At 37.5% G+C, this 245,341-nt stretch overlaps 5 protein-coding genes and 2 long non-coding RNA genes across 14 annotated transcripts; 4 read left to right on the top strand and 3 right to left on the bottom strand.

Annotated features, from left to right (window-relative positions):
- Positions 1-8,588: 8,588 nt before the first annotated feature.
- Positions 8,589-9,402, bottom strand: LOC122345399. Its single transcript, XR_006251002.1, has 2 exons — positions 9,100-9,402; positions 8,589-8,872 (listed from the first exon to the last, which is right to left on the bottom strand). It is a non-coding gene; the product is annotated as an uncharacterized LOC122345399 (long non-coding RNA).
- Positions 9,403-10,722: 1,320 nt separating this feature from the next.
- On the top strand, positions 10,723-29,805 carry trim2a (tripartite motif containing 2a). 3 transcript variants are annotated; one of them, XM_043239338.1, is made up of 13 exons: positions 10,723-10,855; positions 19,724-19,902; positions 20,289-20,523; positions 20,708-20,859; positions 21,848-22,028; positions 24,324-25,050; positions 25,279-25,382; positions 25,491-25,658; positions 26,712-26,880; positions 27,537-27,607; positions 27,749-27,889; positions 27,993-28,124; positions 28,213-29,805. In XM_043239338.1, the coding sequence occupies exons 2-13, from the start codon at positions 19,769-19,771 to the stop codon at positions 28,414-28,416; spliced, it is 2,418 nt and encodes an 805-aa protein (XP_043095273.1). In that variant the 5' UTR covers positions 10,723-10,855; positions 19,724-19,768; the 3' UTR covers positions 28,417-29,805. The 3 variants fall into 3 exon arrangements, with proteins under 3 accessions (XP_043095273.1, XP_043095192.1, XP_043095364.1); XM_043239257.1 differs by lacking the exon at positions 10,723-10,855 and adding an exon at positions 16,043-16,354; XM_043239429.1 differs by lacking the exons at positions 10,723-10,855; positions 19,724-19,902 and adding an exon at positions 16,043-16,354.
- Positions 29,806-30,581: 776 nt separating this feature from the next.
- tmem131l (transmembrane 131 like) lies at positions 30,582-64,346 on the bottom strand. Its single transcript, XM_043239123.1, is given in 35 exon segments — positions 30,582-31,068; positions 31,146-31,282; positions 31,376-31,452; positions 31,561-31,690; positions 31,785-31,894; positions 32,394-32,472; positions 32,542-32,718; positions 33,223-33,356; positions 33,567-33,644; positions 33,646-33,698; positions 33,848-34,391; positions 34,609-34,755; positions 34,849-35,034; positions 35,407-35,593; positions 35,923-36,065; positions 36,328-36,443; positions 36,527-36,596; positions 36,840-36,949; positions 37,057-37,126; positions 37,347-37,467; positions 38,196-38,262; positions 38,771-38,941; positions 39,284-39,428; positions 39,595-39,700; positions 39,804-39,909; positions 40,012-40,070; positions 40,798-40,948; positions 42,217-42,294; positions 45,241-45,345; positions 46,374-46,490; positions 46,627-46,750; positions 50,541-50,612; positions 59,983-60,020; positions 63,420-63,490; positions 64,181-64,346. Coding segments are annotated over 35 exon segments (4,494 nt in total). The 5' UTR covers positions 64,290-64,346; the 3' UTR covers positions 30,582-30,762.
- A 1,108-nt stretch (positions 64,347-65,454) lies between these two features.
- On the bottom strand, positions 65,455-76,573 carry mnd1 (meiotic nuclear divisions 1 homolog (S. cerevisiae)). The gene is made up of 8 exons (XM_043246881.1): positions 76,504-76,573; positions 75,601-75,666; positions 75,398-75,455; positions 74,544-74,692; positions 73,917-73,991; positions 73,711-73,825; positions 67,303-67,347; positions 65,455-66,210 (listed from the first exon to the last, which is right to left on the bottom strand). The coding sequence occupies exons 1-8, from the start codon at positions 76,504-76,506 to the stop codon at positions 66,104-66,106; spliced, it is 618 nt and encodes a 205-aa protein (XP_043102816.1). The 5' UTR covers positions 76,507-76,573; the 3' UTR covers positions 65,455-66,103.
- Positions 76,574-78,029: 1,456 nt separating this feature from the next.
- tmem154 (transmembrane protein 154) lies at positions 78,030-87,191 on the top strand. The gene is made up of 9 exons (XM_043249615.1): positions 78,030-78,202; positions 79,271-79,309; positions 79,508-79,552; positions 81,526-81,570; positions 81,698-81,907; positions 82,190-82,244; positions 83,106-83,179; positions 83,800-83,848; positions 86,617-87,191. The coding sequence occupies exons 1-8, from the start codon at positions 78,148-78,150 to the stop codon at positions 83,832-83,834; spliced, it is 558 nt and encodes a 185-aa protein (XP_043105550.1). The 5' UTR covers positions 78,030-78,147; the 3' UTR covers positions 83,835-83,848; positions 86,617-87,191.
- Positions 87,192-88,450: 1,259 nt separating this feature from the next.
- fbxw7 (F-box and WD repeat domain containing 7) lies at positions 88,451-219,347 on the top strand. Of its 6 annotated transcripts, XM_043247093.1 has the most exons (14): positions 88,451-88,889; positions 113,729-113,782; positions 135,720-135,876; positions 138,223-138,981; positions 196,651-196,718; positions 198,665-198,803; positions 201,815-201,949; positions 203,151-203,274; positions 203,401-203,537; positions 204,531-204,644; positions 213,319-213,500; positions 214,446-214,671; positions 215,815-216,025; positions 218,388-219,347. In XM_043247093.1, exons 4-14 carry the CDS (start codon positions 138,292-138,294, stop codon positions 218,654-218,656), a joined length of 2,295 nt encoding a protein of 764 aa, XP_043103028.1. In that variant the 5' UTR covers positions 88,451-88,889; positions 113,729-113,782; positions 135,720-135,876; positions 138,223-138,291; the 3' UTR covers positions 218,657-219,347. The 6 variants fall into 6 exon arrangements, with proteins under 6 accessions (XP_043103028.1, XP_043103020.1, XP_043103037.1 ...); XM_043247085.1 differs by lacking the exon at positions 135,720-135,876; XM_043247102.1 differs by lacking the exons at positions 88,451-88,889; positions 135,720-135,876 and adding an exon at positions 97,130-97,148.
- A 2,467-nt stretch (positions 219,348-221,814) lies between these two features.
- Positions 221,815-239,995, top strand: LOC122351408. The gene is made up of 4 exons (XR_006251753.1): positions 221,815-222,135; positions 238,443-238,529; positions 239,397-239,589; positions 239,898-239,995. It is a non-coding gene; the product is annotated as an uncharacterized LOC122351408 (long non-coding RNA).
- Positions 239,996-245,341: the final 5,346 nt, after the last annotated feature.

Here is a 245,341-nt window from a genome sequence, read left to right as displayed (position 1 = left end):
ACTCGACTTATTTTTTTGGAGAACTGATTACACTAGTTGGTGTTCATTTATGTTTATTTGGTGTTAAAACTAAAACGGTAAGATTGCCCTCCCTCGGGCACGAGCTGTCACGCCTCATCAGAGAGCGATTATTATGAAAATAATCAGATAATTTGTTCGGTACACGTGCGCGTGACAAACCCAAAGACCTATACCGATTTTTTAAAATAAGAATAGCGTAAGTATAGCCTACGTCCCTGTTAAATTTAAACTAATATTACCCACCTAAACGTCAAATAGGCTTTCACAAGAACGAAATATGAAATATATTACATACGAATAACTCTAATAATAGCTAGTGACAATAATAATATACAAACAAACCTATAATGTAGTGAAAGTGTTCACTAATAAAGCTCTGCACTTGGGTATTCTTTAAGTATTAATAAATATTCTCTAGTGATTCACACATCATGTCTGCTCACGAGTTTCACAATAGCGGAATTCGTTCTATTTGCATTCAGAAAGAATCGAGAAAGGCATGGTGACCGGGCCATTGTGAGGGCATTGTTCTCCTGCACTCATGAGAGTTGTTGTCTGAAGCGCTTTTTTGATAAAGAGAGAAGGAGAGGGAGAGAGGGAAAAAGAGGCGGGAGCATGAGTCTTTTGTCATGATAATTAGGAGGTCTGGACTTTTTGTCCAGCATAAAGCATTGGAGAAGAATTATGAAGGAGCTTTGGAATGATGACTAATCGCTTGAACTTATACACACCGACCCACCCACACACACACACACACACACACACACACACACACATACATACACACACATACATACACACACCAACCCACCCACACTCACACACAAACATACACACACACACACACACACACACACACACACACATACATACACACACCAACCCACCCACCCACACACACACACACACATACACACACACACACACTACACACACACACACGCACACACATACATACACACACCAACCCACCCACACACACAAACATACACACACACACACACACACACACACACATACACACACACAACCCACCCACCACACACACACACAAACATACACACACACACACACACACATACACACACACACAAACATGCACGCACACACATACACACACACACACACATACATACACACACACCCCACCCACCCACACACACACAAACATACACACACACACACACACACATACATACACACACACACAAACATGCACGCACACACATACACACACACACACACACATACATACACACACCAACCCACCCACCCACACAAACACACAAACATACACACACACACACACACTACACACACATACATACACACACCAACCCACCCACCCACACTCACACACAAACATACACACACACACACACACACACACATACATACACACACCAACCCACCCACCCACACACACACAAACAAACATACACACACACACACTACACACACACACACACATACATACACACACACAACCCACCCACCCACACTCACACACAAACATACACACACACACACACACACACACACACACACACACATACACACACACACCAACCCACCCACCCACACACACACACAAACATACACACACACACACACTACACACACACACACACACACATACATACACACACCAACCCACCCACCCACACACACACAAACATACACACACACACACACACATACATACACACACCAACCCACCCACCCACACACACACACAAACATACACACACACACACACACACATACACACACACACACAAACATGCACGCACACACACACACACACACACACACACACACACACACACATACATACACACCAACCCACCCACACATACACACACACACCACGCACACACACACATACATACACACACACACACACACACACACACACACTTACATACACACCAACCCACACACACACACACTGGCTGTCATGTTCTATGGGGACATTCTATATAAAGTATAAATTACATATTTTTTATTTTTACATTTACATAATATATACACCCCCCACACACACAATTCTATACGATTAATATAATTTTTTTTTAGTGGTCAAAATGTTCTGGTATTAGTATTTTTGTGGGTACCTTTGGTCCTCAAAACATCCCAGATACATACACACATGTATAATATAAGCTTATTTCCTCACAGGGACCAAAGAACTGCGAAGTGAATTTTTTTGTTCCTTATGTATTTATACTTTAAAACAAGCACCATGTTTATAACCAGAGTTTCACGCAGGGCTCTAAATAAAACGGTTTCAAATTCAGCTTTTTAGTTACTTCTGGACTGATCCGTTCCAAAACCTAAACTTCTGTATCAAGCCAGCGCTAACTACCCAACTAGCCCAAACTAAAACAGATATAACGCATACAAACGCTCTCCCAGAAACGTTCAGAAAGCTTCAGCGCTTATATGACATAAATAAAAGTGTGGGTTTGTGATTCAGATTTTGGTTTAGGCCAGAAAACACATTCTCAGGATGTGAGTGCAGAACGGGAACAAAACCAGGGGCTGTAAAGAGAGAGAAGATGAATGCATGGGCACACACAAAAACAGATTCAAATAATAACTAGAAATCCATTAGAAGGCTGGCATTGTCGAAGGCACAGATTGCTGGGTAGACAGAGACAAGCCCACATTCTGCCCATGAACAAAGACAGTAATGAGCTGGAAGGAAAAGAGGTGTGTCTGGTGTCTTTTCAGAACTCACCTCACACACACACACACACACACACACACAATGGTCCGCACACCCTACGTCTCTGCGAGCACACACAAGAGGAGGAGACCGCCTTCCTGACATCTATTTATGACTCTGTTTGGATGTGTTAGAATTTCATTCAAGATGTTGTTAAGTATTGTTCCAGCTGGGCAACATTTTATTTGTCTGACCCTCACCCTGGCCATATGTCGCTATAAAGTCCCTTATTCCAAAGTTACTGTCACTTTAGGCGGAGCTCACGACTGCTCCAGTGTGCCACATTACCATTCATGAACACATTAGCATTATTCACAGATTGCTCAGTGAATAGAATGGTTTAAACAGAGGAAAGTATTCTATGTTAACACACACAAACACACACATTAACAACGAATAAATGTGCAATTTAAAGACAACAATACTGTGTTTATATATACATTAAATAATACGTCATTTAAATATAATTCTACATTTTATTTTAAAGAATTGAAATAGTATTTATGTTGATAAGGGTAAGGTTTTTTCCTTTTCAGTAGGACTTTTTTTGCAAAATAAAGGTTATAAAGATTATATAAAAATTACATACTATTATACATATTTTCATGACACCTGGCTCTGATTGTATGGTGTATAAAAAAAGGATTTCTGACTTAATATTGTAAGAAATATTTGGTTAACCATAAAATTTCACATGATCCACACATACAAGAAACACATGGATTGAAATATGTTAACAATAAATACATTTTCATGAATCTAAATATCTTACATTTAATGGAAGAAAATATATTTTATACAATATATGTGAAATATTTGCAAAATATTGATAACTTTTTCATGTTTAATATAACACTATTTGCATATATTAAACATAAATAATTATATTTTAATTGGAAAATTTATTTTAGATATCTACATAAACATATAAATGTAAATCTAATGCTCTAATGCTCCTTTTAACTGTTCTTCCTATAAGTAAATAAACCTAAACATGTTTTCACACAATACATTCCCCTTAACTTCAACTGTATGTGAACAAATTCAATTTCCATATGTCCAAATGTTATTCATTTGGCCCTTCATAATAAATCTAAGAGAAATTGGACATGGACAAAAATTTAACATTTCTTGACAATGCAACTTTAAAACAGTGACCATATAAATTAAAATGACTTTTTAATATTAAGAGTACATTTATTAACAGCAGTTTAGCATGAACCAACAAAAATGATGAATGTTCATGGTATTTTGGGCACATAAATAAAAGAATACCCTTTTGTAAGCATCCAAAATATATTCAGCACAAATGTGCAAGCCTCAGTAGGCATTCATGTTTAAGAGCCATTATTAAACATCAACTCAGTTCATCAACTAATCACATGCTCCTAATAATATCAGCTAATCATGCCCTCAACCAACCCTCTTCAGATCATTCATTAGAAATCATATGCAAAATCGCTTTGCCACTTTACCATAAAAAACCATCATGCCTGGCCGATCTTTTATTGCAGGTTACATTGTTATGCCAGTAAGTGGTAGTCGGAGTCTTAATCAGTTAACCACTGATGAAAAATACTATGATAAATGCTACAGCAAATGTGCTTCACACTGGTGCACAACTAACCCTAACCCCAACAACTTATTTTTTCATTGATTTAAAAGCAAAAGATATAAAGACAAAACAAGACACAGTTTGTATCTTGGTCTGATCAATGGACATAACAGATCTCAGAGTTCACGGGCATGTCTTCAGCTCTTGGAATGCCATCGGGACATCTGCTTAAAGGGACAGCTCTCCCAAAAATATTATGTTTATCTGCCTACCCCCAGGGCATCCAAGATGTAGCCTACAGGTGACTTTGTTTCATCATTAGAACACAAACAAAGTCAAACCGGTGCAGTCGGTCAGTCGTATAATGGCAGTCAGTGGGACGCAAAGTGTATTCTAAGGTAAAGTGTAAAGAGGATTCCTATAATACAGAGTGAGTACATGCTAAAATAGTGCCTCATAGTCTTCACTGTGCCAAAATGTATTCAGACACCTTCAACATTTCTCACATTTATTTGCTATACTTTAAAAAATGGTATTAAAATATGACACGAACTCAGAGTTAAACTGAGAACAAATTAATCTTGTATGTAATGGATTACAATCAACCAAAATACAGTTTGTATGACAACATAAACAACTATCAACATTTAGTTGAAAGCAAATGCTACCAAGCAATGCTTAATTTCGTTCAGTCTCTAAAAAGGTTGTATTAGCAATTAAAGAAAAAACACTGCGGATTAATTCTTGTTGATTGAGTGTTTTTGTTTTTTGTTGGATGAACTTTAAGGACACAGCTAATAGCTAGTAAATTAGGCGCGGTCACTTTAAGAAACTATGCATCCAATATAGTGACGCGCGTGTGATTTCTTTCTACACAGATTACTTTCACTTAAGACATAATTAACACAGTTGCTCTCCAAGACAGCTATTTTGTCATGATCTTGTATGTATTCGAGCGCTTTGAGACGCGTCTCTCTGCGTGCTGGACTGGGTTTGTATTAGTTCGTTCACGGCAGGACGTGTGTGAGATCTTGTTTCGCGCTCTCTGCGCGCGCACTGAACACTGAGCGCCAGTACTCAGCTGAGCTTTCTTGTGTTTCAATGCTTTAAATTCTCTTGAATGTGACGCAAAAAATGTGCATATGATAAGCTTTCGTGACGAAAGCAGTGGCCCGTCACTGTCCTGAGCGTCTTTTTAGGCTGGCCTCGCCAGGGGGCCCCCCTTAGACGTGGACCCCTATAAATCCCCACCACCGACGGCTCTGGTAACACCAGTGACAGTTTTCATTAAAATGCATTTTACCAAATTTCTGCTGCAAGGTTTGAAACCGTATGTTGTCAATCATATACTCCCTAAATGAAGTAGTTTAACCCTAGTTTAACTATAGGTCTTTGTACAATTCCCTAACGATAAATAGGTTATACCAGTAACGTCGACTATAAGACAAATGTTAAAGAAAAATTAAAACACATACGTTTCTCATACGTTGTGTTGTTAATCATGCAACACAAATTAACTTATATCGAGTTTATCAGCAAATATCGCGATATTTGCTTGTAGTCCCGAGCAAGTGCGACGCTGATTAAATGCTCAACACACATAGTATGATTTCAGAAATACTAACTCAGGGGTGCACACACTTTTTCAACCCGAGAGCTACTTATGACATGACCGAGTCAAAATGATCTACCGCCCACTAAAAATGCAAAACACATTATTTATAAATATATTGAGAATTATTTTTATATAGTATATGCTGGTGTACCTTGCATTACTGCATCAACCTATATTGCACAATACAACTCAATACAACTGTACTTTTTTTTTTTTCACCCGGAACGATGCTTCAGTGGCCGCCCTTGCCTTTGAAGTTAGCTGTGTGAAAAATGACTGCTATCCGGACAGCTGGGATTTTAGTTCCTTCACCTTTCTCCTTCTCAGCTCGCTTTTCGAAAGGGAACTCGGTGTCATAGTTTTTATGAACAGCCCGAAAGTGGCGCTCCACATTTCCCTTCTTCAGTAAAGCATCTGTAGACTGACAGATGAGGCAAACGCACTTCGAAAATGACATTGTGAAAAAGAAGTCCTCCTCCCCCTCCGTATGGTAGTGGTGGGTCTTCGGCTTTTTACTTGGTCCAGCTTTTCCGCTCATTTTTATCCCCTTTCTTACTCGCTAGCTTGCTAGAGTTTTGCAGCACTTAGCGCAGTTGTATGCGCTTTTTTTCAATGCCATGCAATCTACCCACAATGCCTTTGGCCGTAATGGGCACCCCTGTAGACGAAGAGCGTTTAATCAAAACGAATTAGACGTAAAGCTATTGTAAAGTTGTGGCTCCCTCTGGTGGACAGCATCAACATTACAGACTTTCTTCTTTCGGTCGCACTGAAGTCTTTAAATGCTTTAAACTCCTTAGGATCAGGAATTCATGAACCCGTTTCTTCGCCGGGTCTTCACAATGTCCCCTTTTATGTAATATTTTAGTTATTGAGTTTTTACATTTACAATTTAAAATACAACTGAACCCATGTTGGTTCAGTCCATATGCATATCCATTTATTTGTTATGTTTATGTTTAATACATTTATTTTTTGAATGTATTACATTACTGTCACTACTATTTACACCTGCAATGATATTTTGTTAGAATGTATACATACTAATTATAATATATTAATTATAATTTGCACTCGCAAACTACACAAATCACATTCTGAAATTGTTTTAAATATAAATACGTGGTGATAGAAACCGCAGATTCATTCAAGAACAGAGTAATAACCTGTTTTTATGTTTTATAAATGCTTCAGAGAATGACTGATTTTTGGGGTTCAAAAAAGGTAAATTCATTCTGTAATGAAACACTGTGAAGAAATGCCCAACGTGGCTTTGTTTGAGCAATAAGAAAACGTTTATAGATTATTTTAATATTAAATATTTATACCGTTTATTGAATTTTGTTGCCTTGACACTTAGTGAAGCCTGTCACAGGCCATAAATGCTAACCAATCTGTTCATAAAATCATCCTAAACGTACGCGTGTGTAAAGTCTAGGCATATAATAGGCCTGCTACGTTGAAGAATCTATATTTGATGCTGTACAGTAATAATTAATCTAATGTTGGTCTTATAAATTTATAGGCTACAGTAAGTTAAAGGTACCTGTAGCAGCTGCACTTTAAATACAGTGTAAACATGTTTTAAATAAAAGATGCATGAATCTAAATGCACTATAAAACAAATAATAAAGTAATAAAATACAATTCTTTTTATATTAGCTATATTGCTAGTCTGTTCCTCTCTTTAAAAAGTTAAACTGTTCTGTAAATTAGTGGAGAACAGCTATTTAGTTACATTGTTAAGTTTATGGAAGCTAGGGTGAGCTGTGTGCTCTTTTTACTGAACTGGATCAACAAAAGACCAGTTAAAAATGGACTACATGTATTTATATACATTTATATGTATTTTTCATTTTTATTTTGTGTAAATTCATTTGACAAATAGACATTAAACGGCCCTCCAGAGCTCATGGCAGTGCCAGCGTCTCGAAGACAGCAACAAAGTAACAAAATAGTGTTGTATTATGCTCTTATACTATCAAGAATGGAGTAAAACAACTTCCGGGAACAAAATATTTTGTTGTCAGATGCGTGACATCTTGGCTGACGGAATGCAAAACTCCTACTGACCTGAACATCATGCAGATAAAAACAAACCAATGAGCATTCGAGCATTTCACTTCATCTGCATTGAAAGATGTTCTTTGTTAGCCACAGTAACCAATGGGAGCAAATTTAAGCAAAGGATCAAGTAATAGACTGCATCTTTAAATACAGAAGTTCTTGTAAAAAGAAGCCATTGGAAGTTCATCTTTATATATATATATATATATATATATATATATATATATATATATATATATATATATATATATATAAAAAGTTCTATTACTTTCTAAAATCTTAGGTATTTGTTTATTTTATTAAAAAAATGTTTTACAAAAATATCCCCAGGGCCAGGTGTGTTTTAGAGAATCTTCTCAGAAATTCTTGACATGCATGTTGATAACTAAAAGTATATTGATGGTAACTGACCACGGGGATATGTTAAATGAAGCCCAGAGGTCCTTTAACTGAAGTGTAGCATGAAGTAGCATGAAGTTCTTCACAAGCTGTGTTTGGTTTCAACACACTAACTGTCCTGTGGTGAAGATGAAGCATCCTCAAAAAGGCAAAGCAAACGACATTTCAAGCGACAGAATCAAAATCACCCGAGGCTCAAGAATCTTGTGAAACTCGTTTTTATGCCAATCCATGTTTACTTTCTCTTCCACTATCATGAAGTGTATATTTAAAGCTGTGATCATACAGTAGGCTACTTAAACAAAAGGTTATAGGTTATTCTATTTGATTTGTTAGTGTAATTTGATCATTATGACATTCAGTAAAGACGTCCTAATGTTTGTTGTAGAATGTGGTGTTGGCTTTGCATTCAGTGTTTTCTGAAGAAGCTGTAATCTCTTCTGACTGATTTGGTGTCAATAAAAATCCATTTACTGAGGAATCACTAAACAGGGGAAAAACACCTTAAGTTAGTTTACCTATATTTAAAATACTTGAAACATTACTCGTAAATGTCTTTATATTACATCACATCCATCTTTGTGTACCAAGTAGCCCATTTCTCATGACTAGACCAATTCATTAATCTGTTTTACACATTACATTCCACTTTGATAGAAATTAAGAAAGCAGTCCTTTTTAGGCATTTTTGTGATTCGAAATGTTACTCACGTCACAAAAACATCCCAAACACGATTCCAGAATGCCACAGCAACAAATAAAACAATCACAGACTCCAGGACAATCACAGCATTCAAAGCATTCCCAGCATCCAAAGTACTCCCAACATCCAGACCAATCCCAGCTGCATCCATAACAGCAGACAACATCCACATCCGTACGGACTTGCTCTACACTCTCCTTCTCCTTCTTCAGAGTGACATGTTCCTCTTGTTCACAAGCGCTCTTGCTGCACTCACATCCTTCCACAGCTCCACTAGTAGGTTTCAATGAAGGGTTTGAATCAGGGCAATGATTCCCACCTGATGTGTGCAGGGAACACAGAAACAACGAGCAGCAAACACTTCAAAATAAGAGTCCTAACAAAACCCGTGATATATCTTTACAAACATAACTGCTTTCTACTGGAATGCTTTTTAAACTTTTTTAAAGCTGAACTTTCAGCATTATTACTCCAGTCTTCAGAGTCACGTGATCCTTAAGAAATGTAAATATTTCTTTATATTATTAAGTATTTAAAACAATTGAGTGCATTTCTTCAGGATTCTTTGATGAAAAGGAAGATCCAAAGATCAGGTTTTGTGAGATTATACACTGTACCACTCAAACGCTTGGAGTCGTTTTTTTTGGGGAAAGAATTATAGACATTACTTTCATTTAGCAAGAATGCTTTGATCAAAAGGGATGATAAAGACATTAAGAATGCTACAAAAGATTTCTACTAATTCACATAAATACTCTTCTTCTGAACTTTCTTTTCATCGGGTAAACCTAAAAAAGGCAGCAAAATCATAATTTTAGAATAATTTCTGAAGGACACACTGGTGTAATGATACAGAAAATATTAGCTTTGATCACAATGATAAATCACATTATATTAAAATACAAAAATGTAAAAACTCAAAAATGTACATTTTGCTTGTATTGTATTGTAAAATTATATTTTTGTGACGTAGTTTAGATCAAATAAAAGCAGACTTGATGAGCAGAAGAGACTTCATAAAAATCTTACTGTTCAGTATTTACTGTACAGTTAATATGAGTTTGTGGTTTGGTTACATTTCAGTCATTTTGGTAGTAAAAGTTGATGAGCTGTCCAATTCTATTCACTATCTTTCCAGAATTAATCTGTGTCGTTCAATGCATCTGGAGCCGCAAAGGTTGACTGTCTGAAACCTGAAAGCGCAAGGAAAAAAAACATAATTTTTTAGCAGTGTTTACAGAATTTCCCTCACTTGTCAAACTTATTTGTGCTGTATGCATTTTTGATGTTAATAAAACATAATTCTGGTTTGGTTTTGTTACTCAGTGAAATCAAATGATAAGTAAAAAGACCTACTCATGGGTACTTTTTTTTTTTTTTTTTTTACCCTAAATGAATATATGTAAGTAGGAATACACGTGCATACACATACTGTGCTCAAGCTGAAATCCTCTCGTCCCTGCTGCGTGGTCAGGGACTTTAACCGAGGTTTAACCCCACACCTCACTTCCCCCGCCCTAATTTAAAACGCGCCCTTGCGATTGGTCACAAACCGCGGCAAGTCAAGGTAACCCCGCCCTCGCAGTCGTTCCGATTGGCTACTTTCCACGACTCCTCCCCTTGGCTTTTGACAGCCGCTGACGGCGCAGTGAGTTTTGTTATCCGCGCCTCACGTTTCGTCGAGAGAAAAATAAGCGGACAGATAGAGAGGTTCTGACAGTCTTTATTTGGTGGAATTAATCGGAGTGCAGACATGGAGATCGCGTGAGTATTTTCAGCTATTAGGAGAAAGCAGAAAGCGCAGAGAAAGAGCAGTTTCCTAACGTTGTGTTTCTGTAATCAACTCTCTGCAGTGACAGGAACATGTGCATTTATACTTTTTGACACTATTTTCGTAAATTATGATAGCACGCAACATTCAACTTTGTATGGCGCAGAAGATTAATTTTGCATTGATTTTATGCATAAAACAACATTTATGTCTATCATGATAATACGTAAACATAGGCTACCTGACAAATCACTTGATGGTACTTTAATTAGGCTGCTTTTTTCGTACTTTTTTTACTTTATGATTAAATCATTTTACTGTTACAAGCATATATTTTACTGAAGCTCAACTAGTGTGTTCAGATGCTCCAGGTCACCTTAATTCTGCAGCCTACTAACATTTAGAGAAATTACAATTTCCATTTATGACTATTTAGTATAGTAGTAAATGCATTCTAAAAATATTAGATCATATAATTCTTAATGTACATTAGCATTAGTATGCACATTAGTAACAGTATGTTACTTTAGGAATTATATGATCTACCTTTTTTTTTAGAATCCATTAACATCGCTGTACATGAGCCGTTTTCTTTTGTGGTAATTCATTGTAACGTGACAGCTGTGCTCCCTTCCTGAAACGTCTGGAAAGAGTTTATCAACACTTGCAGACTGTGCACTGACGCCTATTCAAGGAAAATATGCCACTCTGATATAAGACGGCGTGTGTGTGTGTGTGTGAGTTGTTACTTTTCGACAGTTTGACAAGACCTTGGTGGTGATCCTTTGTTTGCCTGTTGTAATTCACTTAGAGGTTGCAACTGATCACTGTAATGTATATAATTAGTTGACGATGCTGCCACACACACACACACACACACACACACAGTTGTAATAACAGCTTACTTTAAAGCTGTGATACTTTCAAGCCAGCTGTTTGTCTGAATTAATACATAATTTAAAAAAATAATGGGCAGTACTGCTTGTCTTAAGCAAAATGACTGTGTGAAAGGAAATGCAGATTATAAACAAGATCAGTTTACCGTCTTGGGCCGTAGAGCACACACACACACACACACACACACACACACACTCAAGCAGATAGTCCTTCTCAGGAAGCTGATTGGCCCAGTGTCCTGGTTTGCATACAGGAAGGTAGTGGCTCATGATATTTTTAGTGGCACTGAAGACAGAATGTTTTCTATAATTTTAACACTGAAAGGAACTATTAACCCAATTTTTAAAAGCATAATTATGCACCATTTATGCAGTGCACAGCCAGTCTGATTATTTATTATTTTTTGATTAAACATGAAACGAGAAATTTGGTAAATCCTAGCTGTTTCCCAACCAACTAAATTGGGTGGTGATGTAAAATACTAGGTTCAAAGAAGGACTATAGAAGTAGATGTTTTATGTGGGAAAAGAATGATATTTGAGTTGTTATAAATCTGCTGCAAACTGTCACATATGCAAAAACAAATGGTGTTCCTGCACAGTTTAATCTCTTCCTCGTTTATAACGGGGTCTACTGTGCTACGCTTCTAGCTATAGCCTATATGCAAAAAGTCCTGTTCTCCCAAGTGTCATGATTTAAATTGACACTTATATATTATAAATTGACTAAATAATAACTACACTGTAAAAAAAAAAAAAGCAGCTGTGGTTGCCGGAATTTGAGCATAAAATATACAGTAACAACATTTTAGGTTTTACGGTTTTACATTAAATGTTACCGCTAAATATGTTAAATACGTCATTTTGAACCTAAACAAGGTTTTATTCTTCATAAAGTATTACAATTGTTCATTTCTGAACCGTCTATGAGTATTAAATTGGTAACTCAAATCTCGTACAGTTATTTATACGTAATGGCTGAGTACGGCATAAATCAATACTGAATTGGCATATGGTGAAATTGTCAGATATGCAGTTCATCTGTGTCTACCCTCCGTCATGCTGAAATCATAGACTCAAAGGCAGCGGATAAAACTGTCTGATTTGCATTATTGCTGTTATTATATAGCCACACATTTTTTTCTGGATCTTAAAAATATGATTTCGGCTAACCTGAATTGAATGAGCAAAGTTGTTATTCCTCTTGTAAAGTTATGGCAGGATGAATGAGCTGAATTTGCTGTGTTTTACTTTAGCGTTGTGGTTTCTGCCTTTGTCTAGTGTTGGCTGTTGCACGTGCCCTGGCAGTGTGTGTGTGTGTGTGTGTGTGTGTGTGTGTCTGGGGTAAAGCCCTGATGAGGTGATTAGTGCTGATGAAAGTGGTGGAGGAGGGGCCGTGTAAAGAGTCAACCTTGTGTGACATGGATTGTGATGGGCTATGAATGTATGGCAAAGGTCACATGTCTGTGTGCTATCTATGCATATTTCCCTTACCCTTTTCTGTTACTGCACTTTTACATGTTTGTGTGTGCTTGTGTTCATCAGTTACATTTTTTGTATTCAAATTTTCATTGCATTAATCTGCATATTTATCTAATATTAAATAGCAGGTTAAGTAAAAATAAAATGAATATGTGCATATTTTTAGCAAAATGCTCATCTTTAGCCTTTCGGCTACTTTACTGTTGGAGATTTATATTTGAGGTGCATTGTAGTGAATCAATCAATACATGAAGCGAGAAAGTAAAAGCACCCAAGTATTTCTCTTGCACTTGAATGGAGTTCAGATTTTGTATTAATGTTTTATGTTCTGACACAACAGAATGGGTATTTTATGCTAATTATGCTGATTTCTAGAGGGATGTAGTGGCAGAGTAACGATATTTCAAGCCTTTATTTGTTTTAATTTGAATGATTACCGTCCCATATCCTGTTTTCAGGTGAAAGCAAATTTAGTGTTTCTTTTGTAAATGAAGGTCCCAGTGTGAATGGTTTGGGGAGCCGTGTCATCTCCTGGTGGGTCTTTTATCAAGTCTACAGTCAAGGCAGCTGTCTAACAGCAAATTTTAAAGCACTTCATGTTTCCTGCTTTTTTTGTGTGTTTAATCCATAATCATCAAAACTGAAACAAATAAAAGCTTGAAATATTTCACTTTGCGTGTAGTCAACTAATATAACATATAAGTTTCACTTTTTGAAACAAATTATTGAAATAAATGGACTTTCCCTCGATATTCACATTTTTTGGCACGTGCCTGTATATTGTTCATTCTTTACTCTGCATATTGTTCTTTCTTATAGAACAACTAAAATGAGAGCTGACTTCTTTCAGAGGCTCCAGGCCCGCATCTTCACACACTCATTGATCGGTTTCTCTCCCGTGCAATCTATCCTGCTAATAAACTGCAAATGCTTATTTGCAGTTATGAAAACCCTTTCCACTGTTTGTACAGTATATGGTAAACTTGATTATGAAACTTTAAAACAAATTATTTGGTTTTAAACATGTAGTTTATATATTACAAGTTTGTATTTTGTAGTTTTGTAGTTTTGTAGTTTTGCGTGGCCAGAAGGTCTGGGAACCTTGGCCGCTTTCATTGGTCAAGGCCCGCCCAAAAGGCCACATGACTGACAGGTAAAGCAACCAATCATGTTTCGTTTTGTGCCGCATCATGTTTATGGGTGTTGAAATGTCTCCACAATAACAGACCGATGTGTTCTTGGACTTATTTAAAAGAGTTTATGCCACATGCTTTTGAAAATCTAGCATGAGCGCTCAACCACAGTTGGTTTTTTCTTTAATGAGGGACATTGAGGAACACAACATCTTTCAGCGTGTTCAGTTGCTAGTTTTAGTGTGTAACCTATTTTCTTCAAGAGCTGGTGGATGTATGGTAAATGCGGTTGTATTGGTTGTTTAGGAAGATCAATAAAAGCCATATGTTTAAAACAAACATACTTTTAGCCTACGTGCAGTGAAGCAACTTTAATAATGCAATACCTGATTTCATACATGTAAGGGTTTTGCTCAAAACTCTACCCTACAGTAAACTGTAAGAAGTGGAGCTTTGTTTTTGTTGTTTTGAATGATGTGGTCAGGGTCTTGGTCATCACCATGGTCACCGGTCAGCAGGGCTGTGTGAAGCTAATGTGGTCAATTGCCAAGGCAGGTCATAAACAAAACAGCTGAGCTCAGTGTCTGGAAAGCCCTGCGATGGGCTGGACTGTTTAGCAGAGCTGAACTGGATGTTTGGCAGTGATGCTAGCTATATGCTTTAAGGATTTCTCTGTAGAAATGAGAGTGAGTAAACCCAAACATTAAAAAGTTCTGTTTAGAGCGATGCCCATTACAGTGTGTAATATAGCAATGTCTTATATTGATGTGTCATGCTTTTGCTTTGATTGTGAACGTTCATGTTTGTGAATTTGTCTATCGGTTATGCAAGCACACAATGTCTGTAAGAACAGAAGTAGGCTTAAGTTGTCAGAGATGGTGTTGGTATTATAGTGTTTAAATATAATTCTTGATTAACTGGAAAACTGTAACTACTTGCAGATATTTACATTTAAGGGTTGCACCGGTAGCAAAATTTCAATAATTATTTTCGCGCAAATAACAAAAAATAATAACGTCGTTATTTATTCACCCTAACGTCATTTCAAAACCTGTAACACTTTAACTCATTAACAAAAATAAATTGTATCTCCATTAAAAATTCATGCACTTTCAGAAAAAAAAAACTAAAACTTTGATGTCGCAAAAGGTTCATTGTGAACATAATTCATATGAATCGAGCTGTTTAAACCAATTCTTCTGAAGAGACAATTTATATGATTAATATAGGCTTTTATTCACATATAAATATGAAACGTGGCACTTATTTTTTTCATTTTACGTTCCTTCAATCAGGTCAGTCGGATCACATTTCTAATTTATTAAGCAAATTCACATTTCTAAGGCTTGTATGCTTTAAAGTGTGCGTTTTTTCTTTTTGCAGTTTAGTGTGTGCGTGTGTGTGTGTTGGTCCTCACAGCATCCCTCTCCCGTTTCTGCCTTACTGTGAGTCAGCACTAATAATGCACGCTGACAATAGCAGCCGTATTTCATTGGCTTGTGCTTTCTCACGTTCCCTCTCTCTCTCTCTCTCAGACTTTTTCTTCTGCATCATTGTTCAGTTTAATCTCCTAATGCCCTATTGGCTGAGAACCGGTCCCGGCATCTGCACCTTCATCTCTTCTAAGACCCAGAATTACATCACGGCCCCACAATGCTTTGCAAAGCGTGCTGCAGTGAGTTAGCATTAGAGGGAGAGAGAGCTGATGGGAGGAAAAAGGGAGGGAGGAAAAGTGAATGTTTACATGGTGAATTTATGAATGACGTCGAGAGTGAACGAAAGAAAGGTGTGGCCTGATTAAAGAGCCGGGGAGAGCGAGAGGCCGAGTGATCCCCCTTCCTCGTGTGCTAGTTTGAAGTGAGCTGTCATCTTTTTGCTGGCTTAGCGGTGCTCAGATATCTTTCCTGCTCAGTGCAGACGGAAACGCAGCATTGCTGGGTATCAACATGTGGGATGGTGCCTTGAGAACAGCTGCTTGATGGTAGGTTTCAGTGGAACTCTTTCTGGTATACTGCGGATGCTCCATTGATTCTCTCACTGTGCTGCTGGTAACATTTAGGCACAGCAGATGATAATACTCAATGTTTTGACACTTGGGTGTCATATAGCGATGCTTTAATATCGCTAAAAAATGTTGAAAAATGTTACAAGCGTACTGTATCTCCATATATGATATATATATCTGTTCTTGATGCAACTTTAAAAACCAAATGCATTATGTTGCAGCTTCTGGCGCTGTTAGTGTGGTGTGTGATGTTAGTCTTTCAATGGTAAATCAATGTTAATCAGTCTAATGGTAAAACCAGATGTCTTTATCGCTCACTCTTTGATGTGACGGGGAAATTGTGCAGAAGGCTTGCTTATGTAAATATTATGTAACAGAACCAAGCCGGGATGGCATGCGGAAAATGACAGGGGATTACAGGAGCCTAGGAAATTTGCTTTAGAGTCTGACTGAAATATCTGCAATACGGCCTAGACTATATGTTGTATATACACTATTTCAAATGAAGAAATAATCTTAAAAAAAGTCCTCAGATCAGTTTCAATTCTAAAGCAATTGAGAAATCAGATCAATCTGGGAGAAGGATAAGCTCATGTGCATGTAAAAGCATATTAGACAATATGATCTTCTTGTTGTCATATTAGCAGCAGTGTATGGGAGTTAACTCACTTCCGCTGCATTTCGTCTAGCAGCTGATTTTAATTTAAGAACTTGTCCTGTGTGAACGCCCCCTTATGCTCTGGTTCAGATGTTCACGCTCTCCTTCAGTCTCTCAGTGTTGCTATGGTGATATGTCTCGGTGAAGCTCTTTTCCAGCAGAACGAGGGGGTGGATGATGTCCTTGAGGGATCCACTTCAGTACTGTGGCTGTGCCCTGCTTCTTTCCATCTTACTGATCTACAGTACATGTGACATGCCCTACATTACAATCTGCGCTTCCTTTAAATCAAATCAGAGATGGCAGTTTGCGGACTGTTTTCTCATAAATGGCTCTCCCTGGCCAATTTTTTTTTCTGCTGATTTATATCAGGTATGATATTTATATATGTGCAGGAATATCACAATGTCTGACAGATGTTCTCACAACTCATCATTAGTTCTTCGGATGTTAAAGATGATGTGGTACTACTTCTTTGCAACTGGGCGGTTCAGGTTTATTAATAATTGTTGTTGATGTGTAAATGCGTGTTCATGCGTTGAAGTGCATTCATCTGTCTCATGTTCGAAATTTACATAAGTACAAAACAAGCTATTTGCAATTTGGTTTCAGCTGAGGATAATGATTTTTGAACGTCACAGTATATTTACATAGTAAAGAACTATTTTAGCATTTTGTTTCAATATACCAATGACTTTGCACAACTTTGACATTTAGTGTTGGAATTAGAATCAAGTAGCAATAGTGTACAAGGATGAAACAGTTACACTGATAGCTTCAAAAAGCAGTGCTGCTGATAAGAAGAAGAAGAGCTACAGTGCTGGAGGCAGAGGAGGATTGATCTGCTCCCCACAGGAAATGATAGCAATTACAGAACAAATGGGTTTGAGTGGAACCATGCTGGTATTGTGGCAACCTGAAGCATTTTAATCTTAAAGGAAAGGCTCAATTTTTCCTCACCACTGAGAATGGACAGGATGAAAAAAGCTGTCTGTCATTAAAAAACTAATTTTAGAACTCTATTTGAGCTCTGTGTTTAACACAAAAGAATATACTTTAAAGAATGTTGCTCGCATACACTTGGTTCATTTTAAACATTTATTTGATGCACATGTATATAATATATAATGTTGGTAACCAAACAACTGCTGGTAGCCATTGACCTCAACAGTATTTTTCCCTCGGATATCTTCTCTTGTGCTCAACAAAAGAAAGAAACTCACAGGTTTGGAAAAACATGAGGGTGCACAAAAGTTTTCATACCTTTAATGTGACTGAATTTGTATGTGAAAGCGTATTTTTTTTCAGTGGTTCTGATCTAACCACAATAAGAGTATGTTGCGTTGCTAGACTTTAATAGCTTTCCCAATATGTAAGAGATTTATGTTTCACTTTAAAATTATTACTTTGTACTGCATCCGGTGCAGACAAGCCCATAATTTTTCTCTTTATGAGCTTTCATATGCCACACCAGACTATCTTTTCCAGTCTGTTACGTAGATATTGTCCAGAAGCCTGTATTTAGAGTTGGACTTTTACTGAGCACTTTGTGGTCAGTGGATGGACTCACAGATGCACGATTCTGCTCGGCTCAGCACTGAAGACATCTGGACTGTTCTTCTGCTCGGCTTTCTGCACTCTGTGCATTAAAACAGACAGCTTTTAAATGCCTAGTGAAATATTTACTGCTATGGCCGTATGGCTGTTACGCTGGCAGCAACACTGCTTGGATAAAATAAGTAACCAAGTATTTTTCTCAAACCGTCCATAAAATACAGCTGTGAATTTTTTTTTAATTCATTAAAAAACATTAAACATTTCCAAAATGTTGTACATGCTCATTTCCTCTGGTTTTTTCCCCATTTAACAGTTAATCTTTAAAAGAACTAATCATTAGTAATGCTGTTAAATTAAAATTTCTAATCTAAATCAAGTCTAATGCAATGTAAATTAAAGGACATGAATAGGTCTTCATGCATTTTATATATATATTTTTTAATATACCTTTAATAATAATATTAACATTTTTTAATAAGAGTTTTTATTGCAGAAAATAAGTTCTGTGACCAATAAAACTGACTCTTATACATTTTGTTCATAATACAATACAATATACAATACAATAAAACATTCATGATATGACGATCTTTACAAAAGAAAACCGAAATACAAGCTAAATGTAGCTAAATAGGACTCTTCGACATCACCACCATTAGGCTTCTGACAACTCTTAATATTTTTATATATTAAAAAAAAACTTTAAAGATGGAGTTACAAGAGTTTGCAAGGGGCGTGATTATATACCCAATGAGAAAAGCGAAAGCTTAAAAAATGACGTATTACTGAGTACGTATTACTGATATGCTGTAAAATAAACGGAAAATATTTTGTGTTTGCTTGTGTTAATCACAGATCTTATTTTGGACATTTAACCATAGACAGATTTAATAACCCATTGTCTTGTAGCACTCTGTTATCATGCTGTACTGTTCATCTGAGTCATGGCTGATGTTTTACTCACAGACATAAGTCAATACAGCATGCTTCAATGAATCTGTCTTCATAAGAACAGGCACCTTGTTTGAAAGAATGAATGCAGTGTATTTTAACACAGAAGAAACAGCTACACCTTGTGGGTCTTCCCAGGAAAGACATCTCATGTGGTCTCTCATCCTCTGGACGTGCAGGGTCCGGGCTGAAGGAGTGTGGGAGGTCTTTGACAGAGCGTTAGGATGGCAACTGAAGCTTCTACCCTCCCAAGTCCAGTGGTGCGTCAGATCGACAAACAGTTCCTGATTTGCAGCATCTGTCTGGATCGCTACAACAATCCCAAGGTCCTTCCCTGCCTTCATACCTTCTGTGAAAGGTGCATCATTATTTTCCTCAATTCATTTATTTTAGTGCTCAGATTTTATTATTACTACAAATTACTTCTGTTAGCAAAGCTCAGAGCAAATGACATCATGGTAACCTCTGCATTGTTGTGAGGGTGGTTTTATTTTTTAGATAGCCTCGGAGCACAACTTAAGGGAATGGTTTACACAAAATTAAGATTCTGCCATTCACTTTCATGTCATTCCAAACCTACGTGACTTTCGAGGGATCGCAAAAATGTCCATGCAAAGAATTTCAGTGGAGTCCGGTGTTTTTGTCGACCTCGGTGACTTTTAATGTGTTATGAATGTGTTATTCGTGAAAGCCAGGCACTGCCGCTGGAGTTGTTGTTTCAGTGACCTGTTCCTGTCTCTCCAGGTGTCTACAGAACTACATCCCCGCCCACAGTCTTACTCTGTCTTGCCCCGTGTGCCGTCAGACCTCCATCCTGCCAGAGAAAGGTGTGGCGGCACTTCAGAGTAATTTCTTCATCACCAACCTGATGGAGGTGCTAAAGAGGAGCCCAGACACTAACCTCAGTGAGGACTGCACCGACGCTATCAACGGAGTGGCCAGTGGACAACCACTCTCCTGTCCCAATCATGGAGGAAACGTAAGATTTAGAGAGCAGCACTTCAAAAATCTTTCCAAAATATGTTGCGTACAGATGCCTCGCTGTACTGCACAGTATGTTTTTTCCTCCAGGCAAGTTGCATTCCATCCAGTTTTTGCAAAAGGAGAACATAATAATTCAGTTTAAGGGTGTTCGTATTCAGTATGATATTTCTCGTCACCAGGTAATGGAGTTCTACTGTCCACCGTGTGAGACAGCCATGTGTGAGGAGTGTACCAGCGCAGAACATGCAGAACATGCCACCGTCCCGCTAAAGGACGTTCTAGAACAGCACAAAGCCTCACTACAGGAGCAGCTGGACGCCGTCAAAAACAGGCATGGAACATGTGCTCGTGGACACACTGCTACGGAGTTTAACTTTGCTGTTTCGTGCTTAAGCAAGAAAACGTCTCATTTAAAATAGGGCTGATTATGCAGAATGAAGAAAAGCTTATAAACACACAAGTCCTTCAATTTACTCCTCGCACCATTAAATGACAAATAATCCCAGATGGTTGAGGTTGACGTTACAATATTTAAAAATATCAACATGATGATCACGGCATCATGAAAATATGTCATTTTCAAAACTAATACACATTTTCAACTGCATTCCCCGATTTGTTCTAATCACTCGTTGTAGTATAAAATTCTCCAAGTAAAGCTGAAGAGATGCATCCTATACTGATCACCTGATAATAATCACCTGACATATTCACACGACTTCTCAATCATCTCATTAATTGCATTAATTGCCAGAGTAGAAGTGACTTTGTAACATTAATTCAGTGCAGTGAGCATTAACTCATCAACACTGACTTTCATTATTTCAGTAGGTGCTTGCTACCTTGGCTATTATTGTTTTATTATTAAAACCAGGGCCAGCGTATTCATCTATATATGATTTATTTATGTTTAAAGTACAAGTGTAAATCAGATAGTGATAATATGAGGTCATAAAAAACTGGTGAGCGTTTATTATAGAATTAAATGTTGACAAAATATTTATTTAAATACTGGCTTGCATACGCAGTTTATGAAATAAATGAAAAATAAATAACCCTAACCAAAAAATAATAAGACAATATGCATTCCTTAGAAAATCCTGAGAAAGCTGATGTTAAGCTGATAGGTTCATAGTTGGGTTGAGGCTAAACCCTGCAAGGCAGAGGTATTTGCTATCCATTTGTCTATGTGGGAAACAGTAATAACATAAATGAGAAAAAAGTGTAGAGTAGATTTGTCCAACGTGTTTGACTGGGAGTGTAAAAAATGAAATAAAAGCAACATAAAAGAGATCAAATATGTAACTTGCTCTTTTTAGACTGCCAGAAATCGACTCTGCGCTGGAGATTTTGTCTGATATCCTTCAGCAACTGAGCAATCAGAAGAGTTCAATAGAAGAAGTGATTCATTCAACTTTTGAGGAGCTTCAGAAGACCCTAAACGTGCGCAAAAGTGTTCTGCTGATGGAGCTGGAGGTCAACTACGGGCTCAAACAGAAGGCTAGTACACTTATTCTGGTTTTTGTTGTTGTTGCAGTTTTTTGGGACATCAAGCTGTTCCCTCAAATATTTAGCAAAATATCAGCATTTTGGGGTTTTTTAACATTAGCCTTAAATTCTACCCATTGTTAGATTACGTCTTTGGTTACAGTATCAACTACCCCTAAGCAGTGCATAAAATCTAGTGAATTGTGAGTAGCTGATTTATATCCCAGGTATGTATTTCAACTGGGCTTTTTTCAGACATACTTGTTATGTTATATATATATTTTTAGTATATACACATGCTTTAATGTCTAAAAAACTTTGTATCTTATATTGTTGTACACATTACAAATATTCAGAGTGCATTAAAACAAGTATAGCAGCATATATACTTGCTGTGAAAAAAAATGTGAAAAAACATACTACTGAATGTATTAAAAATGCACTTGGAACAAGTATGTTTGTAGTATATTTGAATTACTACAAACATACTCATGTACATTAATACATTATAAAAACTTAATGAATGAAAAAAGTGTGAAATGCTATTACAGAGCTATCTTATGCATTTGTGTAATATTACAGTAATACCTGTAATACTGAAAAGTACAGATTATTACATAAATTAATAAATAAAAATTACAATGCTATTTTTAACTTTTTTGAAAAAAGGGCAGAAGTGAATAGCTGTGTTTGTGTGTGTGTGTGTGTGTATACTTAAATACTTCAGATAAAGAAGATAAAGTATAAAAAAAAATAGGAATATATTAAAAGAATAGGTCACCCAAAAATAAAAATGTGCCCATATTTTAGTCACCCCAAAGACATCGTAGGTGCATATGACTTTCTTCTTTTTAGTTTTAAAATTATAATGTAAATAACTGACACGAAAACACAGAGCTCTGGTTTCTTGAGACCTATGACTCGACGACAGTTAGACTGTTCTTGATTTTATTTCCTGCACTGTTATTTGACACCCGTCCATCTTGGCTCCCCTGTTATCATTCGCCTCGCTGTGGTGAATGTTTAAACCAATCAGTATCTGCAGCACGTGCTTCTGTGAGGGTCTGACATCAGTCCTGGCAGCAGGCAGTGCGTCACATGGGAATGATTCATCTGGGAGAACCAGACCAACTACAAAATCACCTGAGCCCTTAAACACAGAGTAAACAAAGGCAGCGCAGTCGCTAGCAGACACACATAGCCTTTGCAATGGAAGATGACTGTGATAAACAAGTTGAGGTGAGGTAGGATTCTGGATTCGGTTATTTTTATGGAGTGATGTTTTTTTAGCGCTTGAAAACCAAACTGTTTGTGTCAAGTTTTTTTTTAATGTGATGTTTTTATGAGGGTCGCTAAAAACTGTGATTGGAGTTATTTGTGTGTGAATCATTGCTTTATCAAAGCATGGATCTGCCAAAGTGTTTAGTGCATTTGCTCCTGTTGCTGTCATTCTGTGATGAATGATGTATCAGACCACTTTTTTTCTGATATATATATATATGGCATATTCGGTAAGACCCGAGTGTGCATACCGACAATTGTTGTTCATTTAGACCCGATTGTTGTCCACTGTATTCTTTTGCTGCTGCTTACTATACAATACTTAAATACAAGCTTTGAGCAGTGAAGGGTAGTGCTTGATGTTTGTCATTTCTCTGATCACAAAAGCAGACATGGTGTTATGTTTACAGGAAAAACAATAATGTACAGTATATGGAAAATGATGTTTTTGAGAGCTAAACCACATAAACACATTGCATTTAGCAACATCATATGACCCCTTTATCACATGCAGTGGTGTCCGCTAGCTAAAATGCTTAAGGTTTTAATTTTAAGTACTAAAAAAAATATTATAACTATTTAAAATAACTGTTTTGTATTTTAATATCAATCTTAATCTTCCAATATAAAAATTAATATTATAAAAACAATATATTATTTAAAAATCTATATAATTATTAAATGTATACATTATTATATTGTAAATTACACTATACTTTATATAAATTATTATTTTAACATTACTTGAATAATTCTAGGTTTATTCATAGATTATATATGATATATTATTGTTTGCTTTTGTAAAATAAAGTACAGTTTCTAAAAATGATATTGTTAGCAAAACAGAGTTTAAGTTTTAGCTATGCCCACCTTTTAGATGCAGAATCTTAAACATTTAGCTTAGTTTAAAAGTTTGTCTAAAACAGATTTTCATCGGATTTCGGTCTGTGTTGTATGAATAATTCACGTGTGTGTGTGTTTTTGCATGAATGTTTCCGAATGCACATCTCTTATGTGTCACTACAGGTGTTGCAAGCCCAGCTGGAGTCATTGCTGCAGGGGCAGGAGGGCATTCTCAGCAGCTGCAGTTTCACAGAGCAGGCTCTTAATCACGGCTCGGAGGCTGAAGTCCTATTGGTCAAGAAGCAGATGAGTGAGCGTCTCGATGAGCTGGCCAGTCAGGAGCTCCATCTTCAGCCAGAGGAGAACAGCCAGCTGGACTTCTTGGTGGACACAGACGGTCTCCGCAAATCCATTCACAACCTTGGTGCTATAATAACCACCAATGCTGTTGCTGCAGAAACTGTTGCGACCGGTGAAGGCCTGAGGCACTGTATCGTGGGGCAGCCTACTTCTGTGACCGTAACAACAAAGGACAGAGACGGCGGCCTGTGCCGGACGGGAAACGCTCTGCTAATAGCTGATCTTTCTGCCTCTGAGGGCACCGTAGCGGGGGAAGGTGTAGTCACGGATCATAAAAATGGCACTTATGAGTTTGTATACACGGCCCCGTGCGAGGGCCGCTTCGCGCTGACGCTAAAGCTCTACGATCAGCATATTAGGGGCAGCCCCTTCAGCATACGCGCCAGCAAATTGACAGACATCTCCCTGGCTGCAGACGGAGGCAAGAAACGTCTCAAATCTCCAGGAAGCAGCCATGTGAAGCAGCGAGCCATCAAGCGCCCCCCCAGCATGTACAGCACGGGCAAACGGAAAGAAAACCCGATTGAGGACGACCTCATGTTTCGAATCGGTGAGATGAATGACCTTCGCTCTCGTAACACATAGCCCAAAACAATCTCCTATTAATAAGCAGTAACATAGGAGTTTGAGGCAAAAAACTAGTTAATGGTGTGTTAATAGCAGAATAGAGACACAAAACAAAGTGTGGCCATGATTTACAATATATAGTTTATATTTGTGTGTATGTGTTAATATGAGGTGTACAATATATAAAACAGATGTATTTTTCGTCCCAAAGGAACTAAAGGCAGGAATAAGGGTGAATTCACCAATCTGCAGGGAGTTGCTGCTTCTTCTATTGGCAAGGTCCTGATAGCTGATAGTAATAATCAGTGTGTTCAGGTATAAAATGCTGCACCTGTTTAATCACATCACCCGGTTTTCCATCATTCTGCACATTGCTTCTCGATTTTAGAACATTTGCAAGAAAAGAAATTGTTTTATTGACAGATATTTTCAAATGATGGACAATTCAAGAGTCGTTTTGGAGTGAGGGGCCGATCACCAGGACAGCTTCAGCGGCCCACTGGCGTGGCTGTGCACCCTAACGGTGACATCATCACTGCTGACTATGATAACAAATGGGTCAGCATTTTCTCCAGCGATGGCAAGTTTAAGGTATCTACGCGTTTTATGTTTATGATGCTAGAATTTATGGCAAATTCGAGTTTTTATAAGACTCAGACTTGTCATTTTTACTCGGACTCTGAAATAACCGAGTCCAGGGAGCGCTTAAGGAAATGTCACTGCTACACATTAAATACACAAAAATGACGTCAAAACTTGGACGGTATTTATAAATATAATGTCTTAAGTGAACCTGAACAGGTGGGAGAAATAGAAATGTCAAAATATTTGATCCATTGTGGATCAAGTCTTAAAGCATAACCAGCGTAGACTACATTATAAAAGTGAATCAAACAACAAAAGAAAAAGAGAAAGTCACTCACTGCTATTGGCTGAATGTAAAATCCTCAGTGTTGTGTGTAGACTACTGCCGTTACCAGGAAACTGCTGTAGCGCCTCCTACTGGCACAGAATCAATCATTAGCATTTTCAATAAGCCCCTCTGCAGTTTTTGTTCACCTGCATAACCCAAATTTACTGACTCGTGTCTTAAACACGCTTTTACAGTCATTTTATTGTTTAATCTGTTACCATAAACCCTACCCTGCTTATATGGCAGGCTATTTATTTTTATTTTCAAAACATTTTTTTCAGGTCTTAAAGTTTTAGATGTGATTTTTGATTTCTGCACAGATGTAGCTCTGCACACTGCATCTAGGATTCTGATCAACATTTAGCCTTGAAAACCATGTCCAAAAAAAACATTTATTTACTAATTTTTACTATATACCTTTATACCGTGGTTCATTTAAATATAATATGCAGGTGTGGCTTATCTATTGCGTGCAAAAGCTTTGAAATCAAAATGGAAAGATGCAATAGAGGTTTGCTTTCATTACATTTAAACTTTTTAACCTTTACAACTAAAAATGGCAATTTCAATTTAAGATACTGACAAACATGGAGTTTCACTGGACTCGGACGTAACCCTTTGGGGCTCTGGACTCGAACCCAACACTATCAAAAACATGTTAACATCTATTTATAAATAAACATACAGGACTGAATTTTGGTAACATTTTTCTCTTTCTGGTCTTTTTACAGACTAAAATTGGCTCAGGGAAGCTCATGGGTCCTAAGGGTGTAGCGGTGGATAGAAATGGCCACATCATTGTGGTTGACAATAAATCCTGCTGCGTCTTCATTTTCCAGCCCAATGGAAAGCTGGTATCCAAGTTTGGCAACCGAGGCAACAGTGACAAGCAGTTTGCAGGTACTTACCTGGGTTACACACCGACATTTGTGCAGTCCTCAGAAATGATCATAAATACACATTTTCTAATTGGAAATTGGGCATGATCTGGAATTTAATAGTTTCTAGACTGACCAGGCTATAAACCGTAAGCATGACAGGGGAAAGAACCATCGCTGTATTCATTAAGTTTCAGTAGCTTTTCCAAAAACTATATTTTGCTATTTACATTTGTAAATACTATCTGATGCAGATTGTATGCATTTCACACTGGAGATATGGTATTTCATTCAAAGAAAACCCAGGAAAAGTAGCACGCTATCTTGATATTCTCTTCTACTAAGTAAAAAGTATACTTTATAGCCCTATCGACTAAAAATCTTCGGATCATTTTACTTTTAATAAGGTTTTCCTAAAAATATCCACCATGATTCATGTTCTTTCCGGCACTTTGAACGTGATAAAATCGTAATTTGATTTCAGAAATGTTAAGTAGGAAATTTCCGAAAGCGCTTGAAGGCAGCATTAATGTCAGTTTATGCAGTATCTGAATTAGTCAGTTTTTCAACTGGAAGGCAAAGCAGCATTTCATAAATGCCATATTGGGTGGGCTCACGTGTCGAGGGCTTGAGGTCACCAGCCGCTCAATCTTCAACTCTTCATCTTTTCTTTCACAGGTCCACACTTCGCCGCAGTGAATCAAAATAATGAAATCATTGTGACTGATTTTCATAATCATTCTGTAAAGGTAAAATACCTATTCTAATATATTTCCATGTTGTATTCCTCGGAGGTCATTATGGCTACTTTTTGAATATAATGGTTTGCTCATATGTTCAAAGATCACCAAAACTGATGAGTTAATGCAGAGTATGTGATCAAATTGCAGGTGTTCAGTCCAGAGGGCGAGTTCCTACTGAAGTTCGGGTCAAATGGCGAAGGAAACGGTCAGTTTAACGCGCCGACAGGTGTGGCAGTAGATGCCAATGGCAATATTATAGTGGCAGACTGGGGCAACAGCCGGATACAGGTAATACACGCTTAGGTTATTTCAACGTGTTTAACAATATGATCACACGTCAGATAAAGGTTTAACAGTTTCATATGATCACACTTTTTCTGTGGGACTCTAGGTGTTTGATGGTAGTGGATCCTTCCTGTCCTATATCAACACCTCCGCGGACCCTCTGTATGGCCCACAAGGACTGGCTCTGACCTCAGACGGCCACATTGTGGTGGCAGACTCTGGGAACCATTGTTTTAAAGTATACCGTTATCTCCAATAGCACTCTCATCTCTAAAAAAGAAATACTTGCACTTGTTCCTTAACTCTGCCACCCTTGTGCCAAATAGGACCCTCGTGTTGCATTGAAGTTGTGTTGTCGTGGATTCCTTTGTGACCCCTCACCTCGGGCAGAAGAACAGACTTCTTTGGTTTTGCACTGTACAGAAATAGCTCATCCAAAAATACTAATTCTGTCATTTAGCCTCAGGTTGTTTCAAACCAAATATGGATTTCTTTATTCGTTGGAATGTAAAAGGGTTTTTTTTTTTTAAAGAATATCCTTTTTTGTCTATTTAATGTAACCATAAACACCATAAATGAGCTCCAAGCCGTACAAAGACATTGTGGGCAGAAAACATCAATCTTCCTTGTTGCTTTACCTTTTAAAATATTTTGGCATTAATCACATCATTTTTTTGTCTGAGAAAAGGGAGAAAAACGATACAAATATATATTATTACGCATATAAAATTGATACGCACATTAATACACGTCTTTTTGACTTACTATATGTATACATGAGAAAATAAATATCACCTTTTGAGCTCCGTGGAAGAAAGAGTGGTTTGGAACAACATGAGTATGAGTAAATGATGGCAGAAATGTAATTATCGGTTGAAAGTTATGCTGTTCTTCACTTTTGACTCTGCTACACGTTAGGGAAAACATTCATGTTTCTACTGTATGTTGAAAAATCTGAATGTTCAGATGATTATAAGGGAACTCTTCAAAGCATTGACATGTATAATAAAAATTTTAAATTACTATCTGTGCAGCAAATAGACAAAGCCCCCCCCCAAAAAAAATCTCACTATGGTGGGCTGGTATTAACAATATTTGGCAGAATTAGCCTGTTTAAAAGTGATGTCAGGTATATTTACAAAATATGCAACAATATATGTGCTTCTTTGCTATTGACTGTGATGTGCACAACTGTGGTTGGTACAGTGTTCTTAAAATGTAATTAAGTCTCTTGAATCACCCACATATTATGCAAGAAGCATCACTTGATACGCTTTTTAGATTGTAAACATAATTTTACGCTGCGCTGTTCTTTTTAAATTCAGCTGTGGTCATTTCTCCGTGTTGTTCAGAGAAACGATATCACATGCTCAAATCACCAGATGCACTTTGATTGAGCAACACAAAAAATATGCATAGTGCTATTATTAATAACAGCCCCCTGGTTTAATGTTCACCAGAAGACGCGTTATTATAATTACGGATCTTCATGTGTTGTGAGAGTGGTTGTGTTGCTGACAAACCATGTTCAGCGTTCATACGCTTCAAAAACTGAAAAAGTGCCCAGGTTCTTTTTAAGTGTATTGATGCCACACAGATACATCTTCCTTGTTTTATGTGTGTTCTCCTGTACAGTTCCATTGTCAAACACAGGGAACTATTGCTGCTTGTTTGCACAAAATACACGATATATAACGTGATGTACATTCCAAAATGTATTTCTCCCCTTTAGATTCACAAACTTGCTTTTTGTAGCATTGAAGCTTGCGTTTTACTCCTTTGTAAAATATATACACGCACCACATGAAAGAACGTGCAACCAGTTATGCTTTCACATTTGTAGATTTTCATGCCGCATCAAGGTGACCTGTGTTATATCAACTTGTGCACAGCTCAAAAATAAACTGCATTATTTCAGATATTTTGGATATATTCTAGTGATTGACTAAACACAGACCTATAAAATGATGGTGAACATTTTTATATGGATGCGCAATTTGTTCTGTTGTACTTAAAGCAATCTAGAACCTCAGATGGAAACTTAGGACAAACAGTAGAAATACAGTAAAATGTACCGTTTTTATTGAGCGATTCAGTTTGACAACTTGACTAATTAATTGACTATGGTTCTTACTTTCCAGTCAAGAACACCTTCTCCTGAACTACTCATCAATTCAGGATTTACTTCATGTCCAATTTGTTTAAATTGCTAAATTTAATAGAAGGGCCATGAAAGCAGGGTCTATTTTTATGGTGAATGTATTTTAAGTTTAAAATCACGGAAAAGGCAAAACTATCTATTTTAAATTTATTTCTAACACGTAAATAGGTTAGAATTGTTTTAATTGTTTAAATATCCTGTTTTGCTCATGTTTTGTCAAGGAAAAAATAAAAGGTGCTTAAAAGGTTTTTCGCAGAGATGACACAGAAGAACCATTTTTAGTTCCACAAACTATTCAGTTAAAAGGTTTCTTTCCTACCTTTTTTAGAATCTGAAGAACCTTATTTTGCAACAAAGAACCTTTTGGGAAATAGAAAGGCGTTTCAGATATTAGAGGTTCTTTATTGAACCATCTAGACACACACACACACACACACACACAAAAAGAGTGTATTTAAATTTTGTCACCAGCATGTTGTAGTATTTAAACCATTGACGAAACAAACCTGAAGAAATTCACAACACAAAATCAAGTACAAAACTTTTTTTTTTTTTTTAATTTTCAATGGTCAACTTGCAAAACATCTAGAAAAATATACAACAAAATGCTGAACCTTACCACAACATCAAACATAAAAGAAAGAAGAATATTCACATTTTCCCCATTAGAGATAAAAGCACATTCTGTTTTTCCTCATTATTCAAAACCGTTCGCTCACATGTCCCCACAGTAGCCTGAATCGTTGGAGAGCTGAGAGTTGGAGCTCCGGTTTGAAGAGGAGTTCCATATGTCCAAATTCATGTGTGGTCCGAAGGGATTGAAGCTGGAGTACTGTTTTCCTGGGCAGGCGCCGCCTGGTTCTCGGCTGAAGGGTGCGACGGGTGAGATGGGCGAGTGGGGCGAGACTGGTGCGGAGCGCTCTGGCTGGAAGTGGCTCTGGCAAGGCTCGCTCTGAGGTGTCCAGATAGAGCCGAATAGACTGGACATGGGTGACAGGCTTCTGGTTCCCGAAAAGTATGGCTGGCAAAAAAAAAAATCGCTTTAATATTCACCGCTGCCTTGCGATTTTGACAAAAACAAACTCGTGTAAAGCTCACCTTGCTGCCCACACAACTGCCGGTGTCCCATGTGGAGTTCATGTCTTGGGTTCCATTCTCGCCCCAGACTGGCTGGTGGCTCTGGGTCATGGTTTGGCTTTGATGGCATGAGAACGCATTTTGGTAACTGCCATTACCTTCACAGAACACAGAACAAAACGTTCGCTCATCCTTTAGTTACTGTAAGGTACAATGACATATTTTATACCGTGTGACAGAAAGCTCCTCACCTGTTGGCATGTAGTTGGTCTGCTCGTTGTAGGGATACTGACCGGCACACTGGCTGTTCATGTTGCTCCAAGGGAAACTTCAAAGTAATGACGCACAAATTTTAACCAGATTGTGTATAGAGACATAATATGAAAAAATGAAATGGTGTTTAAGAAAAATAATAAAAAGCCTATGAGAGAGATACCTTTCATATCCTGATGAGGGACTCTGAGGGACAAATGGGAGGGATTCGGTCATGTTGTACCTGAACTCATTGGTCAGAGGAACCGAGGCGGGTGACCACGTCTGCTCGATCACATTAGATCCGATTATGTCTGGAGAAACCAAAATGCAAAAATCCCATAAATACATGATTATGCATCGTAACCGTGATTTCCTTTTTTAGCGTAGCATGTAAAAGTCCCTCACCGATGTTTTTGTCCACTCCTGCAGCTACATTAGCGAAGGTGTGAGGAAGTGCAGGCGCGGGACACACTTCTGTACTTTGGCATGGTTCCCTGACATATAGATTGTTCATGCTGTGGATGAATGCGTTCATATAAATCAAATTAAGTCAAATTTAAAAAGCAAAACAAAACCACTGTATTTAAAAATGTAAGGATCAGTTCACTTCCAGAATAAAAATTCCCTGATCATTTATTCACCCTATTTTATCCAAGACGTACACGTCTTTCTTTCTTCAGTCGTAAAGAAATGAAGGAAAAAAAAAGTACAGGATTTTCTCTATATAGTGAACATCAGTGGGTTAAAGGTCTGAATTTGGGTTGAAATGCTGCTTCAAAGGGCTCTAGCTGAGGAATAATGGTCTTATCTAATGAAAGGATCGGTCATTGTCTAAAAAAAAAAATGACAGTTTTATACTTGAAGTCCACGTCATAGAGAAAAATCCAGGAATTATTTCCGCAAAAATGTTAATTTATTTACTACCAAAGAATGAAAGACCTCGGATGACCTGGGGGTAAGTAAAATATCAGGAAATTTCTTATTCTGGATGTTAAGAAAATCTGTGAATTTTACCTTTGAGTTTTATAGGTGTAGTTCATGTTCATGTAACATTCCCGATCTTTTGGATATGGGTTGTACTGGATGTTGTCTCCTAAAAAATATAACTGGTTTAAAACACCATTTTAAATAAATGAAATATTATTTTAAATAACTCCCGTACTCCTGCAGGGATGTCTGTTTGGGTCCTTTTCTCCCTCTATGCTGCTGGCACTGCTCCAGCTGCCCCAGGACCCTCGGCTGGCTCTCACACTGCCTGATGAACTGCTGGAATCAGAGCCTGACTCCCACTGCAGACGTCGCTCGGGACATTTACGCCTAGGTCTGCTCAAACACGTGCCTGTGTTTGTGTAAAAGGAAACAGATTAACAGAAACGACAGGAAAAGTTGAGCCGAGTATACAATTGGTCAAATGTTTTAATAATTATTTAGAATTTTTACATGTTTTTGTGATACGTAATGCAATTTACTTTTTGGATTGTAAAACTGAATTTTCTGCAGCTATCTTTCAGAAATCATTCTAACATGCTTGTCATCAATGCTACAAACAGTTGTGCCGCTTCATATTTAATTTTACTGAACCTAAGTTTTGGGGTCAGTAAGATTTATTGCACCCACCACCACATTCAGCCAACGACAGAAAAGACTGAAGTGAAGCCAATGAATGAATCAAATCGTTATGCATATAAGATGTCCCTTCCCGTTCAAATTCAATTGACTTTGAAATGTGTTTTATGTTGTCTTCAACAACCGCAGTGACCTTACGACGTTCAGGGACAGTGTTGTGATGAATTGCACACAACCGGTGGTGAGACACAGGAACAGCTGGAAATCACTTCCTCACCACTGTATTTGAGAGGGCTGTCTGGGTTGGCTCCTATTTTAGGTAGATCAGGTTTCATGTTGCGGGTTCTAGCAGCATTATGTTGAAAATCTCTTTCACTCTCTGTTACCATGACAACGCTGTTTTCAGGAAGCCTGTTGAATTACCAGAAGGAAAAATACATTTAACTTTCTTATACACATATACATGATGTATACTGTACTTAAAACAATTCTTTAATTGTACCTAAATGTACCTAACTTTTTAAATTATTCTTTTAACTTGAATTAAAATCCAGTGAATTGTGAATCAAGTCAATCACACTCACACCTGAAGGTTTAAAGCTGAAGTGTGCAGACACTTACCCAGGAATGAGCTCAGCTGCCTTCCTGCGACTCCTGCCTGTGTTCTTCTTTGCTTTGCTGTTAATGGCCGACACTCCAGAGTTCTGCATCTTTCTCTGGTCTCTTCTTCTGACCGCTGCCTCTTTCTGTCTTCTAAATGAGGGACACACACAATTTATTTGTCTTAGAATGAACCTCAACACTGAAAAGCTTTTGTTAAAAAAAAAAAAAGGCAGATTTTATTATAATATAAAAAAAAATAAATAAAAGGTTACCCTCTTATGTTGTATTATGGCCCTTACCTCTTCATCTGCATTATCCCTTTTTTCTGCATTATTTTTTCTTTTGCACTCCTCATTTTTCATTGCTTCATCCGCAGGTTGAGGGACTCTGCTTGCTGGGATGTTTTCTGGTAATCCAGGAAGTGTTTCCATAGGAAACATAACAGCTGGCAATGCCTTGTCCTCTCTGGATTCTCTAAAGTGCTCTTTCTTCTCAGCTGGGAGAAGGGTTTCATCTAATATGTCATTGTTATTGTTGTTGTTATTACAAACGTCTGGGTCTAGCTCAAAAGTGCGATCTCCATCTTCATCTGTGGGAGGACTGCAAAAGTCTGAGGAAGCAGGAACGCTAGCAGCAGCAGTTGCAGGGTTATTTTTATATCTACTGTATAAGAACGACACCTTAGTTTGCTTCTTTGGAGGCTGGGATGAGCCTCCAGAGGTTTTCTTGGATGAGGACTGTGACCGAATTGTCCCATTGGCCACGGCTGGAGATCCTCTCCCTTTGCCTTTGTCAGAGGGATGGCTGGTGTCGGTGTAGTTCTTACAACTGCCTTTTCCTCTACTGAAGAAAAAAAGAACAAGTAGTTAAAAAGTAGCTAAAAACCATATATTGGCTGTAATATATGGTATAACTAATACTAGTATCAAAGCAAAACATGCATCAATAAAAATAATTGTAATGCATTGCAATAGTAATTTGCTTAAATTGCTTAAATTTCCAGGTACACACAATGTCTTAAATAAATAATAGTATTAATTATATCCACATGCCGTCTCACCTCACGCCATTGGAGGAGATGTGGTTGACACTAATATTTTCACGAGATACAGAGTTGTGATTGCTACGTGGACTTGGCGTGGAGAACTCGCTTAGAATGTGCTGAGCTTGATGGAAAGCCATCAGACACACACCAGCTAGAGAGGAACTGCAGAGAGAACGGGATTACATTCATTCATAGAATGCATTTACATGCACAGAGTAACTTGTTTTGGTTTAAGTGTGTATATGGACTGCTAACCAGGTGAAGACCAGCGTGATGACCCAGAAAGACTCCTCCCAGCTGGGTCCTGGTACCACCTGAGCACATAGGGGCAGCATGTGGTGAGGAAGAGTCACGTTAAGGGTGAAGTGGAAAAGGGAGCCGCGTTCTGTCACTAGGGTCAGGTCTCTGATCACCCACGAAGATGTGAAGTCCGGAGTAAATCTAGAGAGATACAGAGAGAAAAAATTTAGAATTAAGTGAATTAAGATTTACATTTAAAAAAAGGGGGGAAAAGATGTTGTGGAATATTGTGTAATAGAAGAAAAGACCATGGAATTAATCATACAGCCCACCCCAAAATGAAAAGTGTCAGTATTTACTCAGCCTCAAGCTGTTCTTTATTTTGTGCAAAATGAAAGATATTTGTAAGAAAGCTGGAAACCATTTCCGTGCATTAATACATACATATATATATCAGAAAACTCTATAGTATACAAAAACAAAGGAATTAAATAAGATTTTCCCTTTGCTTTACTGATAGTGTATAGTAAGCACAGCAGCAGGCACTTTCACATTAACTCCATCAAGACTTACGCAATTGTGATTTCTGAGGACGAGTTGTAGTCCACTCTGAAAGATCTGCAGTGTTGCACCTCAAAGCCATAACCTTGACATTTATATCCATTAATGTTCATGGATACTACGGTCAGAGGCAACTCGCCTGCATTCTCCACTTTAAAGCTTTTCTGGATGGCAAACAAGGGCTTACTTGACCGTAACCCTGTAAAAAGACAAGAAAGAACAAAAAAAAAATGTGGTAACACTTAGCAATAACATTAATACATGTTATTATTCATAATCAAATAATTATAAAATTACATGAAGCTTAACGGATAAACAGTTAACACGTTCAAATATTAACTAAATGTACACTACAAATGATTTTAAAAAGATATTGAACATGTTAAGGTGTCAAGTATACAGAAGTTAATTTGATTATTATTAGAGAACACGATTCAATCTGTTAATAAAACCTTTTTCCCTCGTTCCTTTGAAAATGTTTTCCCCCCCATGTGTGATTTTTGACATGTCATGAGAAACTCAGCTCACCATCTCTGCACTCCATGAGGGTCGACTGGGGCACGTTGAAGCGCAGTGAAGCCGCAGGCCCGGGGAGCTTCCCTCCTACTCTCAGGAGCTCCTTTGCCCCAAACCCTTTTACAAGAACCATGTCAAACACGGTCAGGTTGTTCCTGTTAACAAACAGCCACAATTACTGTGTGCTAATAACTAGCATACACACTCGTAATAGCACAGCCAAAACAACAACCACAACAAGTGAAGCTGAGGTCAACAGCGTATTGTAACTACTCGCACAGAAGTCACTCTCAGACCAACCACAATTCTGAGACCACAACTTTATGTGCAACTGACCTTGTGTTAAATGTATGTATAATTCAATTTGTTAATGTTATGTTAATACCTCAGTTACAACTCATTTGGGCAGAGCAGTACCTGATGAGGAGCAGTGAGGTAACATGCTTGTGTTCTGTGGGTTGGTACGCCACAAAAACCGTCCTCGACTCCCACGGCTGAAGAAGGAATCTCAACACGCTGCCTTTCTCATTTCCCTGTTTGCAAGTCACCACAAAACAAATTAACTACCAAAGATATACTAAATGTGCTTGACAATTAACAAAGATCAAGACCTCACCTTGTGATTAGTAGCTGATAGAAGAAACTCCGTTGTAGTGATATTCACAGACAATGGGCTAATATTAAACCTAGAAACAAATACATAGATGATATGAATTCAGATGTCATTTTTTTCATTAGCAGTGTTGTTATTGCTAAGAACACAAAAAAGAAAGAAAGAAAGAAATGCCTTTGGAACTAACAAAAACAAAATAAGCACTAAAATGACAAAAAAATTATTTGTGTGTAAATACGTAATATACAATTCAATATTTGGAAGTTTTTGGCAGAAGAGAATTTAGGCCATATGAGTGTGAGTTTATAGTATGTACCATTTGGTCAACATGTCGAGGGCTTCAAGAGGAACTGGGTATGACGAGAGGGTTCGGATCTCCACAGACACCACTGAACCCGTGGGGTTTTTCAGAGTGATATTCTTCACCTGAATATTAAACCATGATAAAAAAAACTCCATGTGATGCATCAAAAGATATTTGAAGATTCTTATTAAAACTACTCCTGCTGTTCTCTTATTAGTGATTTGCATACCTTACTATCATTGACAGGTGTGGCCCCAAAGTCAAGGGGTGAAGAGTGGTTTGCTGGAAGTCTGGGCCACCTGAATAACACACACACACACACACACACACACACACACACACACACACACACACACACACACACACACACACACACACACACAACACACACACACACACACACACACACACACACACACACAAAAGACAAAACAAGATAATTGAATGAACATGTTTCAACAGTATTGGAAATAGCCTATTTGTCCCCACATGTTTGTTTCTAGCTTCCAGCAGGTTTACCTGCAAGAAAGCTCTTTGCTACAGTGCCAACGGCTACAGAGAGAAGAGGCCAGACTGCTGTCCACTCTCCAGAGAGATGAGGAGGATTCAGGGAGGAGGGACTGCTGCCACTCAACGCGTCCTGTTCATACACATACAAAATGCAACAAAATAATCAATCAATTTATAGTACAAGGACTGAAACTGGTGCTAATTGAAAAATAAAGTATGAGAAATTTCAGCTAGTTCAAGGCAGCATGTGTGATTATGCAGTTTAACTACATGTACTTCCACTTCAATACTTCAAAGAAATGGCAACAGGTATTAGGTAAAAAACGGACTCTAGACTATGATCATGCAGAATGTGTGCATATATATTTATAAGTTCTATAAGTAATAGAATCTGGGCAAAAATGTAAACAAAACAAAACACTGCCTTCCCCCAGACAAGGGAAAAAAAGACCTGAATAAATCATGCAAATTAAATCTTGCAATGCCATTGGCATTTCTATAAATTAAATATGTGTTTTCATTTATTTTACTATTTACCATTTAAGCTGTGAATATATATCTTTTTTTTTAAAATACTTTATCCTTAACCCTAATCTAGTAAATCATGAGAGACTGGAAGAAGTATGGGTAGGAAAACGTTAAGTAATAAGTCCTGAAAAGCACTGAAATGTAATCATTTTAATTCATTATTTTATATTAATTAGTGGGCATTTTTTTTCCATTTACAGAAACTAAATTAAAATGAGTTTTCAAAACAAACTTTGAATACTTTAAGACAATGGTGGACCTTGGAGCAAAAAAGGTTGAGATCCACTGGTCTAGAAAAAGCCCTCAGTGTCCAGGTGTGTTCAGTCTCACCTGATCTGGACAAACGGAGAGGACAGAGCCGCTCACACTCCTCAGAAGACTCCACCATTACACCTCCCTGCTCAGCAAAGAAAGAGAAAGAAAGGTCTGCTTGATAATACGGGACAACGTATACAAATTAGTGCTGTCAGATGATTAATTTGACTGTTATTTGCTTCAAAAATAAATGTTTATGCTACATAATACGAGTGTACTGTTGTTGTTGTTATTTATTAATTATATATAAACATAAATATTTCCGATTTTTTTTTTCATATAATATAAATGATATGAATATAGCTTTATAAATCTAAATACAAAAAATGTTCAAAATATGTGTATTTATACATATAAATATACATTACACACAGTACATATCATTGGAACAAAAAATTATTTTGGAAGCGTTAATCTTTTGACGGCATTAATGTAATTAAATTACTGTCTGTGTGTTCTCTTTTCAGTTCCTTCTGTCTATGCAGGAGAGAATGAATTGAATCCATCATCAGTTTTCCGTCAACACAGCTAGAGGATGTGAACCTTATCTATTATTTAAGAGTCTTCTTGCTGATGTAGTCAAGTTTTACCTTTGTGGGAGAAGAATATGTTTGGAGGTGAAGCTCCATTGGAACCCCTACACTGGTTTTCAGGGTAACTGTGGTTTTGAGGTTTGTGGGTAAAGATTTGCTGAGCAGTTGAAGAGACAGGAGCTTCCAGCTCCCAGGGCTTACTTCCAGCGACTTTGTCATATTTACAACCTATGCATTGAGAAACATTACATCTTAGTAAAGCTGTAAATATTGTAAAGTTCAAACTACTGTTAGGCTACTACTTTTGTGAATACTGTTGTATACTTTTAAAAGCAATTATATTATATAGTTTTTATTGTGTATTTTAAGTACTACACTTTTAATTAATAAATTAATAAATAAAAAGAAAGTCATGAACCCATAATCACTCATTATCTCAATTTCAAAGCAGGAAAAAAACCTAAATACGCATTATTTATTTAGTCACCAGGTGTCCTGCAGTCCATTCATATATTACTGAATCATGTGGTCACTGGACATTCGAGTCTCTTGTGTTCAGGTAAACCTTACCTTAAAGAGTTTATGCTGGGAAAAGGAGATGTTAGTGATTCTGAAGGTGATGGGGAAGGGGTTGGACAGCCAGAGCTCAACATGCTCTGAGCCCCTCTGCTTCTGTCTGAGCTGAACCAAAGAACTCAGCTCCGAGCTGGACCATCTAAAACAGAGAGGAGCGACTTTTTAAACACTATTTTAAATGAATATTTTTAAATATATGTATATATGTGTGTGTGTAGGCTGATACGTAATATTTTGAAAATATATATACATTATTGATCTATTGTGTATTTGAGTAAATAAACTCTTAAAATGGAAATCATTACCCGTGAATGGATCCTTCCAGCAGTGGATATAAATTCACTGTTCTGTTCGCTAAAATCTGCAGGTCAATCTGAGCTGGACACCTTTTACTTTTAGCTGACAAAGAACCTACAAACCCAAAAAGTAAAAGACAATGAAATAAACACTGCAAACGTCACAGCATGTGCAGTACGAACAATCAGAAAGCACATGAGCATTTCAGGCAACTGACGTCTACAGAAGAGTGAAGCCACTTGAGTGAAATTAGTAGCGGAAGGCTTGAGCAGCACTTCTGTGAGTTCTACACTGCTGTCTGTTCTTGACAAGAGCTGGATCTCCTTAAAAAGACAGAAGACACGTCATGCAGCATGATCCGCGTGTACATAAACCATATCAGTTCATATGCATAATTTAACTCATTAGAACCTGTGCGCACATACCTTAACAAAGAGCTTTTTAACCCCTGAGTTCAACATGAACACTCCTATTCTGGGATCTGCTGGAACAAAAAAAACATAATTGTGAAATTTAATTTTAAACGGGTCCATACTACACATAATTAAATAAGAGAATGCACAGTTGGAAAGCCACAAGGTGGTGCTATGATATCAGGGAACGTTATTAGTTGGGCGTTGGTGGCTAAGCAGCAAAAAGTTTGAAATCCAGGTAGGTGTAGCTCATGAACTAGGAAGTTATGGTTCCCTTCCATCTCTTTTTCTGTGTTTGAAATATCCTGAGAAATATCCACGTACACTTGCATTAAAAAGTTTAAATGATAGAATGGATGGGATGTATTCATTTTTTCACCAAGATTGCATGTATTATTTTTTTGACACGGTACATAAATACTGTTTGTTACATTGATTTTGTTATAATTAATTGGTATTTTGTTTTCTAATGTAACAATTTTTAAAATGTAATGTAATACTGTGATGGCAAAGCTGGTGTCTTTGGTCTCACACGATCCTTTAGAAATCATCCAATGCTACTTTGGTGCTCAATAAATATTTATTTTTAATCTTAATGTTAAAAGCAGTTCCTGGAATAATCTTTTAGGACTCTTTGATGAAAAGAAAGTTTAAAAGAACAGCATTTATATGAAATTAAAATATTCTATGCTAGGAGACTGTCAAAAGTCATCTGCTGCACAAATCAAATGTTTAAAAACTAAAAGTGTGAAGTGCAAAATAAAAAAAAAAGGGGAATAAAAGTAGAAATGGACATACAGACAGCATCTGGTGGTGGGAGGATCAGCAGTACCACAATATTCTCTAGCACGTATGGCTTGAGTTTGTCCAAGTGGGTAGACCTTTCCCCTCTTTCAGAAAGACTGATCTGAAGTGCAATTCTGCCTTCCTCAGACACTAAACACCAACCCTATGAAGAAAGAGAGAGAAACGTAAAGACACATGTTTGGTCGACATGCTAGACACCCGTCGACACAAATCACAGGAATGCAAAGAGCTCGAACTAAACAAGACATACCATGTCCCAACATTCAATAACCAAATAACTTGGAAATCAATACATGTAAAGCGGTCTCCTCGCTAGAGGATTATATGTGCAAGTTTAATTTTAAAATAGTTAGATGTTGGTTTTCATGGTTTCCGAGTGGATAGGTGTTAACAGCACCAGCAACTCTCTACTGAGCGTTTGGCTGAGTTCCAGCATTAAGTTTCAGGACTTTCTTCAAGGACTAACTGAAAAACCACCTCTACAAGGAGCTACTCTTTTTGATACTGTAAACTGATTTGGAGATGGTGTTCCTGGGAACAATATGGTTATGCTAAACAGTAAATGGAAGAAAGGTATTAGTTTTTTTTAACCCTCATGCAACAATGAGGACGTCAGGTTTGGATTTTAGAGCTTTCATTGGTTTCATGCCATTAACAATACATCTGGTAAGGTAAGAGACAAATAGGAGACTATTTGTTTAAAAGGGAGAAATCAGTAAAAGACGCAGATAACAAAGCTGTTGAATAACAGATCTCCCACATTTTCACTGCCATTAGGGAGTAACCTACAGTTCCTCATATGCAAAAGTAGAAGCAATTGTTAAAACAGGAATTTTTCAAGCTCTGTTCACATGAGTGTTTGGTATAAAAATTTGACAATAGTATTATGCTGTATGTCTGTTGAAACCAATTCTCTGAGTTGGCGCTTACAGAAAAGCAGAAATATAACCGATTTATATAACGTTCTATATAACGATTTACACCTACTTATCCTGGAGAAGAAAACCAAAGTCAAACCATATTTACATGTTACATATTTTCATACGGTCCTTTTTTGCATCAACTACAAGAGTACAAATAAAAGAGAGTCGGCTCTGAAATCTTTCTCTGCTATTCACTGACTCTTCACAAAATAGACACCAAACTGTAATTTTACATAAGAGCAGCAGGTCTGGGCATGTGACCATAAGAGTAAATCATATAGCTTGGCTAGTTTTCTTTGCAGAAATGAGACCATATCTCCATAAAAAAAAAGTTTACATTTACAACATGCAAATGATTGTTTCCATCTGAACACATGCATTTTAAATAACAGCCATTAATTTCTCTTAAAACGTGTTTTCAGACAGAATATTAGTCTTTGTGTAAGCAGGCCTTAAAACAGTTCCTGAAATTGACATTAAATCTTACCTGGGGCTGATTGTAGAACATTTTTGGTAAACTGCAGTCGAGCAGCAGACCTAAAATTGTTATATTAGAAGCATCTTCCTGCAGGAGACAAAAAAGAAAGACCATTCAAATGTTTTCAGACAAGTTAAATGATCACAACAGTCTAATTTGCATGAAGCAGGCACTTTCATCTGATATATACACAATATATATATATATATATATACATATATTATATATATATATATATATATATATATATATATATATATATATATATATATATATATATATATATATATATATATATATATATATATATATATATATACATATACATATATATATATATATATATATATATATATATATATATATATATATATATATATACACATATATACACCATATATATATATATATATATATATATACACACATTATATATATATATATATATATATATATATATATATATATATATACACACACACACACACACAAAATAGCCACTTTTTTTGAGGCAGTTTCAATAGTGAACAAAGAAAGTGTTCATCTCCAGTGGCAGCATCTCCAGAGGCCCAGTGAAGCTTTTTTGTTCATTCTTTATGTGTTCTCCATAAAATATGTTCACTTTCATTTCCTCTACCTCTTCGGGTAACATAAATAATTCAATATATTCAAAATCAGCCACTAAGATGAGTCCCTTTAAAAGACAGTTAGTCATCTCCATCTACATGCCATTCCAAACCTGTAGGACATACACGAAACGAGGTGCAGCACGTTCAGCTGATTTCCCTCCACATAATCAAAGTACATGTTAGCGATAGGAGCTGTCGAGCTCAAAACAAGACAACAAATCTCTAATAAAACGTAAAAATAGTATATTGTAGATGCACCTTGGAAATTCTACTGCACTTTTTTGTGTTCCATGAAAGAGAGACATTCATTCGGGTTTGGAAAGACATGAGAGTAAATAAATTATGACAGAACAAAATCAATTTTAACACTTGATAGCCTTAGGAGGCTTATTGCCTTAAAAAGTTAATGCACATCTTGCAAACACAACAGCAAGAAACTGATTGTCCATGGTGAAAAATGAGGCACTGCAATATGACAGCGAATCGGTGTGAAATGTCAGAAGAACCTGTTTAATTGAGCCCCCTTCTTCCAAGAGCGGCATGATTTCAGCAGTCGACAGGAGAAGCATCCCATGCTGTTATCAGGTCTGTAACTTACAGGGCAGTATCTTTACATGCCACCTGTACAGCACTTCAAAATCCAAATCACAAGTGAATAGCAAGGTTACGTCACCTCTCAAAAATGTGTGTGGTAATTATGTGGTCATTCTCAGTGTCACGCCACATATAATCACCTTAAATTTAGCGCAGATTTGTCAGCGTGAAGGTACAGGATTGAATATACATTCACACATGTTACTCTATTGTCAGACCATCGACATAAGGATGGGGGTCATCTTGTGCCAGAAGACCAGTCTGTTGGATCCCAGTAAGAACAGCCAATTATATTCATGTATCATTCAGTACCAGAGCCAGCGAAAATGAAGTGGCTTGGTCCAAACGCAGAGCTCACTTTAAATATGGCCGCTATAACAGAAGCGCATCTATATTTAAACTCGTTTCTGAGAGCCAAGACCCAGCAGAGCTCATATATGAAAAAAAACAGACCATCGTCTACCTCTGTCAAACCATCAACATTGAGAAAAGAAATATACAGTGGTCTTGTGATGCGGGTTTCCATTGCCAAAATTAGGTAAACAGCAATAAGTATATGAAATAACTGGCATACTGTCTTGGAATTAAACTTAACCTTGATGTATTAACAGCAAAACTGATCATTCGAAATATTCATTACTTTGCCAACTCTGATGTTAATGAAGTTTTTATATTTCTGTTTTGTTTGTTTAATAGGTTAATGCAGTTGACTGCGCAAGATCCCAGTAGTGTAAGAGGCCATTCAAAGAGGTTTAGAGATGCTTTTCTAAAAGTTCTAAGGTCCAAGATGCCATCTAGTGAATGTTTACAAAGATAAACAATCGAAAAGCAGTCCAGTGGCCAGAAAATGTGTTGTCAACAGCCCCTATTGGCATATTTTTTGCTTTCTGTGCAAGCTTTAAGAATATTAGCAACAAAAACAAGACTTCAGTCATGTGGGTTTATATGGGTGTCTCTCGTCGTGGCTGTTTGTTTTTTTGTTTTTTTTATTTCTAAATGCTTTACGAGTGTTAGAAACGTAATGGTGAAAACGTGTGCATAAAAAAATGTGCATTAAAAACATTTAAGTAGCACAATTAAGTAGGATAAACGTTTTAATGTAAGGAAAACCACAATTAATGTGACTTTGCGTCACGAGACCTGATAACCAGTATTTACTGTGTTTCGTATGCTTGCTCACAAGTAATTTATCATGAAAATGGTTTTATTTTATTTATTTACTGGCTTCTATTAGTCCTCGACTACGACGGGGCTTTATTCGCAAACGCTTTATGTGATATTCCAGCTGAATTTGAATCTCTGGATTGTAGAGTTTAGCAATTTAACAGTTTTTCCCCATTTTTTTGTGCGAGGCTAAATACATATTACCTGGCTGTGATAATTTATAAATAAATAAATATCTGTCTTTAAATGCATTTATATTTGACAGTTGAGAAGCAGCAGCATTCCCCCTTAAGTGTGCGTGGTTTCTGTGCCAACAGCATTTTAATAACGTTTCTTTTTACTTGGTGCATTTTTAATAATTCAAATTTGGCTGGGTGGTAAATAACCCATTTTTCTGTGGTGTTACACACCAAGAACACACATTTAATATTGATCTACACTGACTCTAATGTATGATGTCCTGTGTGTGTGCGTGCTAATGGCTATGACAGTAATAGGATACAGAAGCACTCAGCTGTTGCTGGACCTCATGTGTCATCCAGCACAAAGAATAGTAAACAAAAAAAAAAAAAAAAAAAAGGTATGTACGTATGTATGTGTCAGTACAAAACTAAGCAAACAGCACATCCACATGCAACATGCATACCTGAGTTTGTGTTAGATTAATGCTCTGTATGTGGGGAAATATCAGAACGCTGTCTTTTCTATGAACGTCCTTGACTGATCCCCCATGGACACCAACCCCAAAAACCTAGAACAGAGATAGAGATAGAGACAGAGACAGAGAGAGAGACAAAACACATTTCAAAGACTGCTTTCAACACTGAGAAGAACTCTTACTTGAGCACTAAATCAGAATATTAGAATAATTTCTGAAAAATCATGTGACACTGAAGTAATGACCGTTGAAAATTCGGCTTTGCAATCACACATGAAATTTTAAAATACGCAATAAAAATACACAGTAAGGAAAAAAATATTACATTTAAAAATGTACACTATTGCTGTATTTTTGATCAAGCAAATGCAGCTTTGTACCGAAATAAAATAACTTTTGAAACGTAATACAATAATAAAAAAAAAGATCTTTCTAAACTTTGGGCTGCTAGCGAAGACCTTGTTTTTCATACACAAAGTAGTTTAATACAGTGGTCTTACAGATTTTATCAGGTCACCAGAAACTTACTCACAATGAAAACATGACTACAGACGATAACATACTTTACATGACCTGAATACTAATGTATGCCAATGCAGATTGCTTTGATGATTAAAGTGAATGTGTTTGATGACAGTCATACAGTATCACACTTTTCTGAATACTGCAAAAGATTATGTACCATTTAAGCTTGTTACTCATCAGTATAAACTGTAATATACACAACAGCCCTACATTTCCAGAAAGACACAGTTTGACCTCGATTCAGTTAACAAAAATTAACAAACAACTAAAAAGAAAATAAAAAGGCACAAAAAAAACATAAAAGGCACATGAATTTTTGTCAAGCCAAGCTCTGGTCATACATATTGAATTTATCTTGTAATGTGTGCTTTGGTTCGATTGCAAAGCGTGGGAATACCATTTACCACTCTCATTAAATGCAACCGGCTGCTATTGCTTTTGCACTGCTGCCAAGCTAAATAAAGCTAAATAAACCTTTTTTAAATATGAATCTCTCCCACATGTCCCCTTAGTATGCCCCCGAGTAAAAATATGTCTCTACAAAAACTCTTAAGTGAAAGAATGACTGTCTAATAGTATAATTCTATAAAACTTGCCTGGTATGATATCACCCCTTGGGTTGATGTGTTAATAAATAAAGAGATTTCTTCATTGCCCTCCACTGTGGGGAGGAAAATGATTTTAAAAGATGTTCTCCCTCTGGGTGGAATCACCTGTAATGCAAAAAATAAAATGCAAAAAATAAATAATGCAAGATACTGAACGACACAAAACGCCGGATTACATTAACATGGGACAGTGAGAGGAATGGAGAAAGCAGCCCGAATGGGAAAAGAGGTGCATACTTACCCTTCTGTGGAAGGAAGGCATGTGAAAATGTCTGCTGGATGTAAACACCGAGAGCAGAGAGACTGGGAGCTCTGGGCTGGGGTTGTGGATATATACAGTTTCAGCTCTTGGCAGCCCCAGCGGCCTGCAGAATGACAGAGCGAAATACAGCACTGCAGACTCCAAAATCATTTTCATCAGAATGTTTTTGTTAAAGCATGTCACTGTAAACGCAACCACTGTGAAACGGAAAAACTGATCGAAAACGACTGATATGTCAGCGATTGTTACGGTCTTATAAACGTTGTTGAACTGAAAAATAACCACACTCAAACGGAGAATATTTATTTCGGTCTCACGACTAAAATGTAGACTATCAAAGTGCACACTTCCCCAGAGCATCACAATGAGAACGGATCACAGCGTTACAACACTCGAGCGAAGATGAAAGTGAATGTCACTCAAAGCCACATACGTCTATTAAAAGACTTGAGTTGACCTTTCAGAGCTGATTCTAACCACAGAAAGCTTAGCAGCTCAGATCTTTATGTTGTGATGCTCCTGTGGTCAAGCCAGTTTCGAAAGAGGTGCGTGAATATCAGCATGAAAAACATGGCAGCCAATAAAAACGGCCAGAGATATTTTACGAGTCAGATTAGGAACACTACATTTTCGGTTACCGAAAATCTGACACCGTTAATGGACAGACTGAGTTTATTAACTTGTCAACTTCAGTCATCAGTTCTTTATTATCGGGTCTCTTGATAAATTGCGCTAGCATTTGGAAATGTTCTAAAGAATAGCGCTCCAACAGCTGTATGGATAATTACTCAACTTTTAAAACACCAGCTGAATTCACGCCATGTCGTAAGTACTGTAATTCTGAGATGACAACACGTGATGTACTCGGAGCCGTCCACATCCTCAGATTTAGTGGTAGTGCCTAAATGAATCTGGTAAGAGTCACATGGTCCTGCATTCCCGGCTTACAAGTATTTATGTTATAAGACACGTGAAAACGTTGACGGTGTTGTCATAACTTTAAATCATATGAGTAGAATGTTGTAATCTTGAAATATACATAAAACAAAACAAAAACAAACCTTCAATTTAACTTAAAATAGTGATGAACTGAACTTCTGGCAACCAAAACCAGAGTGATTTTATGCATACAACAATAAGCTAAATGTATACTACATTAGTTGAGATTTTTGGCTAAAAGAAAAATACAATTTAGTTTTTGCCATTAGTCGTATTTTTTTTTTTAAATTGTATCTAGTTTATTTAATCAAAAAGAACTGAAACTCTTTAAAAATAGATGTGTGTATCAGTTATTAGTCATAAAAAGGCAGAACTAGGGAATTTGTTTGCAAAAGGGTCCCAAATATGAAAGCAGAAGTAAAAAAAAAAAAAAAAAAAAAAAAGAAAAAAAAAGCAACTCTACCCAAGCAATGTCTTTCCAGGTCTAGGCTATTGTGTCTCTATGTGTGTCCCAGTGGAAGCAGTGATGGGAGAATGAGGGGGGTGTGTGTGAGAGTGTTTAAGACAGATAATAGCATGTGGATGGTGATGCAAAAATGCTGATGTAATCAGCTGCCTGTTTGTTTCTCTCTCCTGCAGTAAGGTGAAGCACTAGTGTGTTTTGTATCACTGCAGGAATACGGACTAGAGAAAACAAGGTGTAGACTATTACCTACCTGTGCATACATGTGCAGAAAAACATTATGCAATACAACAAATACACTGTATTTAGAACACCTGCTTTTGAAAACATTAGTAAAAAATATATTATTAATAAGGAACTATTAAAAAGAAAAAAATGTGCAGCAAATTATTTAGTTTTGCAACAATGGCTGATCTTTAGGCTGTAATATTATTCTATATTTATATGAGAGACTAATATATTATAATTATATAATATGCATATTACATTATAGTGTGTAAAAATGTCTAATCACTCACTTTATTGTACTTGAATACCAAAAAAAAAAAAACATGAAAATCAGCAAAGATTTACATGTACATGTCATGTACAGCTGTCAAGTCCTTATTGGTTATTTGGGATTTTTAATCATCATCATCAGACGGTAAGATGACACACAGAGCTCTCATTCTCTTTCTTCATTAGATTACGGTCTCGGTTTAACAGTTTTAATAATAACATGTACACAGCAAGACACAATAAAGCACTATAGAAATGCCTCATTCATCAAGCTTTAAATGTCTAATAAACTTTCCATTTCACAAGCCATGACGATTTTGTCCATTTCAGCTGTGAGAATCTAATAGATAGATAGAGAGATATACAGAGATAGATATACAGAGATAGATATACAGAGATAGATATACAGAGATAGATATACAGAGATAGAATTGTTCAAGCTACTTTTTATATAATAAATAATTACTTGCACTACACATAGGATTTCAAATAATTATAGCTTATTTAAACCCTAAATTTGACATCTCATATATTATAATGACTGCACACCCTTCTGCTCTTCTGTGTTTCAGTACTGATTGACATGTGTGCACATGCTCGAAGCATTTCAAGTTTAACAGCACAATCATTGAAATACACACTTCATGTTGGGACGAGCCTTTAGCAAAACTGAAATGTTCAGATAATGAAAATATAATAAAAAAACAGTAAAATGTAAATCATGCTTGATAGCTTAACAATCAGGTCAATTGTTGATAATTTAAACACTTTGCATTTGATGTGCAATGTTTAAGGTGTATGTTTACTTCTACCACATTTATGCCCTGATTATACACCTTTCAAAGCTTTAAATACTTTGTTTTAAAGATAGAATATTTTCATGTGAAGTGACTTCACTAATGAAGACAAAACCTTTATATTTATAAAAAAAAAAAAAAAAAAAAAAAAAAAGCAGTTTCATTAATAATTATTATAATTTCTACTAGTTGTCGCAGCTCTATAAAAAAATAAAAACAAAAAAAAATTCACACAAAGAAAACCATCTGGCTCAGTGTCCAAATAAAAGGTCAGTACCACCAGTAAAGCGTCCTCCAGCTGGGACTATCAGAACTGGAACAGACGTGGGTATTTTTTAAGGTCAAACTGAAAGCAGTGCAGTCCACTCCAAACTCTGCAAATCCTCTCGCACAGTAAACCCAATATAAAGATTATATGCCGTTTATTGCTACATCACATGCTTTAAAAAAGGCACTTTACAGCAATGCTGCTGCACACGTACACAAAAAAAAAATGCACTTACAAATGCACCTTTTGGTCAAAATGAACATTTGGTGAAGCAGTAATAAAAAATAAAACAATAATGCTGACATAAATACCCAACATTCAAACATATACACTTTTATGTAAATGTTTATTCATATCATGCAACTTCTTATAAATATATTAGTATGGTTATAAATATATACATATACAAGTCAATATAGTACATATATATACATATATATAAATATATTATGGATATTTATAGATCATATATATATATATATATATATATATATATATATATATATATATATATATATATATATATATATATATATATATATATATATATACATATATATACATATATACATATACATATATATACATATATATATATATATATATATATATATACATGTGTATGTGTGTATATACATATACATATATATATGTATATGTGTATATATATATATATATATATATATATATATATATACATATATATATATATATATATATATATATATATATATATATATATATATATATATATATATATATATATATATATATATATATATACACACACACACATATATATACATATATACACATACATACATACATACATACATATACACACACACATATACACACCTAAATGTTATTGCTGGTTATTGTATTTGCTGATATTGAGGGTGTAATGTATAAAATATAAAACACGTACTGTGGTCCAAAATCTAGTGTGGGCGGCTGAAACAGGAGCTGTCTCCCACTCTCCTGCACATAAAACGAGGAGCTGAGGAGAAAAGAGAGAAATGCATGTGAACGTCAAGCAGACTGATGCTTTTAACATGAAGTTGCTTTAAAAACACTGAGCAAGAGAAACAAAACCTGCAGGAAAGAATGGAAACTGTGTATGTGTACAGCAAATCAAACAAATCAAAACATAACTACTGTGTAGTACTATGCAGCAAAGCATTTTAAATTTCATTTGAGTTTAACTGAAGATCTCAGCGAGTAAACTCCTAATAGAAATCTGCGTTCAAGTCTTTGCTCTTTGCTCTTTGCTTTATCACACAATGTCATCTTTTCACATGCATGAACGTTAATAAACCACAAACAGGGCAGGTTTGTTGGCAGTTTTAGGGAATGACTACACACGTCTGCATAATGCACTTAAGACACATGATACAAGATACAAAGTGAACACAAATCACTAATCTTTAAGGAAGATCGCAAAAATTCAGATACCGAAACCATGTAACAAACACCAGAGAATCACAAAGTAATACAAAATACGAGTGTGCAGAATGGTAACAGGAAACTGAAACAACAGGAAGTTAAAGTGGGCAGCAGGGCAAAGCAGCCCAAATCATAAACGCCTCATTTTATACTCTATTTCTTAATACACTGCTTATTTCTTTGAAAACAGAAGTTTTAAGAAGGAACAGTGAGCAAAAAAGGGCTATTAAGTTGTTCCGAGAAGTTTTCTTGTTGATTTTTAAGATCAATGAGCTAAATGGGTTTGGTTCTGTGAGATGATAAACATGACTTTGTGTTCAGTGAAATGAAAAACATTTTCCAACTATTTGCAACGTACATTCTTAAAATCCCAACACTGATATTCTACTCTGTGCTCAATTATAAGCGCTATGCGAAAAATGTATTGTATGTAATGTCACTGAGTGATATCTATCTATCTATCTATCTATATATATATATATATATTTATAAATGCTCAATGTGTGTGCATATCCTAGGTTGAAAACATGACATTACAGATACATATCTCACACTAAATACTGGAATAAACTAAATAAAGTCTAAAATTCCTAATACAAATTCTCACAAAGCGTAGTATGGTGCAACATGACGAAATACCATAGAACCCATTATAATCATTGTTTGTTACACTGGAGGCAGCCCAGTGTCACATGATGACACTTCACCTCAGTAAACTGATATTTGTGACATACTGAGACAAAGTTCTAATTATTTGCAACAGACGTTTGTTGCATCCAATGTATATGAAAATTTGACACGTTGTTGCACAAGCCAATCAGCAAAGAGCATTGTGATTCTTTGCAATTAATTCTGAGCTTAGTTTTTATACAGCAAATGGCGGTGTGTGCTTTATAAACTTGCATCTAAACACACCTTGCATCTAAAATAATCATTCATAAAGTTTGAAGCGGATTACAAGAGTGTTCACAGTGGGTTGTGTTTACATTGCACCTGTCCCATGAGCTTTAGAACACATTTACTTTTTGTTTTTTGGGGTGTTTTTTGTTTTACTGAATATGCTATTAATGGTCAAAAACAGAAGCTTTACAGAAGGGGTCATCAAACATGATTCTGGAGGTCCAATGTCCTGCAGAGTCAACAAACGTGCATGGATGTTTCAAATATACCTAGCAAAACCTTGATTAGTTGCCTCAGGTGTGTTTGATTAGGACTGAGCCTAAACTGTACAGGACACAGGCCCTCCAAGACCAAACTTGGTGAAACATTGGTTTCAGTGAGCAGAAGAGACCCTCAGCTGAATCGTGGGGGAATCCTGGCTCTCTAAACACTGTCAGTGGCTTGTCCAGGCTTTCAACAGCTAGAACCTCTGACATGACGACACATATCAGTAGCCTTCATAACTGATTACCAACAGAAAGAGGAGAGCTTGAGGTATGAATCACTTCTGTAACAGTTCCAGGAAAGAACATATGAAACAAACCAACAATACTTCCATGAACACTTCTAAGCCTCAGAGAACATGTTTATGGCTTTGAACAGCTTTCAAAGTTCTCCATAAAAGGGAAATGAACAAAGTAGATTGAACATAGAGAAGCTGGAAGAGCATCAAATATGGATTGACTTTCAAGAAAACGAAAAAATCTAATAAGAAATAAAATGGTTACAGGTTTCTCTCTGGTCATTATCACGCTGGTAAAAGGTTTTTTGGTTAAAAGTTTCTTCATGTTGTTGTACTTCATGGCAGTCACCCCAATCTGAATTTTGGGCTACACAGAGTCAGCTATCACCGAGCGAGTTTATAAAAAGACACAGGGTAGATTTGATACCGGGTCCAAAAGTTCAACAGCCGCCTACGTTATCAAATGGCTGCCGCTGGGTGCCAAGCACAGATATAGAAGTTCCAGAACATCCAATGATTCTGTCAAAAAATGATAAAATTAAGTGTCTGACTTTCCCTGAGGCCCTTAACGTATAGTATGCATAGAGGCAAAAACAGAAAGAGTAGCTCCAAGAGCACCTGTATTGGTGAGCAATGTCTGGAGAACGCTGAATCACATCACTGCATTAACCTCCGGTAATCAACTATCAAGTTATACATCCCTGTCTATGCTGAAACGGGAACTAAAGAGTAAGAGTTTCAGGAGCTCATGTTTTTAGTTCTGTGTAAATTAAATGCACTTCATTATTGGTTATGCCACTCTGTTATGGTTGGGAAATGAGAACCAGTTATTATAATAATGGTTATTACATGAACTGATCTCACAAAATATCAAAAGTCACTTAGTGAAACCACTAAAGTTTAAATTGACCATTTCAGTGAATGAAATGAATTTTATTCTTCAACCTTATACTGTACAGTGCTTTGATGCAACCTGTGTTGTTAAAAGCGCTATATAAATAACGATGATTGATTGATTGAGAAACAGTTTGAAAGTGACTGGCTGTTTATTTGACAATATGTTGTTAACATACAAAAACAGTATCATACAAAAGTTTGTGTAAAATATTTTAAAAGAAGTCTATTTTGCTTATCAAGGCTGCATTTATTTAGACAAAAATACATTGAAAACTGTAATACATTACAAATGAAAATTTACCACATTTTAGTGTTTAATCTACATTGTAAAAAAAAAAAAAAAAAAATCTGTTTTAAACCTTTCTTTAAAAGCTAACCATTGACATTTCTCACACTTCGCATCCCTTTGCTGGCAGCCGCATCAGTTCTCATCACAAAAGAAAAAAAATACTGCTGTTTGAAATAGGGTGTAGTGTTCATTTCCTGTGTGTACTGAAACAGGAAGTTGTAAGTAATTTGAATAACGCAGGGGTGTTAAAATGACACTTAGCAGCTGATCTGAGTTCAGTTTCATGCTTTAATGTTTAAAACAGCGTGCATATTATGGTCTGTTTGTGGAGTCTGATGATGAGCAGAGGGAGGAGCTAACAGCCTTGCCACATTCAAAAAGTATGCAAAAAAAAGAAAGCAAAAACATGAAGTAGGATATTCAAATGCTCAAATCAATGTCAGTGACACCCAATTTGTTATTCACCTAAACCTGCATGAATTAGCTTCATTTGCTAAACACAAAAGAGGATATTATGAAGAACATTAGTTAATGGTTCCCTAATTATTTTGGCATGTTCAAAGTATCTTGTTCTTAAGCAGAGGGAAGAAATGTATGCAGTTTTGGAACAACGCTCGAGTGTCAATTTTTATTTTTGGTTGAACTATCCTTTCTATCAATGCTGTGTATTTTGAACATATATACCTTGTTTTGGATGCTTTGCAAGTAAAATGTCTGTTCAAATGGATTATTGGTGTTTCTCTTGATGCTTCAGCGGTGTGTTTTTGGTTATTCATTGTCCCGTGAAGAGCAGTGCCTGCTAGTATTTTTATAGACTGCTGTTCAAGGTGCAACTGTGAATGCCTTAAAGGAATATCCTGTGGTAGATGCACCTTAAACTCTGATTAAGCATGTCATTACTCAAAAATATATTTCAGTAGTCTGTGAAAACAACACCTCGCATTTGTGCCAAGTACTTTAAAATTTCAGAATAAAATTATGGAACAATCTACGAAAGTTAAGACTTCCTATACTGCATTACACAAAACAGATGGATAGATATATATAACATTATCAGCTCTGTTTTCAGTAGATCTCATTTAGATTTAGCATGGCTTTGTGACGGGTGACCACGGTTACCGGTTACTACAAAACAGAGGGTCACATGACAGAAGCAATAAATACACAAGCAATTAATGCGTTGCCATTAATTGTAGTCAACGTGACACATCGTGGTTGCCAAAACAAACACAGAAACACAATCATCCTTCTACAACTCAACAAAGAAAGACAGAAAACAACAGCAAATAGTCTCATGGTGAAGAATGGCTATTTTTTTGACATTTGTTGTTGTTGTTTTGTTTCCCAGTGAAATACTCCTTCACAATAACGCGAGTACACTGCCCTAAATATTAGTGTTCAAGATCTATAGAAGAAACATTGTGGAATGTTTTGGGCTTAATGGAACGTAGTTGATGCCAGAGCTGAAGCTATTTGTGGTGTTGGCAGAGGGCAGGGGAAGAGATGAGCGGGCGTAGCACAGCAGGAGGTGTGAAAATTAGCACTAGCGACCAGAGAGAGAGAGAGAGAGAGAGAGAGAAGAACTGCAGAATATACTACACAACACGGCTCTTTAAATTGTCACTTCAGGAAGCTATTATGCCTAATTCACAGACGAGAGTCCACTCAGTGTCAGTGAGACACACATCTGACAGCCTTTGTTGCAAGAGAAATTAAAACTGCTCAAAGTTATTCGTCAAAACAATTTTCACTCAGATTGCTACCAAACATCACTAATAAATTCAACAGATAACAAGCAACACTGAATTAAGTGTACAATTAGAAGTAAGAAGACTGAACTGACTGAAATGCAATGGGGAGTGAAATGTACTCGGTCCCCTTTACATTAAGGAGCTTACAACGCAAGCAAACTGGGCCAGATTTGAGTGGGTTTAAAGTTGTGACAGATCTTTTTCTCCATATTGTGATGGAAATCCAATTATAGAAGAATTTTGGGGAAAAATTATATATTAAAAAAAAAAAAAAAATACGGTACATGGTTCCACAGAGTTGTCATTTTATGATATTTTGAGTAACCATCTTTTCATAAAAAAATGTATGCGTAGATTAAATGTCACAATAAATAACAAACAACAAAAGTTTCAGTGATCAAGTTTCATATTTATATTTCCTGGACATATATTTCAAATCAAGTTCTTCTAAGTTGCCCATCAGGCTCCTAAAACACAGGATGGGCACAAATACGGCAATCTTATGATTATCCTATGATTATGATAATCTTATGATTACCTTATTATCTTGATTCTTGTTTTTTAAATGCATTTTTTCTTTCTTTTTCATTTGCTGTGTGCTTTGATGAATTGGCTTTGAGTTCTCATAAAACCCTTTTACTACATAAAAAAAAATTAACCAAACAGGCCATGAAGAGCAGTCATTGTGACATCACTTCCCCCAACCATGAAAGTTTCTTGCAACAGAGAACAAATGTTCTCATGTGAGCTGGACCTTACTTGTGCGATACACATGGTGAAACATCCTGAAAGCACTACAAGATTTGAAATAGAGGACAAACAAGTAAACCTGCAGACGCAATCAAGAGGTTTCAAGAAGACAATAATATGTCTTTCGGTTATACTGCATTAAAATACCTCTTGCATTACAATGTCTCTACCTCAGTGTGAACGTATACTTAAGATTTCAACAAATCATGATATGTTCGCTTCAATCCAAAAACCCGGACTTAAATGTTTAGACGACTTGCAAAATATTGCTTCCTGAAATTCTGACGAAACTGCCTACATGTTTCTATTAATCTGTAAATCTTTAAATGGACATAACTGGGAATGTGAGATTTCCGCATCTCACAAATAGTTTGAAACACTAGTTCCTGGACTAACAGAAACAGCCTTTTTACAAAATAAGTCTCTTTTCAGATGCAACAGGACCGACTCAAAATAAAACTTACAACTTTAGAGGTTCTAGGAATCCAAGTTGTAAAATTGAAAAAAGTTCATGCGTTTTAAAATGCATTAAAATAATGAAACATTATTTATATTCTCTCCATCTTAAGAGTAATCAAACTAAATGTTTTACAGATTTATGTAACCCAAATAATTACCTTACGTAAAGCAGGTTTTATTTAATCTACCAAAATTTGGCTAATGAGCACAGTTTTTAAGTTATAAATAAATATATAAACGTTGCACACGGCTGTGCGTTGTCTTGATGGCAAATGGCTTAATGAAATAAATGCGTTTTATAAAAGGAGAAAAAACCCATCCATGAATAATTTACTAAATCTATATCTACTAAAATCCATGTGTCCTCTATAGACCTCAGACAACTGCATAACACATTCTCTTTGCTCCGCGTGCTGTAAGAGTCGGTAATCTCCGATACACAGACAGATGCCATCACAGCCACCCTGCACAAACACAAGGCCAAAGTTCAAAGAGCAAACTCTGTACACCAGCAGCATTAGTAATAGCATTACATACTCTTCACACATGTAGAACTCTTAAATAATAAGAACAAGAATGAATATGGTCCATTCCAGGTCTTCATTACGATGCAAGTGAAAATAATAATAATAATAATAATGTAACAATTTATCAGGCCCTTGCATCCTGGATGCGCCCTAGTTCTCTGTCCCATCTATGCACATTCTGTTGCTTAACACTGCATTAATGCTATCATAAGTCCAAAGCGCTGACAAGCTCAATGCCTGCTGACGTTAAAACCCCATGAGCCAATTTCCACAACAATCTTTATCTTGAGTTATACATTACAAGATAGCCTCCACATGACCTCTGTCTTTAGGGTGTACGTTTTTTTGGGTTTTGCACAGATCAATATAAAATATTCAAAACTGAGTTTAACTCTACAGCACTTTGTTTTTAATCCACAACACTGCAGAAGTAAAATATGATTTATTAAGTGTGACGCCCCCAATTCACTGTGTTTATTATTTTACATAAAAGAGATAGATGAATTTTAAATTTAAATTTTACATCCCCTTGATTCTTAGACTCGTTTTGTTTAGTGATAGACGTTCATGAGTCCCTTGTTTGTCCTGAACAGTTAAACTGTCTGCTGCTGTTCAGAAAAATCCTTCAGGTCCCACAAATTCTTCGGTTTTGCCACATTTTTTGTATGCAAACCCCTTCCATGATTTTGAAATTCATATTTGAACACGGAGGACAATTGAGGGACTCGTATGCAACTATTACAGACGGCGGGAGAAAACCTTTTAAAATTTAAGGATTAAAATGACTTATTTTGTCTTCTGGGAAACATGAAACTATCTTCTGTAGCCTCTGATGGGCAGAGATATTTATGCTAATTAAGAAAAATATACAATAATTCACATTTTGCAGATTTTGAAAGGGGGGTGTAAACTTTTGATCTCAACTTTAAATACGAGTAGTATGACTGTCTACTGTATAACAGGTTTTACCCAAATTTGGTCATTTCTGCTAATTCAAATCTCATTTTGGACCAATCAGAGTGAAGGCGTCATCTCTGCATCCTTGTTTTAAAACCTATAGTCACCCTCCGCTTCATTTAAATATGCAAGGTTTCCATAGAAACTGCAGCAAAGAATTATTCAATTATAATGCATAATTGAATCTGACCGAAGATTGTTTTTAAGAAGGCATTATTTTCTCCACTAAATGTCTTTATCTCAACATCCATGTAACCGCTCTTAGCTGTTGATACAGGAAGTGGGTCTTGTTGATGCTGCTGTGTTAAAAGCAGTCATTGTGCTTGGTGATAGTCTCTGATTAAGACTTGACCACAGAGCATGCTGTTACCCTGAGTCATGTCAAAACAATGAAAAGACAATGCGAACTATGAAACATCTGCTACAGGCAGATAGCAGAATGAGATCTAGAGAGTTAGTGACGGCTCGTCTGAGAGGATATGGCAGTGAAGAGGCAATGAAGAGAAAAACGGAAAAGTCAAAAGGTTCCAATTACTAAGAAACAAATATTTTATAGTTTATGGTGACAATAACTTTCTTAACTGGGTCAGTTTTTTTTTTCCATGCACTGCATGACAGTCAATTGCCGGATAAGTGAATGAACCGCTTCAACACTAGCCGAATTTCTGACCATTTCTTTTTTTAATGTAGATGGAATACGGCATTGAATGTGTTAAATAAAATAAGATGCAAATACAATTTCTGCAAGGCATACTAGGCAAAGCGTATTTGCATGAACTGCAATGCAAACATTTACCAAATAACTAATTTACAGGTTTGCATCAAAAAAAGCATTGTGACATGACCGAATAAACTGCTACTACCTCCCACAATTTTCTGATATGCTACTGCTCAGTATGAAGTATGGAACTTCATAGGAAGTATTTTTAAAAGTGGTGGATAAAATTAGCTTGTATTCATTTATGTGTATATATGTGCTCCCAGATATAGGTCTAAATAACTCACTAGCTTTAAAAAAAAAAAAAAAAAAAAAAACAGTGTCATCTGGTCTAATGCAGCCGATCAAATATTTTTATGTTTTGTATATCACTATTATACCCTCAGGTCTTTAGAGAGCCAACGACATATCTAAGACACATTGATCTTTGAACTTTCCCCACTTGCTACAAGTTTTCCATTTTGTGTCAATTTCTGTAAAAGTGACAATGTAGCAGACACATGAGATGTGAAAATGCTACATTTGCAAATTGTTGGAAAAAAACCACAGCTTGCATAGAAAATGTCAGCTTTGTGTATAAGGCAAACCACAGCAATAAAGGACAAACACTCATAAAACTTGCAATTGAAATACCTTGAGCTTCGGTAATGCTTGGCAGTTTGTTTTTTTGCATCTGTACCTACTCATATCTCATATCTGAAAACACCTGGAAAGCATGTGCTGCCTTGCGGGCTTGGGCTAAAATGGGTATTTTTCCATACAAACAAAATGCCAGTGAGAACTAAGCTGCTCTTATTCATATATTGCTATGGAAATGTAGTTAATAAAACAATGTATGTTGATCTTATGTCATGCCAGTCACATGAATGCAAATGTAGAGTAAACAGAAAGCTAGTGTCCTCGGGAGGCTTAGTTTTCCGTGCGATGTTGAGACAAACCAGCCCTGCCTTCAGATAAATGTTTAGAGGATGTACACAATAGACCACTGGAAATTAAATGAGATGATAAAAAGCTAAACGTTTGATAATTTAGTAAATATGTTGTGCATAACAGATTGTGCGTTTACAAAAACACATTTTCAATAACTGCACCTGAATAAATGTTACTAAAAAAAAAAACTGCAAATATTCCAGGAGAGTCTCAAAAGGATTGCGGTTTTAAGAGAAAGTCTCACCTCTCGTCTCGAGGAACATTCTCACTGTGCTCCTCGGCCTGAAAAAAAAAATATTAAAATAGATTCAGTTAGTAACAGTCAGAAATTGGATAAAATGTATAAGCAATATTTACACATTTTATCCAGCAAGGATGCATTAAACTGATCAATCATGGTTTTCAAAGAAAGAAAGAAAAAGAAAAGCAATTATTAAACACTCATAATAAGTTTTTCGCAAATCCGCATATTAGAATGATTCCACTGTGGACTGGAGTAATGGCTGCTGAAAACTGATTGCATTTTAAATGATATTAAGAAAAAAAAAAAAAAAAAGTTACTTTAAACTGAAACATTACAACATTTCACAAATCACAGACTTTTCAGAAATCAAAATAAATGTAATAAGAAATGCATTGCATTCCCTCATTTAGGGCTGCACTTTAAAAAGTGTTATCTAGAAACAGAAGCCTGTGAATTCAGAGTCCGAGTAGTTGACCTGACCTTGTTTTTAATGTAACAGTAGTGAAAGGGAACACTGTGCTGTTTCGACACATATAGCCATGCTCTTCCATAAACTGCCTGTAGCACATTATAGGCAATTTACTGAAATAGCCATCTTACCGAGAGCCTTGAAAACCACGATTACCTGACTGGTGTCTATGCACTCTGTTATAAGCAGCGTTTCCATAGGAACTATAGCCCTTCAGGCACACAATGGATGTATATGAAGGCCACTTGGCTGCCTGGTGTCAGATGACTGTTAAGTACACATTTTACAACGATTGGATGAATATGCAAACCTACTGACAAGGGGTTTCAATTAGAGTCTTCGTCTAACTAGAAAACATGCAGGTCTTCAGGGCAGTACTTACAAGCACTATCAGAATGCACTGAGTAAATGCGGCACCCATCCATCACGGGGTGAAGGAGGTTCTCTTTGGAATGCTGCAGGTCTACTCAATCACTCCTGACATCTATATTGACTACAAATGAATCAAAGTCTATTTATGGGTCTGCTTTTAGTCGGTTTTCCAACTGATGTGTTTTTTTTCTTGAAAGCGCTTTGTGCGTTTGACCTCAAATTTTGTAAGTCCAGATTATTCACGAACGAGCAGGCCAAGATCCATTTCATTTAACACATTGACGATAAAGGTTCAAAAAGCATTTTTAAATCTAATTAAAACTAAAATAGAGAACACAGCCAAACAATATGTTGTGAATAATAATATTTCATATGCTATTAATAACATGGACGTTTGAAGCTGATACAGAACATATAAGGGATACTGTAAAGAAGTATTACCCACTTTCTTAAAACTTGACCGTACCATAGCCGTCCACTTATGTAATGACCCACATCAACACATCCAGTTGCATTAAAAAAAAAAACTCAAATCTAATGGTTTAGATTTTAATTTTACTCAATTTTAGCATCAAGTAATATGGCTTTTATTAATATTTATATTATTATTTTTTTACTTTTTTTTCATTTTGTTTTAAAGTTTTAGTCATTTTGTTTCTATGTAGTTCTTTATGCATTTTTTTGTTATTTTAGTACATCAAGTTAAACAAAATGAGAAAGAGAAATGTTGCCATGGAAACTGGTTAAAAAAAAACCGATAGTCAATTTTCATGCTACTTTTTTTAAGTCAAGCAATGGTTTGGTTTCAGTATGACATTTCCATCTAGCATAAAACACGCTTACTACATAACATACTAGTACAGACTGATGCAATAAGAGTTTGCCACCTCCGTTCCTGTCAAACCAACAAACAAAGCCCCTTTAAACAAATGGAGAACTATAAATGGAATTTTCCATTCTTTGATTGCGGCCATTCTCAAGCCCCAAGACAGGTCTCTTGCACAACTGTTAACCACAAAAGTGGCAAATTGTCTGTCAACCTTTGAAGCAACAACGCTTTCTGTGCATGTTTGTGCAACATTAGCTTCCTGCCCCAAAGGAAACATGAAAAAATTCATCTTTATCATACTTGAATCAGTCTCGTGAGCCTGATCATAATAAACAAAACATCCACTACCACAAACATTCATTTGTAACTGTCCCAGGTGTTGGTTTTAAATGCCTTATACCTATGAGCAATATGTTCATTCAATTAATATTTAATAACATACTACCGTCTCTGCACAGCAACCCTTCTGTAAATGTTATGCATTTATTTTATGATCCAGTGCCTCACTATTATATTACTGTATATCTTCAGAACTCGAAGCACAGTAAAGATAGATTCCTTGTGCGTGAGATCATACTTGGCAATAAAACTCTTACTTTCTAATAACCTTCTGTAGCGATGCCCAAGTCCCAGGCCAGGAAAGTGTGGTGCTTTAACGCATCTCGTGTACAACAAACATAACTTGAAGAGTGGACCACAAACTAGCGTTATTTTAGAACCATTTACTAACATACGAAACAGTTTTTATATTTTATTTTATGCCTACATAGTTACTCAAGTTAGTTATTTTCGTGCACACACACACACACACACACACACACACACACACACATGTAAAATCACAGTGTTTTGTTTGTCTCTAGCTCTCACACAGCTTGCAATTAGACTCATTAACTGACAAACCATTAAATAAAAAATTCCACGAGGTCAAAGGTCACGACAACAGCATAAATTTCAGCTGCTGAAAAAGCACAGTTCACCCAAAAAATTAAGAGACTAAGCAGAGTTAAGCCATTTTTACTGCATCTTCTTAACATGCCATGCAAGCGAATGATTAAAACCCCTCATTTTATTTAAAAGATGTCTGGTTCGGAGCATAGCGACTTTCATTACTGGATGTAACTGCAATAAAAGTCAAACGTCAGCAAAACTCCGTGGTTACAAACAATCTTCGAAATTTGTTGCGTTGCAGCAGAAAGGAGGTCAAATCACAATTTTCATTATTTGAGTGAACTGTGCTAATAATAATAATAATAATTAGTATTAAACCATTACCAAAATGAGAATACCTAACATAGATTTTTGCAAAACGCTTCGACAATTAGATTTTAATCCTTAAAAACAATTACTTGGGAGATATATATATATATATACACACACACACACTGCTAAACCTAATTTGTGTTTAATTACTTACTCGTAAGCAATTATACAAACATGAAATGAGGTAAATCGGCTGAGAGCATATGAAACGATACAGGTCCATTCAGGATCCCAGAGCCCCACAGAAAGAGGCGTCCTGTTCCCGCCTCCACATGGAAACACATTACACCAAGCTAAATAAACACTCGCCCCGGCCATATAAGGAACTGCGTAAACCAAAACATACGATACCTACATACCAAAACGAAAGAAAGGCCTTATTTTGATGTTCGCCCCCCCTCGCAGACGCAACAATAGCACATTGCAGCACGTCCCGCACGTGCTCGCGGCTCACAACGAAGCCGAACCGTAATAAAAACGTCATGTTTTCGCGAGCTCACGTACCTGCGACGGCACGAAGAAGTCTGCGTCCTCAGCCTGCCAAACTTCAACCACGCTGGACATCTGAGTCAGAGCTTCAGGGGGGGAAAGAAGGACACAAACAGAGAGAGAATCATGCGAGGGGTTAACAACAGGCAGCACCACCGAACCCCGTCTCTAAACAAAAACACAGGACATCCGAAAACGACCCCGTAGAGCTCGGATTATCTCGCGCGCGTTAACCGATACATTTCCAGTAGTTGAGCGGCGGATGAGTTGGCGTGGATGACAAAGGCGTGAAATTGAACGGACAGGCTATTTTAGTCCAGAGCTCACGCCATGTCAACAATCCGAGCGCACGCAGCTGGAAACGCATTTAAATGCGCGTTAATGCCGTCCTAAAACGCGTGTTTTCCGCCGCGATCACCGGGCAGACGCTTAGCCCCCGAAGCCTGCGCTGAATAACAGCTGTACGGAGCTATACGGGCTTTGTAGCGTATTGCATTGACACAGGAAACCGAACAAAACCCAGTAACTTGGCCAAAAAAAAAAAGCGCAAACCGTTTTTCTTCAGATTTCAATCAAAACGTTAATCCTCGCGCAGACGGGTGAAAACCCGCGAGAAATAAATCAGATCGCGGATAGAAGCAACGGTTATTGTGCCATTTTAGCACAACGGGTGCACTTGAATACTTGTCAAATCAGCCCTCGGCAGTTCCTCCGACATTTTCGCAGTCGCGCTGCATTCGTGGACTAAATAAATAAGAGCGATCTGTCCCCCGCACCTTCAAACTGAGCTCCTCCGTGCTGGATGTACGGCAGTAACAGCTGTAGGAGTCGCAGAAGGACATTAATCCATGTTTTTCTGTGCGTGAAGTCCCTTTGGCTCGCCATGCTGGCTGTGCTGAGCTCCCTGGCTTGACTTCTTTCTCTTTCTCTCTCACACCCTCCCTCCCTGCTCTCTCTCTCTCTCTCTCTCTCTCTCTCTCTCTCTCTCTCTCTCTCTCTCTCTCTCTCTCTCTCTCTCTCTCTCTCTCAGCACGTAAGGGCGCCCACTAGAGGCAGACTCAACGACTGCAACGATCGTTGTTTGCCGTTTTGTCGCGACGACGGTGCTGTTTTAAATGGGAAGAGATAATCCACTCGTACTTTTAAGATCACAGTCGCAACACTGGGATATTTCTACAACAGGCTCTACACAAATAGACGGAAGGAGGCGAACCTCTAAAATGTTCTGTGTTTATCTCAGTCTATGAACAAAATGATTTCTTAAAATATCTTACTCAAGGTTATCTTTACTGGATCCGATGTGCTGTATTATTGATTAATAGAACGTCTTTAAAATTAACATTAACAAACCATGTGTAACTCCAAATCACATCTTTTATATATGGCCAGTTCAAATACAATTAATTGTGTATTTTTTTTTTTTTACAACTCAACACTAAGCTTTCTACACACTTAAAATTGTTCACTTGTGTGCTTATTGATAAACCTATTTTACATAGTTTCACTTATTCAGGAATTACTCATATTTTAATACTGCAAATCAATATTACCGTGTTTCAATAGACAAAAACATGTAAAACTTGGAAACTAACGCTATCAATAAATAATAATAATAATAAATGATGTTTCCATTCAACACATATTTGCAGTCCAGGTGTTTTTTTTTTCACCTGGCCCCTCAGACTTGATGCACACGTAGGTTTCTAGATTGACGGCACCAACAGGAACCGACATCTTTATAATAAAATGAGCCAACTGGCAACCCGGGGTGCTGAAATACAACTGAGTAAACTGACCGTGGACGAGTTACAACGACCAAAACAAACACAGACACTCCGTCCCGGAAGGAACATTTTTAAAGGAGAAAAACTGACCGCATTCTTTTAATAGATAAACAAGTACGTTAACTTTGAATGTTTCTTAAATATCTGCAAACATACGGTATTTTTATGCTTTAGTAGAGTCAGAATGCATATGATTTAACAATGCTGCATTACCATTAAATATGTAGTATTATAGAGCAGGACAAAATGTTTCATTACAAACAATGTGCTTGATAACTGTACATTTATTAAACCATATCACACAAAGTCATTGAAAAAGCCATTTTTTCATATTTACAAGATACATGTGCACAAAACAATATATATATATAAACAGAAAAAAGAAACCTGACCTGAACATATAACATTACATCATAACACATCCTACTTCATAAAGAACCAAATGTATCCTTGCAACATACTTTTTTTGTCTACAAACAATTGTTACCTTCTTTAACTCTAACCTGTGATTCATTTCCTTGAATTGACCTTTGATGTGCAGCTCCATTTATCATCCCAGCAGTATCTGCAAGGTTTGGTTTCTCTATCAACAGGTGTCCAAGCAGTCAGTGTGGTTATAGGGTGCATCTCTGGGCGGCCAAGGGTTAACACAACACCTTCTCCGCTTACACACCGGGAGCAGATTTACCCTTTTTACCCGGACAAATCAATCTGAAAGTTTTGCTTGTAGCAGACAAGGTTAAATTTCTAGGGTGGGGCGCCGCTGACAATGTACTCCGCACTTTTCACGATGTAAGTCAGTCACAGCTGTTTCTCAAACATACAGAACTGATAACAAACAGAAATCTAACTGAGCTAATACAATAAACCTTACTGACTGTGCAGATTTGAAAACAATCATAAGATCCGTTTCGGTCAGTTAATGTAGTCAAAGTCCTCTGGTATTCCGAAAGCTTTGTCCAAGCTGCTGTTCTCAAAGCCGAACTTCTTCTTTGCCCAGGATTTGATTGCAAAAACATTATCTGCAAAAGAATGATCGTGAAACACGGACCACACATAAGATGCAAAAATGAGGAATTATGAGAAATGTCATTAATAATTATGCAGGCAAAAGCATAGTTGAGTACAATCATAAATAGAAGAGGCATTGCTTTTAATATAATTTTTACAGGAACAAAAATAGTTTCATTTCTGTGGGTCACAGCTGATAGCTTGCTATGGCATGGCATGTGCACAGGTTAAGTTATTGAAGGCACTTTAAAATTGCTCGCACTATTGTGAATCTGCTAAATAATATACTGCATTAAATCCACTGATATTATCAGGTTGGTGTGAGGGGTTGCCTTTACGGGAAAGGTACAGTAAATCATCTCCTTACACAAACCTTTCCATCTATGAGATCACTCGGTAATATAGAGAAACCTACATGTGTTTGCGCTTGCCCAGTCTAGAGTGTACGTTGTGTTTGACTCTTGGCTGAAATCTGATCTGTTAAATGTAAACAGACCATTAAAACCTTGCCATTTAGCATGTCTGCTGTGTTCCCAAACATGTCTGCGCCAAAGGTTTTCATGCACCGCTCATCTGAGACCACTTTTGTAGTTACGTTGACAGCGCACAAAAAGGAATTTTCCTCCAGAAGTTAAGTGGTGTGCATGTCTGTGTCTGCTGCATTCCAAAAAAAAATGCCTGGGAACAACCAGGGGCTTGCATTGCACTGCCTGAGTCGAGAGTTATAAAAACACGCCAACAAGTTCATTTTACTCTGCCACAAACAAGACTGGAACTTGGAACTGGACCTGGGCCATGGTATCAAAGTCAACAAAGCAGCTGCATCGCACCAACATTTGCGAACGGCATTACGACCAGATATTCGTTTTTCACAGCACTGCGCAGGATCTTTTTGGTTTGCTTGGATGAATGAAAAACTATGTTCTAGAGAGAATCTAAGATCAACATACATGGACTGACATTAGCCTGATCTGACGAAACTGGATTGTCAGGATTGTCTGTGGCCTACATTTCAGAATCTTTTGTGGACGCGTCACATGACATTATCAAAGAAAATAATTGGTTTGGGATTTGTTGAGGTGTGAGGCATGCAAACAACTCACCTGTCCACCTGGACACGGCCTCTTTTGCTGTAATGTTGGCCTTACCTGGAAAAATTATAAGTATTTTAACAGGTCAGATTAACATCGAGAAGTCTAGTGTTTGTTTATGCAGTTTATCTTTTGATGGAAGTATCATTCAAATCTAGTTAATAATTAATCAGGTCATATTCATTCATTTCAGTGTTTTAAAATGTTATTAAAAAGGTGATCAAATTTTTTATTTCATGAAAATGACATTAATGAACATTCAACCAAATGAATTGAAAAAAACTGTAATATTGTCAAATATTATTATTTTAGTTGATGAAAATAAATCAATTTTACAAGCATTTAAGTTCAAGTTCATCAGTGCATTCGCATAATTTCATGCAGAAGTTGTGTTACTATGCAAACCTTTTGTATTTGCCTTAATAATCTCATTCGTCGATTTCTTAGAACATAAATGTACAAAAACTGTGACATAAATGTGACAAAACTGGCACACTGACATCAACTTTGGACTCCGTAAAACCGAGCCACTTGAAGCCCAATAGACAGTTGTACGTCATGCTAGCTATTAAGTCTAAAGATTTTCTTCTAAGACAGTTAGCAGACCCACTCTGATATATAATCCATCATACTGAATGTGCTGCCCAGACCACTTCAATTTCAGAGCTAGATTAGCAAATGCTCAAAAGTCATTCCAAGGCCTTGGATCAAATCCAATCTGGGAAAACGCAGATCAATCTGTAATCTTAATGACTTGCGTTCTCTCTGTTCATACTGACTTGACAGGAGCAGATGCATGACACTGCAGAGCTCCAGTGCAATAGAACGGGTCAGGAGGTGAATGGAAATCATTTTGGGTAGTGCTTAAACAAAGGACTCTCCAAAGACACAACTCTGGGGAAAGAATGACCCCTTTCCACAGACAAAAAAACACTACAACAATAGAAGCCAGTTCAATTCTTGATTAAAAAAAAAATACTAATACCATAATGAACCCATCTATTTAAAGTTCTAAGAAAGTATACACTTCTGCAATGTGAGAAGAATATAATACTCTGATTGCTTTTAAACACTTGACACCACGGTTAAACTGAATCCTGTGTACTGTATTCCACTCTGGTACTGTTGACTGTTTATGCAACGCAGTGTTTCTGTTACTATCCAAAGCATGTAAATATGAGGCACACGACTGAGAGTGTGTTGCTAGGCATCTAGCGTAACATTTTAACACTTTATCATTTCCCACCGCATAAGTTTAGCACCACAATCAGGGTTAGCACCGCAGCGTGTCAGAACACCAGTTAAAAAACAGCGCTAATCCAGCTTCTACACAAGTGTGAAACGTTGCTCTACCCGGGGTTAAAACAGGGTTAAGTAGGATGATAACCCGTAGTTAAGCACAGTATGAAAAGCCTCAGTCAGTGTTTCCTACACTATTCAGTATCGCTGTTATTGAATATTAAAGTTGAATATGAGGTTGTGTTATGTTGCTAACAAGACCATTTTGTGTACTTGGTGTAATGCAACGTGTTTATGCTGTTTAAGTTTAATAAAAAACACACATTGTTTTCTCCTCTGAGCCCCGCCTTCCTCAAAAGGTTGATCTGTATAAAGCTCATTGTTCTAAAAAAAAAAAAAAAAAGATGAGCCCTGATTGGCCAGCTATCCAGTGCATTTCTCAAAGTGGAGCCATGTTTAAACAAGCTATTTTAGGAGGGTGTACAAGCCAAAACTTTCATAAAGAATATCTCTTCGGTCTTTCACATTTTGCAGATCTTGTTTGTGCAAGATGTAAAAGAAAAAAATTGAGAAAGGAAAATTTGAAATTGCGTCATATGACCCCTTTAACAGTAAAAAAAAAAATACATCAAAAAAACACATGAACCAGAGTTGACTCTTCAGATAGTTTTTTTGTAGTGAATCCAAAACCAGCCCTGACCTATTGCCAAATGAGCTGGGTCATTTTAGTGGATCGGTCATAATGATTGTTATGAGCTAGTTCATTTTAGTTCATATTTTCATTTTTGTGTAAATTAAAATATAATTTGTTTCAATGAATTATAATCATACAGCGCACCAAATATATTTGATTGACTGATTATTTAAGTGACCTCTTTATCTTTTTTTGTAGTTAATGTAGTTTTGTGAGCGGCACTGATAAATTAGCTTTTATTAGCACATCCATAAAGTGTGATGACAGCACTGCCATGTTCAAGACCCCAGAGGTAATCAGGGTTAAGTGTACCGCTCGAGGCACGATATCAGCAGCCCTCTGGTACTGACCCGACTGGGACAGCATCCCTGTAATAACTGGCACCGAGCCCTCACTCACTAAAGCAGAAAAAATAAAACCTTCAAGATAAATTAGGTTTCTCTTGAATACGCAGGACTGTGAAGTCTCTTTAATGCAGTTTTGATTAATGCATAAGTAAAGAACCTTGACAGGGCGATCATCACCTTGAAGGAATTTATTTTGCGATAATGTCTGACTGAACATGCTCAGCTCGATATATGGCTACTTAGCAAATAAATAAATACATAGACATGAAATATTGATGAGTTATTGAACATTTGGAGGAAAAAAAACTAAAAAACTAAAAGAATAGCTGAATGTCCAGAGACAGTGAACAAAATCTCATCTTTGAATACAATCAGCCTGACAGGTGCTTATTGTGTGATAATGACAATTTATCATTAAACTTTTTAATTATGAAACTTTTTAAATTAACTGACATAATCATGTTGGATATTTTAAAAATATTAGCATAATTATGCCCTCCACTAGTTGTTGATGATGTTAAAACTTCAGCCTTCATCACAGGAAAAAATCTTCCTGTAGAAAACTGCTATTTTAAATGATAATAAAATTTGGATGGATAAAGTTTAAAATACTTTTTTTCAAAAACATTTTATAGATCGGACCCAGACTTTTGGATGGTAGTGTATATAACAATATATGATCTGTTTCATGTCCTTGATTGCAATAATTATTCATTAATATCTGACCCCTAAATGCTGCAAATGACCAATCAGAATCAAGCATTCCACCAAACTGTCAAATAAGATAACGGCTCACGCCAAGGGTGCTATAAAACGTGCACTAATTTATTCATTCGTCGCGTGTCGTCCTTGAACATCCTCTATAGCAACACAACAAGATGCAAGCTATGAATAAATTAATAAAGTGTACAACTGCCATAGCCATTACTAACACGCTAAGACACAAGAGAAATCTACTTCTAATGTTACTAGCACCAGTGCACAAATTCTAAACGGGGATCACGATCCCTGCGCCGACCGTCTATGCAAATGTTTTTTCTGTTGACTCAGAATCGTGTGAGAATGGTGCTCCTTGCTTTTCTGTTACACATATTTCAGAACATAGTACCTCAGGGAGATGCAACAGTTCAGATCGCCTAGAAGCCGATTCTAAAAGTGATTAAAATACACATAACAACAAATCCCAAGAGGCAGAAAAAGCAAGTATTTCAGCAGGGACTACTGACATTTTCACAGCATTTAAACTGGAGGGGTTGTTAGAGAGACGGAGCTGCAGGGATGGGGTGATGAACGAGGTGGATGATGTAAAGAGAGGTTACAAATGTTATTTTCTCTCAAGAGACGTGAGTCATTATCTCCACCAGCGCCTGAGAGAGATGATTATTCACGGCTGATCGCAGAACTGTCTGGAGAGGATCACAGAACGTTCAGAGCTGAACTTGTCTGGAAATGTGCGATAGGTCAGGAATATTATAACAAGGCACTGAACATTCGGGTAGAACTTAAGCTGTATGCTACAAGGTATCTACAGTTTAGGGTTTTTTTCCAAATCAAATTCAAGACATGAAATTTAGCACCATATGAAAGTGTTCTGAAATATTTCTGAAAACGACCTATCATGAAGTGTATAACAGTTCTAAGTGAATGAAAACATCCTGCAAACTTTTAAATCTGGAAGCTCACCATGTATAAAGTTGTCTCTCAAAAGAAGTCGACTCTGAATCGTTGAAACGAGTCCCAAGCCATTTCACGTTGACGTCTAAGTGAAACATTAACATACTGCCTGCAAGGACTGCACGATTCTTGCTAAAATGTGAATCATTTTTTTCCATGAGAATTGAGATCCTGATTCTCCAACATGATTCTCATTTTTCAACAAAATGTACTGCACTCATGTATTGCACCAGTGCTGGAATATCAAAAAAATAGTGTATTTACTTTATTTTAGACCCCTTACAGTGAAATTTAAAAGCTTTTAACAAAAGTTGTTGAACATAAGAGAAAGTTAAAAAGTAAAAAAAAATAAATAAAAATAACTAAATAAAACCTGTGCTTTTTGCTCCAATTGGCACAGAACACTGAATTCTGGCACAGAATGTAGAGATTAGCGGTCGGTGGTAAGGCCAAAAGTAGACTACACTTCAGCTGTCCGCATGAAGACAATTTTTTAAAGACTGCGTGGACGGGCATATAACATGTACAATGTACAAAGTGAATGTTAGGACAACGCAAGTCAAGCAGGTGGTACTGCGCATGTGTCGAGCACGTTCATCTGCAAACATCTGCGGTTGAGTATACTTTGAAAGCTGTGCTCATGTGGTTGTGCACAAAACTGAAAAGAACGCAAAAAGTGACGTATATCTGGGTCTACACGCGGCCAGGAGATGAGAAAAGTGATTGAGATGTTTGATTGATCTGTGAACTAATAGTCTTTTATTATTGTATGAGTGTGACCAATAAAAAGTGAGTGCAGCATGGTCTGAATGAAATACATGGAAGTGAACCGCCTTCATTTAGAAATGAGATCGGATTTATCTATGAATCAATTTTTACCTGGGAAAACTTGATTTTTAGGTTAGTCTGGATTAAAACGCAAATTCATTCTTTGCCAGTAGGTGCCTCTTTCAGAGCTTCAAATGAAATCAACCAATCACCGGAGGGGTTTCGAGGAAGTAAACGGTTAATGTTCTAATACATAAATGCATACAAATTAGTTGTTGACTTAAAAAAAGATGTGTTGATAACAATTTAGAATAGTGAACACTTCACTATTAACAGTGTTTTTTTTCTCTCAATAAAGAGTTAAGTTTAAGCCTAAATTGTTAATTTTAGGCACAGAGTAAGATTATGGATGTAGAAAAAGGCATTAATATGTGCTTAATTAGTATTACTATTCTAGTAATATACATACAAATAAGCAACTGGTTAACAGATCCAAAAATAAAGTTGAACTGATTTTTGGTATCACTACAGTCATCACAACACCATGTCTTCAGAAACGCATCGCCTTCAAGTGAACTTCATGACAATCACGGTGAGGCTTCAGACCCGCTGTGAGCAATGTTTCCCTGCTTATGCAGAATTATGTGAAGAGAGATGCTGATTCTTTATTGTGTGCTACTCGCTCCCAGGTGCCTTGTCAGAATAATGCAGATGATTGCGTTACAAAAATTTGCAGCTGAAAAAATGCAAACAGAGGATCTTTGCAATGGAAAACAAACTAAATGCGGCAATGACATCCCGCCGGGTTCTTAGTATTAATTTGTGCAGGACGCCTCAGTGACAGAAGGTAGATAAGCACAGATCATGCTTTTGGGAGACCTAACCAGGGCTGATGTTTCAGACATTATGAGAGTCACGGGGATGTAGTTGTGAAATCAATTTAAGATTGATGTCATTAAGAAACATCAGAATTTCCTCTTTAAAGACAAGGCTATGAGACATGAATAAAAAGGAAGAACACAGTAACAAACAATGTACTTGATAATCATCAAAATCAAGCACTTTAGACCAGCTGAAATTAATTTTACACACAGCACAGACTTCAGATGATCTAACCGCTTAATTCACTAAAAGTGTTGCAAAGTTCATGGAATTAACTATGTGTTAAATATTTAAAGACCTTTTGAAATTATATACATGTATACACTGAATGCCAGTGCTACATGAAAAATACTAATAACAGACTAGGATATGCTATACTTGTTACTTCCTGTGTTTCACTGCTGTTTTTCTAATAATTTACTTCAACTCTATATATTCATTCAACTATAAATGCAATCTCTAAAAAACATGGTGATGTTGGATTTAGCAGCTCTGCGGTCAGCATACAGCCTAAAGCAAACCACTCTGAAATAGACCAGCTACTTTCAACTGCTTGCGAGCATGCAGTGCTAAGAATAAATGTGTTTGTGCAAACTCCATCTGGAGGGTAAAATGTGAACTACTTAGTTCCTCTACGCTAATTATCAGTGTTTTGTTATTGTTTATATGCACTTATAGTTTTGCTCATATTTTCATTTGAACTTTTTAGTCATTTTGTTGTGCTTTTTTATTTGAATAAATTGAAGTATTATTTTTTTATTTTCGTTTAATTTCAATTAGTAAAACTATGCATACAAATCTGTGTGGTTTACTCACGTATCTCTTCCACCACCTCTGGATCACATTCTTTGTACTTCTCCAGCTCAGCCTTTAGCTGATCTCTCTGATGTTTCAACGCTGCGAGCTCCTTCAGGAGGTTCTCTCTCTCCTCCTAACACACACACACACAAGCCATGGTCAGACGGGACCCACAGACATTAGAGCTGTACAGTAATGTAGTTCAGAGAGAAGCGAACGCGCACGTTAACTTCACGTCCCACTTTGGCTCTGTCAACGGCTTGCTGAAGGGCTTTTTTGCGCTGATTCCCGTCTTCATTCTACACAGAAAGGAAAATGAATCGAATGTCTCTTGCCTCTTCCTCAGAACAGAAAGAGGTGTCAAATCATGGGTGTCAAAGGAAGCAACATTATGGAAAGAGGACTTGTAATTTAGCCAGGAGCAAAAAAAAAACATACAATACAAACATGCATCTTTTCCCTTCACAAGGCGATTACTTGTGGACTAATGTGATGTTTTTAATCAGCCGTTTACACTCATTTCAAAGGCAACCATTCACTGCAAAGCAATCGTTTTAATTTTTTTTTTATCTGTTCATATGAAAAATAAACAGATCTATACATGCTGGATGGCCTGAGGATGAGTACATTTTCAGAAAATGTTGTTTTTTAAGTTAATTATTCTTTTAAAAGAAATAAAGTTAAATACATTGTATTTAATGTAGACATCAATATCCCATGTCATAAAACCTGAAACAGTGTTACCATATTTTTAAAGGTTAAAGGTTTTATTTTTTAAAACTTTTTTTTACAGTTTTATTAAGTCAACTGTCATACATCCAGTGTGAGATACCAAGAAGAGATGCCCTCACTTGTCTTTCCAGTTCCTCTAATCTGCGTTTACGGGCGTGCAGGGCTTTACTAGGAAACGCCCAGTAATAGTTGGAGGTGCCCACCCTCTCAGTGTCCACCATGTTATCATCCACCAGACTCTGCAACACCTCTTTCACTGACATAGGAGCTGAAAAAGAGATTAAGCATGAGCAAAAATAAGCATTTGGTTGTCTGTGTAGTTTTGACACTGCAAAATAAAATAGATGATGCTTTGTTGAAATCTGTTTTGCGTCACATGACTGTATAAAAACAAAAAAAAAAGCTGTTATTGTATTGTAACAGCAGTTTTCGGAAAGCAAAAAATGTTTTTTTAATGAACTGAAAACATATCGTACAAACATAAGCTATGTAAAGGTAGCCTTTCCTCCATTGACATTCATTTAATAACTGTTCTCTGCTGTTTGTATGCTTTTTTTAATCCTGGATGCTTGTCTTAAAAGAGCTCTGAGAGATATATGTGCTGATACGCACAGCCTTTTTAACGTCATGCCAGTTTTTTAATTATTATTATTATTTTACCCGACAAGACAAACATTTCAGCATCATTATTAGATACTTATAAAGCTCTAGGGCAGAACTTTTCTGAATTTCAGGTCAACAGGCCCGCTTTCCTGTCTATTTATACAACTAGGTTAGTCATATTGGCCCCTCGTCTGGAAATCCTCTGCATTCAATCCAAATCAAACAGGCAAGGATCAGTTTTCTGATGATTATTATTACATACGTTCCATAAAAAATGTGCAAGGACATTTAGAGCTCCCTCTATCTGTGACATTGGTTTATCGGTGTCAGGAGCATTAACTAAAAGGCATTATGGGTTAATAAAACTTACTGATTCCTTTGGATTTGGGGGCAATTTTTTCTATGTCTTTCAGCTGGAACACATCTTTCTGGAAGGGGAGAAATGATCTTAATTAATCTTATGCACCAAAGTTACAGATAATAACAAACTACTAGAGAACTGTGTCAGACAAGGACACAATCACACATTAGCTTAATGGATGAGAATAAGAATCTGAAAGCATGCATACTTACAGTTTCAAAAAATATTTCCATCATACGACTTCTTTTCTCTTCCAAGCTAAGGCCTTTCTTTTTAGACTGTGAAAATACAAACATTTGCATTAATAAGATGAATACAGTTCTGCAAATAAATAACTTAAAACTAATTCAGCTGTCACTACTGAATAGGTCTGGTGCTTTTATATATTATTAACCGTTTAGTATTAAACATTTCATAGAAAAAAGTGGAGATAGTGGTAAAAAACGTTATTATTTTAGACTGTTAAATAGTGATAGTAACAGAATATTAAATAGTTCAAAATGATTTTGCTTAAATTGACTGAGGATTGAACCTGCAAATATAATTAATTGATTTATTAATGTAACATTGAAATAGATGATATTCTTACATGTTTAAATATTGTCATTTTTATTTATTTTAACCTATTATATGATTTAGTTTTACATTTCTGTCTCTTGTTCAAACAGACTGCTTCATACCAAAATTCTAATATTTAAATTTAATAGGACTTACAGGACGACTGGCTTTAATATTATTATTATTATTATTATTATTATTGACTGTCATAAATGTGAGCGTGTTAATAAAAGGCTGCAAAAGTTGGAAGCGCTTAAAAAATAAACTCGGCTGTTGTCAGAACACAACAGTAATGTTTATTTAAAAGTAATGTTTATTTAAAAAAAAAACGTTTTGAACGCTGATTATATTTGTTGTTCTATATGTATGAAGCGTTGTATTATGGTCTGAGGACAGGGGTTTATAGATGTAATGAGTGGCATCATGTCGATAAGTTAATTTTAAACGAAACAGTTTGTGTTAATAACATTCTAGCGCGTGCTCATCATATAAGCGCCATTCTCTAAAAACAGTAATAGAAGCAACAGAATTATTAAAAATAAAAATCACGCTCTCACCATGTCTGACAACTCCAGTTAAACTCGATATTGGCGCGAGATGGGGAGGAACTCTCACTGCGCATGCGTGGATCTAAGGCGCATGCGCGCCACTACGTTTCTTCTCTGATCTTAGGACGTGGTAGATTCGCAACAATATACTTTAGTTTGAATATTAAAATATTCATTATGTAGTTATTTTATAAATGTTTTAGCGTTTAGTGTGTCTAAATTCGTCTTCATTTAATGACTGCATAGCAATACACCAACAAGATCAGGAAGCCAGGAAGAATAGCCACCACTTTAGCTGCTAATGGGGATCCAGAAAGAGAAATAAATAAACAATCAAAGGATCTAAAAAATGGGCTCCTCTACATTTGTACGATTTTAGAAGTGGTTGTAGATACGGCTGATGTTAATCTAATATAGGCTAGCACAAAACAAGTTATTTTTACAGAATGTGTATATATTTATATGGTACATGGGCTTCTGAAGATTCATGACTCAGTCTTTTGCTATATGTGTCATAGATGTTGTAAGGCAGGCTTGTAAGGCAGGCGAAATATATTTTTACACAGTAGACATAAAATAGGTCTATATATATATATATATATATATATATATATATATATATATATATATATATATATATATATATATATATATATATTCATATGTTTTGAGTATTTCATTTTAAATACATGTCTATTTTTTATATACTTAATATCATCATGTTGGGTTTTAGGATGGATATAACATACTGTATAACCGAAAATGTATTACATACATACATAAACAATAAAAATAATTTTTTATTGTTTTTGTTCTTTCCTTATATGACAATATATTTCAAATTTAATGTATTTAAAAACATTACATGTGGGGTTAATTAATTTGCAATATTTTTATTTATTTGCGATACTATTACCAAAACCTGGGACCACTTTTAAATATAATTTAATACTGTGATTTTGTTATTTTCTTGCAATAAACTATATATATATATATATATATATATATATATATATATATATATATATATATATACACATATATATATATATATATATATATATAAAATCTAAATTTTTATGTTAGATAATAGTTTATCAAACATATCTAAATATCATAATAATGTTCAGATATTTGTGCAATCATTGAGCTCACAGCATCAGTTCCTTAATGCAAAAATCTATATTCATACTCAACAAAGTTATTTTTGTATCAACATTCTTAAGCACATAAGTGTTTTGACCGTGACAGCTGTAGCAGTGTACGCACTCAAACACTTTACATTCTCTTCCTACTTCAGCCTGTTTAAAGTCTCCCAGTTTAAAGCTGCCTCTGTTTACTCAGCTCTTTTTGCACTTCTCTTTTTTTTCTCTGGTTTTTGGTCAGGTCACATACCATATATGCAGGAATGTGTTTTCAGAGCTAACCGAGGAACAGCTTGGCTTGTGGTAACAAGCTCACTGCTTGATTGCATCACATCCGAGGGAGAGAACGAGAGGGTGGTGTTGTTTTTTTTTTGTAGGTAGGTGAATCAGGTCTGAAAGAGGAAGCAGGATGTCATGAAGGCGTGTTAGCCACCAGTCACTATGCAATGAGTCTGTGTCTCTGTCTACCCATAGAGTGGGCCATCGCTTCCATCAAGGACTCTGGGAAATGAATCTTATACTATTCCTGCTTTTGGCATTGACAGCTAGCTGGACTGAACTTGGTAGGTCTTCACGGTAGTAGATCTTTTTTTTTTCTTCATGTAGAATCCTATCTCTCTCTTTCCTGTTTCCCCCATTCATCTAAAGAAACTCTCCTCTGTCCTGTCTGCTCTGTTCGTCATAGTCTCTAGAAATCATTTCACACTGTAATTGGCCCCTAGGCAACGAAACAGTTGTGTAGTGTCTTGTGGAGTTAAAGTGTGCTTTTAGAACACGTTCACGTACCTTTTGACCACAATGGACAATGAGGAAAGTTGAAGACAGGACGGTCACGTTACATTATAACTAGTTTGACTCATTTTGTTGCTTTTGATTTCTCATTTTGTCACTGATTGCAAAACAGCTCGTCTTTGTTAATGAACAAAGATAAAGTTGACTCTTTCTCTTGGTTTGAGCCGATAATTTCCTTGTAAGTGATGATTCATTTTTTTACCTCTTCCTTCTCTTACGGCTGAATGTGATTTTTATTATTATGATATACGAAATGATGAAACAATATGATATTTCTTAGTATGTTATGAAAAAGATGTTTTAGATAAGATGTTGAGTGACATTTCGCAGAGACTTACAGTCAATTGAAATGCGTTGAATTATTGCATACTTGTAAATTAAAGTAAAATGATTTTGGTAACGTTTAAAAGCGAGGTTTTGGCGGTTAACATTTCCTAATTCGATAGCTGACATTCACTCATCTCGGGTTGATGTTGATTTTTACATATATTAAAACAAATCAGCATTAGCGTTAAATAACGTGCAATGAACAAACATGAATTAACAATGTATGCTATTCCGTATGTCTATGTATAATCAACTGTGCAAATATTAAATATATCATTCATTTAACATTTGACAAACCTATATCAATAAACCGCGTGAAAGTGTTATTCTGTATTTTGCAAAGAGGAAAGTTTTCAATCTCTTATATCTGGAGGCTGATTCTCAGATAACATCTTTCTTCTGAACTGAAACAGGCCTGAACAAAACTTCAGTATAATAATCTAGATAATAAGGTTCTTTTTTTAAAGTCGGTTCTTAAATGTGTAAAGTAATTTAGCTGCATGTCTTTACAGTTCAATGTGAAGACAACGAAGAAATAGAGGAGGACTCACGTGAGTATCAGCTTTAACACACCTAACTTTTATTTGATGTGATCTGAATGACTTTCTTGTGGCCTCTGCCATGGAACTAAAATGTCATTTAAATTTGAAGCAATATTTTATATCTGCCGCAATGTTTTTTGATTTAAACAAACAGCTCACGTACGCTCACTTCCACTCATAAATCTGATCTGTTCATACATTTAACAGTGATAGTGGAAACTCACAAAGCAGAGGGAGAAGAAAAAGACTCAGGTAAGCATTGGTGAATCGGCTTGGCTGTATATTGAATATTGGTGATTTTATTGCAAAAAAAGAATTATAGATATAACCACCTGTTTAACTATAACTTGTTTAAACTATTCTAAAGCAAATTTAAATATGTTAATATATATATTAACTGTCATAATAATTTGAAAAAATATTGAGAGATACGGTTTTAGTATTTTTTACTTAACATAAATACTTGCTTTTTGATATATATATACACACACACACACACACACACACACACACATACTATAACCCAGTCATGATCATCAAAAGTCATACTATGAAGTCTATACTATATCCCTGCCTTATGTTAAACTGCTTTAAATGACTTTTTTCCACACTCCTGAACTGTACAGCAAAATACAGGTTTTTAACATCTTTGTACCTCTCAAGCTCTGTCAGGTTGGATGGGGGCAGATGCACATGTTCAGGTTTTTCCAGAAATATTTGACTGGGTTCAATCCCAGGCTGTGGCTGGGCCACTTAAGGACATTAAGTTGTCTATAAGCCACTGTTTCTGTGTGTTCAGGGTCATTGTCCTGTTGGAAAGTGAACCTTCTGCCCAGCCTGGACTGGGTTTCCTTTATAGCTAACACTATATTTTTGCTGCACTGAGCGTTCTTTGATGAGTCCCTCAGTCCCTGCCGCTGAAAAACAGCCCCACAGCATGAGGCTGAAACCAGCACACTTTACTTTTGAGATGTTACTCTGCAGGTTATGCGCAGAACTGGTTTTCTTCAAGCATGATGCTTAGAATTGAGGTTAATCAGACCAGATTATCTTGTCTCAGAGCCTGAGGGTCCTCTAGATGCTTTTTTTTGCAAATTCCAAGTGTGTTTTCATGTGTCTGAGGAGAGGATCGAGTCCTACCACACTGCCATGAAGCCCGTAGCCCGTGATGTTTGTCCTTCTGTAGATTTCTTCTATCTCCACATATGATCATGAAGCTCTACTAGAGTGACCATCAGGTTCTTGGTCACCCCTCTAACTAAAACCCTTCTCCTTCGGTGGCTCAGTTTGGCCAGCAGGCTAGATCAAGTAAGAGTAAAGGTTGTACTCTGGTAGACCAAATGCTTCTGAACTCTTCCACAGATGTGTGGCTCGGTTCTTCAGGCAGTTTCTATTCACTGTAATGTACGGTTTTACTCTGATATGCATTATCAGCTGTTAGACATTTTATTAAGCCGTGTGTGCTTTTCCAAATCATACCCATTCAGTTGAATTTGCTGCAGGTTCACTTCACCCTAAGTGTATAGTAACATCTATCAGCAATATGAATGCAAATTTCAACTGTCTCAAATAAGGGTATGAATACTTACGCAATGGAATCATTTTAGTTTTTTATTTTTAATAGATTGATGTGGAAAAAAAGTATTTTGACAGTTTAACATAACAAACTGTACAAAAAAAAACTGAAAGGCACAAGGCACTGTATATATAAGGGATCTTGGACATTGAAGACTGGAGCAATGATGCTAAAAATCCAGCTTTGCCATCACAGGAATAAATTTCATTTTTAAATCTATTAAAAAAGATATTTTATTGTAATAATACTCAACAATTTTACTGTTTATACTGATCAGATAAATGCATCCTTGGTGAGAGAGTAATATTTTCTAATGCTTTTTTTTCTGGATTGCGAGTAATTAATATAACTTTGACACATTTTATTAGTCTTTCTATTCTGTACTGAACTTTTTACTCTCTACTATTATACCCAACTAAACAAATTTAAATATCTAAGCAAAGTACTGTTAAATATAGATTTATTTGTAATGATTTTTTCACATATTGTTCTAAAGCAATATGTATTACATTTTAAGTTAAAAGGAAACTTTAATAAATCTAAAATCTGTATTTAAAAAAATAAGATTGAAAACCAAGATAAATATGAATGCAATGTTTTAATTATAAATGCTTTTTTAATTATTATTTATTTTTTTATTGCTTTACAGAGAATCAGGGGGATGGTGCAGGCTCTGGAGATGGGAGGAGCCAAGGTATGTGTCATGTATTGCTCTTTTCAGACATTGAACATTATTCTAAAATTTTAAACTTCATCTGATCTTTTATTGGTGTTTCTAGCTCAGGAAATGCATTATCATCTTAAATCTTGTGCAATTGCAGACTTAGACTCCCCACCATACAGTGACACAAACATTGACCAAACGGTCACAAATGAGGAAGCAAATTCGACTGCTGAAGCAAATACAGACACAGAAGCAGAAGATCTCAACCTAGTCATGATCATCATACCTCTAGCTCTCACACTCGTCGTCATCGCTGTGGTCATGTGTGTAGTCGTGATCTACCGCAGGTGGAGAATAAAAGTTGCTGGTATGTCAGACTTTACAGACAATACATCAGTTGACACATTTATCTAAAGACACAAATATTTACACTTTCTGGAAACTTACCAGGCATAAATAAAAGCACGTGATGGATGTGATAACGGTACTTTCTGAATGGATGCTCTGTTTAATAGCAGTTTCAGTTTTTGAGGTTTCTTCTCTTTCTTCTTCCGTTGTTTACAGTTAGTAACTAAAATGTACATTTTATGAATGAATTAAAACCGTGTGTAATTAGACAATTGAACCCTAATTTTTAACCCTTTTTCAGAACACACGAAAGAAGATCCTTATCTGGATCAAGGAGACCATGAGAAGGTGCCAATGTAGGTAGTTTTTAAAAGCATGTTGTGCTACTAATATAATAACGGGGACATGTGCTGCCTTTATTTTAGTACTTAGTTTTTAGTTGCTTAGTTCCTTTTAGCGCTTGTGCGGCTAACTCGGATGTGCAAAATGCCTGTGTGTGTATCACATGTGGAAGACACATTCAGACCACAATGAGGTGTCCTCAGACCCTGCAGCATGCAATATTTGTTGCACGTACAAAACTAGTTTGAACTGTTTTGACTTGTAAATGGCGTTTGTGGTGATCTGTGCACTTTTTCCTCTGAGGAAAGCAGAGTTTTATTTTATTCAGATGTTAAAGTTTAGGTGTGTAGATTACTGTAATGCTTATATTAGCTGTTTGAACTCTTTCTGACGGCACCCATTCGCTGCATAGAAACCCTTTTTTTGAGAAAGTGATGTAATGTTAAATCTCTCTGATTTTGATTAATAAGCAAACTCATCTACTCTTTTAAAGGCCTGAGAATTAATACATTTTCATTTCTGGGAAAACTATTTATTTACGACAACAATACACGTAAGATTGCGATAATTACTAAATACATAAATAAGAACAGTCAACGGTGTTACACAAAGGCTGCTCGTTTTTAGTTGGGTCCTCTTTAAACAGACAAAAATAACTTCCACGTCATAATAAACTGCCCACATAAACACAGTTCTTACGGTTGTACTTTGAATAATTACTCACAACACAAACAGTCATTTCTGCACTTAGTTCCTAACATCCAGTTTAATACAACTGCATGTCTTATTTACATTATGTTTTTTAATGCATCTGTTCAAAAATGCTTTTTTACCAATAAAAAGAATTAAAATGCTGGTGTTTTTTGTGCACCCAGGCCCATGTTCGATGATGATATCCCATCAGTGATGGAGCTGGAAATGGAAGACCTAGAAAACTGGATGGTAAAAGGTAACTGCTAAAATGTTTAATAGTAATTATCTGACGATAAGTCACAGCCTTGGCGTGTCTCAGATATTGCATATTAATAGTGATTAATCCACAGATGCTGGAAAGAAATGTACAGCTTTCTCAGTACGAGTAATATTAGTTTAGGTGTAAACTATGTAATATGGATAAACATTTTATATGCAAATCAAATATATGAATCTTTAATTTAGACCTATATATGATTGCACATATATATAGTTTGCTCAGAAAGCAACATTAGGCTATTGGTTTGTTTGCAGGTTAGTTCATTCGGTGAGGTTTGTGCTCTGACCAGCAGGGGGAGCCATTGCACTAAAAACATCCAAACGCTCAAAGAAACGTCCTTAGCTTTATGAAAACGGCTCACTTGTTCGCTTACTTACCTTAAACCACTCTTTATTCACCAGAGCTTCAGCATTAAGGCTGAAAACATCCTTCGTACGAATTCAAACACTTCATACGTATTGTGTGTTTGTAGGTTTGTAGTGAAAGTGTATCAAAACCGCCATAAACGCGTGTGATCTATTTCTATTAGATAACATAAAAAGGTGCGGAACATATTTTGTTGAATGTTTTAACATAAAGAATCTGTGTCTTTGCAGATGGAGGCAAGAAAGTGGACACTGGCCAAATATAATGAATAGCTTTTCAGTGAGTACACTAGACTTATTATTCCCTTCTTCATGCAAGATGCAGCCCAAACCTGGGAAGGCTACACAATTTCTAGAACAAAGTCGGAGCGTATTCACAGTACAGTATTGGCTTGGACAGCTGTCTAGCGGTTAGTAACAGGAAAGTCATTGTACTAGCTCGCAAATATTTAATTTTCAGGACAGATCTGTAACAGATGTTCTGCATTTCTTGATTATTTACATTCACACATCATATTTCACTGCACTTCGGCCTGAGTTCAGATCATTTCAGATTGTTTCCATTCATTTCAGGACAGAGTATTATAGACACATATAGTTATTAATGGACTAACATTTCGGTGCAGTGTACAGTAAATACACGGAGCAACCGTTGGGTTCCCATCAGTAACGTGAAACTTTGCTGTTCCTCTTGGGGGTTGTGGAGGGTTAGACATTTTGAAAATCTGGAGCGCTGGACAAGGCAAAATTGAGCAGATATTTACGGGGGAACGCGCATATGTGAGTCACTGAGCAGTGGAGCAAGACAAGGCTTGAAGATATGAGTTCGTATGTGTCACACCCTGTAATGTAATGTGTAAGGTATCATTTCCTGGAACTGTGAAGTGACATAAGGTTACCTCTTACTTTACTTTCCAGTGGAATGTCCCTCTGAGTCTAGTCAACAGCTACGGGACACATCAGCCGTCCCTGCGCAAACTTTTTCCTGCTGATAATGGCTTCACAGTTTGGTCCAAACGCCATTTTTGTTCATTTTGTCAAGCAGTTTGTATGACGATATGACGAACGTTTCATTTTTCATATTGCTGCCTCTAAGATATCCAGTAAAAACAAACATTTTAAGTGTCAGGACACTAAAGTAAACTAAGACAACTCTTTTTAAAATCTAACATTTATAAATTATTAAAATTGTGATATTGTGTCTGTACATATTGACACAGTTTGAAACTATATCACTGTAAATATAATAATAATCATACCATTTAAAGGTTTAAAGTTGATAAGATTTAAATACATATATATATATATATATATAGACGTTTCAAAATACAGTACAACTGTAATATGGTTAAATATTACAATAACTGCTTTCTATCTTCCGTAATATATTTTAGAATGTAATTTATCTCTGAGATGGCAAAGCTAAATTTTCAATGTCACATGATCTTAAAATTATTATAATAAACCGATCCGTTACTCAAGAAGCACTTCTTATTATTATCAATGTAAAAAAAACAAATGAATAAAGCTGCTTAGTATTTCTGTAAAGAACAACGATCAGGATAGAAAGTTCAAATGGATTAAAAAACAGTATTGGGAAAGGTCCGCAAGCCGGGAGTCAAAGTCGAGATGCTCAAAACACAACAGAGCTTAATGTCCGCTCTCTACCCCCAAGACCGCTGGCACAGACCATCCCTATTTTAAAAGAAAAATTGCGATCTTAGTTTTTTTAGATACTTAAACCACTTAGAGTCAAGACATGAATACACTTCTTGTAATGCTCTGACCCTTGTCAAGTGACTAAACTGTCAAATAGTTTTGAAGTGGCAGTCTAATAGAATAATAAACTGCGGCATTGTCTGTTGACCTCCACATAATCAGAACAGGCCCTTACACAAACACCCGACGACATCCACTTGCTTACTAATGCAGACACAAACACGTACTATGTCATTCTGTCAAGTTTGTTTTGATGAGTCTGCGTACGAGGAACAGAGTAGCTGTGACTGCTGACTTCTGACCCCCGGGCCCGCTCTCTGCCAGCGGAGACATCTGCTAGTCATTACAGCAGGCGTGCGTGGAAGCGAGGCTCGGACCAGGCCAGAGATGAGGAGGGCCTCTTTTTTTTTTTTCCCCTCTTGCGTGCTCTCTGTCTCGCTCTCCCTGGGAACACCAGAGGGTCAGAGTCCACAAGCCAGGAATGTAAGCTTACGTCATGCGGACTGTGTTTTTCCCAGGATCGGATTGGTATCAGGCGCTATGGGGGAGCAGGCTTCACAATGGCTAGGTGATGTCAAGGATGACAAATTAATGTTTATATAAACATAATATCTGAGGCCACATCAGCACAGGAGTGAGGGCACGGCTCTTTTTATGCTGAATTGAAACTAATCTGATCTGGAAACATACTTTTTTTTTTTTTTTTTTAACAGCATTGTTAAATGGAATAGAACAGCTCGGTGAAGACTATATATACAAATGAACAAAGGGCTAATGTCCACAGCAACTCTCTAAAAAATAACATCATAACAATAAATAACCGCTTTTATAAAATCTGCATATGAGTATCACTTTGTGATTGCTTGAGGAAGACAAAAAAAAACTAAATTCTTAAAAATATAAGCTAATTTGATCGAAAAATGACATCGCTATTCGCTAAAAGATACTGATATTTCGCTAACAAATTATATTTTAAATATTATTATTTTTTGCTATATTCCAATAAAAACATTTTAGAATGGAGACACTATACTTGACCGGTTTAACTATAATAATTACTAATGTCATATCGCTAACGGTCACGATTAAGACATTTAGCAAAGTGGATACTGTTATTAACAGGATTATCTTGCAAATATGGAATTTCTGTCGAATGTGATTATTGTTTGTAAGGATATTTCATTGATTTCACTTCTTTATATCGAATTCAACAGTACAAAAGAAAGAAAGAAAGAAAGAAGGGAGTACACGAGTATACGTCGTAGTTGTTAGAGCTCAGTTTGGCACACGTTTGAATCAATCCATTTCTTTGTCTCATTTGTTTTACAGGCTGTGGACGTGATGCTGTTTCGTGTGTCTAATGTTGCACAGTGTATATGTTGGGCTATTCTATGTACTTCACATACTTAAGTTACAATTTGCTAATGCTTTTAGACTATGTTTCATAATGCTATAACTTCATATAAAATACATATTTATATAAAAAACCTGCTGTTTGGATGAAAATGAACAAATGAAAATAAGCAGATAACTATTTTCTGTTGCACTGTTCAGGACAGCTCTACTGTAAGCCGCTGTGATCTTCTGTGTACTTTTGATATTGAAATTTTCACCACTTTTTTTGATGGAGCGCAACAAACTGATGTTGTTTCTTTGTAATGTAATAATCATTCTCCTCGTCTCGTCTAAACTTACTGCTACAACAAGAAGCATTTCATCATTCCATTTAAATTATAAAAACACAAACATTTTAACCTATGTAAATATTATTGCACAAGTTGTATTATTTTTTTCTTTGTTTGTGTTTACAATTTATAGTGAAACTTTATCATTCTTAAGAAAACACCAACACATTTCCTGCTATGTACTGTATGTTTTTTATATATTAAAAGAGGAACTATTGATATCAGTGCACGCGCGTTGATTTCTTGACATATAAATTAAAAAACATTTTTTAATGTTTTTGAAAGGTGTGTCTAAAGCTCATCAAAACAGCATTTATTTGAACAAAAATATAGAAATATAAAAACAGTTATATGGAAAAATTCTGTTATAGTTTTAAATAACTGTTTTCTATTTTAAAATGCTTCCATAATGGAAATCACAGTATCTTGCAATGTGCCGATTTACAGTAACATTTCTTGAAAACATTTGTGGTGCTTAATATTTTTGTGTGCAAACTGTGATGCATTTTACAGGATTCTCTGATGAATAGAAAGGGGATTTTTTGGTTTTTTTGTAAACTAAAAAATACTGACTGTCACTTTTTGCTAGTTTAGACTATTTATTGAAAGCGATGGGCTATAGTGTATATTTCGTGTTGCACCCTTAACTGTGTAGTTCACGAGCATTCTTTTGTCTTCCACCTGAGTTAAAGTTTCCAAGTGTCTGGAATACGACGGGAATGTGAAAGAACATTGTTTACCTCTGAGTGGGGCTCTGAAGAAAACACAGCTTCAGGCAGAGTTTAGTGTAACTCTGCTGGAAAACAACGCCAGATGGAACTCATTAGATTGTTTCTTCTCCAAGTCTTGTCTGGTCTGTTTGGTTTTAAAACCCGGGTGATCAGGTAATATGTGCAGATACTATTGGGTTTGTGAATGACTGCATTAATGATATCACATTGCTTTATTCTGTGTAGAACAGTTTAACATATTTAGTTTGTAGATAACATAATTAGTTAGTTCAGATTGTAGGGCTTTTATAAGCTTAGTACCTGCTTAGCATCTGCTACATGAATAACGCTTTACATAAAAATAACAAATTAATAATAAAATATTTTATACTACTACTGGTACTACTACTACTACTACTACTAGTAACAATAAAGTAAATAATAATGTGAACTAGAATAAGTACAGTAAAGTAAAATTAAGTGCTAAAGCATCTGTGTTTCTGACAAATCAACACTGAAGCAACAAAGTAAAAAAAATAAACAAAACATGAAATCTTGACTCCCATTATCATTACAGTAATGACAGCAACCTTTGTTAAACACAGCCAACTCAATTAAATGTCGGTAATAAAACGTACAATCAAATAAAACTAATAAAATAATAACAGCTAAACAATACTTTTCGGCCCATAACAGTCTGCAGACATGGCAACGTAATTACGTCCTATTTAAGCGACACGGAACGCGAGCGATGGTGACGTTTGTGGACGACACAGTGACGCCATCATCAGTGGACGAGGGAGTCTTACAGGAATCGGTGGGATAAAGGCGATCGCGCTTTAACGGAGAAGCATCGGAGTCGTTCGCCGTGTCCCTGGCGTTCTTTAAATCGGTCACATATTATTTCAGGGAGATTTTAGCTTTTGCGGAAGATAAATAAATAATAAAGCTCTCCCTGGTGCGTGGGTTGGAAGGGCTGGCGTAACGCTACTACTTTATTTCAACGGATGAAAATGTTTGGCTTGAGCTTGTAAAACTTCAACACGTTTACCAAAGGATCGTTTCATCTGTCTTTCGGGCAAACCGGCGAGGAGAAGAGGAGAGACCGGTGGCCGTAATTGGACTCTGGATAGGATACCTGGGGGAACTAACTGTCTCTGTGCACACGGGAGCCTAATTTTCCTTCGCCTTTCCATCCGTTTCCAGGGTAAATACATGCATTTGTCTAATAAAACGTCTTGTTAAATGTAAACTTGACCATGCTAGGGTGTTTTTTCAGGAGCAACGGACCATGTGATCAGCTTCACCACACAACCTCATGCAGGTATTGCACATATGAAGCTGATTACATGGACCCTCTCGTGTGTATAATACTCAATATGTGTACATCTGCTTGCGGTGGGCTTGCATTTAACGTGCCACTCTGATGTGCAGGTTGCATGTTATTTAAAACTGCAGTTGAGAAATCACTCGCATGCACTGTTCTGAAAGTGTTGTTGTTGTAGTTAAACTACACCAACCCAATTCCAAGATATAGGACACAACAAATACGCAGTGTTTGGAAGAGCTGCGTGAAACAAAACTAATACAAAAGCTCGGTCGTGTCTCTTTCTTTTCACCTTCGCTATATTGATATTCTGCTCTAACCGATTTGACCTAAACTTCGGATCTTGTAAACAAAACCAATTTCTCTTGTGTGAAAATGTAAGTTTACTGTCGATTAAAAACGCTGTCGTTGCCCTCTAAATACACTGGATGTTTCTCCACACCGGTGTGTTTACGTATATTCGCGATTGGTTGGCGTTTTAGATTAATAGCGACTACTAAACCCTAGTGTCGCTATTATTACGAGTATTCCTTGCGTTTTCGCTTGTTTTGCTGTAGTTTAGCCGGTTAGCGACAGGGGGTTTAGCTTAGGCTAACAGTATTAGCACACCTAGAGCTGGACAATCGAAAGGCGAACTCGTTTATGAATAGGTTTATCTGATTGTCCGCTGTGCTGTCGTTGACGTTATAAAGTGCTCTGTTGTGTGCCCGTGTCATCAAGGGCAGCAGGATAACATCTGATAGCTCTTAGCCTAGCGCGTTAGCTTAGCTCGCTAACAATCGACGTTCAGCCTTTGAGCCGCCACCGCCGCGTCTCGCAAGGGGTTTAAATCCACGTGAAGCGCCCGCGCAATATCTGCACCGACTTTTCGCTCTTTAATAAGACTTTTTTGGAAATATTAGCTGGACTGACACGCCGTGAGCGAGAATTTGTTCATTTGTACAGATTTGTGTGCAGCGCGTGCACGGCGCGAGACAAGCACATGTTAGCACCGACCACAGCCGATGCAAGTTTGTCAAAGCACGCTTTCTTTTCTCAAACTCTTCGTGAAACCCCTTTCTCATTTTCTCAACCCCAACGGTCACGTTACGATAATAACTGTTCTTTTTATCCCTCTCTCTCCGCACTAGGAGATTGAAGAAATGGATGCTGCACTGCATTATACAAACAAATGGCTATGCAAAGACTTTTCTCTATTATCATAACCACACAGCAATTTTATATTGATTTAATTTATAAACATACGAGATTAAGGCTTCTACTGGAGTTCAGGGACTTGCACACAGTGAGCCTTTGAAAGTTTCAGCATCATCTGTAATATTATGTAACTTGTTTTACAGGGTTTGTAATGCCATCTATTGCTCCATGTGTTTATGTAATATCTGTTGTCAAATAAAAGCCTTCCTTGGAAAAGAAAGGAGATTTCTCTAGAGAACGGATTGGAGGTCAGTTTGCAAGTTTGAAGGCGTTTCTCCAGACACTGCACTTCTGGTTTCAATAGTTTGGTCACCTGTTTGAAAGTTAAAGCATCGGGACAGAGGAACACGGTCCCTTCTGGGTTTGCTTGATTTGGTTTTTGAGGTCGTTCTGAATTTTGTGGGTCACTCTGGGAAACGGTGGAAAAGGTTGGAGAAAATTGGAGAGGAAAAAGAGCAGGAAATACAGAGGATAATGTGCGAGATCTTTTATCCTCTCACATCCTTTCCACAACATTCGTTTCCACCTCCTAGAGCCCAGAGTCGCTCTCCTGCAGGGGTATCGGCATCCCCCTCGGAAGGGTGTAGGGTGCTCTGTCTCGGCTGATGTTTTGAGCTCTTTTACACCGTGGCCTTTACACTGCGAAGGCTTTCAAGGTTTTAGTGTGCTGCGTGGATCTTTGAGACTTGCTGAATAGCCTTAATGTTTTGATAAGACACAAAGAGAGCATACAGAAGGCATGACCGGACTGGGAGATGAGAGAAAGGAACCGGGTCATCTGATGAGTGGCTCTTTGAACAGAATATTTTTCAGGCCAGCCACTTCTTAATGGCACTCGGCTATAATAAGAGCAGGTCTGCTGTGTGGCTTTGATTAAAGATAGTCGTGGTTAAAAGAGTTGCAGCAATCGGCAGCCTTTCACTGCAAACTCCCTTTGTGTTCTCTGGGCTCCTCACTAAAGGCAAGTTTTCTAGAATTTCATTAGCGTTCCGTTTCCCCTATGATGGAATATGATGGATTCTGTTGCTCAATTAAAAGCTTTATTAGAAGAGCTACACGAATTTGACATTGAGTGAACTATGCAAAGGGCTTACCCAAGTCTTATAATGCTGGGAAGGCTTTTCAGAAAGTCAGCTGTTTTTCGCGTAACACATACTGAAGCTTTTGCTAAAGCTTTGTTGGGTTGCAAACGGCATGCATGGAGCTCTTTAGAAGAAAAGCTAAATTAAGTGCTGTAGCTGTATTGTCCTGTAAATGTGCTGTAGTTAATTTACTAATTTATCATAGTTCACCCCTTAAGTCGTTTCAAACCTTTTTTTTTTCTACCGAGGAACAATAAATAAGAACTTTTTATGACTGTTGTCTTTCACTGTTGGGGGGGGTTTCTCAAAATATATTGTTTGTTCATTTTTAGGTATACTATCACTGTGCACACAATACCTTTATGAATTCCTGATGTGGTTATGTCTCTTCAGCTTGCGTGCTGATGGGAAAAAGAAAAGGCCTCGGTCACATGACCGTCATCTCTTCTGCTGTAACGGAGGTGTGAGTTGCCATGGAGTGCTGCCGCCTTTTTATGTGCTCTCACAGCCATCAGACACGAGCAGAGAGAATGATTATTCTTTCAGGAGTAAATACTACAGGGATGTATGTGTTGGTTGGCTCTCATAGTAAATTTTTATGCCGTTCGATTTCGGAATCCATTCTGAAATGCAGTAATGCTGAAATAAGTGTAGTATTGTTTTTGGGTAGCAAAGTGCAAAACCACATTTTAGTTGGCGGAACAAATTGTCAACGATAGTGTATTTAATTATACATTGTTATGCCCATGTGTCTTTAAAAAATACAATTTTGTAGGTTAACTAACAGTCATTAATTGGGGAAAATATCCATAACCTGCATGGAAACTTCTGTTTAGGTCGGGTTCTCTGGTTATAGATTCAAGCAGTTGTAGTAAAGCCTTCTAAATTTTAAACATTACTACGCTAGAATATTTTTTGTGGGGCAAGGTGAAGTGCCTCCACAGTGTTGAAGTGGGTACCTGTTAGCTTTCTACAGACGCTGAAACAGTCTGCAGTAATGTAGATGTGCTAATTAAATGTCACGTTGACTATATCGTTCCAAAACTATTACTGCTGATACTGAAAATTTTATTTTCAGGACTGAAATTGCTGCTGCGAACCCATTAAAGCGTTACTTTTTGGTCAATGATCCTATGCGCCATTGTAACAGAGACTATTTTTGGGAGTTTTCTTGTTTTTTAGCTGAATGCTTAGCTTAGGCTAACTCTATTAGCTCGCCTACAACTGGATATTCATACTTCTGAATACTTGGGTTTTTGCTTATGTTCTGGTTCGTCTCAGTAATTGACTGGTTTGTTATTTGAATGCTAGTTGACCTCCCTGGCCCACACCAAAGTTGAGAGCTCTGCACACAAACACTTGTTCCATCAAACGCTGATATTGTTTGTTCGAACCATTGTGAAATTCACAAAGTGATGGATTTCTTGTTTATTTAATATAACAGAGTATGACCCATAATTTGTCTTCTTTCCTGACTCTAATGTTCCCGCAGCTGTAGCCAAAACAAAGTTTGGTAGAAAATCAAAACAAAACACTGAAAAGCTTAATTTCTCCACAGATATCTCATCAAGCCCTTCTGTGACATTTACAGATCTTTTTTTTTTTTGTCTTGGGTGTATGCCCCTGCTGAATTTTTATGTTGTTCCGTGAATCACACTTGTGAACACACAGCCTCCGTGTCCCTCTTCTGATGAATTATGGAGTGTTTATTTGCTTTGCTGTAATGAGCTCTCTTTACTTTCTCATTTTTTTTTTTGTTCAGTGTTTCTATCAGGCCTTTGGAGACAGAATTTTATGCCACCTTAGTGATTTTCAGGTTTTGCATTTCTCTAAAGTTGCTGCAGTCTATCTCTCGAAGAAAATTAGGCTTAATTTGTTGAGGAAACAAAACACGGCTGCTATTGGGAATAACTTTTTATGACGATATATGCATTCTGTTTGATTCCACCTGTCGCTGTGCCTCTTGAGCATTGACACTGTATTGTATGGAGGGTTTTATTTTTCACTTTCGCTGCGTTCAGTTCATCATTTCTCCTTCCTGTTTGTGCAGGTGTGCCACACCAGGCCGGTCATGTGAATAGTCACTTGACTGATTTCATCCTCCATTCAAATGCCAAAGATGACTAGTGCTGTTGCTCTAGCCTTACAGAGCACCTAATAGCCGACGGCTGTGTAGGAAATCAAGTTTCTCATTTTGTAGCGATCTCCTCTAAAATCTTCATCCTGGAAGTGCTTACCTCAGATAATCTATCGATGTAGATGTATTCTCACACCTGCTCTTATTTCGCCCGACGTTTAAAGCTGAAATGTGTAGTTTCGAATAGAACTGGGTCAGTGGCATCTCTCTCTTACTCTCAGAGAGAAACTTCTGAAGCTAAATGATAGGTTCATATTTGGATTATAAACCACCATTTCTGGCCAGCTGTTTCATGCAGGTTTGGTCCTCTGCATTTCCACGTCACTGCTTGAGCATCAGAATGTGCTTTTTATCCTGCTTCACAAATGCTGATATTTACGTTGAAGATGAACTCGGGGAAACTCTGTTCTTAAGAAGAATTCATCCTGCAGGCGGATTACTTATAATTAACACTGCATTTTGATATTTCTACCTCCCTCCATCTCATCCTTCCATATGTCCCAATTTCATTGTAACAGCTCTGCTCTGGCCTTCATGCGGAGCTTCTGGACACTGTACAGCAAGAGCAGTCTCAATAATTTAAAGCTCTGCCATCCAGCGCTTGGTTTTGATTTGCATCAAGGGTTTTAAGAGATCATACGCAGCTAGGAGAATATTACTCGAACCACCACGTCCAGCATATGGTGTAGTAATATCCCTCTTCACCAGCTCTATCCACTGAAGCATCCTTTTAACCAGTCGGATGCAGCCCACATTTACTTTTTATGTTCCATGTAATTTGGAAAACTGTCCGTTTTTCTCATTGGTTTTCAAACGCTATGTCTAAAGAAAAACAAATAACTCCGTTTACAGCCAGATGATACAGCGCTGACAAACAGGAGAAACACTGTTTGCAACGATACAGTCAGAAGACATTTTAATCTACAAATCAGCGTAGTTGTGTCAGATGATTTTGAGTCAGAAATGTGGGCATTCTTGTCCGATTTTGTTATTAATGTAGTGTATGGAACAAAGAGTAATGGACTAATTACAGTAGGCTATATTTGTGATTACCCTGTAGCGTTTAGTGCATTTATACTAAATGTATTGAGGTGTTATATTTGTGGTTTTAACTGTGATTTATACTAAACAATTTATGTTGTTCGACGCAGGCTTTCAATGCAATACATGTATGTAGTTTTCAGAATTTCCCAGAACTTTAGATATGGCTTTGGTTCTTCATTTATGTCATTTGAACTTCTATCGACGTGAACATGTACGCTGCAGGATCAGGATTGGACACCCTTGACCTAAATGTTTTGCATAGAAGCAAAGGAAGGGATGGTTGTCGGAAATCTCACCCTTTCAAGATAATAAATCATGTAACAATAATCCAAAAGTAATATTTAAAACTCCAGTTAAAGCTGCATCCCATTTGGTCCTTTTCAACTGGAATTGGCAGCTGAGAGTTGACGAATTGGAGTTCCAAGTTGCCTGAAAAGCTGCTTGAACGGAAAGCTTTTAAATGTGAAATTTTCAACCGGAGCATTCCCACTACTGAGAGCTTGAACACAAAATAAGGCTTGTATTTTCATGCAATAAAGTACACCCAGAAAATGATTTGCCCAACCATCATTTCTTTAGACATGGGCATTGTTTTCCCTGTCATACACGCAAGATATACAGTGCAGACCGGCGGGGTTCAGTGTTGTTTTGGACCCCAGTCACCTTGATTGTACACACATTAATTCTACATGCTTCAAAGGCTATTTTGGCTCTGTCAGGGGTGACGGCAAAAAACGCAGCTGAAGCCAAGCCTGTGCTCTGATTTAACCATAACGACTGTTGCTATAGGAAATATCAAAGATGAATTCTTTCGAGAAGATGATTAGCTTATTAAATGTTTAATTAAACGCTGCGCTGAGGTATATCAGTATCCACTGAGCTCTAGTGGAGGAAGGTGACAAGACTTCAAACTTCAGATGACACATCTGTGAAAGCACACAAACCCTCGACATGCTAGCTCTCTTTCACCGTGTAACGGAGACACAGCTGTCCGGTTCTTTTCAGGGCTTCCCCGAAAATACAGTTGTCCTGAAAATTGTCACTACTGTAAACGTACCAAAATGTGTGTGAATGCAACCTTAATGAATCCTACAGTACTGACAGGTGACAGCCGTATTCTGCTGCTGTGTGAACCTGGCCAAAATATAATCTTAAATAATATAATTTTTTGGCGGACTATCCCTCTAAGTTGTAGACCATTTAAAAACCATTTATTTTAAAAGATAGACTTGCAGTACGTTGATTTAATATTTGGTTCTATCAAATCAGTGGGACTTGAGTGTGTCTGCTGCTGCTTTGCTGAATTCAAGTTGCTTGACTGTGTTTCTGGGTAGTGTCTGCTTGTGTATATTTTGATTTGTGAAGACTTTGGATTGTGTCCTGGAAAGTGTTCGAGCAATACAGAAAGGCTCTTTCTCAGTGGGTCCGAGCATGCTGCTGTTTCCACTCACTCTCTTAAAGTGATATAAAAGGATTACCTCCACCAGGGTCTCTTGCTTTAGTTCTCAATAGGGCCCATGAGAGGTTGTGAAAGGGTAGCCTTCTACATTGTTTTGAGCTCTTTGTGTCCTCTGTGTCTTTGTGGTTTCACCCTGGGACCCAACAGCTGCCCTGCCCCCCACCAACTCCCCTGAACATCAGCACTTTATAAAAAAAAAAAAAAAAAAATCTAGTTGCTTCTTTTGGCCCTGTATTCCATGGGACAGAGTGCTTTCACAATATTTCATGTGAACTATGATCAACAAATGTTTCAGTTTCACATCAGCTTTGGATGACAAAAGAATAATCAGGACTTCACGTGGGAACCCCTAGTCCACTTCAAGAAAAAGTCTGCCTTCGTCTTAAGCGCCCTTTCACATGACTTGCGTCAGGGCCTTAATGCACTGCTGCTTTGACCTGCAAACAAAGTTTGCAAAGTGCTACAAATAGTGTCAAAGTGCAGTTTTTATTAAAATAAAGTGAAAGAAAGTGTGGGGTAAAAACATTTAATTTTTAGAACAAGTGTGGTTCTGTTGGCTGGCCTGTATGTTGTGTTTTTTTTTTTTTTATACCAGTAGAAAGCAGGTCTGCTTATGTAATGTACATACAAGTTAATTATGTAGACTGTTAATGGTCCCCACCCCCTTTATATTGCTAAAGATATCGGTAGAAATGGGTATTGCCAGGATAATGGTCCATTAATCAGCCTATCAATGTTTATTGATCTCTATTTGATGGGTTTTATTTTATTTTAAGTGATAACGTACAGGGAAAGTAGATGATAGCCACAAACCTGGATGCGAGGTTAGATGTGATTCTTTGTTTCCACGAACAACCGTTAACCTCTAGAATAGAATAGTTCTTTAGTTTGTTAAAATGGTTCTTTTTAAGAAATGTTCTATGGAGTCTAGTTCAGTCAGGTTATGTCTGCAATCATGCCGTGCTCTGCAGATAAAATTCAGAGCATTTTAATTATGCTTGGTCATTACTGTGGCTGATATTGTTTCATAGAGCATTGATGCAAGTCATATAAAAGCTGTCTTATTTCTCTTATGCCAACTCCACTGTCTTTTGGTTCTCTGCAAGGACTCCCACCCCCATCTCCTGCCCAACGCAATCTTTACACACTCACACTGACTGCTGTGGTGCAGGACAGTCCTTTCAGAAGAAGGGGGCCCCTAGTGAAGGACCGTTTCCATGGTAACACCTGGCTTTATGAATGGATCTTGGGGAATCGTGGTCATTGGCCTCCCAGCATCCTTCACTGGCACCACAGGACGATTCAGTTTCAATCAAGGCAACCATCTGCAGCACACTTGCCTAATAAACACTTTAGGGTCTTTAACTGTATGTCAAACTTTGTTTTCTGTCATTCTGAAACGTTTCCAGGAAAAAATATTCTTCTCGGAGCTAAAGCCTGTTGTGCTTTTTAGGTAATAAACTCACATGTGCCAAATCTTGCATAATTCAGAATTCTTGAAGGAGCCTCTTGCCTTTTAACACAGTTCTCAGAGCTCATGTGAAACAACCTTTCACTGCTTTGGAGGAACTTCATCTTTTTGGATTCCAGATTTCCTACAATAAAAAAACACTTGTCCAAAAAAAAAAAAAAATTAATATATATATATATATATATATATATATATATATATATATATATATATATATATATATATATATATATATATATATATATATATATTCCCTAAAAATGTACTGTGCACCCCGAGAGGTGCTTCTCTGCCCATCTGTCTCTCACTCACAGTCTCTGACTCAAAATGGCAAGTCCGCTTTTTTTGCTGGCCCACATTCACGTCTTCCTTCTACCCTGTTGACACTGAATTATTTACAGCGTGCATCAGAATTCTCAGGTGCAGGAACTGACTGCATGCGTCTCGACAGAAAAGACAGGCCCATCAAATCATTATTACATGTAGCCACAGGTTGGTCTCTGTTTGCACCAGTATGCTCTGTCATCTGGAACAGAAGTTGTAGTGTTGTGTAGGTTTAGAATCTGGCTTGCTTGTCCATGAAGAAGCAGTGTCTTTGTATACTGTGGCTTTGTTTGAAGGATCTCTTGTTGTAATGTACACCAGACAACTAATTGAATTGTTTTTTTTGTTTAACTGTACATCAGGGGTGTAAGGATTCACATATCATGTACTGTACGGTTCATGGTCATTTTCCAAATCATCCAAGTGATCATCCTTATCCCCTTGTTAGTGGGGACTTTGGAGTGAGCGGAGCATGTGCGTGCCGTGTTTAATCTTTTAGAATGCACTTGTCAAAGGGTGCGATGTAATTTCCTCATTATCTTCAGCTGGGATGTTCCTGTGACACACACAGCACGATGTGCATCAGCAGATTCGTTAAGGGACGACAAATGATATTTTTATAGAAAAAAGTTTTACACCATTAGTTTTTATGGATTAGCATATTTAAAAAAATGTAATGTATGTTTATTTGCAACAGTTATGCTAACAGTAAAAAGACATTTATGACATTAAAGCGGCGACATCTGCTGACACGCTTTTTGTTGCCTTTTCTGAATGATTTATTAAAATATCTCTTATTTTCTCAGAGTATTAGACTAGGCTATAAATGAAGGTGCTTTGATGCCAGAAGAACCTTTTTGTCTAAATGGTTCCATTTTAAAGAACCTTGTAGTTCTTTGTAGCGGAAGAAGGTTCTTCAGGTTCTAAATGGGAACGAATTGGTTCTTTTAAAGAACCTTTGAACCTGTGCTGCACTTAACATTAGTATCTTTTCACATCAGTGTTTGTGCTGCCTAAAGGTGTTGTGTACTGACACATCTGAGCTATCCATTTTGTTTTACAGTGTCTTAAAGGTGGACCTCAGCAAAAGCACTGAATAGAATAAGGCCCTTTTAAAGCTCTCTCCATGTGTCACGTCCATATGTCTGAGATGTGGTTGTATGCAGAGCAACGGGCATCTGGCGGCTCAGTCAGACTGACTTAAGGACTATTAGTGAAGATAATCCTATAGACAGAGAGTTGAGCCACAAAGCCCTACAGGAAGACAGTTACATTCTCCGTCTCACTTTCTCTCATGTTTTCTGGTTTTATATTTCAAATTCTTTTCAATTTAATGGAGTTCAGTTGAATGACATAAGTTGTCTTGTGTTTACGTAATATATAGACCTGCTGTATTTCCATTTTAAATAAAGTCATCTTTGTTTGATTGAGGCCAACTGCTGTCGATGAAGCCCAGACGTCAATTATAAATATTGACAGTGACAACCGTGCCTTGCTGTTTGTTACTACAATAATCCTGTGTCATTAGATTTGTCATACAGAAGGAGTACTTGATGAAATGATCAATCGTTGCCTTCAGTGGTCAAAGAATTAGTCACTGCTCTAACATATGTCTGTATATTTGCTCATGCGGTCAACCTATATCAGGCAGATATTATGTAAATGTAATATTGTATCGTTGGAGTATTTGCCTTATGAGGTCGATTTTCTTTGTAGCAAAAGCTTTAAACGTTTTTTTTTTTTATAAATCATTATAATGAAGTTCAAACAAATAAGCTGTACCATATGAAAAACCGACATTGCTGTAGTTTAAACCTAATTATACAGGGTTTTCCACTAAGGTGTCTTATATAGCTGTGGTCGGATAGATTTAGAATGCATTTAAGTGATTATTTTAAATTGTTTTTGTAACACTGAAAAAGCTGAAAAATTGCTGTAAAGACTTGAGCACAATCTCACCAGCTAACTCGAACCCCTTTTAGTAAAGTGATCAGTTTAAAAAAAAAAATTACTATTGTAATGTAAAATAAAATGTTCATCCGTCAGTCTTATTTTGGTGGTTTGCTGGCAGATAAATATGCACTGCCAGTGTCAGATTGAAGTATGTACCAAACTTTGCCTAAAACCATGGTTAACCATAGAACATCTTATGAAATTTAGGTATTTTTGCTTTTAATTATCTTTCTGCTCAGCCTCCGTTATAAATGCGGACAATAACGATAATCTTTCTCATTCATCTGCTTGAATACAGTTGCAACAGATGCTTAATTGTTGAAATACAGACATATACCGTACATAGTCTCTTTCTTTTTCTTTCTTTTTTTTTTCCTTCCCCGTAGCCTTAGGCAAAACCACTCTGATGTATTTGTGGCATCGGTTTTTGTCCTTTTTTAAAGCATGAATCAAACTGGTGTTTGCCTAGCTGGAGAGTTGGCCTTGGGATATATGCTAACTGGCATCTTTGTGTTCCCGTATGTGTGTGCGTCTCGGTGTCTGCCTACATTTACTTAACCAGCCCGTTTCCTCTCGCCTGTAGTCTGTGGCTCAGCACATCAAAGGATGTCTCTCTGCAGAGCCTGAGATAACAGCGTAGCATAAACCCTGCTGCTCCGCTAAGCTTTTCCAGAGTCTTTCCACTGCCCTCGGGCGCACCCACTACCTCTTTTGTCTGCCTGAAGCCTTGGGAAAGATGTGCGTGTGCGCGGTGCTGTTTGGCAGGCTGCGCACCCTAGGTAGAGTTTGTGTGGTGCCGGCGTTTGCCAATATTTCCTCCGTCTTATCCAGCGAGAGGCATGTGTGTGCGGGCACGTGTCTGTTTGTTTGCTGACCTGCCAATCCTCTGTTGTCCTCTCCGTCTGGATAGCTGTTGTTCATTCCGCTGTAAGCCAGACCGCTTTGCTGTTTTTCGCTCGTGTATATACAGAAGATGTTTCTCAGACTAGTGAGCTGCTGTTTTGGCCGACGTTTCTGGCTGTCGTAAGAATGTGATTTTGTTTGGCGCTACAAATAATGCACCTTTTAATGCCTAAAAATACCGTTGAGTGGGAATGTTGACTGTATTTTTTTTTTTTTTTTTTTTTTTTTTTTTTTTTAATACTGTATTCTTTTTAAATCAAGCTCAGTTGGAGTGCTATAACGACGTTATTCGTTAAAGATTCGCTATATTCTAAAGAATAATATTAGTGTAATAAATGCATTGTTCACCTTAAAGTGTTACATTTGATAAAATATGTATTAATCTGTTAATGTTAGTTAATAAAAATACAACAGTTTATGATGTTAGGTCTGTTTACTAACATTAATAGATACAACATTAATAACGTATTAGTAAATAATATAATGTATTACAATCAACTAACTGCGATTTTAGTGTTTCACTGTTACTAATCTTAATCTTAAATTGATACTTATTGTAAAGGGTTACCTAAAATTGTGTAGATCTACCGTTTAAATTTCATCTCATTTTAAATATGTAGTTTTATAAATTTAATGAATGGTTATAATCTTCTATGCCAACTGAATCTGGACCTTCATTCTTAATTTAAGTATTTACGTAAGTGAATTATTTTAATAAACAGTGATACGTTTCCAGTTATTAACATCGTAAACTTTTTTAATTTTTATAAATGTAGGTTTATAGCTGTGCATTTTGTTAAATTTTTCTAAAACCCAATGCTGTTTTTTTTTTGTCATACATAAGCTGAGGAAGTGATGGCAAATGTGACATCTTTCTCTCTTCTAACCAACATATTTTATTATTTTTTTTCATCCTTTTTGTAGTTTTGTTTTCATGCACCACTGTAGATGTTTGCCCAATTGACAGTACTTCTGCTTCTGAGAAACCTTGAGAAAACAGTCTGTTGATATCATGAATTGTATTGATTTCCACTACTGAGATTTTGGTATCGTAACCACTCTATGGAGGGAGCTCGCTAGACTTTGATACAGTGTCACTGTCTTGGCGTAGACTTTTGTCCACTCTTCAGGGGAAAAAGGGCATTTCATTACTAGTGTCCTTTTTAAAAGTGGATGTAAGGGCCTTTTTGGCGTGTTAATGGCCGAACTTCCCCCACACGCTTCTTTGTTCCTGGAGCCATTATGTTTTGCTGATCTGTTTCTCTTGAGAGGGCCGGCCAGTGTCTCATCCTTGAGTCCTGGTGGTCACTGTGAAGGGGAAACTCCATTGTGGGGATTGTACGTGGCTTGGTATGGGAGTCATGTTTATTTTGCTTTTTAACAACAGCACCTTTACAGCGTCTCTCACCGCTGCAGTATAAAGGTCACTCACTGTGTATTCTCCACTGGATGATTTTTTATTTTTTTTTCTTAAAGATATTGGAAACGTATGCAGACAGAAATAATTGCTAAGCATGAAGTTTCACAATGCATTTAACATCCCTAATGCACCGTGGATTTGAGGGAATTGGTATTCAGTGGGAAATGTTCGCTGGTATTTTACCCATTGCTGTTTTATTGAATGGAAATATGTTGGGCTATGGTATTATTGTTTAAATATTTTCCACACCAACTCGACTACTTCAGCATAAAACATTCAGTGGAAAAAGATGGTTAACAGAGCCTAAATATGTCTTGTCCATCATTGTGTCCACAAATGAATACTATTTATCAAGGATTTTCATTTATGCAATAAATTGTCATTTGTTTCATTCTTTTTCAGTAGCATACTAAGTCTACGGAATGCTTTCTTTAAAGGTGTTAAACTAATATAATGAAACTTTAAACCTCCAAAATGATTTCAGAAAGCAAATGATTTGAACTTGATTTGTTACCATTTGTTTTCTACAAAGCAAAACAAAACAAAATGCAAAAAAAAAAATAAAATAAAGAAAATGTACACCCGTTGTCCTCTGGACTGGATAATAAAATCTGGCACCTGTATGCGCACTATGGTTACCATAGCAACCAGGTCCCTAACAGTTGGCATGCTCTTGATTTCCTGTGAGACTTCACAGCTTTGTAATCAACATGGGAATCTGTGGTACCTTTTACCTCTCCAGTGTAATCAGACCATTTTCTTGGAGAAAGAAATGAACCGCCGTTTTATGAGCACATCTACTGCTTCTAGCCGCCATTTAATGACTTTTTAGTAAAAACTTAGTTTGATCTGTTTTTAAATGCATTTTTAAAACCCTTTTTTTTAAAAATATAAATCAGTTACCTAAGGTTTCCAATTCAATTAATCCTTTTAAGTAGACTGTTAAGGTTGAATTTGTTGCTTAATGTTATTTGATTTTCTGTGAAGTTAATCAACATTCACATTTAACATTTTCTTTTTTGATGACTCTTTTGGAAGTGCTTGAGATGGCTTGTTTCACAGTATTACAATGACCTTTTTTAATTATGATTTGGTGGTCTGTGGAGGTAATGTTTGTCTCTTTCTTTAGAGAAGGCTGAGATCTGTCAAAATTCTTGTATGCTTCTCAATAGTGGAGAGACACGAGAAGCAACAGATCAACAGTGAACGTTGATCTCCCATATCTGTCTGTAGTGAAACTAGAAGGTTCTGAACTATTGGCAAAGAACTCTGTAGTACTGTGTCCTTGTACAGAACAGCTTTTGAAACTTTCTGAATCATACATATTAACCGTTGACCTGATATTTGCTTCTGGTGACTTTCTTTGCAGCCCCTCAAACAGATGAGAAATGCTGTTCTTCTTAAGGTTGTCTGGGTGGTGTTAAGCTGTTTTGTTAACATTAGTTAAAAGCAGCCACTGAATTAGGCCTTGGTACCCAACGATATGTCAAGGGAGCATGATTACCCTTTTATTGCTGTTTTTGTTGATCAGCCCATCTTAACTGGAAGGTACTGATTTAACTGCGTACCACCATTTTAGAACTGTTGAAATGTGCAAGCTAAATGTATTATTTCAAAGTTTTGTGCAATAAACAATTTGATTTCTGATATAAAATTTGGCTCCTGAAGCACTGCCATAAATCACTCTTTGCACTCACTCTACCCAATACCTTTTAGCTTCAGTATCATACATAATTCATGCTGATACTTACTGCTAGACAAAAAAAGTCAACTGTTTTGAGGGAACCGCTCAGACTTTCAGAACTAAAAAAAAGTCCTGCAAAATTGCGAAAATGACTTTTGTTGTTGGGGGATAACATCCGAGAGCTAAGACCATCAACCCAACTTGGGCACTTCTTCCATCCGAACAGACCACTGTAGGACCAAGATCAGGGATGAGGAATTTTGATTGGGCTTGACCACAGGATATGGAGAAACTCATGAGTGAGACTCTCCAAAAGTGTCTGTGTACATTTGCGGGTAAGAATTTAATTTAACATTGGTTGTATGTCTACATCATCTTATTGTTTGTTTATTTTACGGTTCCTCTCTGGTTTCCGAGAAGATGATGGTTTTGGAAACTCTGGAACGGTCAACGTAAATAACCAGAATCTGCTGAATGAATGTAAGAATTAGTTGTACATTAGACATCAGGTTAGTGTCTAGACCCAGACAGTAGGGTTTGCAGTGTCTATTCCCACAGTTCTCTTTTCCCAATCAGGACCATGTTGGACAATGAGCACCAGTGTGTGTCCAGTGATCTGGGGAGGGTTCTCAAAAAGCTTCTCGTCTGACCGTTCTACCTTTCCTTAGAGCACTGAAAGAAACCCCTGTTCTCCTGTAGTGAGGGAGAGAGACAGAGAGATTCGGAGGAGACTGTCTGACTTTGAAAGGCGCTTCGTCAGGAAATGATTGTCTTAAGATCGAGACAGACAGAGAGGGCAACAGCAAAAACATCTCTTTTCTGAAACCAAGTGAAGTGGCCTGCTACTCAAAATGTTCTTCGGATTTTAACCATAAAGTTCTTTCAGTTTGTCCAAAAAGTGCCAGCATTGGTTGTTATCCCAGTCAAGTGTTTTTTTTTTTTTTTTTTTTTTTTTTTTTTTTTTTATAAATAAATGGAGAAACAATTTATGACCACCACTACAACATTCCCAACTTGGCCAGGTCTGTGAGAGGGTTGTAAAAAGACAAAAATCGATTGGGCAGTTATAGTGTAGACACTTGAGGGTATTTAGTTTCTTGACTGTATTTAGTTTCTATATTGTATTTCTTGACTGTCAAAATTATTATATTTAAAAAATCGTTTGTTTAGTATAAGCTCACTTTAGTGGTCACGTCTAAACTTCAGTTTATTTTGGGCTAACAGGTAATCGTTTAAGACAGCATCCTGACTGATGTTACCTAAACACGGCCTACACAGTTAACACTTCACATAAGAGACTTTGCTAATGCAGGCATAACGCTAGTTACTTGACATTTATAAGCTTAATTTACACGGTTGTTTTTAAAAACAAAAAATAAAACAAGGCAGCCTGTCTCAACAGGTTTTTGTGAACAGACCAGACAACTGAGGGACCTGCAGTTTCTTTTTGCAATATTTAAGAACTTCCAACAGTTTTGAGTTCATAAGTGGAAGTTGGTGAGATGGACTGTTTCTCATCTCCAGGTCATCCTGAAGAACTGAGAAGCGTCGGTTCTAGTCTGACCTGGTCTCAACTGGTTTCCATTCAGAAATGGGCTTTTGTCAACATTGTCATTGGGTAGAACTGAAGAGTCGGTTCAGTCCAGTTTGTGAATGAATCTTATAGAACAGTTTTGTGAACTAAATCAAACAATGAATTGAAAAGGTCAGACTCAAAAGAACAATCATGAGCTGGACTGATCTCACTGGAATCAACAGATGATTTCAAGATGAACGGTCACAGTGGAGAATAATTTTAAATTTGGGATCAGTTTTCTCAAAAACCCACATATAATTACGAAAGAAATGGAGCACAAGTCAAATTGATCACTTTTCAGATTATTTCATGTATTTTTCTGAAATTGGAGCTGCAAACCCTAATTGTACAGTTTTTAAAGAAAATCTTTGTCCTCCACATGAAAGATAAAAACTACAATGGCATGAGTATGAGTAATGAGACAATTTTCTTTTCTGGATGAACATTTAAGTTGATACAGGGTCACTTTCCATCAGCTGTTGGGAGCAGACAGTGCAACAATCAGCCTTCGAGTTGCTCAAGCTTTCTTCCATTTTACCTTATTTATTTATCTGAACAAATTTCTGTGAGCTCTCTCATCTTTGCCTCTTTTTGTGTGCTTATTGCTTCATTCAGCCCAGCTCACTCTCAAGATTCTTTAAACTCAGAAGACATTGTCTTGAATTTCAGCCACTGAAATTGCTCTCCCCCACGCCGGTGGAAATGCAATATAGCATCACCCCTCCTCTCCTTTCACTCCCTCCGTCTCCACTTAGAGTTTGGGGGGAATTGATGACTAGCTGTTGATGGATTTAAGGACAATGCAGGCTTTCCATTTTTGTGACTGGCTCTGAGCTGTACACTGGGACTACCTTTTTGTGCATGCTGCCAGTCATGGGGACATGCAATGTTTCACGGGTTGTAGTCTGAACTTTTTTTTTTTTTTTTTTTTCCCTCATGGTTAAAAATCTTGTAGAAATTTGTGGTAAGTGGTTTATTGCAGTTTTCAAAACATGATTGTTGAATTGGCGACATTACTTTTCTTACTCCTTTATTAAAGAAATACACATTGTCTTAAATATACCATTTGAGCATGCTTTTCAATTTCTGTGTTTTTTTTATACATTTCAATTTCAATTTCTTTTATACATTAAAAAAAATAAATATTTTGAAAGGAAAATCTGTAGTATTTGGAAAATACTGCTTGTATGTCCCATGAAAGTAGAATCTGATGAAACAGGAAATATCATAGAAAGAACCAAGGTCAATATTTGTCACAGAATATCATAATTTCACATTTTATAATATTGAAGTTGTAAAATGTTGTGCGGTCAACTTTTTTGTTACTATTTAACAATAGTAATTATGAAACTCTTTTTATTTTATTTATTTTTTGTACAAAAGTACTGATCTGATTCATGGAATCCAAAAAATTCCCATTGACAGACTGACGTTCGTTCGGGTACAAGTAGAGTTTGTTGCTTTTTGTTTGTCCCTGAAATCATATTAACCCTAAAAGGCATCAGACTTGCTAAAATGCGGACTCTGTCATTAACTCGTGTTTGAAACATGGTATGTGTAGGTGTCGAAGTGTATCATGTGTTATTAAGTGCAGGCGTTTGCTACTGTGCACCTGGTTCCTGTTTGCCCACAGTCTGCACAGGGAAAACAGACGGCAGAGTCTGTTTATTCATTTTCTCAGATCTAATGAAGACAAATGCCTTTTTGAGACTGCTGGCCCATCTGGATGGCGATCATCTCAGAGGATGGAAGATGATAAGATTAGCTGGAGAATAAGAGACATGCTCTTTCTCTGCTCCCCATCTTCCCGAATCCAACCTTTTTGTCTCCTGTCTGACCGTTAGGTTTGCTTTACCTCTCTGATGTCTCTCCCTCAAAGGCCTGACAGAATGAATAAAAATTTCTCTCAGAGATGTGTGGGGCACTTACAATAACAGTACAGTGGTAAAAACATCTAAACCTCTCCCAGCCGTACAGCCATATGTTTACAAGACATTTTTTTTTTTTTCCCCTCAATGGGCTCTTTCTAGTCTGTCGTCTGGCTGGGGCTTGAAATAAGAGATGGTCCAGTGGAAATGGTCCATGTTATCTGCTCAGTCTATTACTTAATGTACTTCTGTGGCCTGTTAACTCTAAACTTGAAGTAGATGTTGCTTTGATAAACTCAACTAACCAATTTCTAGTTGGAGGCAGTTGATGAAATGTGATTTGGTTAGATGTTGATGTCCTTTTGAGGTCTGAGATTGGCTCTTAAATATACTGTCAGATGGTGGTATGTGTTTTTCCCATTAGTTTTTTTCTCCTTTCTTAAAGCACGTCTTTGCAGCATTGGATGATTTGAACGGCATCCCTTTTTGTGCTTCTAAAATAACTTGACTCCTCCCAGGGTTTATAAAGTATCCTGCAAGCTGATGAAACAACTTTATTTTGGTTGAGGTGTCAAACTATAAAAAAAAAAACTTTTGCTAAAACTCACCCTCTTCTGTTAGAGGTCTGTCACTTTTGCAGATTAAGAGTCAGGGTTCCCATTGAAAATGGTAAGGAATTTTATGATTTCAATGCTTGTGAAAGTGTTTTTGTGGTGGGGTCCAACAAAAATTCTTAATTCTTAAAACTGGGAATCTTCTCTAAAAAAAAATTGTCTATTTATGTAATGATCAAATTTAGACGGCATGCATCAAGGTAATATTTATATTCGATTTCTAATCAGGGATTGAAAACCTATCAAACTTCATTTCAAAAGCCAATGAAATCGCTTTGGGTACCTGGGTGGGCTCATTGGACAGAGCTGTTGTTCATGGTATTGTGCACAAACTCCCACTGATTCTCCAAAGATGTGAACGAGTTAAAATCAGATAATGAAACCCTTGCCTTATTGTTCGCTTATTAATAATTGCCGCATTTGAGTGAATTATCTGGTCAACAAACCTGACGAGGAAAGACCCTGTTAGACGTACAGACTGATGCTATGGATTACATTAGTATTTTTATTATACATTTCAATTATGAAGGATTATATTATTAGGTTCACCACAAGGGAGAAGTTGTATCATCTTTGGAATTCCTCCCTCCCTCTTTTGTGTCTCTCACTTTGTTCCACATTTTTTTTCTCTCTGTAACTGGAGTAGATGCTTACTGGCCCAGCCCGTCGCTATCTGAACCTGAACGCGCTGTAACCTGAGCCTAGCCGTGGCTCTCTGCGGTGGGCCTCACAGTGGAGCTGTGCCATGGGCCACATTGCTTGACTTTATATCATTACACAGACTGTCAAGTTTAGCCCGCTCCTTATTAAAGTACTTCTACGCTGATTCCAGATCAGGTACCCCACCCAACCAACAGTCTTATGAGGAAAAACATGCCTCAGACGCCTTGAAGCACAGCACCAACACCTCTGTGAAGAGCAGCAGGAATGGCGGAGGAAACGAGAGCGCATTCCTGCTATGATTTATGAATGCTTTTCTCTTCTCGCTCCTTCTGATTCACTTCCAGGTGCAGCCGTGCCAACGCTCCTCCTGTGCTTCTGATCCGAGAACAAGAGACACCTTGTCAGACAGATGGTATTGTGTGATTTTTAAAATTATTGTAAAGGAATTTGCCTTTCATGTCTCACACTATAATGCTCGGCCTTTTCTTGTCTAATTAAAAAGCACTTGTGCTTGTAAGTAAAGTTTGTCTTCGTCCACCCTTTGCCTTACTTTTAAACAAAATCTGGTTGTGTAGGTGAGTTAAATAGTTTGCTTCACTTTTTGTTTTTATTTCTGTAGAAGACACACTTTTGATCTGTGTGGTCTCCAGATGTTGCTTCTAAGTCTTGGCCCACTGTCTCAAAGTCCACTGTTGAAATTCAACATGCCTGCAACATGTAACCGTTTAGGATTCTTTTGAACGTTATACAGTTGCTGACGTTCAGCCCAGACCCGTTTTTGATTATGAAATTCCTGCCAAAAGTTGTTTAAAGTTAACTTGATTTTTTTTTAGTCCAAAATGAACACTTGATACATTTTTTTAATAAAGTAATATGTATAATACTTGTAATTAAACTGTGTAAAGGGTTACTCCACCCCAAAATGCTCATTTTGTCATTAATCACTTTCCCTGTGGCATAAAAGCTTTGTCTTCAGAACACAATTTAACTGGGAGGCATGTGACTGTCCCATTGAATACCAAGTAAATTATACTGTCAAGGTCCAGAAAAGTATGAAAGACATAATCTAAATACTCTCTCGGACATCAGTGGTTCAATCCTAAAGTTATAAAGCAACAAGAATACATTTTGTATGGGGGGAAAAAACTAATTCCGACTTTTTTTTAAATAATGTAACACTGTAATGTCACGTTTTGCTTGTACAGTTTAACAATTCGCATCAATCACAGAAATTGTCAACTTTCCTAGCTCTAATACTTTAAATATAATTATTAACACTAGCTTCTCTAAACCTCCACATGGTTTATCAGATCAAATTCTCAATTATCCGAACCAAAACTTGACGGCCTGTTTAATACTTGAGTATCCACTTGTTAAAGGAGCGCAAAGATCCCCCAAATCCCCTCTCCTCTCGTTTACAGAAAACACGTCCGATGAGGAAACCCAAGACTACAGATTTCACACCCTTATAGGAACTGTTATGACAACCCCTTTCCCCATCCCTCTGCTGTATTCACTCTCCCTGCTAAGGCTTTGTTTGAGTGAAAGAGGAATGCGAACTAAACGGAGTTGGATATACAGTGTGAGAAACTAATATTAATGCTGTTCTGCAAACCTCTGTGCAAGAACAGACGTGGCAAAAGTTTCCGTGAACTTGACCTTTTGTGAACCAGTTTTCTTCCAAACTCTTTCAAATTTCTTCTAAACTTCAAAACCAACATTTACACTTGAACATGTTGAGTCTAGAAGTTCCATATGTTAAAGAAATCGCTTCAAACTGGCTTACGCGCATGCTTTGAGACCTGGCTCCTGGCATCACATCTGGGTTACTTTTAGGTTCTTGGTAGAGAGAGGTGTAAACTCTTCTCTGGAGAGAAGCACTGTATCAAATGTGCTTGACCCAGACACCATGTTTTAGCTATGCCATTGAGAAAGCTCAATGAAAATGGCAAGGTTGGGATTGTTTGTGTAGTACTTTTAATGCTGCTCTTGCACATCTGATTTACTTTGGCTGGGGGTATTCCTAGAAGATCTGTAGATTTTCATGAAAATTTAGTTTCAAGTTACTTTTGAGAAACCTGCTGCTTAAATGTTGGAAAACACAATAGTGCTGTTTTCCATAATGTTGTCTACTACAATTGAATTTGGGCATCCCAACATTAGGTACAGTATGAAAATAGAACTTTTTAAAATTGGTCATGCTTAGCTCACAGTGCTTAATGGAGTGACTCTGTTTTTGTGTTAGTTATTTATTTTTTTCTCATCATACAAGACTGAATATTACACTTAGCCATCGGTATTTCTCCACCTCCTTTTTATTTATTTTTTTCTGTCAGAGGTTGTTTACCTTAGATGATAGAACTTCTGATGAGCTCAATTTCTTTTACCTGAAAATTTTTTCACACTCACACACACACACACACACACACACACACACACAAAGAAAAGTTGAGCCAACTTAAAATTAAGGCAACGAACTTCAGCAGATTTTTGAGTTTCCTCAACTTAAACTCCTACAAAAATAAGTTAATAAATTAATCTGCTGAAGCTGGTTGCCTTACAATTTTATGTTGGCTCAACTTTAATATTGGTTGCTTTTTATAACGTTTTCATTGACTTAATGGTTTATTTTAATTTTTTTTATTTTGTCTAAACAGTTGCTATACAGTAGCAGTGCAATCTTTGTATGGATGTGAATTTAATTATTTCTGAGCTCATGTCTTAATTAAATTAGTGTGGAAGATCCATTACAGCGGCAGTTCATTTGTTTATCATATTCATCTTACGGTCTTTGAAATGGAAAATACAGAACGCAATCTTTGCATTTGTATTCATTCAACTATGAAAATGCTGTTCAGCCGGAGATTAGTCTAAGAGATGTCCTTTTGTGTTCAAGGTGAGATGTTGGGATTCTAAACCAGCCTTTTGTAACCCCATTTGATCCTCAAGGTGTCTTTGATCTGGGGTTGTCAGGAGACCAAGTTGGCCCATATCTCTGATTGCTCTTGTACCAGGATTTCAGAGTTCTTGCTGTGGTTCCTCAAAAGACAATCTCTCAATGGCATCGGTTTACAGCAATATTATGCTAAACTGCTTTCTGTTAGTAGCTGAGTGTGTGTATTACATAGCTGCTTTCAAGGAACATGACCCTCCTTTGCCCTTTCTCTCTGAGTGGGCATTGGAACATAACATTACATCACTGGCCTGAGATTAGACGGGTGCCGAGTAACCACTGGAGGAGGGTTCTGTTTGCTTTTTGATTTGTGTTGGCAAAAGTCTCTCTGCATGAAAGTGACCAGTGTTTTAGCCAAATCGAAATTTGTCACAGCAGGTGTCAGTTGTAAGGGTTTTGAAGGCTAGCAGGCATTTTATTTTTACTTTTTAAATTTTTTTTATTTTGCAACTTACTCCTTACTCAAAGTTCACTGTGTATAACCTGATATAGAAAAGTGTTTATTATTTGGTATCGCATTTTAAGATAAACCAGCTGTATGCAAGAAAAGTTTTTTTTTTTTTTTTTTTTTTTTTAATTTAGACTTTTATCCATAAGCTCTATGTAGTATCATCAATGGTTCTTTTGGTTTTGCTTAAATGTTGGTCAGCATTGTTTTCTCTCCAGTGGAATAATGCAAGCATGTCTGCTCTTGTGTTCTTGATCGTAGATCATGCTTAGGAGTTTCAGTACAGTTTGATTTGTATTTATTTAATCTCTCTGCAGAGGCCCAGAACCATTGTCACATGTAATATGAGAAAAGTATACGTGAACATGCCTTCTCTAATATGGAAAGCTTGTTTTTTATTTATTTATTTTTTTGACATTTATCTTTATAGTAGTGCTGTCAAACAATTAATCTCAACCAAAATACGTTTTTGAATGCATGAATATGTGTGTATATATACTGTATATTTATTGTGTGTGTGTGTGTGTGTGTGTGTGTGTGTATATATAAATACACACACACACACACACACACACACACACACATATTGGAAAATACACACACTGGAAATATGTGTGTAATGTATAAACATAAGATTTTTCTTAAATGTATACATGCATGTGTTTTGTGCATATAGAGTTGATTGTAAGTACAAAGGCAAGCCCATGGCAGCTGCACTGCACTCATACTAAAAGCAGACTGTTATCCAAGGGTTGTTCTTTTGTCTGTCTTATCTAATATTCATCACTCTTGCCTAATGCTGTTTCAACCCCTCCTGTTGTCGAGTTTGTAAAAGGTTCTTGAGAGAAGTCCTGGGAAATTGTTGTGGTTTCAATTTGAGGCACTTCTTTTAGTTTTTCTTTTTTTTTTTTTTTTTTTTTTTTCTGCTAGGTGCGTGTAGATGGTCACATGTCCTCTAGTCTCGCAGTTCTAGTGTTTTTCCTCTTTACTGTCTCTGTATTGTCATGTATTAAGCCGGCAGGAAGTTGCCTGTCCTCATGTTACCTCTGGGATCAGAAAGAAGTTGGAATTTGGGTATGAAAACATTTCTTGTGGTATAAGTTACAATGAATGGTGTGTGTGAGCTGGTTTCCTCTCAGTGGCCCCTGTTCTCTATGGTCACGCCTACCGTGTTGTTGAACAGCATCATGGAGTGCATTTTAGGTCATACTTTATTCTCGGTGTAATCTGTATGTATGTTTTGACGCCTGTGCTGACATCGTCCAGAAGTCAGAAGGTTTTTTTTAAATTAGTTTTTGATTTAAATGTCTGAACAGAGTTTTGTGATTTAACACGAGCTCATGATATTTGCACCTTTCATTCAGTGACAAAGTTTTTCACCCTTTTTCTTTTGAAATTTGTCCTGAAAAAGACTGTTGCTTCGAGAAATTTAACCAATGATGTGACCATGGTGTGGTTTAGTTTCTTCTTAGCTTTTGCGACTGTAGTTAAGATTCACAAGTTGTTTATTTGTGAAGATTATCATAATCAAAAAAGCTTAAAATGTAAAAATATTTCTTCAGTAATTCAAAGGCCAATGCAGAAAACCCGTGACGTAATTTATGCAAACGCTTCCTCACAGTGTGTTAGTTGCAACATAATGGATGTGGTTTCAGATCTTCTCTTCAATAATGTGAGGAGTGTAATGGGTAATAGAGACAAAACCACCAGGTTATGAGGTAAAAATAAGGTAAAGGAAAATGTGGGGATGCATCCTTCACAAGATTAATAACATGTTTAGAAACTAGGTGATGTTTCCGTTTTATAATGACTTGAATGGTAATTAAAATATGAGCTAAAAATGAGGAGCTTTGGTCTGTCAATCCTTCCTAACAACAGGAGATTAGGTTCTCCTTTAATGCCTTTTTTCCTCTTTATTCACAGAAGTCAGAGGTGGGGAACCACATTTGAAGGACTGAGCTGCCAGACCTGTGAATCGTAAGTAATTACTTGATGTACAAATTTTCTCCTACTGAAGAAAAATCTGAAACTTCACTTCCGTTGAAAAGGCTGCATTTATTTGATTAGAAATACACTTCAGATCATAATATTGCAATTTAAAGCATGTCTTTCTGTTTAGATGATATAAGGCCTAGTTTATTCCTGTGAAGACGCAACAGAATTTCCGCTGTCAATACTTTAGTCTTCGGTGTCAAATTATTTATAAACTATTGTAGTCTGTTGATTTGGTTCTTTACAACATTGTCCTGTTATCAGTGTTGAAAGGAGTTATGCTGCTACACATTTTGTGGAAACTGTGCTAGATATTTTTTGTGTATTGTTTGATACATAGAAGACTCCAGTAGAATAAATTTCAGTCATTGGTTCTTCTTTGGTTTTGTTTGAGATTTATGGGTAGTTTGGCAGCAACTAGACTCCATCAGCAAAGAACATTCCAGAACGTTTATGGTGGACACCAATTCATCCCAGTGACTTGAATCTTTTAAATCAGTTTTTAAAGATTTGATGGATTTATTTACTTCTTGACATCTGCTTTGAATTTTAATATATTAAACATTTTTTTTTGAATAGTTCTCAATGTTGGTTCTGAGTTTATAATTAATGTTGCTCTTTTGAGATACTGTGCTTTGAAGCTTTAGATATGGTGCCTTCGTGGTTGCCACAAATGCTTTTGAGACGAGCAGGCCATTCAGAACGCTACCACCATTTGTTGTCTTCTCCCGGATGGGATGGCTGTACCATTCACAGGATGAAAGACAGAAGGAAGAAAATAAAGGTGGAGAGACCCACCCAGCCACCCATTGTCCTTGGTGTTGAAGCAAGGAAGTGAACTTTCACACTTCCCCGCCTCAATGTCGGTCGCAAGAGTCACTAGTGTGCAGCCCTGATACACTAAAACTGGTTTTTTTGAGAGACCGACGGCTTCATATTCAAGGGTCCATGTTTGTTTTTGTGTCTTTGCAGTTGCTTGGGGGAGTTGTGTGCTTGGCCGCTCGAGCAACTGGTTAATAATGTATGTCTCGTCACGCTTTTGTGAATTAAAGGTAAACTGATATGGTGTGGGGGGGGGGACTCTTTCATTGATGAATTTTTAAAGAGCTGCACTGCTAGAGGCCACTGGGCTGTTTATAATACCTTGCTTGAAAAAGATGCGTTGTGCAGAGAGAGAGTGCGATAAATTGTAAGAGAAATGACAGAGGTAGAAAGAGGCTGACGGCCTCCTAATATGAAATGTTATATATCAGTGATGAATTATACATAAGCTCTGAATGCAGTATGAGCTGCACAGTATGATTTGATAAGCGTGGTTTTTTTTTTTTTTTTTTTTTTTTTTTTTTTTCTAATAAATCTACAGGCAGCACAAACGGACTAAAGAGTGTGAGTCTCTGAGGGATTCTGGCACATAGCATGGTCTAATCCAATGCGGAAAGACAACATGAAATCCTAATTGACCCTGTTTGCTTTCTCGAAAAATTCTACTGGTCTTGCTCTTTATGGTTTATCAGTGCACATCATTTTAACTGTGTGTGTGTGTGTGTGTATACATGTATTTTATATTTACTTAACACAAAAAATGCCCTAAATATACTTCTAACTATACCAGCAAAGCACAATTTAACTTAAAATGAGTAAGTTAGAAAAATGAACTCTCTGGCCATTTTTGAGACACCTTGAATCAACATTCTTGAAATAAATGCGCTGAGTTTAAGAGAATTCTTTCAAAATATTGGAAAATGGTACAAATACCAATTGGAACAGTGTGTACAAATATATTAAGGGTGTTTTTTTTTTCCTCCAACCAAACAATTTCGGTTGCCGAACTTTCGGTGCATCCCTACATAAAACCGTATATATTGTGATACATATTATCGATAAATGACCATGAATATTTCATGAAGCTATCTCATACCCGGCATGCCGATGGTGAATATAAATTCTCAGTTGTTCTTTAACCGTTTACATTCTATGAAATCTTCCTGAAGTCGGCTTGAATTCAAAACGGGCTTTCTGGTAAAATGTGCATTTATATATTTGTTCAATTAGGAAGTAAAATTGGGCCAAATGCACAATGACTTGCTTGTGACTGTGAAGTTACGTGGTCGCACATATTTCAGACTCCATAGCCGATTTTACAACCCTTATTTGCCTACTTGTACAATGCCGTAAAAGGCGTACTCTATAGTGAAGGAAAAATACATACTTTGAAGTATCTAGCACAATAATAGACATGCAACATACTATTTCATCATAACTGTGTTTTAATCTGCCCTGTCAGTCATCTTACTACATATATAAAGCATGTTCATGTACCACGCATTAGTTCTTAGTTTTGTGGCCAGCATTAGCTGCACATCGAATTTCCAACAGAAAAAGTAAACGGAGTACGTTTTGAGTTACTCATTTCAGCACACTACAATTTTAGGACACACTAATTCTAATTTCGATTACTATTTAGGTACTATGAATGAGCAACAAGGTGCACAATTTTGTGTATTTGTTGTGATCGGAGAGACTAAAATCTGGTAGTGTTGCGTTCTCTGTTAATGTAGCAGTTTTTCTCGTCGATTATTTATGAAATCTGATGTTCACTGATATGTGCACAATACATAAAGGTTTATACATGAAAAGAGATTCAAAAGTGTCTTCCGATTTTTAAAGTCGTGTAGTGTATTCCAGCCTCCAATGACCTGAATCTCCATCGCACAAGTGTGACGGTCAAACCCTGAACCTCTGCGGTGTTTCCCTTTCATTTCGTCTGTTCTTCTATTCATTCCTCTTTAATAATTCAAGCTTTCCCTTTGTGGTTCACAGGAGAGGCCACTGATGGCAGCCATTTAGTCTGCACGACTCCATCGTGCTGCAGTCCAACTGTCCATTTTTAATCATCCCTGCCTGAATTTTAAAGGCCCGGGACACACCGTCAGGCGAGTGTTTGTCGGGTTAGTTTTTTTGTCCGCACGTCGGCTCATGTCGGGCTCGCATAGGTGGCAATTTGCCCACTTCAACATGTTGAATCCGCATCGGTGAGAGCTATGATCGGATGTTCGGTTTAATGAACCAGAATTAAAGCGAAAGTGACACAAAATTAGCAAGTAAATGAAGAAAGGGCAGACATGCTCTTACCAAAGCATTCCAGTCGTCACATTTTTTTCTTAACAGATGCTTAAAATGAATGGCGTTATCAACCTAGCTAATATTCAAAATGGTAAACAAGTCTCACGTGTCCTTTTGTTTTAGTTTCTCCTTTTTATGTATAGCTGCTGATATTGATATAGTTGATTCCTCTTGACTTTTTTCACTGTTTTTTAGGTTTGCTTGGTGCGTCTCTGCCTTAACCACTACGCCACACCACCTCACTTGCCAGCTTTCAGCCATTTGTGGGTCAGTCTCATCCATGAGAGACTCGTATGGCACGCTTTCTTCTCTGTTGTAGTCTCAGTCATTCTTACTTCAGCTTGTCTACATCCTTTGTTCTCAGTTTGGCTTTAAGCAGTCAAGTCTTCGGGGTTTTGAATGAGTTCATCTCGCAGGCTCTTTACAGTAAATGTGATGTAAGATCCATGTAATTTGACTTTAACTGAGGTGTAAACACCAAACACTTGGCTATTCATCTTCATATAGTTTATTGAGAGCAGAGAAAACTTTAGATTTTCAGTTGGCGTGCTATTACCTTATTGATGAAGTTTGTTGAAACTGTCAGTGCTTATGAATATTTTCGATTTTTACAATTTTAGTGCCCGTTCATTTTAAAGTTTGATTTGTTCATATAAATATTTTTAACAGAATGTTCATTTGCTTTTGTAACAATGAAAAGATATGCATTTCTAGATTTAAATGCTGAAAAAGTAGGCCTATATAGTGACCGTAAAGACATCGAATTCATTGAAGAGTCCTGAAAGTATCCGCAAAAATACTAAGCAGAACAGCTGTTTTCAGCCTTGATGTTTCGTGATGCACCAAATATGCACATTATATAGTGATCATGTGACACTGAAGTCTGCAGTAGCTGCTGCTGAAAATGTGGCTGTATAAAATATTAATCTCTGTGGCAATCAGCATTATGCGACAAAAGCTATCGTTGATTATAACACGAACCTGGAATGTTCTTTTAAGGCATCGTAGGTATGTTCTGAGACGGCAGCATTTTTGTTGGGTATTTTTAGAGCCAGAAGTAAACAATGCTATCTGGCTCACTAGGTTTCTCTCTCCAGTCCATTGAAAAATGCCAAGCACTCCGGTCACTATTCTCATTCATGTTTCGGAAACGCTGCTTGAAAACAGGAAATGCATTTAGCGAACGGCAGTTAGCCCACCCTGCCCGGGTGTTGTGGTGACAGGAAGCTATGTTTTGGATCTGGTGCGCCTGTGCAGGGCATTGTTGCCCTGGTTACACAGTGATTGGTTTACAGCCCCACTAGAGGGCAGTATATACAGATAAATACGTACAGGTGCATGTTCTCAACCAGGACTGAGTGCAACGCAGGTAATATTTAGGCATTAGTCCTGCTCATGTACTAATCCCCGTACTCATGCTGCTTATTTCGGTCACCACTGTTATGCAGTTTCTCACTCTGCATACCATAAATTGAGTCGATCATTTCATGTTTAGCCCTTTTTTTATTTCTTAATGTAATATCTTTGATGTTTTAATACGCATATACTTGTTTTGTTTTTTTTATGCTTGCACCTTTAATTTTTTGTTTACGCTGAGTAAGACTTTAAGTACAGTAATTAATGTTGTGAAATATTACAATTTCCTTTTTTTCACTTTCAACTATATTTTAATTCATTTTTTGATGCCAAAGCTTTTCTGCCTTCGTGTCTTTTCGATAAATCAACATCATGTGATCCATTTCTCGGCGTCGAAAGCAGCCGTTTCTCTTAATACTTGTGGAAACATTATAACGTTTATTTTTGTGGGAAATTAATTTTAGTACTTCTCGCATTACACATCGTTTCAGGGCAGCTTTACAGAAAGAAAGAATCACGCCGTTAATGTATAAATGTTATGTATAATGTATCATTACATAAAATCTGCCTTCCTTGTAACAATTAGCAGATTAGAGTCAGACGATAAGTTTACTTTTGTAAATGTAATGCATCTTTGTTAAATAGAAGTATTAATTGAAGACTAATTTATTTTAAGAGAAAATAAACATTCTGAGCAGGTGACCGACTCGTTTCAATTATATTCATCCTTTACGACATTTAATTCTTTGTACAATTAAACAATATAATATAAAGAGTGATTAAAATACGGGAAAACGGTTCCAAGCTGTTTTTGGTGTACCTTCCTCCTAATATTCTGAAACATCGTCGCTGTCTGTGATTCTCTGAAATCGATCAACCTCTTAATGACTGTATACCCGTTTAACTTTAATCCTCATTAACTGGCGGTGTGCAGTCGTAGATGAGGGAGCAGCGGACACGTTAATGAAATGCCTATTTGTAACAAACTTAATGAGGAGAGGCGAATATCGAACGTTGCTTTCGAAGGCATCACTACTTTTTTAACGGAAGGGATGCAATTAGTATTGCAATTAGTATTATTCCCCAGGCCTGGACATGGATTGGAAAAGCTGGCTCAACTTTGAAAGAACCTTTTTTAAACTTTTTTTTTTTTTTTTTGGTGAAACTTTCGAAACGCTGAATCATTTTCAGAACTCGGAAGGGATCACGTTGTTGTGGTTTGCATATAAATAGGTTCGTATGAATGATCGCCGCTTCTAAAAGCGCATGATTTTGCTGTGTTGGGAGCGTCAGGCCATGAATCTTCATACAGGCGTGAGATTGTGTCTCAGTTTGTGCAGGTGTTCAGATGACTCACTTTGGCTGCAGCATATTGGCACAGTCAGTCTAATAAATGGCAGGTAATGATCCCCCCCCCCTCTGCTCTTGGCTCTGACTTGCTGTTGAGCCGCCGCAAACCACTCGTTTTGATGTTGGCATTAGCAGGTGTGATTGCATGCCAGCCAGGATACCAGCTGACTGTTAGACTGAAGCCACCCATTCATGCAGTTTTGGCACAGGCAATTAATCAAGGGGAATCATATTACAGAAGGTTAGAGGCTCATTTTGTTAGAGGAATGCGTCAGTGGATTTCTTTGTGGCTACGATATTCTTTTCAGAACGATTCTTTACACGGCATCATTTAAAAATCTGCTAGCCCGTAGGTTGGTCAAACAACTAGCTGGCTTGTCCGTTTTAAGAGATGTATTCGAGCGTTGTCGTTTTCAAAAACAGTTGGAAGAGGAGCCGGCAGAACAGAGGATTTAATTTGGAGACTTGTTTTATTTATAGTTTACAATGTCGTGATTAATCGCATCCGAATAAGTAATGCGTGTACTTTATATATTAATGTCTATTTAAATATGGTTTATTTAAACATGTTTACATGTGTATATTTATATTAATATAGTTTATAGTGTATGTCATATATAACTCTCTTTTGATCTTAAACATACATGCATGTATTTTTATATATACATAATATACACAGTACACACAGGCAATTTAATCATTTGACAGCACTATTTATTGTTTAAGTTATAACGATTGCATATTTTTTTAAAGGTGATGCATCTTAAAAATTGGACACTTTCCATGTTAAATGGCTGTAATCGGGCTCTGTATTTACCGACCCAGAAAATGTGAAAAATAAAACACCATCATTTATTAAATTATTTTTTTTTCTTATTACTATATCATTATAGTATTATAATTGAATGTATAATATCACCAAGTTTCCACCCATGCAAACTAATGTTTTTCACAATCGACAATGTTGTACCAGTTCTAACACCATCGGCAAAAGTTAAAGCAAAGACGCTAACTGGTTGGTCTATTCAGAGTCGCAGCCTCAGAGGAGACGAGAGCAGTGGAATTATCGATTTATTTTCTGTATATTACGCTGCTGCCACACAGCTCTAGCATAAACATGTGATTTCTTTCCCAGATGTTTACCTTTTAAAGGCATAACCGGCTTTTTGTATCTCGTGTGTTTTAAACATGCTTCTGCGTATTTGACAGTTTAAGTGCATGAAAGGCCGTGGTGTGGCATCATTGTGTATCATTGATGTAAAATACTCTTAAAGTGACATTTTAATATTGTTTGGCGCAATTATTCCTGGGACAGTTTATCGTCCAAAAAATCGAGACACTGTCTGATGTTCACCCTTTACTGTGCATACAATCACCACTGACTTATCCTAGGTAACCTCCATAGGCATAGCAGAGGCAGGACTGATAGGTCTTGGTCAACTAGTCATTTAACAGCTAACTAGTCAGCGATTGCGGCTCATACGTGTTTTTAGACTAACCCCCCAGCAAACCAATAACTGTGAATTTGTCTGCAGCAGCAGCCTTGTCCTCTGCTGTGTTGTTCAATTCGCATCGATATTCAGGATTTATTAAAAACCTCTCCAGGTTATTTGGAAATCAAGGGGTGTCTGTCTTAAATGAACCTTGCGTGTCTGTTTTATTAAAGACTTCTTTTTCCTTCGCATTCAGCACACTAGCCATATCGGTCTAAAGGTCATTTGAAGTCGTCTGCAAATGTAAAATCACCCAACAGAACTTTTTATCTGGCCAGTTGCTTCTGCACATGGTCTACAGCTTTTGTTTGCCGGTAGTCTGAATGCGGGATATCAGGCACTGCCGCATTCCTGATTACAGGAAATTGATAACTCTCGCTTTGAACAATGACTGTTGTGTAGGTAAAACAATGGTTTAATGTTCGGGAACAGTTACTACCTTCTACCTGGGTTTCCTGATATGGTTCTAGTTAAATGATCCTCTGTTGTATGTATTTTTACTCCTGACAGCCTTTTGGTCTAATACTTTATCAGTGAACTAGAAAACCGGTTTTCCGCTTGCTTTATGCAAATGCCGTAGCAGCAAGATTTAGTATTAATATCTAAATAAAGGGTGCAGTAATAAGTATTATTTTTCTTTTTAGTGCTTTTTGCCAAGGATCATTATTAGTTTGTCTTGATTTATTTGGTATAGTGCAAAACTCATGCTTTTAGTAAAGAGGTTTTGAATATTGTTCTCTTTAACTTTTTTAGGTGAGTATGACGGATATTGCATTTGAGTTAACTGTTCTTTTGACAGGCGTGAGATCAATATTTTTAATAGACATAAGCTATGTTTATGATTTGGGCCAATAAAGAACAGATTAGCAACAACTCGGAACACAGAACAATTTTTTTTATCAGAAAGGTAGTAATTTACTGTAGATCTTTCTTTTATTGTCCCATTTGCTTTTTAACTACCTTTCTTCTTCGTCACATTCCATCGAACCCCTTTCACCTTTCCTTTTACGCGAGTATAGAGTATTCTGAATGTCTCTTCCTGTCGCTCTCGGCCTGGCTCTCAGTGAAATCCACACTCTCAGACCTTGGATCGCACCGGATCGATGTGAAAGCAGGGAGCTGACACAGTGAAAAGCAATATTCATAAATAATGTACACGGAGCACAGCGTGATCTTTCACCTCTTTTCTCAGGCCTTCTGCAGACAAACTATTTACCATCGTATTTTTAAACCGTTAATCTTGATCTGAAAAAGAGACGGTAGGAGATCTTTTTGTTCTGTATTTTGTGGAACCGATAATCAAAAAAGAACAAATGCAGAGCATAGACTTAGAAACAAAGCGTTAATTGTTGATTTGGATATCGGGATTTGGGAAGGTGTAGACAAAAGTGGATGTAGATGAACATGAACTTGCAGGGACAGGGCTTAAATGGGCTAATGGTGGGTTGCTCTAACATGGATTGAATTAAGCAAGGTTTAGAGCTAATGAAACATTTGTTGATCCCGACATCATTTTAAACACAGATTAACTAATTATTTGAATTCAAAATGGAGACTTTTGAAAACAATAGCGTGGCTGCCCACGTTCGTTCTATGTATCCTTGACGACTGTGTAAACAATAACGTCATGCTTATCGCTGTACCCGTAGATATGCATGTGTAGATTTCCCATTCGCACCAGACGATCTAGATGTCATTTTGATAAAAAAAAACAATCAACAATCAAGATGTTCAGCATAATTTAGATGTCAGCATGAATTTTTTTTTTTTTTTTTTTTTTTTTTTTAGTGCATCGATCCATCAACCATTTTTTCCATTGGCAAACATTTTTTACCGCTACTGAAAGATAAGGTATTGCCAAGTAGTCATGACTTTACGCATTAAATATTGTGATTTTAATTTTTGCTACTCTAAGAACGGCCATTTATATCACTGCAGATTTCCTAATTCCTGCCGCTTTGGATACCCAAAAACCTTCATGAAGCCTTAAAGGAATGTTTGTAGTTAATAACGTGGGTACCTAATGTAGGCTAAATCATCTATGGTATGCAGCGAATTAGAAAATACAAATTTCTTTCAGTTTGTAGAACATTATAGTCTGTGTACTTAAAACGAGAGTCCTTGAAGCAAGCACTGCAGAGGTGTAGTAATTTGTCAAAATGAGAATAGAATTGCTGACTTTGAGCAAGGTTGTATTCCACTTTTCAATTCGTCATGCCCATGTAAAGACTGAATGCAGAAACTTGCTTGAAATACCTGTATGTTCAGCGGTAAAAAATGGTACTTGTCATAACTATCCATTAAATACTGTTTACACGGAGCGAACTCCACCCCCAGGAATTGCGTTGGTAATGTATAACTACACATCAGTCTTTTTAAAAAGCACTTAAAGGACAATTTAGCCATCTTAACAGCTCAAATAACACAATTTTGTGTTGAAGAATTATTGTAAGTGCTTTAACAAAAATGTAAGCTGCAGTTTTCAGCTTTTAAACCCCCCCATTTTTAGACTTCATCATTGACTTTCAATTTAAGTGCATTAGAAGTCTGTATTATTTTCCGTGGCAATTGATAGCATGTTGTTGTTGTTGTTACAGCTTAACTTGTATCAAAACCTTAGCATATATTTTAAATATTGCTCTTTCCTAATTTTAAAATGTTACCACTCTGTTTTCATATAGGAAGTTTGGTCTTTTCAACTGTCTTGAGATTATTGCATTGTTTTATAAAAAATTGTGCTGCATGCTGCATGCCTTTGATATCATTATGCCAGCCAGATGAAACCCCACTGTTGAGACTTTTTTTCTCTTTGTTTTTATCTCCGATTGTGTCATGGTTGGTAGAATGAATGAGTTTCTGTCTGCGTTGCTGGGCTTTGTTGATTTGGTCTATTTACTCTGGCAACAGGGCTAAAGATTCCGCAGAGAATACACCGAGTGTAATGAATCACAATGTCAAGACTTCTTATAGTGAAGCCTCATGCTTCTGTCAGTGAAGAGTTTTACTTCAGAACCCCATTTTGGTGAAGTAAGCAGGTCTAGCAGGTGCCTGGAAGAAGGGAAATAAGTGGTATTTATATAAAAAGTGATTTTAAAGCTTGTTCATAAGTGCAATAAAGTGACAACTAATTTTCCCCAATCCATTAGTGCTGAACCCTCTCTAAAAAATAAATAAATAATAATAAAAAAAAAAATCGGTCTTAAATGTGAAAAGCACTGTGGAAGTTGTTTGCACCTTAAAGTGATAACTGCAGTTAATTTCCAGGCTGTTGGAGCCGTGGACGTCCATGCATGTCCTCTGCACGCTTGGCTGATTGCACCTGACTTCCTGAATACTGAGTGGAAAGTCTCTTGCGGTGACCACATCTTGTCATGGAAGCAGCTGGCTAGGACTGAAAAATCGAATCATGATTCAACACGTTTTCCAACAGAACCAGTACAGACTTGTCTAAGGTGGCAGTTAGTTCAAGACTGTGTTGTGTTCGTTCTTAAGACCGGTTCTGTTTGAATATTTAGGGGATTGACTGTTTGATCCCATCATGGATACCTTTAAGGCAAGTGCCCTTTTTGATATTGGTTACGATGAAATATGATTTGTTCTGATTATACTTGCCTATTTTTAGTTTGCTGGCTGGTTGCCTGGAGCTTCATATTTTGCCCACCTCTGAGACACCACTGCACCTAGCAATATCTTCCCCCTCCGTTCCATCAGCCAATGAGGTGATCCCTACAGCGGAATCTCTTTATCATCTGTCATATTATTCGCTGATGAGTCAGGCAATTTGCATATCTCCCACAAGGCCCAAGGGAGCCCGGGCTGTTCGCTAATCAGGTTGGATGCGTGAGATTAGGTGAGGGAGCTCAACACTTTGAGAGATAAGGTTAGGATGGAGACGGACTGTCACAATGTGTTTGGGCTAAAGATGGTTTGCCTCTGAATTGCCTCCATTTAGTTTTGCCCACAGCGCTTCTGCACCTTTTATCTGTTATTTCTTCCCCAGTTTTCCAAATAGGCTGAGTAATCATGCCTCCAGCAAAATGTTGATGCTGATCTCTTTTTACTTGACCTTTTGCCGTAAAGTGTTTTTATTTGTAATTTAAGTAATTTCTTATTGAATTTTTCATTTGTCTGATAGACCCACTCTTTTGTAACTCCACCTACAGTAGGTGACACAAAATCGTGAACTTGCTTGGTGTGGGATCTAAAGACTTTATTGGCAATTTAGTTTAGTTTACGGAGGTTAGCGTTATAGAATAAGTATGGCCATATTTGGAATAAAAGTGCTTAATGGTATGTATTATTAAACATGTTTTGTGTATTTTATCATAACTGTTTTTAAAAATGTAATTGGAAATGCTATATGATGCTAAACATTTCAAATAATATACTCTATTGTCACGTTCTGACATTTTGCATGTTTGGTTCAAAACATAAATGTAGCTCTTATTTCTAATCCAATTTTTGCTAAAACAAATTTTTTGGCTGTCCACTCAAATAGTGAATCATGGAAGAAGTTATGCAATCTGTTATAGCTTCTGGTCTATTCGTCACACGGAAAATGAAAAGACAAGGATATTGAATTGTTAGATATAACGGTCCACACAGGGTTATGCTCGATGGTATACTGCACATCTACTAATACAATAAAAATTCTGCATACTGTAGAAATACAAGTAGTCCTGTGGTAGTATGTTATGCCGAACACATCATAACCGTATTAAACTACAAATCCAGACATTGGTTTGTAACTGGAGGCAGTCCTGCTGACGAGATTAGTGTTTGGAGGAGAGACGGAGGGAGGGGCTTCCAGAGCTGCTGTTCATCGAGATGCTCGGAAGAGCGGACTGTGTCAGAGCGAGGGAGGGGGTGGGAAAGAGAAGGAAGAGATGCAGCTTCATCACAAGCAATTGAGGGAAGTGCAGGGAGGGTAAGCTTGGCCTGTTTGAGAGAGAGAGGGAGAGAGAGAGAGAGAGAGAGAGAGAGAGACACTACCTGTGCCACAGCCATCTGAGGATCATCACCCACCTGCTGGATTTGCAGCGTCTTCAGGCTCTGCATTACAGGCATGGCTAAGCTTCCGGCTCTTGCAGGAGCCACACGGGTATCATCTTCACCCTGAAATATTAAATGCTGAAGGGTGAAAGACTTGATCTGGAAAACTGTGTCCTCGGGCGAACTCTCAGAGGGTTGTCTTCTCAACTGTTCTGATCTCCCAGGAACACCTGAGAGTGACCTGTGGACCTGTGACATCCTTGGTTCTGACACACCTTTACTTTCCATGGCAGTTCTCCTCCCGGAACTGGAAATTGCTCTTCTGACACAACCACTTGTGACTCTGCTTCCAGTCTGTCACTTCAGCTGACAGCACGCTCCTTCAAAGTGAGGACCGCTGATTGCCAAGGAGCTCTCTTTCACCTGGGCTTGAGTCATTAGTCTTCTCGTTCAACGTTTTTTTGGTTTCTGATGAGCAAGTCAATGTGCGGCTGTGGCTGCAGCATCATCTCATCGCTGATGAAGAGGCTCGGCCGCTCTGCTTGTTGCTCAGACCTGCTGTCCTGCAGCCACACTTCTGAGCACCTGCAGCGCCTGGCTACTGGCTGCCCACCTCAGCATAAGGTAACCTCCAGCTAAAACTGAAATTTGTTGTAGAACTTGGTTTCTACACACGTTTTTGGATTACTGTCTTGTAGACTAGTTTTAGAAGTTGGGTAAGGGTAGACACCATGGTTTTATTTGATGTTTATTCTGTGCTTTGGTGTTGATGGTTTCCAAGTTTGTCATTTCTAAAAACTTTCTAGTGGGAACAAATGATTGTCCAAGGTCACCTCGAATTCACTCACAGAGTACACTGCCTGAACACCCCATGCGATTATTATTTACAGCCTTGCTTTTATGATTGTAACCAAAAGGCCAACAGGTTTTGAAAACGTGGTCAGTTGGTCCATTTGTGGGTTGCATCAGAGTTCTAATTAGCCATTTGTTCAGAACAATGCTCATTTATGGTGGAAGCACTCTGAGAAAGGAGCTGTTAGCAGTCTCTTGATGAAGATTTCAGTGTGTCTGGATCAGCACAGCAGGACTGACCTTGCAGTAGTGTCTCCATTGTTATTTGGCCATTAGAGGGACCGGAGAGACCATGCAAGCACACTGCAGTAATTGATTTTGTAATGGAACCAGGTGATTTAATGGCCGTCTTGCTACCTTGACAACCGTAGAGCTGTCTTTGAACTGACATGCATTCTTAATGGACATCTGTTAAAGGCTGTCTGCAGCTGAATTTCTGTTTGCTGCTTTTAAAGAGAGTTTTGAGCCGAACAATTTGCTCGCAATGGAGATGAGTGGCATATGAGGTCACGGTCTCTCATATGTGGCTTATATTCAATATTGCCTGTTCTGATTTTTGAGCAGTGCTGCCTCTGAAAAAGCTCTGCTTCTGGACTGTTCACTTTGCACAAGATTGATTTGGTGCATCTTGAGAAAATATTTATGCCCAGCAAATGAGATAAAATGCTATGAAGGGAAAAAAGCTTTTGTAGCTTCGCTTATATAATTCTCAATTTTGAGAGGGCAGAAAATGGAGTAAATTGCAAGATTAGCTTGTTTTGACGCTTATTTGGTCTCTCTGTGTTTGTGTGCGTGAAAATGTTATTCACACTTTCAGATACGTGATCCAGCATATATTATTAAAGTAACTAACTTCTTTAGTGCATATTTTAAGCCATATAGCATATTTAGTGCCTGGATCTTCCATTATGAGAACTGTAGAAAAGTGTTCAATGCTATAAAGATTGGAAAGGCAGAGAGGATGATTCACTTTCGTGCTATTTGTCTTCCTCTCTGTGGCTTTCTGATTGCTATGTAGGCAGGTAGTGGTTTTCTCTCTCTGGGTTAGGCGATGCTCCCTCATCCTGGGTAAGCCTTGTCGTGAAGGGTTGGGTTACCTCTTTTCAAACTGATCTGAATCCTTTCATAGCTCTGGTATTGATTAATACCTTCCTCAAAGAAACATAGACTCAAGGGCAAAGGAGACATTAGTCTCGTATTTATAGAATTACCAGGCTGAATGCGTGTTAGACTCTGCTATTGCTCCCTGTGACTGCTGAAAAAGTATAATTACATAGATTAGCATCCTTTTTACTATTGCACATTAACACAGAACGTCACGATAAAACTAATTGCTTTGCTGGCAGGAAGTTTTATTTGGTCTGACGGGTCAATTGACATGGGTTTGTATGAACTTTTGTTTTCACGACCAGTTACCAATTAGACCAAACAAAGCACTGCTGTTCATTTGGTGGATGTTTGCAAACAGTTTTTTTTTTTTTTTTAATGCATCATGCTACATTCACCACCTGGAAATACTTATATACTGGTTAATTCAACCAAAGATTAAAATCGTCACCCTCCTTTTGTTCCAAACCCTGAAAACTATCGCTCACTATTGAAACACAAATGATGTTTTTCGACCCTGTAATGCTTCCCACAAGGTTTTAGTGCCAATGGATGAAGACGTTTTTAATGACGCTTGGAATATTTCTGTCTTGATATTGGTACACTAAATAAAGCATGACAAATATGATATGGCAGTAAGGTTAATCAACTACAAATGCCAAATATTTATGTACAGATTACTGTTAATAAGTGAAGATAACAATGAATAACATAGTAAATATATTTAACTCGCACAAAAATATTCTACGGATGCAAAAATGTCTGATCCAGGTATATACTTATTTAATTGGCAACACCCTTGGTGTCTTAATAGTGTTAAATGCTGCTTTGTCATTTATTATAAACGCACATAAGATTAGAAATGTGTCCTTTCCTGTGCTGCCTTTGGGCACAAAATGCTTGGCACTGATTTATCTTTCAACAAAAGATATTTGAAAAAACAGGTAGCAAGTTTAAAATTAATTCACAAAAAGATTTGTTGTGAAATGCTCAAACTGAACTAAAACTTTTCAGTCGCTCAGGAACAACATTTAAACCTCAGCCATGCATTTCAGCGATGCATTTAGCCTCAGGTCTTTTGGAAGGCTATATGCTACGTTTTTGAAGATTTTTTTTAATTTTTTTTTCTCCGTCTGACAGAACAACAGTTTGATCTTTACCCTACATCATTATTTATCAGCAAGCAAGTGTCACTCTTGTGATTGGTGGACAGACGTGAGTTGTTCAGAACAGGCCCCGTTTCACAATCAAATCACTGCGGGTGTGCTAAGCTTAATCTATGTTGACATTTTTGACATCATTAAAAAGATGTCACTCATCTTAGTTTGTCACATTCTCACAATGTTCCATTTAAAACGCTCAACACTGCTCAATGCCTCTCTTATTTACATAGCATCTGCACTTTATGATACAAGATTATTCATCAGCATGCAGATTGCATCAATGGACAAAAACTCTGGCATTTTGAGCGTTAAGTGGATTGCGTTCAGGAAATCATGACCTCTTTAAAGTCTTCCGTATCCTTGTGTACTCCTGAACGGTGACAGAATTCACTTACGTAGTATTCTTCCGGGATACAAACCAAAAATAATGATGTATCCTGTTCTTTGATCACAAGCTACTGTAGCTGCTGTTTGATTGGATGAAAATCTGTCTCGTGAAGGATGTCATAAATATTTTTGGTTTGTTTTCCCAGAAGAGAAGTGCTGTAAATTTTAAATATCTGCTAAGGGTGAATTTTAATCAACTTTTTTGAAGTACACTCACATTTATGATGACTTTATTCACTAGCACGGGCTGAAAGCCACGGTACTCCAATTTCAGTTTGATGGATTCTTTAATGACTTTGATACTTGAAGCCTGGTGCATTTTTTTGCAACCACATGACTCCCACTAGTTTATGTTCTCTCCATTTATGCCTCATTTATTTCCTCCGATATCAGTGAATCCCAAGTGAAATATGAAAATCCTTGTAGCTATTGAGTTGATTCAATGCCAGCATGTTCTGTGAAACAGATTTCTGTCTGCTTGGCTGTCTGCCTTTTCTGTTGGAGAGGTACTCTGGATTATCAATAGTACTAAGGCTTGTGTTTCAATCCTGACAGAGCCGGCATAGAGTGGGCCTTAGCAGTACTTCAGCCGCACATCTGTGTCTTTTGTTCAGAGATGTCAGAGCTTGGTGCTACGGTCTGCCAAAGCCATACAGACACATCCACAATAGCACATGGTTGCTGGCTGGGCACATATTGCCTAAGCACTTAAATGCGAAGAAGGCCTGGCTGTAGACTGGGGCTCTTTGGCTAAGTGACTGGCATAAGTGTTTAGTCAATATCAGTGTCTATTTTTTGCCTGTGCAAAAATGTGGAAAGTAATGTTTGAGTCAGTTAACAAGCTATATTTAGGTGAGGCCAAAACTTCTGAAATTGCACTCAGCTGAACAGACATTTAAAAAAAAAAGTACAATTAAATCCTTTTCGTTTGGGAAGGTGTTCAGTTGTCAAGTCTGTCTGGGATGTTTCGGATGTATGGATATGAATATTGTATGCACATGCGATTTATTATTTGCTTGAGTATCTTCACCTTGACTTCAACTTACCAGCTAGTTGTAAATGCGTATGCCGTTGCATGGGTCAGTTTGAATTGTGCATTGCATTAGAGAGCGTGTCGTAGCTGAACAGAGAATTGATTTGGCTATTAAACCCAGCACTGAAAGACATAAGGGAGCACTTTAGGGACCGCTTCAAATCTCGCAAGTTTTTATCTGCAGTTTTGGAAGGAAGAATGGGAGGCTGTGCCAAAATATTGGCTGCGAAAAATAATTGACTGTACAAAAATAAAACACATGAGAAATGATGTCAAGCAGCATCTCTTTTTGCTAACTTGAACCTGTTGTGTTCTCAGGTGTCCTGAAGTGTGGAGCAAAGCTGACACGAGTCACATGCTGATATGGTGCCTTAATGTCAGTGAATACCACAGAGCAGCTTGGTTAAAACCAGCGAGATTGATTTGAATTTATTGTTTGCAATTAATTCACTATAACCTTTTGAGCAACACTAGCAACATTTTAAGTTTAAGTGAAATAAAAAGCCTGCCACGGAGGTTTTAAATGACAATCAATCTGCTCATTTAAATAAATCTGCATTTTTGAAACTGCATCTGTTACAGTTGATGTGGATTTATTTACGATTAGACAGGAAAGAAGAATGTATAATAATAATAATAATATATGCCAAAGTTTAAAATAAATATAGACACCCCTCCCTTCACTATTTCCTTTTTTTGTATTATACAAGTTACTGATAAAACCTAAGAAGCTTGTTACTTTATCGTTGATTTACAAATTAAATTTGCAAGAGCTGGCAGCTCATTTTTGATAAGCCTGAGTCAAGGTGAACATGATCCGCACACGTTGCCTGTGGGACGCAAACAAATTTATTTTTGCACTGAATTCCTTTGTTGCTGTGAATGGCGTCCTACCTTCTTATTAATGCTTTCTTTGTGTGTCTCGGAGGTTTTTCTGCTGACTGAAATCACTGCTCTCGGGAAACCTAAAATTACTTGGACGGGAAAAGGAGAAAAGCTTTAGAGAACCTTTCAGGATGCACCGATATTGAAATTTGGTGGAGACCTATATTCAAATGATCAAGTCTCTTTATTCTAGGGTCGGTGTGCTGTAAATCAGTTTCTTTTATTATAATAATAGCCATGCAATGGTTTTTATACATTATCGTCAACAATAAATCAATTTAAAAAGAAAATCTTGCATTGATGGTAAAAATGCACCAGCAGTTCTTTCTGATTTCACTCAGCCATCGTCTCTAAAACCCTATACAAGAAGTCACATCACTGCTGCAGCTAGCCAGAAGCTTGTGACCTTGTCCTTATTTTGTGAATGAGGACTACTTTCCCCTCAGGGCCGTGAGTCATTGTACCACAGTAGAGCTGTGTTTACACCTGTCCGTGTCTCTGTCCTTTAGCTGAGTTTACTTCTCTTTTCTATAATGCCTAGAGGCGAGGTGGACGACGTGGACAAAAGAATAGCACTTGTGCGCGAAAAGGTCTTGGATATTAACCTTGCTATTTTTGGATGGTAAAATCTTGAGCTTTTCAAGTCAAAGTGAATGAAATGACGAAAGACAACAGACTAGTGGAGCTAACACTGGCACTAAGGTGACGTCTGAAGTACCAGCTTAAGCCAGCTAAGTACTAGTGATGACAGCTGGTATTTAATTAACTGAAAGAACAGATTTGACCATTGCTTTTGGTTCATTAATCATTTCTCATTGTTTGGTTTTGCTTCTGTGCCTCCTCTTTCCTTCCCTTCTTCCTTTTTTCTTCCTACTTGTTTTCCTTTCTCTAATTCGATATTCGTTTTTTTCTGTCTGTATTTTTTCCATCCCTTGTCCTTATCTGTCCTCACTAAATCCCTTATTGCCGAATTAGCTTTTTCTCATTTCCTATTTCTACTACATCCCCCCCCAATATACCTACCTGGTCAAACCATCTGTGGTTTTCAGTGGAAGTACAGTATCTAGATGGCAGGATGCCAGAATTACATACTGTAATAATCGTATTTCGTGACCGTTATGTTCTGTATAGTATGAATGTGTATTATAAAGGCAATCTAGATGCATAACATCAATCCTGTTGTCATTGCTATGTGGTTAAGAGCATCAGTTGAGTTGCTTCACTGCCATTCACAGCTCTTCTCCAGTGGGCTCATGGGACAGTAAAGTATCCATTGGTTGCAAACGTCAGAATCTTGGCAGGAACAGTAAGCAATTTGGGTACCTTTGGGGTAATATGTAGAATTATGTCTGAAATTATAACGTTATAACAACTTCTAATGCTTTTCACGTACAATCTTGATCAGCCAAGTACACACAATGATTTATCTGCCTCATGTTTCACAGCGTAACTCTTCTTTTCCCCTTTTGGTCTCTTCTTAATAAACAACTACTGGAACTTTGAGCAGAAGTCTTTTTAATTCCAGGGTGTATGGTTTCTGCGTAAGCTAATTATGAAGACTTATTGAGGTTTTCCAGTGTGACTCTCATAGAGATTTGTTGCCTGTCGATGGATAGTCTAGATGTCTTTCTTACGAGAGGGGAGTCTTCAGCCGTTTCTGCCTGGCCACTCGAGGTCAAAGAAACGGTCTATACAAACCATTTTTCTCTAACAATCTTTTATTCTTGCTGAAACTAAACTACAACCCACTAAAAGCATTAAATTACGGTTTTCAGCGGGAGATCTGTTTTCCAGCACGGTTACCCAAATTTTTGTTCGCCTTTTGTATTTGCGTATCTACCAAATGGGCCGTTTTGTCTTGTGCTGCTGCTAATGGAACTAGAAGAATCGGAGCAGTTCTGTATGAATGAGTAATTTGCTAAACCAGGTGATGGGTTTTTCTCTCTTTTTTTTTTTTTTTTAAGCTTGGTTCTTATCATAAAGACCCATCCAGGTACCAGTGTGATTTAATAAAAATAACCCTCTCTCTTTCTTCCTTTTCCTTTTCGTTCGTAATGTTTCCTGAGGAGATGGCAGCCTGGCAGCTTTGTAGGAAATGACATCGTAAAACCAATAATACCACTACTCTCTCCTCCTCCCCTTCACCTTCTTTTGCTAACGTTCTCTCTAAGAGGATGTGCCAAAACCCATTTTGGCTTCACCTTCCTCTCAGCACCTTTTAGATGTAGATAAATGACCTGCTGCTGAAGTGTACACAGTGGTAATAACTAAAGAAATGATGCACCTCACTCTCTTATCAGACTGCTCGGCTACGCCAGGCTGGCCGCATTTCCCGGGAGCCAAGCCAAATACTTCTCTTTTCTTTTTAAGGCAATGCTTCCAGTTTTCCATATCAGAGCGCATGTCTGAAAAGCAATGCCGTTATAAACCTTCTGGAGTTTTTCCTATGTCATTGCATGAACTCTGCTTTTATTCATTAGACACGTTGGTTTTTGCTTCATTTTGAAGCCATTTTGCTGGCCTTTGATGGAAGAATTTGATGAATTTGTGATAGGCTTGTTTGCTTCTGGTCGGTTTCTCTAGTTCCCTTGCAGTGCGCTTACAACTTAATTCGAACCAGGCAGTTATGTGGTGGGAAACGGCCAGCATGAATGATTCGGATGTTTTCCCAAGTGTTTTGAGTGTCAACAATGATGGAAAGAGTAGGTAAAAAAGTACTGAAAGTTCATAAATGCTAAGAATGTACTCTTTGTTCAGTTCAATTTCGTATGGCTTTGCTAAACTTTAGAGTCATTATTCACGTGAGGAGAGTCGAGGAGATTGAGGGGAGAAAGACTAGACGATGACGGAAGAGTGTCGAAAATGAATCGCAAAGCACCTGTTACAATATTTTGGATTCTGAAAGGCCTGTTGACTTGCCATCAATTGGAAAGTGATAAGTAAGGGAGAATGTAGATATGATGCTGGATGTACATTATCCCGCTTATTATACAGCTTTTTGCCAAAGAATAGATTATAATGAATAATTATACATAAAACCTTGATCTGAGTTGAAATATTTGAAAGCAAAGCTTCAGTGAAGAAGCTGTTGCTAGGAAGCGGCAAGTTCAAACTAGACGGGCATTTAAAGGAGACGGTGCAGTCATAGCACGTATTACACATAATTATGGTAATAAACGATGTTGATTCAAGACAGAAAGGTTTAAAAAATTTGATCAGTTTGTTAGTTATGCTATAAGCCATTAGTCTACAAAACAATTGCTGCAGCAGCTGCGTTTGAAAGGAGAGGGGGAGTCTGTGACGGCAGCGTGACGTAATGAATTAATTGTACTCGTAATACTGAATTGAGTTTTAATATTTTATTAGCCAAACAAACACACTTTCCACGAAGACCAAATGTTCCCAGCGCGTGAACAGCACCTGAATGAGTCACCTGGATGAGCCTGTGCTATTAGTTTTGCCGGTTGTTGTCTGGGAATAACAAAACTTGGAATGTGGTGACGGACCAATCAGAATACAGTATTCCATGAAGCTGTGTAGTAAAAGTAAAACCCCCCCAAAAAAACTTTTCTCATTTATTTTTGTTACTGTATCCCCCCCTTTTTGTACATCAATGTGTATGCCATCTGTGCCTCCTTATAACATTTATTAGCAAAAAGTAAGAATGTTTCATAATTATTTCCTCATTCTTTTCTGATATTTAGTTTTGTATACCTATTTAAACTTAAGTTTTATTTGTTATTTTATATTACATGAATAGTGAATTAGAAATTCTGAAATATTAACCTTATTTTGAAGTTGAGCCACATGAGATTTTGACACCAAATCTATTTTAAGAGACATGTTGACTTTTTTTCAGGGTCTTCAGGGGTTCTGCTTTATTTCCTTTTTTGCCTCTCTGCCCCCGCTCAGATTTTGATTTGCTGTCACTGTAAGAAAAAAATAGCATGCTTTAATTATTACTACTTTTTAGTCTCCCCAGAAAAAAATCTAAATTCATTTTAGTCCGTAAATTAAACATGGTATGTAAGGTATGTTCAAATCGTTCTGTGTATGAATTTAAATTTTTTTTACATTTAAGTGCATAAAATAAAATAAATCTTACACTGCAGGGCAAAAATAAGGGATCCTGTCATTAACCATTGAATGTTTTTTTTTTTTTTCTTCTCCTGATAATTCAGCAGCACTGAGACTAGCCATTTAAACATGTATCCAGAACTTCTGACCTTCAGGACCCCAGCTTACAGAACATAGACTCACTCAGGCCTAAAAATGCAGAAACCTATGAGAAGCAAGCAGCAACTGTGAAGCATACTAAACCAAATTACTGTTGTTAAGGTAGTTTTCATACACTTTAACAGTCTCGCCATCAATGCAAATGAGGCTTAATGTAATTGTGTGTGTGTGTGTGTGTGTGTGTGTGTGTGTGTGTGTTGCCAGTTGGATTGCAGTACTGTCACTTGATCACACACTAGTTCAGTTGTGCAGTCTAACAGCACTAATTGTGTTCCGAGTCTAATGCAGTTGCACAGATAGACCAGCGTGCAGGACATGAATACTAACAGGCTGTCCAGCACCTTCCAGACACGGAGCAGCCCACTTCACCGGGCACAGCCGCTTTGCGTTTGCATTGAGATGCAGCTAACTCTTTGCTAAGTAATTGTTTTTGCGCATGCTAATGAGCTAACCAAATTTCAGTTGAATCTCCAGAGATTGTACAGGATTTCTTATAGAGCTCATCTTGTTCGGTCTCTGTATGGGAAGGGAAATTGAAATGTCTATTTGAAGTTCACCGCCATATAATTATTTTCCAATTGGATCTCGGCTGATTGTGCTCTCATCTTTCTTGTTACAAAGGAAACCATTCGGTAATCAAAAAGCTCATCTAATCAGATGCTTTAAACAGTTTTAAATTGCCCTGAGATCTCTGCCTTCATATATTTGCTGTGATTAGACCTTAATCCAGACCTTGGAGAGAAGATAATGCATAGAACCAATGCATGAATAGATGATGGATATGGTACTGCTGGATGTTTGCATTAGAGGTGCAAAGTTCAACAGGGTATTATGCTTCTGTTAGCCCCTGATGGTAGAAGCTGTAACTACAGCCTTTGGACTCATGCCGCTATGTAAAAAACCATTCATTAATTATCTGTATATAATAATTACATATTAAATATTTCTTGCTAATATTTTATGCCCATTAGGGTAGTTCCTGATCACATCTGATCAGTGTGATTTGTTCATTTTAGTCAATCAAAAATGTATGACGCATTTTTGATTTGTAGGTTTTTGAAACCTGAAATTCAACATACAGCTGAGGACAATTAATGCTTGTTTACACCTGGAACAATAATTATAAAGTATAAAGTTAGCAGTGACTGTTAATGTCCAGAGTTCTGTTTATAAGAGTTATACTATTGCTTTAAATGCCATTGCTTTCAAGCTCTTTAAAGTTTTTTTTTTTTTTTTTTTTTTTTTTTTAAACATTATTGATGTTATTCCAATGAAAAGCTTTAATTGAAGTGTAGATGTCCCTTATTTGTAGAACTTGAAATAATTATTTAATGATTATTGAAACCAGCTATAGTTAGCCATGGTCTTATTATACGTTATTTGTAGCGGTGTTTCTTGTGTATTTTATGGTCACCTAACATTTGTGCAATCAGTCTTTCATCACTTAGCGTCTCTGCCCATCTGTGAGCGCGCTCCATTATCTTAATCAGGTCTCTATCAAGCTCACGTGCTCTCACGCTCCTGATTGGATTACACGGCTCATCCCTGCTTTCACTCACACTCTTTTTACTAGCTTCTGTCCCTGTGAAATAAGCACAGGGTTTAATTTTAAAGGTTTAATAAGGATTTTTTTCCTCCGCTGCCACGGCCTTTTTATTAATTTCTTCTTTACTTGCTTTACTGAAATTTCACCTGCCTTAAGACCTTAAACGTATATTTTACATCACCTGCAGCACGGGGTTAATGTGCCATAACCTCGCTCTCACTGGCAGGGCATCCTCACGGTAACATGATATTATTGTGCACATCTGTCTGCAGACTTGTGTGGTACGTCTGGAAGCTAAACTCTTATTAATAAAGCGCACTTATTTGGCAGCGATGCCCCCTGCTGGCTGTCTGTGGCTGTATTCGTTCTGTCATTTTTAAAGTTTTGATGGTCCGAATTCTACTTAAATAGCTCCCAATGGTGAAATTGGAGATTGGTCTGAGTGTCACAGCATTGAATATGAATATTTTGGAGTCTTTAAGTAGAAACATTTCTTACTAATATTATAAACTGCTCCTTTTAGGGTTTTGGTTGAAACAATAGAATGGAACAGTCAGCAGCAGCAGCGATTAAATGTTTGTTTGCATGTGTTGAAGTGATACTGTTGCTGTGGTTTCCAGGCCAAGCCTGGTGTAGATGATCAGCTGCCAAGCAGGAGAGGTGCCCATTGTTCGAGGGATGCTCATATTGCGTCTTTCCCAGCTTAGATGCAAATGTCCATTGTTTTATTTCACATGCATGAATAAAAGAATGAGTTACCCACTTTCAGCACGCTCTGAATGCGAACAGGAGAATGATTTTTCTACAACCTGCCCGTGTACACACTTTTTATCGCCTTGTTGTTGTTGTTGTTACTATCCACTATACTCCTCTTAACCATATCCTGTCTCCGTCTCTTTCAGAATGCCAAGTCTTTGTCCTCCTCAGACAGCCTAGCGAAGGTGCAGGAGGTAGCAAGCTGGCTTTTGGAAATGAACCAGGATCTGCTGTCGGGGGGCAGCGGCAGCAGGGCGGCCCAGCAGCAGAGGCAGAGGCCTGGGGCAGCGGGGGCAGGTAACAGCACCTCCGGCCGCACACCTCAGCCCCAGGCGGAGCACATGAACCGGGTGCTGGAGGAGCAGGAGCAGGAGCCGCCGCAGCAGCAACAGAGAAGAGAACCGGGCGAGGAGGAGGAGGACGGTGGTCGAGAGCGGCCGAGGGAGGCGGAGGAGGAGCCGTGGCCTTCCGGGGGTGATCCGGTGGAGGAGGGCCGGAGGAGCGAGGTGAACGGAGCCGAGAAGGGCGCCCAGTGGATGTGGGAGCAGGAGCAGCGTCGGAGGCACAGGCGGCATCGCGAGGAAGAGGAGGAGAACGACGAGGAGGAGAACAATAACGCCGGAAGGGAAGGACAGGTCGGGGTGGGACTTCGTTCAGAGGAAGACGACGACCGGCCGGAGGATGAGGAGGATGGCGAGGAGGAAATGGACCAGGACAGCGACGAGTTTGAACATTCGGAAGAGAGTGGGAGGGAAGAGGAGGAGGAGGAGGCTGAAGATGAGGAGGAAGGAGAGGAAGGCCTCCACTCTCCCTCCCTCAGGACCGGTGTATCGGACCTTAATGATAACACGGACCAGTCCTCTAAACGACAACACCAAAGCTCACCCTCTGTCTGCAAGAATAAGGTAAGAGACTACATTTAACTATCATCTGGTTTCCCAAATGGAATTCTTCTGATTGAAAATAATGTAGTAAAGTCTTGTGTGGGTAGAAGTTTATCAGGCCTGCGCAGTCATGGTGTTTGTCTCCCTCTACTGGTCGTTTTTTGGCTTTACATCAGATAGATCATTAGACTTGATGTTATCTAGTGATTTCAAGAGAGCTACAACTGTGTCATAGTCCAGACGTTACGTACCCGACTTATTGCTTGGAATATTTAATAAAGGTTGGTTTGATATGGAAATACTGGAATGCATTGAATGTGTTCAGGAGTATCTAGATTCATTTAAAACTAAGTTTCTCCTTTAGCTCTGACATTCTGTGATCACATGGATGATGAAAGTTCTTTAAGAAAATGTCCAAGGGGTTCAGCTGACAAAAAAGGTCCTGCTAGAGAACTTAAAGTACCCATTTGATATGAAGTTTGATAAAATAAAAGTTTGCATGTTGACAGTTAATGGGTTATGTGAAATGTATGTAAAGAAATGAGATTTAAAGTAAGAAAGTGTTTTATGCCAATAGTTTTTACTTTTTATTTTTTGAAAAACACTTTTTTTGGTACTGAATTTTGACACTATAATTAAAAAAAAAAAAAAAAAACAATTTAATTGAAATGGTTCTAATGAATACATTTTATTTTACACCATGTATTATTAAACAAATTTCTTTTAGAGTCTTCATTTATTTTTAGAATCTATAAGTTTTAGTTCCATTTGAGGAAACATGAGTTAAAGAGAGAGTTACCTAAAAATAAAACAGTTGTGATTTTTCTCGCGCTCATGTCATTCCAAATATCATCTCGCAAGTTGTGTATTTCCTGAGGAATTTTTGTGGAGAGAGTTTTCTGATCTGGTCTGGGCCTGTCCGCGTCTGAAGGTTCAAACAGCAGGCTTGTATTACGCTGCGAGATGCCTGTTTTTACTTGTCATTGACCTCAAAAGAAAAGCCTTTGAGCTTTAACTGGACTGCTTGTTTATATATATATATATATATATATATATATATATATATATATATATATATATATATATATATATATATATATATATATATATATATATGCTTGCAATTGAGCATGAGCACACCATCATGTTCCTTATGTCAAATGCATCTGGATATGCATTGAGTATTGATGGGGTCAGACAAAAGTGACCTCTTAAACCAGGTTGGGCACTGACATACTGACTCTTCAGCCAACCAAAATAACTGATGTGTATATGTGGCTCTGCATTGTGTGACCAAGGTTTTTGGGCTGTAGCGGTGGACTAGTAATGTAAACATCACAAACCATAGATGCCAGTAATGTGTGTGTTTTGGCTATCCAAATGTTCCTTCTGATGTGTACTGGTCGGCTTGAATCAAAAGAGATCGGGTCCGTTTTTGAGCAAAGAGGAAATACAAATGAGCGGAGATGGAGAAGAGTGAGGGGAGGGAATGCAAGAGCGCACAGACCCTCCTCATCCTCATGATGTCGACACGCTTGTCAACGCACTGACAGAAGACGACCTGCAAATCTTTTAGCCTTTCTGTCTGTGACTGAGCTGAATCTCTCCGAGCTGCCATGGGGAATCGCAGCATGAAGAAGGTCGCTCTGTTACTGGTGAGTGAATCTCCAGAGAACATCTTATCGCATCTGTGTGTGGACAGCGTCTCATCCGCTTTTGGAGTCGCTGTGTGTTTTGGATGAGAACACGGTGCTTATCTGATTGAGGCAGCCGCAGCAGGGCTGAAGTTCACAGAACAGTGGTGTGTGGAGTGCGCCTTTTCTAAAGGATGTGGATGTGGTGGTTGTTGTTGTTTGTTCTTCTTTTCCCCTTCCAAACAAAACCTACTGAGCTGCAAGTCTAGTAGGGATGGGGCTAAGATGGAGGATTAGTGGATCTTGCTAAGTTTTAGGTTGTATTATTATTTTTAATTAGCCTTTTTAGTTGGTTTTAGAGCGGTTTTCAAACTGGGATCTTCATCAGGGTGCTAGGGGTCAACAGAAATGTTTGGAGAGAATAAGTGGTAATAAAAATAATTTCATAGAATATAGTTTTTAATTTTTAATATTTAGTTTATTTTGCAATTTATTTGCTTAATTTTTTTATAATCGATATAAACATGTAAATATGTAAACTCATACATTTTGTGTTTGTCCTGAACGAATACAATGATTTTAATATTTAGTAAAGAGTGAATATTTGTTAAAACTTTACAATAGGTTCATTAGTTAACATTTAACTACATTAGTTAACATAAACTAAGAATAAACGATACTTGGTTAAATTCAGCATTTATTAATGCTTTATTAAAATCAAATTAAAGTTTGTTAACATTTAGTTAATGCAATGTGACCTAACATGAACTTACAGATGTATTCTTTTTTTTTTTTACTAACATTAACAAAGTATAATAAGAGTTTATAAATGTGGGTCATTGTTCGTTCATGTTCATTAATACATTAATGCTAACAAATGACCGCTTATTTTAAATTTTTATTGAATATTTCATTACACTGTAAAAACTTCAGCTTGCACAAAGATTGTGTAGGTATCATTTATAATGTGTGAACTAGAGCTGGGCAAAAAAATCGTACGAGATATTAATGCGCATCTCATCAGTAAAGCTGGTTCTCCATCACCTGTTGTTTTTTTTTTTTGTTTTTTTTGTTTGTTTTTTTTAAACTTCCATTTTCATATAGATTGGAAGTCAACAGAATCCAAAATATTGTAAGCGGTCTTTCTCCCCTCGCTCTTCTGGAGTCTGATGTGTTCGTGACTGTTCAGTTTTAGTGGGCTGTTCTCTCACTCAACCAAGTGATCAAGATGATGGTGTGGTACGGCGTCACGGTGGGCAAGTGATGTAACTGCCGTTGGGGATTAATATCGATATTACCGCCAACAGTCTAGCCTGCAGAAAGCCTAACCTGAATGATAAAAAAAATTATACATATTATATTTTGCTGGCATAATTTATACTACTGTCAATGTTAGTATGTTGTGTAATGTTGTCTATATATATATATATATATATATATATATATATATATATATATATATATATATATATATATATATATATATATATATATATATATATATATATATAATTAACATTTGCTTGAGATATACAGTAATCTTTGTGTGGCTCATTGTAATTATTTGGTTTAAAATATTTGGATTTTAAGCATATATTTTTGCAGGGTAATCGTTTTACCTCTAGCTTTGGATGGTCAATACTGCACATATAATTTAGTTGGCTTTAGGGTTTGAGCGATGGGTGTTTTTCCAGGCCAATGCTGATACAGATTATTATAGATCAAATATACAATAAACAATATTTTTATCTGAATGTCTTTGGCTTTTGCTTTTTACGTTGAGTGTTTATGGCATGATGGTAAGTTAAAAGTAGTTTGAAAACGTTATTATTATTATTCTTATTCTTTTTCTAAGCCACAGTGTTCTCTTCTGTTGTGTTCGATCTAGCTGTTATTAAAGTAAGACGCCAGACCAAGGATTTTGTTTTCGTAGATTAGTCAACCCCACTGACCAGTCAGTTGTGAAAATGGCATTTGAAGTCATTTTGAGTAAAAAAAAAACCCGAAAAACTTTTTGGTCTCAGTGGTACAGAGCGCATCTGTGGCTAGTGTCCTAATCCTCCTGGCTAATCAAGATTTCATTAAGAACGTGAATAGGAAATGCTGAACCTTTTGTAAATGAGGTCGTTCTGCAATATTGTCCTTGAGGAAATGTTGTTCCGTGTTTTTTTGTTTTTTTAATGCATTCAGAGCTTACTGTAGTATGCTAATGTTGGGCTCTTGAAAAGGCTGGGATAGAAGTAACTGCGGGTTTTAATGCCAAATTGGTATTCAAAAGCAACACCTTGTAACTGATAGTGTTTGTGTTAAGCTTAGAAATGATTGAATTCCCTCACGCAGTGCAAGACGACAGAATAAAGAACTGAAGCACAGCACTTTCTCATCTGACGTCAGCCCCTAAACTCAAAGTCTTGACCTCAAGGTTGATTTAGCAGGACTGAAGAAATGAACGTGGAAGCAGTTCCATATAAACAAACGTGTAAAGATAGATGAAACATGGCTACTCAATACTTAAGCAAGAAAAATGTTTTCCTGTAATGTACCTCACCTTTTAAATGACTGTTAAAGTATTTAATGACAGTATCCACATTTGGTTAAAACATACAAAATTTGTTTTTATTGAAAATAATTTTGACACTAGGAAACTAGTAAAAAAATCTTAATTGGGTTAACTGTATAACCAACTCACACTGGTACTAGTATTTGTTATATGTGCATCTTACTTGCTTTTGAAAAGCTTATCTTTTGAATTTTGCAGATCACTTGAAAGGCTAGAAAATGTTTCTGAGCACCTATGAGAACGTTTAAATTTTTTTTGAAGATAAAGTATGGTGTAATGTTCGCATTACAAGGCATTTCCATCCTGCTAACTCTTATCTGCTTTATAACGGTTTAAGGCGCCCTTATTTAGCTGTGATTTTTATTTTTTTATTTTATTTTTTTTTACAAAAACAAATGGTAATTTTGCAGAATTCTGATGAGTGCTATTTGTTCATTTGCATTCGTTGTTCATGGTTTACGTAATATCTAAGATGTAATTAAGTTCCGTTGCCAAATTACTGTGACGGATTAAGCCGCAGACACATCAAGGTTTCCCATCAGAAAGGAAGTGTCGTTTCTCCTGAAATCCAAAGACGGAGATGAAAGCAGACCCGTATTATGCGTTATGTGAACCGGGAGCCTCTTTAGATCTGTGCTGAACCTAAGCCATGGCTTTTATGGATTCAAACAGACTATTGAATCAGGCCATGGATAAACACTCTGAAAAATGAACAAGCTGGACGAAAATGCCCAGAAGACGTTCCTTAAATTAAATCTGTAATTAAACACGAGCTAATTAGAAATATATATATTCTCGCCCACCCCTTCACAAAACCCCAACCCTTTTATTTTTAAGAAGTTGGAATAATTGGGACATAGATTGAAAATTCTTTGAATCCTCAGAGTAAATTGATGATTATAAAGTGTGCGACGCCGTTACGTACCGTATCATTTAAGTGTGGCGAAAAACAAGCTGCTTTTCCTCACATTTTCTCTTTAAAGCCGTTGCCATCTGAGACTAATTTAGGGAGTTTTAGCGACAGCCGATTAATTGGATTCGAATCCCGCTGTCCTCTGAAGTCGTTGCGGTGTCATTTTAGGTCGCAGTCCTGCAGTGCGACTTCCACGTCGTCCGTCTGATGGCGAGCGAACGGGAGGACAGCAGCTGTTGGATATTCAGGAGAGACGTTAAGCTAGAAATGTTGATGTTAGCTTGTCCATACATTAAGCGGTCGTGTAGACCTGACGTGATAAAACATACACCCAGACGAAAGGCGGTGTGGTTCTTTGAAGATTGTGTTAGCATCAGACGACCGCATTAAGAGAGCCGAGTGTATTTAAACAGCTTGTGTGGGTTCACAGATGGTCTTCAAAGAAAAGAAGATGAAATGGACATGTTATGTCTGGTAACTGAGTTGATGTTAAGCCTCTGCTGTCGTCAAGTGGAGTGGAGGTGGGTCTAATCTCGCTCTGATTTCAAAAAAAATTATTGCGGCATCAAAAGATACTTTTTTTTTTTTTTTTTGATCTGGTCTCAGTTGACTGAGGCAACACTTGCTGAACTCTGACCTGTGTGTTCAGAAGCACTCAATGGCTATGTACACGTTTACGGTATTATTCGCACCGGAGAAGTCATGTTAGATCTCTTGGATCTGCCGTCTTTGGCCTTGAGTTATGGTTTGGGAAAATGACTGCAATTAATGTCAGCTTTGAGCTCAGGAATGGCCTGAAAAGAAGTTGTTTGCTGATAAAGATAACATAACTTTTAAAACTGACCCGGTTTATTTGCCCTATTTGATCTTGGGGAAAGTTACTTTTAAAAGTAATGTGTTACCGCCTAAAAAGAACTAATTACATTACTTAGTTACTTTTTTGCTTTACTTTTTATGAGAAGAGCTTGGTGTTTCTTTTATTTATTTTTTTTATATATATATTTGAAGTTCTATGTGTAATGAATAAACCTTATGCTGAATGAAAAGTACATTCATGTCTGTAGAGTGGAATACAGGAAAAGTTGTTCCAATACTCAGCAGTTAAAAAACAATGAAGCACAATTGTTAGTTTATCTAAAGTCATGTTTGCTTGTTAGTATAGTTATACTGGATCATCAAAGCTCAGCAGCAATGACATTGTTAAATAAAATGGGATTAGATACATTTGTGTTAACATTTAATTATTTTGGGTTCATGTAACTTTTTTGCATTTCACCATTTTAATTTTGAATGCTAAATTTTTTTTTTTTTTGTAGCCCCACTCACTATTTATTGTTCAATACTTTAAATTGCCTAATATTTATTAGCATTTTTAAATCTCTTCTAATTTTGATTCATACATTTTTTTTTTTAAGTTTTTTTTTTTTTTTTTTTAGTTAATGTGAATTTTGATTTAGGACGGTGGTTGCAGTTAGGTCTCTGATTTGATACAGATGCTTGGATTTTTTTCACCTGGTATATTAATTTATCGGTAGCACTTTAGGATAGGTAACACTTATTAACTATTAACTACGGCTTTTCCCACAATAAATGTTTAATTTGCTGCTTATTAATAGTTGGTTAAGGTAGTTAAGTTTAGGTATTGGGTGGGATTAGGGATGTAGAATAAGGCATTAATATGTGTTTTAAGTAGCACTAATATTCTATAATATGCAATACTATTAATGTACAGAAAAATATTCTGAATGATTAAGCTTTTTTTTCACCGTATGGTGATTTTTATTTGAAGTTGTTCAGCGTTCCATGATTCATCTTACCCCTCGACCCCGATGCAGCTTATTTTCTTTTTTTAATGACCTTTTTTTTGGTTTGGTTTGTTTTCGTGACATCCAGCAGTGTTAATTTGGTGTATTCGCTGTACCTCATTTCTCCGTGAGGACGTTTTAGGTGTAAAGCGGCTCATTTTACCCCACCCTTCTCTGTGTGAACAGAGTAACAGTAGACCTTTGGTATGCCAAGAAGCACAAACACACTCACTTTCCCCTCATCCCCAGGTGAGAGGAGGAAAGCACTGGCACTTTCCCACTCTGGGATCATCTGACTGGCACCATCTGTCAGACTCGGAGCCTGGAGCTGCTGCATCACAGGAAGAGCGCTCTGAATGTTTCATATGCACGTCTCATTACATATGCCCTTTCTCGGGACACAACACCACACGGTCATACGGCACAACTCTCAGCTCTTACTGCAGTGTGTTTTTGTAGCGTGAGCCTAAGAGTGTGATCAAGCTTGTGTCTCATGCTTTGATCTCAGTCACTACAATACGTATATACTGTTCCTTTTATTATTATTACTACTACTACTACTTTAATATTGCGCCAAAACCGAATAATAATGTCTGCTTTGGTATGTACTTTGTGCTTCTATACTTGTCAGTTTGGTCTTTTGCTCAGCTCAATTAGGGTTGACCGTCCATAATAATATTTTAAAACATGTACATTTTTTTGTTGTTTTATGCCTGTTTATCGATGCATCAGACTGATCTCTTTGACCTTGTGTTTTAGTCCAGCAACACAAACCTTGCGTTTTTGAGATGGTGTCAATGTAAAAAATGGTTTTCCTAATGTGCTTGAAAAAACACATCTCAAGACCCCTGAGGTCCATTCTGTTGAGTTATATCCTTTTCCTCTGGCTGAACACGTCCTTTGTAAACGCCCCCTAATCCTTACCGTCCCGGACTGAAAGTCAGTGTGGACAGTGATGCAAATTGCTGTCTGCTGCTGTAACCAACCACAAAATTAAAGATCAAGGTCCACTTTCCGTGCTTGTGCTTAAATACTGAATACTGACAGCTTTTGATGTTACAAGAATACAAGAGGTCACGAGTCAGAAGCTGCTTTTTCGTGGTTGATCTATTCCATGACTTCTAAATCCTAGAATATGAACCTATAAGTCTTAGTCCTGTTTTTCTTTTTAAATAATTTTTTGAGATTGGGAGTTTAAAACAATCGGAGCAATGCAAACCTCCTGAGATTCACTGTTGCTAAGCTTTAAATAAAAAAGGCAAAGTTGCAAAACTGTTCTTAAAGATAGAGTTCACCAAAAAAAAAAAGAAAAATTGTCCTTTACTCGCCCTCGTGTCTTATGACTCACCGAGTGGATGTGACGGATTGGAGAACAGGGCTCATTAATTTAACCTGTTCTTGCACACACGTGGAGGCGGACTGTCACACTGTCAGGGAAACTGCGTTGGGCATGTCTTGCGGTGCAGGCGTCATGTGAAGAGCTGTGAATTATCGCTGGGCTTCTGTAGGTTTAAGACATTGTGTCTTGAAAGCCGCCGCGCTGAGCTCCATGTACACAAGGATTACCTGAGTTTCAGGCTTGCTTAAACTTTCACATTTTCAGATTTGATTTGTTGTTCGTAATTTGGTTTTCAAATGTGTGTTTTCAGTGCCAACCTTTTTTTTTTTTTTTTTTTTTTTTTTATGTATTTTATGTATAAATTTGCGTGTTCTCCTGAAGAGACGACAGAACATTAGCCAGAATTTTTTTTTTCTTAAGTAAACCAGTTCTGTAAGAAAAGAGGATGCATCTGTATCCTTGTGATTAGTATCTGTAATCTTACTGGCATCGCATGCCATATTGCCATCTGCAGATGGAATATTTTCCCTAACAGGTGAGGTTTTTGCCGTGTGATGGCCATGAAAATGATTTATTTTGGTTCATTTTATTTGTTTACAAAAATTGTAAGCAATAGGTCTCATCTGTTAATATATAATAGCGCTGATCAACCTTCTTAACGTCAGGGGAAAAAAAAGATTTTCTATTTGGATAAAAAAAAGCCAACTTTTATTTTCTGTATTTCTTTTTAGTGCTATTTTTCATGCCAAGTATTATCCTACAAACAATGCATATATAATTGTATGTGACACTTTTAATGTAAATGTCTTATGTTTAGGAGAATTTGGATTATGCTCAATGCAGCTTGCTCTGTGTCCTTTTTCCTTTCATTTATTTTTATAATTAGTTGTGCTTAAATTACAGCTGTTGTATGTCAATATGAATTCTGTTGGCCAATCATATAAAGTTTATAAAAATGCAATCATAACTCGTACAATCTCAGTATACTACCCAGCTGTGTGTGTGTGTGTGTGTGTGTGTGTGTGTGTGTGTGTATGCTTGCTGACTATTACAGCATGTTTGGTGTGTCGTATTTGTGTACAGGCAGTAAGTGGACACCTGTCCTCTGAGAAACTGTTGGGTGAAGCCGAGTCAGAGGTCATGTGGAGGCTCCTCACAGTTGTCTCTTGTGCACTAATGACAATGAAAGAATTTCTCCTGAACACTGAGCTGCTGTTGTCTAGTGAGGTATCATTTTATCCCAATCCAGAAGTGTCTAAACTCCATCGAGTGAAATGTTAGATAATGAAAATCTGTGTGCATCTGCAATTGCGCGCTCAACGGGGAGGTCTTTTTCTTCTAGATAAAGGTTGGTATCATTCATATTTATAGTTTTGATCAGTTGACTTCTGTGGAGCCGTCTTCACGCTCGCAAACCGATTCATGTACTCTAAACTCTTCTTCAAGGATCTGAGTGTCATCCACCAGACAGAACTGAAGGAAACGAACACACCCACAAGCCTCATGCATCTATAATCTACAGCGCTCCGCTGTCTTATTTGAATATTTAGCTTTTTTGTATTCAGTATCAGGGTTGTTTATGCAGGACTGTGATCTTTTCTTTTACCAAAAGATGGTGATTCAGGCAAAAGCCCAAAGTGGTTAGTCGTACAAAATAAATTCCCAATTAGGTTTTGCAGCAGTATTTAAATATAATGTATGAATTATTACTATTTTAATCGTCTATCATATTATGCCACTTTTAAGATCAACTTCACCAAATTCTCTGTGTAGCATTTTATACAATACAGATTGTCAAAGCAACTTGACAGTTTTTTAGAGTAAAAAAATAGTGTTAGTAGTGCAAAAAGTACAGAAGAAAACTGAATTCAATTTTGCTGTTTAAAACGAACAAAAAAGTAAATTTTCTATTAAAGTCAATTCCTCATTGTTTCATTGATTACAACGGACAATTTAGTTCTCTTCCTATAGTGTCTGTGCAATCAAGTCGATAGCATTGCCAAAAGTGTGTCCCCAACCAAGCAAGCCAAAGAGCACATTTGCAAGGAACCAAAACTGTGACACAAATGGAGACTGAAATGGAGGGGAGAAAACCTCCTAAATATTGGTGAACAGTAGCAATTGAATGCATTTAAATGGCAGTCCTAAGCTCACGACAGAAGTGCGTGCATCCAGGAGGACTCTGACATCATGTCTGGGTGGGCAGATGACTCCTTCCTGCCTTGCAGTTTCCTGTGAGGTGGAACTTTCTTATGGGAGCCCTTCAAAACGTTGCCTGGCAACCCTCATTATCAGCCCATCCATCTGCTCAAAGACTCACTGGAGTGTAAAAGTAAGATGATGAACAGGTGAAGAGCGCCTGGATGGTGTTGCAGTGAAGAAAGCGCTAGATTTCTGGGTAAAGCGGTGAGGCAGATTGTCTATTGGAGATGATGCAAGCGCAGGCTCACCTGTTTTGCCAAGTATTTTACAATCTTTGCTACCAAAGCGAGAGAATTCAGTGTCTGAAATGTAAGAGCGTTTTAAATCCCATGCCCTTATTTGGAGCCAGATTTAATTTAAGTGAAAATGTTCATCTTGCGGTTTTGTGCAGTTCCACGCTTTGTCACGTGAGGCCGCCAAAGTCTTGATTTGATTTTCGCTTTAATTAATCTGAGTCTACATCAGGTGTTTCAAGCTAGGATTACCATAATGACATCCGCAAGCTCTTTCACGGCTGTTCTGGGAAAACGGCTACACCAGTAACAACCAAAGACCTCTCCGTTAATATTACATTACATCCATCACAACACTTCAGATCTCTCACTGTCCTAGTCTGTGTTTTTAAACATTTTCTTTTTTCAAATATATGTGATTATACTTTTTTCTAAGCTGCAAACATCACATAATACTCTGTTCGGGTGTGAACCACTTTTAATTATGAAATAAATTATATATTTAAGTGTGTTTGTGTGTCTATGTGTATATATAGTACAATTAGGAATGAACAACTGCGGAGAATGCCTAAAAAAAAAAAAAAAAAGTAGTATCTGAATTTAACCTTCACGAAGAATAAATGAACTACTTTTAAACCAACGCAGAACTTTTTTTTTTAAGTTTTATAAGAGGTCTGAAATTTAAAAGAAAATGCAACTTCGTGCTCTTATTGAAAACTCTAGAAGGAATGTGGCGCTATGCAAAAACTGCTCAAACTATTATTAGATCTTTGACGAAACTTACAGCGGTTTTATGAACTAGCGTTCAAATGCCCTTGCAAACTGTCCACGTGGAAATCTCTCGTTTTAGAGCTTCACTGGAGGATTGCCTTTTATGCTAAATGTGCTATTGTCATAAAACTTTGTCCCTAAAGAACTTAGTGAAGAAAACTTTTTTCCCTCAAGCAGGTTAAACATAAATGATTCATGAGCATTTGAAATTTTAATCGCTCATTTGGGGTTTTTTTTTTTACTGATGAGTCGACTGCAGACTTTTGGCCTCGTCTGTGTGCGAGCACTACATAGTTATGCTGTATGTAGTGTCATGCTCTCACACGCAGTCGTCTCTGATACTTTATTATTTTGTTTTGGAGCAGTAGAGGAAGAAATATGCCCTTCGTCTCAATGCTTTAGTTATGAGTAAAAGGAGACTGGGCGGCTTGCCGCACACTGCCTTTATTTGCCTCCAATTAAACTACGAAAATATAAATAAATCCATTTTATAATGTCACCCGATTCCCATTCAAATCAGTATGCATATCCTGCGCTTTTTGTTTTGTCTGCGGGTTTTAACCCAGTTTCGTGGTGGAGTTTACAGCAGATCTCATTCTCACACATGACCGTGAAGGTGGACTGTCACACGTGAAGTGCTGCGAGTTGCTGTCTGCGTCGATTCATCAGTTTTTTGAGGCTGTTTAAGAGCGCTGTCTGCTTTAAGACGACCCTTGTGACCTTAAGAAATGCCTCGTGTCTGCTTCAGGTGACTGAAGTGAAAGTGTGTTGGAGCACGCGTGTCTGTCTTTTTCTGTATTATATGGGTATTTTACTTCAAACTATATATTTCAACTAAAAAATGAAAATGTTCTTTTGGGGAAAGTAAATATAGACTATTTGAATAATGTATCAATGTATATTTCTGCCTTTATGGCAATGTTGGACTAAAACTTTTGTATGACAAAATGTAAGTGATTTATTTGTTCTCAGTTGATTAGCTCATGTACTGCATAGACCTTTTTCGGAGTAAATCATGTCGCCATGTGCTTTTTAAAAAAAGATTTTAATAGTTTTTACATTAGATTGTTTGCTCTGAATGTATGCTAATTTGACTAGAAACACTGGAGACTGGAAATGCAAAGCATCCTTTTGGTAAAGAGTCCAACTTGTTTATGAAAAAAAACTCTATACATCGCCAAAATTTAAATACAGCGACATCGGTTAGTTTTTGTAGCCTTTTAGGTGACTTTCTGTTAGAGTTGGCTTTTATTTTCTCAGAAGTAGCCTTTGTTTTCCTTGAAAATGAAGTTGTGGTTTGATCTGTTTTTGATCTCCTAAATGAAAATTCCCTTTTCTTCCTTTCCAGACCCTAGTTTCTTCCCCCAACTGCCCTAGTGAGGCTATATTTAAAAAGCGATGGGCATGCAGAATAAAGGATTCCTCCTAACAGAAGGCTGTGCCTGACATTCTGCAGGAGCCAGGGTTAAATCCCTCACATTTCTGGCATTCCCTGCAATTACCTTGTGCCAGTCATGCTAACAGGCCGAGGCTCAACACTGCACATACGGCGCATAGTTGTGCGCCATGAGATTAGGGCAAGGCTTATGTGGGTCTGTATGAAGTGAGAGGACCGAAGCTTTTGGGTTTCCAGGCCAGGGCTAAAAATGAGATCGGCCCTCTCGGGTCAATTTGACTCTAATAAACCCTGTGTCTCGGCATCATAGGAACAATTTATATTCCACCAGTGTACATTGTACTACAGAATTTGTTACAATTTAGGCCTGAAGCTCCTAAAATCTAGAGATTGATGTCGTTTCTTTTCATCCCAAAACGGTAGACTTTTTAATGCGTTTTGTTAATTTACACGACAATGGGGTTTTGGGGTCTGAAAACCAGTTTCAATGCAAGTTTCTAAAAAGCCACAATTATTGTTTTCGTTTAAACGCACAATATGGGAATCTTATGGGAACAAACATACAAAGTAATGGCGGAGTACATGGTACTTTTGTTGCTGCTCGAGAGTTGTGGACTTACAGGTACTGTTTAATAACATGGAGACACTGCCAACAACAGGTCAAACGTGTAGCATTTTTCCCAGTTTAAGTGGGTGTGGAAATGTGAATTTTGAAAATGTTGTGTATGTTAAAAAAAATAAAAATAAAAAAAATTAGGGTGTCACACAGCGTGCATGTTGCGACTGCATCCCTTCCATTATGAGCATGCAAACCGTGCCTCTATCATTTGAAATAACAGACTGGAGTGCACAGAAGACACCACGTGTGAACAGACTAATGCAGAATCCTGTAGTACACACTGGTTTACAAGTCTTTAAATGCTACTAGACAGCATGGCCTTTTTAAACATTGAATATGTTGTAGACAAGTTCTCAGTTAAATTTGGTAGAGATAAAGGAATATGTCAATATCTGATGTAAATCTACATTGCTCCATGGTGGGTTAGGGAAGTAGATTCCTATGCTCATGTGCTTAAGTGGGGGTAGTCCAGCTCAGGACAGCTGCCACTTGGCCCAACAGATTCACTGATGACATCAGACCCTCTGATATTTTAAAAGGGGCCACAATGCAGAGCAGCGAGCTTGGCGTGGACACTTAGAGCTGTTGTGTCTCTTAAAACTCAGAAATATTCTAGTTGGTTTCTGGAGAAATTCAGTGATTCTGCCACTGACCAAATCCCACAAATTTGCGTCTACTGGGATATGACCTACTAGCTCTGGGTTGGCAATGCTGCGGCATTGCCCCATTCCTCGTTTCTCGTCAGCCAGCTCGAGGAGAAAGATGACCAAGTCCTCGGGCAAGGAGAAGGCTCCCCAGGCTCTCCCGGAGAGCCAGGCACTGGAGCTGGCTGACCCCAAGGATGTCACCAAGGAGCCTATACCCCCCCAGAAAGTCCTCAAGATCTTCAGCATCAACATCATAGCTCAGAGTCTGCCCTTCTGTCGCAGACGGGTGAGTCCCAGGAATCTAAACATGAATATGCCCTACAGCATGCCTGCTTTAATGGCAGTTGGTTTGGTCTGAAAAATTAATAGCTCACTTCACTCCATGGTTCTGTTTACTTGCATGTGTAAATGAGTAGACAATGTATTATTGGCCACAAATGCATATTTATTTTCACTCTTGATGTGAGTTTGAACTGGGCATTTCAGTCTTGGTGATTTCACAAAACTGCTCTTGCGTTAAACATTTATAACTGTAATAGTATTTATACCCGTTGTTTTTACTAAGAAAAAGTATATTTACTTGACATACCTGATTTATACAGTATGCGTAATTTTGTAGTAGTTCCCCTGGAAATTTCAATCTTAGCATAATGCTTTTGGATTTTGAATAGAATGAGTGCTTTCTGGTGCTGTTTAAAATGCATCGGTATCTGCTGGGATTGTGAGTCATCGTTCAACCTTCAGTCTCCCTGTCGTTCTTAAACCAACAATAGCAGTAATTGCTTGGGCCCAGTCAGGAGACTCAATATAGCAGCGCCGGTCTATGACAGCAATGCAGCACAGTATGACATGCTCATTTTAATGCTTTTTTCTTAGACATTACACATACTACTCAGTGAAGTCGCGTAACAACATTGACAAATAGTTTTTTTTTACCCGAAGGAACATATGGGTAATAATATTGACCAGATGCAAGGATAGAAAAAAAGCATATGCTTGTGTAGTTTATTTGTCACAATTTCTTTAGTCACCAGCAATGTCCCATCCGGTGACCTTAAAAAGACTTGCCTGGGAGTTCCTATTTTTAACCCTGCCCAGACCCAGAGAAATTGTATTGATTGGCTAGAAAAGCAGCTGCTGCTCTGGTTTTCGTAACGTCCTACCAATCCCATAATGCAGTGACTCGTGTGCTGAATAGTCAAAGCGGGAGAGGCCGGAAGGACACTGTGCACGACAGCACTGTTCACGGACAACTCGCTGCAATGTCGCACCTCGCCAACTGGCTTAAAGCTTGACTCGTGACCTTCCGGTACCAGCCATTTTTTTATTTATCATTTTTATTTATTTTTGAAGCTGTCTTGCTAACTGGAAAATAAGGGCACGTTAGGGTACAGCAAACAAACATGTTTGTTTCTTCAAGTGGGTCGGCTGAAGATAACAAGAAAGTTAATTTTCTTCATCACTAAATCATACTTTCAGAAACTTCTTTTTATAGATGTTACCATTTATGGCAGCCTCTATTGTAGTCTTCGGTATCTAGTGTCGCTGGCTTTTGCTTGTAGCTTCCGAATAACGCAGTTATTTCAAACGCTGTCAACCTTAGGCAACCTTTATCTGGAATTTGAGTAATGAAGAGTTATATGAATGAAGGCGATTAGTTATATGATAAATATGTAGAGGAAGTACGTGAAAATACATCTACAATTCCAAAGGTTGGGGTCTGTGCATTTAATTCTATATATATATATATATATATATATATATATATATATATATATATATATATATATATATATATATATATATATATATATATATATATAGCTGAAAATTCAGCTTTGCCATCACCAGAATAAAACACAATGTGATAAATATTATATTTAAAAATTTTTTTTTTTTTTACTGTATTTCACAATTTTATGCTTTTACTGGGTTTAAATGCATTCTTTGTTAGAGCATCATTTAAAAAAAAAAATCCTCAGACTTTGAATGTTAGTATGTAGCTTTTCATATTAGGTCAATGGAAACTTGATGTCTTACCTGAGTCATTTATTACTTAAGCACGTAGTAAATAAAGAATCCCTGCAGTATTTGCCATAACTATGGGCTCAGTGCCCAATTTTTCCTCAAGAGATGGACCTAACCAAATGATGTGCCAAGTAAAATGGTCTGTATCACTAATGTGCACATGTTCCTTCCAGAAGATTAACTTCCGGAAACATTCCTCTTGAGGATTGTCTTTGTTCTTGAGAAGCGGCATTCAAAATTAAGACTGGTCCCTTCCTTCCTTGTAAAATCAGGCATCTGTTGAGACTGCAGAGTCCCTCAAACCAAAATGAGGAATAGACAAGCAAAAAATAGATCTGAAAACCTCAACATCACAAAACAGGCGTCCCCATGCCTTTCCAAATGAGCAGCTGGTTTAGATACCACCTTGCAGAAGTGACTTGAGATCCACCAGCTGGTCCCAGTGAATGGAATAGTTTGGATTTCTTATGGTCCCCATAGACCAATATAAGATCCATGAAACTTTACTCAGCAGGTTCTGTAGGGTCCGCTGAGGATAAATGAATGGCTTCTTTTATGGTAGAAAGGAAATGGCAGAATCGTCCAACATGGAATGCGTGTAGAATAATACTTTTTTAACACCCAAATATTCCATACTTGATATGGAGTCAGATTCATGCCAAATTTTTTTCTTCCACCAGTTGTTTTTTTTTTTTTTTTTTTTTTAAAAGCCCTTGCCCCATCTCAGAGTCACTATAAATAGCTGCCAACAGAGTTTCCAATGAAGACACGCTGAGGGGGCGAAACCTTCTATTTTTCCCAGGCCTGGTATAGAAGTCAGCTGTTTCTGAAAAGACCCCCAGGAAATGAACTTGAGTTTTCACACCAGACCACTTGGGTGCATATCACTTTTCTATTCCGGTTCTGCTTTGCCATTTGGGTAAAATGATCTGGTCCTGCCCATCAATGCTATGCCACTGCCATGGTCACCATCAAGAGCCATTTGCTACATGAGCTCTTACCTTTTGGCCTGTAAGTCTCACTATGCCAGTTTCCTTAAAGTAATGGTTTACCAAAAATGATCATTTGCAGAACCTCACGATTCCAAACCTTTTTCTTCAAACCAGAAATGTAACTTTCATATTTCCATGTCTTTATGACTCCCAAGTCACACTCACATATTTCTCTTAATCTTTTAATTATCTTTTTCTTCTAGCCAGTTGATAGTGCTCTGGTTTTTTACTCCAGCATGCAGTTGTTTTAATTTCAACTTATGGAAAAAGCAAAAAAAAAAAAAAAACGTTATATTTGATTGGCAGGAACTCAAATGGCAGGCAGGTCTTTTTTTTGTTGTTGTTGTTGTTTAAGAAGTCTTGCTAAAGATGTTCTAAAGTGTGCAAGAACTGTGTGTGAGCCATATGCTAACAATCCCACACACACACAAGCCCTGCAGCACGTTCAAACAAATTGAAGTGTGGTAAATGTTACATGCTGTACAGTCCAGGCTTTTTTTTAAGCTCTGGCTTTGAGGGTCGTCACTGCACTCTGATCTGTTTGTGTTTGTGTTTCTATGCACTGTGGTTAGTTCGCCATGGGGGCTTTATTTTAAATTCAGACAAGATGGTGCATGTATTCATGTACGGGCATTGTGAAGCTCACACAGGTCTTATCGTAAATTGGTGGATCAAAAGGCAAATAGAAGTCTATAGTATATTTCATTTGGAAAAGGTCATACCTTTAGAACCTTCCTTTTTCAAACTCTAGAAAATAGACTGCAACATTTTGATCCCATGATGCTCCCCAGATTACTTGGCGACCGTAGTTTCCTTTAATTGCATACTGTCTATATTTCTGCCTTTAGATGAGAGTATTTCCTATGAATATTATTTTGTGTTGCAAGACTCAAAAGCTAAGCTGTTACTCATTTAAACAACAAGCAAACTAGATAATAGTTGTAGAGCAACCAACTAGGGGCGCACCAATCTGCAGTTTTTGCTTCTGATTCCGATACTTGAAATTCAGTGTTGGGAGATACAGAGCATCAATCCAATACCAAAGTAACATTTTAATAAATGCTGAATTAAGTAAAAACCGCATGCATCCCTGTGACTAACCATGTTCCGTACACAACAGTGTTCCACACAGAGGACTGTAACTCACTTGATTTGTTATTTCTAATCAACTTTTTATTAAAAAAGTAATGTTATGTTGTCTGTCCAAAAACGCATTACATACACCCACACGCAATGTAAATAGTGCACACAGACAATGAACACATTAATTTATAATTATGTTGTAATCAGTTTAGTTTCAAATGCAGATAGGCTAATTGTAAATGCCCTTTGTTAAGCTGGTTTGAGCCACCGCAGTCATTTAAACGTACAAAACAATACAATATCATATCTTCTTGCAAATCTTCCCCAACTAACAATTCAGTACCCTTTATGTGATTTATTGGTAGGCTTTCTGTACTTTTATTTCACATGTTTGTAGATTCTGCATTTTTTTTTTTTCTTCAAACAATAGTACAACGGCAAACGCTAGGAGAAAGTATAAAAACTGCTTTAGTGTAGTGATATACAGCGCAGTGCAGTGTATGAGCTACAAACATGGTTACATCTGGCGGGATTGGATAGTTTGCTTTTCTGAGGTGTGAGACTTTATTTCATAAGTTCCGAAAATAATAACTGAATAATGACACTGCCAATAAGCCTGTTAACATCTCATCTGACTCATCAGCTTTGTTCGGGACACAATTTAATATAGTTTTGAAGTGTGTCCTATTGGCTGCCAAACAATTACCAGTGTCAGTTGTAATGGAAAGATAGGCTATTTGTGCAAATCAATCTGTAAATATACAAAAGTCATATCTTTCCCTTGTGCTAACACAGAACTGCGTATGTAATGTGCGCCTACGGATGCTGTCCAATATGGCGCTACGGTGATGTTGCAGTGCTGAATCTTTGAATAAAGTTATTTTGTTTTCGTATCTTCATAATACGGTTGAACCACTGACAGCAGATGGAGCTTTCAGCTTTTCATGTCTTTCATACTTTTCTGCACCTTGACAGTGGCAGTTGTTTTGGCAGTCAGTGGGACAGTCAAAAGCTGTCAAAAACAACCTTTTTTTTTTTTTTTTTCAAAAACTAATTAAGCTTTAACGAGTTTGGGAATGGGGCCAAGCGATTTTATTTTGGGGTGAAGTCTTGAACGCCAATTCCTGAAGGGCCACAGCTCTGAACAGTTTAGCTCCAACCCTAGTGAAGCACACCTGATACAGTTAATCAAGTTCTTTAGGATCATTTTAGAAACTTCCAAACAGGTGTGATTTAGAGCGGGTTGGAGCTAAACTCTGCAGAGCTGTGGCCCTCCAGGAATTGGAGTTCAAGACCAGTGCTTTAAACCGTCTGAACAGTTTCTGGATTCTCCAAACTATTTTAGATTTCAGAAGCACACATTTATTATTTTATCCTTCTTTTAAGTAAACATTCTGTCATTGTACTGTGGATAGAGATCAGCCCAAGGCTCTCAATCGTGTGTGAAATTCTGAAAAGGGCAAAAATAGTTTTCACATGTATTGAAACTCTTTCCATTCGGTCTTGGCAGCATCTCAAACAAAAATGGTTTTACCTATGTGACCTTTTCTCACCTTCTTGTGTATGAGCACTGTTTGAGTATCCAGTCAGCTGATGTGTTCTCCCGCCCCTCCGCACCAACTCCTATAGGAGGAAGATGATGGGATTGCATTGCCCTTGAGCTCCAAATAACGCTCTGTGAAGGCATCTGCCCAAAGCTATTCTGAGCAGGCCCATTCCAGTGCTGGACAGACAAACAGAAAGTGTTGGGCAAACAGTATTGCGGCATTCTCAGCTAATCCGTCATGTCAAGATCACTTTGAATGTGTAGCTTTTGCAATAGAAAAGATGTAGAAGTCATAACGTCGCACAGAAGCTGAACTACTTGTCAAGCTAAAGGTAAGTGGCATACACACAGTGTAATCGGTTCAACCCAGCTGGCACATGATCGCAGCACACCAACCCCTGCAAGAAAGCCACCAAGAAGTGCTGACATTGTTTCTTAGGTTGCCCTTTGACGCTGAATTCGGGCCACCCTCAGTTTTCCAACAGTTTGGGAAAAAGAAAAAAAAAAACAGCTGAAGTCAGACAGCAAAATTTTACCATGTGTTTGAAGACCTCCCACCTGCTGCAAGGCTGCCAAGAGGTGCTGACATTTTCCTGCAGAGCTAGCAGTGTGGGAGAGAGGCTTTCTCCTGGCCCAGGAATGTGTCACAAGCTCCCAGCATCTGCTGAGAGCCAGGGGCCGTAACTGAAGATGGGGCTGCTCGGTTTAAAAACACTCATGCGTTTTAATATCCGGGACCACTGCAATAATGAATGTTTGTGCTAAATATGCTTTGTCAGCACACTGATGCTGTTAACAGCTTGTAATCCGAGTCTGGTTATCAGGATAATTTGAGAGTTGGTATTTGGTTTGCTTGGGATATCAGGTCAAGCAGCAGTTACTCTGAATCTGTGTTTCTCTAAGGATGCTCCTCTACCTGACCTGACAGAACCTCAACTGCCCTGAATTATTATTTTTATTTATTTATTTTGGACTCAATGCTGTGATGGCTGTTAGCCCATTAATCAAGCACTCTTGTTGCTAAGGGGAGAATTTACACCAAAATGAAAATGGGCAACATTAATTCCAAACATGTCTGACTTTAGTTCATCTGCAGAACACAGATGATATTTAGTTATTATTGTTATCTATACTGGTTTTAAATAGTAACTACATTGGTTAAAGGGATATTTCACCCAAATTCCGTGATTAATTACTCATCCTCATGTAGTTCCAAACCTGTAAGACCTTAGATCATCTATGTAATACAGATATAGCGAGGATCCTAACACAATGTCCAGAAACCTACTAAAGACTTTAAAATAGTCCTTGTGAAATCAGTGGTGCAACTGTAATTTTATGAAGCTGTGTCCAGGGAGATGTGGAGGAGAAAAATTGTTGAATAGTTAATTGGTTTCTTCGCACTCAAAGTATTATCGTTGCTTCAATAAAATTACGTTGAACCACTGATGTCACATGGGTAATTTTTAACAATGTCCTTGCTGTCTGTGGGAGGGTCAGAGAGCTCTCAGAATTCATCAGAAATATCTTAACTTGTTTCAAAGATAACTAAAAGTATTATGGGTTTAGAATGACATTATGTTGAGTGTTTAATGACAGAATACTAATTTGTGTGAACTGTTCCTTTAAGGTTTAGGGATAGGCTTAGGTTAGTAAGTAGTTATTACCCACTTATTGTAATTGCTGTAAGTACTAAGCTTATGCACATAGAACAGGACTGTAACATAAAGTGCTAACAGAACTGGCACAGCAAATTCTTCTCAGGCCAGTCATGCAGTCCTCATATCTCAGCACAATAAAAGTCTATGGTAGGATCAGTCTTGCCCATTTTTCACTGCCAAATACAGTTATCTTGACCTGTGCCTGAGTGAATGAGACTTGTATTTTTGCAGTACAAATTGTACTAGACTGGGACCGGAGCCCAGAACCTGGCTAAACACCATGTCTGGTCCTCATCCCTAGTTCTTTGGGAACATTTCTCACCTTTCACTCCCTCAACCCCTCTCCATCAGCCTTTCCTCCCTACCCGTTGCTACTTGGCTTGTCTGCGGTCCAGCAGCAGTCAGATGGCCACAGTGTAACTGGCGCAGCTGTCTACATGGTTCATTTAATTTGGCCATAAAGCTTGTGCCACTGCTTGTGTGGTCCAGCCTAGATTGCCCCCTAGATTGATTGTGTGAGAGAGGGCATTTCTCTGGCCTGCTCTTTGAATTGAGTGAAAAAGCAAAGACAGATTTATAGCAGACACCGGAGCGGAGGATCTGGAAGGCATCGCATACCCACTACGTGCCTCACTGACGACTGAACACGTGTAGCCGGCTGCATAGCTGGTTGAGCATATCCTTTCAAACCGACCTCTGATCGTTTCCTCTATTTCAGTCCCATGATTTTATCTCTGTGTCTTGCTCAGAATAGTGTTGTTTTCAGTTTTTCAACTACAACACCGTATGTTGCACGGTATATGCAATTCACACACGATCATCTGTGTACTCAGACACTAGAGATAACAGGTACTCCAACTCCTAAGTGTTTTTAGGGATGCGCTCTTTTCACTGTTGTATTTTCTGCACAGTATCCAAGAGGCATGTGGTTGAGATCTCTCAAAGGATTTAGGTCCCTTATAAAAGAAGCAACTGCAGTATCATAGTTTCAGTACTGGCCTAATGAATTATCTGTCATGGATACATTGAATACAGCAAGTGAAGTTGCAGCAGCCATGTTGAGTTTGTTGCTCAGCTCAGGAAACCTGACTCGGATTCCCAGATTGATCAAGACCGTGTATCATGTTGGTGACGGAGCACAGGCATTCTCCACACCTATTTATAAAACCTGTATATAAGCTTGCATATCCAATAAAACATGCGCTCCCACCCCTACCTGATGGTGGAAGGTTTATAGCTGATGATACATAATAGTATGCAGTGTAATGATGTATAACCGTTCCAGTAATTTAATGCATTTTTTCACTGGTTCTGATCACAATTGATTTGATTTCAGTAATGAGACCTCACTGAGTTGAGATGCTGAATAAATGACTTGGCCTTTCCGTGCACGAATGTAACCCATTGGCGTGCCTAGTTATTAATAGGATCCTAGCATTACCATCAACTTAACTGGAGCATTGCAAAGTAATCACTTCATTTCAAGCCGATCACACAACAGATTATTTCAGTCAAAGCAGTGCATCACAGAAACAGCAAACGGCATCCTTATACGATAATTCCTAACTCTTTAGCCCCCTTAACTGGTTACCAAACAACTTGCACTCGTTGATGTTGCAATACATGGATAAAAACTTGCCAAAGGGAGGAAAGTTGTGCTTATCAGGTTTGATACTCTTGCAATAAAATGCTACTGCTTTTGCATCCTCTCCTTTTTGGCTCCGTTCATAGAATCCAGAGACTTTCACATATCAGCATTGTCCGCTGTGTAAACACTGGGCTGTGATTAGATTTACCATAATTCGTGACTTTTCTTGTAGTAGAAGTGTCTTATCTTTCATGCACTTCAGAAAAAAATGTGGCCTTAATCTTAGGAAGAGAATATTCTTTTAAATACTTTCGTAGTTTATAAGTTCTCTGTCATTTGGGAGTCATTAGGTAAAACCATTTAGATCAGAAATGTGTAACTAAATGTATGATATGAAGTATTCAGTGGTGCATCACTATTTAGTAATTGGAGTACTTTTGTTTTTGTTAAGTTTATGAAGTCAAGTTGGATGGCCTCACTGAATATGGACATTTTAAATTGTGTTGTATAAGCATATTGAGTTAAATATTCATGACTTGCTCATCCAGCACATTGAGAACACTTGGTGCTGACTTGACATTAGGAGACCAGACCTGCCTAGTGCGCAGATTACACACGTGTTAAGTTATCCATGCTTTTTATATGATAATAAGACTGTAGAGAGATTTTATTTGCAGCCTACTTGGTAATGTGCTCAGTAGATGAGGTGTTACTTTTATGTAATGCTTCTCTATATGCGTTGAGTAGCTCTGCATTTTTTTTTGAGTTTCTGATCAGCATGTTATCATTATATCAGTATGATCCGTGACATTAATTCTTAATTCATGCATTTGCATGTAATGAAATGGTATCAAATTATGTTAAATCTGGTAATGAACTGTGACCTCAGCATGAGGCTTATTGCATTAAATCGTTAGATGATCCTGATTGTTAATTTATGGAAGCCTGACTTAAGCATGTCTATATCTATCGATATATCGAAATTTACTTATGTTAAATACAAAAGATGTTGATAAATTTTGAAGAAGCAAACCGTTATTCCCTATTGACTTCAATAACAGGAATGCTATGGGGAGCATCAACAGTTTGATTACCAGCATGCTTCAAAACATGAGCCTTTAAAAGATCAGCATGCGATTGTGTCTCCATAACCACATTGTGACTACAACTCTGTCTTTGTGAAACCTTGACCTTTTTGTTTCATTTAAATTGACTAAAATTAATTAGTGAAGAGTCTGGTCTTTACGGTGTGAAGTCCCGCGTTTCTTGAACGTCTGAAAGTATCCAATCTCAGATGATTTGTGCAGTGCTGAGCAAAGCAAGAACACAGTGTCCTTTAGGCAGTTGCCTTTGCAGATGAACATGAAGTGGAAAGTTAGTTGCATTTGCATTTTCTTGCTGTGTAATATTTGGATGGTTGGTTGTTATGGGATTCTCTTGGGCCAGTCTCTGAAGATCAATAATGAGGGATAACTTTGAGAATCTAGCAGGTCTTTTGATTCTGTGTTTAGTCTTCTAGTCAGTCCCTGGTTCCTCATCTTCATCTCAGACAGTCTCTTTAGGCCTACATTACTCCCTATCCTTCTCTATCCTCAAAAAAACACTCTGCTAGATGGAAGATGGAATCAAATGTATGATTTCATTATAACACAGATGAATCTTAATGCGTTTGCTTTGGGGCTCCGTTAATAAGCACAAGTGGGTTTAGTATACATGAAAGCAAGCTAATGGCAACATTGGTCAACCCTGAAGGATAAAGAAAGCATGTGAATTCTTATAAGCTTCCCATATGAAGTAAACGAGCATCGTGAAAGTATGTATTAGATAAAGTGCAGTCAAATCGATTAATCGCATCCAAAATGTTTACGTTTACATAATATATTTTGTGTACACATGCATGTATAGTTTTATATAAACACACACCTTTATTTTTGGATAACCTTGATTTTGATTAATCGGTTTGGCAGCACTGATTATATGCATTTGCTGATTTCACTGTTGTAAGACACATTGGCTTGTTTCACAGTCTGTAATCTTGTAGGCTTCTAAGGTCAGAGAGGATTGGTTTGTGTGTTCAGAGATCAAAAGTGTGCAATCTGCAGGCTTTGGCTGTTCTCAGTGCTTGGAATGATGTCAGCAGCACAGTATGTCTTCTCTGGGGTGGCAGAAGTGACTTCAGGCCAGTTTACTGCTGTCTGAGCCTCCTGTCTCTCTTGGAGGACATTACTTCTCTGGAAGGATCAGCTTCATTGGTGTCCTTTTCACTTTGTGCTTGTTTTGCTACTTAGAGGACTTCTGTACTAATTTGGCTTATTTTATATCATTACTTTTATGGCGCATTAATACGATGATGAAGTTAATCCCATCAAGTTCTTACTGAAACATTCTTTATGTTGAGGTTCATTTCGTGTAGTTAAAGAAACAATCCAAATAAATGCAATTATAAATAGGAAATGAAGCACTTTATGTAGTGTAACTATGAAGTTTCACGTTTGAATAATAAATTTTTGAAAAACCATTTAAGGTATAACATTTTTGAATAATAAATTTTTAGAAAACAATTAATCCATTTATATATATATATATATTTATATATATATGCTATATATATTTTTTTTTTTTTATATATATATATATATATATTTTTTGCGATTTTTGACAGCACTAGGTAGTTGATGGGTTGATGGATGTGCAATTTTGGTTTGAGTTTCAGTTCTGATCATTATTTTTCATCAGCTGATTAATAGGTAATTTATTGCAGGGACTGCAATAGTTTATGAGGGACTGAAAGCAGTTTCTTTTCACTTGGCTCTCTTTCAATCACTTCTGTTCCAATTATATGAATGTTGTGTCAAACACCTTGTGTTTTAGTTTGCTAATTAAACTCCTTATGGAGTCTCCTGGGGTGTTTCTGCAAGTGGCCCATATCCGCAACCAGAAACACACACTCGACTGCGTTAGTTCTCCATCAGCATGCACAGACACCCTGGCCTGTTGTTTATCCTGCTCTCTCCTGTCTTCAGTCATTCTGACGGAAGAGCTGCAGAGAATCGGCATACTGATTTACTGATTCAGCCTGCTCCATCTGTGCCCCTTATTATTAAAGGCAGGCCTAGTGTTTTTTTTTCCCCCACATGAAAGCGGAGCAGTTTTTGTAGATAATAACATTTGATGCATGCTTATTTTTAAGGCATTTTGCGTTCTAGCTGTCATGAAGTTCAAAGAAAAAATGTGCGTGGAAAAACCGTCAATTGTGCTTCAGTGGAAATATATAACCTATGAACCTCATTCCAAAAATCTAGTGACTGAAGTGTTTTTTTTTTTCTTGTTTCTTTCTATGGCTACCTTCCACTGATGTCATCGCTGGATTGGTTCATGATAGGTAAGCAAAGTCTTTAAAAAAAAAAAAACACTGCAAACGGTGCACTACATATGTTTTTCCCAGCATCTATGCAAGTCAACAAAGCATTAATAATAGAAGCGTTATTTAATCTTGTGCACTATTAGTTGGTGAACAGTAGGTGGCAGTGTGGTCTAACAGCTGATGTTTTCACTGAGCTTGGAAACCCTCTACTATAATAGCTCTGAACGCTCCTATAAAGCTTATTCTAGTCATTGCTGTTCTTTGATGCAGTTTATTCCAATCTACTATTTGAAAGCCATTGCAATTGTTTCTCACTTGCCAATCACTCCAGTTAGAGCAGCTGAATGACAGCACTGGTCATGGTTGACCCTCAGGTCAGACGTTTTCTAGTAAATAAATAAAATTCATATTTGTTCGTTAAAGCTGCAACACACTATATTACATTTTTTGGGGGGGGCAGTTTGCAGCCTAGAATAGTGAATATTTTCCAAAATAAGACCCTGTTGTAGTTGATGGACAAGTACTCGAGCACATGATTTTTAAACATTTAATTTGTTGTGTATCTCCAAGCAAAAATCTTAAATTGTCACTCAGTAACTACTGTACTGTATACTTCTACATGTAAGTGTACATGGCTCATACTGAATTAAATCATAAAATGTGTCCTACACATCAACCGACTTATGCTCATTCTGTGCTAATTAAAAGGAGAGATGTCCTTTTAATTAGCATAGAATGAGCATAAGTCGGTTGATGTGTAGGACACATTTTATGATTTAATTCAGGAGTAACATACAGTAAACAAAACAAATTATTTGGTTTGTTCACTCCATATTTAAATCCTTTAAATACAGCTCTGTTCAGAACAGAAAGAGTAATAGAAGTACAAGTATAAAACAAACAACTCATTCACTATAAACACTTATTATAAATGGCAAGCCAAAATAATGTATATGAAGCAAAACTGTAACTAGCGGCATGTGGGAAATGCATCCATCCAAATATGTGCGCTGTGTGCTTGAGGCTGATTGCTTTATATACTGTAAGTCTCTTTGGAGTATTAGTCACAGCACTTTTCAGATGATTAATAAACAGAAAACTGCAGAAGAATGACTAAACAAAAAAAATATAGCTAATAAACGATAGGATAAAAGCGACAAAAAAATTCCATGTTTTCCCCATGAAAGAACTTTTTAATACTTGTGAAAAGCAAATCTTATTTCTCCCACAAACTCACACACAGGTCACGAGCACGTTCAACAAACACACACACACACACACACACACACACACACACACACACACACACAACACACACTTGTCAGCACTGATGTATGTGTGTGTGTAAAAAAAGAAAAAAGGAAAAAAAAAAGACAACTGGCAAGCTACATGACCGTTCTCTGTAACTCCACTGTTTTTGAAGAAGTTAAACTTACTCTCTCTCTCTCTCTCTCTCTCTCTCTCTCTCTCTCTCTCTCTCTCTCTCTCTCTCTCTCTCTCTCTCTCTCTCTCTCTCTCTCTCTCTCTCTCGCTATTCTGCATAGAGATAAAGAATAGTGTAACAGATTCCATGGATCATCAATCAATTATAGTTTGATGCATCCAAACCTGATAATATTGCTGTAGTGTTGGGGAAAGTTACCCTAACTGGATTGAATTTCTCCCTAATTACTTTTCTTAGTTCCTTTTTATGGAAATTAATGCATCATGTAACATTTCAGTTACTTTTTCAATCTGGAAAGGGCTGGCTTACCGGTTTTTAATATAGAAATGTTCTTATTTTTAATGTAAAAGTCTTCACACCATATGCCTCAGGCTGAAGGAAATGTAAATTCATGTCTGTACAGTAGAGACCGCAGCCCAGACAAATTGCATAAAGTATGTGATGCAGGAGAAGAAAGTCCGACACTGTTTAACAGTAACAAAAATGATACACACTTGTCATTTTTGCCAAGTATGGTTGAACTGGATCATCGCAGGTCAGTAGCAGAGACATTGGTTAATAAAATGGGATTCAATACACACATTATATTTGTCTTATTTAACATTTAATTTTGCAGGTTTGCTTAATATTGGCATTTAATATTGGTTTGCTTGAGTTGGCATTTGACGGTTTATTCATTTTGAGGAATACTGAATGTTTTTGCGCAGGTGAGATGTGTAAATACAAGTTCACATTTTTGTCTAGAACTACAATAGGATCATATTCGCACAGCAGACTGCTGATTCCTTTCAACATGGGTACAGGAGAGCTCTTAGTCAATACATGGGAAACTAAGTAAATAGTATTACTTATTTGAAAGAGCAACTTCCTTCTAAATTGAAATAATGCATTACTTTACTTGTTAAAGTAATCTGATTACATAAGGCGAACCTGTGTTACTTGTAACGCGTTACCTCATACAGGTTCACCGTTTTGTGGTGTGACAGAAAAAAGTCAAAAAGTCCAATGCTCTCGTCCTACATTTTTGCTATGTCACACCATAGGATGCAGTCCAATTTGTATGTCAGTTTCCCATGTACAGCATTGCAGGCTACTGTGCTATCAGTTGGATTTTACAGATATTTCACCAAATGAGTCAGTTTGGACCAACTGCCTCTCAGGCCAGATGAAAGTGCCCAGTGGGCCTTACTCGATTTGTGGGTCGTAGTTTGTCGTCCCTTTAAGGGTACAGCCATGGTAAGCAGTTTTACCCCTTAAGGTACAACTTTTTTTTCCTTTCTGTCAGTGTAATGAATCAAACCATGAAATTAGTCGTTTTGTTATGGTAAAATTGGCATTTTCCCCTTGGCATTTTCCTAAGTGTTTCATTGTTAATCTTGCCTCAATGGTAAGAATTAGTCATTGTGGTTATTCTGCTGCTACCTAAAACTCCTGTTATGTTCTGTCACTACCAAATTCAGACTTTCTGAAGAACATTCTCGTTCTCTGTAGCAGAGCTGAGCGTTTGGCAGACATGTAGACATAACTTTGGGAGGAAAAAAAATAACTTACTGTCACTCTGAAGGTATGCAACCCATGTAGTCTAGATAAGATAAAATGCGTAGGTTCTTCTGAAACGGAGTGAAGATGCTTGAACTCAGTGAGCATGAGCTTGTTGATGCCTGCTCTTGGCTTTGGAACAAGGGTGCCATTGTTGGCATAGCAGAATTGTTCTGCCACGCACCATGGAGGTGGCTGGAGTGTTGTGTTAACCTTGGGCTGTGAGTCACTGATCCAAGGCCAGGGAGCGATCAGATAACTGAATTTTCCTGCAGCGCACTTTGTGACAGCACAGTGGGGGCACTGTATTTTGGAACCCCCTGCAGCCTCTGCAATGGTTCAGACTAAGCAAGCTGAGTGGCCGACACATGTCATGGGGGCAGAAGTCATTGCCAGCGGAGGGGTGGTTGAGATGAGGGACCTCGGGAGCCTGGCAGAGCATCAGAAGCACTGTGTCTTTACAAGATGGTGGTTAAATCCCCTTCTGCCTGCATTTCTTCCTATTAGTTCGTTTTTCTAGGCTATTTTCAGCTACATCCTGTTAGAGAAGTGTTTTGTAGTAAAATGGAGGCCTATGACGCAAATACCAGCCTGTGAAACGGGGCTTGTCAATCCACAATAGTAACCAGAGTCTAACTCAGCAGACCATAAAAAGAAACGAACCCTAATGAATTAGCATCAGCAGCCGCCAAATTGAATGGGAAAGTTGCGTTTAAGAGCCGTAAAGCATTTTAATGTTCTCTTACTTATAAAAGCTTTAGTTTTCCATTTTATCAGCCTGAGACAGAGCCGCAGAAGCCTTTTTTTGTCAAAGCTAAGCTAAGATTCAGGATGCGGCGAAAACTTTCCTGTCTCTTTTTCCATTCGCGTGAAGTGATTAAATGGAGCCTTGTCTTGTGATGAGCTAAACAACAGGATTGTTTAATGGCAGTAAAATGTAATTTGTTTACTCTGTGTGTTCAAGTTGCAACCTAACAGCCCACATGAAATCCAATTTGAAGTTAAAAGCTGCATACTCTAACGCATGAATATTTAATTGGAGATCTTTTGTGAGATTGTGTCATAGTTTGGTTGGCTCATTGCAGTGACTAATCAAAGAGAGTAGGTTTGGAAACCGGTTCAAAACCAGTTCCTTTCTTTAACTACCGGAACTAAGTGATGTTCAGATCCATTAACGGTTAATCTGAGTACCGTATTAAAATGTGAAAGCACTACTGAATCTATAGCACAAAACAGAACACCCAACCGTTGTAGCCTGAATTCCAAACAAATGACTCAAAATATAAAGTATGGCAAAGCAGTCCAACGGATTCATGAACGAATTACTTATGAGCAGAATAAGTTGGTGTATCAGTGCCAGTGAGATCAGTGTAGCTAAAACTATTCGCAAATTTAAGCTAGTTCTTGTATGTGAATCGCTGTAGGCTTTGCAAATATTTCTTCTTAAAATTCTAAAATCACTGCACTGGTGTCATCGGATCTAAGGTTGCTGTGTCATTGTAGTAGTTGCGTTTTCTTATTCTCTTGTCCCATTTTTTTCGTCAATGGAGATTATTAAAAAAAAGGTCACAAACACTCTGACAACTAACCAAGGACACTCGGCTTTAAATCCAGTTGCTATAGCAGCAGACACACTTATTTTCCTCATCTGTTTAAATGCCATATACTCTCTTTAAAAAATGGGTTCTTTATTGGCATCAATGGATTTGTGAAAAACCTTGAACATCAAAGGAACCTTCCAAATGCTCAAATGCACAAAAGGTTATTTTATAGTGTATAGTAGATGTATTTCAAAATGGTTGTTTTAGGAAATGTTTACTTGAAATTCTTTAGGAAACCAAAAAGGTTTCGTAATGGTATCACTGCAAAAACACCCTTTGGAACATTTATTTTTGAAAGTGTAACTTTTTTTAACACCCTTTTTGTGTATGAAGCAAGCACCTTCCCAATATCTTTCAGCATCGGTGCAACAACAACTGCATAGTTGACATCTGTAGCCACCGGTTAGTTTATTCCCACATTCCTTCTAGTTGGAGGAAGTTAACCCAACTGTTGTCATTGCAAGGACTTCTCTAAGTGTTCCGACTGAGCGAATATCACAAGAATCCCAATGAGAAACAGGTGGACTTCAAACGCTCGTCTCTTGAGACGTTTACCACACTCTACAAAGTATTTACAGACTTTTACCATGGACCTTTTGAAAACCCAAAAATGAGCGGCAAAACAAAGTATCATCTTGTAACTTAAGTTAAAACAAATAATCATCTCCTATGGAGCAAGTCAGTCTGATTTTTCTATTCATCTCAGTAACCATCTTCATTCAGGGTTTCATCACATCGCCTGTTAGATGTGCTTTAAACCACCCACCATCACATCCACATCTGCTCTTGATTAAGTGGTTGTCTGCAAGCCACCCCTTTAATAAATATACATCTCCTGTTTGGCTGCCTTCTATTATATAGCTGCTTTGGATGTTTCTGCTTTTTTCTCACAGAAGCTTCAAAACTGAGAGAAATATAATAAAATTAAGCTTCTGAGTTTTTTTTTGGTTTTTTTTTACTTTATAAATTAAAACGGTAAAAAAAAAAATGAAAGTCAATCATTGAGGATGACTGGTGAAGGCTGAGAACATTTTCTAAAATAAGAAAATCTACAAAAATCACAGTATGTTGGCGATATATTGGGGAGTTGTTGTTTTTTTCAATTTTTATGACAGGCTAATCCCAGATTTGTAATCAGTAGTGGAAGATGCTAGAAAAAAAGAAATAAGAGAAAATGAATATGGAAGTAAAAGAAATAACAAAAAAAACTTATTTCATTTTCACATAGCTCTTTGAAGCATTAAACATGGATGCATGTGCAGTTGCCATACTGTAAAGCTTTAGCATGAAAAAAAACATCTTAAAAACAGAAGCCGTGGCATTTACAAATAACAGCCTATCTAAAAGTATAAGACATCAACAAAAAGCAAAAAAAAATACCATTAAGAGCTGTGCTTGAACAGGTTTCTATCCTATCCTCTTCACTAATATCAATTTGATCCTGACTGAGACACAAGGGGATAAGCAGTACAGACAACGTCACTGTTTAGAAGGTAGGTAGATGTTAACTTCATGTATTGAGCATGATTAGGGATGTAAAATATGCAGAATGTTGAATGTTAATAATAGGTACGCTAATAAGCATCTAGTTAAAAGTGTTAGAGAAAGTGTTAGCAGAAATCTTACCAACCTCAGACATTTAAACTGTGCTGTGCACCCCAAACATAGACATCAGGACTGAACTGTGAGCTGTCACACCTGTAATCGGTTTTTGGAGCCTTTATTATTAGAGGTCAAAACTACATAAGAGCTTCACTTAGACATCTCTGAGACTTGAGGTCAGCAAGATGATAATGAATCTGATTATTTGATACATAAGGGACTTCCTTTTCTTGATTTGATTACCTCGCTGTCTGAGCAGAATCATGCTTAAAATAAACCTCTGATGTGATTACCCAGCTCTCATTACCAACATCATTATCCTTCATGCTTGTTTAAGATATCCTGAGTGAAAAATCTGCTTATCTGTTATACAAAGAAGCATTAGACATCTTCATTTCAGATGGTACTGATTGCAGCTTCTCGTGATAGTCTTGCTAGCTCGGCTTGATCCAGGCTTAATCAGTAATACCTGTAACCTTATTAAACACGGCCACTCTCAGCCCTGTGGTCTATTTTTTGCAATTATTTTTTAGTTCTTCTGCAGTTCAATACCTTGGTTGGTGTGTTCAGTTTTTATTTAATAATTTTAACTGACTTAACGACATTTAACCATGATGTTGGTAAAAAAAAGAACATAATTTTGTGTATTTGGTGCAATGCAATGTTTGTGTGGTAACACTTTACTGTAAAGTGTCATCAGACTGTAGAGTTCATATGTTAACATTAATGTATTTGGTATTATACACTAACAAAAGAATGTTTTTACAATATTTATGAAAATAAGTTGTCATAAATATACCATTCATTCTTCATTTTTCTACATGCTAAAATGTTTTTACACCTTAAGTATTTGAATATATTAGTATGTGTAAAAATTTGTGCTGGACAACGGTTAATCAAAATGAATCGCATCCAAAAAAAAAGTGTGTGCACTGTGTATTTATGTATATACAAATACACGCATACAAATAGAATATTTCTTATAAATAAATATATAAATATATTCATGCAAATAGCAAATAATAGCCTTTAAGGGTTAGGAAAGAGAGTAGGATCATTTCAGCATAATGTGCCATCTTTTTAAGTAAACTAGTCTCATTCACGCATGTGGGGGATGCCGTCCTGAGGATGTCCGCAGGTCTGTTTGTATTGAACGCCTGGCACGGGGTCAGGTGTCTGCTGTACCTCCCGCTGTGTGTCTGATGGACTCAATCCACTGTAGAGCAAGAGAGTTGTCCTGAGGCTACCCAGAAACCTGTCTGCTTCCCGTCCAGCTGTGCAGCCCATCTCATGTATCTCTTTTCATACGTGTACACGTGTTACTCATGAGGCCGGCCCCGGTGTCGGTTTGAGAGGACCGCATTCAGAACAAGCGTCTTTGTGGAGGCTGCGGATGCAGTATCTCATCTCTCCACTTTCAATGCCAGGGTGCCACCGACAGCGACCTGATATTTATCTGTGCACACTTTTTGGGATGAAGTGCACTTGTCTGAGGAGGATAAGAGCCCCGATAACACTAACAGAAAGAGCGACAGAACGAATGAGCTCATCCAGGCCTTTTCTTCATCCTGCTGTCATTTTGTGTTAGTTCCCGTGTCTCGCAATGGCTGTTTTCTCACATAAAACAAGCCCCCATCGCTTGATACGGCACACCAAAGCCTAATCCTGTTTGATGAATAAACACCCCTCCACCAGTTTTATTACCGGTGTGTTGCTGAAAGCTCTGCATCTCTAGGGTCATTCCCCCTGTCAGAACCTGCTGAGAAACACCTTCTCAGATTCTCCGCTCAGATATTAGCTTTGACAGAGTAAACAGGAAGTACACGCGCACACACACACACACACACACACGCACTCTTAGTCACGCACAAACGGGTTTGAATGTGTAAACAGACCTTGAGCTTCCTAATCCCGTAAATTTGAGTGCTGGTGCGAAGAATCCTCTAGAGATGCTGGCTTTTTTTTAAAAAGTGCAGCACATATACGTTATGGTTAAGTCGAGATACGCTAGCATCAAGAGACGCTGGCTCTCTTTGCCACTGGTTTTTCAATAAACAATCCCACATCAGTCTTGTTCAAAAGGGCTATTTTTATAGCGCTCTTCTTAGGCCGTTAAACTTCCAGCTCAGTATAAACAGTCGAGGTAACCAGTAAACACGGCGGAGAACCTTGTTCTTTGACCTGTCAGTCATCTCCTGACAGAATAGTCGTTGTGTTTGGAATGTTTTCAGAACTGCCAAGCGGGTTTTGGGTTTTTGAGGAGATACGGTGGGAGCGAACCGTTTTAGAGCTCGTCAGAGTTGAAGTATATGGAAGAGGGGTGGATGATTTGAGTTTAAAACTGTCAGGGGCAAATTTAATAAGTTGATGTTTATTTTTAGCGTTTTCCTGTCGTTCTGATCATTAGAACTTTTTTAGAAAAAGGACATCCATCATTTGTAAACACAGGCCTTCCATTTAAGATTATGCCTTTGTACAGTGTTCTTTAATTAGGACACATGGGTTAAACTCTTAAATATTTTCGTTCAGCAAGGTTGTGTTAAATTGATTGAAAAATGACAGCAATAAAAAAATCCAGTAAACGATTTTACATTTTGTACAATTAAATGTTCTTTTAAACTTTTTATTGATCAAAGAATCCCAGAAAAAAGCGTCACTATAATAAGTAGCACATCTTTTCAACATTCATAAGTGTTATTTGAGCAGCAAAACAGCATAGATTAATTTTACAAATATTGTTATTACATATATTTCACATTATTACTGTATATTGTTCAATTAAATGCAGCATTGGTGAGAATAAGACACCTCTAAATTTTACATTTAAGGACTTACTAATTCACCTTTAAGTACATACTAATAAGCAGTCTTATTGTAGAAGTTGGATGCTTGAAAAGCTTTAGCTAGACTGTGAAGGATTAAGGTTCTTTACTAATTAAAACTTCAGAGGAGAAGCTCTCTGGAGGCCAGACAGAAACTCAAGTCACTTTGCAGTTGTTGCTAAAGATGAAAGTGTTTTCATAGCCTCTGAATGTTTTGTCTTCTCAAAGTCATAGAAACTTCTTCTTGAAAACGGTGGCCTGGTAGTGAGGTTGGTTGGCGTTGCATCCATGCCTGGTTAGAATTTTACGGTAATGTTTTACGTCAGGGATGCCCAGGCCTCTTCCTAGAGAGTTGAATTCTTGCAGAATTAATTTCAAACCCTGCTCTAACACACCTGTCTGTAATCATCAAATGTTTCGGAAGACATTAAGTGTTTCAGGTATGTTAGATTTTTAGTGCTGGAGGTACATCAAAGTTCATATGAAGTAGTTTAGGCCAGAAGGTTAATTTTTGTGTCGAGTGACCGATATAATTAATTCGATTCATTTTTGTATCTAAGCAGTCCTTTTCTTTCTGCATTGTATTTAAAGCCCGTTTCAACGTGTGAGTTCTATTAGAAACATTTTTATTAAATGCGTGTTCTTTGTTTAATAAATGCGCACTCGGAGCTGCCCGTCCTCGGTAGTGTCATGCCATTGTGCGTTTCTTCCCTTTGCCCTCTTAAAAAACCAGGATATTAAAATGCATGTTATCTGACTGCGTCATAATTTGGCCGGATGGCCGGAAACCATGTGGCTGTTTGTGTCCCTACATTTCCACAACGGTTATTAACACACATCAGCACACAGTGAATCAGAGACAGATGGCCAGCCAATAGAAAAAAATGAGGGCTGAGGGAGAGTGCAATTAAAAAAAGAAAAATACTCTAATTATGAGAAGAGTTTCCACCCTCAATAACCAAGTTAGATGTGTTTTTGTTCCTGGACTTTAGTTTTTAGAGACTGCGTTATAAATTCAGGAATGCCTGCTTCAGCATGCAACAGTCGTTTAATAATAAAAGTAGATATTATTTTCATGCTGTTATACCTAAATGTTCGGACATTTACATGAGAATATCCGAGCGCAAACTCTTAATGTTTAGTCCTCAGAGATGGGAATCACCATCAGCAATCAAGAGTTTTGATCCAGTGCACTGCTACTCACATGTACAAATAAGCTTTAAGCTTATCCTTATTTTTTTTTTCTAGCCGAAAAGATGTAGAAGTATAGCTGGCTAACATAAGATGGCTTTGTCAGAGTTGACTTTTGATCATCTTGAAAGCATGAGTGAATAAAACAACAGTGTTACCTGCAGTGTGTTGTGAAAAATTTGTTACGTTATATGGATGCGTGATTACTTGTTGCAAATGTCTTGAAAAATTTGTAAATTAGTAAAAATTAATTAGCCATAACAAGAAAATTAGCTATTAAAGAGTGTTGAATTTTTTAGATAATGCAGTAATAGTGATTAAACATTTGAAGTTTGTTTAAAATTAAAATTCTGCCATTTAAGCATCGTCGTGTCATTCCAAGCCTCATAGAGCACATAAAATGAAAACTGAAGCTTGAACATGCCTGAAGCACGAGAACCAATGAGGTGTTTTGTTGTTATTGTTGTTGTTGTTTTCTCTCCTGCCAGGTCCAAATTAGACCTATCTTCGATATCTGATGTGCTCAGTCCCTAAATTTAAAATGTTTATCTCAAATAGCAATCGTCTCTATTTGGGTCAATTCATAAGGGTCGGTTTAATGCGGTCTTAATTTTAAAGTTGAAAATGTCGATGGCCTAATGCATGATGAATGCTGTATTAGTGATGCAAAGATGACAGACTTTAATTTTGGGGTGAACTATCCCTTTAAAAACTTTTAAAAACATTATTCATGCTACAGACTAATGATAACTTGATTTGCTCATCTGTCACTGTCTCTGAAATCTCTTCATATGGGCGTTTTTCTCAACAGTTTTTTTTTTTTGTGTGATTTTTAAATGAGGTTCTTCTGACTAATTAATCTGCCCATGTAATTAATTTGATTAAATTGATTGACAGCTCTAACTGAAGCTTTAGTGTTGATTGAGTGTCTTAATGATAATCGCAGTAATGCACCACAGTTTGCATTTTTTTTTTTTTTTTTTTTTTATCACCTCTAGTAAATATTCATAAAAGTCTATGGAGAGTTTACTCACGAGTGGCCAGAAGGAGAGCAATATAACCCTCTGGTTGGCCAGAGCTCTTTTGGTGTTGCCAGGCAACCGTGTACAGATAGAGGGAGGTGGACAGCGTCCTTCTCGCTGCCGCCCACCGTCAGTGTCTATGCAGCCCGCCCGCTCTCTGTGTTCATCAGTTTTTTGCCGACAATGAGCAATGGATCGAGCCAGCCTCTTCAACAAAAAACATGTGCTACGGTCCAATCAATAGAGCAGCACAACCTCAGTGATATCTGCTACATGTTAGATCTCACACCGACACGTTCCAGCAGATGAGTAGCACAAGTAGCAGAGGAGTGGGCGGTCGACTCTGTACTTTTTTTTACGATTTCTCTCGTTCAGAAATATTTGTACTGTGTACCCTCTGTAGTTGAGCACTTTAGGGTGCGCGTATCCTGTTATAATACAATGCCTCAGGGCTGCTTATTTACAACCTTGTTAAATAGCACTGCTTGCGCATTGAGAGCGCGAGAGACGAGATGGAAAACAAGCTCACCGACAGAGGGTTTTCCATCCCTCAGACACAATGTCTTTGGAGGGAGGAAACGTAGTGTTTTTCAGGCCTCTTTTTCTCTGGTCGTAGCATTCAGGTTGTTTTTATTTCTCCCTTTCAGGGGGCCGTCTGTGTTAGAGGGCTTATTTGTTTCCTGAATGGCTAATCTGCCAAGTTCATGCCTGAAGCGACGGTGCTGAGAGAGCCGTTGTTCTGTGCGCTGCCAGGGCGGGCCATGTAATGGTGCAGCCCAAGCTCTCTAATTTCCATACAGCTGTCCTGGTGGGCAGGTCTCAGTGCAGAATGTCAGCAAAAGGGAAAAGCTGTTACCTTTCATGTACCTACATGTTAAGGTGGTGCTGTGTACATAAAGGCTAATCGGCTCTGGGAAGTTAAGTCGAAGGTTAAAATTAAGGGTTCGTTGGGTAAATCCAGTTGACCAAAATTGAAGCGTCCATTGATATATTAGCGAATTAGCCGTTTTAACACTTTTAAAACGGCTGGTTCACGGAGTGGATTTAAATGACTAGTTTAAACAAAAATTTCAATTCTGACATCATTCAAGTTGTTCCAAACAAGAATGAGTTTTGGAAAATTTACAGGTCTCTTTTTCATCTCATTACATTAAATGAGGAATGGAGAGAAAAGGTAAAAGTGCAAAGTAGTTAATTTGTGTCAGTCACTGTCCATTTAAATATCTTAACATGCATCCTACCTTTTTACGGCTCAAACAATACTCATAATCTTAATCATATTCCTTTATTCATTAAAGTAACTGTATTTTCAAATGACTTTGGATTAAACCTCTAAATTCATACATATTGTTTTTACAATGTCTTTGTTTATTGTGAGCTTGAATATTTATTTCCCTAAAAAAAAAAAATCTGATATCGCCCCTATTATTCATTCTATTTAGGATGGCAGTCATTTGTAATGTCCCAAACCATAGTAGACTTTATCAAGTACTCTCATTCAATCTCATGATGCCTGTGAAAACTAAATGAGTACACTATACAACTTGTCCCTCAATGGCTAGTTGTTAGAGAATATACATACAATGCAAGTGTCATGCCAAATGAATTGTATGTCTTGCCAGAGGGCGTCTACGGCTTTTCTGGCTTACACTCATTTTCATTCACTCATTTGTTGGACTGTACATAAGGTGTATTTATACAAGTGAACATGAATGTGCAACCCTTCTGATTTATTAGCTGCTGTAAATGGGGAAAAAAAACTAGAATAGTGTAGTGCAGTGCACGGACCCTTTTTTCTTCAGCTAATATTAGCGGAAGCGGTAGCTTCACACATCGAAGCTTACTCAATGTATCAGTTTGGTATTTTCCCTTATATTCGGAGTGTTCGTGATTGATTTAGCAAGGGATGGTCCATGAACAAGCCCATTGATTCAACCCTTATCTAGCAAGCCCCAAGACATCGGTGTGGAGCAGTGATTACGAAATGAGAATATGCAAATGGTTGTGATATCGGCCTCCGTGTTATGGATGATGCATCTCCTTTCATTCAGTGCATCCTACCTGGCTGTTTTTAAAGCAGAACCTGTTCAGTGATCGCTAGGGAAAAAAGAAGTGAGGCTTTGGACCGAAAATCAAGGAATCCTCCTTCAGAAAATTGACTGCCGTTGTGGTATGAAAGCAAGACGAGCAGTCGACAGAGGAGCGTCTATTTTTGGGAAGCTGTTCTAACCTCTCTTTCTGGCTCCCTGGATCATGTAGTGTCTTATCCTCAGAGGACGATGGCCAGCTGGCGTTAAAAGATGCTCTCTCTTTGTGGCAAAGCTGATGGAAGAAAAAGGAAGTCATGTTTGTACTCAATCTATCTTCAGTAGGGCAGCTCAGTACACAGCGCCAGTGCATGCTTGAGTCTTTCTATACACACGTTTATTGACACTTCTTGCCTTGTTGGATCCTGTTGGACTTAATCAACAACCCTGCAGCCAAAAGCAAACTGAGGCCTCGCAGTGCTTTCGGGCTGAGAGGGAGAAAGCAGTCGGGTAGCTGCATAGACTGCGTCACTGACCCAGCATCTCTCATCACGGAAAGCACCACGTTCAGTTTGCATTTCTCAGCATGTACTGTAGAGGGGTGCGGCCAGCCCAACAAAAACTCCTTCATCAGCATCTCTAATTCAGGTTTGCTGCAGGCTGCCAGCATCTGTGTGAGTGCAATTGTGGTGTTTTATAGTGTCACTTATGAGTGGACGATGAAAACTTTACATAAACTTAATTATAAAAATGATTGAATTTATTTGAAACGCATATAGTCAATAAAGGTAGATGCGTGGAAAGTTTGCAATGGTTATAAGCATTTCAAAGTGAAATTGTAAATAATTAAATCCTTTTCATCTTATTGTAATGTTACCTTGGTGAGTCTCAGCTTGTGGTTATTAAATTATGAATATTCAATTAAACTTATCCATCCCAAAGTGAAGATGGATACTTTTTTGTTTAATTGATTCATTAGATCTTTATAATAAGATACAGAACACATACTTTTCAGGTGGAAGGAAACATTTGTTTTTTGAATGTCATAGTTTTGTTGCTACTTTAATCATTAGCTGTTTTAATAAGAATGTTCGATAAGATTTATTTTGTGCGTCTAGTACTTAGCATTTTTTAATGAAAGAGCATTCTGTGTAAAGGCTTTGCCTTACCACTATGTTAATGCACTTTGACATGAAGTATCATTAGGAGTCTAAGAGGTTTTATTTTTAGCAGATGCTGGAGTGTTCTCTGAGAGGAACTGGGCAGAGATTTGAACATGGAGACGTTTAGGATACAGTGTCATAGATTCCTCCAGAAATGTATCACTGGATACCCGTGGCTTTAACTTTATGCTCTTTATTTGAGTTCTAAGTATAATATGAGATGCAATTTTATTAGCTTTTCAAGATGTTCATCCTTGTAACCTTTCCATCATTACACAAAAATCTTAAAACTGGCAGAAATTGAAGTGTTACTTGACTAAATCTGAATAATCTTACCCACAATCCTATTACAGCCCTGGAAACCCAAGGTAATTTAGCACTTCGGGGTAGTACTCTTCCTTATTAGGAAAGGGCACTGAGACAGATTTCCCAATTTAATTCTGAATCACAAGCTCTCGATTCAGTTTGATTCCAGGTGTAATTTGAGTCATGTGAGTATTTTTGATTTAATTTCAACTGGCCTGAAAAAAAAAAAGTTTAGCTTTTTTACATAATCGCAAGAATCTTGCTTTGTGACTGATTAGTTTTTTTGAATTTTAATGGCAACATTTTTGCACATTACATTTTACATACGTGTTAATGTGAAACAGAGGAAATGTTAAACATCCTAGTTAACATATTTCTAACCAAGTAATTGTAACATTTACTTTACTGTCTCCCTTTTTTTCTACAGTATCCTTTAAGACGAATAACTCGCATAAACATTTTGCATGCAGCCTGTAAAATAGAATGAAATTATTTATGATGACCTCCATTATATAATAATGAAAGTGTTACTCTATCAGTTGGCTAAACATGACTTCTTTCTGTTTGAAGACTGTCATAGCCGAGCAAGAGAGAAGCGCGCAATTGGTTTGCATTCGAGTCACGATATTTCAAGACCTCAGCAAATTGACCCAAGACAATGGAAATAGTTCATTATATCCCAGCTCTCACTCAGTTTCAAAATGCCCATTTGTCTTTTATTCTGTTCTTCTTCTCTTTTTTTTCCTAGCAGACTATAGAAGTCTTGAGCTCATACTTACATTCCTCAGTTGGTTTTTGAATGCACCAGCATAAAGGAACTTTTAGAAACTACAAGCCCTGTTAAAAGCCCAATTACTGAATAAACAGAAACTTGCACCTTTAATGAGCAATGCGTTCCTTTTGCTTCGTTCATGGTAGGACCTCAAAGCGGTGTTAAACACTGTGGCATTGCAGTGTTCCAGCGCTCTGTGTGGTCTATCTGGACGAGTGTTTCTCAGAGCTGTTGGATTCATGAGAGAAGAGGTTGATGGGGCAGTTCTGGTGAAGTCATGCGTGTTAACAGGGATACATAACCACGATTCCCCATGGGCAGCCGTTTAGAACACGAGGTGGCACGCAGTTCCTCTCCAACCCTGGACTCATTAAGAATACATGAACACTTAACGTTCTGCTGCCACTGGCAGACATCTATTATTGATGATGGGCAGATTGCTCCCTTGAATAATATAGGACTCTTTTGTGTTGTTGTGGACCATGAAGCCTGTCTTTGGAAGTGTTAATGCGGAGAAAATCTTGACCCGTTCGACCTTGCGGAGAGAACTTGCGCACCCTCTTTGCTTCTCGTTGAATTTCTGAGATCATTAAAAAGAAAAACAAGTTCTATAACGGCTTTTCTAAAAATGATGTAGTGCTTCTCTAGTTGTAGTTAGTAGTGTTTCTCTCTCACTCTGATGTTCCACATTATATGTAAAAATGTCTGTGCTGGGTGGTTTAAGGGACTGTTTAGATGGGTATCACAACAGTCTTAATTAGTGAATTTCCATGCCTGTGGTCCAGCTGTTTCCTTCAGCATGAATTCAGCAGAAATTATAATCAAGTTCCAAAAACACCCTCAAGCAGGGTGTGATGGAGTTTTTTTCCATCTACTTTTTTTTCTAAGTTTGAGGCCCACATTGCCCTCTTTCCACATTCTTACTAAAACTTGGTTTATTCAAGGGTCTCTGTGCAAGTGATGTCATTGAGGTACTCGGGAAGTGTTCATTGCTGCTTTTTTTTTTTTTTCTCTTAAGGCTGTTTGCATGGTTGTGCACTTCTGATTTTCTCTAACATTGCATTTTGGTCCTGGTGGACAAATTCAAAAGAAAGTTTGTCAAAGTAGCTGAGTCGGTACATTTTTGAAGTACAGTAAAGCATCAACCGTTATAGTGAAACTTCTATAGAAAGGCTTGAGTTTCACCACAACCTTCTGTATAAAGAATAAAAATCTCCAAACAGTATTATGACAGTTTACCCAGAAATATATATCTTAAAACATTAATTGTACATAAAAAAAAATTACAGCTATGCTTGCCAGAATTTTGCATTAAAATATAGTAGCAATATTTTTAGGTTTTACAATTTTACAACACAAATTTATTTTTAAATACTATGTCTTCATTAACTGATACAAGTACTGAAATCTGTTTTATAATACACTATTGCACTATTAATACACTATTTAAAAAGTAACAGGTAATTTTGCTGATGTTATGCACTTTAAATCATACTCCACCGCATTTCCGAAAATATTATACAACCATTAAATTACATGTAAATTAGTTTTTTTTCCTGTATATAGCAGGGGAACTTACCATTACGTACAGCGTAGGATTCAGGTTTTTTTCCACAGCACAAACATTATTTGTTCATGTAGGTTGTTACAATACATTGAGTGTGTCCACCTCTTTCATATGATCAATGACCAGCGAACATGAACTTATAAATGTACCTGGCTGCATAAATAAAGCTCAGCATGCTATTCAATCTTGTTTCTTGCTGGTTCAGTTAGTGTTTCTGCATTGGCGTTTGTTATTTCGGAGAATTTTGCAACCGTGAAATTCATCCAGTCAACCCAAATGAGGGCTGTGTGCTGCGCACCGTCTGCGGAGTGTCACGCAACACGTCAAACAAATGTACAAAGTATTAAATAACTCATAGGCTGAATATCTTTATTCATCATTGCGTGTTTTCCTCTTGTTCTCTGACTCGGTACCTCATTCTGTCTCTTTGATCGCTACATTGTGTTTCTCCCTTACTTAAACCATCACCTCTAGTATTAGGTTCGGGCGAACCCGCTCTTGTTGTTTTGCAGTACACACAGACAGGAAGAGCTGAGAGGATTGTGTCTCTGCTCATGACTGACTGCTCTCTCAACCCTCTGGAGATGTAACCAAACACTTGATATCATCCTGTTAGCGACTGTCACTCTTTGTCCTGCAGGGCCTGACTAAGAGTAATTACTTCATCGCACTCTCACATTTTGACCCAGAGTCACAGGTCTCTTATATCTCATGGGAAAGCGGGTTTGCGCCTCTGTGCCTCAAGTGATTAATCTCGCTCCAAATTCAAACCTTGTATAATTAAGTCCTTTGTGCAATTAAAAAGTTTCTTTTAGATACCAGCTTTCCTAGCAGGTCACACCGATTTTTAACAACATGCGCTTTGAGACTTTGAGTTGTTTTTCTGAAAGCCGATTGAGAAAACTGAGTGAGCGAGAGCTCCTCCAACCCCTGAGGCCTGTCCTGAGGCTCTTGAGGAGCCTGCTTATGTTTACTCTTTCTGTTTGCGTGTGGTTAGCGTTTTAAACCTCCGCCACAGGCACTGCTCCATAATTGGGCTAAATCTGATCCTTACTGTTATTTTGGAGTCGCGCCTACTCTATCTTCTGCACTTGAATGAAGTCATTGTCATAGGTTTTTGTTGGTTGGTAAATGTTTTTAGACCCTTTATTTAAGCTCTGACAGCCGTCCACAGCTAAATTGACTGGACTTGAGTTAGAAGATTTTTTTTTTTATTTTTTTTGGTCAGTATTTGTGCAACTAACCAGAGCAAGAATATGATTCTATTCCAAATAGGAAAAAAGATCATGAGCACCATGATATTCCTTTTTAATCGTCTAGTGAAAGTTGCAATGTCTTTCACTTAACATCCGAGACAGGCCAGCGTTGCTGTTGTGTTACATCATCTGACTGCAACTGACACACATGATCCAAAACAAAAGTCAAAAACTGTTTATTTCTTTGCCAAGCTTTTACTTTTTGTATTTCTGGAAGACTGCACCAGTGATACTTTTAGGTGTGTTTGATTTTTTTATTTTTTTATTTTTTTTCTCCATTCCTCATTTCAAAGGCTGGGCTGTTGTTTTTATGAAAAGCACCTTGTGGTGTAAGTTTGACACTGATATCTGATCAGCTTTGGCACTGCTTTCTCATGGAGGAGTAAGATTTGAAGAGGTGAAACTGGTTCAGAATTAGCGTCAGCATACATGGATATGAAAGAGCTGCAATTGTGGTCAAACCGCATGGTTAAGATCCTCCCTAAGCGCCGAAAACTATGTATTATTCCAGCCCGACTGGAGCGTCTGGAACAGGAGCTAGAGTAAGAGGAAACACCTAATGACAGCAGCAACAAGACTGAACATGCCCTCTGCAGTAAAGCAGGTTTACACGTGTCTAGCTAAAGGTCTGGATTAAGACTTGTCCAGTAGTTAAACCTTTTATTAGGATACTCGATTTTCTCCGTTTTCTCAATTCCATGCTCATAATTGAATCTTTTTCAAGGTAGTCGTGACATGTGACTGTTCCTTTTGTTGTATCAGTTGGTCAGTTACTACAAAATTCTTGGCTGTGATGTGTATCAAACATTGTCCAATATCACCAGGCTTTTATATAAGACTCTGTGCCATGGCTTTTAGTCTAGATCTGTTCCACCTGCATTCCTTCCACATGAGAGCATCTCGAACTCACCTGTGGAGGCCATATATCACTATAGAACACAGCCTGTTTCTTAGTAGATTACTTTCCTGGAGTTCTAGCTTCTCCAGACTTGTGCTTCATCAATTTGTCTACTTTTACAAACTCTAGAACATTAAAATTTTGCTCAGGTATATCCAACCCTGGATACACTAAATCCATCACAATAGTTTCCTCAGAGAAGACAAAGTACAACTAATGTACAGTGAATGTGCTAATAGAACAATCTTTCACCTCCTTCCATAAAGTTTATCTTCCTCATTGAGAGAGCTTGTGTTCAAACTTGTAGCTGCCAAAGGGGGTGTTTCTTTCATTTAGCTTTAAGCATGGGCCTGTTCAGTAGCGGTAGGAAAAAAAATAGATTCCCTTTTCTTATGCACAGAGTCTTTCTTCAGCAATTCAACAGAATATTCAGAATCCATTCTGAGCTTTTCTCGTATATGTGCCAGAACACTTTTGTGTGCTAGAGACGGCTGTATTCACACAAATACACAACAGCAGTTAAATGCGTTTGAATATTAAAGTGCTTTTATAATGCAAAAGAAATGAAAAAGCAGGTGTGTGCTAAGGACAGGATAAAACATCTGATATATTAAAATAATTAGCATGAATGCAGTCTCTTAGATCTGCGGCTGTCTATAATAAATAAAAAAAATACTAAATAAATAAATTCTGATACCGTTATATACACTTTTGTCCGGAAATAAATGTTTTGATTTATTTTCAATTTGAATTTATTTTAAATTACATAAGTAATTTAGTAGAAATGTGCAAACGCATCTGATGTTCAAAGTCAGGAAAGTTTGTTTAATAAAATAAATTTATATCAACAATCGTTTTGGAATTAGGTTATGATTCCAAGAATCAGAATTGAAACAGATTCTGAGGTGCCCAGAAGACTCCCATCCGTGTTGTTTGGTTCACACAGAGGTTTCAGGACCACAGACTTCATGTCTCCTTTCCTCCGTTTTAAATGCATTCATGAGAGTACAAAACATTGTTAGTGGAGCTCCAGATCTGTAATCTGGGTCTATTTTTATCTGTTAGTGGTAATCATCCTTTTCTACATGGTGTTAGTTGACCTTCCATAGCTGACTACTTTCTCATTCCCTCACACACACTGTTGCAGTCACAGAAAAATGGTCACTCCTCAAGTGTGTCTCCACAAAAACAAACAGTCCGTGAAAGGTCAGCTTTTAATGAGACTTTTGTTTTAATAAGGATAGAAATGTTATATCTGGACTTGTCTGCAGTGTCTGCACCATGTGACTCATCAAAGTGGGAGATGAAAGAAAATCTTCGGTTAGAATATCAATCGCTGCAGTGGCACTAGATTGCATCGGTTTACAAATCTATGTGCACATGCTCTGAGCAGACCTTAGGCAACTGTCTTAGGATAAAACATCATGTATATTTCACACATTATATGGGAATTTTTGCTGTCATGCATTGACATTTTTCGCTAATTGTATTGGCTACAAGACTGACTTAGATGTAAAAGTTTCACATACTTGATAGAGTTTCAGAGTAGGATATTAGTAATACAGTTTGGCTTTTAAACTTTATTCAAAAAGAAAAAAAAAATCAAAAAACTTTCAAATATTTAAAAGTATTGTTTCCAGTTCACACTGTGAGCTCTTTAAGTCTCATGTTACCTATGTTTAACACTTGGAGTGGCCTGAAAATCATCATCTGAAACCAGATCAGGGCAAAGACTTTGTGCGAATCTGCTATGCTAAAGGTCACTGCACCTTTGAAGAATCCTGTCTTTCGCTGCGACATGGAGGGTCAAAAGTGGAGCTTTTAACAGTTTGTTCTTTTATGTTGTGCAGGGCTGACTGTTGCCCTCCTGTTATGGTTCACTTCAAGCTATCAAGGGAGGGGATAACTTATCATATCTGCTCACAGAATTACTATAAGGTCACCACCTTTAGTTTTGCCAGGTTCTCTAGAAGAAGAGCGTCCATTCCTGCTTCAGGAAGCCCAGTGTTCACTAGAGTTTGGCTCCAAACTGACCCAACACACTTAGCTTAAAGTTTCTGGTGATCCCGAAGACTTTGATTAGTTCTTTCAGATGCATTTAATTAGGATTAGGATAATTAGGACTCTGCAGGATAGTAGCCTTCCAGGAGCAGGATGGGACACTCCTGCTCCTGCTTTAAAATGTAAATCTTTCGCAGTGTAAGGTATTGCCTTAGGCTCTTTTCTCTGTCCGTAAGAATGCTGAGGAACCAGTCTGTAAGCAGTCAGTAACAGTTACTGTAACTGAAAACATGGAGAGCTGTTGAACTTCACAAACAGCTGGAACTGAAAATATGGAGCTGCTGAACTTCACAAAACAGTTGGAAAAATAAAGCAGTAGCCACTGTTCCTACTAATTACCCTACATTACCACTACAGGCCGGGTAAAATTACAGTCCTCAGATAAGAAAACAACACCTGGAGGTTTTTGTGGTCTTCTTTCCTGCTGTTTTAAAATGTTTGCCCACAACTATTTCTTTTGCTTTAATACTTTATAGTTCTACTTTCGATGGTAGAAGTGGAACAACTCTTTGGGGTTTAACAGAAAATGCCTTCTAATAAAGAGAAGTCCTTCGACTCTGTTGCTGCCAACAACAGTCTCTATTTAGATTTTACTGCATGATAGTCAACATATGATTCAGTATGTTTACAAAGAGTTTATGACAGTCATATTGCAAGATTAGATCAGGGTGCAAGGGTCAGTGAGCATGTATGCTTGAATATTTTAGCTCTTGGAACCAATGAAGAATATATGTCATACTAACTGGTGCTGTGGCTAAATGGGTGGAACTTTTAAAGAATTTAAATGATTTAAAGAATTAAGAGGCTGAACTAAGGCCCACCAGTGTTTATTCTTACCTTAGCGATTGTGAAGTGTAAGAAATGTCAGTTTCTGGATCCTATTTAAAGGATATTTTGTGATAATGCTTGTTACATTTAATTTGCGTTGCTTCTTCATCTCGGGTGAATTGATTTTTCCTAACATCACAGAAGTAATTTCCCTCTGCTCTTCTATGCTTTACACACATCTGGTTTAATTTAGCCAGCATTGTTGTTTATCCAATTCCTAAATTGGACAGTGACCCCGCAATGTCTCTGTGTATCATTTCATCTTCATCATTCACCCAGCCACGAGGGATGCTGCCCGCATATCATTCGTCACGACCCAATCAAACGTGATGGATCAGGTGCTTATTGTCAAGTTGGAGGCTAAATGCTCGGGTCAGGAGCAGATGGTATCATTGTGCTTGGTAGGACATCGCAGTCCGCAGGCGAATTCATTAACCTCGATGTCATCTGCCCGATTGGAATGTCCGCTTTCTTGCTTTGCACCGGTTGCCCATTCATAGGGTGGACACTGCTTGTCCTCCATTTTCTTTTTAAAAAGGTCAAATATACGTGAAATGTTTGGGATTGTTGTAGCAATTTTTCATGCACGTCTTTTGATTTAATGTTTATTTTTAATTGTGAATGATTCCGGGTCAATATCATCCATCTGGCCAAGATGGATAATGAAAGAAAAGGTTTTTAAGGAAAAGTGTGTTCTCTGTTCAAGTTGAGATATCTTCAAGTCTTCAATTTCAAATTATTTTAAGTAATTTGACCTTTACACAGAGTGATAGTGCATAAAACAATTAGAGAGGAAGCATGTTTCTGAACAACATGATCATGGCAAACAATGTTTTAATTCTATTTCAAGTTTTTTTTTTTTTAAGTAAATAGATAATAAAAATGGGCATTATGGTATTGGACTCTTCATCCACTAGCTGGTTTAGCATCCACAAATTTTCACAAGCTGTCCTCCTGTTTGCAGCATGTTCTTGGCGTTTTGCCTGCTTGATTTGTGATAGTGTCTTAAGGAATTAACATTTTCTTGGAACTTGCGTTGCTGCATCGCTAAAACAATATAACATTGTTGTGGGCCATCTATCATGTGTCTGGCAGGTCTTGTTGCCTTAAGCATATCTATATCATTCTAAAATCCATGAAATGGGGAGATAAGAAAATGGACTTTACAACCCAAGCGTTCCCAGGAAAGCACCTGTTTTTTGCGGCTGCGTGTCAGGGGAAAGTCTCTCTCCATGGAGTCTGTTAATTCTCCACTGTGAACATGGGGAGGGGTCAGAGTCTCTTCAGAAGACACGGGCAGGACCTTCTCGCATGCCACACATTCCTATCCGCTGTGTAAAGTTTAGGAGGGTTTTTGTCTGAGAAGAGAGAGCGCTTTATACACACAACCTCCCAGTGACCCCCCCCAAACATACATACGCGCTCCAGTTTGTTTAGGGGTTGCCATAGTAATGTTCTAACAGTCGGAAGATGATTAATCATCGCACCTGTGTTTTTAGAAGAATTCCTACCAAAATTCAGTGTTTGCACTTGAAGGACAGAGAAAAGTGTTCATCAATACAATTGCTCGCCATTTCATACAGTCCTTGTTGCCAAGGTTATTGGCGTAACGGCTCCTTATAGCTGCTCACTTGCTCTCTAGTTTCAAAGGCTCCAATGAATCTTTGTCCTGAAACCTGTGTAAAATGAAGAGTTTTTCCTAGCAATTCATCACCAAATTGCTTGGAAACTTTTGACAGGTGCAATTTTGTCCCTAACGCTTGGTCGCAGTAACTCGGTGTGGTCCTCTCCCTGCAGAATACAGTATGGCTGCAGCTGGAAAGATCAACTCCGTTTCCTTTTGCACTTAAAAATATAAATAAATAAAAACGAAATCTAAGAAACCTTTACCAGCATGTCTAAACCCAAGCTTTGTTTTCCAGTACTTACCTCCTTTTTAAGTTTTAAGGTAGTTTTTTTTTAAGCTTGCAATGCTGAGCAACCGCACACATTATAAACAAATTTTATTAATGCAATTTTGTATGTCTGCACTTTCATTATCAGGATGAGGCAACAGCGTTATACCCTAAATGGATTTCTCTGAGAATCAGTCTCACTCGAAGGAGCAGATTAGGATGTTGATTCGAAAGTGGTTGCTAGAACTGCTAACTCAACTAACAACATAGTTACTTGCAGCCTTAACGTAGTTTGGTGTTGTTTATTACATCTAGCCTCTGGTGGTCAATAGGAGGTGTTTGATGCCATGCTGATTGTTTCACTAGTAGATGCTCTATTAATCCTGTTTTATTTCCTTTCTACCAAATGGCAGGCAAATGGCGGAGATCACATTTGCTAACGCTTCCTCGATACATTCCCACTTTTCATTTGCCTTGATTAGGCTTTAATGATCATTGTAACACCAGCCATAATCCCTTGAGGTTTGTTTAGTCTGGCTTTATCACACTTACTGGCTTGTTTGATCTAAACCCATTTTAGTATTGAAATGGTCTGGTTCATCATGGCTGGTCTGTGCTTATAGATGGATGACATGGCTTGTTACCTCCGAACAAAAGACATGACAATGTTGTGCGTTTTTTTTTTTTTGTGCGGTTAAGCTTCAGTGGCTTTGCTCTTAGTTAGTCTGATGCAATAGATCTGTCTTTTTCTTGAGATTTAGATCAGATTAGAAGATTAGTCATTAGACTTTGCCAATTAGCGATTGTTTAGCAAAAACTACTTATTGGGCATAACTGTAGTACGTCAGAAGTAATTTGAGTAATTTGTTCTTAAAATATTTGAAACTGGTTATATGCTTTTCAACAAATCTGAATCTGTCATGAAAGTGTAATTTAACTTATGACCACCCTTTTCTGAAAAGGCAGTCAGGGTGGTTCATTATAGACATCACTGAGGTGTCTGTGGTACATGTCTCAACTTGTTCAGTGAGTCACAGGAACAACACAGATGACAAGCAGTCACCTCCTTATGTGACCTCCTTTATTTTTGGTAGTTTTTTTTTTTTTTTTTTTTAACTACCACAAAATTTTACAAATAAACAAGAGCGCCGCAGGCAGGTATCTGGTTTGTAGAAAACATTTTTGTTCTTGCTTGATGTTAGTAGGCAAACAAAATTGTTGGTAACACTGCAGCAAGTTCCCATTACTTTAATGTTGCTTAGCTATAGTGATTAAGCATTGCATTTGGTTACTGTATTAATCTTTGTTTTTATCTAATTAAAATACTGCCGTTCATTGTTAGTGCACGTTACCTCAGCTCCATTAAATATTAACAAAGACCACTTTTGGTTTTAATAATGTATTAGTAAATGATGAAATTAACATTAACTAAGAATAATAAATGCTGTAGAGGTATTTGTCATTGTTACTGACTAATGTAGTAGAACTGTATTTCCAAGAGTAACTGAATTTTCTTCATTTGCTGACTGCTTGATTTCAAGTTATCTCATTGCGTGACTTGTTTGTTCTGACTGGTTTTACTCCACTGCTCACTAAATAGCACACCTCTGGGTATTTCTGCGTTTGTGCGTGCTAAAAATAATATTAAAAAGTATTTATATAATAATATTAATAACTATGTATTATTATTATTATTATTATTATTATTATTATATTTATATTTTTTTATTATAATTTTTTTAAGCACGCAACCCTTGTATGGCTGTCTATGCTTGAGCGATCCTTAGTCATGCAGTCCACACACAAAACCTCCCCGAGTGCCAAATACCACCTGCTCAGTCTGACGGAAATAACACTGGGAGGGGCCGGCAATCGTCTTCAGCGGCTCTGGGGCGGGCTCAGGAACCACAACAAGTGGAAGGTGTGCACCACCCGGTTTCGGTTGAATATAATCTCATGCTCTTCCACTTTCGTCCTCTGGCTGCATGCACAGCCCTGTTCAATGAGCTGCACCATTCACTTCCTCGTCTGCAGAAAACCTGTCATCTGATCCCTTTGTGTGCTCGGTGTATTCTCCCGAGAGCCAGCAATTCATTTCTGTCCATTTTTGTTTTGTTAATAATGTAACGCAATTATTGCGGGGCTCCCTGGAATACTTGATTCCGATTTGTCAGCCGCAGAATGCAGAGGTCAGATATTCTGAATGATGACAGTTGTCTAGGACAACGCTGTATAACTGACACACTCAATTGGAAATCTGTTTCCTGCATGGCAGTGCTTGTTTTCTGTTTTTTCGCTGTCTCTACAAGCAAGCTAATGAATTAACTTAAACTCAGATCAATATTTTATGTCCGTTTATTGAAACAGCCATGTAAGAAGCAGGATGGTGCAACATAAGCCAGTCATTATTACAAAATAAACACCAAGTTCATTAGGACTCGATGCTGAGATTTTTGTTTTTTCATCTTTTGACAAATTTGCAGTGTCTTCTCATGCAATGCCTTTACATATACTGCTCCTGAAATACAGTTGTCAATGATCAATAAAGTTATATGATAATTTTGTTTATTTTATACACTCACTCACTCACTCACTCACACACACACACACACACACACACACACACACACATATATATATATATATATATATATATATATATATATATATATATATATATATATATATATATATATATATATATATATATATATATATATATATATATATATATATATATATAATATATTATATGACCATATCACTTTGTGTATATGTGTATACAATATGTATGAAAGTTTATGATTTTTTTATTATTATTATTTTCCTCACTGTGCACATGACAATAAATGCTTTGAATCTAGAAATTTAGAATGTAAAATAATATTATGACTGCCTTCCCTGCTAATAGAAAGAAATGGAAAGTCCACGTTTTTGTGAAGAGGGGAGGCTCTGAAGAGGGCAGGGTCTCTCTCTCTCTCTCTCTCTCTCTCTCTCTCTCTCTCTCTCTCTCTCTCTCTCTCTCTCTCTCTCTCTCTCTCTCTCTCTCTCTCTCTCTCTCTCTCTCTCTCTCTCTCTCTCTCTCTCTCTCGGTCTCTCTCTCTCTCTCTCCTCCCCTCCCGTCTCTCTCCTTCTGTTCGCTCAGTCAGTCCGCTCAGAGGACGCTCAATGAGACAGACGGGCGAGTCGTTGGTTTCTTCCGTTCGGCTTCATATGCATCCGTCCGTGGATGAGTATGTCCCTGTCGGATCTATCCGGGATTAATAGAGCCCTTATCACGCAGATATATTTCCATAAATTCTTCATCGACTCTCAGTGAATCACCCCCGGATTATCGCCATCACCATCACCATGGGTTTCTACGGCACTTTAAAGATGATCTTCTATAAAGTGAGTACACGCCGTTATTCGTGGTGGGTGCACTGCGGCTTTTATATCCGTACGGCCATCCGCCTTCTCTCGGGGCTCGCTTTAATACCCCATCAGCCCTGACGCGCCGCGAAAGGAACGCTCCCATTATAAATCAAAGAAGCGGTGAGCGCCGCAAGCGCGCGATGTCGGGTCGCACGGCGCGATGAGTGATATTCAAATACGATGCGCGCGAGTGTAATGCACACATCTCGGTTGATTATACCTAATGGCAGCATTCGGGCTCGTCGCGTCGCGCTCTGAACGCGTACACGATCTCGGTGCCCGTCTTTAAGGGTGCGTCGGTGAAATATGCGACTGTTCTTATATACGGCCACTGCGGAAAAATCTCCAGCTGACACAGAGAATCACTTTTCGCGATATTCATTCACGTGAACCTACTTTGAGTGATCTTGACGGGAAATCCGCATGCAGAAAAGGATGTGATGCGCTAAAATATTCAAATGGTTTTTGGAGAATAGAGGCTCCATCACTATTTCTCTACCATCTGCCCATCCTAACACACACACACACACACACACACACACACACACACTGCACCTGCGATCCCTACATTATACATATCTATCCATCCCGTGCATCTCACCCTCAGCTGTCCGTCCTACTCTCATGTACTTGTATGCGTGACTTATTTTTATTTGATTTTTTTAAGATGCTCTATTCTTATTTGATAGTTCAAATGAATACGATGCTATCGTATTTCATACTTATCTACTGCACCATCAGAGTAAACCTGTTGGTAATGTTAATTTGTACTTTGCAGTCTTTTAGGCTGCTGTAGATCGGAAACGATATCTGGACTCTCTCGCTGTTATTGTGGTCAACTGTGGAATGCACAGTCACGAACGTCCTGTAGCGTCGGCGCTGTGATATGTGAACGATTTTTTTTTTTTCTTTCGTCGTGTCAATGTGGTAAAGCATCAGTTTCTGTACCGCCTGTTGAAGGGTGTGTATATTCTCTGCTGCCCGGCGGCATCAGACCACCCTACAGTGATTGGGTTACTGTGTCATTGCATTTGATGGAGGAAACGGAGCCACATCTGTCCCGAAACTCACATTTCACGATTGTAAACTTGGGTGAAATGAGCGTTTAAAGAGGAGAGCTTATCAGAAGCTCGCAGTCACTGCAGTTTTCAGGGTGTCCTCTGATCGGAACAACATCGAGTGAAGTGCAGTGACGTTGACGGGCGCTCCAGGCAGTCTCGTTAATTGTTTGCTTATGAAAACGAAACTCATTAGGGATGAGAAACGGACGAAACGTGGAAATGGATCACGTAGTTTTTATCCCTTAACTTTCTCGACGTTCGGTTCTTGTAGTTCGTGGCTGCTAGGGTTGTGAGGTACAGCACTCTCACATGGTCGAAGTATGCAGTCGTTAGCAATCTGAGAAGCTTCCGAAATGCACGGCAAGGTTTATTCATTCATAAATCACCAGATTTATTCACTAAAACGGGTTATTCGCCAAGACCGCACCGGTTTCCATGAACGCACGCATTCCTGTTAACCACAGACCAAGCCATTTCTGCACTGTGGTGTCAGACACGGAGAATGATTACACAGTGACTCATCTAAAATCAGATGGCTCTCGCTGTGAACCCAAGAGAGAAGCCACAGTCTGATCCATTCAGTCAAATGAATGTATAACTAAGCAAATGCTTTTACTTCATTCACGCTATTTTGTGTTAAGTACTTTTTACCAAGTAGGCTAGACAGGTTTAGCTATTAGCAGTGATTAGCAAGTGTGGCATTGCCTGCGTGTTTTGTTACACATTCTCGTGGAGTAATGAATGAGGGTCTCAGAGATCTCAAACACACAGGCATACACTTTCATCTTGTCAGTGTCATGCCATCTTTTTATCATCTTATCATCTTTCATACGTATTTATACACACACACACACACACACACACACACACACACACACACACACACTGTCCTATCTGTTGGACTACCTTTGCAGTTAGATCACTGGCTGAGTCTGTCGAATCTGATTCTTGCCAAGCTGTCACTTGATTTGAAGGGGTTAATAACCATGGGACCATGTTTTGAAAAAGACTAGCCCGTGTATATTCAATCAAATATATGAAATAAAAAAGGGAACAAAAAGCATTTGGTTTTATTTGCACATTTTATAGACGTTTCTGCTGTATTTAATCTTTGAGTCCTTTTTTTTCCCTCATTCATCATGTGAGACCTTCAGAAATCCATACAGAGCTTCATTATCAGACAAACCTTTTAGCTCGACCTCACTCAAGTGTATCAAACACCTGGCTCCTCTGACAATAGATCAATTGCAGCTAATGTGATCATGCAAGGGTTTCATGCATTCGTTTCGTTTGAATATCAAGGCCAGTGAATGGGATTTTTACTGTAGGCCAAAACTCTCAAATTGGCCACAAAAAGGTCAACCTTAAACATAATTGTAACCTGGCGGTCTGTATGGTAATCCCATGAAATGTCATGAATACTTTGTGCAAAATTGTGATACGTTAGTAGTTATTTTTACTGTAACCAATAACCGCTTAACTCTTTAATTTGAAAATGTTTCAAAAGGCTGAAGGTGAATTTATTTTTAGTCTTAGAATGTATTGGCCTCTAATACTCAGTCTACATTTATGTGAACAAAATACAGTATTAAAAAAAAAAAAAAGTAATTTAAAATGAATTTTTCTTAAGTGTGATTTATTGTGACGCAAAGCTGAATTTTCAACTGCCGTTATTCAGTGTCATCAATCAGCTTTTTTATTATTTCTAAAGAAAATCATTTGTTTTACGTCTCTTTACTTTCTTAATGTAAAAGTCTTCACTGACTACCAATCAGTATAATACATAAATCCTAAATATAAGAGAATAATGCTGCTCTTTTACATCAGATCTTTCAAACTTGAAATTCTGGTGGTTTTATACATTTTTATTTTTAAGCCTTTAATATATTTTAGAGACTTTGATATATATATTTTTATTCTTATTAGCGTATACACCTTACTAATAACTACAAGTACTAAACGTTCTTTACAAGCACAGTGTCATTGTGATTTGAATATCATTTCAAACCCGTTAATTACGGTGACGCATAACTGCGTTGTAAATGGTATGGGCTGAATTCAGTAGTGAAAGTCTTTTACTCATCACTCTTAATTTGTGCTTACATACTTAATGGCTCACAAACCCTTGGCACGGCACAATGATTCATAACTCCGAGTCTATCACTGAGCTCCTCCTGAAAGTGAACTACACGGATTCACTGGCAGCCCTGTACCCTCCTAAAATAGTTTTATTCAAATGTGCTTTAGGACCTCATTGTGCTGAGGACACTGAACCCTTGTTTTTCCAGAGTAGATGCTCCGTAGCCAGGCACCAACTATGCAGCGAAACCAGGGCCATGTCAGCCTGCGCGGGGGGTGGGTGACATAGAAAGAGACAGTGAAGCATAGGGTGGCTCTTTTTTCTCCTTTATGCCCATATAAATTTAGACTGTTGTGAAAGCACAGTGTCTGTCACGCCCACACAGATGCGTGTTTGTGTTTATGCGCTCCCCTTTCCAACTCCTTTGAGGGGTGTGTGTTTACCACATGCACCTCTTTGAAAACTCGCATGACAAGCGTTGGCATCAGCTGTCAGACTTTATCTTTTCTGTGCCGTGTCACTATAAAGTGGACATGACCTTCCTTCCTTTGGCCTACATTCGTTGGTGAGAGAACTAGCACAATACCCAACACACACTCTAGTACAAGCCCCGCTCGATCAGCCACCTCTTAACACAGGTGGATCAGTAGCGTGTCAGTTTAAACTCATTACTGTCAAGCTGCTTTGCTGGTTGTTTGAGCTGTCATTATGTCCTGTATGAACCCAAACTAACCAGCATTCTCCCTGCTCTTTGTTGCAGATGAAGAGGAAGTTGGACCATGGCTCCGAGGTTCGACCTTTCCCTTCAGGAAAAAAGCCCTGTCCAAGGTAAATCTTTTGCCACCTTACCTGAATCTGTTTTATTTTGAATGTTTTAGCACCTGTATTGCAGTAGAGCACATTTTTTTATCAAACAAAATGTTTTTTATTTTTTTATTTATTGAACAAAATTACAGGTTTTATACTTTAATTATGTGATGCATTCAATTTATTACAAGTGACATTTTTGTTGCAAAAGTCAGTGGAATTTTATTTATTTTTTTATTTAAAGTATATTTAATATTCTGCAATTAAGTAATCATATACATGTGTAATCGCTGCTTCATGATTTTTTTTTCATGGTAAATAGTTTTGTAGTAGTTATGATTACTGTTTTTGAGTGTATTTTTTCAAAGAAATACAGCCTTGAGCATAAGAATTTTTTTCAAAACATTCAAAAAATTATCATCAATCGTCTTCAAACTTTTGAAGAGTAATGTGTATTTATTTTAATGACAAATAATCCCCAATCCTATTTTTGCTGGATGGAATCACTAAGATGGTAATAAAAAAATAGTTAGGAAACAAAGATGAAAAAGAATCATAAATATGAACTATCAAAAACAAATTTATCTAAATTCCTTCATGTGCATCAAAAATGTCATGTGACGTGAATAATTTGCTCAGATGTTTGGCTTCAATTACTGAAACATTGCATCTCAGGCATGATGAATCATCCTTTGATTCAGAACAAACACAAGTGTTCAGCAATAATAGGGCTGCAATTGCTTCCCTAGTTTTCCAAGAAGATTATAATGTTGTATTTTAGGATGCATGGGATATGTATTTTTACTTGAAGAATTCTAATTTACCTTTCTTGTATCATCTAATAAGCTAGCTACCTTTTGTACTACAAAGCTCACACAAAATCTAAATAATATCTTTTGCTTCTTCTAAAGAAGTAATATATACATCAATAAAAGCAATTCTAGCTTATTGTGGACCTGCTAATGGTTCAGAAATGACACAGACGCTCTGAAACCCCTTAATCATGAAATCGCCACCTGAGAGCTTCCTAAGTCGGCAAACCCAATCTCAGCAGTCAGCCCTGATGAGCTTGCCTTATTCTCAAGACGCAGATGTTCTCGTGGTTCATATTAGAACAGTACACGACCAACCAGGCGGCAGTTGCGCGCTCGGTAATGGAAGCATCTTGGCATCTTGGTCTCAAATCCCATTAAATATAAATCCTTTATGAAACGGACCTCGCTACGTGCTCACCTGCACTCTTCCCTCTCTCCTTCTCATCCGAGCGTTTCTTGGATCAGAGAAAGTATCCGTAGATAAGCGGAATGCAAGGAAGGAATGCTGAATTGTCTTTTTGTTGTTAGTGTAGGGCCTCAGAGACTCAGAAGTGGCGTAAGGACTGCTGACATGGGACAACTCTCGAGTCCCTTTCTCACCACAAGTGGAAAAGGGAAAGAAGTTTGCTTGCTTGCGTTAAATGATTCTGAGCATGTTTTAGATGGACCCTAAAATAGTGAAAAGGTAAACAGAAAAGGGTTTCCATGAATGAAACGGTTCGGAGCAGGTGGCTGAATAAAATCACGTTCTGAGGCTGAAGTAAATGGTCATGTTGTCTAATGTTGGACCACAACAGCGGCTCAAGTGGACTGTAGTGCTCATCTGGCACGGATTCAGTCTAACTCACCACTTTGGTTTTGGCTGTAATTCTCAAGCTATTGTTCTGAAATAAAGCCTCAGGTTTTCATAGTAGCTTCATCCACAGTACAGTTTTGTTTTGAAACCTTACGTAAACACTGGCCATCTCATATTCTTGTATTGCCACAATACAGATGTCTCCTGTGAGATGTCTCACCAGAATGCCCTTAGAATATTTCACAACAAATGTTTTCATGTATTGTTTTAAACCGTGCTTACTCTTTCCCGCTCTTGATGGCTAATTAGCTCCCTCTGTTTTCATCCTCCTCCTCTCCCTAACCTGCACTGAACAGTCCCACAGGACTGCCGTACCCAGCCACCCCCACCACGTTTCGGGACATTCGAGCGGTCAATGGGCAGGGTCAGCAGAGACGACGCATCACATCCATCCAGCCCCCCACAGGTCTGCAGGAGTGGCTCCGCACCTTTCAGGTGAGTTCATGCAAACTGAGTTAAAAAAAAAAATTGCGCTTTTGAGTATTTGTTACATTTATTAGAGAGTCCCATGTGTCCCAAGAAGGGGGAAAATATATATTTTGGCCTTGAATTAAGAATTTCGTTTAGTATCTTTCATATCTTTGTATAAATATCACACATTCGCGTGAGCATTTCCATTTTTGCATAAAGGTCCATCCTGTTCGTGAATCTTTACTGAACGAGCGCCGGCGCAGCGAGCGTCAGATAAAACACTGAGAGGAGACGAGTTAATACTCATCGCAAAAACGTAAAATATCTGTTGTTGAATGTTAATTTAAGGATTTAAAGGTCAATATGTAGACCACATATTTTGAGAGTAGGAACTGCAAATGGATACAGCGTGTAATTCTGAATATAAATATTAGACGCTTCATAAGCACCTTTTAGGCTACAGGATAGAAAATTGACGGTAAGGCATGACTCTGATCAAAGTAAGAGTGGGTTCCTGCATGACATTACTCTACCTATTAGTTTATTTATATTTTTTATGTAGATATTTAAACTAGTCCCTTTGTACAGTGCTTAAATGTATTAACAAATAATCACGGTTGCTAATATTACAGTATCTGTGATTACCAAAATATTTTTTTAGCTTGCTGTATTGTTTAGTCCTCCAACATTCGCTAACTCTTTACTATCAGCAGGCGGTTATTTCTAATTCTATTATATAATTATTGCTGTTATTTATGAAATAAGGCAGAAAAAATAGTCAAGCACTTTATAGTGGGTCCAGAGTACAGTCAAAAAGTACCTAAACAATGCCAGCAAGAAAACAAGCAGATATGAAAGGCACAGGAGGCCATTTTTTTATTATGAGAATAGATACTAGCCTATTTAGTTTATTTGCCCGGTAAATCAAACTAACATTTCTAGATTCCTAAAATACTTGTTTTCTCTTTATAATGTCAGGTGGTCTAATAAACTGTCAAGCACTGTTTTCATAGCATTCAGTTGTTTGAATGGCATACAATTTGTTTGAAGAACAACGAGCAGAATGTGGAAGGGGTTTTTTGGTCAATAAAAATATATTTATATATATATTTTTTTAGTAATATCAAATTAATCAGAAAAGTAATCGTTAGTGGTAGCCCTATTTATTTATTTAATTATTTATCATTAGTGACAGCCTGTATTTAATTATTTATTACACATATATAAATGTAATATAATTATAAAATATTTCTTAAATATGCGCATGCGTGTCTATTTACATTCACATAATAGATATACGCAGTACACACATTCGTTCCTCTGCTGAGGAACATCACTTTTGCTTTAGTCTGGTTTTAATGTGTTCATAATTTTGTTACTAAGATCTGACTGAATCTAAACGCGATACATAAACGCATGTGGCCATAATGCCACAAGTTTGGAACCATTTAGATCTTCATACTAGATCTCGTACTAGAACAACAATTCAAGCCTCAACAGAAAGCAGAGGCTCCACCTCAGTCGGTGTTTGCTCTGCCTTGCAGATAATTACAGGCTTGATCAGTCCTCAGGCTTAACGAAGCTGCTCTGGCATGAAATCGCAGATACCTGTTGACTGAAAGGATGAAGAAGCTTTCATTTAATAAAAGTAAAGTTTCGCCCGAGATGTGTTTTTTTTGCCGCTTGCTGGTTTTTATTTTCTATTTGCTCAAAAAATCCTTTAATGAAAGTGTACACGTAACCCTTTATGACGTCAAAGGCGAGTTGTTAGATGGGCATTAGACAGAATCGATGGTCAGGTACAACATCCTTTCAGCAGCGGTCCGTCTGAGCCATTACGCAATGGTTTCGCTTGTTTGCTCAGTCAGTGCTTGATGAGTTGCTTGTATCTGTCCTGAGTTATCGTAAAGCTTATTTCTGGAGGTACAAACGACACCCGCATCCGTATGAGTCAGCAGCTTCGGTGCTTCAGTATCGCTTACGTGATTCACATTAAACGTCTCATTTCTGCATTCTACAGTGGAAGCCTGTGGTGATATATCTTAGTGGCAGTTCTGTGTGTTCAGGGTTGAAGTCTGGCGCTAGATTGCAACCTTGTCATTTTTGTGTACATGGAGTTGTGGCAATGAATGCTAAATATGCGGTTTTGGAAAAGAAAAAGAACCTTAAAGTCTCGGAAATGTCTACAGGTAAACTTTTTGTCTCTGGTTTTGATTGGGGATGGGGGAAAAATTGCATATTTTGATTAACAGAAGCTAATATATAAATAATAGAAAGAACGCTAAAAGTAGACTTAATATAGTTTGTTTCGCAACGTTTTTCAAACATTCGAAAGGTATAAAATAAAATGTATAGCTGTCAGATGATTAATCGATTACATCAAGTAATCACATAAGTCTTTTTTGAAAAGTTTTGAAAATTAAGTTTGGGAAGCCAAACTCTTTTTTTTTTTGTTGGCTTCAGTTAAAGAATAAACCAAATGAAACCTTTTCATCAGATTTTCCCTCAACTGTACAATATTGTCTTATTATTTTGAGTTGTTAAGAGGCAGTTATGCTTGCATAAACACATATAGACATAAACCAGCCTGTGACAACAAAACCGCGTTCCCCCAGCTGAAGTATTTCAGCTGTAAATTACGGGTACTTTGCCTCCCCATAGTCCTCTTCTGTACATCCCTCTTCCATCATAAACATCCCTGAGCAATCCTCCTCTCTCATTTGATGCGCTTCAGAGCGGAATGACTTTGGCACAATCTCTCCGGTGCAGCACGTCCTCACTGAGAGCGAATTAAGTTCTGAGCACCATGAGATCAGTGAAACATTTTATTCAACTGGATAAAGTTGACCGCGGCTTAATTTTAGGAGAACGAACCCTGGGAAGTTTCCAACAGCCCCAAGACAGGAAGTCTGTTCCATTTGACTTACGAGAACCTTCATGGTTTCGTTCATGCCAGAAGTTGCCGGCTCTAATTAAAATGCAAATCTAAAATGTAAATGTATTCTTGGTAACATATGTGCTGCTGTGTGTTACAGAGTTGGAGTGGCCCAGAGAAGCTGCTTGCTCTGGATGAGTTGATTGACAGCTGTGAGCCCACGCAGGTCAAACACATGATGCAGGTGATCGAACCACAGTTTCAGAGAGACTTCATCTCGCTCCTGCCCAGAGAGGTAAATTTATTCATAAAATCACTCGCACGGTCTTCTTAATATTCGAGATGTTCATCAAATACGCTCTTTTCACCAGAAATAGTGAAGTTAATGAAAACACAACACAGATTGTCTTTCGACGTTTAGATGCTGTTAACGTAGCAAACTTAGGCTAGGAGTTTAAAAACAATGTGCTCTTTATGTAGAAGTGGTTTGGAAGCATAGTCAATCAGACTGGACACAAATTTGTCTTAATCTTTCCATATCTAATCTAATGCAACAATCAGCTTCCAGAAGTAAATCACATTTATTTTCTCAAGAGAGGGACTGATTTTAATGGTAACTTCCAAACCACTAAATTTATATTTACTTTTAGTGACGAGGTTGTTAAAGAATGCTTTTCAATGTAATTATTTTTTTAAAAGAATAATTTCTAACAGTGGTATTCCTTATTAAAACTACATTACCCGTAAGTCTAAAAGATTGAGAGTTGCGTCAAGAAAATCATACTAAAAGAACACTTTAATGCCCACGCATTTCTATAAAGATGTGTATGTTTACACAGAATTTACACAGAACCTTCTAACTTATCTCAAATTTAAGAGATTTTTATTTTAATTTGAACAGTTTTTTCCACTCTACGGCTCTGATATTTGACACAGTAAGTGCTGGAAATCATTTGACAGGCATGTCCTCTCTTACACCTCTTCAGAGAGATCTTACAACTCTCTGAGCTGCTATTCAGGAATATAGAGAGGAAACTCCCCCATCCCCTTGCCTTCTGAGCTCTTTTTCTTTCTTTAACGGCAGCCCTCTTTGCCTTTCATCCTCTCTTCTTCCCGTCACGTTTTTAGCTTGCCTTTCTTGTTCTCCATCACCTGTCATCCTCCTGTCTCCCTCTTTCCTGGTTCTCCTCCCCATCAGGTTGTTTTTCTTCTGTGTCAGTGCCGTAGTATTCAGGGTGTGTCTGTCTGCCTGATTGAAGCAGATTGTGGAAAAAGCTCCTCTAGGCTAATAGTGTACACACTGTGGAATCTCAGGCTGTAACCTCCTTGCGTAAGGAGGAATGGTGGAACTGTTTGGACATGCTCTGTCTTCACTGAGCTCTTTGCAAATTACAGTGCTCCTGAAAATGGAAGAACGGGAACAATATCTGTTGTCCCTCCGCTATACTGTGATCAAGTCCTCAATCCTCATTTTCTACTTATGTCTTGTGTTCTAGTTGGCCTTACACGTGTTGTCATTTCTGGAGCCAAAGGATCTCCTTCAGGCAGCTCAGACTTGTCGTTACTGGCGTATTCTAGCAGAGGACAACCTGCTCTGGAGGGAAAAATGCAAAGAAGAAGGTGACTTATTTTTTATTATTCAAATTTTTTTATCTTTTAGCAAACTCTAGCTTTCATCCTTTAACTACAAGTATATTGTTAATGTATGGTTATCTATCATGCACTGAATCGCTGTGTGTTTTGTAGGTATTGACGAACCCTTGCACATAAAGAGAAGGAAGGTTATCAAGCCAGGGTTCACACACAGTCCCTGGAAGAGTGCCTACATTAGACAACACAGAATAGACACCAACTGGAGGAGAGGAGACCTCAAATCACCAAAGGTAGCGTGTTGTTCACGACTTATTCTCTTTCCCTGATAGTGTTCTACAAAGTGGTCTTCTCTTGTAAAAAATATATATAGAATCTCATGTTTATTTTATAAATATGATTTACCCTTTTCTATCTCTCAATGAGATATTTATGCCAAAAATCTTAATTAATATTCAAAGTTACGCTGTCAAGGCCTTATACAATTTTAGATTAATTAGCCAAAATGTTGCAGCAAACGTAGGCCTAAACATCCTTAGTTTCGAAATGCATAATCCAATGCTCTCGTGAAATATAACGCCTGTTATAATAAATAAAAAGAATGAAAGCAGCCAGGTACACTGCAGTAATACCGGTGAAGAAATGAAAGAGTGGGTTCTCCCATTAGTTTTACTGCGTTGCAACGGGACCGGAAGTGAGATAAATGTCTGTTATTTAAATCTGTAGTATTTCACAAGATTACTGATTTTACTGTATTTGTGATCAAATACATTTTCTTTTTTAATTTGTTACTGTATGGCATAATATTAAATAAGTTTACTCACTAAGGCACAATTGGCACTGAAAACTGATTTATATTGCTTTTTATAGTCTTTGTTAGCCATCTAATTTGGAATTCCTTTTGAGAGACGCCCATTAGCCTGTCACCCGGGGCACAGGCTTTTCAACAGAAATGTTTAAGAAATTGCCTGCACCAGCCTGTAAAGAGCTACTTAAAGTCCTCTTGAAGGCACATTTAGGTGCCAAGAAATGGGAATCTTCAGTTACCCACGTACACACGCTTCAGCTGCCGCAGACCAACCGGCAACAGCAGTTTTTACCTGACTCTTTTGTTGCCATGGTGACCATGATCCTGTCGGTTCTTGCTTGTCTGTCATGTTACTGAAAGCGCTGTGTCATTTGCCACATCAGCAGCATCATGTTGTTCTCACACATCACTGAAATACTAGCATTTCTTCTTATTTTGTAATTACTCCTTTTCTCTTCTGGCTTTTCTCTATTTTCAGGTGTTGAAAGGCCATGACGACCATGTCATCACCTGCCTCCAGTTCTGTGGAAACCGCATAGTGAGCGGCTCAGACGACAACACACTCAAAGTATGGTCAGCTGTTACTGGGAAGGTGAGCCGTTTTTAAGGACCTTGTAGAGTAATATATGTGAACCCATGTGGTATATTTGGATAATATTTTTTCAGTAGGAATTTTACAAAATATCTTAATGGAACTTCTTTACTTGATATCCTAATCATTTTTGGCATAAAAGGAGAATTTTTTTTTTTTTTATAACCCTACAATGTAATTTTGGGTATTGCTACAAACACATCTGTGCTACTTAAGGCTGGTTTTGTCGTCCAGGGTCACATATATTAAAAAAAAAACTGTTCTAAGAATTTTAATTACAGCAGATGATTCTGCTTTAAATGAGGCCAAACCAAATATTGAAATACTGTATCTTTATGGGTCACAATTACATACACTGTTATTATAATTGCCTTTAATTCCACTATCCGTATCAAAGATGAACTTAATTTACTAAATGTTAAATAATACATTGGTTACGGAAAATATCATGCAGCTTGGCTTTTTAGCATTTTCTCTAGTATGTGGTGGCTTTTCTTGAATTTTCTAGATGTTTTCAGATATTTCAGTTATCCATCTTGACATGAACATAGATGTGCAGTTGTCTCTCTGTCTTCTGTCATTCTCTCTCTCTCTATCTCTCTCTCTATCTCTCTCTCTCTCTCTGTCTTCTATCATTCTCTCTCTCTCTATCATCTCTCTCTCTCTCTATCTCTCTCTCATCTCTCTCTCTATCTCTCTGTCTTCTATCATTCTCTCTCTCTCTCTCTCTCTCTCTCTCTCTCTCTCTCTCTCTCTCTCTCTCTCTCTGTCTTCTATCATTCTCTCTCTCTCTCTCTCTCTCTGTCTTCTATCATTCTCTCTCTCTCTCTCTCTCTCTCTCTCTCTCGGGAGATGTGTTTTCATTGAACATGCTTGTAAAGCAGCACTCACCGCCATCTCAGTTCATCCAGAAAACTTGCACATGACCATCTTCATCACTTATTCACATGAGAACGCGAGGAGTCATGTTCTATTGAACGCCGAGATGATCGCTAACCACAAACAGCATCTTTCTGGCTGACTGACTCTCTCTCTTTCTCAGCTCCATTCTTTTCCTTTCCCCTCCTCTTGCACTTTAAGGATTCATTGCACTGGTTGATGCTGTGACATGGTCCTTGTGCTGCAAGTTTATGGCAGTTGTAAAAAAAAAAAAAAAAAAAAAAAAAAAAAGTGTGTGCGTTTCACTCATCATGCAGCCCTGCCCTTTCCATCCTGACCTCCATTTTCAACCCGAGTCTAATGAAATCTCTCCTTGTAATGTTCACTATCATACCAGATACTAACACGGGCGTTATCTTTCACGTTTGTTAGATTTCTCTCTCTTCCATCCTCCATGTCTCTCACTAGTCCGCTTTTCACGGAAGAGGATCTCATCATTCCCAAGGTTATCAGCCTTTGAGCTTCTGTAATCAAATTTAGCGTGCATTGATTGGCTCTCGTCTTATCACTGCAGAGACGTGATTGGTTCAGCAGTAACATGCTGTCTGATGAGAGACATCATGGTAGCAGATGGCAGATGCGCCATGATTAGGGTCATCGCCGCATATATGGCAGACTGCCTTTTTGTTCCCATCATGCAGTGCTGTTTGTGGAGCTGTCGAAAAGAAGCACCAGCTTGAAAATGCTTGTAAAGCTTGGACCAGCTTCTGTTATGCAGAATTATCCAAATTCTTTCAAAAAAGGCTAAAACAGGCATTCAGCCAATTTAAAGAGTGAGCAAACTATTTCACTATAAAAAAATAAAAAAAAAAATATATATATGGTGAAAAATTACTTCATTTAAAGCAGTGTTTGTGAGCTTTTAACGCTTTAAAGGTGGCACCTAGTGGCAAAGAATGAATTGGCATTTTTGTTCAGACCAACGCGAAAAGATTGCATTTTAAATATGGTAATATTTCATTTTGATGTCAACATGAAACAGCTTGGGATTCATTTTTAAGAACGTCTCATTTCAATGATTCAGTCAATACTTTTTCGACAGACAATAACTATACATGTTGCCCTTTCCGATTTAAAACTTTCCCGAAGGGTTTCTTTCACTTGGAGATGTTACACGCAGCAAGAAAGTTTATTTTTAAATATCCATAATAAGGTCACTTTACTTCAATATTTAATATTAAAATGATTAGTATATGTATTTTTAATTGCCGATGTCAGTTGGTAACTGATGGTGCTGGTATATTGTGTACCCCTAGTATGAAAGAGAATATAACTGGAAAAATAGTGTCTCAAGTCTGATGCAATGCTTTAGAGAGTCCTAGCTGTGGCCAATTAAACAGGAAATGCTGTGTCCTTTGAAGCGCCTGTCAGAGGAAGTGAAACAGTGAAGCAGGAGACAATGGGATTTAGTGCGGATACTTTTCTTTTACTGTACTCTTTCCTACTTTCTATTCCTTTCTGTGGTTCACTCAGCTGTAAACTATTAGCGGTCCGTTTGAATACATTAATAACGCCCAATATACATTCTTTTTGTTTTTAAACATTTGCATTTTCCACACCACAGAGTCACTTTTGATCAGCAGCCTGCAGTGTTGTTGTCATGGCCACAGCCGCAAATGTTATTTCGGCAGCATTGCCTCTCTGAATATATGGACGTGGCCCTCCCTCCTTTCTGTTTCATTGCTTCGTTCATCTCTTTCCGCTTCTCTTACACAGTCTCTGTCTTCCTGACCTTGGGTCTGTTTACTTTTTCCTTTCGCTACACTTCAGTTCACCATTTAAGTGCTGTAAACCCCAGGAGCTCATGCAGGCAGCTCACAGGCAGATACCTACCCTCCGAGACTAAAACCTTCTCGGCTTGGGATCGATAGCAGATCTAGACAAATAGGCTCCTGTGGGTCATGGGTCCCGATTTTGTACACCGCCAACCCCCATATACACACACTTCTTTTGCCGATTTGACCCCCATTTTCAGTAAAGAATGAAAGCGTTTGCTTTCTCTTTGTATGGTGGTTGGATGTCTCATTGTCCAAGTTTCTCTCCGTTCTTTGTTTGCTTTGCTCCGATATTGTCTGAGGATAAAGCCGGCCAAAGAATGTCATAGTGAGAGAATAGTTGGAATTCCTTTTGCACACAAGTGCTCTGTTCTCATTAAAACACCCTTCAGTGTTTTAACTCGGTATATTGGAGTACATTTTGAGTTTATAGATTAAAACTGAAAAATGCCATTCGCTGCTTATCCACAAGCAAAAAAAATAAATAACAAAAAAATCTGTCCAAAGGGGCCATTTTGCTGCAGTCCATCTGTTGGAAGCAGCAGGTTTCTTTGTGTGTAGGTAAGAAGGTGCCCTTCACTGCTGATCTGAGACCAGATTAACAGCTTTTCCCATAATAGATAATGTTTATTGGCAGTTGGCAATGCCACTACCATGGGCTGGTTCCCTATTTCTGTAGACGTGATTCATGAATAACTTGGGTGGAAAAGAACATAGTTAATAGAAAAATACTAGTTGCTTACAAGTACCTTTTTTTCATTTCTATGAATTCTCATTTACGGTCGTTAACGTACATGAAAAGTGTTGACACCTATGTGTTGCAAATGTGTGCAGTAAACTTGGTAACACTTTATTTTAGGGTTTCTGAACTAGCTGATTATTAGCAGTCATTAAAAGTAATTAAACACACATCTGTGCTTAACTCTACATTCCTAATCTTACCCAATACCTAAACTATACCACATACAACTACCTTACTAAGCAGCAAATGAAGCCTTTATCTAAGGGAAAAAATGTAGTTAATCGTGAATAAGTATTCTCTATTCTAAAGTGTTTTCCGAATGTTTGCAGCCCAATTTGACTTGTGTATTTCATTTTTGAAGGCAATCTATATGAGTTATGAACCTGAGAGTTTCCATGAACATTGCTTGAGAGTAATTCACTAGACGTCATTTCTTGACATTTATTTAGAACTCAAATCACTTTATTTACAGCTGAATCTGAGAAGCTGTAAAGGAAGCGTTAGCATAACAGTGTTATAAACCTATATTGCTATACTGTTATTGTTTTATAGCTCCCCCCGTTATCATTATCCAGACACGAAAACAAGTAAATGTCTGAGCAGCGCCTGATATGAATAGCTGATAAAGATCTGATGGGCGTGCCGTGGATTACAGACGGTCTTCACCCGCGCGAGCTTCATAATGCTATTACTGGCCCCCTTCCATAGTAAATGAATGGGTCTCATGCTGTGTGTAATAGGGAAGTGATTTTGAGGGAAGATTAGGCTCTAACACGGCGTCCTTCTCATTTGAGTGTGTGCCATGCTTGAGGATGTGTACAGCACGATAAGCGTCTGATGAGGGATGAAATGTGACTGAGACATAAGCAAAGAGATGAGTTGTTTTGGATTAGGATCAAGTTAAGAATAGAGGCTTCTATGGTCTTTGGGTTTAATGTTGTCTCCATGACACGACCAACAAAAACTACAGATTACTTGTTAAATAAGTGAGGTTTTTCAGAGATTTGCACCACTTCACAGCTTATATGTAGCACTCTCTCTTGCTCACTGGGAGCTGTCAGACTCATCTTCAAAGAGGATTCTTCCTAAAACTTCTGAGATGCTCACCAGGTTTCCTCTGTGCCGGTTGTGTGGACATGCTTGACATCTCCGTTTCCAAACGGCTGTGGGATATTCCTTATATAGTGTCAGTGACACTTGGCCAACATCTCTCTCCTTCTGTCACATCACAACCAGCCCTGGGCTGAGACGTATTTAATCTGGCTTCTCTGAGATGTGTCGACGGGATTTACCCACAGCTCTTTTCACCTGTGCAGTGATGAGTGGCGTGGAAAGTAAAGGTGTCCACAAAAGGTTATGTGAAAAGAAGAATAAATAAATAGTAAACGGCTTTACACGCTGGGTGTAAAGCTGCATTTCTCACTTGGACCGGCTAGCTCTGTTTTTCAGTAGTGTGATTTCTTGGCCTGGAAAAGTCATGGAAATGAATATAATCACAGGCAGTTCAGTGGTTAATAGAAATGTTTCTTACGCACGGTTATAAAATATTTGCTCGGTTAAAATATTTAACTTGCGTGTAATCTCTAGTAATTAAACCAATATATGTGGTGATTATATTTATGCCCAGCTAAAAATGCAGTATTTGCAAAGGTTAGGGTTCATTTAAAGGGTAGCAATATTAGAAAAAAGTCTTTGAAGTCTTGGAAAAGTCAACACCTAATTGCTTAAACTTCAATGGATGGATAGAAATGGAGAAGGAAAGAAAAAAAAAAATTCCTGGAAAGTTACAACTTATTTGGAAAAACATATGATCATAAATGACCTCATTGCTTACTTCATTAAATATTCATGAACTTTTTGCACGATTTAGTTTCAGCACTTGAGGGGAAAAATGCAATGTTGAACAGCGGTGACAAATATGTTTACTGGAATAAAGTAAGCTACTGTATTATGTTTGTACTGTATTTTAGAACATTTCAAATGAGAAGCCGATTTGCCGAAATTTCCACAAATGAACTCCTTGCATTTTGTACCCTGATGAATATGCAAACATTGATGTTAATCTGGTGTTTACAAATATTCAGTGTGTTAATTACCAAGTTGTGTGAAACCCTGCGTTTAGATCAACAATTTCAAGTCTGAAAGCCCGTGAGACTGTTTACGTAATGTTGGAAAGCAGCTCTCTGCCTCTGGAGGTCACCTTTCGTGGAGATGTTTATGCTGTCGCAGGAGGCCTGGGTGTGACAGGACATGCTGTAGAGAGGAGTGAGGAGGTCACTGGGAGAGTATGAGCATATGCGTTTGCTCACACTGTGAAAACAGCCCTCCGGCCTCCATCCTCCTGTTTACTTATTTCTTTCATCACATCTTTCACTCATCCTAAAGCCTTTGGCTCCATTTCACGCTCTCTCCCCTCATTTTCGCTGCTTTATTCTGCTTTTAATTTCCTGTGACTCTCTCCTCCCCCTCCCGCTCTCCAGCCATGACTCAGACTGCACCTTTGGCTGACCACCAACTCCTTAACATGCAGACTGCAGCACTCCTGCCCAAACCCTCCACCCACTTCTGCATCAGAGAAACAAACACACCCAGTCGGAGATGACGTTCTTATGCTGATTTTGCAAATCACGTTATAGAATATGTATCTAAATCTGTTCCCGAATCAATGTTTGTGGCCTGATGGTCTTTAAACCTACTTAAGATATTTAAATAAATTTCATGGTAGCTGTGGTTAGATAATTAGCTCCATACTGTTCGTATGTAATGAGGATAACCCAGTGTTATTTTATTTATACAGGTAACACATTGGTATGAGGAAAGATTCTCACTATTCTCTAGCTGCTTATTAATGCCTATTAATACAAACGCATATTGGATATTTATTCATGCTTATAAAGCATGATTATATCGTACATCCCGGATACTATACAATACCTAAATTTAACCTTCATCTTATCTTAGCTATCTTACTAACTGCTATTAAGAAAATTATGATTTTGAGGCAAAAGTTGTAGCCAGTAATTTTGTACACAATTATCTGTTGTTAAAATTAGCATCTTTTTATATTAACTTGAATTAGTATTGTCAAATTATTTATTGCGTTTAACACATGCATATATTTTTTGTGTATATCATTTTTTAAAGTATTTTTTTTTGTGCTTTTATATGTAATAATAAATATACTCAGTACACATCCATATATTATGTGAACAAAAAGCGATTAATCGTTTAACAGCATTCATTTTAATTTAAGTTTTCTAAATATTTCTATTTAGATTTATTTTTATTTTAGCACGTTTTATTGCATTTTAACCTTTATTGGTCTAACCTCTTAGGACTTTTGCAATAGTCTGTCTTTCCCAGAAAGCTTGGTACTAATTTGGTTTATGTAATATGGTGGTGACATGCTAGGGTTTGTACTCGAACTCTTTTAAGATGTTGTTTGTCCTCATGAGAACCATTCAGCACACCATAGTTTCATTTGTTTACCTTGTATACCCTCTTTTAACTGGTTTACAGAGCCTAGGCTCAACAGCTTAACTGTGTTTAAAAGACAGATGTTCTTCAAACTACAGTTCCCACAAACCATTGTAGTCTGTGGTCTTTGATAATGAAAAGCTTTACTAATAGTGCTCTTCCAGATGGGAGAGGACTTTTTTTGGTATGGAAATAGGAGGGTTAGCAATGAAAACAGCTGCTCCAAACAGTCTGCGCGCCATCTGAGACACGAATATGTTCTCCGGTCCTGGCCATTCAGTTTCGAACACAAGAACGAGGGTGTTGAAATGCTAGCCGCTTCAGTCCGACGAGCGCGATGTGGATTTTTGGAAGGAGACTAAACAAAATAAGCACTGGCACTTTACCGCCCTGGCCGCAATTTGCACGGTATCTTCTTCCCTAAGATTAGATGTGGACTGTAAAATGAGTGGAATTTGGAAGGGGTTACTCAAATGGATTTAAACCTCGATCCTTGGCTTCAAACGTTTCCCACCAGCCACTCAAACGGAATGCTAATCTCCATGCCTCGTGGGTGCCACAGACTTGCTCTTTTATGGTTTCTCAACGGGCAGATAAACAGACACCTAAGCCATTTGGTTTCAAAGGTCCTCTCACAGACACAGCCTGAGCAGGCTGTAATCGCCTGAGAACACGGCCTGAAAGCTTTCTGTGCTCGCCGGCATTATTTAAACCACCTCAACATTCCATGGGAAAGATCCATTGCCTTAGTAACACGTACTCATTATGGAACACAACACCTCATGCATAATGCAGTAAGAAGTGCATTAATATTCATGATTTAACCCCCTCCCTTTTCTATCTGGCGTGTTATGGACACTACAAATGTGAGCTGAGTAGCTTTTGATCACAAGATGATAAGAAATTGTCTTTGGGCACGTTTTAACACGGATTGTTCAGAGGCGACATCTTTGTTGTTTCTCCAGATCCCTTAAAGAGCCACTCTGGCTTGAACCCACTTTGTTTTAACGTCCAATTTGTCATTTTTTGCTAGTACAGTAATGGTTTAAAATTACTGTTAATTGGTTTGATTTCCTCGGTGGTTGCTCTTTTGTTCCATCGACTGCCACATGCGGCGATGGAACAAAGCAAGACGTGTTAAAATGCTCGAAAGCTCCGGGTGTCTTGGAGGTTGGTCACCGATTCTAAAGATTAATGATGCATTACGGTTGATCATGATCGAGATGGAGACAGAAATAGGAGCAGCTGCATTATGAATTAAAGGCCTTGAGACCTCCTCTTTCACATCTCCCGGGTTTATAACCCCTGCTTTTATCGGTCATGGTTCAGAGGTTGCGCTTTTGACACTTGCAACGCTTTCCACTCACTTCATAACACAAAGAAATGACCTTTGATTCAGTGTTCGCCTCTGAAATGAAATTGAATTTGGTTTAATTATGTTTAGAGGAAATGGCCCTTAGCCTACGGATTATTCTAAGGGAATTCTCTCATCAAGCTGATCAATATCTAATATATCATATCAAAATAAAGTGTTTCTTTTTCCATTAACACTGCTTTGAGTGGACTGTAAAGTTCTTTGATGCGTGTTGATAAGCAGCAGTTATGTCTTGGGTAAAGGTCAAAGTGATGGATCGTGTGCTTTTAATTAGTGCAGGCATTGGATAATTCGTTTGAAATAATATTTTCGTTGGCCAGTTTTCAATTGGTTTACCTTTTGCATATGTTCTCTTTTCTTCACCAGTGTTTGCGGACGTTAGTCGGCCACACCGGTGGGGTCTGGTCCTCTCAGATGCGAGACAACATCATTATCAGTGGCTCCACAGACCGAACACTTAAGGTCTGGAATGCAGAGACGGGAGAATGTATTCACACGCTGTACGGTCATACCTCAACAGTGCGCTGTATGCACTTGCATGAGAAAAGGTAACCTCTAAAACCTTCTAAAGCCCACATTAAGATGCACTGCCTTTTAGTGAACCATTAAATAAGTAAGCTTTGTTAAACGAATGAATTTAACAGATTTTTGGGAAAATTAAAAAAAGTGCCTATTTTATCAAATTGTTTCAATACATTTTTCTCTCACTATAGATTTTTTTTTTGTGTGTGATGTGAAAATCTTTAACATTTTAAATAAATTGTGTATATACTAGAAATAGATTCAAATGATGAAAAGCTATATAGTATGGAATTACGAGACATAGTATCAACCTTAAATAAACAACTACCATGCTCTAGTTCATCTACTTAAAAGTATTATATAAAGTACTGCACATTATATAATACTTGAATGATAATTACCTTCAATAGCAGCACACAATACATGATTGTGCTCGTTAAACCACACAGCTCCCATCTGGTTTCAGCTGTACATACTGACCATGTGGAGAATTCACATACATTAGAAAGGCTTGCTTCTTTATGCCCTGTTGTAAATTACACAATTGCTTGCCTGACAATATTCTCAGTGTTTTCAATGCCTATGGGCCAATTGGTGTGCATATTTTCCCTTTGTGCCGCGCACGATTGCTTATTTTGTGCAGTGACCTCAGGCTCCATTCAGCAACAACAATAGCAGTTTCTTGTTTGTTGCTCTTTTCTTTACCAGCATCCATTTTAACGTTCATTCTGCTCGTTTAAAATAAATATAGTTATCAAACCTATGTCCTAGGGGTCTGGTTTTATAAGCAAATAATATTTTTCCTTTGATTTATGTAATGCTATAAGCAAACACATTCCTTGGAGGTACAGGAAATTGACTGCCATAGACTGCTGAATTAATGCCTGATTAAGTTCTTCCATTATAAGTTGAGAAAGAAATCATTTAAAATGTGTTGTATGAAAGTTTTGACTTTTGTTTTTCTCTATTAGGGTTGTGAGCGGTTCCCGGGACGCTACGCTGCGGGTTTGGGATATAGAGACGGGTCAGTGTTTGCACGTGCTCATGGGACACGTAGCGGCTGTTCGCTGTGTACAGTATGACGGCCGCAGGGTGGTCAGCGGCGCCTATGACTTTATGGTGAAAGTGTGGGATCCTGAAACCGAGACCTGCCTACACACACTCCAGGGGCACACCAACAGAGTCTACTCTCTACAGGTAAACACAGGTTTACGTACAGCTGACTCCCATCACTCAGCTACCTCTCAGATGGCAGATTAATGGCAGATTTGTAGTTGTTTAAAGCAAGAAAAAGAGCTACTTTAGCCTTTTGCTCAAAGAAAAATGAAATGTCTCTATGGGTTATTGCTCTAATTCTTCAGCAGCAAGGCAAGAGATCTTTAAAGCTCAAACATCACTCATTGCAGAGCATAGGATAAAGAGATATTTTGTCGGAATAATAAGCGCTATAATTCTACTTTTTCTTTTGAAAAGCATTCATGAGCTATCCTACTCCTAACTGTGCAGGAAGTTTGCATAAGCCACTTGCCTTCAGTGACTCGGAATCATCCGAGTGTTATTAGGTGTAACATTAATAGGATCTGGAAAACTGTTAAGCTAATGTCATTTTTTTCATAATCCATAACATTACACTTATTCAAGAGTGCATTTAAATTGCTGTTCACACAAATGCACCGATTTGAAAATGGTGCAGTTTTTTGTTACTTTTTGGGTCATCTGAAGTTCTTAAACTTCAGTCAAGATTATTTCTTCCGATATTTTCATTTTTTTGTCCACCACATTAAATTAATACACCACATAATTATTTTGTGCACTAGCATTGATTAAAAGTGGTATGTTTTTTTTTAATGGCTACACTGTGACATTTATGTCATTAAACCATTGTTAAAAATGGTATAAAAGTTCAAAACATAAATGCAAAACGTAAATTGAACTTAATATGAGTTTGGACTTTTTATCTTGTCATTGACCCAGCAACTGTGGGACAGGGCATGTTGGCTGTAGTCTGTACCAATCCACATTTGTCCTGATTTGTTCATATATCCATAATTTTACGAGCTTTGCGGTAATTAAATTAGAAAACAATAATCATATTGGCATTTAATACAATAACGATAGAATAGAAAATATCTGGAATTTAGCTTGTGCTGCATCTCATTGTGAAATAAATCAAATCCCTGCCATACGCACTAAAGCTTTTATTGAATTGTTCTTGGCTTTTATTCTAGACAGAGAATAAGCCAAATGACTACTCTGGGTGTTTAGCCACAGTCGTTTCTTATATAACATGTCTTTTATTAATTACTGCACAATGATTTATTTAATCCACTCTTTCTGCAGTTTGACGGCATCCACGTGGTGAGCGGTTCATTGGACACGTCAATTCGGGTGTGGGATGTAGAGACTGGAAACTGTATTCACACGCTCACAGGTCATCAGTCTCTCACCAGCGGCATGGAGCTCAAAGATAACATCCTAGTCTCTGGAAATGCAGACTCCACCGTCAAGATCTGGGACATTAAGACCGGCCAGTGCCTACAAACACTGCAAGGTGAGCAGAGAGAGTCTGACCGGCCAAAGGAATAGTTCACCTAAAAATGACAGCGATGCCCATCAGTGATTGAACATCACCATGGTGTCAAGTTTGATGGAGTGCTTTATCCACGAATATCTTTTTTTTTTTTTTTTAATGTTCCTGCTATAGCCCCATTCTACATATGTGTCCTCATTCAAGAAGCATTTTTTCGATAGGGAAGAAAAGATGGCAATTTCTGCCAACTTCAAAACAAACATGATACTAAAATTTCAGCTTTTCCTTGCACCTTTTTCGTGGCTTGGCATATAAATACCTGTAATGCTATTCTGTCCTTTTGTGCAGCCGCCGAGAACGGTTTATGAATAAAAATATAATTCAAAACGTTCTACTATTGTGAAAAAGATAATCACGTTAAAAATTGTGACTAAATACATAATTGAAAATAAAAAAATACATTTTTGGGGGGTGAGCCGTTCTTTTAAGAGCTTCAGATCGTTAACTAATAATCAGACTGCTTGTTGTGTGGTTATTTCATTTGATAAAGTGCTCTTCCGTTTCAGATATCACATTTTGTGTCCCTCAAGCGCTTTATGCTTCAGACAATAGAATATCCATTTTAGACACAAACCGATAATTTATAGTCACGGTCTAGAGGCGTTTTTTTCACTACCTCGCAGGCGTTTGCGTTTCCAAAGATGTATTTTTCATAATTCCCAGCCTCTCTTAGCATCTTGAGCCTTCCTCTTCTGGAAGGGTGAGGGATGGATGACATGATGAAAGGAATTGGGAGGGGGTTGGGGTGTGTTGTTGGGGGTGCCCAGAGGGTACTAAAGAGGGGGATGGACCACATATCAGTTTGTAGGTCATTTAATTAGGCCATTGAGCATTTCCTGTTATCACTTAATGACTCTCATTTGACATAATACACAAAAACACACATTTAACCCCAGACAAGATGCTCAACTCAGCGGCGGAGCTTTGAAGTGCGAATGCTCAAACACAGAGCGACTCATTAAAGAAAAGGGACTATTGTGGTGCTGTGTAGTGTCTTGCACATCAATAGAGAGCGGCCATCTCATTTGCATTCACACAGTTGACTTTAGCGATCTGCTAATGGCTATTCATGAACAGATTCCTGCCTTTGAAATGGATATTTTAGTTTCATTCACTCACAAACTTCACTCTGTCTTTGTTCTCAGGTCTAGATGTTTGACTGTGATGCTGCTGTAATGGCTCACCACACCCCTCTGCAGTAACGGGAGCCATTGTAGCGCATCTTTTTCTTTTTTTTTGCTCTATATTCCTCTCTGACAGCAGTCTAAGCACTTTTGTTTAGACTCGCATGTTTCTTGGCCTATCAGAAAGGCTGGCTCAATTCAATACCTCAAGGGCATAGAATCAAAGCCGTTTATGCCACAGTATTTCCCGTAACCATAGTTACATGTTCTCTCTTGGCTCTCTGCGCCGTGGCAAGTAGCTGCAGTTCGATTTCTGGTCTATTAGTATTTTTTGTACTGTTGCAGTGTGTCTCCATCTGGAATTCTTTAAGTAGTACACTTATGAAATAATGTCTTCAGGAATATGCTTAAAAGCGAACTGGATGTAATGTTTTGAACACTTAAATGCTTATTTTGTGCATAGAAATAAATGCATTTTAGTTTAAATGTATATTATATGCTGTTAGTTAAACTTATCAATGAACAAAACTTCAGTCTTTGTATGTAACTTAAGTTACGTGTATTGAGTTTTGAAATGTGTATAAGGTATGCTCCCAGATATACCGACAAACATTTATGGTAAACTAAAATATACATTATAATATTAAAAATTGGGTTACATCTTATTTTAAGGTGTCTTTGTTGCATTGTAATTGTACATTTAAGTACTGAGTAATATTAATTAACTACATGTACTTACTATATGGGTTGGATTAGGGTTTGGTTTAGGGCGACTTGCGTGTAATTATGCAATTAATTAATTGTTATCGTAATAGTAATAGTGTTACTGAAATGTGTATGGCACAAGTGCTTTAGTTTGTATTTTAGTATGCAAGTCAACAATCAAAAATGGACAAAGTACAACAAAAGATAGTATACAAGTATCTAAAATGAACTTTAGGGTAAAAGTTTTGATTTGGGATTATTAAAAAGTGCACAAGCAGTCGTGAAAGTGTACACTATAAATATACTTCAATAGTTCACCCCCCAAAAATTCACTCATAGTCTTTTGAATACAAATATGCCTTTTTTATTTGGCTTTTATTTAACAAATATTGTATTTTCGAGTTTACTTTAAAGATTTTAAATGCATTACAAGTGTTCATTCGGTACAAATAAGTACTTAACTTTGACTTCTGTTTCTTTTATTTGGCTCCCAGGTCCCCACAAGCACCAGAGTGCAGTAACATGCCTGCAGTTCAACAAGAATTTTGTCATCACCAGCTCTGATGACGGTACGGTGAAGCTGTGGGACCTTCGGACGGGCGAGTTTATCCGTAACCTGGTCACACTGGAGAGCGGGGGCAGCGGGGGCGTGGTCTGGCGTATCCGCGCCTCCAATACCAAACTGGTTTGCGCTGTGGGCAGCCGTAACGGCACAGAGGAAACCAAGCTCCTGGTGCTGGACTTCGACGTGGACATGAAGTGAAGGGGGTGAACTTTAAAGGGACTTGTTTGGAAAACGGGGAGGGTGGGGGAGAGCAACCTGCCCCGGGTCTCTCCGCGTCAGGACCGATCGCTCACTTCCCCGATATGTTGCCGCCAACATTTCTCCCCATCTTGCCACGGTCCACGACTGCCGCCACAGTTCCGTTCACCTTCCGAAGGGGGGGGTGGGGGCAGACGCTCATGCACCACAGCATTCTGGGAAGAAAACTGACGAGAAGGACTTGGGAAAACAGGATAGTCCCTTTTCCTACCACTCAAGGCGACCTTGCACAGAGACTTGTTCGTTCAAGCCTGACTGAAATTCACACCCATATGTACAAACATTATTTTTTTGATCAAAACAGTCAACACTGTATACATGAGACCCTAACGCATCAACACGGACACGGAGTGATAAATAGTGTATACAAATTAAATTTTAAAGGAGAAAGATGAGAATTTGAAGAGCCTTGTATTGCGGGAGTGATTCGAGCGTGAGAGACAAAGGAAGCCAATTTTGTCAGTCCTCATCAACCTCAGCACACGCCAAATATCCCTTTCTTCCTCACGTGTTGAATTTCTTTTGTATCCGTTTTTTCAGTTGTTTTTTTTCCCCCCTTTTGTTGCCCACGACTTGTCTTTTGGTTTTCGCGTCAACAGCTGTGAATTAAAGTTTTGTGCTTTCTTTTCAAGTTCAGCATATATTTTTTTTTTTGTTCACTTCCTGCCTACTGTTGCAAACAACAGGTTTCAGTATTAAGCTAAACCCACTCTGCTGTTTCACACATTTTTGAGGTTTGTTTAGTTTTTTCTTTCCTTCTTTTTTTTTTAATTTAGTACTTCATAAGCAGTGCCTCTCTCGATCGGAGATGACCTGCGTTTATGTTTTTCAACCAGTCTGGTTTCATTAGCTCATCAGTGCTGGTGCTCTGTGGGAAATGGGAATGTTTTCCCATAAGCTCCTGGGAATAGGTCTCCCCCCACCTTTTCCCCCCCAGTACTGTCCATCCCAGTGGCCAAACTGGATTTTATGCTGCTAGACTCACAGAAAAATAAGGTGGAACTTTAACTGGCTGTGACGTTTTAGTCCCAGACGAAATTCTAAACAAAAGTAACTTGTAGAGTTTGAACTTGTAAAAACGACACAAACAAACGTACCAACAAAAGCAAGATACCGACATAACAGCTTCTCTTTTTTTTTTTGCCACTGAAACTTGAGCCAAATGTGCCTCTACGAGGCGTAGAGGAGGGAGAATGTCTGACAAAGAGACGGGTTTGTCTGCTGAGATGAAACGATGGACGTGTAGAAACTATTTTGCGCGTGTTTGCGAGCATGACTGGGTGTGTGTGCGCGCGGGTGTGTGTTTGAGCAAATTGTTCACACATTCCTTGGGACAAAAGCTCTGTCAGTCTGTTCTGTGTGGAAATGTGTGCTTCAGCGAAAAAGAATACCGTTCTTGTTTTTAATTAGTTGAAAAATGAGATTGTTGGAACCGACGTTAAGTTACCGAAGAAACAAGGTGGTCTTAGTGTACAGAAATGGACATCTGATTACATTTTAAGTGCTAGAGCTAACCGGATTCCGTTGGTGACGCTCTCATGGGTTTTTTTGTTTGTTTGTTTTTGTTTTTTTTTTTTTTTTTTTTTTTTTTTTTTTTTTTTTTTTGAATGGTAAAGCAGCTTCATAGATAAACAGGACGTAACCGCATCCGTAGCCAAACGATTCGTCTCATCCTCCAAGTCACACAACTCAAGCTGAACTGTGAAAGTGGTTTAACACTGTATATTAAAAGAAAAAACAATCTTGTTCTTTCTCCTGTTTTTTTTTTTTTTTTTTTTTTTTTTTTTTTCCCTTCCTGTTTAATTTATGATCTGGTTTGAGAAATCAGATGTTGGAGCTGTTTTATTTTTTCAGTTTATGTAAACTGCCTGGCATAACAGACAGATAAAAAAAAAGAAACCTTAAAGGGATTGTGTATTTGTTTGATTCATTTAGAATTTTTATTTTCTTATAACTTAAGTGCAATAAAATGTGGGTTTTTCTTTGTTCATTTCAACTATTTTGGTTGTGTGTTTTTCTCTGTGTGTGTGAAAGTGTCTCATTTGTCCAATAAAGCTTCTATAGTTTGTTCTGCTTAAGAAAAAGCCATTTCAGCCATGGAGCTTACTGGTTCATGTGATATTCATTTAACGGTGCAGAATAGCTTGTCTTCTCAAGTCTTGTAGACAGGATGATATCTCTTCTTCTCCTCCTCCTACATCTCATTCTCTCATTAAAGGCCCAGATGCTTGAGTTAGACTGCAGTGTGTCCTGCAGAACCGCTGATGAATCACTGCAAAATATCTGGCTGAAATTTCTCAAGGGTAGATCAGTAATCCTTCTAAACCAGCCAGAGTTTGTTTGCGATTTATTTCTTTATTTTTCTTCTTCAGTGTCTTGTAGTCTTCTTGCTGAACTTAGGCCTCCGTGTTCACAAACCTTCGGCATCAAGAGATTGTAAGTCTGAGCTCTCAGACGTAACCGATCGTTTGTCAGTTGAGGAAAGATGTGTTTTTCTGTATCTACTGCAGAGTCATCCTGCCTAAAGCTTCAGGATGTTCAGAGTCTGTTGCCTAGCAATGGTTCAGTTCTGCTTCGTTACCTAAGAGTTAGAATAATTGTTACCATAAGTCAGGAATGATTATTGGAGGAAAAGCCTTACTGTAGCTTGTAAGTTCTCTACATTGCAAAAATATTGCGTAAAAAATAAAAAAAACTAAGAAATTTGCAATAAAATTTCTGCATATTGATGCTTGTACATAACATACAAATGTATATTTAAAGTTATAAAACTACTACTATACTACTTCTACTTGAAAATAGAAAGCCAAATGATGAGTCATAGTTCATTGTCACTTATGTACCAACCAAAACACTAAAATAACACAGACTCTGTAACAAATAAGACTAAAATAACAATATTAACAGCAAAATAAACACACAGCACCCTAATGTACATTACAGATAAAAAAGGAAAAAGAATAAAATGTGATCTTATGCAGGGACTTCTAGGAGCCATTAATGGTTTTCACCATAAAATGTAGTAATAAAAAATCACTATTGCACAGAAAAAGTCAATATCGAAAATTAACTGCTTCCTTGTTTTGTTACAATTTTGTTAAATACATATACATTTTTTCTAAATTAAACTTATTGCTATAAACATTTCAAATTTGAGGTCAGGGTCGTAGCAACGTCTACCGCACATTTAGAAACAGGCGAGTCTGTCCCTTTGAACTGTGACCCATCGCCGATACTTCCGCCCGTCTTTCCTGATTTGTTAATCAGAGTTGAGTGAACTGAAGTTCAGCCAATCGTAAGACGAATCATCTCCTGGGCGTGTCTCCTGTTGCTTTCGCCATTTCTTGCGTTCGTTCGCTTCTTTGCTGTGTGGTGGTCCGGGGGGAAATGCTCGATTACGTTCTTATTTCAAACAAACTGTAAGTATGTGCGTTATGACACGAATCAAATTTCCCTGTTATGATTAAACCTGCTGTAACGTCGAGTTTACTGGACGCGACGCGACAGAGAAGCTGAACCTCGTCACGTGGTGATCCAGCGTGCGTTAAACCTAACATATCTTTATTACTTCCATAACTACAGATTTTCTCAGTGCTATTTCCGTAGTAGCGATGCACTAAAATATTTAACTAAAAAGTTGAATAGATTTGGGTAGCAAAAATCATTGACAGAAACAGCATTGTTTAAGTAGCGCTTCTCTGATGACGCGTTTCACACGTGCTACTATCCATCTCCTGCGTACGTGGATAATAACAATTTAATGTGACAAAAAATGGTCCCACTGCTGATTTAATCTATCACATTGTATGGGTATTATTATTTTTTTCTTTTCTTTTATGCCATAAAATCATTGCTGTAAGAAAAGATTATGGTCCACGAAGATGTTTTTCTTCAAAACTATCAAACATTTTTTTTATTAGTAATATGCATTTAACTTAATTTGTACCATTTTAAAGGAGCATTTCTCCATATTTATATTTTTCACCTCCAGATTTTCAAATACTCAACCAAATAGTGTTCTCTCCTAACAAACCATACATCAGTAGAACGTTTTTTTTTTATTCAGCTTTCTGTTTTGTTTTTGCTCCAGGGTCACAAATGCCCTCCTTCTTTGGATGAAACCGTCTGCTGAATGAGACATGATTATTGGGCTTTGTTATCTTTTATTGCGTCATGCTCCTCGTGTCCGGAGTACAGTTATTATTACCCAATACAGCAAATTTGCTTTGCGCCGAAAGCTTATCTGATCATACTTTATCATATTTTAGTAAAGCTCCACTTACTATTCTATTTAAAATTAATTATATGAATATGAACTTGCTTTCTACATTAAGTACACCATTTGTCGGCGGCTCACATCACCTGAAAGCTGTCCCCAAAATGGCCCCTGCATGAGATTCAGTCAGATCCTTTTGTTTCTCTGTTACTTTTATTGACTATTGAGAGGATGAATGAATGCATTACATGAACTGTAGTCCAATGTAGTAATAAAAGACAAATGAATGCTTCTTTTATTGAAAATGAGGCACTGCTCAAGCTTGAAAATGACCAATAAACTATACTAATATTGTAATATATTAAATATTAAGACTTTAAAAGATCTACGTCTATACAAAGCAGCAGCGTTTATGCATCTTGTTGTTTTTACAAAAGCCTTTAGGCATCTGTCCTCTCTGCCAGCTCTGGTTATACGGTTCTTTATTCATTTCTCAGAAATGAAGACTTAACACATCAGAAATCTGCCTGAGCCCCGTGATGGAAGAACTGTAATTCTTGACCATCAGCTTAGTTTTGGCATCTTAAAAGACTATTTGGAAATCAAACTTGAAGATTGACTCGTTTGACAGCCAGTGACTAATCACAGTAGACTTTCGTAGGATTAGTTGTCAGCCGCCGTTATATGGTTCACCTTTGACACGTCTTCTCCTGACATTGCTTGACTCGGGCTCATTTAAATCTTATTCAAAGTCATTTTCAATTTTAGTTCACGTGAATATATCGGAAATTGTATGCGTTTTTACCGAGAGAAGCTTTCTGAAATCACGTTCGTTCATTAACAGTCGATCTTTTCGTATTCAGACAGTTTATTGACTTGACTAAATATCCCTCAGAGCTTGATTCAGAAGTTCACAGAGCCCTGTCTAATAGTCGAGCACAATATGAATGAGGAAAAAAAAGAGTATCATTACTATGATAAGAAGAAAGGGAGGCCTATATTGAAGAGATGAGGAATTTATAAAAGTGGAAAGGGGGCATAAAGGATTAGGATCTTTTTCTTCACCCTGGTTTCTTTGTTCCTGTAATCCTGCCTCCCAGCACGAGCGGCTCTCCACGGGAGAATCCTGCCTGTACGGTCTGATACTACTGACACCACAATAGATAACTGATCTACAATCATTCAGTGCTGTGATAATCTTGGGGATGTTAAAAAACAAAACAAAGCAATCTTACCCAAGAGTGAAACCCAGTCATACATTTTGCTTAAGGAAGGAAAACATTTCTTGCAACACAAAATCTCTTTGTATAATTAGAAGCAAATAGCTGTTGTCCATAAATGTTAATGTAGCCGTGACAATGAACCATTTAATTAAAAAGAAAATACCAACACATATGCAGATTAAGTCTCTGGGAGACGGGTGGAAATGGGTTTCTGTATGGAGTTTTAGTGTTTCTGTATAAAATATATTCTAGAGCGTTTCAGGATGCTGTATTACTGCTTCATGCCTCATTTACTTGCTACATTTCTGAACAGCTAAAGTACCAATTAAGTAACAGGCCTGTTTGAGCTGTGGTTCTAAGTAAGAGTTAGAAGATTACTGAAGATATTGTTCAGTCTTATTACTTTCTTAAGTCTGTTTTGTGTGTGTGTGTCAAGTATACCATTCAGAAGTTTAGGTTTGGTAAACATGGCACTTTTACAAGTAGTCTGAACTGAAACGTGTTGGCAGTGTGTGTGTACACAACCACCCTTTAATGGTAAAGATCCACTTAGTGTTTTTTTTTTTTTTTTTATCTCAATAAATCATTTCCCCTTTCTCCTATCAAGCCATTCTCAGATGCCCGTCTGTGTGACGTCACACTGACCCAGGCCCCTCCCACCTTTGTTGCTTGGCGCTAGCATTTTACCTAAGACCCATTTGTGATATAGCCTCAGAAGAAGCAAGTATAAAGGCCAGGATGAGCCAAGCAGACTAGAGAACTAGTGGCCTTGAAATATATGTGACTTTCTTTTTTTCAGGAGTGCTCATGTCATTTCAGTGCAGTTACAATCAGTCTGGTCTAAAGTTTCAGAAAAGAATAAAATGCCATAAATGTTTATCCTAATTTAGGTTCTTCTAATGCACATACCCCAAGAACTGCTGGATCACTGAAGCCATTAATAGGATCATCAATTTTGGTGGAAGTTACCATTGTATAACAGATGTGTTAATAATGTAGTCTTGTAACATTTGAACTTGGCATATTTGTTCTCTTTAGAGGACGATTTGAACTCTTGACCCGTGTCACCTAGTCATTTCCTGGGACATGATTTGCACCTAAAGATGACTGACATTTTCAGTCACCTTTTAGCTCTTGAGGGACGGGGCATTTGAGCACATTGGCATTCTGCACCACTGTGACCCGTTTTAGAATAATCCTGTTAGCTTATTGCCAGCTGGGGCACTATTGGTTATTGCTCTGCCAGCTTGGTGCCCAGGGAAGCTCTGATGCTCACTAAATCACGCCTGTTTTTCCCATGTGCACTACAGTAAGCCAGCTTGTCCATTTGCTTCAGAAAGAGCTCAATGATGCGAGTCAAACACAGTCAGTCTTTTGTTTCCTGGACTTACTCTGCTCATTGCACAGCTTGATCTGTGCCACTTAACAACTGGATCACCGACTATGATGCTTTTAAACAAAGCACAGCATTCAAAAGTCATTTATGCTCTAATTCTTGGAAATTATTCTAAATTACTGCATGACATAAATGCTCGTTCTGTTTGGCCAGTCCATAAGATCATTGTCTACAACCCTTGTAAGGAAAGATAATTCTCTTAATTGAGTGATTCATTATTTATTCACAAGTGTTTAGGAAATGACATGAAAACAAGGAGGATTTTCTGTATTCACTGGTGTCTGGTTCTTTGTAATTCAGTAATTCTCAACTTCTAGGTCCTATTGTTCAACAAAACATTCAAAGGCCCCTCTATGAGACAAGATACTTCCATCGTTATTTCAACTGTAATTATGACAAAGTTGCTTTTTCCACAATTTTTTTTAATTAACAGGAGCTGAGAGTGTTAATGTATTGCTAACAACAATAATGACCTTTCAAGAACATTTAGGTGAATCAAGTAAAATGAATATACTTGTATAAAACCAATATTTTATAAAAGAAATATGATTTTACTGTTAAACGATTTCAATAAATGCAAGTACAATAACACTTTAAAGCCTTTATGTATAACGCATTATAAAGTTATTAAATCTTGTAAATAATTATAACTAATTTTAAAGTGCGTAGTGTAACGATGAATTGATAAGTGTCATAATCTATTAACTGGTAACAATTATTCATGAAATTGTACAATGCATTTTAAGGTGCATTACGAAGCATAATTAAAACTACACTTATAATGCATCATACATAACGACTTTAAGCGAAGTTTTATCTGAAATACATTTAAACTAGATGTTGCAAAATGTGTATTTACTTTTCCATAGATTAAGTTTTTCGGTGCTATAAATAAAATTCAGTAATTGGCCTTACCCAGGCTATTAATTAGCTGTATTAAATATTAGTCTGCAATACTAAACAAATACAAAATGTGATAATTCATAAAATGTTATAAAAGACTACTGATAAAACTCATAATGAGCATTGTTAACTACATGTTGTCAAATGAACAACAATCGAAACTTAACTAATAGATATAGTTATTGTTAGCGGTATGCGTTTGATTCAGCAAAAAATAGCATTTAGAATAATGTCTTCTTTTGTTTCACTACAGATAATTGGTTCATATAGACCTAGCTGTTCAGTGTCTGCTCTGAGACTACCACTTAAGACTACCCTGGTTACATAAAAGATTACTGAAAAGAACCAGCCCATTTATTCCAAAGTTTACGATTGATTGAAAAGAAGCAACTAATAATAGTCAATCATTTGAGTCTAAATAGAACCAACTAACAAGTTTAATTTTTTGAGTCTGACTTATGTTGGTTTTTATATCATTTACAAAAAAACAGACTAGTCATATTCACTTGTTTGGGAGACATACTACTGTGGTTCCAGTGTACGTAAAAAAAAAACAACAACCCAGGATCGCAAGTTTAATTAGTTCTGTAATGAGACTACACCGGTCCAGCTGTCTATTTCACACCTGTGTATTACCAATCCTATTTGCCAACACAATTGTTTGAGCGTGTTCAGTCATTTTGCTCACCACATCTGCTCAGATGTGGATCTATTTGATAAACATCAAGTCACAACTGCATGTTACGAGCCCCGAAAGGTCACCACTACATTACACTTTTCATAATACATGCTCGCCTCTGCAGACCAGTTGACGAGAGATGGTTTATAGAGGAGGAGGCTGCATATACAAGCAATTATCACAAATAGCAGCAGGCCAGACTCACCAAGTAATTACACCCTCCATCTAACAGATCTGCAGCATGTTGCCTACCATGACAGCTCTGTTATTACACTGGCACGGTCGCCGCTCACCCAAGAGGGAAGGAAGCTCATGCTCTCTTTCCACCTCCGTCTTTTTACAGAGCATGCAAATGATTATAGTCAGCCATGCAGCAGGCAGATCCACTTCCAGCTATTGTGCCCATATAAAATGTACGAGCTCTGTTTATTTCTCCATAAGTTATTCAGAGGTTTGTGGAGATATTGTACTACTTAGAATGAGAACTTCAGCTAAGCACAAATGCTGCTATGGTTGTATATCATAGTGAGTGTGTAGAATACATCTCGTTTCTGTTATGGCTGCCCACATGTACACTTCAACACCTATTTAGTATTCAGCGACTGATAAGAGAGTGTGAACCATGCTAGACAGCAATCATAACAGTGTTCATTTACATATTGGTCCTCTAGCAAAAATAGCATGTTTAATTCTTAAAAAACTGATTTTATTGAAAAAAAAAAAAAAAGACGTGGAGGATAACAAGGAAAAATTCATAGAAAAGAATTGATATTTTAACTCTCCACGCCCCCAGCCTCCAAACCATCCAAAAATTATTATACGAAGGCCAAGACAGACATATCTGAGAATACAAAAGAGCAACATGTATATGCATATCAATCAGTAGAGTGAGAGGTATGCCTGTGCCATTATTTGCTTATTGTTCAGAAATAAACAGATTCCACATTTTATGACCTTTATAGTGTTATTCTTTCCGATTTAATACAATATGCCTGCTCTTTTGACCAGCGATCAATACATTGCCCTTTTATGTTCTTTCATTAGAATGCTACCAAAAACTAGACAAATGTCAATTATTTTGGCGTGATAAGCTGGTGGTGATAAACGGGAAATAAACCCAAAGAGCGTATTTCAGGAGTTACTGGAACTGGTTTTGAAATAATTAAGAAAATTAGTGTTATCACGTTTTGCCAGAATGTCTAAATCACTTCAAATTCCCAGATACAGTGAAAGAACGAGACCATTAAAGCTAATGATATGTCTCCACCGTTGTGGAGAAGTCTTCTTCTTGACCTCTCCACTGTGCATATTTCAAGCAACACATATTTATATTCAACATTTTGTTAAACTGTGAATCTACAAAAAACGGATGATTTAATAATAAGTTAAACCTTCTTTTGCATTGCATGGATTAGTATTTGGATGTTAGTTTGATCTCCCTCTTCAAGTATCTAAATAAAACGTGGTGACAATCAAGTTTGATTTAATAATAACATAGCTGATGAGGAAATACTCAACCCAGAAATCACTTTTTGTGTGTGAAGAGAGCTGTAGGTTTATTGTAGATACACTGCTGCTTCACTTAAAACAAGCTTAAAACTACATTTTAATATTACAGTTGCATTGCAGGAATCCTCGAGTAACACCACGGGAGGTGGATCTCAGGACAGAAAAGCTCTTTATGAAACTGACTAACTGTTTAATGCTGGTAAACTCTACAGATTTCCCCTAGAATACACTTGGCCTCTCCTCAGATCAATGCTACTCAATGGCCGAGCCTTTAACTTCAATAACACTTCTAGAACACAAAAATGTGAGACAGGAAAAATATATCAGGTACACACTGTTAGAGATTAAACTCAACCAGTACACAGATATTCATCCAGCTTTAGGAAAAGCACTTTATTGCAGAGATGCTCAAATAACTTTTAGACAATGCTGTGTGACCGTGGGCCAGTGAACAAAATGATCTGGCACGGTAATGATATTTCATTTTCTTTTGTTAAATTGTTTTTGAAGCGTGCAGTCACCAAGAACCTCAGCTATGCGTTTAATCAACTCGTTCATCAAAAGTGCTGGTCATTGTAAAAGGCCATTTTCATTTCAGTCAACAATAGAGTCAATGCGAATGTAAACACTTAAATCACAATTGATTATTGTGCCACATAATGAGCTGGGATCTGTAAACGCGTCACATCAAGTGTTTTCACATGCAGCATTGCGGTTTAATGTTGTGATGAGAGCTCAGTACTGAGCAAAACTTATTATTATGGTGGGTGCTGTTTGGCTTTAAGTGACCGGTTTTTGGTAGGGCAACTAAATTATGCCACGGCATCCATAGAAACAGAATTTGACTGTAACTGTTATATAACCATTCCGTATCTGAATGTAGCTTTATTAAGAAGTCTCAAGGAAAAAAATATATTTTAGAACAATAAATATATCTATTACATATTTAAATATAGGCCAAGTTTTTTAGTTTTTCGTGTGTTTAGTCAAATATTTGAGCTGGTCTATTTTACATACTGAGACCATCACCGTCCTCATAATTTCTGGCTTCTCTTGATAAATGGGATCATCATAAGTAATTTAATTAACTTGTAATTCAGAGTTAATGAGAAATACTCCAATGTTTGCATATTCAATTGGCTTGTCTTCAAATTCCTATTTAAAACAAGCCATTACCCAACTTTCACTTGAACTGTTTTATGATTCGTGGGCTTGATTTTCTTGTATTGCGTGTAAAAAAAAAAGGGTTCATCAAAAGATGGCCATTTTTTGAACACATTTCTTTATAGCATATTGATTCACTGTTGACTCAGTAAAGTCTTCATATACACTATATAATCTTGCTGCTTTAAAGCCACAATGTAACAGAAGTAATTATAGATATTGCTCTTTTGTGTGAAATGGATTACCAAAAAAAAAAAAAGACGTTAGGTGTGACTTGGTGAAAGTCATTTGTTGTTTGAATGGAAGCAGATATGTTTGAGTGATGCCATTTTAATTTAAAATTACAAGGTCAAAAAATAAAGAAGAAAATAAAAATAAAGAATGCTAGATGCATGAGTGCCGCATAAAGAAGTACATGGGATGTTTTTTAATAGCTTTGACATTGTTCTCTTCTCTGTTTTACATGCAAACATAAAAGCCCTGCTGCTATTGTTGGTCAAGTTGAAGTCTGTGAAGGAGCTACAGATGATTTGCGATAACATTGTGGCCTCTGGCCATGCGCAATGACTTGCATAATAATGCGTTTTTATAGGAGCTGATCAAAGCATTCTCAGAAGAAACATCAGGGACAGGCAAGAAGCGGCCTGCCTTTGACTGTCAATCAAAAAATGACTGTCATGTTTTGTTAGACTACATCATTGCTGTGGAAGGCATATAAATCAACAACGGGAAATATTTGGAGGTAAAATGTAATTTTCTCTATGTCACTACCACAGCACCAAAAAATAAGTTGGTTGAAGGATGCAAAACATAAAATAAATTTTCCTTCCACATCAGTAAATTTTGTAGGTCATAATAAGATCTAAAACAGATGCTAGGCTTCTTGACTATTCAAATAACTATATCTTCCTGACGCTGCTCTCTCACAGTCACTGTTTAATAAAATTGTGTGACTCAAGTTCCCTCCAATAAACCAAACAACACCAGCATCAAAAATCATATTTATATTAATATTCTGCATACACACAATTAAAAGCACCTTCTCATCTCCAAACCTGTGAAGCCCTTTATTGAATTAAACAGCTTGATTAAATAACATTAGAACCATTAAATGCAAATTGATAGAGGGTTGTGTTTTTGACTCTGTATTTCTAGAAAGAACAATTAGCTGTGATTTAGCCTGTCTGTCTGAAATGTTTGGAAATATAAAATCACATTAATATTCTGTTAGTTGGCCCGAGGTTTACTGCTGCCAGTGAATAACACTAAACTAGATATACTTTAGATGAGAACTTCAGACAGCTTGTCTTGTATTAAAATCATCTGTATAGTATATAATATGGAAGAATATGAGTTTAGCAGTCACATTGGATTCATTGCATTTGCAGTACATTTTTATAACCACTGAAAGGTGCACTTAAAAATGTGAATTTACTTTATGTGTTTCTGCTCTACTGGGGAACCAAATGACATGACATCCTTTCGATTATAAATACAAGATATGAACCATAAATCATTATATAAATCAAGTCTAAATAACTGGATTGTCCTTTAAGCGGTATATAGAAAATGATGAAAGATTATGATTCATTTTGTTGCCTTAGAAAGGCAAAAACACCAACCACCGGAGAGCCCTTGCATAAGTCCGTGGCTGTTCCTCTGGAATCTAACATCAATCAATCAACATTTCAATCTTTACTAATTAACCCGCAGCCATTTAACTAAAGATGTTCTGCTGTTGAAACCTAAAAAGCATAACCAAACACATATTTCACGAGTGTTTGTGTAGCGGCGAAGTTTTGTCTGAATCTCAAGACACAGCTTGTTCAGGAATAATGACCTGAGAACATGCCCCAACTGGACCAGATCGTACCTGTTCTGTAGTCTCAGTATGTGTGTGTGAGGCACATCTTTCCTGGAAGGAATGAGTTTGTGTGTGCAGAAATGTCTGCAGTCAATGGGCAGCCCTGCAGGCAGTAAATCTGACAGTGTCAGCAGTCCCTCTGGACAACTGCTCTGACAGCATTGATCTATTCTACCTGCTGCACAACCCACAGACTCACAGAAAAGAGTGTTTTGCCTCGTGCAAAGCAATTATAGAGGAGGTCTGACCGGATGACAGGTTTCTGTTGTGTGTGATAACAAACAGAGTTATTAAAACCAATTCCAAAGACACCTGATGTTTGCTGTTTAGAGCCAATGATGTTTGCATTTCTACCCATTTTGCAAACTGCTAGGGTCAAAGGGAGCTTGCAGCCTGTCCCTGAGGGGGAAACACTCTGAACAGATGGCCAGTCCATCACCGGGCTAAAACATGTACTCACCCCTACAGGCATTTTAGTGTTTCCAGTTTCCCTGCCCCGCAAGTATTTGGATTGTGAGGTAAACCAGAACAGCTAGAAGAACCCCACAGAAAAGCCTCCTAGGTGAGACTCAAATCAAAACCTTCTTACAGCGCTACCCACTGTGTCACCCTCTTAGAATTATGAGTAAATCAGTGATTTAAATTAAGAATTTTTATAGATCAGTAACTGGTTGGTTGCAACCCCAAAGGGTTGCAGGTCTCTTCTGACAGGTTCGCATAAAAATAGTGCTAAATGCAAATAATGAAACGCAAACTTAACTAACAATCTTAAAAAAAAAACATGAATTGATACTCAACTTTTAAATGAGGAGAGAAGGTGATACCCGTTTATTTGATGTTGACATCCAATCAAATTTGACATTATTTTGAACTAATTTGGACAGGTTGCATCACACCAACAGAAATCATGAACATGAACATGACATTTCGATAGTCCACTTTAGACATTCTACCAACAGTAACTTTGCAAATACATGTTAACCAGCAGTCATCAGAGTACTAGTAAGCTGTACTCAGTGCTGCAATCCGTAAGTTCTTTGTGAAATTATTTTTATTGCGTGGGTTGTGTGGAGGCATGGCTCCAGAGCGAGGAGTGTGTAGCAGTCACCGCACCAGAGTAAATACTCATGCTGCGTTCCAGGCAGGTTTTTGAACCTGGAAGTCACGGCTTCAAACCACGACTCGTGACTTTGTAGCGTTCAGGCAAGTTACACCAAACTGCCCGAGTTCAATGAATTGTGGTAGCTAGATGTAAACAAACCAGCATGGCTGACCATACGGGGCTTATGCTCATTTAAGATCATTTCAATCGCCAAAAGTGCTCACTCCTTGCTTATTTGAGGGACACGGCACATAAGGCAAGAGAAGCTAGTATACCTTTTATTTTAACACTGCATAAATATAAACACTGCATCCGCAGGGGCTGCGTTGTTGTTTCACAGCCTATGCAACGTCAGAGCACATAAATCTAGTACAAAGTCACGGGTTTGACTGCTGTTTCAGTGCAGCTCTCACTCAAATTCTACTCTGTGTCTTAGAATATATGCCCCGAATAAGAATTTAAGAAAGTAAGTAACAAGTCTGCCATGCTTTTTCTGACCAACTGAGGAAAAAGCATTACGATAAATAGTTAACCAATGGTTATTAAGTGTAGATCAGTTAACCCTACACCTATAATAGTCTTCCTGAGAGCTGCATGCAATTGTTAATTAATGAGAAATAGTTGACATGTGACATGTAGTTAGAAAGTTACTTTTAGTTAGTTGAATGTCTGAAGTGGATTCTCAAACTAAAATGTGTACGAGTTCCTCAGTGTGATAACATTTCTCAAAATCATTATTGAAAAGGGACTCATGAGCAGTTCTTAAGCGCTTTATTATTATTATTAATTCCACAGTTCTTTTGTAAATATCTTTAGGTTAGTTCTAAAATAAAAATAACATACATTTTATATTATCCCTCGTACACATTTTTATATATTGTAAAGCGTGGTGCCACCAATCCTGCTCCTGGATATTGACTGTCCTGCAAAGTTCAGCTCCAACTCTAATCAAACACACCTGCTTTTAGTTTTCAAGCAATCCTGAAGACCTTAATTAGCTGCTTCAGGTGTATTTGATTAGAGTTGAGCTGAACTTTGCAGGATTGGGCACCACTGCTTTACAGTATACACAATCTATGAGAGGGATCATATAAAATGTATGTTAACTTCCATTTAGAACTGACCCGAATAAGATATTTCACAAGATGTTTACAGTTTACTGCTATAAAGTACATGTAAAATTTGAACCACAAGTGTAGATTTCAGAACTTTTAAATATAATTAAAATGATTTTAAAATGATTAATGTTGCTTAATCAAACAATAATTTTAATAGACTAATAAAACCAAACTTTCTTTCACAATCCTTAATTTCTATCCTACTATCCCGTATACACAAGATCTTCTGCCAGGAACATCAGGTCAGTCGGCTGCTGTCCAGGTTCATGTGGTTTGTCTTCGTCTGGCATCTCAGCTGAGACCTGTCCACTATGGGAGACCCTACCAGTAGTTAATGTACCAGTGACGTAGCTCTCAGCATCCCTGATGCACACAAGCCCTCACAGCACGTCAAGCTGCAAACCACGTGAGGGACCCTAACCTACCCTAACCCAACTGTTAACCACATCTCAAACAACTCCTAACTAACAACAACACATTTCACTCGGAGGAGGTCAGCAACCGTAAAACAACAGCCGTAGAACAGAAAACCTGGACAAAACCATGTGAATGCACCAAGACCGCTCAAAACATCACGACAACCACGTATCAAAGCACTGAAAACCAATCGGAGCATGTGCTGAAAACGTACTATAAACCTATAAATAAAACTTACTCTACAAACAAAACTTACTCTACAAACGCTATAACTATATACATTATATACAGTATTTACATACTTCAGGCTCCGTGTGACACTGTGGTGACTCAGTGTCTGGCCTTCTTTCTTCTGGGCTCCTCGGGCAGGGGCTCTTCACTGACATCCATGTGAATTCGAGGAGCAAGGCTTCTGTTTTTCGTGGAGAAGCCCTCAGTGATCTGGATGCGTCCATCAGGCTGCTCTGTCTCCACCAGTGAAGGGCAGCTGAGTGTCTCCCACAGATGCTGCTTAATCTTCAGTCCCAGTTTGAGACTGTAGGGACGGCGTTCACCACAGCGTGTCTTCATCACAGGCTCAGCCACAGAGCGGTAGATGTCCTGGTAGCCCTTGATGCTGCAGCCGTGAATGAAGACAGACTCTTCCTGCTGACACAGAGGTGTCACTGAGGAGACCGATACTGCTGGACGGATGTCGGGAAGGACAGCAGCGTTCTTTAAGTAGCGCTCTTCCAGACCTTTGGGTCTTCGGGCCTTCGCAGAGAAGCAGCTGTAAGAGTGGTCCAACCTGATGGCAGCTGCCAGCCGTGAGATCTCACGTGAGTCTTCAATGGAAGAGGTGCCCTCCATTACGAATCCCTTCAGATGCTTGGGAAGAGACCTGGGTCTACGCGTGCGACGCTGCTCCATGCTAATGAATCCAAAAAAAGCTTCACAAACTCAACAAAATGTTGAAACTTACCAAATTGCAGAGTCGTGAAGAGCTTTTGTAGCAAAGTTTGATCAGATTCAAGGCTTCAGAAACAGTTGTGTTGTCTTTCAAATATCAGCTCAAGCTGCTGCTCTGACACAGAATGTTGAGATTCATTCGAATCTAAACAACACTTGATGTCATCAATATGCCAATTAAAGCAGCCTGAGCTTATGTTACATGCACTAGATGCTTCTCTTTTACCACCATCATCCTCATTTATAGTTTTGTATGGGCGGACCTCATCTGTATGTGTATATGGCTGTCTGTTAAGGCCAGAATAAATATTAGGAGCTGCTCTATGTTAGTGGTTCATGAATGAATCTGTGTGCTGAATGAATCTTTTATGTGAATGAATCATTCTTACACCGAATCATATCCTTAGTTCACTGAAGTTTCTTTCTTTTGAAGTGCACAACTACTTTGATGGCATCCACTGACCAACTAGCACCAGCCAGTAGTTTTGAAGAGCAGCCTGTGAATCTACTGAATAAATCTGAGTTTAAGAAAATTACTATCTTATATCTATCAATTACTTAAATGCACACATTATATCCTTTATGTAATAACAACCTGTATGAATCTTGCTGGGTATGAATCGCCAAAGATCAACGTTTAAGGCAAAATCTTTACTGTTCTACTGAAGAAAAAAAGTCACTTACATGTAGAATGGTCAGTAAAATAACAACAAATTTATATTTTTTGGTGAACTATCCCTTTTAAGTGCTCCAGTTGTCAAACATTACATTTATAATACAAAATATATATGCTTGTTAACATTTCCTTCCCCTGTTTTTGGGCACATTTAATTTATAGCCTCTTAAAGACATGTCTTTTTGGCCGTTTTGTGTATAATATTTTTTCATTTTCCTTCAGCACCAAACGTTTGTACGAGTGACTTACTCTTAACCCTGCCCCTAAACCTACACATCACTGGGGTTTTAGACAAATCGTACAAAATAGTATGAATGAGGTTGTACAGATTAGCAACCTTGTAAATTATGTACGAATTGGTCATGAGACTTTCAATTAAGTTTTATATTATAACTTTGCAAAAGATGTAAAGCTTATGCAGCAAAAGTGAGAACTGAATTCATTTAGTGGCACTTACCTTGACAAGATGGCGCTCCATCGAATCACAGGCACTTACACGTGCAGAATGATCTCAGTGTTGGCTGGATTTTTTTCATTAGTTTAGTCAACATGGATTTGAAAATAACCGTTCAATATTTCAAATACATTTGTGTCAACTTTCAACTTAAATAGTTTTGCCCTTCCAACATTTATTAATACACGCAGTGCATGGTAACACCTAAATGTATACAGAAACACATTTTGTTGATGTCAGATTTTGGCTCTGACAATTTAAATACTGTTTTCTGATGTAACCTGGTAACTGTCCTAAAAGGTATCTATTAATGTTGTGGAATGGTTTCTGGTGTGGATTAGAGTACTACATTAAAACATAGACCTGTTCTACTATTGTATGAATTGGTCAACTATGAATGTTTTTCTCACTCTCTCACCTTTAGCAGCAAGGTACATTCGTGTTCTTCTGAACCTTTGCATCACATATTTTCAACAAATAAACGCATGTTCCGTTCTGTGTTGGTGTTCAAAATGCAAAATATGTAAAAAAACAACAACAGAAAAAAAGGCAACTGGGGTAAACAACTGTCACTATGATGATGCAAGCCTCGTATTATTTGGTTGTCACCACTGTGGCATGAACGAATGGTCGGACTGACGTATGGTATGGAGGTTATTTTCGTGTATTAAATGTTCAACTTTTCATAGAAGGTCAGAGGTCTGTTCTGCTCTCAGTGCATTAAATGATAAAATCTTGCCTGTGGTGTGGTTCAACTCCAGGTTGCTGGGGCAACAATTTTCACCTTTTCATTACTAGCTGATATTAAGCTGTTAAATATCAAAATGGCAAAAGGAATAAGACTTTTCTTGAACATGGTTTTGTTAAATACAGGGCTTGATACTCAGTGACACACATGACCATGTCTGGATTACCACAGCTAGAGATGGATCTTATACACGTCATCTGAGTTAGTGGCATACTCACTAGTGAAAAAAAAAAGTTTGCACAGGAACACATTGTTTTATCAAACAGATAAAGCAGGGAATCTCTATACAGTGTGCTTCTGTGAGTTCTCACTCATAGTGCCAGCACAATCTGCAATATTGATTCCATCTTTAAATAATGCATGTGGCAAAACCATAAAAGAGCAACTTCCCTGTGCTGACACGTCATTATAAGAACTCAACTGCTGTGTCTTCACACACACAAGTGTAACGCTGAAGTGTTTTCTATCTCAGCAAGTGATTATTTGACCTTTTCTGAGTCTCAAGTATGAGATCACACGCTACACTTACTTAAAAAAAAATGGCTCCTGTTTGTGCTTGCTAAACTGAGCTCTGGAGAGCTGACATGGTCAATAATAATCAGAATTTTTCAGTTCCAGTTCACAGTGATCCAGTGATTTATTTCAAATGCATGAATAAATAATGATATATATAAGAAGTTCCAAAAGGAAACCAGCAAAAAGCATAGCATCTGGTGGTAAACTATCACAGAAATCATAAAAATGCACGAAAGGCCTATGCTGTTTAGGACTGTGCTGCGAGTGTGAGAGCAGAAGCGAACAAAATGTTTCCAATTTTGCTTGTTTGTCGTTTTGCATCATTCGCTGTTTTGTGTTTGGCCCTGGCTTGTGTGTTATGTTTAAGGTAAATCACGACGCCGTTTTATTCCCTGATGAGTTCGTTCTCAAGTACCAGCGGCAGCACATAGCTGTCCCAATTTTCAAGCCCCAATTATGTGTGTTTCAATGAATCTTCTCTTTCTCTCTCCCCTACCCCCTCTCTCTCTTTGTCTGACTCATATCTATTTCTTCCTTACCTTATTGTTTTTTTTTTTTTTACCTGTCCAATTCTTTGACTGGCAGGTCATTATCTCACATCCCATTTTTAGAGGCAAGACAGTGATCCACTGGAGGCGTCATGTGGCAGCTCTGTGAACTTCCTCTCTGTCACCTGTGGAGAGTTGCGATCTGCCCTCGGCGTCACGCTCAGAGAAGCTGAAAGAGACACATGCTCCTGATTCTTATCACAGCTTCTCAAAGCATATGATTCAATCTCTTCTTCTTTTTCCAGCTGAAGAGTGACGGTTCTACTGAGAAGAACAGTCGTGGAGTTTATCAGACTGACGGGAAGCTGAAGACATGCTATTGTTGGAAGAAGGTCAGGCCTGTTGACTGTGTGTGGTGGTCTTAGCTGCTGATAGTTAGGAGTGTAAACAGAGATGGCATCACTGGGTGATTTCTGTACAGTTAAACTGCAAATCCATGTTGTTTCAAACCAATGTGACTTTCAAGATGTTTAGCTGAATATCTAAGCTGTTCTCTTCTTTAAAACGAAAGTAAATGGACAAAATTTTAAGTCATTATTCACTGGAAATCTTGATAATTGACAATTAAGACCTTTGTCTGAAACTTTTTCTGAAATGAATACAACCTCATGTTGTGTCATTCACTAAATTTGGGATTCGGTATGAAATGACCTTTACAACAATACTTTGTAAGTATTTTACAGTTCAATCAATCATTTGATACAGTGCACCTGTTGTATACATACATGTTTTAACATTGTACTTTTTATTATATTTCTTGTATTTATATTAATACATGCACGTAATTAAATCTTACATTTTATAACTACACTGTTGACCCATCCCTTAAACCTACATTGTATTTTTGACATAAAAGGTTAAGAACATCTTGTTTAGACATTGTGTTAGATTTCTTATTTATTCCACAGATTAAAAAAAATAAGCTGTGAAAGAAATTAAGGTATATAAGAATTTTATTCAAGTATTGTTGTAGATGTCATTTATATTTTATGAAATCCTAGCTTGTGTCTGAAAAGCATCCAAAACCAAAATCTGTAAACATCTTTGTAGTTCTAATGAGCTCTTTATTTAAAGCAGTCATTATTTAACCTGCAGCCTCTGTTTAACCTGGCGTGTCTCTTGTGGTCTAACACTTTATTGATTTGTGTACTCACGATTGGTTGACATGAGGGCAAATAAACAGCCTTTGTGTTTGGCAGGCCTGGCTTCCTGTGCTGTTGTTTGGCTAGGCAGGGGCTCCTGTATTCTGGGCTGTGCTGTGTACAACAGGGCTCTTGTTCCATGTCCCCTCGTGACCGCACGGCCTCATTTGTCTCCGTCAACACATTAACACATCAGAAAAGCCCCCTGCTGCTCTAAAATGCTGGAGAAAGCGTTCCTTCCATTACTGGTGTAAGTGCTCCCCTCCTTCCTCGCTCCACAGTCACGTTGTTATGCTGTGTTTTATGGTGGCCATATATTCAGTGTAGCCTGTCTGCCAGATGAATAGGAAGTTGTGTTAAGGTGCTCTGAGACAGTCTCCTCCTTATCTTGAGCTGACAGATCATTTGGCTATCCTCTCTTATGTAACAGTCGGGCCTGCTGGTTTCGTGTCCCACCCAGAGAGTCTCCTCAAGTCTCTCATTTAAGCTTATTCATAAATAATCTAGGTCTGCACAGTGACGTACTTAGACAGAAATATAGCTGTGTGGTTTTTCCAGCAAGACACTACCCGCTACCCGCACTCACCCCAAAGTCCCGCCCACTGACGCTCGTCTGGACCCGGACTGCCAACTCGTCGGATGTCTCAGAAGTAGACACAGCGCTCTCTCTCGCTTTCTCATTCATCATTGTCTATCAAAAATATAAAGATTTACGGTGATCTTGGAGGATTTTTGTTTGTCTTCGGTGAAACACAATAGAAGATATTCAGAAAATTGCTTTAAAATTGATTTAGACACCACTGACATTCAATGTGTGCTCAGAAAAACAGTGGAAACTTTCTTCAGAATATATTCTTTTGTGCTCCACAGAAGAAGAAAAAAAGCATACAACATGAAGGTGACTAAAAGATGAAAAAGCAACATGATGGTAATGATGTAACAGAAGTAGCGACAGATTTTTTCTTGCATATAATGACATGTATTAAAAAAGAAGGAATGTAGGGCAGGGCTCTGTTTATTGGTTGATGACTAGATAAAGGCAGATCTGAATGCAAACTTGCGGTTGATTGCAAGAAAGGGGCAGAGCTTCAATTTTGAGCTCATCATTTTAATCAAAATCTCTTAACTTTGACTTCTCTGGGGACATACTGTAATCATCATTTAGTCCACTTAAACTCTGTCCCTTTTTTAAATTCACCGCAAGCTTGCATTCAGATATTGCATATATACCATGAGTTATTAAATCGCGACCACCTGTCTGATAACACACAAACAGCAGCCACACAGGAAGGTTCATTCAATAAGGAGGTGATAATTTGAGTATCTGGTACAATAATAATAAACTCAGCAGCTTTCCAATTCTGATATATGGTATATATGTATAAATGTGTGTGAGCGTGGGTTTTTGTGACATATGTGGACACAAATTTGTATAATGACATGGGTTTGACACAGGTGTCACAAGAAGAAGGTGACTTATGAGGACGTTATGTCATGTCCCCGCTTTTCAAAATGCTTGTAAATCATACAAAGTGAGCTTTTTAAAATATAAAAATGGCTATAGTTTCATATAAGGGTAGGTTTAGGTTTATTCACAAAATACAAAGTACAAATAGTACAAATAGTACAAATGTGTGTGTGTGTGTGTGTGTGTGTGTGTGTGTGTGTGTGTGTGTGTGTGTGTGTGTGTGTGTGTTTTTGACAATTAAGATAAATAAGGTGCATTTAGAAAATAGGTCATTTTCATTTCTTGGCAATTTTTATGCTCGTCTTAACTGCCTTAGAGGTATTCTGAATTTGTAATCTATGACAGATCAGTTGAATAAATCATATAAACCTGTCTTATATCTTTTAGATATTCAAATGATAAATATATCACAGCCATAAATGATTGAATCATCTCACTGAATGATCTGATAGTTGTTATTGAAGTGGAAAGCTCCAGTAGTTCATACATTAACTGTCACGAATCACCTAGCTGATTTTTTTTTAAGTCAGTCAGTTGCTGCAGATCTTATTTACAAGGTCTTGACAGTTGAGTCTTGATCTAAAGATGTCTCACAGCAACAGTCATCCCAGAACACGAAAGACCTTTATGCTACATGCCTTCTCTGTGTTTCTCAGGATTTCAGTTATAAGGTCAGCACTTTCCTGTTCAGACATAAACAAATGGAGTTGTATTGTGCATTTGTTGGTCTGACACAGTGGCCTTTGGAATGCCTAAAACACAATGTCAACTTTGCTCTGGTGTTTACAACATGATTTTATAGTCATCAATGCAAGAATCTCTATATGTTTATTATTTTATTTATCATTAGCCATTTGCTATTATGTTGCGTGTGCGTTAAATATATGCTGCGCTGCATATCACACACACGTACACGCACTTGTACCTGCAGCCCTACAGTGGCAGTAAGTTTTAGTGTCCATACAATCAATTTTTACTTCATTTAATTAGGCATAGAGTGATTAGACACAAGCCACACCCCCGCCTCATTCCCCAGCAAGCCTAATCAACGGGACAATAAAACACTCGCTAATTAAAACTCATTAATCTGCCAAATTATGCATTAATGCTTCCAATTAATTATGTAAGAAACTGATGCAGTGTAAATAATGAATGGATGGATCGTCTGGAAATAGAGAAGCACAGCTGTGCTTAGGGGCTCGGCTGCCACTGAAACAACTTACACCATTTTAATAGGTTTATGTACATACACGCAAGAAACAGTGGCCTTCTATTAGCCCAGGTCAAGGGTCAAGCACAAACTGTTCTCAAAAGTCTCTCTCATCTAGTATTTGAGTCTGCGCTGCGTGTGACAGCTGCTTTTTGCTGTAAAGCGTTTACTTTTTCTCTGAACAAGTAACAAGTAACAGTTTTTAGTTGTGATTATATAGGTTTTTTGGTACATTTAATTGTGTACATGCAGGTTTTTACATTGCACTTATTTTTGAAAATAATGTCCTGTGATTATATTTGTAATTAATTTCTACATATACATGTGCAAACACACACACGCGCATTATATTTATAATTACACAGTTAACCCTTACCGATACAGCTGAAAAATAAGCATGCCACCAAACCTGCCTCTAAGCTCACCTGTACTCCACAAAACACAAAAGGTACATTTGAACCTAACAGAGTACATTGTATTTTAAGACACCTAATGTAGTGGGAACAAATAGTTTGTAATTCATTTTACGTTAAAGTTTGTTAAACTAAAAGTAATAAAAATAAACAGTATAAAAATAAATAAATAGTTTAGCTGATGATTAACCCCGAGTTAGATAAGACACTTGGTAATTAAATTCGCCAACGCTGCCTACATTTAATTATCTTGTGAATAAAACAGGGTTTTATCCAGGTGATAAAAAAGGTCTTAAATTGCCTAAATCTTAATTTGCACCTCCACAAATTAAGGTCCTAAAATAGATGCAGAAAGTCTTGATTTCATATGGCAATAAATACCACATGCATTCCAAAAACACATATTCCTCTGTATTTTTGTCTTGTTTTCTAGTACAAATATGTGAATCTCTTTAAATCAAGATGCGGGTTACTTTAAATGCAAAATGACGTCATGAAGACCGCATTTCTGAGAAATCATTCAAAGGTTTTCCCCTTTTAAAAAACTACACTGGCATTTGTTTTTATTTTAATCATAAACGTAATTAATTTGACTTGATTTATTTTTCCTTTCCATTTATTCCTTACTTTTCTTTACATGGTCTTAAACAGTCTTACATTTACCTTCATCTACAAAACCTGCATGAATCCCAGTAAAAATATAATTTGCCTGCAAAGCAGTGCTGTATTCATATTCTTTAAACATTTGATAGGACTTTGATCTAAACTTTAAACCCCTGACAGTGAGTTTAAACTAATTGTGTCCAAATTGCTAAAAGACTCCATTGAGGCTTTTTATGATAACAGTCTCTGAGACAAAGCAGTCTCTAATGCTGTATTTCATTTAATCTACATACACTTGCCTTCAATGCTGCTTTTCTCTGTCATTTAAGCTTTTTACTGCAGGAAATAAGTTTTCATATAGTGTATCACAGCTGATATTGTTTTTTTAACATTGCACAAAAACTTGTACTTTAGAGGTTATGAGTATAACACGAGGTCAACCCAGATGGGAGCTATTGGTGCCTTTATTAAAGGTATAATAAGCACAGGGTCAATCACCAGCAAACAGCAAAGTCCAAGGCAGGTCTAGCTCAAAAAGATACAGCAGGCAGAGGTAATAACAATCAGGACAATCATAATGACAGAAACCTGAGAGCGAGTGGGGAAACAAATCTGTAGGCTAGCTGGGAAAAGACTGAAATCAAGTCTGATTCTGACAGTAACATACTTAAAAAAATTTAAATACTAATGTACGCTAGAAAACAATGTATCCTGGAAAATGTTTTTACATCATTTGTAATTCGTATTACACATCTCTGTCTGTTTTAATGATACTTGCCTGTTATTCTACAAGATATGAAACGTATTCTTTCTGAAAAAGAATGCATTTATTTCTGCCTCATTTCTCCTTGCCTTTGAGACAACTTACATACAAACTGGGCCATCTTAGCTCATTAAATAACTTGATAAATGATATCTTCATTTCTTCCTATTTGCTGTTTTGTTTTGATTTTGCTTATTTACATTACAGAAATACAAGCAGTCATATTTTCCCGTGTCCGGCAGCTCTCCAAGATGGAAGACTGGTCCTTAAATTTATCATTAGAAATTTCCATAACAATGCTTTCTGGTTCCCTGTTGAAATTATGACTGTGATGCGTTGGCAGAATAACTGTACGTTTATACACGGTCCAGATCAATGAAACAACTGCTCTGATGTCCCGTGTTTGCATTTTCTGCTCTCTGACTTGATTGTCAAACTCTCTTCTTGTCAATTTCAGATTCAAAGCACAAGTTTAGAGGCAGTCAGTGCAGAACAAATCATATTAGTTTTCAATTCAGCAGGCCTCGTTGCCACAGAAGAGGGATAAAGCTAAAACAAGTCAGCTCACTCAATTTTTTTATTTATTTTTATTATTATTATTGTTATTTTTTTTCAATTTTCTAGCAATCCTGCGTTCCATATTTCTTCAGGCCTTATTTTTAACATTTTTGATAAGCTATGCTTTTATTCGTTCATGTGAGTGAAAGATCACCCAGGGGATTCAATGAGTTATATATAACACATAGGAAAGAAGCTTTAAAATATTTTGATTTTTTTTTCTGTTCATTCTTCACTCACTCACAAAGAGCATAGAACTCTTCCTGATGCAAGTGACCTGATTCTCCGGCTGCAGCTATCAATTCATGTAAAGTTTTTTTTTTTTCAATTCCAATTCCAAAAAAAAAAAGAAAGAAAGGAAATTCTAATGTAAAAAGTAGACATTTGAAGATATTTGTTCACAACATCCAGATTTTTCTGAACTTTTCAAATTGAGAACAAAGTATTTTGCCCCCAGCATGCATTTGTCTTGAAAAATATAATTTTACTTATTATTAAAATACTACCGCTTTTACATTTGTTACTGTGAGTTAGTTGTCTTGTGGATCAGAGTTCATATCTGACTGATTTTAGATTTGTTGATCCTTATCATGCTGTGTATATGCATCACATTGTAACTTCTGTATTTAATAAATACATTTAAATTTGAATATCAGCATGTAGTGGGAAAGAAACAAACATAAAAGAAAGACGATTGTTAAAGACGATCGGCATAACTAAATAATATTTAGTGTTCTGACAGATCTTTTAAAATTCAGTTAAGTTGTCAGTTTTTTTTGCTTTAGTACTACTGTCACAAGCAAGACAGCTTTTTCAATAATTATTTCACAAATATAGAAACATGTGAACAGCAGTATATGTTGAGCTACTTCCATGTCAGCGGTTAAATGATCCTAAAAAATGAAAGGGTCTTAATGTGTCTGTTCCTGCGGTTTCATTCACTTTTCACTGGAGGTTGACGGTTTATGGGATGGGTAGATTAAAAAA

The sequence above is a fragment of the Puntigrus tetrazona genome, chromosome 1, assembly GCF_018831695.1.
Source record: "Puntigrus tetrazona isolate hp1 chromosome 1, ASM1883169v1, whole genome shotgun sequence".
NCBI lineage: Eukaryota > Metazoa > Chordata > Actinopteri > Cypriniformes > Cyprinidae > Puntigrus > Puntigrus tetrazona.
This window is presented reverse-complemented; position numbering and strand designations above follow the sequence as displayed.

Coding starts and splice junctions, on each gene's coding strand:
- trim2a (XM_043239338.1), top strand. CDS start 19,769: ATGGCAACTGAAGCTTCTACCCTCCCAAGTCCAGTGGTGCGTCAGATC. Junction 25,051..25,278: donor CGACCTCATGTTTCGAATCG/GTGAGATGAATG, acceptor TTCGTCCCAAAG/GAACTAAAGGCAGGAATAAG. Junction 28,125..28,212: donor CTGGGAACCATTGTTTTAAA/GTATACCGTTAT, acceptor TGTGCCAAATAG/GACCCTCGTGTTGCATTGAA.
- mnd1 (XM_043246881.1), bottom strand. Junction 73,992..74,543: donor TAGAGGAACTGGAAAGACAA/GTGAGGGCATCT, acceptor CTTTCTGTGTAG/AATGAAGACGGGAATCAGCG. Junction 73,826..73,916: donor AAGTGGGACGTGAAGTTAAC/GTGCGCGTTCGC, acceptor TGTGTGTGTTAG/GAGGAGAGAGAGAACCTCCT.
- fbxw7 (XM_043247076.1), top strand. CDS start 126,583: ATGAGCAAGTCAATGTGCGGCTGTGGCTGCAGCATCATCTCATCGCTG. Junction 138,982..196,650: donor CCTCTGTCTGCAAGAATAAG/GTAAGAGACTAC, acceptor TCTTTGTTGCAG/ATGAAGAGGAAGTTGGACCA. Junction 204,645..213,318: donor GGTCAGCTGTTACTGGGAAG/GTGAGCCGTTTT, acceptor TTTCTTCACCAG/TGTTTGCGGACGTTAGTCGG.
- tmem154 (XM_043249615.1), top strand. CDS start 78,148: ATGAATCTTATACTATTCCTGCTTTTGGCATTGACAGCTAGCTGGACT. Junction 81,571..81,697: donor TGGAGATGGGAGGAGCCAAG/GTATGTGTCATG, acceptor GTGCAATTGCAG/ACTTAGACTCCCCACCATAC. Junction 81,908..82,189: donor GTGGAGAATAAAAGTTGCTG/GTATGTCAGACT, acceptor ACCCTTTTTCAG/AACACACGAAAGAAGATCCT.